At 42.2% G+C, this 208987-nt stretch overlaps 5 protein-coding genes and 1 pseudogene across 10 annotated transcripts; 3 read left to right on the top strand and 3 right to left on the bottom strand.

Annotated features, from left to right (window-relative positions):
* The first annotated feature begins 6199 nt into the window (after positions 1-6199).
* Positions 6200-12555, top strand: LOC115147803 (ras-related protein Rab-5B-like; annotated as a pseudogene).
* A 5081-nt stretch (positions 12556-17636) lies between these two features.
* On the bottom strand, positions 17637-33555 carry si:ch1073-456m8.1 (leucine-rich repeat flightless-interacting protein 2). 2 transcript variants are annotated; one of them, XM_029775622.1, is made up of 6 exons: positions 33287-33555; positions 31124-31198; positions 28690-28731; positions 27944-28105; positions 22823-22906; positions 17637-19685 (listed from the first exon to the last, which is right to left on the bottom strand). In XM_029775622.1, the coding sequence occupies exons 1-6, from the start codon at positions 33383-33385 to the stop codon at positions 19020-19022; spliced, it is 1128 nt and encodes a 375-aa protein (XP_029631482.1). In that variant the 5' UTR covers positions 33386-33555; the 3' UTR covers positions 17637-19019. The 2 variants fall into 2 exon arrangements, with proteins under 2 accessions (XP_029631482.1, XP_029631483.1); XM_029775623.1 differs by lacking the exon at positions 31124-31198.
* Positions 33556-38768: 5213 nt separating this feature from the next.
* LOC115207966 (growth/differentiation factor 11) lies at positions 38769-96089 on the top strand. 2 transcript variants are annotated; one of them, XM_029775616.1, is made up of 3 exons: positions 38769-39516; positions 85923-86296; positions 91907-96089. In XM_029775616.1, the coding sequence occupies exons 1-3, from the start codon at positions 39102-39104 to the stop codon at positions 92282-92284; spliced, it is 1167 nt and encodes a 388-aa protein (XP_029631476.1). In that variant the 5' UTR covers positions 38769-39101; the 3' UTR covers positions 92285-96089. The 2 variants fall into 2 exon arrangements, with proteins under 2 accessions (XP_029631476.1, XP_029631475.1); XM_029775615.1 differs by having other exon boundaries at positions 91904-96089.
* Positions 96090-97570: 1481 nt separating this feature from the next.
* LOC115207967 (SAP domain-containing ribonucleoprotein) lies at positions 97571-160635 on the bottom strand. 4 transcript variants are annotated; one of them, XM_029775617.1, is made up of 11 exons: positions 160532-160635; positions 156195-156294; positions 155697-155737; positions 155490-155563; positions 155084-155135; positions 146078-146151; positions 137353-137390; positions 137237-137265; positions 130275-130343; positions 99501-99587; positions 97571-98496 (listed from the first exon to the last, which is right to left on the bottom strand). In XM_029775617.1, exons 1-11 carry the CDS (start codon positions 160562-160564, stop codon positions 98455-98457), a joined length of 639 nt encoding a protein of 212 aa, XP_029631477.1. In that variant the 5' UTR covers positions 160565-160635; the 3' UTR covers positions 97571-98454. The 4 variants fall into 4 exon arrangements, with proteins under 4 accessions (XP_029631477.1, XP_029631478.1, XP_029631479.1 ...); XM_029775618.1 differs by having other exon boundaries at positions 155697-155734; XM_029775619.1 differs by lacking the exon at positions 130275-130343.
* Positions 160636-167923: 7288 nt separating this feature from the next.
* LOC115207965 (cyclin-dependent kinase 2) lies at positions 167924-176268 on the bottom strand. The gene is made up of 7 exons (XM_029775614.1): positions 175850-176268; positions 170900-170977; positions 170688-170805; positions 170318-170488; positions 170036-170137; positions 169739-169942; positions 167924-168419 (listed from the first exon to the last, which is right to left on the bottom strand). The coding sequence occupies exons 1-7, from the start codon at positions 175963-175965 to the stop codon at positions 168315-168317; spliced, it is 894 nt and encodes a 297-aa protein (XP_029631474.1). The 5' UTR covers positions 175966-176268; the 3' UTR covers positions 167924-168314.
* Positions 176269-193066: 16798 nt separating this feature from the next.
* On the top strand, positions 193067-200642 carry LOC115207964 (melanocyte protein PMEL-like). Its single transcript, XM_029775613.1, has 12 exons — positions 193067-193188; positions 196437-196532; positions 196632-196778; positions 196913-197059; positions 197315-197476; positions 197630-197935; positions 198077-198814; positions 198925-199137; positions 199253-199355; positions 199474-199679; positions 199792-199882; positions 200117-200642. Exons 1-12 carry the CDS (start codon positions 193131-193133, stop codon positions 200277-200279), a joined length of 2430 nt encoding a protein of 809 aa, XP_029631473.1. The 5' UTR covers positions 193067-193130; the 3' UTR covers positions 200280-200642.
* The last annotated feature ends 8345 nt before the right edge of the window (positions 200643-208987 follow it).

Genomic DNA, 208987 nt, shown 5'->3' with positions numbered 1-208987 from the left:
ATGGAATGTACGGGTAGGTTTATAGTCCTCATAATGAAAACAGTTCATAACATTGTATATACTTTTAATCAGCCCACATCCATGAATATTTACATGTATAAATACATTTTAAATGTTTGCATATTAAATATTGCAATTAAGGCTTGAAACATCTTGAAACGTCTTCATCAACTGCTCAGGCAGTAGGAAGCTCTCTCATCCACTTATATACAGATGATACAGTCTTATACTCAGCTGGCCCCTCCTCAGATTTTGTGTTGAACACCCTACAACAAAACTTTCTTAGTGTTCAGCAAGCTTTCTCTGCCCTTAACTTTGTTTTGACCGCCCCGCCCCGCCCAATGTGATTAATTCCTCTGAGGGTTTAGAGCTTGAGGTAGTCACCTCATACAAGTTATGACTAGAAGTATGGCTAGACAGTACGCTGTCCTCTCAGCACATATCCAAGGTGCATGCAAAGGTTAAATCTAGACTTGTTTTCCTCTATCGTAATCATTCCTCTCTCACCCCCGCTGACAAACTAACCCTGATTCAGATCATCCTACCCATGCTAGATTACGGAAACATAATTTATAGATCAGCAGTTAAGGGTGCTCTCGGACGGCAAGATGTTCGTTACCATTCCGCCATCAGATTTGTTCCTTATAGGACACATCACTGCACTCTGTACTCCTCTGTAAACTGGCCATCTCATTATACATGGCGCAAGATCCACTGGTAGATGCTTATTTATAAAACCGTCTTAGGCCTCACTCCAACCTATCTGAGATACCTACTGCAACCCTCATCCTCCATATACAGCACCCCTTCTGCCAGTCACATTCTGTTAAAGGTCCCCAAACATACACATACCTGGGTCGCTCCTCTTTTCAGTTCGCTGCAGCTAATGACTGGAACGAGCTACAAAAAACACTCAAACTGGACAGTTTTATCTCTACATTCAGAGACATGGACACTCTTACTCTTACACTTGTTTCTTCTTATTGTGATATGTTTTTGGCTCTACCATTTTGTCCTTCGTGCAGTTGTTGTCTGTGCTTAACATTGTTTGTGCCATGTTTGTGCTGCTACCATGTTGTCCTGCTGCCATGTTGTGCTTCTACCATGTTGTGTTGTTGTCATGCTGTGTTTCTACCATGTTGGTTTGTTGTCATGTTGTGTTGCTTCCATGTTGTGTTGTTGTCTTAGATTTATCTTTATGTAGTGTTGTGGTGGTCTTTTTTGTCAAGATGTGCATTTTTGTCCTAATATTTTTTTTGTCCCATTCCCCGTCCCCACAGGAGGCCTTTTGCTTCTTGCTTGGCCGTAATTGTAAATAATAATTTGTTCTTATTTGACATGCGTGGTTGCATTTTCAGAAATCTGCGATTCTGACAGCTTTTTGGGCACATTCTAACCACAATTCTGAGAATAATGTAACATCTTTATATATCTGACACACCTGGCTCATTTGGCAATGTATGCTACATCACTATGAATATATTATTTGGCATACTACAATTATATTTCATTCAAGTATAGGTATGGTCATGTGAAATTGATCCAGTAAGACCCCTGTCACGTCCTGACCTTAGAGAGCCGTTTTATTTCTCTATTTGGTTAGGTCGGGGTGTGATGTGGGGTGGGCATTCTATGTTGTCTGTTTCTTTGTTTTTGGCCGAGGATGGTTCCTAATCAGAGGCAGCTGTCTATCGTTGTCTCTGATTGGGAATCATACTTAGGTAGCCTTTTCCCACCTGTGATTGTGGGATCTTGTTTTTGTGTAGCTGCCTGTGAGCAGCCCAGAACGTCACTTCCCTTCCCTCCCCTCCCCTCCCCTCCCCTCCCCTCCCCTCCCCTCCCCTCTCCTCTCCTCTCCTCTCCTCTCCTCTCCTCTCCTCTCTTCCCCTCTCTTCCCTTCTCTTCTCTTCCCCTCCCCTCTCTTCTCTTCTATTCTCTTCTGTTTTGTTGTTTGGTGAGTTTCATCTTCATTAAAAGATGTGGAATTCCATGCATGCTGCGCCTTGGTTTATTTATGATCGGGAGTTTGAAGACAGTGAACGTGACAACCCCATTGAGTTTGGCGGCCATATTAGAAAAAGGCTATGGAGGGATGAAATAATGATAACAGAGAAAGCTGCCATTGCTGAATGGTTATCACATATTTTCCAACTCTAGGGACATAGACCTTCAAGAAAATCACTATGAGACATCGTCAGTCCATGTGAGCCTGATCAGCGTATGAACTAATACCACAGTTAAATCAAAGATCCAGTCAAATCTTTCTTTATTTGTAATTGTTTTAATAATATTTTTTTCCCCATTAAAATAAAATGTAACTCCAAAAACAAACTTATACATACGAATAACAACTTACAGACTCACACAAAGACCCACATGCTCACACCCCCATCCAGAGTGCCTGCATTATTGTTTGCCACTTGGCCTTAAATAGTACCAATTTTATTTCAATATTTCAATAATACATCATTTGATTTTTGCATTGTGTAAATTATGTCAGATTGATTGAATGCAGGACGTCAAATCAAAGGCTTTCCTTAGATATAAAGTTGTTTTTGATAAATGAAAATGTGTCAGTTAGTCACTTTCAGGAGGTTGGAGTAATAAGATGTTCAACTACTTAAGACATTGGCTAGAATGTAGGTCGTGCCTTTAGAGTTTGAGAAAATGAACAACTAAGGAATAATTTTCTCTTCTCTCATTGACTTCTCTAACCCCATCACTTCAACTGATGTAAAAAATAAAAAAGGAACGATATTCTATTCTATTCTGCTCAGATCTAGCCTTTTCTATTATATTCTCTGCTCAGCTCAGTTCTATTCTGCTTAGCTCTTCTATTCTATTCTATTCTATTCTGCACAGATATAGGCATATTCTATTCAATCAATTTAGTTACATGTTAAGTGTTGGCATTTTAGGACAAATGTTTATAATACAAGTAAGAGTTGATAGCTATTCTATTCTACTCAGATAGGGGCTCCACAGTGGCAAAGCAGTCTAAGTCACAAACTCCGCCTCCCCGGTGGACTGGGGGGGGGGGGGGATCTGTGGCTAAATCCAGTGCGCCTACTGTGCTGGCCAATCGGATAGCTCAAATCACCCTGCCTACAGTTTCCACAACCCCCTCCACAGCAAAGTTTAATACTAGCATATGTGAGATTCATAACTTCTAAAACCTTGACCAGAGAGAGAGAGACTGTGAACGAAATACAGCAAAGAGCTGATGTTTTATGAGTGAGTTCATGTCTATGTTTTTATTCAGCACAGTCAAAACTGTTTTACTCAACACTATTAGAAAACATAAAATGTGCTTCTCCATACTTCCCCTGGCACTGCAATGAATGAGTAGCCAAGTGTATCAATAGCAATGCGTTTTTATTATTATTAGCAGCCTGCGCTGAAGACGTCTATATCCGGTCAGCTACAACAGGACTGGTAAAGGCCCAGTGCAGTACTTTTGTGAAAATACTAAATGTATTTGAGTGTTTACCAGCATGTGAGTCTGATTATTTTCTGTACAAAACAGTTAATCTGATAATGCTTGTGGAATATAAAAATACTTGCTTGATATACACTACCGTTCAAAAGTTTGGGGTCACTTAAAAATGTCCTTGTTTTTGAAAGAAAAGCAAATTTTTTGTCCATTAAAATAACATCAAATTGATGCTGGCCTTCTTGGCAGAGTTGCAAAGAAAATTCCCTATCTCAGACTGGCCAATAAAAATAAAAGATTAAGATGGGCAAAAGAACACAGACACTGGACAGATGAACTCTGACATGAAGGCCAGCATCCCGGAGTCGCCTCTTCACTGTTGACGTTGAGACTGGTGTTTTGCAGGTACTATTTAATGAAGCTGCCAGTTGAGGACTTGTGAGCCGTCTGTTTATCAAACTAGACACTCGAATGTACTTTTCCTTTTGCTCAGTTGTGCACTGGGGCCTCCAACTCCTCTTTCTATTCTGGTTAGAGCCAGTTTGCTCTGTTCTGTGAAGGGAGTAGTACACAGCGCTGTATGAGATCTTCAGTTTCTTGGCAATTGTTTGCATGGAATAGCCTTCATTTCTCAGAACAAGAATAGACTGACGAGTTTCAGAAGAAAGTTATTTGTTTCTAGCCATTTTGAGCCTGTAATCGAACCCACAAATGCTGATGCTTCAGATACTCAACTAGTCTAAAGAAGGCCAGTTTTATTGCTTCTTTAATCAGAACAACAGTTTTCAGCTGTTAAAACATATTTGCAAAAGGGTTTTCTAATGATCAATTACCCTTTTAAAATGATAAAAACTTGGATTAGCTAACACAACGTGCCATTGGAACACAGGAGTGATGGTTGCTGATAATGGGCCTCTGTACCCCTATGTAGATATTCCATAAAAAATCTGCCGTTTTCAGTTACAATAGTCATTTCCAACATTAACACACTGTATTTCTGATCAATTTTATGTTATTTTAATGGACAAAAAATGTGCTTTTCTTTCAAAAACATTTCTAAGTGACCCCAAACTTTTTAACGGTAGTGTATGTTTCCCAGTTTCTTGAAATACTTTGCAAATGCAACATTTCTATGTGAACACTGAAATGGTCTATTCATTCCTTTACTTACAGCAGTTAGTGCATACATTTTCACACTGGTCCCCCTTAGGAATTGAACCCACAATCCTAGCATTGCAAGTGCCATGCTCTACCAACTAAGCCACATCATCACATTACGTCATCACATCATCACAAACCAATTGATGTCTCAATGTACTCAATTACTGTATTGTCCATTGTTTTTCTTCATGGTGATGGAAAGTGTATAGGTACAAACCTAGATGACCAGCCTATGTACAATACAGTAATGTACATTTACTTTAAGTGTTTTATATGTATGGTAAATTAATAATTCACAGAAAGTGGTTGTTTTCCATGCAATTTGATCAAGAAAAATATTTAATTTGATGAGGATGTTTTGTGTCTTTGTCCATAACTTTGCACCATTTGATGTAAATGTTTGAGGACAGGGTTTTGTTCTTTCAGGATTCCATTAGATTGGCAATCACAGAGAACAGGACAAGGCAAAACAACTCTTACAATTCCAACTATTGAATCCGGCAAGATACTGTTCTTAATTATACAAATACCTTTTTTGCCAAAGCAGAGATACCGAACAAACGTTTTTGCCTGCCCTACAGATGTCTATATCGGTCTGCTAATACTAATAAGGGGGGAGGGGGGGGCAGTGCCCCTGTGACAACAATTTTGGACCCCCTTGTGGTCCCCCTAAATGTGAAGTATGAAATAATTTTTACATAACAAATTTTTGCTATCGTTCTTTTTTTACATCCGTTATTAGACAGTGGCAACGATGATGATTATGAACATGATCTTTTGCCTGCTATTGCCTGCAATGCAGTGAAGAAAACGATATGACAAGAATAACGTCTAATGTAACTGGCCCCTCTAACAGTACAACTGGCCCCAGCTTGCCCCCCCCAGTTGAAATGGTCTAGAACCGCCACTGATGCCAACCACGTCTTGTTTTGCCAAAACGTGTCGTTTTTGTTGCTAAACAACCAACCCATATATAGTAAACGTAAATTAGTCTTTGAGGCCAGGCTGGGGTAGCCAAGGCCTAAGTGATAAACTCAGTGTTGCAGAGAAGGATCAGAAAACGAAAGCCTGTTTTGAAAGTTATTGTCTTCTACATTTGCCGCATAATTATTGATGTTATTGATTATTTTTATTTTCTCTCATTGTTCAGTTGTTCCTCTCTTATTTGTTGTAGGTTAACAAATAAGAGATGTTTATATAAATCAGGTTTAAGTAAGCAGCCCAGGCTAGTAATGCTTTCTAACTAGTGGCTATTCGCTTTGGATCTAGATTAAAATGTATTGTACACAGCAGCATGCAAACGTGGAGATATATTTTGATTCACATTGATTTCACGGGTGATTGTGTGACAGGTTGCCATTATGATAAAAGTCTAGATTCTGGCATAGGCCTACATCTGTTGTTTTCTGTATTTTTTTTGTCTTGTAGATTTCCATTTTTCATCTGACAGACGGGTCCTATTGTCCTTGAGAGGGGTACCTCTCTCTCCCCCTCCTCTCCCCAATCCTCCTCTCCCCAGCTGTCACTTGAACCCCCTTTTCCCCTGTCCCCCCACCCTCAATGTCCCCAATAACCTCCAAACCCCCTTACGAACACACAGCCCCAATGGCAGGGCATAGAACAAGACCCAGCGGGCAGCCCCAATCCAGTAAGGTGAGCCAGTTTAAATAGGTTTTCCTGGGGGAGACATCAGTGGGGAAGTCCAGCCTGCTGCTACAGTTTGTCAAAGGCCGGTACCAGGACTTCAGGGAGAGCACCATTGGGGATAGTGTACCAACCACACATTACAATACTCTCCTCTGTAGGCCGTTAGGACTTCTTCTTCAGGTTATTTTCTCAGACTTTTACAGTGGCTTGCGAAAGCATTCACCCCCTTGACATTTTTCCTATTTTGTTGCCTTACAACCTGGAATTAATGGATTTTTTGGGGGGGGTTGTGTCATTTGATTTACATAACATGCCTACAACCTTGAAGATGCTAAATATTTTTTCTTGTGAAACAAACAAGACAAAAAAACTGAAAAATTGAGAGTGCATAACTATACTTTGTAGAGACACTTTTTGCAGCAATTACAGCTGCAAGTCCCTTCAGAGTTGTCTTTATAAGTATGGCACATCTAGCCACTGGGACTTTGCCCATTCTTCAAGGCAAAACTGCTCCAGCTCCTTCAAGTTGGATGGGTTCCGCTGGTGTACAGCCATCTTTAAGTCATACCACAGACTCTCAATTGGATTGAGGTCTGGGCTTTGCCATTCCAAGACATTTAAATGTTTCCCCTTAAACCACTCGAGAGTTGCTTTAGCAATATTCTTAGAGTCATTGTCTTGCTGGAAGGTGAACCTCCGTCCCAGTCTCAAATCTCTGGAAGACTGAAACAGGTTTCCCTCAAGAATTTCCCTGTATTTATCACCATCCATCATTCCTTCAATTCTGACCAGTTTCCCAGTCCCTGATGATAAAAAACATCCCCACAGCATGATGCTGCCACCACCATGCTTCACTGTGGGGATGTTGATCTCGGGGTGATGAGAGGTGTTGGGTTTTTTCGCCAGACATAGCGTTTTTCTTGATGGCTAAAAAGCGCAATTTTAGTGCAAAAGTGCAAATCAATCCAAGAACAACAGCAAAGGACCTTGTGAAGATGCTGGAGGGAACATGTACAAAAGTATCTATATCCACAGTTAAACGAGTCCTATATCGCCATAACCTGAATGGTCGCTCAGCAAGGAACAAGCCACTGCTCCTAAACCGCCATAAAAAAGCCAAACTACGGTTTGCAACTGCACATGGGGACAAAGATCGTACTTTATGGAGAAATGTCCTCTGGTCTGATGACACAAAAATAGAACTGTTTGGCCATAATGACCATCGTTATCATTGGAGGAAAAAGGGGGAGGCTGGCAAGCTGAAGAACACAATCCCAACCGTGAAGCACAGGGGTGGCAGGATCAGGTTGTGGGGGTGCTTTGCTGCAGGAGGGACTGATGCACTTCACAAAATAGATGGCATCACGAGGAAGGAAAATTATATGGATATATTGAAGCAACATCTCAAGACATCAGTCAGGAAGTTAAAGCTTGCTCGCAAATGGGTCTTCCAAATGGACAATGACCCCAAGCATACTTCCAAAGTTGTGGCAAAATGGCAAAAGGACAACAAAGTCAAGGTATTGGAGTGGCCATCACAAAGCCCTGACCTCAATACTATAGAACATTTGTGGGCAGAACTGAAAAAGTGTGTGCGAGCAAGGAGGCCTACAAACCTGACTCAGTTACACCAGCTCTGTCAGGAGGAATGGGCCAAAATTCACCCAACTTATTGTGGGAAGCTTGTGGAAGGCTACCCAAAACATTTGACCCAAGTTAAACAATTTAAAGGCAATGCTACCAAACACTAATTGAGTGTCTGTAAACTTCTGATCCACTGGGAATGTGATGAAAGAAATAAAAGCTGAAATAAATCATTCTCTCTACTATTATTCTGACATTTCACATTCTTAAAATAAAGTGGTGATCCTAACTGACCTAAGACAGGGAATTGTTGCTAGGATTAAATGTCAGGAATTGTGAAAAACTGAGTTTAAATGTATTTGGCTAAGGTGTATGTAAACTTCCCACTGCAACTGTATGCACACACTACTTTTCCTTTTTTTCTTTTTACATTTTTTTGAAACAAGTTAGCTTTTTCACTTCACCAATTTGGACTATTTTGTGTATGTCCATTACATTAAATCCAAATAAAAATCCATTTAAATTACAGGTTGTAATGGAACAAAATAGGAAAAACACACTTTTGCAAGGCACTGTACATCTGGTCATCTGACTTAATCCTATCTGTCCACATTATTCCCCTTTTCACAGAGACTTGTTTACATTTTGCACACTTTCCCTCTTTATCCTTCTTTTGAATCGGTATTCTTTTCCCTCAATCTATGTACCTGTCATCTCCTCCTCTCATTCCTATTTTCTAGGCTAACTGCAATTTTCTCTTCTTTCCTCAGCTGCCTTTCTGACTCAGATGGTGAGTGTGGACAGTGCCATGGGGAAGTTTGAGATCTGGGACACGGCTGGTCAGGAGCTCTACCACAGCCTAGCACCTACGTGCTACAGAGAAGCCCAGGCAGCCATAGTGGTCTACGACATCACCAGCACAGTATGAACATCTTTGATGATAACATCTCCCTCTCCCTTTCAAATGCTCTGTCTCCCCCTTTATCTCTCTCTCACAATCCTCCTCTCCAGCACTTCTCCTTCCGGCATAATGACTCCCATCTTTTCCCTGTTAATCTCTCAATTTCTTCACCTTTCCTCTCACTTTTTCCACTCATTTGTAGTGAAGTAATTCTCCAACAATGCTAAGCGTCTGTTAATAATTTTCGCCAGAAATGTTGCATATATCCCGCATTTACACTATACCACTGTGCAGAGATTTGAGACAGATGTTTGAGAAGGACATTCATACCAGTCTAGCAGAACATCTTCCCTGTCCCTTCTGGCCATATCTCGTCTTTATTTTCTATTCTGGATAGGAGACCTTTGTATGAGACAAAAGCTGGGTGAGCGAGCTCCAGAAACTTGTGGGCAACAAAGTGGAAAAAGGACCCAACTGTCATATTTATTTTTTATTTATTTCACCTTTATTTAACCAGGTAGGCTAGTTGAGAACAAGTTCTCATTTGCAACTGTGACCTGGCCAAGATAAAGCATAGCAATTCGACACATACAACAACACAGAGTTACACATGGAATAAACAAAACACACAGTCAATATTACAGTAGAACAAAATAAAACAAAGTCTATATACAGTGAGTGCAAATTAGGTAAGTTAAGGCAATAAATAGGCCATGGTGGCGAAGTAATTACAATATAGCAATTAAACACTGTGATGGTAAATGTGCAGGAGATGAATGTGCAAGTAGAGATACTGGGGTGCAAAGGAGCAAGATAAATAAATAAATTCAGTATGGGGATGAGGTAGGAAGATAGATGGGCTGTTTACAGATGGGCTATGTACAGGTGCAGTGATCTGTGAGCTGCTCTGGCAGCTGGTGCTTAAAGCTAGTGAGGGAGATAAGTGTTTCCAGTTTCAGAGATTTTTGCAGTTCGTTCCAGTCATTGGCAGCAGAGAACTGGAAGGAAAGACGACCAAAGGAGGAATTGGCTTTGGGGGCGACCAGTGAGATATACCTGCTGGAGCGCGTGGTACGAGTGGGTGCTGCTATGGTGACCAGTGAGCTGAGATAAGGCGGGTCTTTACCTAGCAGAGACTTGTAGATATCCTGTAGCCAGTGGGTTTGGCGACGAGTGTGAAGCGAGGGCAAACCAACGAGAGCGTACAGGTCGCAATGGTGGGTAGTATATGGGGCTTTGGTGACAGAACGGATGGCACTGTGATAGACTGCATCCAGTTTGTTGAGTAGAGTGTTGGAGGCTATTTTATAGATGACATCACCGAAGTCGAGGATCGGTAGGATGGTCAGTTTTACGAGGGTATGTTTGGCAGCATGAGTGAGGGATGCTTTGTTGCCATATAGGAAGCCGATTCTAGATTTAATTTTGGATTAGAGATGCTTATTGAGTAGCATGCATTTAGTTTTACTTGCGTTTAAAAGCAGTTGGAGGCCACGGAAGGAGAGTTGTATGGCATTGAAGCTCGTCTGGAGGTTAGTTAACACAGTGTCCAAAGAGGGGCCAGAAGTATACAGAATGGTGTCGTCTGCGTAGAGGTGGATCAGAGAATCACCAGCAGCAAGAGCAACATCATTGATGTATACAGAGAAAAGAGTCAGCCTGAGAATTGAACCCTGTGGCACACCCATAGAGACTGCCAGAGGTCCGGACAACAGGCCCTCCGATTTGACACACTGAACTCTATCAGAGAAGTAGTTGGTAAACCAGGCAAGGCAATCATTTGAGAATCCAAGGCTGTCGAGTCTGCCAATAAGAATGTGGTGATTGACAGAGTCGAAAGTCTTGGCGAGATCGATGAATACGGCTGCACAGTAATGTCTCTTATCGATGGCGGTTATGATGTTGTTTAGGACCTTGAGCGTGGCTGAGGTGCACCCATGACCAGCTCTGAAACCAGATTGCATAGCGGAGAAGGTACGGTGGGATTCAAAATGGTCGGTAATCTGTTTGTTAACTTGGCTTTCGAAGACCTTAGAAAGACAGGGTAGGATAGATATAGGTCTGTAGCAGTTTGGGTCTAGAGTGTCACCCCCTTTGAAGAGGAAGATGACCGTGGCAGCTTTCCAATCTTTGGGAATCTCAGGCGATATGAAAGAGAGGTTGAACAGGCTAGTAATAGGGGTTGCAACAATTTCGGCATATAATTTTAGAAAGAGAGGGTCCAGATTGTCTAGCCCGGCTGATTTGTATGGGTCCAGATTTTGCAGCTTTTTCAGAACATCAGCTATCTGGATTTGGGTGAAGGAGAAATGGTGGGGGCATTGGCGGGTTGCTGTGGAGGGTGCCGGGCAGTTGACCGGGGTAGGGGTAGCCAGGTGGAAAGCATGGCCAGCCGTAGAGAAATGCTTATTGAAATTCTCAATTATAGTGGATTTATCGGTGGTAACAATGTTTCCTAGCCTCAGAGCAGTGGGCAGCTGGGAGGAAGTGCTCTTATTCTCCATGGACTTTACACTGTCCCAGAACTTTTTTGAGTTAGTACTACAGGATGCAAATTTCTGTTTGAAAAAGCTAGCCTTACTTGAAAATGACTCAAGTAAAAGTCACCCAGTAAAATTCTACTTGAGTAAAAGTCTAAAAGTATTTGGTTTAAAATATACTTAAGTATCAAAAGTAAAAATATATATAATAAAAAATTCCTTATATTAAGAAACCAGATGGCACCATTTTTTTACGGAAAGCCAGGGACACTCCAACACTCATACATAATTTACAAACAAAGCATGTGTGTTTAGTGAGTCAGACAGATCAGAGGCAGTAGGGATGACCAGGGATGTTTGGTTGATATGTGCGTGAATTTCACTATTTACCTGTCCTGCTAAGCATTCAAAATGTAACGAGTACTTTTGAGTGTCAAGGAAAATGTATGAAGTATAAAGTACAATATTTTCTTCAGGAATGTAGTGAAGTAAAAGTAGTAGTCAAAAATATAAATAGTAAAGTAAAGTACAGATACCCCAAAAAACGACTTACTTTAAAGTATTTTTACTTATGTACTTTACACCACTGGCAACAAGTCCGATCGGTCTGCTAACAGAGCGGTGGAGTATACGGTAGGCTCCTGTGTGTATACCTCATACCCAAGTTAGCGAGATAATGGCCAAAGGCTTGTGCAGTGATGTGTGTGTGTAGCAGGTCTACATTTCTGCAGGGTTTTTCGAGGATGTTCAGGGCTAAGCTGCTGACAACAGTCTTCAAATTCATATGGTTGAAATGGGCTGGAGATGATACCGTGGCCTTCTTTCTCGAGGACTTCAATATTCTATGTTATATACTCAATGTTATGAGACAAAACTCTTCAAAACAAATCAACCAAAACAAATCAGAATTCCTTTGACAGAGCATTTGTTTTTGCCATGGATAGTTTTCTCCTCATCATGACACCGCTAAGGTATAGTGTATATCCAGTGTATATCCACAAGAGGGTGATAAAACCTCACGGTGCACACAATATGAGCAGCTATCAATCACCTTGTTTATACCGTTGCCATCTCAACTATAAGCAACACATACTAGAATTGTTCTATGTGGTCCTCTATGTTGATATGTCTTTTTTCTAGCCAAGAAACGGCCCAAGAGTGAGCCACTGGGTGGAGTAGCAGGTAGTGCTCAGGTTCGAGGAGGACCTCCAGTGGATCTCAGTCAGCCTACCCAGACAACTCCAGCCCAGTGCTGTGGAAACAGAGGAGGGAAGGGGGGAGAAGAGGAGAAGCAAACGGAGTGTACAACGGTACCAAATGAAGGTGTTTCACAGCAAGCTCACAACTGAGGGAGTAGGGAAGGCTAAAGAGATTTTCCAGAGAAAAGAAGGGAGAGTGAGAGAGAGAAGTGCAGCATGCAAATGAAAGAGGGAGTTAAAGGAATTATAAGGGACAAATATATAGAGCAATGGGAGGAAAACAAACACTAGAATAAGATTAACTTCTATCTTATCACTTTCCAAAGTGTTTTTGTCAACACTACTGGACAGCCACTGATAAATACACTAATGATCTAAATGTGATCCTTACGCTCTTTAGTCTTACGCATTATTATAACACTCCTGTAACCTTTCCACATTTTCATGGGTTTATTTGATATTATGATAATAATTCGGGAAAGTCGTAAGATTTCGTAAGAATGGAAGGAGATTACAGTGGCAAGAATTAATGGGCATTAATATGGAGTTGGTCCCCACTTTGCTGCTATAACAGCTTCCACTCTTCTAGGAAGGCTTTTCACTAGATGTTATTAGAACATTGCTGCGAGGACTTGCTGCGGGGAAGAGCATTAGTGAGGTCGGAAACTGATGTTGGGCGATTAGGCCTGGCTCGCAGTCAGTGTTCCAATTCATCCCAAAGGTGTTCGATGGGGTTGAGGTCAGGGCTCTGTGCAGCCCAGCCAAGTTATCCCACACCGATCTCGACAAACCATTTCTGTATGGACCTCGCTTTGTGCATGGGGGCAATGTCATGCTGAAACAGGAAAGGGCCTACCTCAAACTTGGAAGCACAGAATTGTCTAGATTGTCACTGTATGCTGTAGCGTTAAGATTTCCCTTCACTGGACCTGAGGCCTGAACCATAAAAAACAGTCCCAGACTATTATTCCTCCTCCACCAAACTTTACAGTTGGCACTATGCATTCGGGCAGGTAGCGTTCTCCTGGCATCCGCCAAACTCAGATTCGTCAGTCGGACTGCCAGATGGTGAAGGGTAATTCATCACTCCAGAGAACGTTTCCACTGACGGCGAGCTTTACACCACACGAGTTGAGTGTGGCTGCTCGGCCATGGAAACCTATTTCATGAAGCTCCCAACGAACAGTTCTTGTGCTGACATTGCTTCCAGAGGTAGCTTGGAACTCGGTAGTGAGTGTTGCAACCGAGGACAGACGATTTGTTACACGATTCAGCACTCGCTGGTCCCGTTCTATGAGCTTGTGTGGCCTACCACTTCGCTTCTGAGCCGTTGTTGCGACTAGACGTTTCCACTTCACAATAACAGCACTTACAGTTGACAGGGCAGCTCTAACAGGGCAAACACTTGACCAACTGACTTGTTGGAAAGGTGGCATCCTATGACGGTACTACATTGAAAGTCACTGAGCTCTTCACTAAGGCCATTCTACTACCAATGTTTGTCTATAGAGATTGCATTGATTTTATACACCTGTCAGCACTGGGTGTGGCTGAAATAGCAGAATCCACTAATTTGAAGGGGTGTCCACATACTTTTGTATATATAGTGTACCTCCTTATGTGCATTTTACCAGTAGGCCTATGGTCTCATGAGTCTTCTCAAGTACCCCCTGTGGATAGGCCAAGTACCCTAGTACCCCTGGTTGGGAAACACTAGCCTACATGATGATTTTACGGGAAAAATATCAAGATTCTTTTTATTTGTCAAACGGCAGCCATGTGTCAATGATCATGTCGTCCGAATAAGACTTGATATTTATTGGAAAGGAGCATCAAGTTCATCACCTTGAACTTTCACCACCCTGTGAAGTTCATCATAACTTCATTCGTAGCCTAATAAATTGCATCCTTTCCCGATTAGTCGTAGCGGGAGGACCACACAACATCATTGCGTGACTCGATATGATGGTTATTATATCAATATAGAGGCCTGTATGACATTTTTTACCCAACATGTACTTTACTCGGAGAACAAGGTTGGATGGAAACCTGGCTAGTGTGAGCTATTTATACCAGGGTATGGTTTGGTGCAGTGTCAAAACGCTTTGACTTTTGGGGGTGAAGTAAGCGAACGAGTACATATGCAGCTGTGGGAAGAGTGGAAGTGACCTTGTACGGGTCGGAAAATAAGGGGTGACTAGCCACTCCATGCTCAAAGACAGACAAATGAGAACCTTAAAAATGATTTTTTACACTGAGCGGTTCTCCCAGTAGGCTACAAATAGAAGGCCAATGGAACACGTGTCATAGTGTGGGATTATGAAGTTCTTGGCAAATGCTGTCAATCTGAGTACACTCAAAAAGGAAGTGACATCACATCGGTCTTTCAAGCGGTGTGGTCACACTGGGACAAAGGGATTAAGAAAGAGGCGGAGGCCAAATTTGTGTTTGCACTAAGCACACCGATCGTTTCTCCGAGAACACTTGGTCAAAACTCCCAGCAGTCCCTCCTATGGCTGCATATCAATTAGCTTTTACCACATCTTTAAGTTTATTTGCCTCTTTTATCTTAGTGGGACATTTATTCTATTATCAGCTCTGCTTTAGTTTCCGAGTCTCTCAACAATATTACGTAGTCCCTAAAAGAGGATGTCAAGGACATTGTTTTGACCACATCTCCTTTACTAAATGTGCAATACTAAGGTGTTCTCAGTTGGCCTATACTACAGGGAAATAAAGTTTTATGTTGCATTTAGAAATAGAATGTATAGAGCCATGCACAGTTAACTGCAAGGCTACAGACTGTTCATGGGTGATGGTCGAACAAAATAGTGGGGTGGTAAAAACAGAGGAACTAAGACAACGAAAAGCACATTTCTTGTGGTTTGACGAAATCAATGTCCTTTATCCAATTTGGCAACTGCGACACTGCTTGTTATGTTTCCGTCCATGACAAGGCATGTTTTACCACAGACACATGGCTCACTGCAAATATTTACGGTTGTAAAGTTTCATATAATCCGCTGTTTCTGTGTATTATGTTTTATAAACACAAAGTAGCCTATATAATTTTCTAATGGTGTTCCAATATACAATTATAAAAAGCACTATATGGCCACTGGATTTCATTTCAAGTCTTGTTTTATCAAGCTTTTTATCACAATGTGCATTGGCCCATGAATGCATATCCTGTATTGCAGTCCAAATGTCTTGTATGTTTACAAATTAAATGCCTTTCTTATTGAATCCTTTACTTGTTGTTTGTATTTTCTATTCATGTGTAGTTTGATAATAAATCATTATTTAACGTGACAACAGAAAACAATGTAAGATGAAATAGAAACACGTGGCGCTGTACAAAATATTTATTCTTTAAAAGAATAGAATTCATTCAAAAAATACATACTTTCTTATCTTAACTATTTGATGAAAATATGATAAAGCATAAGCATTACCACTCAGGAACATACGTTTTCCCCATATTTTTTTGTTGCCATTTTAGAACATACTATGATGCAGCAAACCCTGTTTGGAAGTGCAAATCACAAAACTAGTGCAAACTTACATTAGCAGAAGCATGCTGAAATAACACACTTTGTGCCAAGACTCTGCTGAAAAACAACTTTTATATCAAAGACACAGTTGCTTTCAGAAAAAAATACCTAAATGTTCAAGATAAATTGTGACATCAAGGAGCATTATAGATAAGACACATAACCGTTCATCAACATAACAGGTAGTATTGCACGTTTAGAAACCTCCCGAGTAAAGTACACACAGTGCCTTCAGAAAGTATTCATACACATTGACTTTTTCCACATTTTGTTGCGTTACAGCCTGAATTTCAAATGGATTAAATTGAGATTGTGTCACTGATCTACACACACAATACCCCATAATGTCAATTTGGAATTATGTTTTTAGACATTTTTACAAATGAATTAAAAATGAAAAGCTGAAATGTCGAGTCAATAATTATTCAACCCTTTCGTTATGGCAAGCCTAAATAAGTTCAGGACTAAAAATGTGCTTAACAAGTCAGATAATAAGTTGCATGGACTCACTCTGTTTGCAATAATAGTGTTCAACATGATTTTTAAAATGACTACCCCATCTCTGTACCCCACACATACAATTATCTAAGGTTGCTCAGTCAAGCAATTCATTAGAAGCACAGATTCAACCACAAAGACCAGGGAGGTTTTCCAATGGTTCGCAAAGGGCACCTGTTGGTAGATGGGTAAAAAAGCAGACATTGAATATCCCTTTGAGCATGGTGCAGTTATTACACTTTGGATGGTGTATCAATACACCCAGTCACTACAAAAAAGTACAGTCGCTCTTCCTAAGGAAAGTAAGGAAACCGCTCAGGGATTTCACCATGAGGCCATTGGTGATTTTAAAACAGTGACAGAGTTTAATGGCTGTGATAGGAGATAACTGAGGATGGATCAACAACATTGTAGTTACTCCACAATACTAACATAAATGACAAAGTGGAAAGAAGATAGCCTGTACAGGACAAACTAGGGAGTTTTTGGGGGATATAAAATAAACGGAATAGAGCTAAGCACAGGCAAAATCCTCCAGGAAAACCTGGTTCAGTCTGCTTTCCAACAGACACTGGGAGGCAAATTCACCTTTCAGCAGGACAATTACCTAAAACACAAGGCCAAATATACATGGGAATTGCTTACCAAAATAACATTGAATGTTCCTGAGTGGCTTGGTTACAGTTTTGACTTAAATCGTCTTGAAAGTCTATGGCAAGACTTAAAAATGACTGTACAGCAATGATCAACAACCAACTTGACAGAGCTTGAATAATTTTTTTAAAGAATAATGTGCAAATATTGTACAATCCAGGTGTGCAAATCTCTTAGAGGCTTACCCAGAAACTCACAGCTGTAATTGCTGCCAAAGGTGATTCTAACATGTATTGACTCAGGGAGTTGAATACTTACATAAATGAGATATTTTAGTGTTTTATTTTCTAGTAATACAATGTTATTTTTTCCCACTTTGACAGAGTATTTTGTGTAGATCGTTAACAAATTACAATTAAATCCATTCCACTTTGTAACAACAAAATGTGGAAAAAGTCAAGGTGTGTGAATACTTTCTGAAGACTATCTCCCGCAGAAACAGAAATTCAGGCAATAGAAACAGAATAGAAAACACAAATCACAAGTATCAAAGTTAGGAATTATTTCAGTGTGCTGCTTTCGAACTTGACATCCATTTAACCCCTACTACTAAGAGCTGCATTCTGACTTGAGATACACAACGTCTAACACACAAAATCTAGTGTTGAAGGCATTGTAAGATTTGCCCCCAAGTTCATTACAAACGCAGTATCTGTTGAAAATGTTCAAAAAGGTGAGGATTGGAAAACAGATCAATTCCATTTGACCTCGCTACTGTCAAACATGGACAGGAATGTTGATAAAGGATGCGTCCCAAATTACACCCTATTCCCTTTATATTGCCCTGGTCAAAAGCAATGCACTAAAAAGGGAATAAGGTGCCTTTGGGACTATGCAAAAATCTCCTAAGAAGATTAATAGGTAGCAATGTTTATGTAACTCTTTCCAAGTCAAAAGATTATCCTCAGATTTTGTGTTAATGGTTATGGGTAGAGAGAAGAAAAACAAAGGATACATTGTCCAGCAATGCCAGATACAAAATAACATGTAAGGTCTACCAATTCAGTAGTTTCACTGCAACTGTGCAAACACGACCTGACAAGTAGCATGCAGTACTGTTACTGTACATATACATTATTATCAGGTATCCTTAAAGTTTTACTATTAAATGGAATGTCGTTACTTTTTCAATCATGCTAGTATTGTACTAAAGCTTGATTAAATTCAGTAAATGTATTACATCTTTCAGGTTAATCTTCCTTATTCATAAAATGCATTAAGGTGAGCCAGGAAAGGCACCAAGTCCTTCTTGTAGATCAAATTAAATGTCCCTGTGAAGGCCAGTAAGGCAGTGAAAACATTATGGTTTTATACCCATAAATGGAATTATTCAAATATATAGCAGCTAGCTCCTTGGCTGCCTGCTATTGTGATTACAATCTTGCCAGCGTCTAAACTTATGAGAGCATAAAAACAACTAGAATCGTCTTAATCTACGAATCACGTAGTTTGCCTGTTTAGAATGCAAGAGGTCTGACATATCTGATTGTTCAGTGTACGCAAACAGTCCTGTGTGATTATCAGTCACTAAGAAACAGAGGGAGGTCATTTGCCTTTTGTGCCAAAGAGCAGGGAAAAAAACAACAACAAAAAGAACACGTAAGTGCAACCTTGCAAGTCGTGCCAAACATGCTGAGGGAGAGATTGGCTTTAGAGTAGTCTGTAGACATGACTGGAATTCCACCCTGCCTGGTAGCATTAAGACAACTCCCAATATTGACTCTACCCTTCTATAGGTGTAAATGGAGAGTACAGGTCCAAGAACATAAGACGTAATAAAAAAATGGATGCACGTAAGCCGCTTCGGATAAAAGCATCTGCTAAATGGCATATACAAGAGGCAGACGGAGCGAGAGCAGTGATCTCAGAGAAGATTTGATCCTTCGTAGCACAATAGTTCTGCAGCTCTTACGACAGAATGCAAGATTCATTGGGGTTTTTGATGCTCTTGGGTTCGTTGCCATTCGACGGATCTCCCTCATCATCTACTGGGGAGCCTTCATCATGGGGCAGCTTTGGCCCGTCACCCTCTTCCAGCTCGGGCATGTCAGCGCAGGCGTCTTCGTAGGCGCTGATGCTGTCCGTGTCATTGTTCCTGTCGGGGGAGAGGTCACGCCCGTTCTCCTCCTGATTGCTCCCGGGGGTCTGGCTACCCAGTGCCAATGGCCCAAAGGTCTTGCTGACTATCTTTGTGAACTTGGTGAAGCTGTCCTGTGCCCCATCTGCTACGTCCTCAGAGGACACCAGCCGGGCAACGTGGAGAGGAGAGGGCCGGGTCGGACTGTCAGACGGCTGCTCCCCCCTCCCCTTTTTGAAGAAGGAAGCGAGCAGCCCCGCAGTGCTGGTCTCAGATGATAGCCCGTTGTTGGGCCCGGGGCTCTCACTGTCCAATCGGATAATAGAGAGAGGCGCATCTTGCCGAGAATTGTCCTCATCCCTTGGTGCATCCCTGATTTGTTCCTGTGCTTCCTTTTTGATTTTCATCTCTTGGGCTTGTTGTCTAGCCATCTCATCTTCCCTCTCCTGCTCCTTGACAAGTGTGTACACTGGGACTGCTGATATGGTGTTCCTCTCCTGTGGAACAGTATGATATAACAGCTATATTAATAATGTTCACATCAGGGTTGTGTCCCAAATGGCACCCTATTCCCTATATGGTGTACTACTTTTGACCTGGCTCTGGTCAAAAGTAGTGCAATATATAGGGAATAGGGTGCCATTTGGGACACAGACTGTATAGACCTAAGTACAGCAGGGAAACAGGAAGAACATTTACATTTTGATTTTCATACTGTACAACCGGATATAAAATGTCAAGGCTAGAGGTGGGTGATATGAAAACCAGATTCAACAAGTACAGTCATATAATGCTGCTACTATTACAAATATGAGTCCAAATCTCTGTCAAATTCATTGCACAGCCTCGTCTCTGGTACATCTTGTGCTACACTGTATCAATACATTCATAGCTTTATTTGCATGGCTTGAGGCATTGGCTGGGAAAGTAGCCAGGCCAATTGTCATGTTACCGTTTCCTGATTGCTATAAGAAACAGGCAGCATCTGCATGTCTGTCAGTAATTGGACAGGGGACGGGGCATCCTACTGCAGAGTAGAGGTCGACCGATTATGATTTTTCAACGCCGATACCGATTATTGGAGGACCAAAAAAAACCCGATACCGATTAATCGGCTGTTTTTTCTCATTTTAATTTTTTTTGTAATAATGACAATTACAACAATACTGAATGAACATTTATTTTAACTTAATATAATACATAAAATCAATTTAGCTTAAAAAAAAATGAAACATGTTAAATTTGGTTTAAATAATGCAAAAACAAAGTGTTTAAGAAGAAAGTAAAAGTGCAATATGTGCCATGTAAAAAAGCTAACGTTTAAGTTCCTTGCTCAGAACATGAGAACATATGAAAGCTGGTGGTTCCTTTTAACATGAGTCTTCAATATTCCCAGGGAAGATGTTTTAGGTTGTAGATATTATAGGAATTATAGGACTATTTCTCTCTATACGATTTGTATTTCATATACCTTTGACTATTGGATGTTCTTATAGGCATTTTAGTCTTGCCAGTGTAACAGTATAGCTTCCATCCCTCTCCTCGCTCCTACCTGGGCTCGAACCAGGAACACATCGACAACAGCCACCCTCGAAGCAGCGTTATCCATGCAGAGGAAGGGAAAAAACTACTCCAAGTCTCAGAGCGAGTGACGTTTGAAACGCTATTAGCGCGCACCTGGCTAACTAGCTAGCCATTTCACATCGGTTACACTAGCCTAATCTCGGGAGTTGACAGGCTTGAAGTCATAAACAGCGCAATGCTTGAAGCATTGCGAAGAGCTGCTGGCAAAACGCACGAAAGTTCTATTTTGAATGAATGCTTACGAGCCTGCTGCTGCCTACCACCGCTCAGTCAGACTGCTCTATCAAATCATAGACTTAATTATAACATAATAACACACAGAAATGCGAGCCTTAGGTCATTAATATGGTCGAATCCGGAAACTATCATCTCAAAAACAAAACGTTATTCCTGTTACATTGCACAATCTTCTATGTTATGTCATAATTACGTAAAATTCTGGCAAATTGGTTCGCAACGAGCCAGGCGAACCAAACTGTTGCATATACACTGACTCTGCGTGCAATGAACGCAAAATGACACAATTTCACCTGGTTAATATTGCCTGCTAACCTGGATTTATTTTAGCTAAATATGCAGGTTTAAAAATATATACTTGTGTATTGATTTTAAGAAAGGCATTGATGTTTATGGTTGGAGCAACGTGTACCTAAGCGATTATATGCAACGCAGGACAGGCTAGATAAACTAGTAATATCATCAACCATGTGTAGTTAACTAGTGATTATGATTGATTGTTTTTTATAAGATAAGTTTAATGCTAGCTAGCAACTTACCTTAGCTTCTTACTGCATTCGCGTAACCTCGTGGAGTGCAATGTAAAGCAGGTGGTTAGAGCATTGGACTAGTTAACCGTAAGGTTGCAAGATTGAATCCCTGAGCTGACAAGGTAAAAATCTGTCGTTCTGCCCCTGAACAAGGCAGTTAACCCACCGTTCCTAGGCCGTCATTGAAAATAAGAATGTGTTCTTAACTGACTTGCTTAGTTAAATAAAAGGTTAAAAAAAATACAATAAATTACATTTTTTTTAAAAATAATAACAAAAATAAATAATAATAATAATTAAAAAAAAAATAATAATAATAATAAAAAAATAAAAATAAAAAATAAAAAAAAAAATCGGCCAAATCAGCGTCCAAAAATACCGATTTCCGATTGTTATGAAAACTTGAAATCGGCCCTAATTAATCGGCCATTCCAATTAATCGGTCGACCTCTACTGCAGAGCAAGCACTGGGTACAAGGCCATTTGACGGGACACACACAACCTTCGGTCACAATGGACTTACCCAACCACAAGTCCATGCTGATGATCAGATGACCAAATTATTACAACCAAGGTCTCTCAGTCAATGCAAAAATGTTTTTGTTTGAAAATCTACTGAGGTTTCTTAAACTGAGGAGGATATAGAATATAGAGGCAGCTAGGATATATTGTTGAGCACTTCTTAGGGCTTTAAATTGCAAACAGGCAACTCCCTTCTAATCTGCCTCAAGCCTCAGTAGCAGATAACCAGATAAATGGACTGGCATAGGGATGCGGGTTGAACCCTGAGGGAAATTTGTCCATCTTATATTGTGCGGTGTGCTGCTCTCTTTAGATTACAGTACAAAATGTACTCCACAGGACTTTAGTCAACACGTAGCAAGTATAACTTTATCAAACATATCACATTTTATAGGCTTTGGGCCAGAACAAATATCTGTCAATCATTTAAATTGCCCTACTTCAGGAATGGTAATGCGCGCACACACACACACACACACACACACACAGAGTGAGAACAACAGGTATGGTGGGAGGTTGTCACCCAGGCTGGAATTTCCCAGCGGCTGAAACACTTCATTCTGTAAAGTTCAGCAAAGCACAGTTGAGCTGAAAGAACAAGAGAACACTCCCCTGACAAACGAAAGAGTTACGCAACTAACCAGAGCTGGCATGCAGCAACAAGCCGTTAGTCACTCTTTATGCCCAAAACCAGGAAGCCTGCTGTAATTGTGTCTCTCTCGCTATGCTTATGTAAGCCCATCCTGCTCATCCCCCATTACCTCTTTTAGCCTCTCCACCTCCTGCATCAGAGAGCTGACAATGTCCTCCAACTTCCTCTTAGCCTCTCTCTCGCGCTCCAACTCCTACAAGTGCAGAGAGACACGTTAGCAGCGTCAGTCCATTTATGACCCTTTAGATCAATTCAGCGGAGGGTAGTGAAGTGTTTTAGAGCAGTGGTTCTTAAACGGTGGGTTGGGACCCACAGTTGGGTCACAGGAAATTGGACATTCCTACTGGAGCATTGCGTTGCTCCACGCGGACCTTTTTACATGTACAGTGCCTTCGGAAAGTATTCAGACCCCTTGACTTTTTCCACAATTTGTTATGTTGTTACAGCCTTATTCTAAAATGTATTAAATAAATACAAACCCTAGGCAATCTACACACAATACCCCATAATGACAAAGCAAAAACAGGTTTTTCAAAATTGTTGCAAATGAATTACAAATAAACAGAAATACCTTATTTACATAAGTATTCAGACCCTTTGCTATGAGACTCGAAATTGAGCTGAGGTGCATTCTGTATCCATTGATCATCCTTGAGATGGTTCTACAACTTAATTGGAGTCCACCTGTGGTAAATTCAATAGATTGGCCATGATTTGGAAAGGCACAGACCTGTATATATATATATATATATATAAGGTCCCACAGTTGACAGTGCATGTCAGAGAAAAAAAACAAGCCATGAGGTCGAAGGAATTGTTCCGTAGAGCTCCGAGACAGGATTGTGTCGAGGCACAGATCTGCGGAAGGGTACCAAAAAATGTTTGCTGCTTTGAAGGTCCCCAAGAACACAGTGGCCTCTATCATTCTTAAATAGAAGAAGTTTGGAACCACCAAGACTCTTCCTTGAGCTGGCCGCCCAGCCAAACTGAGCAATCGGGGGAGAAGGGTCTTGGTCAGGGAGGTAACCAAGAACCTGATGGTCATTCTGACAGAGCTCTAGAGTTCCTCTGTGGAGATGGGAGAACCTTCCAGAAGAACAACCATTTTTGAAGCACTCCACCAATCAGGCCTTTATGGTAGAGTGGCCAGATGGAAGCCACTCCTCAGTAAAAGGCACATGACAGCCTGCTTGGAGTTTGCCAAAGGCACCTAAAGACTCTGACCATGAGAAACAAGATTATCTGGTCTGATGAAACCAAGATTGAACTCTTTGGCCTGAATGCCAAGCGTCACGTCTGGAGGAACCCTGGCACCATCCATACGGTGAAGCATGGTGGTGGCAGCATCATGCTGCGGGAATGTTTTTCAGCGGCAGGGACTGGGAGACTAGTCAGGATCGAGGGAAAGGTGAACGGGGAAAAGTACAGAGAGATCCTTGATGAAAACCTGGTCCAGAGCGTTCAAGACCTCAGACTGGGGCGAAGGTTCACATTCCAAATGGACAACGACCCAAAGCACCTAGCCAGGATAACACAGGAGTGGCTTCGGGACAAGTCTCTGAATGTCCTTGAGTGGCCTAGCCAGACCCCGGACTCAAACCCGATCAAACATCTCTGGAGAGACCTAAAAATAGCTGTGCAGCAACACTCCTCATCCAACCTGACAGAGCTTATGAGGATCTGCAGAGAAGAATGGGAGAAACTCCTCAAATACAGGTGTGCCAAGCTTGTAACATCATACCCAAGAAGACTTTAGCCTGTAATCGCCGCCAAAAGGTGCTTCAACAAAGTACTGACTAAAGGGTCTGAATACTTAAACTACCATTAAAAAGTTTGGGGTCAGTTAGAAATACCTTGTTTTTGAAAGAAAAGCACATTTTTTGTTCATTACAATAACATGAAATTCATCTGAAATACAGTGTAGACATTGGTAATGTTAGAAATGACCATTGTAGCTGGAAATGGCAGATTTTTTATGGAATATCTACATAGGCATTTTATTTTTTATTTATTTTATTTCACCTTTATTTAACCAGGTAGGCAAGTTGAGAACAAGTTCTCATTTACAATTGCGACCTGGCCAAGATAAAGCAAAGCAGTTCGACAACATACAAAAACACAGTTACACATGGAGTAAAACAACATACAATCAATGATGCAGTAGAAAAAAATAAGACTATATACAATGTGAGCAAATGATGTGAGATAAGGGAGGTAAAGGCAAAAAAGGCCATGGTGGCAAAGTAAATAAAGTATAGCAAGTAAAACACTGGAATGGTAGATTTGTAGTTTGAAGAAAGTTCAAAGTTAAAATATAAATAATATGGTGCAAATGAGCAAAATAAATAAAATAAATAAGTACAGTAGGGGAAAAGGTAGTAGTTTGGGCTAAATTATAGATGGGCTATGTACAGGTGCAGTGATCTGGGAGCTGCTCTGATAGCTGGTGCTTAAAGCTAGTGAGGGAGATAAGTGTTTCCAGTTTCAGAGATTTTTGTAGTTCGTTCCAGTCATTGGCAGCAGAGAACTGGAAGGAGAGACGACCAAAGGAGGAGTTGGCTTTAGGGGTGACCAGAGAGATATACCTGCTGGAGCGCGTGCTACAGGTGGGTGCTGCTATGGTGACCAGTGAGCGGAGATAAGGGGGGACTTTACCTAGCAGGGTCTTGTAGATGACCTGGAGCCAATGTGTTTGGCGACGATTATGAAGCGAAGGCCAGCCAACGAGAGCGTACAAGTCGCAGTGGTGGGTAGTATATGGGGCTTTGGTGACAAAACGGATGGCACTGTGATAGACTGCATCCAGCTTGTTGAGTAGGGTATTGGAGGCTATTTTGTAAATGACATCGCCGAAGTCGAGGATTGGTAGGATGGTCAGTTTTACGAGGGTATGTTTGGCAGCATGAGTGAAGGATGCTTTGTTGTGAAATAGGAAGCCAATTCTAGATTTAACTTTGGATTGGAGATGATTGATGTGAGTCTGGAAGGAGAGTTTACAGTCTAACCAGACACCTAGGTATTTGTAGTTGTCCACAAATTCTAAGTTAGAACCGTCCAGAGAAGTGATGCTGGACAGGCGGGCAGGTGCAGGCAGCGATCGTTTGAAGAGCATGCATTTAGTTTTACTTGTGTTTAGGAGCAGTTGGAGACCACGGAAGGAGAGTTGAATGGCATTGAAGCTCGTCTGGAGGGTTGTTAACACAGTGTCCAAAGAAGGGCCAGAAGTATACAGAATGGTGTCGTCTGCGTAGAGGTGGATCAGAGATTCACCAGCAGCAAGAGCGACATCATTGATGTATACAGAGAAAAGAGTTGGCCCAAGAATTGAACCCTGTGGTACCCCCATAGAGACTGCCAGAGGTCCGGACAGCAGGCCCTCCGATTTGACACACTGAACTCTGTCAGAGAAGTAGTTGGTGAACCAGGCGACGCAATCGTTTGAGAAACCAAGGCTACTGAGTCTGCCGATGAGGATGTGGTGATTAACAGAGTCAAAAGCTTTGGCCAGGTCAATGAATGCGGCAGCACAGTATTGTTTCTTATCGATGGCGGTTACAATGTCGTTTAGGACCTTGTGCGTGGCTGAGGTGCACCCATGACCAGCTCTGAAACCAGATTGCATAGCGGAGAGGGTGCGGTGGGATTCGAAATGGTCGGTAATCTGTTTGTTCACTTGGCTTTCGAAGACCTTAGAAAGGCAGGGTAGGATGGATATAGGTCTGTAGCAATTTGGGTCAAGAGTGTCACCTCCTTTGAAGAGGGGGATGACAGCAGCTGCTTTCCAATCTATGGGAATCTCAGACGACACGAAAGAGAGATTGAACAGGCTAGTAATAGGGGTTGCAATAATTTCGGCAGATAATTTTAGAAAGAAAGGGTCCAGATTGTCAAGCCCAGCTGATTTGTAGGGGTCCAGATTTTGCAGCTCTTTCAGAACATCAGCTGAATGGATTTGGGAGAAGGAGAAATGGGGGAGGCTTGGGCGAGTAGCTGTGGGGGGTGCAGTGCTGTTGAACGCAGTAGGGGTAGTTAGGTGGAAAGCATGGCCAGCCGTAGAAAAATGCTTATTGAAATTCTCAATTGTAGTGGGCTTATCGGTGGTGACAGAGTTTCCTATCCTCAGTGCAGTGGGCAGTTGGGAGGAGGTGTTCTTATTCTCCATGGACTTTACAATGTCACAGAACTTTTTAGAGTTTGAGTTGCAGGAAGCAAATTTCTGTTTGAAAAAGCTAGCCTTGGCGTTTCTAACTGCCTGTGTGTATTGGTTTCTAACTTCCCTGAAAAGTTGCATATCGCGGGGGCAGTTCGATGCTAATGCAGAACGCCACAGGATATTTTTGTGTTGGTTAAGGGCAGTCAGGTCTGGGGAGAACCAAGGGCTATATCTGTTCCTGGTTCTAAATTTCTTGAAAGGGGCATGCTTATTTAAGATGGTGAGGAAGGCATTTTTTAAAAATAACCAGGCATCCTCTACTGACGGGATGAGGTCAATATCCTTCCAGGATACCAGGGCCAGGTCGATTAGAAAGGCTTGCTCGTTGAAATGTTTCAGGGAGCGTTTGACAGTGAAAATAGAGGCCCATTATCAGCAAGTCTATTCCATGCGACAAATTGCCAGGAAACTGAAGATCTTTTTAGCTTTTCTTTCAAAAACAAGGACATTTCTATGTGACCCCAAACTTTTGAATAGTAGTGTACATAAATGTGATGTTTCATTTTTTTGTTTTTTATAAAATGTGCAAAAATGTATTTTAAAAAAACTTTTTCCTTGTCATTATGGAGTATTGCGTAGATTGATGAGGGGAAAAACTATTTTATACATTTTTGAATAAGGTTGTAACGTAACAAAATGTGGAAAAATACAAGGGGTCTGAATACTTTCCGAAGGCACTATATTTTACATGTATATTCCATTTTGGCAATTTATCCAGAGAAACTTAGTCAGTGCATTCCGCTAAAGGTTGGTAAGACAACCACATATCACAGTTATTGCAAGGAAAAATATTTCTCAATAAATTTGTCTATCAGCTATTTTTAGAGCAATGACCCCACCCTTAAGCCTCTCAGAATGTGGCTTTAGCTGATTCATGGCTAGAAAGGAGTGAGTGTGTCCCAAATGGCACCCTATTCACTATATTGTGCACTCTCACTATAGGCGCTGGTCAAAAGTAGTAAATGTAGGGAACAGTGTGCCATTTGGGAAGCATCTAGTGTGTATGACTAGGTGTACCATGGTGGCGTGGCTGGCCTCTCTCTGGGCCTCGGCCAGCATCTCCTCGGCCCCCTCCAGGGTGTCCTGCAAAATGTCCACCTGGAATAACAGAGTCTCCCGCTGCAGCTCCAGCCCACGCAGCTCCTGCAACACATCGTCGTAGCTCGCCTGCAGGTCATTCTGCATGAGAGATGTATTCATTAGTCTTATCAGTGGGCAGCTTGGGCAATGTATACACAGGCATATCAGCTTCATATGGCGAAGAGAAAAATCATCTGTCCCAAAAGGCATCCTATTCCCTTTATAGTGTACTACCTTTGACAAAAGTGAATAGGGTACCATTTGGATCTCAGACAAACAATATACATTAGGCATGACAGTGTGCAGCTTCATCTAATCACACTAGCAACAACGGTGGTTTAATTAACATGTGATTTGTTCGTCAGCTGTTGGATAATGATGTCATTGTTTTGATAGCTATTTCTGGCCCATGGTCGTCCTTATCTGCGTCATACCAGGGTTTGTCTTCTTTATATGGCAGAGTTACTGGCATTACAACACATAATAGAAATGGAGCAAAGTTATTTCTAATATATTTCTGGGTTATTTGGCATTAGCTTCATAAAGAGTGTGCACCCTTTGAATATGCAACACAGGCTGTGAGAATGTCTAATTTGACATCCAGTAGAACTGGTTATACTGCTAAAATATGAAAAAAAGTTATCCTGCAAAACATCATTAAAACAGCTTGTGCAGATAATCACCATCTCAGGGAGTTCCATCAGTTCCTGATCTTCCTCAGACTGCTGAAATGACCAAGACAAAGATAAAGGTCAACAAGACTCATCAACAAGTAATATATGAGAAGTTTCAGCATACTCAGTACATTTAATAACAGTGATAGAATCAGAAGTAATCATGTTTAAATGACAGACCATAGTAGGCCAGCGTCCGAAATGGCACCCTATTCCCTATATAGTGCACAACTTTTGACCAGAGCCCTATGGGGAATATGGTGGCATTTGTGCCGCAAACCTAATTATGCCAGTAGCTTCAAGCCATTTCCATATAAAAGGATCCATGAGCACCAACATGTGAAGTTCATAGGAGCATATCAAATTTGGTGTCAAATGAAAGCTACCCAGTGTTCTAAGGCACTGCATCTCGGTGCAAGAGACATCATTACATTCACTGGTTCGATTCCAGGCTGTATCACATCCGGCCGTGATTGGGAGTCCCATAGGATGGCGCACAATTGGCCCAGCATCGTCCAGGTTTGGCCGGGGTAGGCCGTCATTGTAAATAAGAATTTGTTCTTAACTGACTTGCCTAGTTAAAGAAAAGGTTACATTTAAAAAATGTTAATTCAATTCTCCAGGCACCACTAGTCTCCTGTTGATGTCACCTCTCCGGCTCTTACTGACACCTACCCATGAGGCCCCTCTCTTTCCATTTACGAACTCACCCAATGAGCACCGACCGACACCGGTCCATGGAAGTTGAGAAGTAGTTGAAATTTAGTCCGTCCAAATTTCAACCAATCACCAGATTGACAATGCAAATAGTCTGGGCAGCCACTTGATTAGCTGTTCAGGAGTCTTACTGCTTGGGGGAAGAAAATGTTAAGAAGCCTCTTGGACCTAGACTTGGCTCCGGTACCGCTTGCCATGCAGTAGCAGAGCGAACAGTCTATAACTAGGGTGGCTAGAGTCTTTGACAATATTTAGGGCCTTCCTCTGACATTGCCTGGTATAGAGGTCCTGGATGGCAGGAAGCTTGGCCCCAGTGATGTACTGGGCCGTACGCACTACCCTCTGTAGTGCCTTACGGTCTGAGGCCGAGCAGTTGCCATACCAGGCAGTGATGCAACCAGTTAGGATGCTCTCGATGGTGCAGCTGTAGAACTGTTTGAGGATCTGAGAACCCATGCCAAATCAGTCAATTGAAATAAATTAATTAGGCCCTAATGTAATGGATTTCACATGACTGAGAATACAGATATGCATCAGTTGGTCACAGAAAGCTTTAAAAAAAAGGTAGGGGCATGGATCACAAAATCACTCAGTATCTAGTGTGACCACCATTTGCCTCATGCAGCACAACACATCTCCTTCGCATAGAGTTGATCAGGCTGTTGATTGTGGAATGTTGTCCCACTCCTCTTCAAGGGCTGTGCGAAGTTGCCGGATATTTGTGGGAACTGGTTCACGCTGTCGTACACGTCGATCCAGAGCATCCCAAACATGCTGAATGGGTGACATGTCTGGTGAGTATGCAGGCCATGGAAGAACTGGGACATGTACAGATCCTTGCGACATCAAATCAAAGTTTATTTGTCAGGTGCTCCGAATACAACAGGTATACAGTGAAATGGGGCTGTACATGATCATGCTGAAACATGAGGTGATGAATGGCATGACAATGGACCTCAGGATCTCGTCACGGTATTACCATCAACAAAATACAATTGTGTTTGTTGTCGGTAGCTTATGCCTGCCCATACCATAACCACAACTTCACCATGGGGCACTCTGTTCAACATTGACATCAGAAAACCACTCGCCTACACAACGCTATGCACGTGGCCTGCGGTTGTGAGGCTGGTTGGACGTACTGACAAATTGTCTAAAACAACGTTGGAGGGGGCTTATGGTTGAGAAATGAACATTCAATTATCTAGCAAGGTTGATCAACAACTTTGATGGGCATTCCTTCAGTCAGTATGCCAATTGCACGCTGCCTCAAAACTTGAGACATCTGTGGCATTGTGTTGTGTGACAAAACTGTACATTTTAGAGTGGCCTTCTATTATCCCCAGCACAAGGTGCACCTGTGTAATGATCATGCTATTAAATCAGCTTCTTGATATGCCACACCTGTCTGGTGGATGGATTATCTTGGAAAAGGAGAAATGCTCACTAACAGGGACGTAAACGAATTTGTGCACACAATTTTTGAAAAATAAGCTTTTGTGCACATGGAACATTTCTGAGATCTTTTATTTCAGCTCATGGAACCAACACATTACATGTTTCATTTATATTTTTGTTCAGTGTACTCCTTGTGTATAGAGTTGTAAGGTTTGTTTAAGTTTGCAATCAATGGTTTTTGTTTGGCATACATCTAAATGTGAAAACTTGAGTCTCTGCATCATTCTGTTAGCATGGAATTGCCCTTCATCCATTACACTTATTATACCTGACTCCCACTTCTCCTCTTGAGGGTCCCCCCTCTGCTGTCACTGTGCGTCAGACGCCTGGTCGAACTCTCCGTCTGACAAAGGAACAAAAATACATCTCAGGCAACCATAATAGAGTGGCGAGGAGAAGCTCCGACGACCCTTCGTGCCAGGAAGTAAAATAGTCAATCATTGTAGCCATTGGCGCTCTGTAGAGTTGATATTTTCTCGTGTCAGTTAAATTGTGACATTCCTGCATTACACTAATAATGTCTGATTTAATCACCAAATACGGTAGTCAGTTTAAAAAGGTTAAGGGTACAAGACTGTGTGCATATCTGGCTGTGTTGGCAAAATCACTAGATATCCAGTCGAGCCAAGCGGGGAAAGGATGCCTGTTGTCACAGTTCCAAGACCAGTCAGAAACGTCCGGAAACGTACGCCAATTGATCTCAAAACTGAACTTCGATCCGCGTTAACAAGCAGATATCCTTCGCCACCGTCGTCATATGACAGATATCTCGAACCAATCATGACTATTCAACAAAATAAAACGATAAATCATTTTCGCGTTTCTTAGTAACACGATTGTATAACTAGCAACGTTGTTTAGACGTTGAGGGTGCAGTATTTATGAAGTTTGGAAATAAGGACAAACTAGCATAGTTCAGCTAGCCAGCTTGTTTAGCCAGGGAAAACGAGCTCCGCCCTAGTACGCAGCTGGGCGCACTAGGCTAATTTAGGAGACTTTATGCACTGATATCAGGAGCTCGAGTCTGAAACGAATGAATCATATTTAAGGAGCGTGAATCGATATTATAGAGTGGCGAAGAGGAGTCTAACGAGTCTGGACGCAATTTCACCATACATTTTCTTTATTCAGGGTTCACTCAAAACGTTTCAATATTGACAGTTACAATCCCGAAATCAGCTGTATGTTTACAAAAGCGTGTGGGAATAACTGTTTGCAGCTTTGTACATTGTTCCACATCCAATAGTCAGCTTGTATATGTTAAGATGGTTTAGCAGGTCCATCAATAAAATCTATACCATCCCCAAGCCTTTTAAACAAAGTGAAGAGCAAGCTATATGATGCCGGATGCTTATTTTACAGATAGTGATGCTCAATTGAATGAGTGTCCTGCTATTGAAAATTAGCCTACATGTTATCACATACTTACATATATTTAGGGTTAAGGCTAGATAATGATGCGGGAGGATTGTTTTACAGATGGATTCATAAATGATGCTCTATCAAATGAGTGGGCTATTGCTACTGTTTAATAGCCTAGGCTACATGTCAACACATCATTTGCATTCATAGAGCATATGGATAGAAACATGGATTTTAGGCAAACCTCTAGGTCCAGTTCTTATGGACTGTAGGTCTACCAATAAGAAAATAATTAAATAAACGTATGATGAACTACTGATGACTGAATTCTAACTACATTGGTCATGCAATGTGTCATCCCTATTCTATGCACACCGTAAGGAAGCAGCCATACTTGTTTTTGTTTTTTTACTTGTGCCCTAATGGGATAGACACTAGACAGAGATTAGGAGAATAAGCCATTTTTCTCTGGCATTTAAGTAGCAAGCTAAACATAAGGCTATTCAGATGTGCATAGTTTGGTTACAATCAGGGCCGGACCACCGCATTTAGAGCCCCGGTGCACCGACCTAGTCCGCATTGTACCATAAAGTAGCCTGATTTCAGATGAGTCCATGTAGACTAAACGGGATTGAGGGAAATTATTATTCTTGAAAACCATATTTATCGTTTATAAACGTTTTAATTGAACTATTATATTTATCGGACAATCCACAATAATCACATTATGGGTGCACGTAACCGTATTCAATGTAACACCACATGCTACAGTAACACTGGGATGAGAGTGAAAATGAGCAGTAGGGTGCACAGTAGGGTTAAAAACCACAAAGTAAACAAACGCCTAAAAATATAAACAGGCAGTGGCTTACTGTAAGAGGATGAATCTTCTCGACTGTAACCACTAGTAATGTTGCCAAGGCTAAGCTTCAATTGGCTAAACTTCAATGTTAGTAGGATATGCTACAATCTCAAATTACTCAATACAAATTGATAATTGAGAAAATAGACTGTATGCCTCATGTAAATGTCGCATTAAACAAAGACGACGTGATTTCTCGACGCTCACCTCCTTGATAATGTTGCGAAGTGACTCATCCTCGCTCACTCCCCGAGAAAGCGTCCTTTTCCTCGGTGACCCAGCTCTTTCCAATGTCCCGGAATGCATTTTTCTAGTAGCCTACGATACGCAAAAAAAATATTAATACTGTTCTTAACAACTAGATTAAATGAGTGCAGACTGCGAAAGTTATCTTGACTCAGAAAACGTTCGGGAGGCAACCCTAAAGGCAACACAGAGACAAACAGGTTCCGCCCACGTTACAGTTTTGTTAACCTTCGCCCACAATCAGGGAGCCAGTTCATTCTGTCGCGATATCTTCATCCACACCACACAAAACATGACTCGGGTGTGTGCAGTCAAAAAGCAAGCCGATATCTACCGCTCAAACATGAAAATGTAACAGTAACCTAATCAAAACAGTTCTGTAGGAATGAGGTTTGTGCAGTAGGCCTAATACATTATCACAGCATATTGGCTATATGCCTGGCGTGCCAATATTCTTCTCCTCAGACCATATTATAAAATCAAACTTTATTTGTCACATGCGCCGAATACAACAAGTGTAGACCTTACCGTGAAATGCTTACTTACAAGCCCTTAACCAACAGTGCAGTTCAAGAAAGAGTTTATAAAATATTTACAAAGTAAAGTAAAAATTTATAAAAAGTAACACAATAAAATAACAATAACGAAGCTATATACAGGGGGTACCGGTTCCCCAGTCAATGTGTGAGGGTACAGGTTAGTCGAGGTCATTTGTACATGTAGGTAGGGGTGAAGTGACTATGCATAGATAATAAACAGCGAGTATGAAGTGTGTTGGAGTCGTGTTTGGCCACGCTCGTTGGTGAACAGAGAGTACAGGAGGGGACTAAGTACACACCCCTGCCGGGCCCCAGTGTTGAGGATCAGCGTGGCAGACGTGTTGTTGCCTACCCTTACCACCTGGGGGCAGCCCGTCAGGAAGTCCAGGATCCGGTTGCAGAGGGAGGTGTTTAGTCCCAGGGTCCTTAGCTTAGTGATGAGCTTCGTGGGCACTATGGTGTTGAACACTGAGCTGTAGTCAATGAACAGCATTCTCACATAGGTGTTCCTATGTCAATACTCAAGCTTTGATAACAAAATAGACATGTTGGTGTAACAATTGCGAGGCACAGCTGAGCATAAATATAAATCATTAACTTTATTTTCTTTTTTTAATGGACTGATGGTCATGGTGCTTTCAAGACAACTGGGAAGGGGGTCAAATCATGACGTCAGTGAACTTCAGGTCGGAAAGTCGGAGCTCTAGAAAGATGCCCGAGTTTCCGAGTATAGTTCAAAACTATTATTCCCAGTAGGGTCTCGTTTTTTTCAGAGTTCGCAGTTGTCTTGAACGCACTGAAATCAGAAGTCGGAGATTTCCGAGTTCCCAGTTGTTTGAATACCGCATTAGTCTCAGCAGAGGGAGGGACACAGTCCAGAGAGAGGGGACACAGTCTCCACCTGATGGCGAAACTCGCACAGCATCTGCCTCAGGCACAAATTCATGTTGTTCCTATGACCAGAAGAAGTGAAATACTCCTCGAAATTAAAATAGACACGACGAGCTGCTAATACTATCGATACACTTGGCTACTCATTCATTGCAGTCGCAGCGCCAGTGGAATTAGAGAGAAGCGCGTTTCATGTTTTGTAATAGTGTTGAATAAAAAGTGTTGACAGTGGTGAATAAAATATGGACATGAACTCACTCATAAGAAAAGCAGCTCTTTGCTGTATTCTTTGACAGCCTCTCTCTGCTCATGGTTTAAAATTATTATGAAATCTCAAGTAGGCTAGTATTAAACTTTGCTGGGGCCGTGGTCGTGCAAGATGGCACACTCGATTTAGCCACAGATCTCCCGGTCCATCAGGTAGGTGGAGTTTTTGTTCTCCAGACAAATGATATAGTTCAAAATGGGAACATTTTGCCTACCTGGTGACCGCTGGCGTAGAAAAGCTGAGGCTAGGGTGTAAAACAAATAGGCCTAAGACTTCATAGGGTCACAAGACAACTAAAGGAACACACACAGACATAGGTAATTCCATCCTACATCCCATCAGTTCTGCCTACTCTCAGTAAAGCCTACAGCTTCATATTTTCTATGAATGTGCTCACAGTCCTGACACCTTTCGAAAGCACTAAAATAAGATTCAGTCATAATTCGTTTATTGCCTATGCTCTGCTATGACATGTTCGGCAAAGGCTAAGCACATTGCAGCTGTTGCATCTCTCATTGACATTAGTGTAGCCTAGTGATTGAGGGGGAACAGACAAAACAGGGTTTAGGCCTAGGCCTACTGTGGTTGCAGGGAGAGTGCATCTGTTAAACTGTTATGGTCCATTCATACTGCTTGTGGCCAAGTTACTCAACTCTCCACGTACAAGTACAAGGGAATTGAGCGGCGACAAGTATGGGCGGACTGGAGCTCCGATTCGCTGTCATTCGATACTTGTCAAATTGTAAAATCTTAAACCCTTACCGTGTACCAATGTTTGTCCTGTGTAAAGTCGGGCCTGTCTTTGTTTGCTGAAATCCATACTTTATAATAAAACTTTCATCAAATACAGCCATCGACCGTTTCCTCATTTCAGTTGCTCTAAAATGGGATTACCCTAGATTCAATTGGAACATGCACATTCGTGCTGAGTTGGCATCTAGAAACAAGGAAAGGGTCTGTGGTTTCAAAGTGTGACATAATGTACATACTACAGTGGCCCGCAGACTCCTAACCTACTTTCACATGCAAACCAATAAACACATTTTGACATGACCAAATACCATTTTGAGAAAAAAAAATGGGCCACAAGATACAGAAATTACCATGTATTTACTAAGAAGGTACATGGTAAAATGGTAATTACACAGTATTAACCTATCAACTACTTGTTGATATCTTTAGGATTCATTAAACAAGCTCCACTAGGCATCATTACATACCAAGTAACTATTGTGTAGAATTCTTTAAAGTGTCAGAAATCCTAAATTGTAATGGAGACTACTGGTAGATGTGCTCTACCAAGGACAAGTTTGCATATGGAATATTACTAACTTCTAAATCTACCTTGTTTAACTGAAACTGCAATTGTATATTCAGCCAGTAGGTGACAGTAGTAAGCTAGTTCTGCGGTACACTACATGGTAGGCTACTCAACTGATGGACAGTCAATACCATAATTGGAACAATACTTACCATTAGGAATTAGCCAGAGATAATCTCAAAATAAGTAATTACATTGATTCAGAATATTTAGCATGTAATAGCTGGATGTATTTATGGCAGGCAGAGGTAATGAACTTCATTTACAAGTGCATTGTAGTTGGCTTCACATACGTAGAGGCCTCAATAAAGTATTAAATATCAATTGTGTATTCCAGGATTGAGTAACAATAGAACTTTAATGTTCATTGAGGAGATGAGGACTTTAGAAATAATAAAAGGGATTCATTTAAAATAATGATGGCTAGAGTATATTGACTGATTGGTTGATTGGTTGACTAATTGATCGATGTGGTTAGTTTATTGGTTAATTGCTTCATTGCTAGTTTGGAATATTGTTTAGAAAGACAAAACATTACCAACAGGCATTTGTCACTCAAATTGAGCTACTGTATTGAAATCTAACAGTTGTTACTAATGCACTGACCATGCATATAATGGTTGAAACAATCATAGATTGTCATATTGAACAAATATGGTAAGGTATGAGAGCAAATCTTTATAATTGTTTTTTTTAAAGTCAGTGATAGATCAGAAATTGCCTGACCAACATTGATAATTTCACAAGAGATTTTACCCAGGTTATTAATAAAAACTAAGAGCATATTACTCCCTTATGCCTTTATGTAATAGAATACTTTGGTAACAGATTATTTAAAGCTTCAAATCATGTTTAGAAAAAGTTGTGTTGCCCTCATGGAATGTAAATCCTTGAGCGCTATGAATATATAGATATATTTAAATCAAGTGTTAGGTACAATTGAAAATGTCATGGGACGCATTTGCGCCATTGTTTTCTTTTGTTGGCATATCCCACTCTTTTATGGAATGCATGGTTTTATCATTAGGGCCTAGATGTTTGACAGTCTATATTAAAATTTATGCTGCATTTGCACATCTCGATGTAAAATCATTGCATTAAAAGTCTTGAGGTAGTCTAACACAAAATGAGTGTCACTATTGTCAACGTAATACTTCTTAAATTACAAAGATGCTATCCCACTGCCATTTAGGACAACCTGTCACACATGAGTCAAGTTTGAAAGTTTCACAATTCTATGGGGGCAGGCCAGGTTCAACATATCATTTTATGCATACATTTGACTCATTTTACAAATAATGTTACTGAACAAAAATATAAACGCAACATGCAACAATATCAACAATTTTACAGAGTTACAATTCATACAAGGAAATCAGTCAATTGAAATAAATTCATTAGGCCCTAATCTATGGATTTCACATGACTGAGCAGGGGCGCAGCCATGTGTGGGCCTGGGAGGGCATAGGCCCACCCACTTGGGAGCCAGACCCAGCCAATCAGAATAACTTTTTTTTCCCACAAAAGGGCTTTATTACAGAGAGAAATACTCCTCAGTTTCATCAGCTTACTGGATGGCTGTTCTCAGAAGATTGGGCAGGTGAAGAAGGTCCTGGGCTGGCGTGGATACACATGGTCTGCAGTTGTGAGGCCGGTTGGACATACTGCCAAATTCTCTAAAACAACGTTGGAGGTGGCTTATGTAGAGAAATTAACATTCAATTCTCTTGCAACAGCTCTGGTGGACATTCCTGCAGTCAGCATCCCAATTGCACGCTCCCTCAAAACTTGAGACATATGTGGCATTGTGCTGTGTAACAAAACTGCACATTTTAGAGTGGCCTTTTATTGTCCCCAACACAAGGTGCACCTGTGCAATAATCATACAGTTTAATTGACTTGTTGATATGCCACACCTGTCAGGTGGATGGATTATCTTGGCAAAGGAGAAATGCTCACTAACAGGTATGTAAAAAAATCGGCACAAAATTTCAGAGAAATAAGCTTTTTGTGCATATGAAACATTTCTGGAATCTTTTATTTCAGCTAATGAAACATGTTGTGTTTATATTTTTGTTCAATATATATAATAGGGACATATTAAACGTGAGAGAAGAGAAGGGGGAGGATTAAGTCGTGGTTGAAATTTCTATTCACTGCTTACCAACACTAGTTTCTTATCGTAAAGAAAAGAAATCATACCACTAATGACATGTAATGACTTGAAACCTTATCTCAATACAGTAATAAAATGCCAACTGGACAAACTACTCTCCAATCCATTCTCCCTTGCTCCCTCCCTCTAGCTCCCTCTTTTTCTTGACTTGGTGACAGACCTAAAAGCCTTTTGTTGGAATCTTAGCCAATGGAGACGGATTACGACACGGAGGAGCGGAGATATATAACGAGCCCTTTTAGGAGGTACTTGCACACTTTTCAATGACACATCTTAACATTCGCACCTATGGACTTAATTGTTATCAGATAAGGCAACCAAAACAACTATAGCATGAAAACGGGTTATGCGTCAAATCGATAGATTGTACTTTAGCCTGAGAAAACCCACTAGGACTCACCTTCCTAGGTTTATTGCTGTCCTACAATAAAATCGTTTTAAGAGGCGACTCTATTGGAGTAGTTGCATATCATTGGTACCTTTCCAAGGTAAGGAAACAGGTTGTGACAAGCAACATTTCAGAGAGGGTAGAGAAAGGGATAACGCGAGCAGAAAGTTATATAGCCTGACAAGTCATCATCATGCCGAGGTATAACTTTTTGCTGTGTTTGATGGTTTATATTTGTCTGGGACTGTCCGGGAGTGACGAGCCTAATCTTTTTTTGCCACCAACGAGCGAGACTCCCACGGACGACGGGCTTTCGCTCCTCGATGAAGAAGCGGGCGCTCATGGATGTTCCGCATGCGTTTGGCGAGAGCAAAGTAAAGTCCTGAGGCTGGAGACCATCAAGTCTCAGATCCTGAGCAAGCTGCGGCTCAAGCAGGCTCCTAACATTAGTAGGGAGGTAGTGAACCAGCTGCTCCCCAAGGCACCCCCGCTCCAGCAGCTTCTGGACCATCACGATTTCCAGGGAGACGCGTCCTTTCAGGATGAGTTTATGGAGGAGGACGAATATCACGCCACTACGGAGTCCGTCATCACTATGGCCTCCGAGCGTGAGTAATGCAACTTTGTCCCATAGCTGCTGAAAATGATGAATTACTTTGTAAACCAATAGTAGGAGTGAGCAGCAAGTCGTTGTCAAATGTATGGTGATTGTGGTTATTATTGGCATGCTTGGACAGAGGATATCCTGGACATTTGAACATCAATAGGCCTACTTCGAATGATTTTGTGACCATCTTTTTAATCAAGTAAAATACATAACCGTTTAAATAGGACAAATGATTTCATTTAACTAGGCAAGTTAAGAGCAAAATCTCACTTACAATGACGCCTTAGAAACAGTGGGTTAACTGCCTTGTTCAGGGGCAGAACGACAGAATTTTACCTTGTCAAATCGGGGATTCGATCTAGCAACCTTTCGGTTACTGGTTAAACGCTCTAACCACCAGCCTACCTGCCGCCCCAATGATGCAGGGTCAGCTGTTTGCTACGCCTGTCAAAAATATCTGTATGGATTAAGTGTGAACTTGATAAATCACTAAATCAATAACGAGTCTCATCACTCTATGACAGGTCACCAGAGTAATTAACGTTGAGTTGGTCAAGCCAATATTATTATGATTATTATTAGGCTAATATTATTCATATTATTATTATTCATATGACGCATAAATGTAACTCTTTTGTTCAGTCTTTCTATGTAAGGCCTACATGAAGAGAAGGGATTTTTTGGAGGATGGACTTCTAGGCTACAGCTGTGCTATAGGCTAGAGTACCAGTACTGACAGCTCGTGCGCGGATTTAGCCTAGGTCATCTATGGGGTGTGCCCGCGGAAGTCTATAGTCTACCCCAAATTATAGCATATTTTCTTAGTTTCGAATCATTTCAGGGCCAGACTTCATGTAACATACTTTTAAATAACTCTGTATCATGTTCCTATACATAGCAGTTTTGAAACCGTTGTTTCGGTTTTTTGCAAATTAGGTCACTGATCATTTGCAATTTCCGGTTGTTCTGTCATGTTTTGTGATTTGACTTTCATTAGCCGCATGACAGACTTTTGAATGCTATGCCAATGTCTGTTTGGAGTGCATAAATCAGTAATGATAATTTAGCATTTGGCAGGCAGATGTATTGCGCCGAACCTTTGCACATTATCCCTTATTTTGCATATCTTGCAGTTGTATGGCCAAAATATAGCCTACAATATGATATGGTTTAAATAGCAGAGGGACAGTTTATGCCTAATATGACCTATAAACAAGTATAAAATAACATGTTCAAATGTGGACAGGAAGATTTTGCGTATTATTACTGAGAAAAAAACACCAACATTCCCTAAAATTATAGAGCCCAGCAGCTGTGCTCTATGGTTCTTTATAAGAGGGCTCTACCGGATTCCCTGCTGTTCATCGCAGTGAGAAAAAGTGTGTCCAAAAAAGCTGCTATTGTTTCCCCCATGCAGCAGTCCCCCTCGACCGCACTTGTCTTTTAAATGCGAAGTTTATAGGCACAGCTCGTTTTTTCCCTGTGAGGACACAAAGCGAGAGAAACAGTTGGGGTCGAGGGGAGTGTGTGACCTTTTCGCGGCGAATCGCCGTGGTTCAACAACATTTACACACATAATGTATTCCGCACAAGGGAACGAAAAGCCATGCAAATAATCAGTTTTTTTCCAAGAGGGAACAAAGATAGGTTTGTGTTCCCTTAACTTCTCCTTCGATTGTCATACCAGCCTGGTCTCATAGACTAGACGTAGCATAGTAAATGTAAATCCGGGATGTCCAAATTAGTATAGTAGTTTAGGTTTGGTATGGTTACATAAAACAGTAATGTGAATGTGTTCAAATCTCATCATGGACAACTTTAGCTTATTAGCAACTTTGCAACTACTTACTACCTTTTAGCTACTTTGCAACTACTTAGCACAAAAGCGAACCCTAACCTTAACCTTAACCCTAACCCCTAGCTTAGCTAACGTTAGCCACAACAAATTGGAATTCGTAACATATCATTTATTTAGCAAATTCATAACATATTGCATGAATTGCAATTCATAGCATACAGTGCCTGCAGAAAGCATGCGGACCCCTTGACTTCTATCACATTTTGTTGTGTTACAGCCTGAATTTAAAATGGATTAAATTTACATTTTTTGTCACTGGCTTACACACAATATCCAATAGTGTCAAAGTGGAATTATGTTTTTTGTGATTTTTACAAATTAATACAAAATGTAAAGCTGAAATGTCTTGAGTCGATAAGTATTCAACCCCTTTGTTATGGCAAGCCTAAATATGTGACTTGTTGCGTAAGTTGCATGGACTCACTCTGTGCGCAATAGAATGTTTCAAATTAAAAAAGTACAGTGAAATGCCTTTCTTGCACACTCAAAACCCAACAATGCAATAATCAATAACAATGTATTACTAGAAAAAAGCACACAAGAAATAAGTTTAAGAAATATGGAATACACAATAAAGTAAATAAGTAAGCATACTATATACAGGAAAATATTTAAAAAGTCAGTTCCAATACCATATTTACACGCAGGGATACTGGAGTGATGGAGGTAGATATGTATAGGGGTAAGGTGACTAGGCAACAGGATATAAGATAAACAAAGTAGCAGCAGGTTACATGTGAGTGGGTGTGCGGGTGTGTAGAGTCAGTATAAATGTATGTACATATTATGTGTGAGTGAGAAAATGATGTGAGTGAGTGTTTCTGTGTGTATTGGGCCCTGTGAGTGTGCATAGAGACTTAAATACTGAAATAAAAGGTTGATAAAGATACAAGGGAAACTCGGTCCATGTAGCTATTTTGTTAGCTATTTATCAGTCGTATTGCTTGGGGATAGGAGCTGTTCAAGAGCCTGTTGGTGTCAGACTTGCACTGGTATCTCTTGCCGTGCGGCAGCAGAGAAAATATAGGGGTCCTGCATGGCAGGGAGCTCGGCCCCAGTGATGTACTGGGCTGTCCTCACAACCCTCTGTAGCGATCGAGGGTGGTGCTATTGCCATACCAAGCAGTGATGCATTTTAACATCTTGACCATGTTCTGTTATAATATCCACCCGGCACAGCCAGAAGAGGACTGGCCACCCCTCATAGCCTGGTTCCTCTCTAGGTTTCTTCCTAGGTTTTTGGCCTTTCTAGGGAGTTTTTCCTAGGGAGTTTTTCCTAGCCACCGTGCTTCTTTCACATGCATTGCTTGCTGTTTGGGGTTTTAGGCTGGGTTTCTGTACAGCACTTTGAGATATCAGCTGATGTACGAAGGGCTATATAAATACATTTGATTTGATTTTGATTTGATTTGATGCAGCTAGTTAATATGCTCTCAATGGTACAGCTGTAGAACCTTTTCAGGATTTCAGTGCCCATGCCAAACTGTTTCAACCTCCTGAGGGGGAAGAGGCACTGTTGTGTGTGTGTGTGTGTGTGTGTGTTTGGACTGTGTGTGTGTGTTTAAACCATTTTAAGACTTTAGTGATTAGGACATCAAGGAACTTGAAGCTGTCTACCTGCTCCACTGCCTCCCCATCGATGTGGATGGAGGCGTGCCCACCCCCCCATTTCCTGTAGTCCACGATCAGCTCCTTGGTCTTGCTGACGTTGAGTGAGAGGTTGTTGATCCCTGTAGGCTGACTCATCGTTTCTGGTAATCAGGCCTACCACCGTTGTGTCGTCAGTGAACTTGATAATGGTGTTGGAGTCGTGGGTGAACAGGGAGTACAGGAGGGGACTAAGCACACACCCCTGTGTTAAGGGTCAGCGTGGTGTAGGTGATGTTGCCTACGCTCACTACCTGGGGTCGGCCCCTCAAGTCCAGGATCCAGTTGCAGAGGGAGGTGTTCAGACCCAAAGTCCAAAGCTTGGTGAGGGGATAATGGTGTTGAACGCTGAGCTGTAGTCAATGTACAGCATTCTCACATAGGTATTCCTCTTATTTAGGTGGGTGAGGGCAGTGTGGAGAGCAATTGAGATTGAGTCATCTATGGATCTGTTGGGGCGGTATGCAAATTGGAGTGGGTCCAGGGTGTCTGGGATGGTGGAGTTAATGTGCCATAACCAGCCTCTCAAAGCACTTCATGATTACAGAAGTGAGTGTTACAGGGCAGTAATCATTGTGGCATGAAACCTTAGATTTCTTAGGAACAGGCATGATTGTGGTCATCTTAAAACATGTGGGGATTACAGACTGGGACAAGGAGAGGTTGAAAATGACTGAATATGCCAGCCAGCTGTTCTGCGCATGCTCTGAGAATGCACCCTGGAATATCGGCCTTGCGGGTGTTGACCTGATTAAAGACCCTTCTCACGTCAGCCTCGGAGAGCAAGATCACCCAGTCCTCTGGGTCGGTGACGGCCCTCACACCTGGCTCAATGTTGTTGTTGTCCAAGCGTGCATCAAATGCTTTGAATTCGTCTGGTAGAGAGGCATCGTTGGGCAGATCACAGTTGGGTCTTTCTTTGTCATCCGTAATAGACTGTAGCCCCTGCCACATGATGCAGGTGTCAGAGCCTGTGTAATATGATTCCACATTATTCCTATATTGTCCTTTTCTTTGTTTGATGACTCTGGGGAGGTCATAACGGGACTTTCTTGAACTTATTCCTGTCTTCGTGTAACGAGTGTGGAGGACCAAGACGCAACAGGGAAGTGTATACTCATCTTCTCTTTTTAATATATAAGAAGGAGAAACAAAATAAACACGTATACAATTAACAGAAACGACACTAACAGTTCTGTCAGTTGACAAGCACAAAACAGAATACAACTACCCACAATCCACAATACAAACACACCCCTAATTATAGGACCTTCAATCAGAGGCAACGATAGACAGCTGCCTCCAACTGAAGGCTGCAACACCGATTAACTAAACATAGAAATACAAATGACTAGACAGAACATAGAAATAAACAAACATAGAACAATAACCAAAACCCTGGACTAATAAATCAAATACCCCTCTCTACATGGACACATACACACAACCACCCTGAACCACATCAAACAAATAACCCCTGCCACGTCCTGACCAAACTAAACACTAACAAATAACACCTTTACAGGTCAGAACGTGACAGTACCCCCCCCCCCCCCCCCCCCCCCAAAGGTGCAAACCCCGGATGCACCTAACAAAAAGAAAATACAAAAATAAACCCCCCCCCCAAAAAATCCCAGCTTATATGGGAGGGAAGGGAGGGCAGCCACCGTCACCGACGATGCCTCTGCAACGCTCCCCCCTTCCCACATACTAGTCCCTACGGAGGTGGCTCTGGAGCGGGATGTATCCCTCGCTCCGCCACTTGCTCACCCCTCTTCTTTGCAGACTTTGGGGCGAGGTCCCTCTTTGTCGACCTCGGACTTGGGATCCTCGCTACGGGCGACTCTGGCTGCGTCGGACTGGAGGGCGACTCTGGCTGCGTCGGACTGGAGGGCGACTCTCTCTCGGGCATAGGTGCCGGACACTCGGGGCTGAGGCACTGTCGTCGGGCACTCTGGGTTAGGCGCTGTCGCTGGGCACTCTGGGCGAGGCGCTGTCGCTGTGCCATCTGGGCGAGGCGCGTGCACTGAAGGCCTAGTACGTGGGGCTGGTGTAGGGGACGCCGGACTAGGCCCACGTACCTCAGGGCTAGTGCTAGGGGCAAGAGTAAGACGAGTTGGGCTGGGCTGCCGCACTGGGAGCCTGGTGCGTGGTGCTGGCTTCGGGTGAGTCAGACAAGGGCACACACCTGTGGGCTTCTACGAGGAGCCGGAGTAGGATACACCGGGCCTTGGGTAAGTACTGGAAGTCTCGAGCTCACCTCCTGCACAACCCGTCCTGGCTGGATGGCAGCAGTAGCCCTGTACGATTGGGGTGCTGGTACAGGGCGGACTGGGCTATGCAGGGGCCTGATGGTTGCCGTGCGTAGAGGGGGTGTCCTGTAGCCTGGACTTCGGAGGCGTACCGGTGGCCAGACGTATTGGGCTGGCATCCTCCTTCCAGGCTGGATGCCCACTCTAGCACAGCCTTTGCTTGGGGCTGAGATCACACGCAACGGACTGTGCGTGCGCATGGGCGAGATCTTGCGTACCTCTTCGTACTTCGGCGCTCTCCACTCCATGTTTACGTCATCATTTAGCAGACGCTCTTATCCAGAGCGACTTACAGTAGTGAATGCATACATTTCATACAATTTCATACATTTTTTTTTTTTTTTTAAATTTTTTAATCTTTTCCTGTGCTGGCCCCCGTGGGAATCGAATCCACAACCCTGGTGTTGCAAACACCATGCTCTACCAACTGAGCTACAGTTGGTAGAGCATAATAAGCACGAGGTGTTGGCTTCAGGGGCATCCTTTGCCCAGCCACCCAACCCGTGTGCCCCCCCAAAACATTTCTTGGGGCTGCCTCTCAGGCCTCCTTGCTAGCCTCGTCCCAACGTACTTCTCCCGGACCTCACCGTTCCTTCGCCACGGACCCTCTCCCGCCAGGATTTCCTCCCATGACCACGATTCCCTGTAGTCCTCCTGCTTCCTTGGCTGCTCCCTCTTCTGTTGCTTGCTCCAGTTGTGGTGGGTAGTTCTGTAACGAGTGTCATGTGTGGAGGACCAAGACGCAACAGGGAAGTGTATACTCATCTTCTCTTTTTAATACACTGCTCAAAAAAATAAAGGGAACACTAAAATAACACATCCTAGATCTGAATGAATGAAATAATCTTATTAAAAACTTTTTTCTTTACATAGTTGAATGTGCTGACAACAAAATCACACAAAAATAATCAATGGAAATCCAATTTATCAACCCATGGAGGTCTGGATTTGGAGTCACACTCAAAATTAAAGTGGAAAACCACACTACAGGCTGATCCAACTTTGATGTAATGTCCTTAAAACAAGTCAAAATGAGGCTCAGTAGTGTGTGTGGCCTCCACGTGCCTGTATGACCTCCCTACAACGCCTGGGCATGCTCCTGATGAGGTGGCGGATGGTCGCCTGAGGGATCTCCTCCCAGACCTGGACTAAAGCATCCGCCAACTCCTGGACAGTCTATGGTGCAACGTGGCGTTGGTGGATGGAGCGAGACATGATGTCCCAGATGTGCTCAATTGGATTCAGGTCTGGGGAACGGGTGGGCCAGTCCATAGCATCAATGCCTTCCTCTTGCAGGAACTGCTGACACACTCCAGCCACATGAGGTCTAGCATTGTCTTGCATTAGGAGGAACCCAGGGCCAACCGCACCAGCATATGGTCTCACAAGGGGTCTGAGGATCTCATCTCGGTACCTAATGGCAGTCAGGCTACCTCTGGCGAGCACATGGAGGAATGCCACCCCACACCCCAAAGAAATGCCACCCCACACCATGACTGACCCACCGCCAAACCGGTCATGCTGGAGGATGTTGCAGGCAGCAGAACGTTCTCCACGGCGTCTCCAGACTCTGTCACGTGCTCACTGTGAACCTGCTTTCATCTGTGAAGAGCACAGGGCGCCAGTGGCGAATTTGCCAATCTTGGTGTTCTCTGGCAAATGCCAAACGTCCTGCACGGTGTTGGGCTGTAAGCACAACCCACACCAGTGGATGTCGGACCCTCATACCACCCTCATGGAGTCTGTTTCTGACCGTTTGAGCAGACACATGCACATTTGTGGCCTGCTGGAGGTCATTTTGCAGGGCTCTGGCAGTGCTCCTCCTGCTCCTCCTTGCACAAAGGCGGAGGCAGCGGTCCTGCTGCTGGGTTGTTGCCCTCCTACGGCCTCCTCCACGTCTCCTGATGTACTGGCCTGTCTCCTGGTAGCGCCTCCATGCTCTGGACACTACGCTGACAGACACAGCAAACGTTCTTGCCACAGCTCGCATTGATGTGCCATCCTGGATGAGCTGCACTACCTGAGCCACTTGTGTGGGTTGTAGACTCCGTCTCATGCTACCACTAGAGTGAAAGCACCGCCAGCATTCAAAAGTGACCAAAACATCAGCCAGGAAGCATAGGAACTGAGAAGTGGTCTGTGGTTACCACCTGCAGAACCACTCCTTTATTGGGGGTGTCTTGCTAATTGCCTATAATTTCCACCTGTTGTCTATTCCATTTGCACAACAGCATGTGAAATTTATTGTCAATCAGTGTTGCTTCCTAAGTGGACAGTTTGATTTCACAGAAGTGTGATTGACTTGGAGTTACATTGTGTTGTTTAAGTGTTCCCTTTATTTTTTTGAGCAGTATATATAAGAAGGAGAAACAAAATAAACACGTATACAATTAACAGAAACGACACTAACAGTTCTGTCAGGTGACAAGCACAAAACAGAATACAACTACCCACAATCCACAATACAAACACACGCCTAATTATAGGACCTTCAATCAGAGGCAACAATAGACAGCTGCCTCCAACTGAAGGCCCCAACACCAATTAACTAAACATAGAAATACAAATGACTAGACAGAACATAGAAATAAACTAACATAGAACAATAACCAAAACCCTGGACTAATAAATCAAATACCCCTCTCTACATGGACACATACACACAACCACCCTGAACCACATAAAACAAATACCCCCTGCCACATCCTGACCAAACTAAACACTAACAAATAACACCTTTACAGGTCAGAACGTGACACTTCGGCTGTAGCATCAGGGTTGTTTTGATAGCTCTGTGTGCAGTAGCCACGCTCTTTAGTTTAGCGCCAACCTCGGTGTAAATCCAGGGCATTTGATTGGGGAAGCAGCGAACCCTCAATGTGGGTACAACGTCGGCGATGCATTTTCGATTGAAGCCGGTGACGGAGGTGGTTATCGGCGGAGTCTCAAAACATATTCCGATCAGCGCTAGCAAAGCAGTCCTGAAGCATACCCTCTGATTCTGGTGACCATTTCTCAACGGAACTAATCGTGGGTACTTCCTGTTTCAGCTTCTGCTTGTAAACAGGAAGCAAGAGTACGGAGTCATCATCTGATTTGCCGAATGGCAGACGAGTGAGGGCCTTGTATGTTTGCTTGTGGATAGAATTGCAGTGGTCTAGGACTTTATTGGCCCTAGTGGCATTGGAGACGTGTTGATGGAAGTTGGGCATCACGTGTCTTAGTGAGGCAGCCTCTGGGTGTAGGGTTTCCTGCTTTTTTATAGCCTAGTTCATTAAGCACCAGCTGGTTATTTTTCTTATCCTGAGGTGGAATGTATACAGCAGTCACAATAACAGCTGTAAACTCCCTTAGGAGGTAGAAGGGTCAGCCTTTAAATATTTTATTATTTTGTATTTTACCCCCTTTTTCTCCCCAATTTTGTGATATCCAATTGCGATCCAATTACGATCTTGTATCATCGCTGCAACTCTCCAACGGGCTCGGGAGAGGCGAAGGTCGAGTCATGCGTCCTCCAAAACATGACCCACCAAACCGTGCTCCCTAACACTTGCCCGCTTAACTCGGAAGCCAGCTGCACCAATGTGTCGGAGGAAATACTGTTCAACTGACAACAGAAGTCAGCCTGCAGGCACCCGGCCCACCACTAGGAGTCGCTAGAGCGCGATGAGCCAAGTAAAGCCCCCCGGCTAAACCCTCCCCTACCCCAGACGACGCTGGGCCAATTGTGTGCCTCCCTATGGGACTCCCGATCACGGCCAGCAATGACACAGCCTGTGATCGAGGCTGTAGTGGCGCCGCAATATTGCAATGCGGTGCCTTAGACCGCTGTGCCACTCGGGAGGCCAGATGGGTCGACATTTGACAATAAGGTATTCCAAGATGGGTGAACAGTGGGTCAACACTTCCACCACGCTGGAATTAGCACACCAGTTGGAGTTGATGAAGAGGCAAACCCCATCCCCCCTCGATTTCCCCAACTCCACTGTCCTGTCCGCCTGGTGAATGGAGAATCCATCAAGTTGGATAGCCATGGGGTGTATCTTGTCTCAGAGCCATGTTTCTGAAAAGCAAAAAATATTGCAATTCCGAGAGTCCCGTTGGTAGCAAATCCGCAATTGAGGTCATCCATCTTATTATCAAGTGACTGTACATTCGCAGTAGAATGGAGGGAAGAGGTGGCTGGTTTTCCTTTCGCCTTAATCTCACCAGGATCCCCCCTCTCTTGCCTCTGTAACCCCGGCGTTTCCTCTTGGGTAGCCCGAAGATTGGGTTGATGATAGGAGAAAACTGGGGCTGAATCAACAACATTGTAGTTACCTAATTCACAGAGTGAAAAGAAGGAAGCCTGTACAGAATACACATATTTCAAAACATGTATCCTGTTTGCAACAAGGCACTAAAATAAAACTGCAAAAATTGTGGCAAAGCAATAAATATGTTGTTCTGAATACAAAGTGTTATGTTTGGGGCAAATCCAATAAAACACATAACTGAGTACCACTCTCCATATTTTCAAGCACAGTGGTGGCTGCATCATGTTATGGGTATGCTTTTAATCGTTAACCTTTTCACATGTACCAACAAACAGGTGTGATCACTTTACAGTGGTCCCTGCAGCGTAAGCTCAAACCGATGTGATTAGAACGCTTATTTAGAACGTCCAGTTTCGCTTTACACAACAGTCAGCATTTGAGCCAGTCACACTGTTTTTTTCACAGAAACATTTTGCACAAACAAATCCAATAAAATTGTATTTTTCACATGCGCCGAATACAACCTTACAGTGAAATTACCTTACAGTCCTTACAAAGTTATGTCCTGAATGTGACCAGTATATTTTGGGATGCAATATTCAGACATTCACAGAAGTAGCGACAGCATACACAATCATCCAAACTGGAAAATGTAGGCTAAATTAGTCCTACCGCTAACTGAGGAAAGATTGACGTAACACAAGCGGTCATATGAGAACTCTCGGCTGACAGAAACCCCAATATGAATGAGCTAATAGCAATTACTATTTATAATTCATCACATCACGGGTGAACTTAACATTGATCAAAATAATTGAGTAAAACACTTTATAGAAATCAAAAGTAATCCGACGATGGGTAGTTTGTGCTCGCCGCCATGTTTTTTTTGTGTCAACCAAAGATAATAAGAGACAAGATGAATTTGGTCTGTTTTCAGTATGCATGTTGAAGGGGGTGTGTTGTCTACTTCCATTCATTCACTTCCAGAAGTTTACTCGAAAGACAAGTGAACCATTACTTCACCTCATTATAACTTCTTTGGTCTGACAGACATTTACATGACACCCAGAATGCACTGCATAATATCAACAAACATGGCGCCACACATAGCTGGCAAATAGCTTAGCATTAACTCATTATAATCAGTACAACAAAATACCAAACAAGTATTTTACACACATCATAGGTGTCCATTACAATCTATGCAATAATCGAAATGCATTATTTGTCACCAATACTTGAAAACGTGAGTACAACTGTAAATACATTATGCTCCATACATTCATACATACATACTGTATGCTACAGTCGAAACGACAACATGATATACAGAAAATAAGGCACACATGTCCTAAGTTATTATTTGTAAGGAAAACAACAATGGAGGCAATGAGAGCGCTGGCCGGAAAATATGCCAGCAAGACTGTGCAAATGTCTGCATACTTGATGTGCGGAAAAAATGGGGAAGGGCTCTCCTCAAGGAGCTCAATAAAGCTTCATACATAAATTGTCCGCAACACTGAAATGGGCTACTTCTATGTAAATTAATGAGGAGGTGGAACACACTTCAATTCAAACTGTTGTTAGAAAATACAACTTGTTAGAAAATAATTTGAAATTGACAAGTTGAAACATAGCCTATAGATAATTAGCAGGCAGCGCGTGTTAACTGTCCTGTTGCGTAACAATCCCATTTTGGAACAGTGAGTGCATTCTGACATCACGTGCATAAAACAACTCATGCTGGGGTGACCGTTAAAGATATTTGGAACTCGCATGTGAAAAGGTTAAGGACTGGGGAGTTTTTCAGGATAAAAAAGAAACGGAATAGAGCTATGCACAGGCAAATCCTAGAGGAAAACCTGGTTCAGTCTGCTTTTCACCAGACACTGGGAGATGAATTCACTTTTCAACAGGACAATAACCTAAAACACAAGGCCAAATCTACACTGGAGTAGCTTACCAAGAAGACAGTGAATGTTCCTGAGTGGCTGAGTTACAGTTTTGACTTAAATCTGCTTGAAAATGTACGGCATGACCTGAAAATGGTTGTCTAGCAATGATCAACAACCAACTTGGCAGAGCTTGAAGAATGTTTTAAAAGAATAATGGGCAAATGTTGCACAATTCAGGTGTGGAAAGCTCTTAGAGACTTACCCAGAAATATTCACAGCTGTAATCGCTGCCAATTGTGATTCTAATGTTTATTGACTCCACAGGAGGTTGGTGGCACCATAATTGTGAAGGACGGGATCGTGGTAATGACTGGATCAGAATAAGTGGAATGGTATTAATTGATGTGATTCCATTAATTCAGTTCCAGCCACTTACCCAGGAAGACTCACAGCTCTAATCGCTGCCAAAGGTGATTCTAAAATATATTGAATAAGGGGGTTGAATACTTATCTAATCAAGACATGGCCACCGGATGATTTACAATGACACACCCCCTGTGTATATATAAATATTTTCTTAACTCTTTCTTGAACTACACTGTTGGTTAAGGGCTTGTAAATCGTTTCACAATAAGGTCTACACATGTTCGGCGCATGTGTCAAATAGTTTGATTTGACATATTCCTTTATTTTTCATGTTTTTTTTTGTTTTTTTACAAATGTTAGAATTTGTCTTCCACTTTGACATTACAGAGTATTTTGTGTATATCTGTAACGGCCGTCGTCAGAAAGAGACCAAGGTGCAGCGGAGGATGTGTTCATCATAAAGGATTTAATGAATGACATGAACACTATAAAATAAACAAAACGACCAGCAACAGTTTTGTCTGGTTACACACTAAACAGAAAACAATCACCCACAAAAACCCAAAGGAAAACCAGGCTACTTATGTGTGACTCCCAATCAGCAACAACGAACTACAGCTGTGCCTGATTGGGAGCCACACACGGCCCAAAACTAAGAAATACAAAAACATAGAAAAATTAACATAGAACGCCCACCCAAAGTAACACCCTGGCCTAACCAAAATAAAGAACAAAAACCCCTCTCTATGGCCAGGGCGTTACAATATCATAGACAATTAAGACAGTAAAATCAATTTTAAGCAACTGTATCATACTAATTGTAATATCTTCAGGGTATCTCCAGGCATAAGCAACATAAGAGGTCGCTTATGGCCCTCTCCGCCCCATGGCAAAACATGTAGAACTGCAAAAAACCTGCTTAAAACTGCAAAAATGTCTCCCAGCCCCATGGCAATATTTGTAGAATTGCATGAAATGTGTTATAAAATTGCTAAATGTTCTCTCTGTCCGATGGCAAAATGTATAGAACTGCAGCAAATTAACTTTAAAACTTAAATTTCTCTCTCTGTCGTCAAGAGTCTCTCTGCCCCCCCCCCCCAACCAAATCTCGCTTAGTGACTCCAGCCGGCCCTGCATATCATAGGAAATGGATGATGGACATCCACAAATGAATACATACCATACGAAATGTAACATATCATAATAATTGGAGTGTCATGGATTTCATGTTTACTATGCTCCGTCTACCCCAGGTTGACCAGGTTGCAGTCTGGTCTTGTAGACTAAACATACAAATTAAAAGTAATGGACATACAGCCCCACATTGTGCCCTCTCTTTTAGTGACATAATAAACTTAACCAGTTTATCTGCCATTTTGTGAGTGCCAAACGCATGTGAGATGATTTTTACAGTTGATTATTATTGTCAGAGATAAATAAGTGCCCGTGCCGTTCATTTGATGTTTATTTGTTCGTTCTTCAAATAAGGAGTTGTTAAAACGTCAAGAAATGACTTTCAATTGTCCATATCCATTAGGGTTAATAGATTGTCCCTTCCGTTAATTAATCGTCCATTTTACTCACCAAAACTTCTTTGTAGCTGAACTTTCATGAATGATCCTCGTTCTGCACATAGACCTACTTTGTGATGAATTACCTATTCTTGAATATCTGCTACCAAAACAACTGTGGCCCATGGTAATGAAAATCACAGTGTCAGTTGCTATTGACAACCCTCAAAGCAAGTTCAGCCTTTGGTCCTCTGAGGGATGCATCATTGTTCTTGCCAGGCATGAGATCTTGACTGCTGTTGCAGGCTTGCAGCTCGCTCACCATTATGGAAAATGATTCCTATGAATCGTTTTTTGAACAAGTATTGCCTATGGTCTATGTTAGAGAATGGAGATGTGGTGAAAACATGAGCAATTGTCGAGCTTTAGTACATTTTGAACCCGTTTACATAGAATGAGACTCATGTGGAGCATCATAAAGTTGTACGATACTATTTATTGATAAGTATTTATCAATCTAACGATGTATGACTTTGATGTGATTATTTGATGTGATTCTCATCGTCCAGGTTTTTGAGGTCAACGAAGTGGCCATAGAATGGTCAATGTAGGCTCTCCTCCGGCCTTAGTATGTCCAGCTTTCTCCACCAGTTGACAACATAGCAGTTCTCCATCTCTCTCCCTCTCCTCCCCTCTTTCTCGCCCTCTCCCTCTGCATGTTGTTAGTGGGACATACTGCAAAAGTGTCTTCTGATGACAGAGCCTGGGTAACAGTGTATCTTGTGTTTGAGGGTTAAATGGATGTGGTGCCTTCATTCCAGGATGCCCCGTCCAGGGTTGTACTCTGTCGCCCCATGGATGTGTTAAACCTGTCTCAACACTCTTCCTCGGGCCGGACATGACATGACACAACTGCTCCTGTCCATTAGAGGAGAAGTAATTGGCCTCAAGCAGCATCTGCATCAGCAGCACAGATATGATATGATGGGACTGGAAGAAGAGTGACGCTTGCATTTAGAAGAGAGGCTTTTGTTTTGCAGGGGAATGGGCTTTGAATGGGAGGGATGGAAACCCCATGTTTCTGTTTCTTTAATGGCCTGTTTATTAGACAGTTGTGGGCCTTGGTTATTGATAGGTCCATAAGATATCTCTATTAAAATGTCAGGCGTGGGAGCTGCTGCTTTGTTTTGAATGAATGGGAGTGCACTCACTGACACTGGTGCAAGAAACATGTACTGTGCTGCTCTGCTCTGCACTGTTAGCAGGATGCCATGGGGCCGCATTAGCATCTTTCCCTCTCTCTTTTTTCTTCTCTGTTTTCTCCTCTTCCACCCACTCTATGTTTGATCCTTTCTCATTTCTAATTTCTCACTTCTCTTTCTTCCTCTCTTCTCTCTTTACTCCTCATCTCTCTATCCCTCTCTCTGTTCTCCCCTTTCCTCCTCTCCCTCTGAACTCTCTCTCTCCGTTATCACTCTCCTCTGGTGTTCATGGAACAGTTTCACGTTGAGAAGAGAAGACTGAATCTCATCTCGCCTGTGGCACCTCAGCAATCCCGCAAGATGAAAAGCGCCTTTTCCGTCTCTCAGATAGAGCCAGAGAGTACTTCAAACACTATTCCCTGCGCACCTCGAACCCAATCACCCTCTCATGGGTGTGTGCACTGCCTTTGATGGGCCGTGCGGGTTCACACAGTACACGCTGAACTGGACCGGTGCCAGCGTCACTTCTTAGTATGCCAGAGTTGCTTCTTAGTATTCGCTCAAGGTACATGGGTGCCGCAGTAGGGGTTGAGAGGGTCCATGCTTCCTGGTCGCTAATTACTATAAAATTTCATGGAAAAGCTATTTATATCACAGTGCGGCACTGTAACGTACTGTAGCATTCCCTCCCCATACGGTGTGTTGCAAGGATATGGATGCAGTGCCCTACCCATGTATATGGAGTGAAGCTCCACACATAGGAACTGCTCTGGTCCTATGTGGTTCATTTGTGTCACAACATTATATACCACATAGAAAATGATTTGAAACTGTGTGTGTATATGCTAGTTACACAGAAAGCTGTCTGATTTTATACTTGAGCTGAGCCCTGCACAAACAGGCTGTATGTGTGTGTCTGTGTGTGCTGGTGGATGCTGGGCCAATGAGGGGTGAGGTTTTGACCCCAATAGGCCCTCATTTGTCACCTGTCCATGGCTTTGAGACCAGACCCTCCTCTCCCATCAATGCTCTCTCTCTCTCTCTCTCTCTCTCTCTCTCTCTCTCCCAGCACACAACTACGTACATTTGGAAAACGTTTGTTGGTAATTTGTCATCCCCCCTGTCTCTGGATTGTTTCAGTAATCGGCTCTTCTTATTGCAATTTGACCACTTAAATCCAACACCTGCGGTCAACCATCTGGTTGAGTTGCGATTCTAGCCAAGCTCTTGTCCAAAGTCTTTACAAAAGCAGGGTTCAAAGTCACAACCACAAAGCAAACAGTTTGATATTTAAACAGGTTCTCTCATTTGTCTTGAGAACAATCAAATCAAAGATATGCAAAAAAGAAAAGAAAATCAGCCCATCCACCCCCTCTTCGGAAGACAAAAGTAACTTTGTTTAAAATTTTTGCTTTTACAGCTTTTTTGTTACATATACACTACCGGTCATACGTTTTAGAACACCTACTCATTTTAGGGTTTTTCTTTATTTTTAAAAATTTTCTACATTGTAAAATAATTGTGAAGACATCAAAACTATGAAATAACACATATGGAATCATGTAATTAAACAAATCAAAATATATTTTATATTTGAGATTCTTCAAATAGCCACCATTTGCCTTGATGACAGCTTTGCACACTCTTGGCATTCTCTCAACCAGCTTCACCTGGAATGCTTTTCCAACAGTCTTGAAGGAGTCCCCACTTATGCTGAGCACTTGTTGGCTGCTTTTCCTTCACTATGCAGTCCGACTCATCCCAAGCCATCTCAATTTGGTTGTCGTTGGGTGATTGTGGAGGCCAGAAGGGATGGCGTATTGCTACAGAATGCTGTGGTAGCCATGCTGGTTAAGTGTGCCTTGAATTCTAAATACATCACAAACAGTTTCACCAGCAAAGCAACCCCACACCATATCACCTCCTCCTCCATCCTTTACAGTGGGAAATACACATGCAGAGATCATCCATTCACCAACACCGCATCTCACAAAGACATGGCAGTTTGATCCAAAAATCTCCAATTGGGACTCCAGACAATAGGACACATTTCCACCGGTCTAATGTTCATTGCATGTGTTTCTTGGCCCAAGCAAGTCTCTTCTTCTTCCTAGTGTCCTTTAATAGTGTTTTCTTTGCAGCAATTCGACCACGAAGGCCTGATTCACACAAGTACTCAGCATATGTGGGAACTCCTTCAAGACTGTTGGAAAAGCATTCCAGGTGAAGCTGATTGAGTGAATGCCAAGAGTGTGCAAAGCTCTCATCAAGGCAAAGGGTGGCTACTTTGAAGAATCAAAAATCTAAAATATATTTTTATTTGTTTAACACCTTTTTGGTTACTACATGATTCCATGTGTGTTATTTCATAGTTTTGATGTCTTCACTATTATTCTTCAATGTAGAAAATAGTAAAAATAAAGAAAAACCCTTGAATGAGTAGGTGGCCCAAACTTTTGACTGGTACTGTGTGTTTACTTCACCATCAGCCAGTTTTATTGGTAAACTACAGAGTAATGTAAAAATTGTCTTTTAACGATCCAATATGTAATATGTAATATTGTACACTGATCATAATTGGGTTTTAGTCCAGAAAGGCTAGAAAAGTTATCTAGATCTTCAATGAGACCGTGCAGGGATCCAGATTGCAGACTTATAGAAAACTTGAGTCATCGGTATACATTGACAATTTTGGTTTTTAAGCCCTGGATTTCGAAACACTTGATGTTCTTGTTGCATCAGATTTTAATAGCTAGCATTTCGATTGCCATAACAAATAGATATGTAGACAGCGGACAGCTGTAAGGGTCCTGTGTGTAGCTGGTGTAGAGAGTCAGGCGCAGGAGAGCAGATATGAGTAATCAACGTACTTCACTCAAAAAGACAAATTTACAAAGTAACATCACGAGCCCACAAAGACGTACCGCATACAATAAACAATCACTCACAAACACAACATGGGGAACAGAGGGTTAAATAATAAACAAGTAATTGGTTGAGTGAAGCCAGGTGTGTAAGACAAAGACAGAACAAATGGAAAATAAAAAGTGGATCGGCGGTGGCTAGAAAGTTGGTGACGTCGACCGTCGAACGCTGCCTGAACAAGGAGAGGGACCGACTTCGGCGGAAGTCGTGACAACAGCCTTGTTTTACACCTCTTGACACTTCAATACTTTCTGAGAAGTAACCATTATTTACTATTATACACCTGGGGTTGCTATAGATAACTTTAACCCATTGTATAAGAGATTCACCGAAATGTAACATTTATATATAAATTGTAGTCATACTTTATCAAAAGCCTTTTCAAAATCTGCTGTGAAGACCAGTCCTGGTTTCTTTGATGTTATATATTGTTCTATTGTTCCAAGTAATTGTCGTACACCAATTTGTAAGTCGCTCTGGATAAGAGCGTCTGCTAAATGACTTAAATGTAAAATGTATATTATCTCCAGTGTTCCTTCCATGTAAAAAACCTGTCTGATCAGAATGAACAATATCTGGTAAAACCTTTTTAATTATATGCGCTATTAATTTAGCCAGGGTTTTTGCATCACAACATTTGAAGTGTAAGATGCCTCCAGCTTGAATTGACTGAATCTTTATACTTACCACATGAGTCCTGTTTCAGTAATAGTGAAATCAGACCTTCTTGCTGCATACCTGATAGTCTACCATTTTAAAGGAGTAGTTAAAACATGCAAATAATTGATCTTTGAGTACATCAAAAAATATTTGATATACCTCTACTGGTATGCCATCAAACCCTGGGATTTTTCCAGACTGAAAGGATTTAATTTCCTTTTCTGTAAGTTGGCCTTCACACAGATATTTCTGTACATTTTGTTAATTTAACCTGATCATTATTAGGAAAATAATCCTTACCGTTATGTCACGAGAATTTTGCTATCTCAATGGTTGAACTCAACTATCACTCAAGCTTTAAATAATTCCCAGAGGTTGTAATGCTCTGGTTAATAAAGAATTATTCAAAGACCCAGTCTGCAATAGATCAGTCCTTTATTCAGAGAGCTCTGCCCTCTCAAGTTCAGACCCCATCTTTTATACACACACATACAAGTTCCTGTCATAGGCTACTCCCTGCTCAGATAGTCTCTATTTTTCCACTATATTAACACATCTCATTATCTTCTGCAAGCCCAGCCATTTCTAACAGTTTCTCCCCTACCTAGGTTGGGGAGGCCTCTTTCCTGTTATTGGTTTCAGAGTTATCACAAGGTCGTCTGTAGACAGTTCAGTTGTCCTTTGATGTCTCAACTATACATTTCTCTTATTGCTAAATAGTAACACGTTTTAGTCTTAACTTGTTTTACACACACATTATTGGATTATAGTCTTATAATTCTAATACATTTCACACAGTTATACAGTTTCAGGGTGGAACACTTTAGTCATTATCTTAAAACATATAAATTATTCTATCACGTTAACACCATTTAAGAGAGATGGAGGAGACTGAAAAGAAAACATGCTTAAAATATTTTGTTTCCTCTTTTAAAATATAATTTGGTGAATCATGGATGACTGTCATTTTTACCGAGTTTCTGTACATAATTTTTGGTAGCATTTTTATGTTGAAGATTCAAGAAAAATGTATTGCATTTTCTTTATCATTGTAACACCCTGGCCATAGAGAGGGTTTTTTGTTCTCTATTTTTGGTTAGGCCAGGGTGTGACATGGGTGGGCGTTCTAGGTTTCTTTTTCTATGTTGGTGGTTTTCTTTGTTTCGGCCGTGTATGGCTCTCAATCAGGAACAGGTGTAGATCGTTGTTGCTGATTGAGAGTCATACATAGGCAGCCTGTTTTTCCTTTGGGGTTTGTGGGTGAATGTTTTCTGTTTAGTTTGTTCCTGACAGAACTGTTGTTGGTCGTTTTTTGGTTCTTTTTGTATAGTGTTCATTCGGTTATTAAAATCTTGTAAGATGAACACATCCTCTGCTGCACCTTGGTCTCATTTGAACGACGGCCGTTACAATCATCCACTTCGCTATATTTTTGTAATAAACTACACTGGATTGTTCTTGAATAAGTTCCTCCAGTTGTTTTTGTTTTCACTCTAACCAAGGCGCAGCGTGGGTATCTTTCCACATCTTTATTTATATGTGAAGCTATGCAAGACATACAATAAACTATAAACAAAACAACAAACCGTGACGAAGAGGTGCAACATGCACTAACTCAAAATAATCTTCCACAAACACAAGTGGGAAAAACAAGTACTTAAATATGATCCCCAATTAGAGACAACGATGACCAGCTGCCTCTAATTGGGAATCATAAGAAAACCCCAACATAGAAAAAAGAAACTAGAACACAACATAGAAAAATTAAACTAGACAAAACCCCCCAGTCACACCCTGACCTACTCTACCATAGAAAAATACGAGCTCTCTATGGTCAGGACGTGACACTAACATTCTGTTACATTATAGTAAATGTTTTATTGCTATCTACCTGTGCTGTTAGTTCCTCTATTTCCTTTGCAGTGGTGGAAAAAGTACCCAATTGTCGTACTTGAGTAAAAGTAAAGATACCTTAATAGAAAATGACTCAAGTAAAAGTGAAAGTCACCTAGTAAAATCCTACTTGAGTAAAAGTCTAAAAGTATTTGGTTTTAAATATACTTAAGTATCAAAAGTAAATGTTATTGCTAAAATATACTTAAGCATCAAAAGTAAACGTACAAGTATAAATCATTTCAAATTCCTTATATTAAGCAAACAAGACGGCACCATTTTCTTATTTTTTTAATTTATGGATAGCTTGGGGCACGCTCCAACACTCAGACATAATTTACAAACAAAGCATGTGTTTAGTGAGTCCGCCAGATCAGAGGCAGGGATGTTCTCTTGATAAATGTGTGAATTAGACCATTTACCTGTCCTGCTAAGTTTTAAAATGTAACGAGTACTTTTGGGCATCAGAGAAAAAATATGGAGTAAAAAGCACATCATTTTCTTTAGGAATGTAGTGAAGTAAAAGTAAAAGTTGTCAAAAATATAAATAGTAAAGTCAAGTACAGAATGCCCAAAAAACTACTTAAGTAGTACTTTCAAGTATTTTTACTACACCACTGTTCCTTTGTTAGTCTAATCTCTTTTGACTGAAACTGCTTTTGTTTTAAAGATGAGTTTTGAATTGAATGGCCTCTGAAATTGAATGGCCTCTGAAAGTGTCCTATACAATAAGGGGGTATGATGTACCTATATTGTGCAGGAAAAAGTCAGTTATAATTATTTTTGTCTTAGATAGCCCTTTACTCTTGTACCCATATACAGGTTGAAAATGGCAGATTTCCCAGACCCATTCATTGCTCTGTTTGGTACAGTTGATGGGAATAAGCAGGAAGGGAAGGCTGTCTCTCTTTGTACTCTATTAGCCAAAAGGCTCGTTTTGCAATTTTGGAAATTGGAGACTGTACCTACCTTTTGAAATGTGGTTACGGGATTTAGGGAATGTAATGCATATAGAACATATTCAATACAATACCTCTTATAGAAGTCCAATGTTTTAGAAAATATGGCAGCCAATACTGGATAAATGGTCTATTCTGTCACGCCTGCTTCTGCTCCCCCTCTCTTGCGCTCGAGGGCGCCAGGCTGCCCATCATTACGCACACCTGTCACCATCTTACACGCATCAGCGCTTCATTGGACTCACCTGGACTCCATCACTTTATTGATTGCCTCTTCTATATCTGTCTATTCCTCAGTTTGATACCTGTGTCAGCATTAATGTCGTTATGTTTCCGTTGTCCGGAAGCTGTCCGTGTTTTGTTTCATGTCTGTTTATTAAATATTTATTTATATTTAAATATTTATTTATGAAATATTCACTCCCTGTACTTGCTTCTCGTCTCCCAGCGTCAGTCCTCACAGAATGCTGACACCAATATTGGAAGCATCAGGGAGTTTTTTGTTTGTTTTTGTTTTGGTTGGTGACGTCGGGTCCGGGTGCCGCTGCCGAAGGAACCGGGGATCCCTCAGCTGGCTCGTCAGGCTTCCATGCCTTAGCTGGCTTGAGAGGTTTTCTTGCCTCGATTGGCTTAGCAGGCTCCCATCCCACGTCACGCTTCAGCTGGCTCGTCAGGCTCCCATGCCTCAGCCGGCTCATCAGGCTCCCACGCCTCAACCGGCTCGTCAGGCTCCCATGCCTCGGCCGGCCCTTCAGGCTCACCCAGGTGGGCTGCCGGGTGGCGCCCCTAAAGGGGGGGTACAGTCACGCCTGCTCCCGCTCCCCCTCTCTGGTGCTCGAGGGCACCAGGCTGCCCATCATTACACACACCTGTCACCATTGTTACACGCATCAGCGCTTCATTGGATTCACCTGGACTCCATCACTTTATTGATTGCCTCTTCTATATCTGTCTATTCCTCAGTTTGATACCTGTGTCAGCATTAATGTCGTTATGTTTCCGTTGTCCAGACACTGTCCGTGTTTTGTTTCATGTCTGTTATTTATGAAATATTCACTCCCTGTACTTGCTTCTCGTCTCCCAGCGTCTGTCCTCACACTATTCCCCCTTCATAACTGGGTTGATGATCTGCTGCTACTCTGTGCTGTACTCCACTCAATATTTATTTTTAGTTTAACTACACTGCTTGTAATGACTATATGCTGTCTTCTTCTAATAGGTAGCACCTAATAGGAATTTATCTTAAATTTGTATATATGTGAGTTAAGTTTTGTTTTGCCCTCTAAATTTGCCATCCCATTCAACACTACAAGGAATGTCAATGTTTGTATCTTTGTCTTTTTTTTTTCATTAGAAAAGAATATATAAAAAAAGAAAATGGCAGATTTGGCCACTGATAAGCACCTAATTTGGAACGCAGTGGCTGTACAGTAACATGCTATAAATTACATCCGAGCTCAGGCGCTACGCTTTACAGCACTGTATGGGTTTTGACTGACAGCCATGGTGGTCCGATTGCATTCTGTCTCCTATCACCACTTTTTATACTTTTGGTGCCAGCAAGGATGACACAATAAAGTAGTCAAGACAGATAGCTTGATTAAGCCTCCTTCATGTATATCTCACTAGGTCAGGGGTTTTTAGCCTTCATACAGTGCTTCAGAAAGTATTCACACCACTTGACTTTTTCAAAATGTTGTTGTCTTACAGCATGAATTTAAAATGGATTAAATAGAGATTTGTGTCACTGGCCTACACACAATACCCCATAAAATCAAAGTGGAAATATGTATTTTAGAAATTTTGACAATTGAATTAAAAATGAAATCTGATATGTCTTAAGTCAGTAAGTATTCAACCCCTTTGTTATGACGAGCCTAAATCAGTTCAGGAGTAAGAATGTGCTTAACGAGTCACATAATACGTTGTATGGACTCTGTGTGCAATAATAGTGTTTAACATGATTTTTGAATGACTACCTCATCTCTGTACCCAACATATACAATTATCTGTAAGGTCCCTCAGTCGAGTAATGAATTGCAAACACAGATTCAACCACAAAGACCATGGAGTTTTTCAAATACCTCTATTGGTAGATGAGTAAAAAAAAAAAAAAGCAGACATTGAATATCCCTCTGAGCATGGTAGAGTTATTAATTACACTTTGGATGATGTATCAATACACCCAGTCACTACAAAGATACAGGCGTCCTTCCTAACTCAGTTGCTGGAAAGGAAGGAAACCGCTCAGGGATTTCACCATGAGGGCAATGGTGACTTTAAAACAGTTACAAAGTTTAATGGCTGTGATAGGAGAAAACTGAGGATGGATCAAGAACATTGTAGTTACTCCACAATACTAACCTAATTGACAGAGTGAAAAGAAGGAAGCTTGTACAGAATAAATATAATCCAAAACATGCAGTTTTCTTCAACAAGGCTCTAAAGTAATACTGCAAAAAATGTGGCAAAGCAATTAACTTTTTGTCCTGAATACAAAGTGTTATGTTTGGGGCAAATCCAATACAACACATTACTGAGTACCACCCTCCATATGTTCAAGCATTGTGGTGGCTGCATCATGTTATGGGTATGCTTGTAATCATTAAGAACTGGGGAGATTTTCAAGAAAAAAGATACGGAATAGAGCTAAGCACAGGCAAATCCTAGAGGAAACCCTGGTTCAGTCTGCTTTCCACCAGACACTGGGAGATTAATTCACCTTTCAGCCGGACAATAACCTAAAACAAAAGGCCAAATCTACACTGGAGTTGCTTACCAAGTAGACATTGAATGCTAATGTTCCTGAGTTGCTGTGTTACAGTTTTGACATAAATCTGCTTGGAAATATATAGCAAGACCTGAAAATGGTTTTCTAGCAATGATCAACAACTAATTTGACAGAGCTTGAAGAATTTTTAAAAGAATAATGGGCAAATGTTGCACAATCCAGGTGTAGAATCTTCTTAGAGACTTACCCAGAAATATTCACAGCTGTAATTGCTGCCAAATGTGATTCTAATACAGTGAGGGAAAAAAGTATTTGATCCCCTGCTGATTTTGTATGTTTGCCCACTGACAAAGAAATGATCAATCTATAATTTTAATGTTAGGTTTATTTGAACAGTGAGAGACAGAATAACAACAGAAAAATCCAGAAAAACGCATGTCAAAAATGTTATAAATTGATTTGCATTTTAATGAGGGAAATAAGTATTTGACCCCTCTGCAAAACATGACTTAGTACTTGGTGGCAAAACCCTTGTTGGCAATCACAGAGGTCAGACGTTTCTTGTAGTTGGCCACCAGGTTTGCACACATCTCAGGAGGGATTTTGTCCCACTCCTCTTTGCAGATCTTCTCCAAGTCATTAAGGTTTCGAGGCTCGAACCTTCAGCTCCCTCCACAGATTTTCTATGGGATTAAGGTCTGGAAACTGGCTAGGCCACTCCAGGACCTTAATGTGCTTCTTCTTGAGCCACTCCTTTGTTGCCTTGGCCGTGTGTTTTGGGTCATTGTTATGCTGGAATACCCATCCACGACCCATTTTCAATGCCCTAGCTGAGGGAAGGAGGTTCTCACCCAAGATTTGACGGTACATGGCCCCATCCATCGTCCCTTTGATGCGGTGAAGTTGTCCTGTCCCCTTAGCAGAAAAACACCCCCAAAGCATAATGTTTCCACCTCCATGTTTGACGGTGGGGATGGTGTTCTTGGGGTCATAGGCAGCATTCCTCCTCCTCCAAACACGGCGAGTTGAGTTGATGCCAAAGAGGTCCATTTTGGTCTCACCTGATCACAACACTTTCACCCAGTTGTCCTCTCAATCATTCAGATGTTCATTGGCAAACTTCAGACGGGCATGTCTATGTGCTTTCTTGAGCACGGGGACCTTGCGGGCGCTGCAGGATTTCAGTCCTTCACGGCGTAGTGTGTTACCAATTGTTTTCTTGGTGACTATGGTCCCAGCTGCCTTGAGATCATTGACAAGATCCTCCTGTGTAATTCTGGGCTGATTCCTCACCGTTCTCATGATCATTGCAACTCCACGAGGTGAGATCTTGCATGGAGCCCCAGGCCGAGGGTGATTCACAGTTCTTTTGTGTTTCTTCCATTTGCGAATAATCGCACCAACTGTTGTCACCTTCTCACCAAGCTGCTTGGCGATGGTCTTGTAGCCCATTCCAGCCTTGTGTAGGTCTACAATCTTGTCCCTGACATCCTTGGAGAGCTCTTTGGTCTTGGCCATGGTGGAGAGTTTGGAATCTGATTGATTGATTGCTTCTGTGGACAGGTGTCTTTTATATAGGTAACAAGCTGAGATTAGGAGCACTCCCTTTAAGAGTGTGCTCCTAATCTCAGCTCGTTACCTGTGTAAAAGACACCTGGGAGCCATAAATCTTTCTGATTGAGAGGGGGTCAAATACTTATTTCCCTCATTAAAATGCAAATCAATGTATAACATTTTTGACATGCATTTTTCTGGATTTTTTTGTTGTTATTCTGTCTCTCACTGTTCAAATAAACCTACCATTAAAATGATAGACTGATAATTTCTTTGTCAGTGGGCAAACGTACAAAATCAGCTGGGGATCAAATACTTTTTTCCCTCACTGTATGTATTGACTCCACAGGAGGTTGGTGGCACCATAATTGGGAAGGACGGGCTCGTGGTAATGACTGGAACAGAATAAGTGGAATGTTATCAATTAGTGCGATTCCATTTACTCAGTTCCAGCCATTATTATGAGCCATCCTCCCCTCAGCAGCCTCTTGTGATTGACTCAGGGGGTTGAATACCTATCTAATCAAGATATACACTATATATAAAAGTATGTGGACACCCTTTCAAATTAGTGGATTTGGCTATTTCAGCCACACCCATTGCTGACAGGTGTATAAAATTGAACACACAGCCATGCAATCTCCATAGACAAACAGAATGGCCTTATCGAAGAGCCCAGTGACTTTCAACGTGGCACCGTCATAGGATGCCACCTTTCCAACAAGTAAGTTTGTCAAATTTCTGCCCGGTCAACTGTAAGTGCTGCTATTGTGAAGTGGAAATGTCCAGGAGCAGGAGTGATAGGCCACACAAGCTCACAGAACGGTTGTCACACTCTCTTCCCGAGTTCCAAACTGCTTCTGGAAGCAACATCAGCACAATAACTGTTCGTTGGGATCTTCATGAAATGGGTTTCTATGGCTGAGCAGCCACATACAAGCCTAAGATCACCATGAGCAATGCCAAGCATCGGCTGGAGTGGTGTAAAGCTCGCCGCCATTGGACTCTGGGGCAATGGAAACGTGATGGAAACGCGTTCTCTGGAGTGATGAATCACGCTTCACCATCTGGCAGTCCGACGGACAAAGCTGGGTTTGACTGATACCAGGAAAACGCTACCTGCCCGAATGCATAGTGCCGACTGTCAAGTTTGGTGGAGGAGGAATAATGGTGTGGGGCTGTTTTTCATGGTTTGGGCTAGGCCCCGTAGTTCCAGTGAACGTACATTATCATGCTACAGCGTACAGAGACGTTCTAGACGATTCTGTGCTTCCAACTTTTTGGCAACAGTTTGGGGAGGCCCTTTCCTGTTTCAGCATGACAATGCCCCAATGCACAAAGTGAGGTCCATACAAAAATGTTTTGTCGAGATCAGTGTGAAAGAACTTGAGTGGCCTGCATAGAGCCCTGACCTCAACCCCATTGAACAGCTTTGGGATGAATTGGAACGCTGACTGCGAGCCAGGCCTAATCGCCCAACATAAGTGCCTGACCTCACTAATGCTCTTATGGCTTAATGTCCCCGCAGCAATGTTCCAACATCTAGTGGAAAACCTTCCCAGAAGAGTGGAGGCTGTCATAGCAGCAAAGTGGGGACCAACTCCATATTAATGCCCATGATTTTGGAATGAGATGTTGGATGAGCAGGTGTCCACATACTTTTGGTCATGTAGTATAATAATGGTTTTAATTTTTTTCAAATGTATTTTTTTTTCTTCCACTTTAACATTACAGAGTATTTTGTATAGATCGTTTAAAAAAAAGGACAATTAAATAAATGTTATTCCCACTTTGTAACACAGTTTTGAAAAGGTCAAGGGGTGTGAATACATTCTGAAGGCACTGTTTCCACTAGTTCTGATGTGTCCATGATCTTCGTGATCTCCTTAAGTTCTTAAAGGTGATAGTTTGTGGTGTGATTTCCTTTACGGTCCATTTAATTACTTAAAACCGTGTTATAGTCTCCCACCATAATAATAAGATCGTTGCTTGTGAGTTCAATAGAGTGTTAGAAATATTTTTCTGAGAAGTGTGGGTCATCATTATTTGGACAGACCATATAGATTAATAAGCCAAATCTGTTTATCGTCCACTAGCATATTCGAAATGATCCACCTTCCTTGCAGATCTGTTTGGATAGTTTCACACTCTAATCAAAATGATTATTAACTAATAATATCATCACCCCTTTGCACATGACAGTACATTTTGCCTCCCCCCAATCCTTTTCCCACACAACTTCATCTGTAGAGTAGATGTAGAGTGAGTTTCCTGTCAACAAATACATTATATTTGGGGTGGCAGGTAGCCTAGTGGTTAGAGCGTTGGGTCAGTAACAGAAAGGTTGCTAGATCGAATCCCCAAGTTGACAAGTTAAAAATCTGTCGTTCTGCCCCTGAATAAGGCAGTTAACCCACTATTCCTAGGCCGTCATTGTAAATAAGAATTTATTCTTAACTGACTTGCCTAGTTAAATAAATATTACATCTCTTTTAGCCAGGTAAAGATTTATCATAATTTCTTATTATCTGCTATTACAGATTATAATTACAATTATAACTAGCTATACTTAGTTCACCACTTACCATTATGAGATACAAGTTTTAGGTATACTTACCATAATTCATGCCTGCAAAATTACTAACATAAGATACCATGATGATCAAGCTGCTAGACACTGTATATGAGATTTACAATGTATCTAACTGTTCTCCATTGTCCCTCTCCTAAAAAGTCTCACCCGATCCTGAGGAAAGCCCTATCACCCTCTCCCAAAATCTTGCACTTTCATCACTTTCCTAACCCCGGAGTGCATAAGACCCCACCTGTCCCATACTTAACCACGCTATGCCCCCCAGCCTAATCCTAAAGGTTTGAGGTGGGAGGTGTATTTACTCTATGGTTATTAATGACAGGTTGGCTGGCAAGGTCACAGAAATGATGTGTGCGCATCGATGAGGCAGAAGGCTGTGTGTTATGATTCTGAACGGTCAGATAGCTAGCAACAATGTGAAGAAGCTGCCTTGTGGGGAATCATAGGTAGCTCGTTGTATCTTGTAATTGATACCATGTCTAAACAGCTTCTACCCCTAAGCCATAAGACTCCTGAACATCTAATCAAATGGCTACCCAGACTATTTGCATTGCCCACTCCCCACTGCCCCTCTTTTACACCGCTGGTACTCTCTGTTGTTATCATCTATGCATAGTCACTTTAATAACTCTACCTACATGTACATATTACCTCAACTAACCGGTGCTTCTGCACATTGACTCTGTACCGGTACCCCCCCCCCCCCCCCGTATATAGTCTCGCTATTGTTATTTTACTGCTGCTCTTTAATTACTTGTTACTTTTATTTCTTATTTTTATCCGTATTTTTTTAAACTGCATTGTTGGTTAGGGGCTCATAAGTAAGCATTTCAGTGTAAGGTTGTATTCAGCGAATGTGACTAATACAACTTGATTTGATGTCATGTCTATGCTAATATGGCTCAAATTTGCTAGCTAGCTAACCAACAACTGTAACAATGTATTTGTGCAAATGTATTTTTGTTTTCAATAAATATTTGGACACAAAATATAGTTTACATGTTGTCAACAATCTAAGCCAACCATGTCTGTTTTGGGCCATAGTTGTGCACACATAGATTTTGTTGCTAAACAACCAACCCATCTATAGCCTAGATAGCTGATTTTAGTTGAATCCTGAATAGATTTTTTAAAAGAGCACAGAATCAACACTAATTCAGATAAAATACACACGAGAAATCAAAATGCACACAAGAGTCAGTGTATGTGTAGATATGATGAAATATCCTCTTCATTCTTTCCATTCTCATCTGTGCATCAAACATCTAAATGGAGTTATTTTTGCTTTATCAGTCATCCTCGGTACCAAGACTCAACAGTTTCATCAGAGCTTATTGACAGGGAATCTTTGCAAATATAGCTGCAGCACCTGATTTGACACTTGGATTACCATATTAGTTCTGTTATCTTTCTATTTGTGTCAATTAACAATTGAGAAACATAAGAAAATAGGGAACTTGGTCCACACACACACACACTCACACACACACACACACACACAGTGGACAAAAGTCTCCCTATTGACAAAAAGGGTCACAGAGTTCACAGCTATGTGATATATTGGATGAGGAGCCAATTAACCTCATTGGGTCTCTTTCTTCGGCAGCAAAGGAGAACCGGTAGTAGCTTACACAGCATTACCCCCACTCCCATACAAGCACGCACGCACGCAAACGCAAACACACACACACACACACACGCACACACGCACACACACACCAACCACTCCCACCAAAAAACCACAAGTCTTTTATAGTGTTGACCCTATAAAAGGGTAATTTCCTGAAGGTGCAGGAACCATAAACATTAAGAGGGAGAGCGCTAAAAGAACAGGCCAGCAGAAGCCGGACTGTCTTCAGCTCACTGGCCAGTGGGTGTGGGAAGTCAATGACTATGTGAGGTTTTTATATATTTATTCATTCCATGGAAGGCTATGTTTAATGGTGACACCTGTTCCTGTCCCTTTTCAGTCACTCCCGTCCACTGAGAGAGCCTCTGAAGGGAAAGATAAACTTTGGTGATGACTTGTTTGGACACTGGGTCATTACTATTCTTTTAAGAAGAAATTCTAACTTTCTAGAAACTGCCAGTCCTGTTGAAATAGAAGAACACACTGTACATTTTATGGCTAATAGAATTTCTAAGGACCAAAACCTATTAATACAGGGGGCGAAATTTCACCAGCGTTTTCAGGAATCTCACTCCTTCCACCTTTCGTTCCGTATTCCCACGCTCCCCCAATGTCCCCACCACACCAACCAGTCCCGGTGTGGAAAACTTGGGAGACTTAAAACATTACGATGACCATCATCAGACCAATAACTGCATCACTTCCTCCTGTCGTGTGTGTGTGTATACCCAGTAGTAAGCTGGTATGCTGCTCAGTGCCTGTTAAGGGGATTCAGGGCGCTACTGTAGCATCCAGCTTGCTGCGCTGTATGTGGCCCATAGTGCGTGGGCATGCAGAGTGGTGGAAGGCTGCATGGGGGAGTGTTGGGGAGGGGGTCCACAGGGAGCAACAAGCAGCCCAGTCCTATCCTTAAGGGACAAAATCATGGAGGGGCTTTTATAGGTACACTTAAAAAGACCTGAAACAGATGTTACGTCTCACTAAAAAAGGAAATAATTACTTCCCACCAGTAATTAAGCACTGTGTAGAGGAGGAACAGACCGGAAGAGAGGAGAGGAGGGCAGAGGAGAGGAGAGAAAATATAAAATGGAGATCATTGAGGGGATTATTACTGACGGGTGAGTCGGGCTGTGGAGGCGGTGCTGCGGAGACGTTTATGGCGGAGCCCATTAATCCTAAATAAAGGCATCTCTGATCAGAGGAAATGCAGCATGGACACAATGCCAGATCACACCAGGATTTCGACGTGCCTGAAAGAGGTTTGGATGGTGCGGATTGAGTGGATCGCCACTGCCACAGCTGATGAATATCTGCATGAACATTTTATTTGAGCCCTTCTAAGTGGCCCTGAGAGTGGCTCCTTACTGTATTCATCCATCGCCTATGGCTGCATGCATTTACGTTTCAGCATGCCGAGAGCCGAGATCAACTCAGGAAGTTAATTATATGGAAGCAGCACATTGTCCAAACGTCCAAATGTTATTTAGACCTGGAGCCAAGTTTGATTATTTTAATGTACAGTGCTGGTGGAAGAAAAAGAGCTGTGACTGATTTGGAATGGGATAACAGCAGCGTAGCCTAGTGGTTAGAGCATTGGACTAGTAACCGAAAGGTTGCAAGATTGAATCCCTGAGCTGACAAGGTACAAATCTGTCGTTCTGCCCCTGAACAAGGCAGTTAACCCACTGTTCCTAGGCTGTCATTGAAAATAAGAATTTGTTCTTAACTGACTTACCTAGTTAAATAAAAGGTTCTTTTTTTTTTTTTTTTATTAAATAAAATGATGCTCTCCCTCCATTCCCCCGTCTTTGGGTGATGATGTGAGTTTGGCCTCTCTGTTTGCCCTCACTGGGCTATTGAGGCAGCCCTGAAGCACATTCAAAGCCCAAGGCTCAAAGTTCAAGGATCAAAGCTCAGGGCTCAAAGCCCAAGGATAGAAGTTCAAGGCTCAAAGCCTTGGCCAAGGATTTTAACTGTGGACAAAATCACTGTGACCAGGCCTTGTTCCCCATTCTCTGAGTCCGTGTCCTTTAGAACCGTTTCCTGTCCATACAATGTGGAAGTTTTTTATTTTACCTTTATTTAACTAGGCAAGTCAGTTAAGAACAAATTCGATGACGGCCTAACAAAACAGCCTATCAAAACATCTTCCTTTTGTGGGTCCCTCTGGCCTCTGCACCCTCTCAGCCCTATAGAGATGAGATAATGACTTAGAATTAAATAATAAAGTCATAAAATAAAACAAATATTTTATTAAAGTAAAGTGAATAAATGATGGTTAATAAGTGATAAGCAGTAATGGTCACTACCATCATGGGACTTTTATTCATTGCTTCATTCAGTGTTGTCACATCCTTCAACCCACATAATGCATCGTTCATTTAATATCAAAAAAATAATCAAAACCAAAATCGAAAACCTTGATTCCTTTTTAATAATCGAACCAAAACCGAACTGCCCTCAAAAAGCACTAATTGCTCATCACTAGTTGCTGGAGAGGAAGGAAACCACTCAGGAATTGAGGCCAATGGTGACTTTAAAACAACTAGAGACATTGTAATCAACAACATTGTAATCCACAATACTAACCTAAATGACAGAGTGAAAAGAAGGAAGCCTGTACAGAACATGCATCCTGTTTGCAATAAGAAACTAAAGTAATACTGCAAAATGTGGCAAAGAAATTAACTTTATGTCCTGAATACAATGTCTTATGTTTGCGGCAAATCCAACACAACACATCACTGAGTACCACTCTTCATATTTGTGGTGGTGGCTGCATCATGTTATGGGTATGCTTGTCATCGGCAAGGACTATGAAGTTTTTTAGGATAAAAAGAAACGGAATAGAGCTAAGCACAGGTAAAATCCTAGAGGAAAACCTGGTTCAGTCTGCTTTCCATCAAACACTGGAAGACAAAATCACCTTCCAGCAGGACAATAACCTAAAACACAAGGCCAAACCCCACGGAAATATAATTAGCATAATAAAAAAATCACCATACAAATTTGTTCGTTTAAGCCAGAGATGTCAGATTTCTTGCATTGGATGCATCTCAATCCACCGCATCCGCGCATGTTGCACTTCCACATCTGCAGTGAAAGGTGACATAGCGTCCGTGACAAATCGTCCGTGGCGTCTGAACGGTTTGGCCTACTAACCCCTCCATGGAAATACAGCTGAAGTCGGAAGTTTACATACACCTTAGCCAAATACATTTGAACTTAGTTTTTCACAATTCCTGACATTTAATTCTAGTAAAAATTCCCTGTCTTAGGTCAGTTAGGATCACCACTTTATTGTAAGAATGTGAAATGTCAGAATAACAGTAGAGAGAGAGATTTATTTCAGCTTTCATTTCTTTCATCAGATTCCCAGTGGGTCAGACGTTTACATACACTCAATTAGTATTTGGCAGCATTGCCTTTAAATTATTTAACTTGGGTCAAAAGTTTCCACAAGCTTCCCACAATATGTTGTGTGAATTTTGGCCCATTCCTCCTGACAGAGCTGGTGTAACTTGGTCAGGTTTGTAGGCCTCCTTGCTCGCACACGCTTTTTCAGTTCTGCCCACAAATGTTCTACAGGATTAAGGTCAGGGCGTTGTGATGGCCACTCCAATACCTTGACTTTGTTGTCCTTAAGCCATTTTGCCACAACTTTGGAAGTATGCTTGGGGTCATTGTCCATTTGGAAGACCCATTTGCGACCAAGCTTTAACTTCCTGACTGATGTCTTGAGATGTTGCTTCAATATATCCACATAATTTCCCTCCTCATGATGCCATCTATTTTGTGAAGTGCACCAATCCCTCTTGCAGCAAAGCACCCCCACAACATGATGCTGGCACCCCCGTGCTTCACGGTTGGGATGGTGTTCTTCGGCTTGCAAGCTTCCCCCTTTTTCCTCCAAACATAACGATGGTCATTATGGCCAAACAGTTCTATTTTTGTTTCATCAGACCAGAGGACATTTCTCCAAAAAGTACGATCTTTGTCCCCATGTGCAGTTGCAAACCGTAGTCTGGCTTTTTTATGGTGGTTTTGGAGCAGTGGCTTTTTCCTTCCTGAGCGGCCTTTCAGGTTAAGTCGATATAGGACTCGTTCTACTGTGGATATAGATACTTTTGTACTTGTTTCCTCCAGCATCATCACAAGGTCCTTTGCTGTTGTTCTGGGATTGATTTGCACTTTTCGGACCAAATTCCGTTAATCTATAGGAGACAGCACGCGTCTCCTTCCTGAGCGGTATGACGGCTGCGTGGTCCCATGGTGTTTATACTTGCGTACTATTGTTTGTACAGATGAACGTGGTACCTTCAGGCGTTTGGAAATTGCTCCCAAGGATGAACCAGACTTGTGGAGGTTTACAGTTTTTTTTCTGAGGTCTTGGCTGATTTCTTTTGATTTTCCCATGATGTCAAGCAAAGAGGCACTGAGTTTGAAGATAGGCCTTGATATACATCCACAGGTACACCTCCAATTGACTCAAATGATGTCAATTAGCCTATTAGAAGCTTCAAAAGCCATGACATCATTTTCTGGAATTTTCCAAGCTGTTTAAAGGCACAGTCAACTTAGTGTATGTAAACTTCTGACCCACTGGAATTGTGATACAGTGAATTATAAGTGAAATAATCTGTCTGTAAACAATTGTTGGAAAAGTTACTTGTGTCATGCACAAAGTAGATGTCCTAACTAACCTGCCAAAAGTATAGTTTGTTGACAAGAAATTTGTGGAGTGGTTGGAAAAAATGAGTTTTAATGACAACCTAAGTGTATGTAAACTTCCGACTTTAACTGTATGAGACTGTCACGGACACGACGGTGTTCTCCGTTTAGCTCTATGACCCCACAAGTGTCTTGGGACTCATCTGAAGTCGGTACAGCTGATCTGTCAAATTCTGTCTGTAGTGTCCGAACAGTTTGGAAAGGTGAGACTCACAGGAACACGTACAGTTTGGAGAGGTGAGACTCGCACAAACACGTACATGTCGGATGTTTTACTCTAAGATGCCCACAGGCCTCACAAGATTCGCCTGAAGGTCCACCAGTACCAGTTGAAAAAAGTTATGAAAGGGGTTAAATTCATGTAAAAAAAAATATATATATATATATATATTTAACAAGTGTTTCTTGATCTTTCTTATAGCTCTCAGATATATGACAGACACTTCAGGACAAACTTCCTTTAGATTCTTTGGAGGTACGATCTGTTGTTCCATGTAGTGAATCTGTTATTCAATGCGTTTGTATGGGCTAATAGCACGAAGGACATTTTTTTTTCTTTTGATACTTCAAAGGGTCTTAAAATTCTAAATCAAATAGCAAAATGATCCTTTGTATGAACTTCCTAAAACAATTTCATATAGCTTAGTTGAACCCCCACCCCCCCTTGAAAATGGTTGTCTAGCGATGATCAACAACCAACTTGACAGAGCTTGAATAATTTTTTAAAGAATAATGTGCAAATATTGTACAATCCAGGTGGGCAAAGCTCTTAGAGACTTATGCAGAAAGACTAGCAGCTGTAATCGCTACCAAAGGTGATTCTAAGATGTAACGATTTAGGGGTTTGAATACTTATGTAAATGAAAAAATATGGGGGTATTGTGTGTCGATGGGTGAGAAAAAAATAGATTTAATCCATTTTGAATTCAGGCCTCAAAATGTGGAATAAGTCAAGGGCTATGAATACTTTCTGAAGGCACTTTAGTTTAAATGAATGGACATTGTGTTGTTTACATGATTTGGCAATATTTAAAAAAAAACATTTGCAGAATCTGTTGCTTTGCAGAATCGGTCATAATATCCCTTCTCGGTCAGAATCCATCAGAACACACACATGCACGCACACACACGCACGCATGCACGGACACGCACAACACACCCAAAACCCTGCCCGTTTCCTGCTGTCCAGCTGTCCGGCTTATTTCAGCTCACTGCGCTCTCTCTCTTTCTCCCTCCCTCCCTTTCTCCCTTTCCCTCTCCCACAGTTCTGCATGCATTTCTGTGGTTCCTATTCTTTTCTGTGGAAGGGTTTTATTATTATTGTAAGAGACCCCTATCCCTGTCTTGGGGAGAGAGTCTGTTCGGGGCCCCTGTGTATGTGTGTGTGTATGTGTGTGCGCTCACTGGGTTGGAACAGGGAGTATTAGGAGGTGTCTTTTGTTGCTCCTGGGGGGCTCCTGTGCTCAGTCCTAATAGGAGTCTTGTGCCTGCCGTTGTCCCAGGGGAGGGGGTCTGAATGACGGGTCTAACTTCACATCCCCCCTTCCCCACCTCTACCCCTGCCTCCCCCACCCTCCTCTCCTCCCCTTTGGGGCAGGCCGAGAGACAAAGAGGGAGTGGGGGTGGGATGGTTGAGGGGGTGCACTGTGGCCTCTGTCTTATTAGAAGGGTCGTGAACGTGTCACAATGATTAATTTGCCGAGGTGTGCGGGGATACCCTAGAGTCACATTTATCTAACGCCAGGGCTCCCAAATGTGCACTCGCCACAAAATGGCACATTTGCATTTCCCATTAAGAAAAGAAAATACAGATATATATGCAAATGCAATCCCCATCTTGATTTATGCCATTATGCACTATCGTTTTGGACATTCACAATAGATGACCGTTTTCTGAATTTTTTCGCTCTTTTTTTTGGCAGTCTATCTATTGAGCCTGATTGGCACGCTGTTCCTTTTTTACTGCACGTTTGGATGCACACACACACACACACACACACACACACACACACACACACACACACACACACACACACACACACACACACACACACACACGTGGGGACTTCAAAACCACCAATGTTGTTTGAATACAAGTTCAAACCATGATCATTACATTTTTAGGAATCCAAGAGACAGGAAGAACACTGAATTGAACTTGCTGTCTTAGTGCAACATGGAACAACTATATTGTTTACTAACAGACGTATCATAAACATATCAATTCTCAGTGAATGTACAACCATGGCAACCATAGTTGTTCGCTTGTCTCTGACACTATCTTATTGGCACTTTTCCCTTATAACCAGTGAATGGTCTGCATGGGTTGATTGGGTGAAGTTATACAGGGTTGCCTCTAAGGATTAGCCTTTTGACAGACAGCAGGGTACACAAACCACCCTGTCTGTCTGTCAGCCCAGATTGCCTTCATACAAATAGGACTGGAGAGGTTGGATGTGGTGTCTCCATCAAATATTCCATCAACTTAATCTACATTCTCTATGTGCCTCCTATCAGACCAAGCAGAAGGCTCCATTGTGAACTGTCTGCATAACGAGGCAATGGGATTGTCTGTTTGCCACCTTTCAATCTAATGTCAGGCTAGTTTTTTGTGTCTGGTTCGGGGGACACCATGATTTTAATTTGAGATTTTGAAACGACATAAGCCACTCTCTGAGGTCAGCTCATGCGGCAATGTGCTGATGTGTTGTGCAACACAGCATATGGTGTGAGTAATATAGCCTACACTCTTCTCTCGCTGTGCAAAATTTATTTTGCATTTCCTAAAAATGTGGTCATCACATTCGTTCTTCTCTTGCCACGTCCTTGCACCACCACCTGGTAGTATTACTGCCAACCATTAAAACATAGCATGCTTTGAAATGGCCTCGGAGGTATTTGAATGGACAGATGAAATTGGTGAATAAACCCTTATACTTTATAAGTCTCCCCTTACATTAACACATAGAGTGCCCCGAGCTAGCATTGGAAAACAGGTACCCAGGGAGAGGGCCAGATGTTCAGTAGTCCCACCTGCAGACCTGCTGTGCCTTGGCAGTTAAAATTCATGTGCTACATATGCTCCCATCACACCGTAGGGAAATAAGCTGCTACAGTAATGAAGCAGAGCAGCACTCTACACTGCCATAGTGGAAACAGGAGAGAAGAACAAAACAGGCATGTGTCCTATGATGGCGCTGCATTGGATAGCTGCCGTGTTACGGGCTCCTGACCAAATCTGCTATTTTGTACACTGATCCTATGACCGAAAACAGCTTCTGGACATCTTAACAGCGATTACTAACCTCGATTTGGATGAATATTTCTACTTCAATGAGTCGGCAGCTCTGGATGTTATGCTTACCCTGGACCTGGCCCTGATCACTGGGACTCTAAAGAGGAAGCGGCGGGAAAAGAGAGGCAAGCGAGGTGGCGTCATGATTAGACTACGTCGGCAAGCATGTAGACCGCCATTGCCCTCTGTTTTGTTGGCAAAAGTACAATCGCTAGAGAACATATTGGACGAGCTCCATTCGGGACTATCCTATCAACGGGACCTGATGAACTATAATATACTCTGTTTCTCGGAGTCGTGGCTGAACAAGAACATGGATAATATACACCTCACTGGCTTTTCCATGCATCGTCAAGATCAATGGCAGTTTTGGCTAAGCTGAGAGAGGGAGGGGTGTGTCTCTTTGTTAACAACAGCTGGTGCGCTATCTCTAATGTTAGGGAAGTCTCAAGTTTTTGCTCGCCTGAGAATATCTCATGATAAGCTGCAGACCATACTATTTACTAAGAGAGTTTTCATCTATATTTTTCGTAGCTATATATTTACCACAACAAACTGATGCTGGCACTATGACTGTACTCAACGAGCTGTATAGGGCCATATGCAAACAAGAAAATGCACTTCCAAAATGCACTTCCCGTTTACCAGCATGTCAACTGTGCAACTAGAGACAACAAAACGCTAGATCACCTTTACTCCACACACAGAAACGCATATTCCCTCCTATCCTCATGATCCCTGCTTACAAGGAAAAACTCAAAAAGGAAGTACCAGTGAAGTGCTCAATATGCAACTGGTCCATTGAAGCGGATGCTAAGGTACAGGACTGATTCGCTAGCACAGACTGGAATATCTTCCGGGATTCATCCGATAACACTGAGGAGTTTACCACATCAGTCACTGGCTTCATTAAAAAGTGCATTGACGACGTCGTCCCCACAGTGACTGTAAGTACAGTACATATCCCAACCAAAAGCCATGGATTACAGTCAACATCTGCACTGAACTTAAGGCTAGAGCTGCCGCTTTTAAGGATTCCCGCTACGACCTCTGACGAGCCATCCAACAGGCAAAGCGTCAATAAAGGACTAAAATCAAATCCTACTATGCCAGTTCTAACACTTGTTGGATGTGGTAAGGCTTGCAAACTATCACGGATTACAAAGGGAAACCCAGACGCGACCTGCTAAGTGACGCAAGCCTACCAAACGAGCTAAATGTCTTATATGTTCGCTTCGAGGCAAGCAACACTGAACCATGCATGAGAGCACCAGCAGTTCGGGCAACTGTGTGATCTCATTCTTCATAGCTAATGTTTGAGTAGGACCCTTTAAACAAGTTAACCGCAGGGCCAAACAGATTAACAGGACGCATACTCAGAGCATGCGCTGACCAGCTGGCGGGTGACTTCATTGACATTTTCAACCTCTCCCTGACTCATTCTGTAATACCTACATGTTTCAAGCAGACCACAACAGTCCCTGTGCCCTAGGACGACAAGGTAACCTGTCTAAATGACTATCGCCTTGTAGGGCTCACATCTGTAGCCATGAAATGCTTTGAAAGGCTGGTCATGGCTTACATCAACACCATCATCCCAGACACCCTGGACCCCCTCCAATTCGCATACTACACCAATAGATCCACATATGTGAGAATGCTGTTCATTGACTACAGCTCAGTGTTCAACACCATAGTGCCCTCTAAGCTCATCACTAAGCTCAGGACCCGGGGACTAAACACCTCCCTCTGCAACCGGATCCTGGACTTCCTGACGAGCCGCCCCAGGTAGTGAAGGTAGACAACAACACATCCACCACATTGACCCTCAACACGGGGGCCCCTCAGGGGTGCGTGCTTAGTCCTCTCCTGTACTCCCTGTTCACCAATGACTGCGTGGCTGTGCACGACTCCAACATCATCATTAAGTTTCATGACGACACGATGGTGGTATCACCGACGACGATGAGACCACCTATAGAGAGAAGGTCAATGACCTGGCAGAGTGGTGCCAGGACAACAACCTCTCCCTCAACGTCAGCATGGAGCTAAGCACATGCAAAATCCTAGTGGAAAACCTTTCCACCAGACACCAGGAGATTAATTCACTTTTCAGCAGGACAATAAGCTAAAACACAAGGCCAAATCTACACTGGAGTTGCTTACCAAGAAGACAGTGAATGTTCCTGAGTAGCCGAGTTATAGTTTTGACTTAAATCTACTTGAAAATCTATGGCATGACCTGAAAATGGTTGTCTAGCAATGATCAGCCACCCATTTTGAAAAGAACAATGGGCAAATGTTGGACAATCCAAGTGTGGAAAGCTCGACTTACCCAGAAAGACTCACAGCTGTAATCACTGCCAAAGGTGCTTCTACAAAGTATTGACTCGGGTGTGAATACTTATGAAATTAGATATTTCTGTATTTCATTTTCAATCAATGTAAAACAAATCTACAAACATGTTTTCACTTTGTCATTATGGGGTATTGTGTGTAGATGGGTGAGAAAAAACATATATTTAATCAATTTTGAATTCAGGCTGTAACACAACAAAATGTGGAATAAGTCAAGGGGTATGAATGCCTTCTGAAGGCACTGTACCTTTATTATCTCGTACTCCTGCACATGGACTCGGTACTGGTACCTCGTGTATATAGCCAAGTTATCATTACTCATTGTTTATTTATTCCTTTTGTTATTATTTTTTCTATATTTTTCTCTCTGCATTGAAGGGAAGGGCCTGTAAGCGTTTCACTGTTAGTCTACACCGGTTGTTTACGAAGCATGTGACAAATAATATTTGATTTTAAACACTGCTCACATGCATGAGTCCTTCTTGGTTGTCTTTGTAAGAAAAGCCAGAAGTAGGTGAAGGTTGATATCTCAGTCAACAGTTGAATTGTGTTTCTGAGCATAGCCGCGGGAAATAGGGGTGCTGAGGGTGCTGCAGCACCTCCTGAAAAATCTGAATATAAAAATAAAATGATCAATTCACAAAAGTAGAGAAGTTGTCATTGCACAGGTAGGTGGTGCTGCATGCAAAACCTGAGCTTGTGCCCCAGGTTTGGATAAAGAGGTAAGGGTACTGGGGGATCGGGGAGGGGTTTTCCGTTATAAAGAAATGGGTACAGGAAATGAAGACACATAAATGTTACTAGACCCCACTGGCAGAAAAATACTTAACTCTATTCATCAGTAATATTTCCTGGCAAAAGGGATCAAGCTATTTCAAGCCGGGCATAAAATCCCATTGGTTTTGAGTGATCTTTACAAGCCTCCCTCATTTAATATGGGTGGAAAGTTCTGCCAAGGTATATGACATAATTAGGCTGCAGGTATGCACATTTCACTGAGTTTCCCTACATTTTTTCCCATTCAAGCTCTATAAAGGCACAAATTGATTTTACCAATCAATGCTCTCATTGTTTAGCATGATGTAGCTCATATGTTGTGCAGGTGTGTTTAATAACTTAGTGTTATATGGCACTAAATGTAGCATGACCAAGAAAAACCTGCATCTCAGATTACGTAGAAAACTCTACTTTAGGTCTCAGCTTATTGCAGAAGACATATAGAAGAAAGTGAATTGCCAAAGCAACTCAAACCGGTTGTTTCAAGGGAGTCTTTTCTTTCAGCTGTTGGTTAGTTGTTCATTTGGATAAAGGTACAGTGTGGAAAGGTATTGGTGAAGTTTCACCATTCACTATGCATCAGAAAAACAACAACAAATAGTAATCTCAAGTAAACCCAGAGAAAACTGCAGAATCATTCATTCCCGGTTTGGTGCTGATGAGCAAACACAACAACAACACAACACGTTAATTGCTGCGACCCAAGCAACCCACCAAAAGGAACATTGACATATTGTTTGTCCACCGTGAGACACTGTATAATTTACACTCACTAATGACTGGCCCTTGTAATAAAGGCTGAAGGACCACGTCTGTCCCTCGCTTGGCACTTATTCAATGTTCCTCTGGACTCTTCTAATGGATATGATTCTGTCTTTACCTCATTGAATTCATATTCCTCTATGCATGCCTGCTAAATCAATTACAACATTTGTTCAGTGTAAAAAAAAAAAGTATTGTTCTGTGTTCTCTTCCAGTCAGTCGAAGTCTGGTAAACAATTCACCATTGGCTGCTTAAACCCCGCCCAAAACACAATAAGAATTGTGGATGAATAAGTTGTATACCTTTGAAATATAAAATGGGTTCTCTATGTGAATAGGTGAAAGGACTGTTGTGAAGAAAAACGTATTACCATCGCCATAGGTTCGACCTTGACCTTCAAACTCAATTTGGCTATAAGGACTGCACCTCCCCAGCACCCCGAGGATGTAAAAGGCTGACGGTTTTGACCCCTGACCTCATTTCTTAACTAGGCCGAGGTGCCAAAATGACCTTTTGACCCAGGAAGCCTTGGCAGGTTGCCTGAGCAACCTCAGATTTAGCAATGATTGACAGGTCCCTGCACTTTATGTTAAAATGAGGCAGCAACACACTTCTCAGCAGAAAACAATGAGAGGGAACACAAGCCTTATTCAGCTGAGTCTCTAGATCATTAACACTCTCGACTGTCTGCTTCAAGACCAAACTATCTGCAGTCTACCAACTGGTGAATTCTGTGGAAGGTTGCTGTCAATGTTGAATGTAACTCATTGATAATATTTGGTGCAATTTATGTATATAATTTCTTCCATAAAATATTGGTACTGGATTTAGCAAGGGGCCCCTCAATGCATTGTAATAAATGCATCATCCAAATACATGCATTTTTTTAAATAAGCATGCCTCCTTTAAAAACAGCGTGCTTCTATTTAAAATACTTTACCTGGTATGGTGTCATTTAAAAACCTGGTATAGTGTCATTTAGATTATCTGGTAATAAATCTTGACAGCATTTTTTTTTACTTCAGAGACTGCAACAGTAACTATAACTTCTAATTTGGGTGTTACAGAGAATATGTATTGTCCCTAAATTACTATAACATACAGTTTAGCTCTACAGAGCCCATTCAAATCTCCACTAATGTTAGTTAACTGGATCTAGACTAGAAGTGGCTCTAAAACGGCAAATCATTTTGATGGTTTAACTGACTTTTCGATCATGAGTTTGCTCAAGGGATCTATTAACCATTTGATGACTAGTCCTGCTTAGCTGTTTTCCTGGCTCTTCAGACACCCATCCGACTCCCCATCCCTCCTCCTGCCTGTGATTTTGGTGGCAGCTGTGTGGAGATTGGTTTTGACCCCTGATCCCCACATTAGGTATGATCTCCATGCTGTGTCAGTTATTTAGTGGTGAAAACCAATGGCTGCTCTTGGATTTGGAGAGCGGCAAGCTCGCATTGGGTGACATAAGTCAGTTGCTCAATTCCAAATCGACCCAAACCCCTTCCCCCCCAGGCATAGTGTAGAACTGAAAGGATTGTTTCGGGTAGCCTTCCACAAGCTTCCCACAATAAGTTGGGTGAATTTTGGCCCATTCCTCCTGACAGAGCTGGTGTAACTAGGTCAGGTTTGTAGGCCTCCTTGCTCACACACGCTTTTTCAGTTCTGCCCACAAATTTTATATAGGATTGAGGTCAGGGCGTTGTGATGGCCACTCCAATACCTTGACTTTGTTGTCCTTAAGCCATTTTTCCACAACTTTGGAAGTATGCTTGGGGTCATTGTCCATTTGGAAGACCCACTTGCGACCAAGCTTTAACTTCCTGACTGATGTCTTGAGATGTTGTTTCAATATATCCACATAATCTTTCTTCTTCATGATGCTATCTATTTTGTGAAGTGCACCAGTCCCTCCTGCAGCAAAGCACCCCCACAACATGATGCTGCCATCCCCGTGCTTCACGGTTGGGATGGTGTTCTTCGGCTTGTAAGCCTCCTCCTTTTTCCTCCAAACATAACGATGGTCATTATGGCCAAACAGTTCTATTTTTGTTTCATCAGACCAGAGGACATTTCTCCAAAAAGTACGATCTTTGTCCCCATGTACAGTTGCAAACCGTAGTCTGGCTTTTTTTATGCTGGTTTTGGAGCAGTGGCTTCTTCCTTGCTGAGCGGCCTTTCAGGTTATGTCAATATACGACTCGTTTTACTGTGGCTATAGATACTTTTGTACCTGTTTCCTCCAGCATCTTCACAAGGTCCTTTGCTGTTGTTCTGAGATTGATTTTTACTTTTCGCACCAAAGACCGTTCATCTGTAGGAGACAGAACGCGTCTCCTTCCTGAGCGGTATGATGGCTGCGTGGTCCCATGGTGTTTATACTTGAGTACTATTGTTTGTACAGATGATCGTGGTACCTTCAGGCATTTGGAAATTGCTCCCAAGGATGAACCAGACTTGTGGCGGTCTATAATTCTTTTTCTGAGGTCTTGGCTGATTTCTTTTGATTTTCCCATGGTGTCAAGCAAAGAGGCACTGAGTTTGAAGGTAGGCCTTGAAATACATCCACAGGTACACCTCCAATTGACTCAAATTATGTCAATTAGCCTATCAGAAGCCTATCATTGCCATCCTATGGGATCGTAGCCATGATAGTCAAAATAATGGCCTGCCCAGCGTTTTTATACATGACCCTATTTATTTTTTTATTTAACCTTTATTTGACTAAGCATAGTGGGATGTACATTTCTTAATTAACTCAGGAACCACACCTGTGTGGAAGCACCTGCTTTCAATATACACTGCTCAAAAAAATAAAGGGAACACTTAAACAACACAATGTAACTCCAAGTCAATCACACTTCTGTGAAATCAAACTGTCCACTTAGGAAGCAACACTGATTGACAATAAATTTCACATGCTGTTGTGCAAATGGAATAGACAACAGGTGGAAATTATAGGCAATTAGCAAGACACCCCCAATAAAGGAGTGGTTCCGCAGGTGGTGACCACAGACCACTTCTCAGTTCCTATGCTTCCTGGCTGATGTTTTGGTCACTTTTGAATGCTGGCGGTGCTTTCACTCTAGTGGTAGCATGAGACGGAGTCTACAACCCACACAAGTGGCTCAGGTAGTGCAGCTCATCCAGGATGGCACATCAATGCGAGCTGTGGCAAGAAGGTTTGCTGTGTCTGTCAGCGTAGTGTCCAGAGCATGGAGGCGCTACCAGGAGACAGGCCAGTACATCAGGAGACGTGGAGGAGGCCGTAGGAGGGCAACAACCCAGCAGCAGGACCGCTACCTCCGCCTTTGTGCAAGGAGGAGCAGGAGAAGCACTGCCAGAGCCCTGCAAAATGACCTCCAGCAGGCCACAAATGTGCATGTGTCTGCTCAAACGGTCAGAAACAGACTCCATGAGGGTGGTATGAGGGCCCGACGTCCACAGGTGGGGGTTGTGCTTACAGCCCAGCACCGTGCATGACGTTTGGCATTTGCCAGAGAACACCAAGATTGGCAAATTTGCCACTGGCGCCCTGTGCTCTTCACAGATGAAAGCAGGTTCACACTGAGCACATGTGACAGACGTGACAGAGTCTGGAGACGCCGTGGAGAACGTTCTGCTGCCTGCAACATCCTCCAGCATGACCGGTTTGGCGGTGGGTCAGTCATGGTGTGGGGTGGCATTTCTTTGGGGGGCCGCACAGCCCTCCATGTGCTCGCCAGAGGTAGCCTGACTGCCATTAGGTACCGAGATGAGATCCTCAGACCCCTTGTGAGACCATATGCTGGTGCGGTTGGCCCTGGGTTCCTCCTAATGCAAGACAATGCTAGACCTCATGTGGCTGGAGTGTGTCAGCAGTTCCTGCAAGAGGAAGGCATTGATGCTATGGACTGGCCCGCCCGTTCCCCAGGCCTGAATCCAATTGAGCACATCTGGGACATCATGTCTCGCTCCATCCACTAACGCCATGTTGCACCACAGACTGTCCAGGAGTTGGCGGATGCTTTAGTCCAGGTCTGGGAGGAGATCCCTCAGGAGACCATCCGCCACCTCATCAGGAGCATGCCCAGGCATTGTAGGGAGGTCATACAGGCACATGGAGGCCACACACACTACTGAGCCTCATTTTTACTTGTTTTAAGGACATTACATCAAAGTTGGATCAGCCTGTAGTGTGGTTTTCCACTTTAATTTTGAGTGTGACTCCAAATCCAGACCTCCATGGGTTGATAAATTGGATTTCCATTGATTATTTTTGTGTGATTTTGTTGTCAGCACATTCAACTATGTAAAGAAAAAAGTATTTAATCAGATTATTTCTTTCATTCAGATCTAGGATGTGTTGTTTAAGTGTTCCCTTTATTTTTTTGAGCAGTATACTTTGTATCCCTCATTTACTCAAGTGTTCCCCTTATTTTGGCAGTTACTTGTATTTACAGATATTAAACCTTTATTCATGTGGAAACCCTCTCTGTCTCTGTCCCACAGCGGAGCCCTTGGTGCAGGTGGATGGCAAGCCCAGCTGCTGCTTCTTCAAGTTCAGCCCCAAGCTCATGTTCACCAAGGTTCTGAAGGCTCAGCTGTGGGTGTACCTACGGCCACTGCAGCAGACCTCCACCATCTACCTGCAGATCCTCAGGCTGAAGCCCGTCACGGAGCAGGGCAGCCGCCACATCCGGATCCGCTCGCTGAAGATCGAGCTCAACTCCCGCGTGGGCCACTGGCAGAGCATCGACTTCAAAAACGTGCTGCAGAACTGGTTCAAGCAGCCACACACCAACTGGGGGATCGACATCAACGCCTTCGATGAGAGCGGGAACGACCTGGCAGTGACCTCGCTAAGACCGGGGGAGGAAGGGCTGGTAAGGACCCTCAGACCTGTCGCAGCCTTACCCACTGACACAATGACACTTTGGCCTTTTATAAATTAGATTTGCTCACCTCCTGCGTCCTCTCTCGCCTCCTTTTGAACAAGGTCAAAGTTAATAGAGGAGAGTCAGCGAGGAGAGTGAACGTGAATGTCAATGTGCTTGCTTGAATTGAGACAGTCCTTCTCCACTCGCACGTCATTAGGCTAATTACGTTTACGGGGTGGATCCCCAAATAAATGTGTAAAGTGTTAAAAACAAATTCAGTTGTGCAAGACATTTATAGATAAAACAATAAGCAGCATATTGTTTTTAAACGTGCATATTTTTCTCCTCTGACAAAACAAGGGCTGATGTTAAACCTTTATCAAGGGGGTGTGGCAGATTTCAAAACTCTTCCATTGTAGGATACACACGAGTATCATCGATGAAAGGTGGTTATCGAGGAGGGGAGGACACTCTTCCATTTGCCTACTAATGAATTGACACTCCTCGACCACTCGACCACTTATCGGTTTCCGGGTCTCGGAGGAGAGGATGGTCTTTTGCCCAAATGAGAAAAACCCAAAGTAAATGAATCTCTCCTCGATCCCTGGCATCCTCTCTTCATGCCTCTTTCTCAAAATGCATTGGAAAAGAAAGTCTAAAGGGAAGGACCTTGGACCTTCTCCTCCAATACGATTGAGAGAGATAGGAAGCGAAGAATCAAGGAAAGATCACTTGAGAGGCATTGGCAGTGCCAGCTCTAGCCTTTTGGGGGCCCTAAGCGAGATTTGGTTGGGCCCCAGCTAGCCAATCTCAAACCCAAATTACTACATACAGTAAGTCAAGTTTCATCCCCATTAAGCATCACGAAATGGTAACCCACTAGTAATTTAATTTGGTTCAGTTCTTCACAGCATGGCCCAGGGGTTGACTCTGGACTCTCAGCCAATGAATCCTTGCACAGCAGCAAGCTCTGTTTTTCTTAAGGAGAAGAAGAAAGACAGAGGCCTGTGTACAAAAATAAAACAAAACACAAAAAGTAAAGAAAGAGGCAATCTCCCCTCTGAACCTATATTTTTCTGATTTCCCCCATAGCAACAAAAGCCCTAAAGCGCAAGCTGATGTGGGTTGACCCTTCTGGCCTCTGCTTATTTATTCTGTTGAAAGCATCACAAAAAAACGCTCAAGTCTAAATTGGGATTTCTGTGGAGAGATGAGGGCTCTGTAACATAAACATGCTGAAGTAAAATATTAGCTGCTCTCGCATGCCCAAGGGTCAAGGTTATGGTAACCTGTGGATGACTCCAGAGATCATAGATCAAGCTAAGCGTATAGAATGTTGGCCATTCAATTTATGTTAACAGAGGTCAGCTTAGCATCAACTGATACGACTGACATCTTCCCCTCAGTATTATGTGTCTTTAAAACCCAGGGTTGGGTAGGGCACTTTTTAAATGTAATCCGTTACATTTACATGTCCAAAATCATACTCAGTAACCTAACTTTTGGATTACACAAACTCAGTAATGTAATCAGATTATGTTCTCTGTGGCCGACGTGAGTAAGACATTTAAGATGACATCCCTAGCCACGTCTTCAGAGCATGTGCAGACCAGCTGGGTGAAATGTTTACGGACATATTTAATCTCTCCCTATCCCAGTCTGTTGTCCCCACTTGCTTCAAGATGTCCACCATTGTTCCTGTACCACAAAAAGCAAAGGCACAGTGCCTTCGGAAAGTATTCAGACCCCTTCACTTTTTCCACATTTTGTTACATTACAGCCTTATTCTAAAATGGATTAAATTAATACAAAAATCCTCAGCAATCTACACACAATACCCCTTAATGACAAAGTGAAACAAGTTTTTTAGAAATGTTTGCAAATTTATTACAAATAAAAAACAGAAATACCTTATTTACATAAGTATTCAGCCCCTTTATTTATTTTATTTTATTTCACCTTTATTTAACCAGGTAGGCAAGTTGAGAACAAGTTCTCATTTACAATTGCGACCTGGCCAAGATAAAGCAAAGCAGTTCGACAACATACAAAAACACAGAGTTACACATGGAGTAAAACAACATACAATCAATGATGCAGAAGAAAAAATAAGACTATATACAATGTGAGCAAATGATGTGAGATACGGGAGGTAAAGGCAAAAAAATGCCATGGTGGCAAAGTAAATAAAGTATGGCAAGAAAAACACTGGAATGGTAGATTTGTAGTTTGAGGAAAGTTAAAAGTTAAAATATAAATAATATGGTGCAAAGGAGCAATGAGACTCGAAATTGAGCTTCTCTGCTCCAGCGTTGGTCGTTACAGAATGCAGCACCCATCATACGAACCATTGGGGAGAGCCGGCATTCCGGTTGGTGGTGACGTCGGGTCCGGGGGCCGCTACCGATGGAACTGGGGGTGCCTAAGCCAGCTCTTTGGGCTATCACGCCCTAGCTGGCTCGAGAGGTTCTTGCCCCGGTTGGCTCGGAAGGCACCCATCCCACGTCGGGCCTCAGCCGGATCGTCTGTTTTTTAAGCCCAGCCGGCTCATCAGGCTGCTACGCCTCCGCCGAATCATCGGACTCCCATGCCTCAGCGGGATCGACAGGCTTTCACATCCCAGCCGGATCGTCGGGCTCCGATGCCTCAGCCGGCTCGCCAGACTCCCATGCCTCTGCCGGTTTGTCGGGAGTTTACGCCCAGCCGGCTTGTTCAGCGCCCGTGCCTCGGCCGGCCCGTCAGGCTCGCCCAGGTGGGACGCCGGAGATGAGGAACTGACAAATATAGGGGAGGTAATAAACAGGTGATTGAGTCCAGGTGAGTCCAGTAATCGCTGATGCTCGTGACGAGGGGAAGGCAGGTGTGTGTAATGATGGTGGCAGGAGTGCTGGGGTGCCTGGCACCTTCGAGCGCCAGGAATGGGGAGGCAGGCGTGACACTGACAGAGCTTGAGAAGATCTGCAGAGAAGAATGGGAGAAACTCCCCAAATACAGGTGTGCCAAGCTAGTAGGGTCATACCCAAGAAGACTCGAGGCTGTAATTGCTGCCAAATGTGCTTCAACATAGTACTGAGTAAATGGTCTGAATACTTATGTAAATGTGATATTTCCATTTTTTATTTGTAATAAATTAGCAAACATTTCTAAAAACTGTTTTTGCTTTGTCATTATGGGGTGTTGTGTGTAGAATGATGAGGGAACAAAAACAATTTAATCAATTTTAGAATAAGGTTGTAATGCAACAAAATGTTGAAAAAGTCAAGGGGCCTGAATATTTTCCGAAGGCACTGTTTTTAGTTTTTATTTAGCCTTTATTTAACTAGGAAAGTCAGTTAAGAACAAATTCTTATTTACAATGACGACTGTAACTGAACTAAATGACTATCGCCCCGTAGCCCTCACTTCTGTCATCATGAAGTGCTTTGAGAGGCTAGTTAGATAAAATGTTTTGTCATTTAGCAGACACTTGTATCCAGAGCGACTTACAGGAGCAATTGGGGTTAAGTGCTTTGCTCAAGGGCACATAGACATATTTTCACCTAGTTGGCTCAGGGATTTGTCTACCTGCCCCCATCATATCACCTTCACCTTACCCGACACCCACTACAATTTGCATACCGCCCCAACAGATCCGTAGATGAAAATCGCCATCGCACTGCACACTGCCCTATCCCATCTGGACAAGAGGAATACGTATTTAAGAATGCTGTTCATCGACTACAGCTCAGCCTTCAACACCATATTACCCTCCAAAATCATCACTAAGCTCGGGGCCCTGGGTCTGAACCCCGCACTGTGCAACTGAGGGTAAGCAACAACATCTCTGCTACGCTGATCCTCAACACGGGGGCCCCACAAGGGTGCATGCTCAGCGCCCTCCTGTACTCCCTGTTCACCCATGACTGCGTGGCCACTCACATCTCCAACTCAATCATCAAGTTTGCAGATGACACAACAGTGGTAGGCTTGATTACCAACAACGACGAGACAGCCTACAGGGAGGAGGTGAGGGCCCTGGTGGAGTGGTGCCAGAAAAATAACCTATCCCTCAAAGACAACAAAACGAAGGAGCTGATCATGAACTGCCGAGGGGGAACGCCCCCATCCACATCGACGGAACCCAAGTGGAGAGGGTGAAAAGCTTCAAGTTCCTCTGCATGCACATCACTGACAACCTGAAATGGTCCATCCACACATAGTGTGGTGAAGGCAGCGCAACAGTGCCTCTTCAATCTCAGGAGGCTGAAGAAATTCAGCTTGGCCCATAAGACCCTAGTGAACTTCTACAGATGCACCATTGAGAGCATCCTATCTGGCTGTATAACCGCCTGGCAACAGCGGTGCTCTCGAGAGGGTGGTGCGGTCAGCCCAAATCATCACCGGGGCACACTGACTGCCCTCCAGGACATCTACAGCACACCCAGGGTCACAGGAAGGTCAAGAAGATCATCAAGGACCTCAGCCACCTAGAGCCAAGGCCTGTTCATTCCGCTACCATCTAGAAGTCGGAGACAGTACAGGTCCATCAAAGCTGGGACCGAGAGGCTGAAAAACAGCTTCTATCTCCAGGCCATCAGCCTGTTAAATAGTCACAACTAGCCGGCCCCGACCAGTACCCTGCCCTGAACTTTAGTGACTGTTACTACACGGCTACCACCCGGTACTCAACCCTGCACCTTAGAGACTGCTGCCCAATGTACATAGTCATTGAACACTGGTCACTTTAATAATGTTTCCATACTGTTTTAACCACTTCATAATGTACAGTATATACTGTATTCTAGTCCAGGCTCATCCTATATAACTACTGCTGTAAACACCTTTTCTATTCATATACTGTCCATAATGTCTCCATACCATCATATACAGTATATTTATATTCCGGACTCTGACATTGCTCGTTCTAATATTTATATATTTCTTAATTCCTTTCTTTATATTTTTGGAATTTGTGTGTATTGTTAGGTATTACTGCACTGTTGGAGCTAGGAACATAAGAATTTCACTACACCCGCGATAACGTCTGCAAAATATGTGTATGCGACCAATACAATTTGATTCGATTTTTTGGGATTACTTTCCGTAACTTTTGGATTTCTTTCCCCTTAAGAGGCATTAGAAGAATGCAAAAAATATCCATCAAATGTATTTGATGTATCATCACAGTGGTCTCTGGTGGAACAAACTTCAATTTGTGCCTATTTTCAATGCTGATTGAGTGTCATTGAGAAAACAGAAAGGTGTAAATGCATTTTTTCACAAACATCCTTTCTGAATTTATAAGTAATCCAATAAGTAACCAAGTTTTTCAAAAAGTATCTGTAATCTGATTACAATATATTTTTTCCTGGTAACGTAACTGATTAGTTCGTTTTTTTGGTAATCAGATTACATGTAACTGATTACATGTAATCAGTTACTCTCCAACCCTGTTAAAACCATAGGTAGTAAGAGGAGTGCATCGATTTAATTTTTTCTCCAGTGACATTAAGTGTCCCAGTACTCCAGGTTTTTTCCTAGAAGCATTACTCGCCTCACTGTTGAGTTCTATCTTAATCACCTCCATTCTCCTCCTGTCCCCGCTCCTTTCTCCTCCCCCTCCCCTGACTCCAGCAGCCGTTCCTGGAGGTTAAGGTTCTCGAGACGACCAAACGTTCCCGACGTAACCTGGGACTGGACTGCGATGAGCACTCCACTGAATCCCGCTGCTGCCGCTACCCGCTAACGGTGGACTTTGAGGCTTTCGGCTGGGACTGGATCATCGCTCCCAAGCGCTACAAGGCCAACTACTGTTCGGGCCAGTGCGAATACATGTTCATGCAGAAGTATCCACACACCCACCTGGTACAACACGCCAACCCCAGAGGCTCAGCAGGGCCCTGCTGTACCCCCACCAAGATGTCACCCATCAACATGCTCTACTTTAACGACAAGCAGCAGATCATCCACGGCAAGATCCCTGGCATGGTGGTGGACAGATGTGGCTGCTCTTAGACCCAACGGAAGTCATGCATACTCGTGCACGCCTAACTCCACATCATTTCCACCCAAAACCCTGACTAAGCGCTCCTCTGGCACCAGACTTTATCCCCCTTCTCACTCCGCCACAAAAAATCCCACTGGACCGACATTCTCTTAGTTATTCATTTTAGTCAAACGTAAAAATGAAATATGAAATGAAGATAGGACTGAGGCTGAGTGGTAGAAATATATATTGAATATTATAAAGGGGATGTGTCTGTGGAGCAGCTTGAGAAATGTATGGTAAATAAGACAAAACTATGTTTTAGGTGTTTGTTTGTTTTGTGGTTGGTTTTCTTCAAAGAAACGTTTGAAAGAAAATGTCTATCAGGTTTTTTGAAAAGATGGTGTCTTTGTTGAGATGTCCTGGATAGTGGATCCAGGCTGATGGAGGGAGACATTCCTAAGCAGTTACAGTATATTATAATTTTACCACATCTTTACTTCCAAGCAAATTCAGTTCTGAGGTGAGGGGCCAAACTGTTTTATCTGTGTAAAAAATGCTTTATTCACATTTATACTCCTATCAATGGGATTTGATTTACAACCAAGACATTTATAGACAGTGCCAATAGAGGGGGATTTCATCTTCTAATTACCAGTGCTATTGTGCAATGCTTCACTTTTAGCATCTTTATGTCATTACAAAACAAATCTCCCTTACTTGTCTACTTTTAGACTTAAAAGTTTATGAAATGAATCCAAAATGTTTATGAAAATAATAATGTTCTAAAAGGTTTAAAGTGTTGAGATCCAAAGCCAAACTCTGTGTCCTCTGAACCCTTTCAGTTATATTGAGAAAAATAAGAAAAGGAGTTTTCACTACCTTTAAAGGGGCAGTGCAGTCAAAAATGTGATTTCCCTATGTTTTATATTATTACCACACTGAGGTTGGAATAATACTGTGAAAATTATGATAATGCCCTTTTAGTGTAAGAGCTGTTTGAAAAAGCCGCCTGAAATTTCAGCTTGTTTTGCAAGGGTGGGGTTTTGGACCGCCTGGCGACATCATCAGGTGGTATGAGTTAATAAACAAATAACAGAGTTTGCCGTCCTCTCTGACAATGGGCAAGTTCATTTTGCATGGCCCGGTGCTCCGTGTAGGCAGAGTTTGTACATTTTAGACCATTCCATTGGTCCTTAAGTGAAATCTCCAGCCACCCGGTGCACCGGGCCATGCCAAACGAACTTGCCCAATAACAGCAAGTTTTCAGGTTATATGTCCTTCCCATTAGCCTCCTCCAATTAGGCTCCTCACTCAGACCACTCAAATTCCTTCTTGAGAAATAGCTTTGTGCTAAGAAGCTATTTTTGTTTCTTTTGAATATTTGAATTGAAAACAATCACAGTAAGGTACTTAACTGATACCAAGAAATTATTTGATATTGAGACAAAAACACCTGCAATGGACCTTTAAAAGTGAACAGGAAAGGGTTGAAATACACATTCTATCTGTTTTACTGCAGAAGCTCACATAACAGCTCCGATGACCTCAATATCAACCTGCGCACAATGTTTAGATGAACTAAGACAAACATGTCAAAGCTACACTCATAAAACCTTCTGGTTGGTCTAGGGCACGCAATTTTAGAATTCAAGATTTGGCTTGTTAGATTTTTGTAAAGCCCATCTTTGGATATCTATTACAAATCAACTAAATCAAGAATTAAAAACTAAGAATATGGGAATCATGCAAGGGTGCCAGTTTACACTACTGTAATTGTCAGATTATGGAGTAAATTCCCAGTGAAAGGGAACCCCACAAGTATATTGACTAACCTGGTCCACATGAATATAGCCTACTTAGGTGGTGTTTACAAAGGCAAGCAAATTCTGATCTTTTCCCCACTAATTGGTCTTTTGACCAATCACATCAGATCTTTTTCAGAGTGGACCTGATGGATCAGAAGACAGATTAGTGGAAAAAAAGATCAGACTTGGGCTACCTGTGTAAACGCAGCCTTATATACTTCTGTCGTTTTCACTCTGCATTTAACATTCCCATTTACACTAACAAACCTAATGATCAGAGGACCAAATTTATTCTGACAAGTTGCTATGGTGGGAATGTTAAATTAAGATGGTTGTGGCAAAGAAAGAAACTCAAATGCTTGATTGACATAGGCCTTCATACTAGTAAGTAAAGGGATGAAGAACTAGATTGTGAGTCATATGAAAATAAGGAACATTGATACGGACAAGAATACAGCTGAAATGCCATTTCTAGTTTAGAGAGAACATATATTTTGATTGAATATCTCAATGCCCCCACCCCCACCTCAACTGCATCTGTAACATGCAGTAAATATTGGAAGTGCTTGAACATAGTGTAGATTAGAAAGTCTGTCTTGTCTCCTGGATGTCAAAGCGAAGATATCCCTTTGTTAAAAACGAAAGCACTATGCTGTTGGATAAAGGAAGAGCCTTCTGACATTATATATAAATAATATATGTATATAATAAAAAGGGGTACAAAAAATACTTTCTGGGCACTACCTTACCAACAATAAATTTTGCACTATGGGACGTTCATGGCGTGAGGAGTCGTGTTGTTGTTTGTGTTTTACCTTATCGAGCACAAGAGCTTTTACAATTGAAAAAAGAACGGTCCAAGCGTCTCGCGATACACCATGTGGATAGACTAGTGAGCCTATCCCTTCTTTTGTTACCATCACGCTTTCCTGACTTCCTTTTCGTCTGAAGCGGAGGCCTGTCCATATTCTCACGCTCCTCTTACACTCATCTCAGAAACCTGGACTGACCAGCGGCCAAAAGGCCTCCTCGGCCTCCCGGGGTGATAAGTCGTGTGTTACAAGTGTCTGGACCGATGAACATAGAACGCTTTAAACTGGAAATGCCCCTCCGTCAACTTCAATCAATCTGTCATCAACTCTGAGAGACTTTTGTCCTTTTGAATTTGAGCGACTTGTGTTGACGGTCTAACACAGACATGTTTTGCCTTTGTGTGTTTTGAGTGAAAGTGCCCATTTTAGAATGGGAAAAAGTATCCAGGGATCGTTAGCCAAAGTAGAGGATGATGTGTGCTGTAACTTTTGTAACTGCAGGAATATATATGCTAAACAATTTCAAAGGGAGAAAAAAAACGTGGTATGGGCAGCGGTTGGAAACAATTCAACTGGTCAAGTGTCTCTGTATTTATTAAGATCAAATCAATGAATTTCAAAGTATGTCTACCTCACTTCAGCATTCTGTTATAAATTTGACAGTTAGGTTTTGTTATGAGTTAATCTGTGCAAACTTGTAACCTGGATAGTAAACCCAAAAAAGTAGACTAAAGCCACAGGGTCGCCTTAGTCTCAAGTCAAGATTGAGTAATTGACAACTGAGTTCAAAAGAGTGACTGAAGCAAATAGCTAAAGGTAATGTATACTGACAAAAGAAGAAGAAAATCGCTGTGCCCAGGACCATGGCTGAACTCTGGTTAATGCTGTGGATAAAGTTGAATTTTGAATTTTTGTGTCTGTATACTGGTATGTGTAAGAAAGTGTTTTCATATATATAAATATATGAGAGGAAAAAATCTCTATGTAAATAAATACCCAAATGTTGACATTTTATGTTTTGGACAGGTTCTCCGCTTCTGTTTTTGCCAACTTTCTTTTGCTTTCATTTGTTCATCATGTTGTGTAGATAAAATTCACCCCAACATTGTAGTTTAATGGTTGTGCATATTAATAATTGTTCCATTGTTATTTTTTCTTTTTTTGTTATTTGTTTTCTGTTTTATTTTGTACAATAAATCATTTATTTAGCTTACGAAATTCACGGCTGATTGATTGACCTTTCCCTGTGTTTCTCTGGCTACCCCTACCCTAGCCCACTGCCACACCTTACTTGTGGCATTTCCAGCTCCTAACTTATAAACATACCTGTCATGGGTCACACAAAATGCATTTAAGAGGTCAGGGACTGCCTGGTGGCACCCTGACTCTTGGGATGGTTGAGGGGTGAGGGTAACAGGAAACTCTGACATTAATTCTGAGGCTAATTGGTGGAAGAGAGAGAGGAGGAGAGAAACAGGCCCGAAGAGAAAGGTTTAGTGTTGGGAGGCCATTGTTTAGATTTCGTACGGGATCTAGCATGACCCAATTAATATGTCACCTGATAGGACGGCCTCTCATCAACCTAATTTAGCGAATCAATGGGGGACAAATGAGACTGAACACGGAGCTCTTTACTGATGCAAATGCACACAGACCACCCACCCCAGAGAAGAGAACATTGACGCCAGCAATGACATAAACCTTACGACATGCTCACACAAAAACTTTACCAAACAAAACATTCACACACTCTGCCCGTAATCGCACACACTGAAAATCAAACTCTCACCTATGCGCACACATCGATAGATATTCACAACTAATTTCTGGCCTATATGGACCACTAAAAGCCACAGGGGACCTGTTCTCAGTCAATGTCGTCTTCAATGATAAACTGTCAAACTAGTAGAGCACAGATCATTTGAGGGAGGGTAGGAGAGCTCTCAACTTCATGCTGCCAAAGGACAATCAGATCCCCTCAGGTAAGCTACAAGTGACAGGCACTGGTTAAAGTGCTAAAGTGGCAATTATTTAGCTACTAACACATTGTCCACCTTCCAGAACTACTCCTTATCATCATTAGTCATTTACATTATCACAAACATTACAGCTAAATGTGTCACTATACTTTAACACATAAAACATTAAACCACTGACAACAGCTACAAATCATAAAATATACCTGTTTAAATGCACTCGAGCAGAAAACAAGAAAAATATTAAAATCTTACAAAACTCCCAAGAAAGAGGGTTGGGAAGTTCATGATTGCAGCAATAGCCATAAAGTGAAGAAAAGTTCATTGAAGGTAAATTGGGGGCAGCACTCAATAGGATTGATTGCTTAACACAGTAATCAGTAACACTTTTGTGTCCTGCTCAATAACAGACCAGTGTTCAGAGAGGGAGGTTGTTCAAGAAAAATCACACTTGTTCACTTGTGTGAAGGATGACAGAGTCCAGTTCAGCCCATTTCAGGGACGCTTCAACTTCAAGTGATAATTGCCTCCATCCCAAATTACTGTCTCAGGGAATATTCAAGTGTTTTGGTTAAATTGTTTAAATATGAAGAGAAAAAAAACAGTATTGGTGGTGTTAGTAGGTATTGCTGATGCTATAGCATATGGTTAAGGAGACTTTTAGCTGGAGTTTGATTTAAATGATATTGTGAAATGTATTAAGAACAATTTGTCAGAAGTCAAATAACAGTCACATGTTTTATTACAGATCTAGAAACGATCTATTCATTATTAACTGTTTACAAACCCACTTAGCAAACGTGTTAAAGGAATAGTTCACCCAAATTAAAAATCACAGTGTATGGAAAACAATATGAAAGTAGTCTTTGGAAAAGCAGAGCCACAACAATCAATGCTTTTGTTTACCTGGCTCACATCACCAAATGCCAACTAGCATTTCTGTTCAAAAATCAATGCCAAGTCAATACTTAATGTTTGAAATGCTATGCCTAAATCATCCCAAAGTGTCTGAAATGTATTTTGTAGCACTATTAAATTACTGTAAGATGATGCATTTCTCATGATGAAGTTAGCTTAAGTGTGCAGCCAGGAATCTAAACTGGCAAACTATTGAAGTGGATATCTGATATAACAATGAATTCCCAACTGAAAAGTAGCTTAGTGCCTCCACACTTGTTACAGCATGTCCACTGAGTGACATGTCATAAACCTGGGGCAGTGGTACCATAACACCTGGTTTGCAGGGGACTATTGACAGGTTTAGTTATATGTTGTTTAGTTATTAAAATCCCTGCCAGGGAACATCAGCCCCTTCTCCCCTCCAGAGCAGAGCAGATACATCAGGACCATCCCTCCCCTGGAGGAGTTCCTTTAACACCTGATGGGGTACACTGACTTATTTCCCAACAGCAATAGGACTCAAGGGTTTTTAGGACACTTGTGGGAAATTGGATAAGATCTTTAATTTCCCAACTTTTACATACTGTAAAGATTATTTCTTACTGAACAGCACAGGTTGGTATTTTACCACTGTAAAACAAGAGTAACAAGTTAAAAAAAATACAAAATGAAATCATTAAAAAAGTACAAATATAAAATGAAATCAATTATTTCCAAATCGGTCTGCACGTTTCCTCTTCTTTGCCTGAAATGGGGGGGAATGAACATGTCATGTGTTTCAAATGTATACAGAAGAGCATATACAGAATGAATTGTAAATTGTGACTCAGGATTTATATTTGTGGAATATGCATGTGCAACAATAATAAATAGATCTTTGTTATCAAGTGAGATTAGAATTGCTGAATTATTATTTAAATGACGGGGTGGTGGTGAGGAAGCAGAAACATCACATCAGAGTATTAAGTCAGTATCAAAACAAGCAGGCCTGATACCTGCAACATTACAACTGCAAGCACCATCCTTACAGATATGACTTAGTAATTTCATTACTTATTTATGCAAAATAATTAATAACAATATTGTATGCTAGATATCATAACAGCAGAACTAAGCAATGCACAAAACACTAACTGCTTGTCATTGCTGGATGACTATATAGGTCATCGACATGCTCCGATATCATCTGGAATTCCTGTGTGTATGTTCAAGGGAACATCAATCATTCAAGACGTTTTCAAAAAACTCAAGGTAGAAACTTTGAGAACTGTAAAGTTAAACTCGACGCTGTATACCCCTATGAACTTCGGAAACAATTACGTTTTCCAAGAATATGAATTGTGGAATGTGGAAATTAAGCAATCATTTACACTTGTTAAAGATGACTCACATTACATTTACCCAACATATTTTACACATCTATTGACTCAAAATAGGTTCATAACATCAACTAAAATGTTTGATTTTGGTTTTCTCTTTCAAACACCACCTAAATATTGAGGCAATGCCCAATTATTCTCCTTTCAGAAGTTTGCTATTCTTGATTATTTTTCTGTTCTAAAACATTCTAATAGCAACTTACAAAACATTCTTATACCCTCCTTCCCAACACAACTATGTGAACATTTCATTCGCTTATTTTGAATGTTTCTCACAACAGTGTTTGATTACTTACAAATCTGTCCCACCAGCTCTCTTTTGGCAACAACAGGTCATAGCCCAAGAACGTGAAAACAAAACCTTTTGTACCTCGCTATCTTCGGCCCCAACTACAGCAGCAGCAGTGAGAATCCCAAACCTCTCCTTCCTCTTTTTCAGCTTCTCATCGACTTCAACCTGCAACACAACATCAGAAATGGATGAGGAGACTTAGACTTTTGGAAAAGCAACAAATAAATGACATTCCGCTGACAGAAATGCCAAAGTACATTGAGAAAGGGGGAAGAAAAATACCCCCAAATTCTGGGTGTAAATTAAAAAGGCTGAAATTCTGGTGGCCTGGCGAATAATGTTAAGGTTATGCAAGGACACAGCAAGCTTTTCCCTCACACACTGTGTTCTGGCAAGAGATTGCCAACAAGAACAAACTGACAGATTCCAGGTCACTGGTCAAACCTCCAAAACACAACCCTTGAGGTCGGCTCCATCCCCGTCCACATTCCATAACCAACGTGAGGAGCGGGATGGGCTGAGAGTGGGACGCCGCATACAGCATTACTAGCTTAAAGACCAACAAAGGCAAATATGAGCTTTTGGTTGCGCTACCACCATAATTGTTGAATTAAGAAGAAAAATAAGTTGGTCAAAGTTACATATTTTTCTGAAGTTTACAATTGTGGCCATAGGCTACTTCAGCAATAATCAATTCAAAGTTTATTGGTCACGTGTACAGGATACAGGGTGGAAACGGTACAGTGAAATCCTAGCAAGCGCTCCTCACCATAGGTTTCTAGACTAACTTTTTCCACTGGTGGCACCGGTGATACAATGTTTTTTCAGTTAATGGCACAAGCACATGATTTGGCACTGCGCAGGGATAATGACCTGAGGCCCATAATGTACCTGCATTCCATACAGAACCAGGCTAAACATGACTAGCCATCTTTTAAATTAGAATGCCCTTGCAGGGCTTGACATTCAGATAAATATGCCATTGGCACACCGGGCCAGTGCCAACTGAAAGCTACTGGCCCCCAATGAAAAGAATACTTGCCTGGAAAAGCAGATGCTGCACGCATCATTTAAATGTTATCTTTAATTTGCGGGCTGAACAAGTAGCCTATAGTCTATAATGACCTAACCTCCATACACAAATATTACCATTTTAACTTGACAATATCAGATTTACATTGATTGTTTGAAGAGAAAAAAATGTAACCTTTGCGCAATCTCAAAAAGTGTGTTATTGTTAGCGATGTTGAAGTCAATATACAGTTGTAGGGCTCTATAAAATCTGCTTTTGGTAAATTCAGTTTTCCCCATTTAGTTTTTCCAGGTTTCCCTATTTTTTTCAGGTTTTCACACTTTTTTTTTATAGAAAAACTACAAAAATCTGATGTTCTAATAAGTCCACAACAATGCTTAAACCACATCAGAAGAAGGTGTAGTTGGGGGTGTAGTTTCCCATTAATTCAGTTCGCCGACAACACGATTGTGGTAGGCCTGATCACCGACAACGATGAGACATGCTATAGGGAGGAAGTCAGAGACATGGTTGTGTGGTGCCAGGACAACAACCTCTCCCACAACGTCAGTAAGACAAAGGAGCAGATCATGGACTACGGAGGAAACGGAGGGCCCGAGCACGCCGCAATTCACATTGACGTGGCTGTAGTGAAGTGGGTCCAGAGCTTCTAGTTCCTGTGTTCACATCACTAAGGTTCTATCATGGTCCAAACAAACCAGCACAGACGTGAAGAGGGCAAGACATCGCCTCATCCGCATCAATAGGCTGAAAAGATTTGTCATTGGTCCCCATATCCTCAAAAAGTTCTACAGCTGCACCACCGAGAGCATCCTGACCGGTTGCATCACCGCCTGGTATGGCAACTGCTCGGCATCCGACCGTAAGGCGCTACACAGGGTACTGAGTACAGCCCAGTACATCACTGGGCCCAAGCTTCCTGCCATCCAGGATCTATATACTAGGCGATGTCAGAGGAAGGCCCAAAAAATTGTCAAAGACTCCAGTCACCCAGGTCATAGACTGTTGTCTCTACTACCGCACGGCAAGCGGCACCGGAGCAAGTCTAGTCTAGGCTCCTTAACAGCTTCTACCTCCAAGCCATAAGACTGCTGAACAATTAATCAAATGGCCACCCACACTATACATTGACACCCCTGCTACTGCTGATACTCGCTGTTTATTATCTATGTATAGTCACTTTACCCCTACCTACATGTACAAATTACCTCGACTAAACTGTACCCCCGCATACTGACTTGGTACCGGTACCCCCTGTATACAGCCTCGGTATTGTTATTTTATTGCGTTACTTTTCATAGAATTTTTTACTTTAGTTTATTTAGTAAATATTTTCTTAACTCTATTTCTTGAACTGGATTGTTGGTTAAGGGCTTATAAGTAAGCATTTGACGGTAAGGTACCGGTAATACCTGTTGTATTCGGCGCATGCGACAAATAAAATTTGATTTGATTGAAGCCACATACCAGTCTATCAACCAAGCTTCCCCTTAAAACCCTGGTTCTCCAGATACCGACCATTCTCAATGTAAGATACTGCTTTTCTAGTACTGCCAGAGAAATTCCTTCCCAGAAGACCTCCATTCGCTGGAAAGTGATAAAGCAGTCCCCTTGAAAAGCTGCCTGCAAATCCTCTCTCTTGAATTAGAAAAGTCCACAGGTCTCATTCGAGTTGGGGGCCGGCTCTGAAGATCCAAGATTCTCAAACCAGAATTGTGCATGCATTAGTGCTAGATTTGAAGAACGCAATCACGCAGCTCCAGTCTCAAACACTATGATGACAAGCTTCTCCATCCTCGTGCTGACATCCACAGTCATTTCTGGTTTTGAAGGGACGTCGAAGCTGTGAGTCTGAACAACATTCAAATGCAGAGAATGGAAAGTCATACCCCATGTGCCTAAAGTGTCTGACCTACACTATATATACAAAAGTATGTGGACAACCCTTCAAATTAGTGGATTCGGCTATAAAATCGAGCACACAGCCATGCAATCTCCATAGACAAACATTGACAGTAGAATGTCCTTACTGAAGAGCTCAGTGACTTTCAACGTGGCACCGTCATAGGATGCCACCTTTCAAAAAAAGTAAGTTCGTCAAATTTCTGCCCTGCTGGAGCTGCTATTGTGTTATTGTGAAGTGGAAATGTCTAGGAGCAACAACGGCTCAGGAGCGAAGTAGTAGGCCACATAAGCTCACAGAGCGGGACCGCCGAGTGCTGAAGCTCATAGCGCATAAAAATCGTCTGTCCTCAGTTGCAACACTCGCTACAGAGCTCCAAACTGCTTCTGGAAGCAACTTCAGCACAATAACTGTCCGTCAGCAACTTCATGAAATGGGTTGCCATGGCTGAGCAGCCTCACACAAGCCTAAGATGCGTAATGCTAAGCGTCGGCTGAAGTGCTGTAAAGCTTGCCGCCATTGGACTCTGGAGTGATTTATCATGCTTCACCATCTGGCAGTCAGACGGACGAATCTGGGTTTGGTGGATGCCAGGAAAACGCTACCTGCCCGAATACATAGTGCCAACTGTAAAGTTTGGTGGAGGAATAATAATGTTCTGGGGCTGTTTTTTATGGTTTGGGCTAGGCCCCTTAGTTTCAGCAAAGGGAAATCTTAATACTACAGCATAGTGACATTCTAGACAATTCTGTGCTTCCAACTTTGTGGCAACAGTTTGGGGAAGGCCCTTTGCTGTTTCAGCATGACAATGCCGCCGTGCACAAAGGTAGGCCCATACATACATGTTTTTATGAGAACGGTGTGGAAGAACTTGACTGGCCTGCACAGAGCCCTGACCTCAACCCCATTGAACACCTTTGGGATGAATTGGAACGCCGACTGCGAGCCAGGCCTAATCACCCAACATCAGTGCCCTACCTCACTAACGCTCATGGCTGACTGGAAGCAAGTCCCTGCAGCAATGTTCCAACATCTAGTGGAAAGCCTTCCCAGAAGAGAGGAGGCTATTATTGCAGCAAAGGGGGACCAACTCCATATTAATGCCCATGATTTTGGAATGAGTTGTTCGACGAGCAGGTGTCCACATACTTTTGGTCATGTAGTGTACCTTCTTCCTGGCTCTGCCTTCACCAACCACCCTTCTATTCAACAGGAATGGATCGTTTTGGCCCCTTCACAGTGAAGATGTGCCGAAGGAATGAGAAGAAGAGGTGGAGAATCTTTTCATTTCCAATTACTTCATACTATTTTCACAAGATATTGATGAACAGAAGAACATAATCATGTACTGAGAGGATGTGTTTGTCACAAAAGATTGAGTTGAGGGAAGGGTTGTTTCAGTGTTGGCCTATGAAAAGAGTTGTGCATTTCTTTAAGGCCTGCACAGTCAGTGAAAGGCTCTGTGGGTTCTCCATAGTTCACATGGCAAACTCTCAAAAACCGGTTGTCCCCCCCTGCCCCTGTGATGCCTTAAGCAGAGGCCAGTGTTGACACAGTGCTGGCCAATCTAACTTTGATTGTCAGGAGCAGGGAACAGCAATCCCCCCTCCACCCCCCGAGATCATCAAGTTCATCCCCCCCACCCCTAGAACAATATTCAGCCATTCCTGGGCCTCACGGAGTGAGCTCACTGGAGTTAATCTCTCAGGCCTCTCTATCCTCCCTCTCTTGCTCTCCCTCTTCCTCGCTCTCCTCCTTTCTCTATTCACAAAGCCATTCTAGAACAGCTTGAATTAGTGACAGTTATTATTCAGACTAATGAGTAAAAAATCAGAGGCTACAATAGTGGACCATGGCATGTAGCTAAGTGCATTCATAAATCTATCATTCTTAGCTAAATGCAAAAACGGGGGGAAAAATGAACCGGTCAGAGGCGAGATGACGGATCTAACACTTTTCGTATGATGTCACTTTTCCCACAAATCACAACCTTACCCACAGAAACAGTCAAATACGAAAGCTTTCAGACATTGCTATTTCTGATTAACAGAAACCGACAAAGATCTCTCCATCATCTCTGAACCTTGACATCACCCACTGGGCAAAAACTGGTTGAATCAACGTTGTTTCCACATAATTTCAACCCCCAAAAGTCTATGTGATGACGTTGAATCAACGTGGAAAATAAAATTTGGGTTTGCAAAAAGCAAATAAAAATATATTTTTTTAACCTAAATCCAATGATGTGATCTTTTTTTGATTTCACATTGAATTCCCGTTAGTTGACAACTCTTATATTACTAATATTTCTACTACTGTACATAGCATTTTAGTTACCGTTTATACACACTGCATATTTATTTATATACTGGATTCTTGCTCACTGTAATATATATTGCTGAGCGATTAGTGGTTTTTGAGGTCAGTTCAGTTTCGATTATTATAATTTTTTGAATGAAATGCACTATGCACTTTGAGTTGAATGCTGTAACACAGAATAAAACAATGACTAAAAGTCCCATGATGGTAGACTGCCCATTACTGCTTATCACTTATTAACCATCATTTATTCACATTATTTTAATCAAATTTAAGTTGTGTATCTGTTTTATTTGATTACTATTATTTAATTCCAAGTCATCACCTCATCTCTATAGAGCTGCTGCCTTATACTGTCTGACAAAATCACTATTTTAGTGGTTCTTTAAAATAAATAGGGCATATTTTTTGACCGCTGAATGCCAACTATTGTTCACTTAGATCATGTATTTTCAGGACGAGATACCTCACGAAGCAACTGCTCTCTATCCCTCTCAAATCATGCAAATCCCCATCCAAATCCAGCAGTTTAAGCTTGAGATATGTATTTTTTGCATGGGCTGCGTCTCAATCAACCGTATCCACCCAATGTTGGCCTTCTGAAAATCGGTAGCGTCTGAACGCTTTGGCTTACAAACTAATATGACCACTCTATAGAAAGGGGACTCGTCTGAAGGTAACCCATACAAACGAATGGCAGTATGGAGGTAGTTTTGTGCCAACAAAAATAAGGGGTTAAATGTGTCAAAAAATATATACATTTCCTGAGCTTTCTTATATCTCCTAGATATAGGACACTTCAAAACCTTATTCAGTAGTAAAGGCCAAATTAAATATTGTTTAAAATCATTTTTAAATATAGATATTTTTTTTATACCTAAAGGGGTCATAAAATTTAAAATCAAAAGCTAAATGATCCATGGTATGACCATCTTAAAACAATTCCATGTCAGCTTAGTATCCCCCCCAACCGCTTAAGACTGAGGTTTAAAATAAAATAGCACTACTAATTTATTTCCTGCTGTATATATCATTCCTAGTATATCTTGTGTAAATTCATTTGGTGTAGATGCGTATAGATTTCATTTGGATTACTGTTACAGTGCTATATGGGTTGTTAATTGGATTCGTTCCGACATTTCTTTATTTCTTGTTCTTAGTTTAAGTTCATTATTTGTGTACACCTGCTGGAGATTTTACTGCATTGTTAGGAGCTAGTAACATAAGTATGTTGCTGCACCCGCTATAACATCTGCTAAACTGTGTAAGCGACTAATAAACTTTGTTTTGAACTCAACCAAATGTAAATCAAAACTAGACGTTGAACTGACGTCTGTGCCCCTATTCTGAGGGACATTAAATTATGTGACATGTCAAGAAGCCTTCTTTATTTTCCCAGATATGTATGGCCAGATAGGACAGATGGCCCTCTATACTTCTATTCAAAAGTGTGTGCGTACATTTGAGTGTGGTTCCATACACTTTGTGGGGAGGGGGGGGCATTGCTATTATAATTCCAGATTCAAATGCAGATAGAGCTGAAAGTCCGGCCAAGCCTCCTCCTTAAAAATCACACATGTAAATGATGGTCCTTCAAATGAGTAGACAAATGCCTTGTCTATGTGTGGAGAATGATAAATGACCGAAGCTGGGGATTCAGTTATTCACTCATTCATTCTCAGGACCGATAAATTAAATTTGGCTCATTGCTTTTCTTCAATTCAAATTAAAGTATGCATGATGTGGTAATGCAGAAAACGGCTCCTCAATTGTCTTTTGTGGAATGCAGGGTAGGGAGAGGGGGGCACCGCGTAGTGATTGCCGGCCATCACATATGGGGGAAGTCATCAGTGTCACCCCACTCAAATTCAAACCGTTGCAGATATAAAAAGATTTCCACAATGATTTAGGTGCTGGTGGGAGCCTTTGACAGCATAGCAGTGACAGTGAGTGGCTTTGCGGTGTAATAGGCACTAGTGTTCCACTGTATCCTGATACCTCTGTACTTTTTCAATACTATAACATGAAAAACGGTTCAGTAACAGATTGAGAGATGATGAAATCTGTCTCTCAGTGCAGCCTATGTCCCCTTATAGCGTGAGTGCACAGTGCTTGCTCCACTTACTCATTGCTAGCTCTAGCCTGTCCTGGGGAACGACTGCCCTCACTGGGAGTCTGGGATGCATCATGTTAGCTCCCCACTGCACAGAAATGAACACACTTGAATAATGCAAATGGAAAGGAAACAGATTGTTTTTCATCTGTCACTCCATGAAGTCAGCAAAAACAAGCTCAACTCAATGCATGCACACACTCTTAGAATATGCATTCACCTGTACACGTAACCTCAGTAAATGGGTACACAGAAGAGAAATGGAGAGCAGAGGATAAGGGGGGTGTGGGGGATACAGTTTTGAACTCTAGGCTTGTTTACACAATTTCTATAACAGCCAGCCACCATACATTCTAAATGAGTTGGTGATTAATCAGACTGGTGATTTTATGCTCACTCACGATTTAAAGTTAAAAGAACAGAGATTTTTTAATTGTGTATATGATGTAACAGTTAGTCAAACATATTTGCTTCTAAATACAGGTAGATATGGTTTGTATGACTTAAAGGAATAATCCACTCAAAACTACAAATCCCTATGATTTACATTGTTAAATAATGCAAATATATGAGAACAATATAGGTTGCGATTTTTTGGGCCATTTCAGCATTATAATAAACAACGTGAAAATTGTGGAAATCTGCAGTGCTCCAGTTGACTACAAAACCCACAATACAATGCTTCCCCTAGAAAGGCTGGATGGGTAGCAAGGTAGCTAGCTAGAAAACGTAACAACACACAATAATACAAAAGTCAATATCAGCATGTGAAGTATTTAGCTAGTTGTAAAATCATTGAAACAGACGGCATTATCTGACTATGTTCAACCTGGTAGAGATTGGGTTTCTAGCACAAATCTGTGTGAGTCAAGTTTCTATGGCAACGCGCAAGGGCCCTGCGAGCCTGCAAGATTGAAGACAAGAGGAGAAAACTGCTTTGCGCAATGGTAGTTGAAGGAAGAAAGGATATTAACATTTGAACAAAATATACACTTTGTCGTAACGATTTAGACAGATGGATGGGCTCCCGAGTGGCGCAGCGTTCTAAGGCACTGCATCTCAGTGCTAGAGGCGTCACTACAGACACCCTGGTTCGAATCCAGGCTGTATCACAACCAGCCGTGATTGGGAGTCCAATAGGGCGGCGCACAATTGGCCCAGCATCGTCCGGTTTTGGTTGGTGTAGGCCGTCATTGTAAATAAGAATTTGTTCTTAACTGACTTGCCTAGTTAAATAAAGGTTACACGTGTTCAAGACAAAAATACGTAGTGGCTGCGGTTATAGATTTTTTTATGTAGCTGCTTCCCACTCCGCTGCCTACATAGCAGCTTGCTCAGTGCTCCCCTGCCGCTTTGATTGGCGATGACGCCTTTATCTGGTGTAGCTTACATACAAACTTCATGTTGTACACAAAGGACATGGTTGAAATGTTCGAACTATTGAATTCCATGCCTCAGTAGGCTATTAATAGAGATTCTCCTGTACTTTGCATACTTTTTAACCAGTAGTTCTGAAAGTAGCACGCACGGTCCCCAAAAATTGCATACTACTTCACATACAGTACCGGTCAAGTTTTAGAACACCTACTCATTCAAGGGTTTTTCTTTATTTTGTACTATTTTCTACATTGTAGAATAATAGTTAAGACATCAAAACCATGCAATAACACATATGGAATCATGTGGTAACCAAAAAAGTGTTAAACAAATCAACATTTATTTTATATTTCATATTCTTCAAATAGCCACCCTTTGCCTTGATGACAGCTTTGCACACTCTTGGCATTCTCTCAACCAGTTTCATGAGGTAGTCACCTGGAATGCATTTCAATTAACAGATGTGCCTTCTCACAGATTCAGTGCCTTAGACCGCTGCGCCACGCAGGAGCCATGTACAGATCATTCAGAAAGTGTTCACACCCCTTCACTTTTTCCACAATTTGGTGTGTTACAGCCTGAATTAAAAAAGTATTAAATAGAGATTTTTGGGGGTCACGGGCCTACACATAATACCCAATAAAGTCAAAGTGGAATTATGTTTTTGTACATTTTTTACAAACTAATAAAACAAATGAAAACTACATTTCTTGAGTCAATAAGTAAGTATTCAACCCCTTTGTTATGGCAAGTCTAAATAAAATCAGGAGTAAACATTTGCCTAACAAGTCACATAATTAATAAGTTGCATGGACTCCCTCTGTGTGCAATAATAGTGTTTAACATTATTTAATGGGAAAATTTGGCACAATACAGGTGTGGAAAGCCTGACTTACCCAGAAAGCTGTAATAACCAGATTTTAAAAAAAAAGACACATAGAATAGCTATTTTGCTAGCAATAAAAATATAAATATTTTAAGCTTCTTTACTCTTTTTATAACTGGCACTACTTACAATATACTGCTATCCTTCAATCAATGTAAGCTCACTAATAGATATATTAGGCTGCGTAATATACAGGTTCTATATACCTAATATAATTTCATGGAGATTTAGTTCAGTCTAACTAACCTAAAATTTGTGAGAAGCACTAACTGCTGTAAGTTTAACACAAAAGTGACATTGGATATAAAAAGCATGATCCCATATTGCCTATGTAAGTTGGACATCACAGAATAAATAGGAATGATCCACCAGTACCCACAAATCATTCAGGGGGAGAGCAATAAAAAATGAAGACATAAAATGTGAAAATGTGTTCTGCCCATCCCACCCCCATTCCCAAAACCTGCAAGGCCTCTCTACAAGCTCAACTGCAGATTGTCAAAACTAATCTTGACATTACTGAGAACAAATCCAACCCCAAAGATCAAAAGGTGAAAGGTCAGGGATACTCTGACAGGGATAGAGGGTCACAAAAACAGACCTGTACCCATTTCTTTAAAAAAAAGAAAAGAGGGGAGGAAATACTACGAAACAAATGTGTGAAAACAGTTGTGAACCTAGCTACCTTATATATTCAACATACAAATATTTAAAATAAATAAAATAAATGTAGGGACAGGGTGCAAATGTAAGATGGCGCCGACAGATATGGCAGCTCTGCTTCTAGCTCCTAAGCAACTTTGCAGTATTTAGATTTTTTTTTTAGTGTTATTTCTTACATTATTAGCCCAGAATTTCTTATTACATACAGCCAGAAAGAACTTTAGGATATCAAAACGTCGGTAACCAGGAATACGACTTTCTCGAATTGGATCCTTTGTTCGTACCCCCCAGGGCAATTGAATTTATTCCAGAGGCTGCTCCAAAACACCGCCGGCGGAGAAGAGGTATTCAGAGTGGACTTCCAGTCCGACTTCCGAGTATATTACTAGCTAATGTTCAGTCTCTGGATAATAAAGTAGACGAGCTCAGGGCGAGGATCTCCTCCCAGAGAGACATCAGGGATTGTAACATACTCTGTTTCATGGAAACATGGCTCTCTCAGGATACACTGTCCCCGTCCATACAGCCAGCTGGGTTCTCAGTACATCGGTCAGACAGGAATAAAGAACTCTCCGGGAAGAAGAAAGGCGGGGGTGTATGTTTCATGATTAACTTCGAAATGCCTACAAGGCCCTTCTCCCCTGCCCTCCCTTCGGGAAAATCTGATCACAACTCCATTTTGCTCCTCCCTTCCTATAGGCACAAACTCAAACAGGAAGTACCCATGCTAAGGTCTATTCAACGCTGGTCTGACCAATCGGAATCCATGCTTCAAGATTGTTTTTATCATGCGGACTAGGATATGTTTCGAGTAGCCTTTGAGAATAACATCAACGAATACGGTGACTGAGTTCATCAGGAAGTGTTTAGTAGATGTTGTACACACTATGACTATTAAAACCTACCCAAACCAGAAACTGTGGATAGATGGCAGCATTCGCGCAAAACTGAAAGTGTGAACCACCGCGTTTAACCATGGCAAGGTGACTGGGAATATGGCCGAATACAAACAGTGTAGTTATTCCCTCCGTAAGGCAATCAAACAGGCAAAAAGTCAGTAGAGACAAAGTGGAGTCGCAATTCAACAGCTCAGACACCAAAGGGAAAACCAGCCATGTCGCGGACACCGACGTCTTGCTCCTGGAGAAGCTAAAACACCTTCTTCACACACTTTGAGGATAACACAGTGCAACTGACGCGGCCCGCTACCAAGGACTGTGGGCTCTCTTTCTCCGTGGCCGACGTGAGTAAGACATTTAAGCTTGTTAACCCTCGCAAGGCTTCCGGCCCAGACGGCGTCCCTAGCCGCATCCTCAGAGCATGCGCAGACCAGCTGGAGTGTTTATGGACATATATAATCTCTCCCTATCCCAGTCTGCTGTCACCACTTGCTTCAAGATGGCCACCATTGTTCCTTTACCCAAGAAAGCAAAGGTAACATAACTAAATGACTATCGCCCTGTAGCACTCACTTCTGTCATCTGAAGTGCTTTGAGAGGCTAGTTAAGGATCATATCACCTCTACCTTACCTGACACCCTAGACCCACTTCAATTTGCTTACCGCCCAAATAGATCCACAGACGACACAATCGCCATTGCACTCCACACTGCCCTATCCCATCTGGACAAGAGTACCAACCACCCAAGCCAATGCCTGTTCACCCCGCTACCATCCAGCAGCTCTAGGTCAGTACAGGTGTATTAAAGCTGAGACCGAGAGACTGAAAAACAGCTTCTATCTCATGGCCATCAGACTGTTAAATAGCCATCACTAGCCGGCTTCCACCCGGTTACGCAACCCTGCACCTTAGAGGTTGCTGCCCTATATACATAGACTTGGAATCACTGGCCACTTTAATAATGGAACACTAGTCACTTTAATAATGATGTTTAAATAATGTTTACATACTACTTTACTCATCTCATATCTATATACTGTATTCTACTCTACTGTATTTTAGTCAATGCCACTCCAACATTGCTCAATCTAATATTTAAATATTTCTTAATTCCATTCTTTTACTTTTACATTTGTGTTGTATTGTTGTGAATTGTTAGATACTAATGTACTGTTGGAGCTAGAAACACAAGCGCTTCGCTACACCCCCAATAACATCTGCTAAATATGTGTAGGTGACCAATAACATTTGATTTGATTTAAAGAGGGGGCAGGGTGGCCGTGGCATTGGAGGTGCTTGATTTGCAAGCTGTCAGCTGATTACCCTTCAGATGAAGAGCAGTGGGCCTCATTCTCTGTCCAGTGCCTTGTGGCCTCACTAAATCAACATTGTTCTAATGAGGTGTCACACTTGACCCAGAGCAGCCAAGGCCCCTCTCGTAGGTGTCAGTGCCACAATGGGCACCGCTCCATCTCCAGCGCCTTCCTGACACATTTGATTCATTGGAGACTCTGGGCCCTGTCAGGTCAAATTTACCCCAATCAAAACGCCAGCATCAACACATTCAACCTCACCGCAACACCACCCCCAACAATACTTACAACTCCCACAGCCATTTTGGAAAACAACCAAGACAAATTCCTTCCCCGGTTAGGCTACACAACCAGCCTTACACATAGACGCACACTTAAACCTGTCACAAAACAGCTTGACCTAACAGGTCTCTTATCAAGGGAGTGGATTAGTAAATCTGTGAGAAAGAGTTCAGTCTTCTGATGGCACTCACCCCCCACAAACCGTGTGCTGTGTCCCTCAGGTGTTAGGAGTCCTGGCCTCTGACTCACTTATCCATAACACTCCTGATGTGAGCAGGTCCACAGAGCAATGTGGGACAGTCTGGCGAAAAAAGGCTGAGGCAATATGTGCTGCCAAGTTCTATAAATCAAAGGCCATTAAAATGTGTACTTGTAAGTCACCCCTATGCAATCTCACTCCTCTCAGCTTTTAATAGAGCAAAGAACATTTTTGGGAAACTGGAAAACGGTGCAATCGTGTTCAATTTCAGCTGGCAGATAACCTTACTAATACTCCTTCTTGTCTTTCTAATATACAGTGCTTTCAGAAAGTATTCACACCCCTTGACTTAATCCACATTTTCTAATGTAACAGCCTGAATTCAAAATTGATTAAATAGATTTTTGGCCTCACCCATCTACAGTTGAAGTAGTAAGTTCACATACACTTAGGTTGGAGTCATTAAAACTAGTTTTTCAACCACTCCACAAATTTCTTGTTAACAAACTATAGTTTTGGCAAGTCGGTTAGGACACCTACTTTGTGCATGACACAAGTACATTTTCCAACAATTGTTTACAGACAGATTATTTCACTTATAATTCACTGTATCACAATTCCAGTGGGTCAGACGTTTACATACACCAAGTTGACTATGCCTTTAAACAGCTTGGAAAATTCCAGAAAATGATGTCATGGCTTTAGAAGCTGTTGATAGGCTAACTGACATAATTTGAGTCAATTGGAGGTGTAACTGTGGATGTATTTCAAGGCATACCTTCAAACTCAGTGCCTCTTTGCTTGACATCATGGGAAAATCAAAATAAATCAGCCAAGACCTTTTTTGTAGACCGCCACAAGTCTGGTTCATCCTTGGGAGCAATTTCCAAACGCCTGAAGGTACCACAAGTTCATCTGTACAAACAACAGTACTCAAGTATAAACACCATGGGACCACGCAGCCGTCATACCGCTCAGGAAGGCAACGTGTTCTGTCTCCTAGAGATGAACGGACTTTGGTGCAAAAAGTGCAAATCAATCCAAGAACAGCAAAGGACCTTGTGAAGATGCTGGAGGAAACAGGTACAAAAGTATCTATATCCACAGGAAAACGAGTCCTATATCAACATAACCTGAAAGGCCACTCAGCAAGGAAGAAGCCACTGCTCCAAAACTGCCATAAAAAAGCCAGACTACGGTTTGCAACTGCACATGGGGACAAATATCGTACTTTTTGGAGAAATGTCCTCTGGTCTGATGAAACAAAAATAGAACTGTTTGGCCATAATGACCATTGTTATGTTTGGAGGAAAAAGAGGGAGGCTTGCAAGCCGAAGAACACCATCCCAACCGTGAAGCACAGGGGTGGGAGCATCATGTTGTGGGGGTGCTTTGCTGCAGGAGGGACTGGTGCACTTCACAAAATAAATGGCATCGTGAGAAAGAAAAATTATGTGGATATATTGAAACAACATCTCAAGACATCAGTCAGGAAGTTAAAGCATGGTCGCAAATGGGTCTTCCAAATGGACAATGTCCCCAAGCATACTTCCAAAGTTGTGGCAAAATGGCTTAAGGACAACAAAGTCAAGGTATTGGAGTGGCCATCACAAAGCCCTGACCTCAATCCAATATAACATTTGTGGGCAGAACTGAAAAAGTGTGTGCGAGCAAGGAGGCCTACAAACCTGACTCAGTTACATCAGCTCTGTCAGGAGGAATGGGCCAAAATTCACCCAACTTATTGTGGGAAGCATGTGGAAGGCTACCCGAAACGTTTGACCCAAGTTAAACAATTTAAAGGCAATGCTACCAAATACTAATTGAGTGTATGTAAACTTCTGACTCACTGACCCTCAAATAGAAGCGGAAATAAATCCTTCTCTCTACTATTATCCTGACATTTCACATTCTTAAAATAAAGTGGTGATCCTAACTGACGTAAAATAGGGAATTTTTACTAGGATTAAATTTCAGGAGTTGTGAAAAACTGAGTTCAAATGTATTTGGCTAAGGTGTATGTAAACTTCCGACTTCAACTGTATACACAATACCATTGGTTCTCTAGCATTGCTAGAGAACCATTTTCAAGTCTTGCCATACATTTTCAAGCCGATTTAAGTCAAAACTGTAACTCGTCCTCTTCGGAACATTCAAGACCATTTTCTAGTATGTGAAACACTGACGTCACGTGCAACTTTTGGCGGCAGTAAGAAAGCCATCGCCATCTGTGCCCATTCAACATACCCTAGATTTAAGTTTTTATTACTTCTAAACAAAATCCCTTTTTTGGGATTTTCATACGTTTTGATTTTTGCTTGAACCATCGCTAAGATTATATTTGGTTGTGATCTTTGCAAAATAGTGTAACTAGTTTGGATGCAGCAGTTGTTAGCTAGAATACTAACTCTCATTGATATAGGCTGTAGTAAAGGCTAGCCATAGAGCCATTTTACTGGTTGAAGTTTAACTGTTGTTTCAGTATAATGCAGTTGATTTGCAATGATGACAAACATTACATTAAGCAGGACATTCATATGAGCCTTAAAATCCAATTACAATCCAAAAGTAGTGTGAAATGAATTCATAAGCAACATGCAAATATAGGCTTTTGCTGCCGTTCTATAAAAACTCCCCCTTGTTCTGCCACCAACTTGCGCACATCATCATCGTGCAGCGCAATGTTTGTAAACACAGAAAGGGGTCTATGTCTTCTTGGTTAGCAACTCCAGTGTAGATTTGGCTTTGTGTTTTATGTTATTGTCCTGCTGAAAGGTTGTCCTACTGAACCAGGTTTTCCTCCAGGATTTTGCCAGTGTTTAGCTCTATTCCGTTTATTTTTATCCTAAAAAACTCCCTAGTCCTTGCCGATGACAAGAATATCCATAACATGATGCAAGCCACCATTTGCCCCAAACATAACACTGTGTATTCAGGACAAAAAGTTAATTTGCACTATTACTTTAATGCCTTAGTGCAAACAGGATGCATGCTTTAGAATATTTTTATTCTGTACAGGCTTCCTTTTTACTCTGCCATTTATGTTAGTATTGTGGAGTAACTACAATGTTGTTGATCCATCCTCAATTTTCTCCCATCACAGCCATTAAACTTTGTAACCATTTAAAAATCACCATTGGCCCCATCTACCTATAGGTGCCCTTCTTTGCAAACCATAGGAAAACCTCCCTGGTCTTTGTGATTGAATCTGTGTTTGAAATTCACTGCTCGACTGAGGGACCTTACAGATAATTGTATGTGGGGTGTAGAGATGCGGTAGTTATTTACAAATCATGTTAGACAGTATTATTGCAGACAGAGTGAGTCCATGCAACTTATTACGTGACTTGTTAAGCACATTTTTACTCCTGAACTTATTTAGGCTTTCCATAACAAAAGGGTTGAATACTTTTGACTCAAGACATTTCAGCTTTTCATTTTTAATTAAATGTGTAAAAACATAATACACCATAGTGTAAAAGTGGAATTATGTGTAGATCAGTGACACAAAATCTAAATTTAATCAATTTTAAATTCAGACCAACACAACAAAATATGGAAAATGTCAAGGGGAAAAAGTCAAGGCACTGTAGTTGAAAATATTGACCAACTAATCAACTTGGCATTTAACCATCTTGCTGCTCAACTATGCAATTAGTGAGTGCAGGTTGTTTTTCTCATATATACATTTTTTTAACACTGTTTGGATACTTAGGCAGCCCACCCAAGTATTTCAATGGCAGAAAAATCCCTGTAGTGTACTCAGCAGTGACTACTTGGGAGCTAGCCATCATTAGCTTGGAGCCCTGTATTAGCATTAGCAGAAGTAAATTAGAGCGCTCTTACAAGACACGTCACAACAAGAGTGGTCTGAACACAACAAGAGTGGAGAACCAATATATTTTTTTAACAATAGTTACATTTAGGCCATGTTGTTGACCCAGAGATCCAATTAAAGAACACACGGTCAGATAGCAAAATCATTCAAATTCCAGTTGCTTGGTAATGACAAAAACATAAAATCTCAACGTAAGCCACTGTAACCGATTGTTTCTTCAAGCCTCTTTACCTTATAAATGGTTCTCTTTCCCTCTCCAGCTAATCCACCTCTACCTTCTCACTTCTCTCCCTAACACCAGCTGCCAGCATTGCTGCACCAATAATACTTTCTTAATTAGTCATTTAAACAATCACATTAGTCCATGCACGCCTCCCCAAACACAGCCAGGTCCACGGGCAGGTCACCCGCTCTCGGGTCCCTGCCCCCAATCCCCGGGGACCCCTCATTAGAGACACCACCCCCTCCTTTCCAGGTCGGACTGGAACGCTCCGCATGGGGCCGAGGTGGAGTAATGAGGCTTCGGTCATAACCAAGTCCGCAAGGAAATGAGATTCGGATATGAAAAGGCAGTGGGGGGTGAGGTATCACTGGTAACTAAAGCTCTCCTAGCCCTAACCACGCATACCTCAGGGACATGGCTTCTTTGGGCAATTACATAATGCTGGAGAACATCCTGCAGTACCATGGCGTGCGAGCAGGGCAGAGGGAAAGAAGGGCAGTTTTGGGTTGATAATTCATTCAGGAACAGGGATTATAAAGGCTGAAACTGACTGAAATTATAGATCTGTATGAGGAAATTCATCACCACAAGTTACTACTAAATCACAGTAACATAATTACCAGAAGGCTATCATTAGCCTTTTACTTTGCTTAAAAAGATAATACTATCTTTCAAATTGGTACAAGTTGTTTTACAGATGTAAAAAATTAGTGAATGTGATGTAATATGACAACAAAGCAAATGAGGGTGCTGGCAGAGATCATTTAATAGATGATTCAATAGCAACAGCAGATGAAATTTTCATGCAGACCGCAATTGAGTAATCGTGTATGAAGGCCTTACCAAACAAGAAAACTTAAAGACCCAGTGCAGTCAAAAACATGATTTGCCTGTGTTTTACATATTCCAACACTATGAGGTTAGAAAAATACTGTGATATTGATAATGCCATTTTAGTGTAAGAACTGTTATAAAAGACCACCTGACATTTCAGCCTGTTTTGGTGGGATAGAGTTTTGGTCTGCCTGGTGACATCATTTACATTTTAGTCATTTAGCAGACGCTCTTATCCAGAGCGACTTACAGTAGTGAATGCATACATTTCATACATTTTTTCTCCGTACTGGTCCCCCGTGGGAACATCACCAGGCGGTAAATTAGTTAAAGCATAGAAATGTGAGTTATAGATCTGTCACTCATTGAACGCAAGTCTAAGAAACAGTAGAGCTGTGCAATGTGCGCTATTTCTATCCGTCCCGTTTTGATTTTTTGTACACCAGCTTCAAACAACTGAAAATACAAATTATTTTGAAAATATATTTCACAGCAGTTTAGATGGTACACTATACTTGCTTACTCTGTCACAAACGGAATTTAGGCAAACTATTTGATTTTTAGCAACCAGGAAATGGCATTGCGATTTCCGCATAGTGCATCTTTAAAGCCAGACTCAGTAAGTCCTAAATACAATTTCACTTTTTTCTGGCTTAATATATATATATATATATATCTCTAAATGTATAAATGAAAGATGAATTTGCCATTTGGATCACTTCAAAGTGATACCAATAAAGGTTTTACTAATTATAAGTACAGCAGCTTTGTTTACAAATTGCAGGTCAGATTTCTCCAGGTAATTTAAACGCATAGGCCTATTGATAATTTCTCTTCCGCACTTTCTCTGTCCCTCTGATCCATGTATGACTACAGCAACACATCAACAATACATATCTAGCTACATGTACGTATATCCTTCTCAATACAAATGAGACTCATAAATGAGAGTTGAGTGATACAGAATAAACTTGTAATTTAGCTGACAAATGCATGTCGTAATGGTTAAAAACCTCTTAACCTCTCTGGGGTATGTGGGACGATTTCGTCCCACCTACGTAACAGCTACTGAAATTCCAGTGGCGCGATTTTTGAATCGTTAGAAATACTATTACTTCAATTTCTCAAACATATGACTATTTTACAGCTATTTAAAGACAAGAATCTCGTTAATCTAACCCCACTGTCCGATTTCAAAAAGGCTTTACAACGAAAGCAAAACATTAGATTATGTCAGCAGAGTGCCCAGCCAGAAAAAATCTGACAGCCATTTTTCAAGCTAGCATATAATGTCACACAAACCCAAACCATAGCTAAATGCAGCACTAACCTTTGATGATCTTCATCAGATGACACACCTAGGACATTGTGTTATACAATACATGCATGTCTGTTCAATCAAGTTCATATTTATATCAAAAAACAGCTTTTTGCATTAGCATGTGACGTTCAGAAAACGCATAACCCCCGGCAAACTTCCGTTGAATTTACTAACAGTTTGCTAAATTACTCACGATAAACGTTCACAAAAAGCATAACAATTATTTTAAGAATTATAGATACATTACTCCTCTATGCACTCGATATGTCCGATTTTAAAATAGCTTTTCGGATGAAGCACATTTTGCAATAATCTAAGTACATAGCCCGGCATTACAGGGCTAGCTATTTAGATACCCACCCAGGTCAGCATCCACCAAAATCACATTTCCTATAAGAAAAATGTTCTTACCTTGCTTGTTCTTCATCAGAATACACTGCCAGGACTTCTACTTCAATAACAAATGTTGGTTTGGTCCCAAATAATCCATCGTTATATCCAAACAGCGACGTTTTGTTCGTGAGTTCTAGAATGCTTCTTCACGGTCTCGCGCATGGCGCATTGGCGTGTCAAAAATGTCTAAATATTCCATTACCGTACTTCGAAGCATGTCAACCGCTGTTTAAAACCAATTTTTATGCCATTTATGTCGTAGAGAAGTGATAATATTCCGACCGGGAGTATGCATTGAGCCTAAACAGCCGAATAAAATTTCTCCTCGGGAGCGACTCATGCACGCGCATCATTCAAAGGTCCTCTGAGCATCCACTTACAAAAGGCGATAATCTGTTTCAACCTGAGGCTCCCTCGTAAACCTTCAGGTTTTTCGCGGGCTCTGAGAGCCTATTGGAGCCCTGGGAATTGTCACGTTACAGCTAAGATCCTTACTTTTCAATAAAAAGATGCAAGACGCACGACTCCTTGTCAGACAGGGTACTTCCTGCTTGAAACCTTGTCAGGTTTTTGCCTGCCATAGGAGTTCTGTTATACTCACAGACACCATTCAAACAGTTTTAGAAAATTCAGAGTGTTTTCTATCCAAACCTGAACAATAATATGCATATTCTAGCTTCTGAGTTGGTGTAGGAGGCAGTTAAAAATGGGAACATATTTTTTCCAAAATTCTCAATACTGCCCCCTACCCCAAACAGGTTTTAAGGATCGGGCCATTTTTTTCATTTTTCGCCTAAATTTACATATCCAAATCTAACTGCCTGTAGCTCAGGACCTGAAACAAGGATATGCATATTCTTGATACCATTTGAAAAGGAAACACTTTGAAGTTTGTGGAATTGTTAAGTTGATGTAGGAGAATATAACACATTAGATCTGGTAATAGATAATATGAACAAACACATCAGGGGTTCAAACTGTAGAACCCAGCTCCTACATTTGAATATAAAATTGATTTTATCAAACAAAACTATGATACATTTTATTTCTGGGACCCTCAGGATGACAAATCAGAGCAAGATTACTGAATGTAATCAAACCAGTTGTGATAAAAGTTTTTTGTTGTTGTGCACTCAAACAATAGCATGGTATTATTTCACTGTAATAGCTACTGTAAATTGGACAGTGCAGTTAGATTAACAATAATTTAAGCTTTCTGCCCATATAAGACATGTCTATGTCCTGGAATGTTTGCTGTTACTTACAACGTCATTCTAGCGACATTAGCGCACATTAGCAACAACCGTCCCGGTATAGGGACACAGATGCCTTAGAGGTTAATAATATTGGCTCCCGGCTGTCAGTCCGTCTGTGCGACAGGTGACGCAGGAGCACAGATTGGTGGGTCTGTCATTACAAAGTTGCTTCAATGTTGCTAGCTTGAGCTTCTGAATGAAAACTGGAATTGTGGGTGATTTTCATTCAGCAAGGGATTGAGAATATTTTCCTAGTCAAACACTTGCTAGTTCGACCACATTTCAGACTTCTTAGCACGACCAGTGCCAGCAGCATGCTGGACACTATGGATAATAATCACGAAGCCAGCTCTATCTACTGGTATGCAAGTGAAGAAAGCTAGCTAGAAACAGATCGATCCACACGCATTGCTTGCAAATGTGCATAGCCTACCGGTGGGTGATTAAGCCAACAGCCATATAAACTTTCATGCACTTGCAAACTTTGCTGGAGTTGATAGCTGGCTAATTGTTTTCCTCTTGGATGTGGAGTTTACTATTGCAACCTTTTGATGGTGAATTTATTCAACCCTATATTTGCTGAGGGTGGACTTTTCCAGGCAAGTGTTTACACTGCAAGAAATCAAGCAGATAATGGTGCTACCATTGCACTGCAGCAGGTGGCCTATATCGTTGAACTTGTCTACTAAATTAAAATACAATTTTACTGCTGTAACGTTCATAGCTGACTCCACATGTAAATTGTAATTTTTATACAGTACAGTAACCTACATGCTCGTTGTAGGCTACAAGCAAACCAGAACACAGCTGTCTGATACTGACTGATCGAAGGGTGGTTGGCCCAGCGGCCGCTATGAGAACTCTTATATGGAGCATGTTATGACGTCTCGCCTGAGTTTGTTTTGTCACCCCAAAAGTTTGATATTTCATAATCGTAAACGACGTAAATGAGACTTACTGAGTCTGGCTTTATAGACCAATAAGAAAGAGAGTTCCAAACAGCTAGTTTTCAGTTTTCCACCTCCCCACTCAGACCACTTCCAGACAATCCTAGCAAAATTCTTGCTTGAGAAATTGCTCTTCCTAAGAAGTGATTTGTTTCTTTTTGAACATTTTGACTGAAAACAATCACAGTAACATACTTAACTGTTACCCATAAAAGGATTTGATATTGAGATAGAAATGGCTGCATTGGGCCTTTAAATGGTTAACCAATTAAAACAAGAATAAACAAACCCTGTTTAAAAAAGGCTCCTCTCATGTCCTTGTGTAGCTGCAAAGTGGGTTAGCTGGCAGAGGCCTGCCATAATGACATCATACAAAGAGGGTGCACTGGGAAGAGGAACCAATGACCTGACCCGAGGGTCAGTTCCTAGATTTAGGAAACCATGCGTACTCTCTCCCAACCTTGTAAATCCCATGTGCACTTCTCACAGTGTTCAGGCTTTGCCTTATCCCATAAAAAAATAAAAATAAAAATAAATTATTTGTCAGTGGTCTTGATATAAGCTTACTGATGCATAAAAGGTATAGCCTATGGCTCTAATATGACCATACGAGTAGTAGATTGACAATTCAAATTAAGAAAGATTGAAATTGCTCATTTTCATCCATTTACTTAAAATTAGAACCATACATTGCCTCCTTTTCTAAATGGAATACACACTTCAAATAGAATCACTGACCAACCTCCTTCACTGCTGTCTTTCTAAAAGGGTTGAAATGGAAACCTTGAGGAAAGGCGAGGGCATAAACTTGGACCACGGGAGAAATTGGGCGTGGGGCAAGTTGTTTAAGGTTGTGGGGGTGCTCTCCTAACAATGGGGGAACACAGTTAATACCCCGGCCACTCGAATGGACACAATCTGGAGGAGTGAGGCTATGCAGGCCTCTGTGTGGAAGGAGCTCCTGATTTAGTTACACAGCTGAAACAAGAGCCTTTCACTTGCAAACAATGGACTGCTTTTCTGAGGGCTAGTGCTGGACAAGTGAGGAGCAAATTGTGTGTGTGTGTGTGTGTGTGTGTGTGTGTGTGTGTGTGTGTGTGTGTGTGTGTGTGTGTGTGTGTGTTTGTGTGTGTGTCAGAGTGAGTATGTGTTAAAAGAAAAGAAATCATCTACTGCTGAAGTACTTTACGAGAACCTGCTTTAAACAGAGAGAGGCCTAAGTGCGTAAGTCTCCATGGGAATCTTAGCTTGTTAGGGGGGCCTTTCTCCCTCCCCCTGGCTCTCCCCCGCTGTATTCCTGGACCAATGCAATTGTTTATTTTCGCCTATTGAGGTTGCTCCATTCACTGGCTTTCACATTTAACCAGCTCAATTGGAGTGAGAAAGCACTTATTCGGAGGAAAGAAATGTAGCATTCCATTGACAGAACTGTAAGGCTGTAGCAGCAATAATTTAATTATTTTAAAAGAAAAGAGTTCAACTGACTGTGAGGGAACAACGTCAATCACATCAAGAGGGTGATTTCATCAAAATCGTATCTTGGCAGATGAGAATGGACAGCGTAGGAGCACATCACCTTGACGTTACAGAGCAAAGCTGTTTCAACAAAGCACAAAGAGTCCACAAAGGTCCTGTAGAATAGAGCACAGAGCCCTGAAGGGGAGAAGTTCATTCTCCCTGCTCTGCTAACTGAACCTCAGTCCCGACAGAACAATGCTGTGCTCTGCTGCCCCTAGAGCCTGCTCCCATGTGTTACTGTTGTTGCCTTCTCTCCCCAGCCTAGCCTGGCCTGGCCTTGCCAAGCCACCCCGGCACAATAGCTCTGAGGTGGACGAGCAAGCTCTTCTCTCCAGGTGGCTGGCCGGTCGCAGTGGCAGACCCCTTCTCTGTAACAATCACCGTGGCTACCAGGGCCTTTCTCCATCCTGTCACTAGCCATTATCCCTGACCAGAGAGAGCCTCTCAAGGACAATCAAACAGGATAGTGGATTCGAGTGGGGGGCATTGACCAAAATCTGATGTACACCCCTCCCCTCACAGCGCAAGCCTCGTAGCAGGAGGGACGACAACACAAAAGACAAAGGAAGGATTCAAATGTGTCAGAGGGGTGAGGTAAGGGTTAAGTCAGGTTCACTGATTACCTCCCGTCAAGGTGAAAAAAAAAGATGATTTGCAAATTGACAGATCGACTGCCCAACGGTGACAGTGTTCTCAATAGCACGCTACATGACTTCATTCTACTAACGACAGCCATATCTTCACAACACATAACAAAAAATGTAAGTTAAAATCCCTGAACAGATCAATTGACAGAGATGCCACCATCTTCCATAAGGCGATAAAGACCACACTATAAAAGCTACTGTATGTGTAACTTAAGAATAAAGTTCAATATTAAACAGAAAAAGTGGTGTACCAAAAAAGAAAAAGCCTCAACTGAAAATTGACATTTTGTACTTTTCACTTATCTTTTAACTAATAAATATACGTTACCTGTGACGATTGTCCTATGCCCTGTCACTTAATCAAAAGACTTGCCTTATGAATAACTAGACATTGATTAAGCAAACGATTTATTATGAGAAAAACACTTATTGTATGTACAGTGCATTCGGAAAGTATTCAGACCCCTTGACCTTTTCCACATTTTACAGCCTTATTCTAAAATGGGTTGAATAAAAAAAAAAAAAAAATCTACACACATTACCCCATAATGACAAAGAAAAAAACTGGTATTTAGACATTTTTGCAAATGGAAGTTTAGAACAACCAAGACTCTTCCTAGAGCTGGCCACCCGGCCAAACTGAGCAATCGGGGAAGAAGGGCCTTGGTCAGGGAGGTGACCAAGAACCCGATGGTCACTCTGACAGAGCTCCAGAGTTCCTATGTTGAGATGGGAGAACCTTCCAGAAGGACAACCATCTCTGCAGCACTCCACCAAATCAGGCCTTTACAGTAGAGCGGCCAGACGGAAGCCACTCCTCAGTAAAAGGCATATGACAGCCTGCTTGGAGTTTGCCAAGAGGCATCTAAAGGACTCAGACCATGAGAAACAAGATACTCTGGTCTGATGAAACCAAGACTGAACTCTTTGGCCTGAATGCCAAGCGTCAAATCTGGAGGAAACCTGGCACCATCCCTACGGTGAAGTATGGTGGTGGCAGCATCATGCTGTGTGGATGTTTTCAGCGGCAGGGACTGGGAGACTAGTCAGGATCGAGGGAAAGATGAACAGAGCAAAGAGAGATCTTTGATGAAAACCTGCTCCAGAATGCTCAGGCTGGGGCAAAGGTTCGCCTTCCAACAGGACAACGACCCAAAGCACACAGCCAAGGCAACGTAGGAGTGTCTTCGGGACAAGTCTCTGAATGTCCTTGAGTGGCCCAGCCAGAGCCCGGACTTGAACCCGATCGAACATCTCTGGAGAGACCTGAAAATAGCTGTGCAGTGACGCTCCCCATCCAACCTGACAGAGCTTGAGAGGATCTGCAGAGAAGAATGGGAGAAACTCCCCAAATACAGGTGTACCAAGCTCATAGTGTCATACCCAAGAAGACTCGAGGCTGTAATCGCTGCCAAAGGTGCTTCAACAAAGTACTGAGTAAAGGGTCTGAATACTTACGTAATGTAATATTTCATTTTATTTTTAATACATTTGCAAAAAAAAAAAAAACATTTTTGCTTTGTCATTATGGTGTATTGTGTGTAGATTGATGAGTAAAAAAAACATTTAATCCATTTTAGAATAAGGCTGTAACGTATTGTTTTTGTTCAAAAAGTCAAGGGGTCTGAATACTTTCCAAATGCACTGTATGTGTAGTTAGCAATGTTCTCCCGTTGTTTGATTATGGATCACCGGTTAAAGAAACAAACATTTGGTTGCTTGACGTAACACCGGTTCTATGATAATATGAGTGAGGTCTCTCACTATGGGTAAGTGATTCAAGGAAGCTCCAATCACACATATGTTGTAGACAGACACGAGCGACGGCGAATAGTTGGAAGCCCCCAATCTTTTATAAGGCTCCGTCATCCCCTACTAGCTTCACTTTCCAAGTATATGTTTTCTTCCTTACGCAAAGCGTGAAGGGAAACGTGGTGAAAGACGTCACTCATTATCATAGAACGGGGTTACGTCAAGTAACCCAAAGGTTAATTTCAAAATACTTGCTTGATCTCTTTTACGATGGGGATATAGCCAACTCCCGTAGTTCTCATATACTCTCCGAAGCCAGGTTGTCTAGATAGAATCAACTCCCAGAAGTCCCAAAACTAAGCACCATATGCTCTAACGAGGGGGTTCCCCAACACGGAACATTACAGATCTCTTGAACAGAGATGCCCTTGAACAATGCTCATGACGCAGCCAAACCTCCAGTGGAATGAGCTCTCAGGCCCTCTGAAGGTGGTAAACCCTTGCTATTATAGGCCACTATAATAGCAACCACTATCCAATGGGATAAGAGCCAGCGAGAAATGGGCCTCCCTGCGTGGGGAGGTGCCCAAGAGACAAAGAGCCGGTCGCTCTTTCTAAGGGCTCTTGTCCTGTCCATGTAGATGCTCCACAAGCGGTGGAGACGCCATTCCTCCAAAATGGAAAAAGGCGGTGGGTGAAAGGCTGACAGCTCCAAAGTGAGTCTATTGTAAGAACTACTTACTTTAGGCACAAAAGCGGGGTTAGGTTGTCGGGTAACATTGGACAACCCAGGGGCAAAGTGCAGGCATGAGTGGTGGACAGACAGTGCGTGCAGCTCTCCCACTCGCTAGGCGGATGTAATGGCTAAAAGTAAAGCAGTTTTAAATGAGATAAGTCTCACTTCCCCGCTTTCCAGCGGCGGCTGTGAAATGGCCTCAAGCACAATAGATAGGTCCCAGGATGGGACTAGCTTCTTGGATAGCGGGTGAAAGCGACGCCGCCCTTCATAAAATGGCAGATAAGGGGGTGTCTCCCCTCTCTATCGTTGTTGAAGCTTATATAGCAGGCAGAGATAGTCCCGCAGAAAGCAATGTACCTCTGAAAATGAGCATAGAAAGGGAGTAACCCGTTTCCGCTCACATCATCTCTCAAACACACGCCACTCGTTGTCATAAAGTGAGCGTGTAGAAGGGGCCTAGCGCTCTGAATAGTCTCCACGACACAGAGCGGTAGGCCTGTCACAGTAAAGGGCAACTTCATCACTTTTTAACCTCATTTTCATTATCTCCAGCACAATATCAGGTCAACATATGTGAAAACGTCACGTTTTGTAAAATAAAATAAAAAGTTAAAAAGTTTTAATAAGTTCATAACATTTTAAAAAGTGATTTTCAAACACTGAGATTCGGGGTAACGTGGGGAGCAAGCAAATACCCTCCCTTGGGCTAGAACTCGTTGCAGGTTTTGAAAAAAATCTATTTTTTCATTTTAATCCTAACCTGTGATTTCACAGAGAAGCATTTTCTTAAGAACTTCCTTATCTTTTTAACTACAGATCATAGAAACGCGCTGTGTTCATTAATGTAGACACTTGTTTGGTGCTGGAGATGATGAATATAAGGTTAAAAAATGGCAGAGCTGCCCTTCAAGATTCATCCTCTCACGGGCCAGGCACAAAGAGCCAGCATGTACGGAAGAGGACGGAAAATCTCTGTTTGCTTGGATCAACAGAAATCTGCATAACGGTAACTAACCAGGGCTGGTCGGTCCCTCACTCTGGAGAGAGTGGGAAGGATCAGACAGAGGGGGGAAAGCGTAAAGACGCACCCTTGGCAATGTGTGTGTGCCATCACGTCCACCCATAGTGGCGCATCGCCGCTTGCCAGTGTAAAGAACAGTGGGCAGCGTGCGTTTACGCACAATGCCAAAAGATCTACGGACGCCTGTTCGCATTTCTCCCATATTTGGGCTACTACAAAAGGGGTGAGGTTCCCACTACCTGTACAAGGGATTCCCTCTGGACAACAAGTCCGCTTCTGTATTCATTATGCCTGCGACATGGGTCACGTGTAAAGAAAGGAGCTGTACTCTGCTCCACAGAAGGAGTTTGTGAAGGTGCAGGGTTTGGGTGCCACCCTGGCGGTTGATGTATGCCACTGCAGTCATATTGTCCATTCTGATCAGAACGTTACGATACTGAATAAAAGGCAGAAATTGCTGTAGAGCTAGAAGCACTGTAAGATAGTGGAGGTCATCAAAGCCAACATACAGAGATCCTTTCTGTGTGACCGTATGCCCCAGCCTGAACACAAAGAGGCATAGGCGGAATGACGTGACTCACCTCTCTGATTGAGTGGCCCGAGAATAAATATTATTTATTCTGACGCCCAGATATTCTGTTCTGTGTGGGCACCAAACAGCTCTTTATCGGATTGATCCTGAGACCAAGCTCTGTGAGGTGGATTGTGAGGATAGCCGTGTCTCTAACTGCTTGCTCCTGTGTGTGGGTACAGAGCAGGTAGTCAGTCGTCTATATACAGTACACAGAGATTCTGAGCCCCCTGCACCTCAATGGGTTGAATGCCACCTGCACACATTGTTGAAAATCTGAGGGGCTAGTAACAGTTCAAATGGACCAGTGAGATACTTATAGGCCATGCCCTGAAAGGCAAACTTGAGAAACAGCCTATGTGCTGGCAGAATGTTTGTGAAAATAAGCATCCTGCAGATTGACAGTAGTGAATGAATCGCCTTGACGAATGGAGCGAGACAGCACATTGTGCGTAAGCATACGGAACATTAACTTTTATCAGATGGCTAACTAGTAATTCTAGGAATTTAGTGCTTGACTTACTTCGCCCAGTACGGGGACTGCAGTAGCTATAACTCTGGGAGAGAAGGTTCTGTCAGCCGGGTTGTATGTGTACTACTCAAAGCCTAACTTTTGGTTCCGTACAGCTCAGTGGCATAAACACCTAGCTAGCTAAACAATGAACCATAATCCCAACTCATAACGTTACTACCCTGCATGAATCTACAGGTAGCCGACCAACTAGGCTCAATGTTAGCAAGCTAATATTAGGCTATAACTAGCAATGGCTCTGAGATACTAATAATATTATTACACAGATCATACATGTAACGTTAGGTAGCGAGCCAGCCAGCTAACATTACCTAGCTAGCTAACAGTACACTAACTTGAAATTAAAACGACTTTGACAAAATTAGAAACGTGTAATATATCTGAATATGTAGCTAGCTCTCTTACCCATATACATGGATTGACGCTTCACCCTCTCTGTCACGGATGCCATGGTTGCCTTTAGTTTGATGATGTAATCCGGAGACAGGTGTTTTATACCACAGCCTTTTGTGGGTTCTCTTTTAGACTCTGTCTGCATATTTGCAATCAAATGTAAGAATTTTCTCCATCTCCTTAGCTATCAGACTTTAATTCCACTGATTTCAAAACTTGGGCCTCCAGAAAGTGGAGAGCAACACTTACGCAGTTCTACCACGTTAAATCTTTCAAAAAAGCAGCTTTAGAAAGAATTACCTACACACACTAACCAGATCATGTTATATACAGAAGTGTGCTATATGGCAGACAAATCCGAACTCATCTCTCGGCATGTCCAGCCCACTCATTATCTCAGCCAATCATGGCTAGCGGGAAGGTTGCTGACTTTTTCCGTAGATAAACAAACTAGGCTCATAATTTAACAATTGTATTCGTATTTACAGACGGCATTCAAGTTTGTTATTAAGGCACATGAAAGTTCACATGTTCCAGAAGGCATTTCTACCAAAAAACGCATTTTGATCAAATAAAAAAAAGTTTACGTTCAAATGGCTCTCCTGTGAAGTAGTGACATATGCCTAGCTTCCTGGGTCTACTTATTTATATATATATATATATATATATTTAATTAATATGCAAAAATAGAGAAAATCAGAAAGGGGGGAAATACTTTTCCACAGCACTGTGTGTATACATCATTGTCAAAATCGATTGTACCTTTATTAAGTTTTAGCCAGATGTGGTTAGTACCTTTTTTCATTTCATTCAGTGCTAAGTCCTGCTTATGCCAAATTATGATTACACCGGAGTCCTGACCCTGTTTAATGTTTTTATGTTTGATTGATGGTAGTAAACCTTCTCTGTAGCCTGAGGGACACGGAGTATCAATGCCTCCACGTCACCATGTTTCGGATTATGATGTCCTGTCCCTTGACGTATTTAAGAAATTCTGGATTTGCTGTTTTAGAACAAAAATACGAACAGTATAGGCCCTGGATATTCCAAGAGCTGATAGTTAATAATCTCATTCATAATAAGTGATATTCACTGGTTTGAGTAAAGTACATTGGGCAATCCAGTCAATTTAAATAAATAAAATTAGGCTCTAATCTATAGATTTCACATGACTGGGAATAAAGGTATGTCTCTGTTGGTCACAGATACCTTAAAAAAAAAAAAATGTAAGGGCATGGTTCAGAAAACCAGTCAGTATCTGGTGTGATCACCATTTGCCTCATGCAGCAAGACACATCTCCTTTGCATAGAGTTGATCGAGCTGTTGATTGCGGCCTGTGGAATGTTGACCCACTCCTCTTCAATGGCTGTGCGAAGTTGCTGGATATTGGCGTGAACTAGAACACGCTGTCCTACATGTCGATCCAGAGCATCCCAAACATGCTCAATGGGTGACATGTCTGGTCAGTATGTAGGAAATGGAGGAACTGTGACATTTTTAGCTTCCAGGAACTGTGTACAGATCCTTGCAACATGGGCCGTGCATTATCATGCTGAAACATGAGGTAATGGCAGCAGATGAATAGCACGACAATGGGCCAAAGGATCTCATCATGGTATCTCTGTGCCATCAATAAAATGCAACTGTGTTCGTTGTCCGTAGCTTATGCCTGCCCATACCATAACCCCACCGCCACCATGGGGCACTCTGTTCACTACGTTGACATGAGCAAACCGCTCGCCCACACGACGCCATACAGGATAGAGAGAGAGCGATAGAGAGAAGAGAGCGATCGATCGAGAGAAGAGGGGGATCGAGAGAAGACGAGCAGGTGTTCACATACTTTTGGTTATGTAGTGAATTCATGAGTCAGCTCACCGTTTTGGCGACAGAGGAGACGTTCATGCCAAAGCGCTCTGCCCGCTTCTTCAGGACCTCAACGCTGACCTAACGCCACAGAGGGAGGAGAGGTGTTATTTATGTGCTCCATAAAAGACAAGTCAGGTGTTCACAAATTCCTATTCATAACATCACATTGAAAAAGCGAGGGAAACCAGATCCTGTCATCCTCTTACAAACAGAAGACCACAGGCTTGTTCTTCTCCAACAAACAGGGATGCAAACAGGTGAGCGTCCAAAAAGGTGACAATTTACATATTACTTACATATTGTCAGAGAATAACAAGTACCTATTTGAACAATCTCAATACTCCTAACTTTCCAAACCACAATAGACAGAGAAAAGTGTGTCCTGCGGTAGTGGGGGGTTGGGCTCTTTGGTCTGGGTTTAAGGTTAATTATGACATGATCATCTCAGTCTCCCCAGACAGAGTTAGGATTTTCTTATTTTCTTGTTGAGGACATGTATTTTCCAGTGGGTTTAATGAAGAACTGTAAGGTGAAGGTCTAGGGTATCTGATTAAATAACTAAATTATTTTCATCCAACATTAAACAACTGTCTCATTTTAATATAATCTGACCTGTCATTCACACACACACATACGACTCATAACCCCCATTATTTTTACGAAAATTATTTTAATGCTCAAAATAATAAACAGTAACAGGCTTTAAATTGCATGACCTGGCTTGTCTATCTTTACATTATTATTTTTTTAAATGTGGGAGGGGTGTGCTGCAATCCCTTGGCATCAGTCTTTGCATCTAATTTCAGCCAGGCCCAGCTCCACTTGAACCTCAAACCTGACTCAAGCTCAGACAGTGACTCCCTCTCCTAAAACTCTCTCATTCTGAAAACGAAAGCATAGCATAAATAACACTATTTAATACAAAGATGCCAACAACACAGTATGATAACACAGTATAATAATAAGTACATTTGATTTTCTAATTTCCTACATAATAACTAGACTACCCACACATAGTGTGATAATGTGGGTTTGCCTAAGGTAAGTACTCAAACACGGCACCAGCGGTACTTATTCATTGGTATCATTGTTAGAGTACTGGAACATTATGACTCCAGTATACACCGTTGTTGTGCAGCTGCCTGCGCTACCATGCTAGGTTTAGTAATAAAGCAACCAAGTTTATAAAGTTACTCCCTCGCTTCCTCCAATGCATATAAGTGTTCCGTGGGTTATTAGACAGACATGTGAAGTAAGCTGAGGCAACACATAGTTAGCGGAGGCATGCAGGTGGTAATGTTAGCTTGCCAACTTAGATGCTAACATAGCTAGCCGGCTAACATCAGCTCGCTAATGTTAACTTTGTGTGTAATAATTTGTGCTATTGGAAACATACATGCAACTATAATGAGCTTTTCATCAAGTATAATCGCAGCATTATTTTCGAACACAGGTTACTTACCTCGAGTTGCATTCCAAATTTCCCAGTCAGGAACAAAGTTTTTGCGTGGAATGTGTGATGACACAGCCGCCAGAGAAGGCAGTGATCACACAGGGAGAAGATATTTTTGCGCCTCTCTTTTATAGCTCAATGGGTGATACACACTTCGTCTGCCCACTTTTCGTCAGACCCCCCACGTTTTTTTAACATCTCTACACGGTTCACGTGAATGACTATTTTGAGATCAAAGCGATGAATATCACCGAAAAATGCCAAGTTTGCATGCCTGCAAGGCTGTCGGAAGGGTGGTGGGGAGTGTTCAGGTTTCGGATTCTCTCACACTTTTTTCAGGGTTTAGATCTTTCAATCACACATTTCTTACAGAAAAACCACAAAATTGGATGCTCTAAGTACACAACAGTGCTAAAACCACACCAGGAGACCACTTTTGAGGTCTGGGAAAAATTGACATTTTTAATGTAGTTACCCTTTAATTCAAGTGTGCATGCACCAAGCACAGTTTTTTGCTTAGCAGTGTTTCCGTAGCGTACACTGGATTGATGCAAATAATCACAATCTCATTCTGTCAGGTAAGCTACTTTGTAGCTAGTTAACATTTAAACACCCACACCAGTAGAAATCAACTTTTCGAGCTGAAAGATAATGGCCAGACCTTAACCATGTTGTTGGCGCCGACAGAGATGGTCACCTCACTTCAGGTCCTTAGAAAACTATGCAGTAATTCGTTTTTTATGCACTATTTCTTACATTGTTAGGCCAGAAAATCTCAAGCGTTAATACATACAGCCGGGAAGAACTATTGGATATAAAAGCGATGTCAACTTACCATCATTTCGACCAGGAATATGTCTTTCCCAAAGCGGATCCTTTGTTCGGACCTCCACCCTAGACATACGATCTTATCCCAAAGGCTGACCCAAAACAACGCGGTCGCCGCAGGAGAGGTAGACGGAGCGGCCTACTGCTCAGACTCAGAAGACAAGCACACCATCCACCGCTTCCTAACATACTACTCGCCAACGTCCAATCTCTAGATAACAAGGTGGACGAAATTAGGGCACGAGTTGCCTTCCAGAGAGACATCAGAGATTGTAACAGTCTCTGTTTCACGGAAACATGGCTCACTCGGGATACGTTGTCAGAGTCGGTACAGCCACCCGGTTTCTTCACGCATCGTGCCAACGGAAACAAACATCTCTCTGGTAAGAAGGGAGGGGGTGTATGCCTTATGATTAACGACTCATGGTGTAATCACAACAACATACAGGAACTCAAGTCCTTTTGTTCACCTGACCTAGAATTCCTTACAATCAAATGCCGACCGCATTATCTTCCAAGAGAATTCTCTTCGATTATAGTCCCAGCCATGTATATTCCCCCAAGCAGTTACCTCGTCGGCCCTGAAAGAACTTCACTGGACTCTATGCAAACTGGAAACCATACATCCTGAGGCTGCATTTATTGTAGCTGGGGATTTTAACAAAGCTAACCTATGATCAATACTCCATAAATTCTATCAGCATATCGAATGCGCGACACGAGCTGGCAGAATTCTGGATCATTGCTACTCGAACTTCCGCGATGCACACAAAGCCCTCCTGTGCCTTGGCTTCGGCAAATCTGACCATGAATCCCAGCCTATAGACAGAAACTAAAACAGGAAACGCCCGTGCTCAGGTCTATACAACACTGGTCTGACCAATCGGATTCCACGCTTCAAGATCACGTGGAATGGGATATGTTCCGGATAGCCTCAGACAACAACATTGATGTATACGCTGACTCGGTGAGTGAGTTTATTAGCAAGTGCATCGGAGAAGTCGTACCTGCTGTGACTATTAAAACCTTCCCTAACCAAAAAACATGGATTAATGTCAGCATTCGTGCAAAACTGAAAGCGCGAACCACCGCTTTTAATCATGCCAAGGAGATCACGGATTACAAAAAGAAAACCAGCCCCATGGCGGACATCAACATCTTGCTCCCAGACAAATTAAACAACTTCTTTGCTCGCTTTGAGGACAATACAGTGCCACTGACACGGCCCACTACCAAAGCCTGCGGGCTCTCCTTCTCCGTGGCCGACGTGAGTAAAACATTTAAACGTGTTAACCCTCGCAGGGCTGCCGGCCCAGACGGCATCCCCGGCCGCGTCCTCAGAGCATGCGCAGACCAGCTGGCAGGTGTGTTTACAGACATATTCAACCAATCCCTACCCCAGTCTGTTATCCCCACATGCTTCAAGATGGCCACCATTGTTCCTGTTCCCAAGAAAGCCAACTGATCTAAATGACTATCGCCCCGTTGCACTCACTTCTGTCATCATGAAGTGCTTTGAAAGACTAGTCAAGGATCATATCACCTCCACCGTACCGGACACCCTAGACCCACTCCAATTTGCTTACCGCCCCAATAGATCCACTGACGATGCAATCGCCATCACACTGCACAATCCCATCTGGTCAAGAGGAATACCTATGTAATAATGCTATTAATTTACTACAGCTCAGCATTTAACACCATAGTACCCTCCAAACTCGTCATTAAGCTCGAGACCCCGGGTCTCGACCTCGGGTCTCGACCCCGCCCTGTGCAACTGGGTCCTGGACTTTCTGACGGGCAGGTAGGAAACATCTCCACCCCGCTGACCCTCAACACTGGGGCCCCACAAGGGTGCATCTTAGCCCTCTCCTGTACTCCCTGTTCACCCATGACTGCGTGGCCATGCACGATTCCAACTCAATCGTCAAGGTTGCAGACGACACTACAGTGGTAGGCCTGATTACCAACAACGACGAGACGGCCTACAGGGAGGAGGTGAGGTGCCTCAGAGTGTGGTGTCAGGAAAATAACCTCTCACTCAACGTCAACAAAACAAAGGAGATGATCGTGGACTACAGGCAACAGCAGAGGGAGCACCCCCCCATCCACATCGACAGGTCAGTAGTGGAGAAGGTGGAAAGCTTCAAGTTCCTCGGCGTACACATCACGGACAAACTGAAATGGTCCACCCACACAGACAGCGTGGTGAAGAAGGCGCAACAGCGCCTCTTCAACCTCAGGAGGATGAAGAAATTTGTCTCGTCATCTAAAACACTCAAACTTTTACAGATGCACAACCGAGAGCATCCTGTCGGGCTGTATCACCGCCTGGTACGGAAATTGCGCCACCCTCAACCGCAAGGCTCTCCAGAGGGTAGTGAGGTCTGCACAACGCATCACCGGGGGCAAACTACCTGCCCTCCAGGACACCTACACCACACGATGTCACAGGAAGGCCAAAAAGATCATCAAGGACAGCAACCACCCGAGCCACTGCCTGTTCACCCCGCTAACATCCAGAAGGCGAGGTCAGTACAGGTGCATCAAAGCTGGGACTGAGAGACTGAAAAACAGCTTCTATCTCAAGGCCATCAGACTGTTAAACAAACATCACTAACATAGAGAGGCTGCTGCCAACATACAGACTAAAATCTCTGGCCACTTAAATAAATGGACTTAATAAAGGTATCACTAGTCACTTTAAATAACACCACTTTAATAATGCTTACATATTCTGCATTACTCATCTCAAATGTATATACTGTATTCTATACCATATACTGCATGCCATCGCTCATCCATATATTTATATGTACATATTCTATTCATCCCTTTACATTTGTGTGTATAAGGTAGTTGTTGTGAATTTGTTAGATTACTTGTTAGAGTTCGGAACTAGAAGCACAAGCATTTCGCTACACTTGCATTAACATCTGCTTACCATGTGTGTGACCAAGAAAATTGGATTTGATTTGTTGCACAACGATTTAGTCAAAGTATGATATATTTGGGCTTGAAGTGACAAATCTGAACTGCCCACTTTGTTTTGTATTTTCCTATGATTTGACATATAAATTATTTTCAGCCTACGTTTCGTTTTATTTGAATGTTACTACCCACCGGCATGGCATTGTTTATTAATCAGAAACAGCCGCAAAGTTACTACTCTTCGCGACTGAGATGAGTCAAACAGCCTCGTGTCCACTTGGCCACCTGAGCCATGGATCAAATTAAAATAGGGTGTGCAAACTTATGTTTTTGCACTTCACACTTTAAAATATATATATTGTTTTAGCTACTGTATAATAACATTTTGTTAAAAAAAATTAGTATATATATACACATGACCATTTTATAGATGGTATAATTGTGTGATATTACCAATTTGCAAACCCGCTCCCCCTGTCACCCCAAGATTAATGGCTTGACCAGCAAAGTTTTGCTTCACTACAGAGAAGGAGCTAGCTGCATCCCAATATGGCGACTGGAGCATGGGCGAGTCGAAAGGAAAATAGTGGGCGTGTGGAATGGAGTGGATGTGTCGAAAGGAAAATAGTGGGCGTGTGGAATGGAGTGGGTGTGTCGAAAGCGCTCTGCTATAGGTTAGATGGTTTTGACTGAGCTGTTTTCTTCTTCTTCCATTTCTTACCACGCAACTACCATACATTGAGCTACCATACCGTGAGAGTGGACTGGATGAATGAGTCAGTCATATTTCACTATTACTTTTACACAAATAACTGTCCATTTTCAGTTATAAAACAGACGATTGTTTATTTTTGATGGGTGTACTGTTACTTCATTTGTTGTATGCGTGTGCTTACTGTGACTGTCACCCTGATATTGGCTAATGGCTACTAGGTAGCTACTTCCCACACCATTACTGGACAGTAGTGCTTGTCAAGCAGGAGCGAAGGGAACTGTGTCCCGGTGTTGCCGTTCATGCCCTCCCCATTGAGTAGTAGACTGTACGTAGGCTATGTATTATCTAGATGGTTATCAATATTAGTTATTTCTGGTGTAGGCTGCTATCCTATTTGGAGAAATAAAAAATGGAAGACGCCAACACTTTGGAAATAACAATAGATGGCAAAGTCAAAGATTGTCCAGTGGTTTCCATCTGTGGCAAAGGCTTCCCTAAATAAATTATGATAAATCCATCTACAGGACCAGCAGCTGGCTAATCTTTTGAATACGGTGTAGTAAAACCCAGCAACAACAACAGATAACATTAGCTAGCTAAATAAGATTAGCAGGATAGCTAGCTAGATAAGATTAGCATGTTAGCTAGATACTCTGACAGCTGTCAGTGGCCTTGTTGTTGATGTTTATCAACTCCACATGGAAATTCCCACACCCAATTCGTGAATATGTATACGTAGCCATCGTCATTCTTCGGAGGTGGAACCTAAAAGTGCATTCCCTCTTTAGGACAAGAAATTGCTTCGAAATAGTGGGGGCAACTTCCTCTGGGGGGGTCCTTTAATTGAGAAGGTTTTTGGGAAAGCCTTTCCATCACTATATTTTTTCCTGTTCCATATTATTTTGCCAAATTAATACAGGGGAAACACCAACATTGTCATAGCAACCTACAGTAAATGTGCTGATTATGTGAAGTGCCATTTTATGTGCAGGCACTGTCGCAATAGGAAAATAAATAAATTGTAATGACCCCATTGATACTCACAGTTAGTTTACTATTTGCAACTGATGCACCTAATAGACAAAGAGAAAGAATATACATGAATTACAACATACAATTTTGACTGGTCATGCTGAAAAACCTATGAAAATCCAACTCACCTGGTTTGGAAGCCGGTGATGGAGCCGGTAAACCAAATCTGACAAAACATCAGATCAATTCAATTAATATTCACTCTCACAGCCTACATGTTTTTAACATCCCTTTTACTATCCTTTCGACAGCCCAATATGAGTTGACCCTGGAGTAGATTATTGCCACATATAATATATATTAAATATTCTTTTAACATAACTACCTGACATTGTTCACTGAGTAATGATCAAAACTTGATTGTCAAGCACAATATTTCATACATTTGAGGATATGAAGGGGTCATAAAAGTGTGAAACATTGCTGTTGCCTACATGCAAGATTAACAGTACATGACTGCTTTTACTTCATTTCGAATTTGAGTTCTTACTATGCTATAAGCTGTCTCCTGACAGCACCACTGAATAATTTTCAACTTTGAAACCACCCAAGTCCCATCTTGGCCATGGCAGGCAGTGATTGGCCCCTCCGGGCTATGACTCATTATACCCTGAGGGTATAATATGCACTGCCCAGCCAGAGTGTCACTCTTGCTTTATTCAGCCACCATTGTTTATCAAAGCCACCATTTATCACCTGTAAATTCATATTTTCTTATTTTTCGTCTAAACATCTCAATTTCGGACAGCCTACGCATTCGACCGAGCAGCGAAGAAGATATTTTAGATTTGATTTAGATTCCTTCGGCATTGGTCCGTTTAGCAGCCTGAGTAAGCTAGCTTGCTACCCACTCTTTGCTAATGGTCCATCTAGCTATATAGCTAGCTAATACTCTTAAAGGGAGTGCTCCTAATCTCAGTTTGTTACCTGTATAAAAGACACCTGTCCACAGAAGCAATCAATCAGATTCCAAACTCTTCACCATGGCCAAGACCAAAGAGCTCTCCAAGTATGTCAGGGACAAGATTGTAGACCTACACAAGGCTGGAATGGGCTACAAGACCATCGCCAAGCAGCTTGGTGAGAAGGTGACAACAGTTGGTGCGATTATTCGCAAATGGAAGAAACACAAAAGAACTGTCAATCTCCCTCGGCATGGGGCTCCATGCAAGAGCTCACCTTGTGGAGTTGCAATGATCATGAGAACGGTGAGGAATCAGCCCAGAATTACACGGGAGGATCTTGTCAATGATCCAAGGCAGCTGGGACCATAGTCACCAAGAAAACAATTGGTAACACACTACGCCGTGAAGGACTAAAATCCTGCAGCGCCCGCAAGGTCCCCCTGCTCAAGAAAGCCCATATGCATGCCCGTCTGAAGTTTGCCAATGAACATCTGAATGATTCAGAGCAGAGGTTGACCGATTATGATTTTTCACCGCCGATACCGATTAATGGAGGACCAAAAAACCCCGAACCCGATTAATCGGACGTTTTTTTGTTGTTTATTTGCAATAATGACAATTACAACAATACTGAATAAACACTTATTTTAACTTAATATAATACATCAATAAAATCAATTTAGCCTCAAATAAATAATGAAAACATGTTCAATTTGGTTTAAATAATGCAAAAACAAAGTGTTGGAGAAGAAAGTAAAAGTGCAATATGTGCCATGTAAGAAAGCTAATGTTTAAGTTCCTTGCTCAGAACATGAGAACATATGAAAGCTGGTGGTTCCTTTGAACATGAGTCTTCAATATTCCCAGGTAAGAAGTTTTAGGTTGTAGTTATTATAGGACTATTTCTCTCTATACGATTTGTATTTCATATACCTTTGACTACTGGATGTTCTTATAGGCACTTTAGTATTGCCAGTGTAACAGTATAGCTTCCGTCCCTCTCCTCGCTCCTACCTGGGCTCGAACCAGGAACACATCGACAACAGCCACCCTCGAAGCAGCGTTACCCATGCAGAGCAAGGGGAACAACTACTCCAAGTCTCAGAGCGAGTAACGTTTGAAACGCTATTAGCGCGCACCCGGCTAACTAGCTAGCCATTTCACATCGGTTACACCAGCCTAATCTTGGGAGTTGATAGGCTTGAAGTCATAAACAGCGCAATGCTTGAAGCACAGCAAAGAGCTGCTGGCAAAACGCACGAAAGTGCTGTTTGAATGAATGCTTACGAGCCTGCTGCTGCCTACCACCGCTCAGTCAGACTGCTCTATCAAATCATAGACTTAATTATAACATAATAACACACAGAAATACGAGCCTTTGGTCATTAATATGGTCGAATCCGGAAACTATCATCTCGAAAACAAAACGTTTTTCCTGTCAGTGAAATACGGAACCATTCTATTTTATCTAACGAGTGGCATCCGTAAGTCTAAATATTCCTGTTACATTGCACAACCTTCAATGTTATGTCATGATTACGTAAAATTCTGGCAAATTAGTTCGCAACGAGCCAGGCGGCCCAAACTGTTGCATATACCCTGACTCTGCGTGCAATGAACGCAAAATGACACAATTTCACCTGGTTAATATTGCCTGCTAACCTGGATTTCTTTTAGCTAAATATGCAGGTTTAAAAATATATACTTCTGTGTATTATTTTAAGAAAGGCATTGATGTTTATGGTTAGGTACAGCCGTGCAACGATTGTGCTTTTTTCGCAAATGCGCTTTTGTTAAATCATCCCCCGTTTGGCGAAGTCGGCTGTCTTTGTTAGGAAGAAATAGTCTTCACAGTTCTCAACGAGCCACGCGGCCCAAACTGCTGCATATACCCTGACTCTGTTTGCAAGAGAAGTGACACATTTTCCCTAGTTAAAAGAAATTCATGTTAGCAGGCAATATTAACTAAATATGCAGGTTTAAAAATATATACTTGTGTATTGATTTTAAGAAAGGCATTGATGTTTATGGTTGGACAGGCTAGATAAATATAGATGTTTATGGTAAGCGATTATATGCAACGCAGGACAGGCTAGATAAACTAGTAATATCATCAACCATGTGTAGTTAACTAGTGATTATGATTGATTGATAGTTTTGTAATAAGATAAGTTTAATGCTAGCTAGCAACTTACCTTGGCTTCTTACTGCATTCGCGTAACAGGCAGGCTCCTCGTGGAGTGCAATGTAAAGCAGGTGGTTAGAGCGTTGGACTAGTTAACCGTAAGGTTGCAAGATTGAATCCCCGAGCTGACAAGGTAAAAATCTGTCGGTCTGCCCCTGAACAAGGCAGTTAAACCACCGTTCCTAGGCCGTCATTGAAAATAAGAATGGGTTCTTATCTGACTTGCCTAGTTAAATAAAGGTCTTATAAAAATAATTTAAATCGGCCAAATCGGAGTACAAAAATACAGATTTCCGATTGTTATGAAAACTTGAAAATCGGCCCTAATTAATCGGCCATTACGATTAATCGGTCGACCTCTAATTCAGAGGACAACTGGGTGAAAGTGTTGTGGTCAGATGAGACCAAAATGGAGCTCTTTGGCATCAACTCAACTCGCCGTGTTTGGAGGAGGAGGAATGCTGTCTATGACCCCAAGAACACCATCCCCACCGTCAAACATGGAGGGGGAAACATTATGCTTTGGGGGTGTTTTTCTGCTAAGGGGACAGGACAACTTCACCGCATCAAAAGGGACGATGGACGGGGCCGTGTACCATCAAATCTTGGGTGAGAGCCTCCTTCCCTCAGCCAGGGCATTGAAAATGGGTCGTGGATGGGTATTCCAGCATGACAATGACCCAAAACACGCGGCCAAGGCAACAAAGGAGTGGCTCAAGAAGAAGCACATTAAGGTCCTGGAGTGGCCTAGCCAGTCTCCAGACCTTAATCCCATAGAAAATCTGTGGAGGGAGCTGAAGGTTCGAGTTGCCAAACATCAGCCTCGAAACCTTAATGACTTGGAGAAGATCTGCAAAGAGGAGTGGGACAAAATCCCTCCTGAGATGTGTGCAAACCTGGTGGCCAACTACAAGAAACGTCTGACCTCTGTGATTGCCAACAAGGGTTTTTGCCAAGTATTGGAGCGCCACATCTCGGCCACATGCTCCCGGGGAGCTATATGGGATGAGCTGGGTTGTGGAGATATATACAATGAGGGAAAAAAGTATTTGATCCCCTGCTGATTTCGTACGTTTGCCCACTGACAAAGAAATGATCAATCTATCATTTTTATGGTAGGTTTATTTGAACAGCAAGAGACAGGATAACAACAAACAAATCCAGAAAAACACATGTCAAAAATGTTATAAAATTATTTGCATTTTAATGACGGAAATAAGTATTTGACTAAGTCATGTTTTGCAGAGGGGTCAAATATTTATTTCCCTCATTAAAATGCAAATCATTTTATAACATTTTTGGCATGCGTTTTTCTGGATTTTTTTGTTGTTATTCTGGCTCTCGCTGTTCAAATAAACCTACCATTAAAATTATAGACTGATAATTTCTTTGTCAGTGGGAAAACGTACAAAATCAGCAGGGGATCAAATACTTTTTTCCCCTCACTGTATATATCTCCACAACCCAGCTCCTCCCATATAGCTCCCCGGGACCGTATGGACGAGTGGCCGAGATGTGGCGCTCCAATACTTGACAAAACCTCCACCTCTGCCCTTCCCCAAACTGCTGCTTCTTTCGAGGACGCAGCGCACCGGGAGCTGAGAGACTTCCATGCCAGCCAGTGGAACGCCTATGGAGATCCTGGCTCAGAGTGAAGGGTGACATAGAGGAGGACAAGGAGGAGATGCCGACCCTTACAACAAGGAGCTGATGGAGGTCCTGGGCAGGGCTGTGACTAAGCTAGGCCTGTCTTGGCCAAATCCACAACCAGCCCCTGAAACCATGCTGGCAGGGGCTTACTTCCCACCGTCAGTCACCGGCTAGCCAGCCAGCCCCCACAGACCCCGCCCCCTGTTCACAGATGTCAGGAATGAGTTGAGGTAGTCCTGGGAGAAGCCACAGACACACTCTCCCATCCAGAGCTTTAACTCATGGTCCAGGATCGACACAGAGCCCGAGCCGGGGAATCTGACCATGCCCCCGCACGAAGAAACCATAGCCTCACACCTCTCAACAGCCTCTGCGGCAGAGAAGCCGCAGCTGTCATCCAGAGCATGCCGTATGACCGCTTACCTGGCAGAGAAGTCGTTCAAAGTAGCCGCCCAGTCAGCAGCCATGCTGAACACCATGGTCCTCCTCCAGGCCTACCAGGCCCAGGTCCTCCTGGACATGGAATGGCAGGCTACCCCATCGATGTACGTCGAGCTCAGGAAGGCACACTACACATGAGGTGTGCTGCCTAGGATGTGGGCAAAATCATGGGATTCTCGGTCGTGACACACCGCCACTTGTGGCTCAACTTCACCCAAATGTGAAAAACAAAGAATGCTGCAGAACGGACACTGACCAAGAACAGACGGAGAACACACATTGCACCGATTTTAAGGTCTCTGCACTGGCTGCCTGTGGGTTTTAGAATACATTTTAAGATTCTTCTATTGGTTTTTAAATCAATCCACGATTGTGCACCCCAATACATGTCAGTCATGCTTTTGAGTTATGTACCCAGTAGGTCCCTCAGGTCCTCTGGCACTGGTCTTTTAACTATCCCAAAGCCTAGGACCAAGAGGAATGGAGAGGCAGCCTTTAGGTATTATGCCCCCAGCCTCTTGAAAAGCCTGCCAGAGAAGGGGGGCCACAATTGTGGACATATTTAAAAGACATCTTAAAATACATATTTTTAGCTTTGCTTTTCCTTAGGGTGCTTTTTAGTCATTCAGTTTGTTTTCTTATCTTATATGTTTGTTATGTAGTAAATACACTATATGTACAAAAGTATGTGGACGCTCCTTCAAATTAGTGGATTTGTCTATTTCAGCCAAACCGTTGCTGACCGGTGTATAAAAATCGACCACACAGCCATGCAATCTCCATAGACAAACACTGGCAGTAGAATGGCCTTACTGAAGAGCTCAGTGACTTTCAACGTGACACCGTCATAGGATACCACCTTTCCAACAAGTCAGTTCGTCAGATTTCTGCCCTGGTCAACTGTAAATGCTGTTATTATGAAATAGAAACGTCTAGGAGCAACAACAGCTCAGCCGCGAAGTGGTAGGCCATACAAGCTCACAGATAGGGACCGCCGAGTGCTGAATCTTGCAGCGCGCAAAAATCGTCTGTCCTTGGTTGCAACACTCACTACCGAGTTCCAAACTGCCTCTGGAAACAAAACTTGCGGCCATCGGACTCTTGAGCAGTGGAAACGCGTACTCTGGAGTGATGAATCACGCTTCACCATCTGGTAGTCCGACAGACCAATCTGGGTTTGGTGGATGGTAGGAGAACGCTACCAGCCCGAATGCGTAGCACCAACTGTAAAGTTTGGTGGAGGAGGAATAATGGTCTGGGGCTGTATTTTATGGTTCGGGCTAGGCCCCTTGGTTCCAGTGAAGGGAAATCTTAACGCTACAGCATACAATGACATTCTAGACGATTCTGTGCTTCCAACTTTGTGGCAACAGTTTGGGGAAGGCTCTTTCCTATTTCAGCATGACAATGCCCTCGAGCACAAAGCGAGGTCCATACAGAAATGGTTTGTCGAGATTGGTGTGGAAGAACTTGACTGGCCTGCACAGAGCTCTGACCTCAACCCCATCGAACACCTTTGGGATGAATTAGAACGCCGACAGTGAGCCAGGCCTAATCGCCCAACATCAGGGCTCAACCTCACTAATGCTCGTGGCTGAACGGAAACAAGTCCCCACAGCAATGTTCCAACATCTAGTGGAAAGCCTTTCCAGAAGAGTGGAGGCTGTTATAGCAGCCTTATTATTAATGCCCATGATTTTGGAATGAGATGTTCGAGGAGCAGGTGTCCTAATACTTTTGGTTATGTAGCGTATTGCCGCTTTTATTTTTATAGTTTTTTATTAGTTTTTTCCTGTAAAGCACATTGCGTTGCATTCCATGTCTGAAATGTACTGTATAAATAAAGCTTGATTTCATTTCATTTGAGAATGAGAGAAGAACATGCTGCTCAATGCTCCTGTCACAGTATCTGGGCTCTTCGGGCCTTTCGTGGAGACCATCACACACAAATTTGAGCAGCAACAGGAAGGCTCTGCAGCCTTCAAGGCTACTATGCTCTGCAGGCCTCGGGCTCCTTTCCCTGCTCCGCGACCTCATCCCAACCAGCCTCACCAAAACAGGGGAGGCCCGCCACCTCGCCGTCGCTTTGTGAGTGCTTCCCGGGCCAAGGACAGACCCACACAGGTGTTCTGTGCCATTCCAGCAACTGGTGCGAGAGGCTGGAACTGTAATTCTTTCCGCCCTCAGCAGCAGCAGCACGCTGCCCAGGTGTACAGAGGGAAGAAACCACAGAGGGCCTGAGAGGCATCCTGGGAGGGACTTTGTGTTGTATCTTACAGTCAGAGAAATCCACTCCCCGCCTGTTAGCAACACGAAAGAGAAGACTAGCTACACATTGCCACTGCCAGTAAAAGCCGCCCGGTATACGTGCACACAAGACACACAGCCTATTACTCATGAGACCAACGCATTCATCCAAACAGACTGTTATTGGCTGATAATCATTATGTGGCAATATCGCCACAGCCTATCCTTCTGGCAAAGCCCGAACATGCTCTCAACGGGTCCAGCTGGGTCCCGTAGCCTTGCTGGTTGTCATAACAACAGACGCCTCCCTGATGGGATGGGGGGGCAGTTTACGAGGGACGCATAACGAACGGTCAGTGGGAAGAATACGAAAATCGTCAAATGCTTTGGAGCTGGAAACGATTCGCCTGGCTCTTTTACATTTTGCACCCAGGATAGAGGAGCATCGCATTCTGATTTGTTGCGACAACTCGGCCTCGACCTCATACATCAATCGCCAGGGCGGAGTCCCCTCAATGGCCATGCACCAGGTGGCATCACGGATACATGCTGTGGGCACACACACAGCTGCACTCACTGTCAGCAGCGCACATTCCAGGTATATTGAATCCAGGTGCGGACCTATTATCGAGGGGCAAGCCTCAGTCTGCGGAGTGGTGCATCCACCCACAGGTGATAAGAGGCGTTTTGGTGCCAGTTCAGAGCGCACGTAGCTCTGTTCGCATCTCAAAGTGCAACACACTGCCCTCTTTGATATTCCATTCTGAACAACAACCCACCGTTGGGTCACGATGCCCTGGCCCACCAATGGCCCTGAGCTCGTCAAAATGCATTTCCTCCAATTCCCCTGCTACAACAGGTCTTGGACAAAGTGATGGAGCACAGGCTGGAACTCATACTGGTGGCCCCGTTTTGGCCCTCAGAGGCATGGTATCCGGAGCGCCTTGGACACTCATGTTATGCACAGGACAATCACTGCCTGCCTTGGCCAAAACGGGACTTGGGTGGTTTCAAAGTTGAAAATTATTCAGTCGTGGCCTCCTGAGTGGCGCAGCGGTCTAAGCCACTGCATCGCAGCGCTTGAGGCGTCACTATAGACCTGGGTTCAATCCCAGGCTGTGTCACAACCGGCCGTGATCAGGAGTAGGGCGGATCAGGAATAGGGCGGCGCACAATTGGCCCAGCGTCATAATTGGATATGATGAAATTTGTTAAGGGAAATAAAATACAAAAAAATGTAATAAATTATTATTCAGTGGTGCTGTCTGGAGACATCTTATAGCATTGTAAGAACTCTTGTTCATCATTCGTAAAACCAGGGTTGTAGTACAACCCATTTCTTTTATCCAAAATATGTATAACCCTAGTTTTATCCAAAGTCAACATATGATCCATTATAATGTGTAATTCGGTCCAGGGGCTCACCTGGCAGCACGGGCCTCTTTCTTACTATCAGCAGTAGCAGGCAGGTTGAAACGCTCTGCCCTCTTCTGCAGCCTCTGTGGACACAAATAGATACAAGTGAAATATTCATACTACTAGCGAACTTGTAACATTGTATAAAATATTCTGGGCCCTACGAGTTTCCCGCGCACAGACACAGCTGTAGGCTATTTGCGCAAGGGATAAGAAGCAGTGATTGACTTGGGCAGGAGCTCACCGAAGCCGAGTACCGGAACCTCAAACCTGTTCCTCAAAGAATACTAGCTCAAAAGTATTGTGGCGCTCCTGCACCTATATATAAATAGTACCAGCCCCCAAAATGAGTACCGGAACCTATTTCAGTCCAAGTCAAGCACTGATTAGAAGTAATCAGGTTGGCCTATTTTATGACGTTTCCACTGGATCGGAGCATCACATTTTCCCCTTTTACGCTGAGTGCTTATCGAAAGGGAGAGAGATAGGAAGATTCTTTAAATACATTGAGGAACTATTGGAATTCTCAATGGATGTAAAAACATACTGTTTTCTTGCTGTATGTGGTGAAGAAAACATTACTTTGAGAAGCTCCACAGGTCATTAGTAGTGGTGTGTTAAGCCAATCAGAAATACTAATCAGACCCCAAAATTGGCACATTTATATGCCTACATTTGAGCGCAGGCCAGGTAGCCTATAGGCATACTTCCATGTGTGCGCATCCTTACTCAACATTTACAGGAGCACTCAAAACAAAAAACAATGACTAAATGGACAAAACTTGTTTCTCACAAGTGTAGCATAGGTTGTGCACTCTGCAAACAATGTGACAGGAGTAACCAAAGTAACAAGCATTGTAGATTAGAAATGGTAGGAATTAACGGTAAATGTATTACTGGTAATATATGTAATGAGGAATTGATATACACTAACAATTAAAACACAAACAATTCACACAATGAAGTTAAGAAACAATGAACGTGCGCAAATTGGCAGGAGAGCGCGCATTCTGAAGAGAGAAGAGCATTGTGCATCTGGGCGCATGATCAATCCGACGTCTGCATTGGCCATGCAGCATTTACGGTGATACGGCCTCAGCAGAAGTCAGGCTATTCCTACTTCCTGCGCTTCGCAGAGCAGTGCAGAGCTGTTGTGAGTTTGTGTTTCCTACATGATGTACCGCCCCCACCTACCATCAACCAATCATGTCAATGCGGCGCTATACAGAGCCCTCTGCATTGTTACAACATTTGGGAGGCCCTTTGGCAACATCATGCCTCTGAAGGCTCCACAATTGCGTCACACCCTCCATATGGTCCCACCGACCACATTTTCCAATCAAGCAAAAATTGGCATTTAGTCTAGGCCTCCGCAATAGATTAGTTCACTAAGATGGGCGCAAATATAAATATATGTATATACAGCACCAGTCAGTCAAAAGTTTGGACACACCTAGTCATACAAGGTTTTTCTTTATTTTTACTATTTTCTACATTGTAGAATAATAGTGAAGACATCAAAACTATGAAATAACACATATGGAATCATATAGTAACCAAAAAAAGTGTTAAACAAATCAAAATATATATATATTTGAGATTCTTCAAAATAGCCACCCTTTGCCTTGATGACAGCTTTGCACACTCTTGGCATTCTCTCAACCAGCTTCATGAGGTAGTCACCTGGAATTAATTTCAATTAACAGGTGTGCCTTGTTAAAAGTTCATTATGGAATTTATTTCCTTCTTAATGCGTTTGAGCCAATCAGTTGTGTTTTGACAAAGTAGGGTGGTATACAGAAGATGGCACTATTTGGTAAAAGACCAAGTCCACATTATGTCAAGAACAGCTCAAATAAGCAAAGAGAAACGACAGTCCATCATTACTTTAAGACATGAAGGTCAGTCAATGCGGAACATTTAAAGAACTTTGAAAGTTTCAAGTGCAGTCGTAAAAAGCATTAAACCCTATGATGAAACTGGCTCTCATGAAGACCGCCACAGAAATGGAATAGGGCTGTTGCAGTGACCGTATTACCGCCACACCTGCGGTCACGAGTCATGAAGGCAGTCAAATTCCACATGACCTTTTAGTCACGGTAATTAGGCTTTTCCAAGCTCTGATGCGGCTGGTTATTAGTAACCTACCAAACTTGCTAACTGCCTGGTACTCAGCTCTCTATTGCCCTCTAATCACTCTGACACCAATGCAAATGTGTTCAAAAATCTAATCAAAACACTTCATGAGAGCCTATGAGCTGATGTTGTGCAACATTTCAATAGGCTATGCAACTGCAGGAGAACAGAGTGATGGCCGCTAATAAAAAGAGGATCCCATCAGCGTTCTATAGGCTAGGCCTACTATATTTATTTCTCAACTTTCCTAATATTAAGCACATTGCTTATATTTACAACAGGAGTAGAGCCTACCTGGCTGGCATGAAAATAAACCATGGGGATAAGCGTCCTCCATTCGCTATTTAAGTATATTTTTTCCGCTGCCCCTGCTGTTTCGATACAGGTGCATGATAATGGTCCGTTCTAAATCAAAACAAATGTTACATATTATTTACATATATGAGCTCCCGAGTAGCACAGCGGTCTAAGGCACTGCATCGCAGTGCTAGAGGTGTCACTACAAACACTGGTTCGATCCCCGGCTGTATCACAACCACAAAGGGGATGCCGGCGTGAAATTCGAGGCATTATCAAGTGCTTGTCAAATTGTGAATGAGAGACTGATGGCGTGTGTACAGCCTGCGCAAAAAATAAATCAGAGCTCATGCCTTTCAAGTGACTTTTTTCAAATCATCATTACTCTCATCATGTAGCCTTACAATCAATGTTTTAAAATCAAAACATATAGCCCAATGTTTGAAGAACTAAAGTGAAATTAATAACTTAAAATTAAGCATGTAGGAGTACATATTTCTTTGTTAACCGCTCAACACAGAATAGCCGCATGTGAAATCGTTTGGAGAAAATAATTATATTTTATTCAGCTTTGTTCAATTGTATTCTTCATACTATAAAATATAAATAATGCCACGGAATTATAAGCCAATCTTGTCTGCTAAATGAACTAGAGTAGCCCACAGCCATTTGGCATAGCCACATCAGGACAACAGAGTACGGTATTATTTTCTTCTGAAATTGACTACATTTTCTTCTGTTCTTTGGTCTGACGAGTCCAAATTTGAGATTTTTGGTTCCAACCACGCGTCTTTGTGAGACGGAAGATCTCCGCATGTGTGGTTCCCACCGTGAAGCACGGAGGAGGAGGTGTGATAGTGGGATTCCATTGCTGGTGACACTGTCAGGGATTTATTTAGAATTCAAGGCACACTTAACCAGCATGGCTACCACAGCATTCTGCAGCGATACGCCATCCCATCAGGATTGCGCTTAGTGGGACTATCATTTGTTGTTCAACAGTGATGGAGTGCTGCATCTGATGACCTGGCCTCCACAATCACCCAACCTCAACCCAATTGAGATGGTTTGGGATGAGTTGAACCTCAGAGTGAAGGAAAAGCAGCTAACAAGTGCTTAACATATGTAGGAACTCCTTCAAGACTATTGGAAAAGCATTCCAGGTGACTACCTCATGAAGCTGGTTGAGCTTCATCAGGTAGTCACTTTTTTGGTTACTACATAGTTTTGATGTCTTCACAATTATTATACAATTATTATAAATGTAATGAGTAGATGTGTCCAAACTTGTAATGTATATATTAGTCGACTGGTCAATTGTTTGGTCGTTAGGTTGTTGATCGACCAAGATTGTTTTAGTTGAGCACTAAAACAATCTTGGTCGATCAACAACCTAACGACCAAACAATCGAACAGTTGACTAATTGCCGTCAGCCCTACAACAGATCAGTTTCACATTCCAACACAGTGTGAATTACAAGAGGGGTCATTCCATTTGATTTCAATAACTTTTTGACCGAACCTCTTTGGATTTGAATGAAAAATTCTATGCATATTTGCCAATGGTAGAATAAGTTTTTAGACCTGAATGCCAAAACATTTACCAGAAAGAGTTGGTCAAAGTTGACCCATTTTGCATACCCCACCCTACCATGAGACATCCATGTCTTCATCACTGGAAAAAATAAACAGTTGAGTTTGATATCATTTAAAAGCTTACAAACAGGGTTGTCAAACTATTTGATAATTTATTGAAAAAAATAGTTTACTAAAAATGGAATTCTTTTAACCTTTAACTTGAATTATCAAAAAAAAAAAGCATATATTTTCATTTTCGCATATGTTGTAGCTTAGACCCTTTACATCATCGGGTGTTTTGTGTTGTGCACGCCATTGGTTGAGACACAGCATGCTCTTGAATACAAGGTGGGAGTCATGTTTTGGCTAATGGGAGAAAGTTTTTTGAACTGTCAACTTTTAAATGGTAGCACAAAGACGGTTGGAGGTCCACACATCAGAGAACGTTGACTTGAACGGGAATATCATTTATTAAAAATTATACTGTCAATCCTCCATAGGAAACCTATTGAAATAATAGAAATACAGTGCATTCAGAAAGTATTCATGCCCCTTCACTTTTTCCACATTTTGTTACGTTACTGTTTTATTCTAAAATTGATAAAATTGTTTGATTTCCTCAATCTAATCAATCTACACACAATACCCCATAATGACAAAGCAAAAACAGGTTGACATTTTTGCAAATTCGTAAACAATAAGCAGAAATACCTTATTTACATAAGTATTCAGCCCCTTTGCTATGAGACTCAAAATTGAGCTCAGGAGCATCCTGTTTCAATTGATCATCCTTGAGAGGCTTCTACAACTTTATTGGAGTCCACCTGTGGTGAATTCAACTGATTGGACATGATTTGGAAAGGCACACACCTGTCTACATAAACGTCCCACAGTTGACAGTGCATGTCTACACCTGTTGTATTCGGCGCATGTTACAAATAAAATCTGATTTGGATTTGATAGCCCGCTTGGAGTTCGCCAAAAGACCCCTAAAGGACTCAAGATTTTCCGGTCTGATGAAACCAAGATTTAACTCTTTGGCCTGAATGCCAAGCATCACGTCTAGAGGAAACCTGGAACCATCCCCACTGTGAAGCATGGTGGTGGCAGAATCATGCTGTTGGGATGTTTTTCAGCGGCAGGGACTGGGAGACTAGTCAGGATCGAGGGAAAGATGAACGGAGCAAAGTACAGAGAGATCCTTGATGAAAACCTGCTCCACAATGCTAAGGACCTCAGACAGGCGCAAAGGTTCACCTTCCAACAGGACAACAACCCTAAGCACACAGCCAAGACAACACAGGAGTGTCCTTGAGTGGCCCAGCCAGAGGCTGGACTTGAACCCTATCGAACGTCTATGGAGAGACCTGAAAAAAGCTGTGCAGCAAGGCTCCCCATACAACCTGACAGAGCTTGAGAGGATCTTCAGAGAAGAATGGCAGAAACTCCCCAAATACAGGTGTGCCAAGCCTGTAGCGTCATACCTAAGAAGACTCGAGGCTGTAATTCCTGCCGAATGTGCTTCAACAAAGTACTGAGTGAAAGGTCTGAACACTTATGTAAATGTTATATTTCAGTTGATTGCAAACATTTCTAAAAAACTGTTTTTGCTTTGTCATTATGGGGTTGTGTGTGTAGATTGTTTTTTTCCCTCATCAATTTAATCCATTTTAGAATAAGGCTGTAACATAACAAAATCGTGAAGGGGTCTGAATACTTTCCGAATAAGCTGTACGGATAACAGATTATACATTACCATTTAAGTTGACATTCGACTGTGGGTGGACCGGTGGCCATGATTGTGGTAGTAATTAGAAGTAAAAATGTGTACTCAATTAGAATGTTAATGATGTACAAACTAAATTGCAGTAGGACTGTTGCGGTGACCATATTACCACCACACCTGCGGTCATGTGAGTTATGACCGCAGTAAAATTCCACATGACATACATTGGTAGTACCCAACTCGCTAATGACCATCAGGTCGCTAATAGCCTGGTACTAAGGGCTCTATTGTCCCTCTAACCACTGACAGTGTAAATGAAATCATAAATCACAAACACATCATCAAAACAGTTCCTTGCTTTTAAAACTCACCTCAGTGTGATTGTACTTTTTGTTCAGATTGATCAACAGGTTGAAACTGAGTGGAAAACATGGTCGTTGTGGATGTTGTTCCAAAGCCTAACTCAACCAAACGGGCAGTGCATTCTAAGGTGATGATTAATTAAAAACGCCCAAAAGGCATATTAGAGCTTATGTATACCCATAGGCCTATAACATGAGCTCAAGCCTGAAATAAGTTATACAATACATAGCCTACCGCATATTACGCATGGCAGAAATTATTATAATTTTTTAACGGATTTAAGATGTCTTTACATAATTGGTCTAGCCTATACTCCAAAAGAAAACAAATTCTAGTAATCATCTTTGAGTGTGGACTGTATAATTATGCATATCTGATAGACTGGTTAGCTATCTTATGCTTTTCCTCCAAACGTTCTATCCATGAGTCTGGGAGAGAACATGTAGGCCGAGGACTAGGCGATGCTGTTAGTTTATTGATTTTGCAGGTCGGCTTACAGGGTTAGCCTACAATTATAGTACATTTGTTTTTGAATATATAATTAATAGGCTGACACATTACCTTAAGGTACAGAATATCTCACCACAGTGCATTTCCATCTCGCCTTCATTTCCTTCTCGAGCACACAGAGGGGCTGTCAACAGTTTGGTGAAATATGTTTTGTTGGGAAAACATGTTACTATAGATGTTCCTGAATAGATTTCACTCAATTTCCCAATTAAGCACTGGGTAGCTGCAGGAACAGGTTTGGAGAACCCATGGCATTCAGCGTTTGGGAGGAATATAACGTCGCTGAGCAAGAGGCTGCATCCTCAAACAGTGGATGATGCATGGAGTGAAATAACCGGAGTACGCTACCCAGATTGAAAAAAACTAAGCAGTCGCCATTCGCTATTCGAGTGCTCAAATTTTGTGCACATATTTGTTTACATCTCAGTTAGTGAGCATTTCTCTTTTTCCAAGATAATCCATCCACCCGACAGGTGTGGCATATCAAGAAGCTGATTAAACAGCATGATCATTACACAGGTGCACCTTGTGCTGGGAACAATAAAAGGCCACTGTAAAAATTTGCAATTTTGTCACACAACACAATGCCACAGGTGTATCAAGTTCTGAAGGAGCGTGCAATTGGCATGATGACTGCAGGAATGTGTACCAGAGCTGTTGCCAGATAAATTTACATAACATGTTCTACCATAAGTCATTTTGGAGTACGTCCAACCGGCCTCACAAACACAGACCACACCATCCCAACTCCTCCATATTCAGCTTCTTCACCTGCGGGATTGACCAGCCACCCAGACAGCTGATGAAACTGAAGAGTAATTCTGTCTGTAATAAATCCCTTTTGTTGGGAAAAACTAATTCTGATTGGTTGTGCCTGGCTCCCCAGTGGGTGTGCCTGGCTCCCAAGTGTGTGGGCCTATGCCCTCCCAGGCCCACTCATGGCTGCGCCCCCTGCCCAGTCATGTGAAATCCGTGGATTATGGCCTAATATATTTATTTCAATTGACTGATTTCCTTATATGAACTGAAACTCAACAAAATCATACATTTTTGCATGTTGCGTTCTTATTTTTGTCCAGTATATGATCACTTTATGAGAGAACAGCGTATGCAACTTGAGGCAAAGAACAGAGCGCAAACTTTTTTGGGGGACTTTCACAAATCATCAATAGCCTATAGTCGCGCCATGCAGCCCATATACTGTATGTTCTGATTTCTAAGACATTCTAAGGTTTGTATCATTCACAACTAAAGTGGCCAAATAACTTTAAATCTAGCATATAGGACCTATTTCAAATTATCACATTTACGCTCAACATAGCCACTTCATATGTGCACTCTGGAATGGGGAAAATATATTTTCTATTTTATTCTGCTAAGTTAAATTATATTATTCCTACTATAAAATCATATAATATTAAATAATGGCACGGGACTTATAAGCATATCTTGTCTGCTAAACGAACAAGCCTACAGCCTATGGGATGGCACATATCCAGATAACACACAGTAGGCCAAGTCATTATTTACTTCTGAAATACATTTTCTTTGTATCATAATGTTTCTTTAGACCGGTGTAAAATAATGTTTTTTTGTGATGGTGTATATTAAATTGATTTGTTAAGACTTTTTTATCTAGATGTTCCAAAGGCGCGTATCAGCAGCTTGTATGCATGGAGCTGCTAAATGTGTTTATGTTCATTAACTGTCAATTACCATGAGACCAGCAGTCTTTTGAATGACAATAACCGGCTGAAAAAAAATGTCATGACTGCCACAGCCCTTAGTCTAAAGGGATATGCCCATTCTATGAATTATACTTCTATTATTTAAATTACACCCACCCTTTATTCAAGAGTATGCTGTGTCTCAACCGAAGGCAGGCACAACACAAACCCCTGAGATGACGTAAAATAGGGTCTAATCTACAAAATATGCGAATATGAAAAACATCTGACTTTAGGTGTTTTTAGATAATTGATGTTAAAAGGAGAAAAACAATGACAATGTTTATTTTATTTTTTTTATCTAGAAATAATTAAATTGTTTGACAACCCTGTTTGTAAGCTTTTAAATTATATCAAACTCAACTGTTTATCTTTTCCACTGATGAAGACATGGATGTCTCATGGTAGGGTGGGGTATACAAAATGAGTGAATTTTTAGCACCTCCATCAACTAAATGTTTTGGCTTTCAGTTCCAAAAAGTCCCTTTCTGACCACTTCGACAATGGGTAAATATATATAGAAAGTTTCAGTCAAATCAAATGGGCTGAGTCAAAACTGATTGGAATGAAATGGAACGACCCAGAGTTGATGAGTAGAACATTGTGGAAAACAAGATTTTAAATCTAGCTATTTAATGCAGTTATTGTGTGCATCATGCAGAATACTGTACTACATACCTCATCCGCAACTGATGGGGCAGTGATCTTTACAACTTTCTTCTCAGCATCCCTAAAGCAAGACAAAATGTGAAGTTGAATAAACTATCCAGTGGAAAACTTTGTAAACCTAGCCTGCCCTCTATTGGTTAAAATAATCCACTGCACGTCCAGTGAAATAATCCCACAAAGACATCTTGTACATACCGTATGACAACATAAATTGATCATGACTGACATTCAAAGACTAAAAAAGGAAGATGCCAACATCAAGCTTTATCTTAACATGTTGAAAAACTGCTGAATTTGCCATGAGAATCCCGATAACAATGATTAGGCTAGGCCCACTTCAATCACATAATAACCATCAGTCATTAGGAAATGGATCATCCAATAGGTAGGTGTGAGTAACAAATAGAGTACTGACTTTTCAGGTACAGCTGCCTCTTCTACTGCCACTTCTGCAGGTGTTTCACTGATTTCCTCCTCTTTAGGATTGTCCTGTAAATATACACCAAGCATGTAAATCAGCACAATTTTAAATATTCTGAAATGTTGTAAGAGTAAAATATTCTGAAAAAAGAAGGCAGCTTTAAACAATAATATTTTTATTAAACATGTTTCACATTCTTACCTCCAACTCTCCCAAAACTTCCTCTTCATTCACCTCATCTTCTGGAACATAAAGTGTAAAATACAAAATGTTCCACACATTTTCAAGACAAGTTGGCTGTAAAACGGAGCATAGTACAGAAGAGAATGTATACCCCATCTGTCGGAGTGAATAATGCTACATACATCTACCAAATCAAGGTTCCGTTATGGGAGAAATCAAGACATTTCATGACAGATCAGAAACAAATCAACACAAAAAGTCGATCTGAAGGAAAGTGTTTGTTACTGAGCAAAAATAAGAAACCACAGACATACCGACACCTAAACACGACAATACATTATGCTAATAGTTGGAACTGAAGTGAACTCCCCATCACATCATTCACAGGGCAGGGGAACATTATGCCTTCGTACGACAATTTTTGTTGTTGTTGTTGACTAATTTAGGCTACATTTTATAATCAGTGCTGGTAAGAAAAGAGTAAGTGTTAGTGGAAGAAAGACAAGTCCATCATACCATGCTCCTCAAGGTACGCCTGCAACCGGCCAATAAGGTCACCTTTGTTTCCTTTCACGGCCAATCCCCTCACAGCACACTCCTGCTTGAGCTCAGCCAACTGGAGAAGGTAGGGTCGACAAACGTAGAAGACTTTTAGTGAAGCGCGTATGCATATAATACAGCTGTCAATTAACATTGATTACATTTATATAAAAAGGTCAACTACAAAAAATTTACTAAATCAGTCATAATAACATGGCTACCACATAAGTAAAGAGTTTTGGCACAACAATGCAGCCATTGGCAACAGACCTTCTGCCTGACGTAGAACTCAATGCAATTGAGTTTCCAGGCAAGGGAGAAGGCAGTTTTCAAGAGCTAACATCCGATGTCCACCAGGTGCATATGAGTTTTGTTTTGCTGGATGTCAAACCTGCATTTTCCATACTTGACGCACATGTTCTTCACTTTTCAACTTGCTAAAAGTCTGTGTGTACCTCCGTTTGTACCACCGCACAGTAAAGCAACCACTAGTTGAAAATATCGAACGCATGCGGTACACAGAAGGCACCGCAGCCTAGTGCGGCACTCCCAACGTATCATTGTGGACTGTACCATTGACAATGAATGATTTCCGCTGCAAAGACTTCGATGCATCTGGTGGACATGAGGCATTAAAAGTTCATCCGTTTTCTGCAAAGGCCATACAGCATTTATAGCGATACGGTCAGTTGTGGAAAAAATACTCAATTGTCATACTTGAGTAAAAGTAAAGATACCTTAATAGAATATGACTCAAGTAAAAGTCACCCAGTAAAATATTACTTGAGTAAAAGTATAAAAGTATTTGGTTTTAAATATACTTAAGTATCAAAAGTAAATGGAATTGCTAATATACATTTAAGTATTAAAGGTAAAAGTATAAATAATTTCAAATTACTTATATTAAGCAAAGCAGACAGCACAAATTTCATTTTTTGTTTGTTTACAGATAGCCAGGAGCACACTCCAACACTCATACACAATTTACAAACGAAGCATGTGTTTATTGAGTCCACCAGATCAGAGGCAGTGGGGAAGACCTCTTGATAAGTACGTGAATTGGACAATTTTCATGTCCTGCTAAGTATTAAAAATGTAACAAGTACTTTTGGATGTCAGGGAAAATGTATGGAGTAAAAAGTACATTATATTCTTTAAGAATGTAGTGAAGTAAAAGTTGTCAAAAATATACATAGTAAAGTACTCCAAAAAACAAATTAAGTAGTACTTTAAAGTATTTATACGTAAGTACTTTACACCACTGGCCAGAGCATTCATACTTCTTGCGCTTTGGGTAACAGGGCAGAGCTGTTGTCAAGAAAGTGAGTTTGTGTTCATAGAGGCCCTCCCGAACCCACCTACCGTCAAACAATCATGTCAATGTGGAGCTATACGGAGCCCTCCACATTGCTACAAAATGTGGGAGACAAGACATCGCCGTACGGGATTTCCGGGAAGGAGCATGACCGTGTGGCACAGAGTCTGAGCAAGCAAATCAAGGAATCCGGGAGAAAGAGAGCGCGCTTGTTTGAAATTGAAATGCGTTGCAGTCGCTATTGATAAAGAAGAGCATCAAGACGAAGCAGCTGCTTTACAAGTGGGATGCACTGTTGAATGCTACATCCCAAGGGGTTCGTGCTGATTGTACAGAGATGGGACAGCCGGTTAAATGGAATCCCTTGACAAGGCAAGAACAAGATGTATGTCAGGAGAAGTGCAGTATTATCAGAAGGAGACGTATACTTGGAATACGGAGGGTAAAAGAGGCAGAGGAGGTCTAAGAGAGAGAGGGAGGAAGAGGGTGAACTTGAGTTGGGAAAAAATGTCAGAAAAAGGGAGATGGTTTGTTAAAGAAGAATGGTAGGAAGTGTAAGCAGAGTGAATTGAAGACAGGAGGAGAAATTGTAGTTGTGGTGAAGTTCTCGGAGCCTGAGGCTTGCACCAAGGGTCTTTGACAGTAGGAGTGAAGTTTTTGAAAAAAATGAACCCTTGCCTTTTGGCTGATCCATTTGTGGTTCAGGGTGGGTGAAATCAGAGTTGGGTGCCGTGGAATCGGTGAGGGTAACCGGAAGTGGTCTTGTGATAATTGTGTTTCTGCTGGTCAGACGTAGCAGGCGCTCCGTGTTAAACGAATGGGGGCAAGAGATGTGATTTGTTTTGCTCTCAAGAAAAGGCTGCCATTGAAAGGAGTGATTACTGGGGTAGCGGTAAATGTGAAAGCTGACCAACTGAGGGGAAGATTCAGGTGTATGTGATGCTCGTCGTTTGGTGCGACAGACAGGGTGGCGTGAGTGGTGAAACAGAAGAGTCAGTCTGTTCTTTTGAGTTTTGATGTTGAGTCTTTGGCCGACAAAGTGATGTTAGGATATATAAGTTGTCCTGTACGAGCTTTTGTGCCGAATACATTACATTGTTACAGCAGTGTGTAGGAGGGAGGTTCCTAGGTGTGAGAAGTGTCCAGAAGGGCATGAGACAAAGGAATGTGTAGCATTGGGGATAGTAGTGGTATGTGTTAATTGTAGGGGTGCCCATGGGGCTGGGGATCAGAAATGTCCCGTGCGAGAGAAGCAGGTTGAGGATTCCAGGGTTAGAGTCATGCATAAGTTGTCATATGCTGAGGCAGTGAAGAAAGTAGAGGAAGATGGGTCAACGGGGAGGGATCCTGAGAGGAGTGGTGTGAGTAGTAGATCTGTACCAGTACAGGTAGATAAACCAACAAGTGATATGTTTCAGTAAGATTGTATTTTTGGCATTTATAGCATTTATAGCAATGGTTATCAACTGTACCGCAGGGATGGAATGTAAGTTGCAGAAAAGAGGTTGTGGTGGCAGCTGCAGAGAGACTTGACAGAGTTACAGGGTGTTCATTTTATTATTTAACCAAGCAAGTCAGTTTAGAACAAATTCTTATTTACAATGACGGCCTATCCCAGCCAAATCCTAACCAGGACGACGTTGGGCCAATTGTGCGCCGCCCTATGGGACTCCCAATCACAGCCGGATATGATACAGTGATACAGGATGCAGTGCCTTAGACCCCTGCGCCACTTGGGAGCCTGTTAAGTGGTGGTGTTCCATCCTTTCAGACTGTTGGTCTGAAGTAGGACTAAATATGTTTAAATAGTGGAGTATGTTTTTGTTCTGTGTGTGAGTAGTATTAGATGGTATGGTATTAGTTATGCTTTTTTTCAAGCAACATTGAAGGGATCTATATTTCAGTCGAGAAGGCGAGGTCAGTACAGGTGCATCAAAGCTGGAACCGAGAGACTGAAAAACAGCTTCTATCTCAAGGCCATCAGACTGTTAAACTGCCATCACTAAGATTGAGTGGCTGCTGCCAACATACTGACTCAACTCAAGCAACTTTAATAATGGGAAAATTGATGTAATAAATGTATCACTTGCCACTTTATATTATTTATATTAGATTATGTTTACATAACCTACATTATTCATCTCATATGTATATACTGTACGCCATACCATCTACAGCATCTTGCCATCTTGATGTAATTAGATGTATCACTAGCCACTTTATATGTTTTCATAACTTACATTACTCATCTCATATGTATATACTGTACTCCAAACCATCTACTACATCTTGCCTATGCCGTTCGGCCATCACTCATTTATATATTTTTATGTACATATTCGTATTCATTCCTTTACACTTGTGTGTACAAGGTAGTTGTGGAATTGGTAGATTACTTGTTAGATATTACTGCATGGTCGGAACTAGAAGCGCAAGCATTTCGCTACACTTGCATTAACACCTGCTAACCATGTGTATGTGACAAATACACTTGATTTGATTTGGCCTCCACAAGCCACTCGAGGCGTCGCAATCGTGTCACCCTCCGTACGGAGCTTCCGCTCGCATTGCCAGATCAAGCATGAATCGGCTATAAAGCTTTATATACCAATTGTGTATTACAGCCTGATTAATCAAACTAGGTAGCTACCAGAACTAGCTAAGAACACAATTACTTTGCTAGGTAAAATGTGTTTATTAGCTAAATTAATTCATGCAACTAGCTGGTCAAATGACGACGCTCTCGGTTATTTCATGTTTTACAGTAACGAACGTGCGCATGTTAGTTAGCTAGCTAACACTGGCATACAGCTGTGTTAGGTAGCTAGCTTCCATTTGCAGGCAAATCACACGGAGTATTACTGCCGTACAACTACATTATCTAGTAAGTGGAGTGGTAAACCGTACAATACGTAAATTACTTATACATTTTACACGTTGCCAGACTATAAGGAATTACGTATGTATTGGATTTTATTCCTTTTTAAATAGTTCTCACCTTCAATTTCTGGAGTTCAACAACCCCAGCCATCTTGTTTGTATAGGGTAAGCGCGGAAGAAAATTATCCAATGGTAATGTGTTTTAGTGAAAGGCGTAATAAAACGACCGATGATTGGCTATACGCTGCTTGTACTCGTGAAATGGTAGAAATGTTCAGTGGTGCTGCTATCTGCCGAAACTTTGTTTGAAGATTTTTTACTTAATTTTTTTCGTCATTCCCACAGCAACTACGGTTGCATTTACACTGGCAGCCCATATCTTATCCTTTGCCAAAGTATTGGTCTTTTGACCAAACAGATCTTTTGTCAATAATTGGGCAAAACATCAGAATTGGGCTCCCTGTGTAAACACAGCTAACTAAGTGATTTATAGCTACACCAAATCAAATCTTATTTTTCACATGCAACAGGTGTACACATAACCGTGAAATCCTTACTTAAAGCTCTTAACCAACAATGTAGTTAACTATTTTCTTAAGAATAAAAATAAAACAACAAAATAACAATAATATATACAGGGGGTACCGGTACCGAGTCAATGTGTGGGGATACAGGTTAGTCAAGGCCATTTGTACATGTAGGTAGGGGTAAAGTGACTATGCATATATAATAAACAGTGAGTAGCAGCAGTGTAAAAACAAAAGGGGGGGTGGGGGGGTGTCAATGCAAATAGTCCGGTTGGCCATTTGATTAATTGTTCAACAGTGTTATGGCTTGGGGGTGGAATCTGTCAAGGAGCCTTTTGGACCAAGACTTGAAACTCTGGTACCGCTTGCCGTGTGGTAGCAGAGAGAACAGTCTACGACTTGGGAGACTGGAGTCTTTGCCAATTTTTAGGGCCTTCCTCTGACACCGCCTAGTATATAGGTCCTAAATGGCAGGAAGCTTGGCCCCAGTGATGTCCTGGGTCGTATGCACTACCGTCTGTAGCGCCTTACGGTCGGATGTCGAGCAGTAAACAACCAGTCAAGATGCTCTCAATTGTGCAGCTTTATAACCTTTTGAGGATCTGGGGACCCATGCCAAATCTTTTCAGTCTCCTGAGGGGAAAAATACGTTGTTGTGCCCTCTTCACAACTTTCTTGGTGTGTTTGGACCACAATAGCTTGTTGGTGATGAAGACACCAAGAAACTTAACTCTTGACCCACTCGATGTGAATCGGGGCGTGTTCGGCCCTCACTTTCCTGTAGTCCACAAAAATCGACTTAGTCTTGCTCACATTGAGGGAGAGGTTGTTATCCTGGCACCACACTGCCAGGTCTCTGACTTCCTCGCTATAGGCCGTCTCATCGTTGTCAGTGATCAGGCCTACCACCATTGTGTCGTCAGCAAACTTAATTTTTTGAAACATTTTTACATTTTTAGTCATTTAGCAGACGCTGTTATCCAGAGCAACTTACAGTAGTGAATGCATACATTTCATACAATTTCATACATATTTTTTCTGTGCTGGCCCCCGGTGGGAATCGAACCCACAACCCTGGCATTGCAAACACCATGCTCTACCAACTGAGCTACAGGGAAGTTGGTGTTGGAGTCGTGCTTGGCCACGCAGTCGTGGGTGAACAGGGAGTACAGGAGGGGACTAAGCACACACCCCTGAGGTGCCCCCGTGTTGAGGATCAGTGTGTCAGATGTGTTGTTGCCTACCCTTTCCACCTGGGGGGCGGCCCTTCAGGAAGTCCAGGAACCAGTTGCTGAGTCCCAGGGTACTTAGCTTAATGATGAGCTTTGTTGGCACTATGGTGTCAAACACTGAGCTGCGTGCTGCACAGCATTCTCACATAAGTGTTCCTTTTGTCCAGGTGGGAAAGGGCAGTGTGGAGTGCAATTGAGATTGTGTAATCTGTGGATCTGTTGGGGCGGTATGCGAATTAGTGGGCCTAGGGTTTCCGGGATGATGGTGTTGATGTGAGCCATGACCAGCCTTTCAACGCACTTCATTGCTACCAATGTGAGTGCTACGGGGTGGTAATAATTTAGGCAGGTTACCTTCGCTTTCTTGGGCACAGGGACTATGGTGGTCTGTTTGAAACATGTAGGTATTACAGACTCGGTCAGGGAGAGGTTGAAAATGTCAGTGAAGACACTTGCCAGTTGGTCCGCACATAGTCGGAGTACACGTTCTGGTAATCCGTCTGGCCCCGCAGCCTTGTGAATGTTGACATGTTTAAAGGTCTTGCTCACATCAGCTACGGCGAGCGTGATCACACAGTCATCCGGAACAGCTGGTGCACTCATGCATGCTTCAGTGTTGTTTGCCTCGAAGCAAGCATAAAAGGCATTTATCCTGTCTGGTAGGCTCTCGGCTGGGTTTCCCTTTGTAGTTTGTAATAGTTTGCAAGCCCTGCCACATCCGACGAGCGTCAGAGCCGGTGTAGTAGGATTCAATCTTAGTCCTGTATTGATGCTTTGCCTGTTTGATGGTTCATCTGAGGGCATAGCAGGATTTCTTATAAGCGTCTGGATTAGAGTCCCACTCCTTGAAAGCAGCAGCTCTAACTTCTAGCTTGGTGCAGATGTTGCCTGTAATCCATGGCTTCTGGTTGGGATATGTATGTACGGTCAATGTGGGGACGACGTCATTGACGCACTTATTGATGAAGCCGGTGACTGAGGTGGTATACTCCTCAATGCCATTGGATGAATAATGGAACATATTCCACTCTGTGCTAGCAAAACAGTCCTGTAGCGTAGCATCCGCATCATCTGACCACTTCTGTATTGAGTGAGTCACTGGTACTACCGGCTTTAGTTTTTGCTTGTAAACAGGAATAAGGAAGATAGAATTATGGTCACTATATATACAAAAGTATGTGGACATCCCTTCAAATTAGTGGGTTCGGCTATTTGAGGTAAAACAGTTGCTGACAGGTGTATACAATTGAGCACACCGCCATGCAATCTCCATAGACAAACGTTGTCAGTAGAATGGCCTTACTGAAGGGCTCAGTGACTTTCAACGTGGCACCGGCATAGGATGCAACCTTTCCAACAAGTCAGTTCATCAAATATCTGCCCTGCTAGAGCTGCCCCAGTCAACTGTAAGTGCTGTTATTGTGAAGTGGAAACATCTAGAAGCAACAACGGCTCAGCCGGAAAGTGGTAAGCCACACAAGCTCACAGAACATGAGTGTGGAGTGCTGAAGCTCATAAAAATGATCTGTCCTCGGTTGCAACACTCACTATATAGTTCCAAACTGCCTCTGGAAGCAACGTCAGCACAAGAACGGTTAGTCAGGAGCTTCAGAAATTGGGTTTCCATGGCCGAGCAGTCGCACACAAGCCTAAGATCCCCATGCGCAATGCCAAACGTCGGCTGGGGTAGTGTAAAGTTCGGCGCCATTAGACACTGGAGCAGTGGAAACGCATTCTCTGGAGTGATGAATCATGCTTCACCATATGGCAGTCTGACGGCGAATCTGGGTTTGGCAGATCGCAGGAGAACGCTACCTGCCCCAATGCACAGTGCCAATTGTAAAGTTTGGTGGAGGAGGAATAATGGTCTATGGCGGTTTTTCATGATTAAGCTAGGCCCCTTGGTTCCAGTGAAGGGAAATCTTAACGCTACAGCATACAATGACATTCTAGACAATTCTGTGCTACCAACTTTGTGGCAACAGTTTGGGGAAGGCCCTTTCCTCTTACAGCATGACAATGGTCCTGTGCATAAAGCAAGGTCCATACAGAAATGGTTTGTTGAGATCAGTGTGGAAGAACTTGACTGGCCTGCACAGAGCCCTGACCTCAACCCCATTGAACACCTTTGGGATGAATTGGAACGCCGACTGCGAGTCAGGCCTAATCACCCAACATCAGTGCCGACCTCACTAATGCGCTTATGGCTGAATGGAAGCAAGTGCCCGCAACAATGTTCAAACATCTAGTGGAAAGCCTTCCCATAAGAGTGGATGCTGTTATAGGAGCAAACTCCATATTAATTTCCATGATTTTGGAAGGAGACGTTCGACAAGCAGGTGTCCACATACTTTTGGTCATGTAGTGTATATTGATGCTGCGCTCATAACCATGTGGGAAAGTTTTTAGTTGTGATGTCGTAAATACCAGTTGGATGCATTCACATGCTTTGAACTCCTTGAGAAACCCTGATTGGCTTAATGGATAGCCTCTGCCGAGTCCCCAACAAACGGATGCTCCGGTTTCCAGGGGAAATGGAAAGACAGCCTGTAACACGATTTCCGCTTTTGGACGTTAGCGAGGCGACACTCCATCTTTACTCCTCCTCCACATTTACTGGATTGGTTCAGCTGTGCAGAAGAGAACTTCCCCCAACAGTTTCAGGTGTTTATTTTACGCCTGCTACATTAGGTTAGCTAATGACCTACCAGCTGCGTCAACCATAAACAAAAAGTTTATGGCTGACGTGTTTATTTGAAGTGTTTCTAAAATCCCCTATAGGAAAAAATGGTGGAAAAACAATTGGAACCGTTTCCGTTTGACCGCTAGGTTTTATGGGTATTATGACTCATTCTGTGGTACTCTATGGTCCCACCTGATCTTGCTTCCTCCCACCTGCCTTTCATATTTGAGGACACGCGTTTCCATTGTTAGAGCGTCACTCGACTGCCTTCTCAATATAATAGAACATAATTGATCGAGCCCAAAATCTAATTTAGGCCCAATCCCGCCCTATGCATTTGTGGAGATCTGAGTGGATTCAATATATGTAAGCAATATGATAATCATAACCTCGCCTTCTGATAGGCTACATGGAAGTTTCGCCATATTGCTTATAAATCAATCAAATCCTCTCAAGTGCATAGGGTTAAGGAGTTGATTTGGGATTTGGACTTATGCTGCGTTCATAACCAAGTTGAAAGTGGGAATTTGTCAGTTGTGAAGTTGTAAATACCAGTTGGATGCATTCACAGGGGTTAAAGCAACAACACAAAAATCCCATGACTGAAACTTAAGTCGATCTCAGATCGCTAAGTTGACCTCCCCTCTCATGAAATAAAAGCCATGACCATCATGCTTTTAGGGAAAGAGGATCATTTTGCACATGTATTAAACAGCGAATTTGACCAACTCAAGTCCCCTTGCTTAGGGGGACCGGGATCCTCCCAGAAATCATTTTTATGCAGAAGGACTGATAAGCTCAGTTCTGGAGACTTTTTAAAAGGACATTCTACTTCAAAATGAATGTTAATAAAATGTTGACACCATCTAAAACAAATTCCACCTCCAGAAATGGGCCCAATAACAGATTGGTAAAAATGATTTTAACATATTGTATCATGCATATAGCCTGTGCATAGTCTATATTATCAGATGTGCTTTTAGCAATAGGCATTATGACCTGTAGGCCAACTGATGAAGCATAGTGCCTATAAAAATGTACGTAGGCTGAAGCATGCGGTTTGTCCATCTGCATTTACCCCATTGGACACAACATCCTGATTATTAATAATAAAACACAAATAATATTGTTTGTTACTATTACAAAGTATGTCATTGCCCTGTTAAGACATTGCCCCTTTAACCCCTTTAAGAGCTGTTGTGCAGCTGCATCTAAACCATGCTACATTAATGTTTTGCTAGCACAGACTGGAATATGTTCCAGGATTCATCCAATGGCATTGAGGAGTATATCACCTCAGTCACCGGCTTCCTCAATAAGTGCATCGACAATGTCGTCCCCACAGTGAGCGTACATACATATCCCAACCAGATGCCATGGATTGCACGCAACATCCATATCGAGCAAAAGGCTAGAGCTGCCGTTTTCAAGGAGCGGGACGCTAATCCAGACGCTTATAAAAAAATCCTGCTACGCCCCTCAGACAAACCATCAAAACAAGCAAAGCATCAATACAGGACTAAGATTGAATCCTACTACACCGGCTCTGACGCTCGTCAGATGTGGCAGACCTCGGAAACTATTATGGACTACAAAGGGAAACCCAGCCGAGAGCCTACCAGATAAGCGGAATGCCTTTTATGCTCACTTCGAGGCAAGCAACACTGAAGCATGCATGAGAGCACCAGCTGTTCCGGACGACTGTGTGATCACACTCTCGGTAGCCGATGTAAGCAAGACCTTTAAACAGGTCAACATTCACAAAGCCGTGGGGCCAAAAGGATTATCAGGATGTGTACTCTAAGCATGCGTGGACCAACTGGCAAGTGTCTTCACTGACATTTTCAACCTCTCCCTGTCCGAGTCTGTAATACCTACATGTTTCAAGCAGACCACCATAGTCCCTGTGCCCAAGGAAGTGAAGGTAACCTGCCTAAATTATTACCACCCCGTAGCACTCACATCGGTAGCCATGAAGTGCTTTGAAAGGCTGGTCATAGCTCACATAAACACCATCATCCCGGAAACCCTAGACCCACTCCAACTCGCATACCACCCCAACAGATCACGCAATCTCAATCGCACTCCACACTGCCCTTTCCCACCTGGCCAAAGGAACACTTATGTGAGAATGTTGATCATTGACTACAGCTCAGCATTCAACACCATAGCGCCCAGAAAGCTCATCACTACACTAAGGGCTCTGGGACTAAACACCTCACTCTGCAACTGGATCCTGGACTTCCTGACGGGCCGCCCCCAGGTGATAAGGGTAGGCAACAACACATCTGCCACACTGATCCTCAACACTGGGGCCCCTCAGGGGTGTGTGCCTAGTCCCACTTTGTACTCTGTTCACCCACGACTGGTGTGGCCAAACACGACTCCAACACAATCATTAACTTTGCTGACGACACAACAGTGGTAGGCCTGATCCCCGACAATGATGAGACTGACCTCCTCCCTATAGGCTGAGACCTGGCAGTGTGGTGCCAGGACAACAACCTCTCCCTCAATGTGAACAAGACAAAGGAGCTGATCATGGACTACAGGAAAAGGCGGGCCGAACACGCCCCCATTAACATCAATGGGGCAGTAGTGGAGCGGGTCAAGAGTTAAGTTCCTTGGTGTCCACATCACCAACAAACTATCATGGTTCAAACACACCAAGACAGTCGTGAAGAGGGCATGACAACACTTTTTCTCCCTCAGGAGACTGAAAAGATTTGGCATGGGTCCCCATATCCAATTTCTGAATGTTTTTTTTTAAACAAGCATGATAGCTGTACTTTTAGTTTATGGTTTAGGCAGCTTGTTAGCCATATCGATGTTTCTCAATGGAGTTCAAAGCACGTGAATGCATCCAACTAGTAAATTCCCACCTCCCACTTGGTTACGAATGCAGCATAATTACTAGTTGGAGGGCTCGTCTAGTGGATTTCTACCAGTCGTATGTGGTAAATTCCCACTTGGTTACGAACGCAGAATTATTCTGATTTCCTATGTCAAATCTAGATTTGAGGTTATAACACAAGCCAATTTAGTAATATTCAAATATTTTCACACAATAAAGCTCAAATGAATTTAATCAACTTTTTATCATAAATTATGCAATGAACAAATGAAGAGCTTGCATCTGCTAAATGACTAAAATGTACACAAACCAAGTTAACCCTTTCAATACACATAAAATGCTGAAACAACTGTAGAGTTCATTCTCCATGACATAACAGGCACCCATAGCTGTAGAGAAAAAAACTCACAGGACATTCAATTTATACAAATGCTGGTTTTTGGTTGTTAGAATGATTTTTGGAAAGGCATCCATATTTCACTGTGATCTCTCCCATCTCCTGGACTGTAGTATTCAGGTGTGGATAAGAGCTGGGGCAGTCCTTCTGCTCAGGGATCTCTCATGGAAAGACCCTGGGCTATGTATTGTTCCTGTCAGTCTGCATGTCACAGTCGTAGGTGTGGCATTGGCATGGTGACATCACGGAAAAACCGATGGACCAGGGCATTTTTGGCAGATATCCTCTTGTTTGGGTCATAGCTCAGCATTTGCTGGAAAAATAAGAAGAACAAATACATCATAAAAAGGGACAGATCGATTACATGTGTCATAGGCCTATGTAAAAACAAAATGTGAAGCTCTGAGCACAAATTTCTATTAATTATATTTTATTAACCCTATTAATAAAAGAGAAGAAAACGACCGTAAACTCTGCCAGAGAGAACTTCTGGATTTATACTTTAGGCACCCTACAGCCGTAAGGACTTAAGGAGGATTTTGATATGAGGGTCATGTTGTAATTCCTATTGTCATCATCTTAGCTTCACACACACACACTTTCCCTGGTATTAGGGTGTCCTGTATTCATGATGCCCCTAGTGGCCCGATACTTCCAACAGGTTACCTTAACCTTTATCTAGTTGTTTTATTAATTTCCCCTGGTTCTACATTTGTATATAGTGTTGTATATATTTTCCTTTTGCCGTCTTTATTGCTTTCTTTGAGTCTGGGTTCCTTATACTAACACCACATTCCCTGTGTTTTGTTCTAGTAGAAATAAATCTAACATGTTCTGTTCTATCCTGTATTTCTATCTGATATTATGACATCTAGTGGCCCTTTTGGATACTTTAGATTACCACAGGTGTCTGCAATTACCTCTGGCTCACAGTGTGGCCTTATCTGTCCCACTGTTGTTTGTGGAGACATGCTCTGATGAAGGTAGACTGACCGAAAGTTCAGCTATAATTAAAATGAATTTGCATCTGACTGGAACCATTTTCCTGTTTCTCCAGTTTTGCCTCCAGCACTTTCACAAATCAGCTTTGGATGTACAGTAGAGTCTGCCTATTATTAACCTTATTGGTACCAGCCTAATACCAAAACATAATTAAAAAGTGGTCAATGTTGTTAGAGTTCTAACCCTGGGCCTCCTGAGTGGCTCAGCGGTCTAAGGTGTCCATACAGACCGGGATTCGGTCACAGGCTGTATCACAACCAGCCGTGATCGGGAGTCCCATAGGGTGGTGCACAATTGGCCCAGATTCGTCCGGGTTAGGGGAGGGTTTAGCCGGGGGGGGGCTTAACTTGGCTCATCGTGCTTTAGCAACTACTTGCAGCGGGACAGGCACATGCAGGCTGGCCACGGTCGTCAATTGAACAGTGTTTCCTCCGACACATTGGTGTGGCTGGGTCCCGGGTTAAGCGGGCGGGTGTTAAGAAGCACAGTCTGGCGGGTCATGTTTTGGAGGACACGACTCAACCTTCGCCTCCTGAGACCGTTGGGGAGTTGCAGCGATGAGACAAGATCGAAATTGGGGAGAAAAAGGGGGTAAAATACAAAAGATATATATAATAAAAGGGTTCTCACCTTGAGCAGCTCTCTCCCATCCTCATCCAGTGGGGGAACCACTTTGGACAGCTCCTGTCGGGTCCACTTGGGGAAGGAGGGCTTGTAGTCAGGCATGGAAGTGACCCCTGGCCAGGCCACCTCGTCCGGTGTGCCCAGGGTACGGAAGATCCGGAACAGCTGATCGATCTCTGAGTCGCCTGGAAACAAGGCCCTCCTGGTGATCTGAAGGAAGAATTGGAAAGTTTGGACATGAAGTGAGAGCTTGCTTTATAAACATTAAAGCTACAAATTAGTATAGCCAGAGAATACATTTACCATTTCAGCAAAGATGCAGCCCAAACTCCAGATGTCAACCGCTGTGGAGTAGTATTTGCAGCCCAAAAGAATTTCTGGAGCTCGGTACCATAGAGTTACCACCTGAGAAATGTTAAAATGTTAGTTTCCCCATCATGGGTTCAGAAATCATTTGAGATGCTTACAGAAGCATAACACAAGTGAAATACTAAAGACTCATGTTGCTAGCCATTGGCCTACTAAAAACCGCACAGCAAATTACAGTGTGGTGTATGTATTCTGTATGGTGGGTGTATGCTTCACCTCATGAGTGTAGGTGCGGACAGGTACCCCAAAGGCCCTAGCCAGGCCAAAGTCAGCCAGCTTGATCTCCCCCTGGGCGTTAATGAGCAGGTTCTGGGGCTTCAGGTCCCGATGGAGAACTCTGTGGGAATGACAGAAGGCCAGGCCCTGCAGCAGCTGGAACAGGTAACTCTGCGCACACACATACACACACACACCTAATTAGCTTAAGAGAGACACACAGTTTGACAACCTCGTAGGTTTCCATATTGTTTTCATTTAAAAATGTGACAAAATATATATGTAGCACTGACATACATTGGGGGGGTATATCACTTATTTATAAGCCCCCCCCCAGTCTGAACACGTTGGATGTGCAGTCTGTGCATACCTTGACAAGTGGCAGAGAGATACCAGAGACCGAGGAGTCCATGAACTTCTTAAGGTCCTGATGAAGGAACTCAAAAACTAGGTACAGTTTGTTCTCTGTGTGGATGACATCACAGAGTCTGTCGGTGTGAAAGTACATAGAGATGTCAATGTAAGCACAATTTAACAGAGACAGTTGATGTTTAACATAACAAGTAGCTCAATTGTACATACTTGACAATATTTGGGTGGCTGAGCTCTTTGAGGAGCGATATCTCTCGGATGGCAGTGCTTGGTACTCCCTCCGTTTCCCTAAGAAAAAGGCATATAGCTATGACATTAGTCACACAATATCATCCCTTTACACACAGACACTAGCTAGGTTTCCATCCAATAGGTGACTAATTTATGTGAATATTCTAAAATCCACATAAAAATGATATGCACATTTTCCCACCAGTGATGCGTTTCCATCAAATTAACTTGTTGCAGATAAAAGGCTGTGCATCATGACATAGTGCACAAATACTTTGTTAAATTCCCATGTACCGAATAAAAAAAATACAAGTTAAATGGGTTTCCATCGCAATTTCAACTCTACTGATGGTTTTCTTACAAATATGTTGTGTTACATAGTCTGGTATTGGCACTTGCGCTGTTGGCTAGAGCGCATGTATAGCCTACATGAAAGTATTATTATGGACAAAAGAGCGAGACTATTTGTATTTGTCAAATGGCATCAAGCGTCGATTATCATGTCACCAGAATAAGACCATTAATATTTATTGGAAAGGTGCATCAAGCTCATCACTTTGCACTTTCACCACCTTGTGAAGTTCATCATAACTGATTATATCTGTAGCCTAATAAACTGCATCCTTTCCCAACAAGTCGTAGTGGAAGGACCACACGTCATTGCGTGACTCCAAGTCAAGGCCCGAGGAGGTGTGGTATATGGCACCACCTTGCTTCATCATAGGGATGGTGCCAGGTTTCCTCCAGATGTGATGCTTGGCATTCAGGCCAGAGTTCAATCTTGGTTTCATCAGACCAGAGAACCTTGATTCTCATAGTCCTTTAGGTGCCTTTTGGCAAACTCCAAGCGAGCTGTCATGTGCCCTTTACTGAGGAGTGGCTTCCGTCTGGCCACTCTACCATAAAGGCCGTATTGGTGGAGTGCTGCAGAGATGGTTGTCCTTCTGGAAGGTTCTCCCATCTCCACAATAAACTCTAGTGTTCTGTCAGTGACCAAGTTCTCCCCCGATTGTTCAGTTTGGCCGGGCGGCCAGCTCTAGGAAGAGTCTTGGTGGTTCCAAACGTATTCCACTTAAGAACGATGGAGGCAACTGTGTTCTTGGGGACCTTCAATGCTGCAGAAATGTTTTGGTACCCTTCCCCAGATCTGTGCCTCGACACAATCCTATCTAGGAGCTCTACGGACAATTCCTTCGACCTCATGGCTTGGTATTTGCACTGACATGCACTGTCAACTGTGGGACCTTATATAGACCGGTCTGTGCCTTTTCAAATCATGTCCAATCTATTGAATTTACCACAGGTGGACTCCAATCAAGTTGTAGAAACATCTCAAGGATGATAAATGTAAACAGGATGCACCTGAGCTCAATTTCAAGTCTCATAGCAAACGGTCTGAATAGCAAAGCATCAGTTTAAATTTTTTTAAATAAATTTGCAAATACCTGTTTTTGCTTTGTCATTATGGGGTATTGTGTGTAGATTGATAGACTTAAAAAATATATATTTTAGAATAAGGCTGTAAGGTAACAAAATGTGGAATATGGAATCTGAATACTTTTCAAATGCACTGTATAATAGATGTGTACACAGAAGTATGTGGACACCCCTTCAAATTAGTGGATTCAGCTATTTCAGCCACACACGTTCCTGACAGGTATAAAATCGAGCACACATCCATGCAATCTCAATAGACAAACATTGGCAGTATAATGGCCTTACTGAAGAGTTAAGTGACTTAAATGTGGCACTGTCATAGGATGCCACCTTTCCAACAAGTCAATTCATCAAATTTATACCCCGGGCAACCGTAAGTGCTGTTATTGTGAAGTGGAAAGGTCTAGGAGCAACAACGGCTCAGCCGCGTAGTGGTAGGCCACACAAGTTCACAGAACGGGACCGCCAAGTGCTGAAGCACGTAGCGCATAAAAATCATCTGTCCTCAGTTGCAACACTCACTATCGAGTTTCAAACCGTCTTTGGAAGCAACGTCAGCAAAGGACCTATTCGTCGGGAGCTTCATGAAATGGGTTTCCATTGCCAAGCAGCCACACACAAGCCTAAGATCACCATGCGCAATGCCAAGCGTCGGCTGAAGTGGTTTAAAGCTCGCCGCCATTGTACGCCGTTAGTTGGAAGGGTGTCATTTTTGTTTTTCCTCTTTTGTATCACAAAGTATAATGGATTTATAATATAATCCAGTTGGCGGCAGTAATGCAACATATTGGTTGCCAACCGCCGTTGAACTCTGAAGAAGATGATGCCCATCCAAGATTGTGTAATGTGTATACTGGCTGCTGACAATGGGAAAGCCAGGTGCGTCACACATGGTGCACAGCTAATACCTCCCCTTTTACATGTATCTACACTGAACAAAAATATTAACATAACATGTAACGTGTTGGTCCCATGTTTCATGAGCTGAAATAAAAGATACCAGACATGTTCCATACCCACAGAAGCGCATTTCTCTCAAATTGTTCACAAATTTGTTTACATCCCTGTCAGTGAGCATTTCTCCCTTGCCAAGATAATCCATCCACCTGACAGGTGTGGCATATCAAGAAGCTGATTACACAGCATGATCATTACACAGGTACAGCTTCTGCTAGGGACAATAAAAGGCCACTAAAATGTGCAGTTGTCACAACACTGCCACAGATGTCTCAAGTTGAGAGCGCTTGCAATTGGCATGGTGACTGCAGGAATGTCCACCAGAGCTGTTGCCAGAGGATTGAATGTTAATTTCTCTACCATAAGCCGCCTTCAATGTCGTTTTAGAGAGTTTGGCAGTGCATCACAACCGCAGACCATGTGTATGGCGTTATGTTGGAAAGCGGTTTGCCGATGTCAACTGCCCCATGGTGGCAGTGGGGTTATCGTATGGGCAGGCATAAGCTACAGACAACGAACACAATTACTCTTTATCAATGGCAATTTGAATGCATAAAAATGCTGTATTCTTATTTGTATTACTTTTTCTCCCCAATTTCATGATATCCAATTGGTAGTTACAGTCTTGTCCCATCACTGCAACTCCCGTACAGACTCGGGAGAGGGGAAGATCGTCCTCCGAAAGACGACCCTGCAAGGCCGCACTGCTTCTTGAGACATTACTCGCTTAACCTGGAAGCCAGCCGCACCAATGTGTCGGAGGAAACACCGTACAACTGGCGACAGTGTCAGCATGCATGCGGCCGGGCCCGCCACAGGAGTCGCTAGAGTGTGATGGGACAAGGACATCCCGGCCGGCCAAACCCTCCCCTAACCCGGACGACGCTGGGCCAATTGTGCGCCGCCTCATGGGTCTCCCGGTCACGGACCGCTGCGACACAGCCTGGGATCGAATCCGGATCTGTAGTGACGCCCCAAGAACTGTGATGCAGTGCCTTAGACCGCTGTGCCACTCGGGAGGCCCCGTGATGAAATCTGGAGGCCCATAGCTAGATTAGGGCCCAATGAATTCATTTCAATTGACTGATTTCCTCATATGAACTGTAACTCAGATATTTTTTGAAATTGTTGCATGTTGCATTTATATTTTTGTGATTCCAATGGGATTGCAATAACTTGCCTAAATTCAAGGACATATGCCTCTTCTGTGATAAGGGAAGACTATTATACATTGAGTGTGACAGTTATTTTGGAGCGAGATAATTACATATTTTATCTAATTAATAAGACCAGACATGCCACCAGGGGTCTTTTCACAGTCCCCAAATCCAGAACAATTCAAGAATGCGTACAGTATTATATAGAGCCCTTATTGCATGGAACTTCCATCTCATATTGCTCAAACAAACACCAAACCTGGTTTCAAAAAAACAGATAAAGCAACACATCAAGACACAACACCTCTCCCCTATTTGACCTAGATAGTTTGTGTGTATGCATTGATTTGTAGGCGGTGTGTGGCTTTTAAAAAAAAATTATGTAGTTCTGTCCTTGTCTATTGATGTTCTGTATTATGTCATATTTCGTGTGGACCCCAGGAAGAGTAGCTGCTGCTTTTGCAACAGCTAATGGGGATCCTAAAAAAATACCAAATATGTATTTTCAATGACAGATATTATTTAATGAAAACAAACTACTGAATTAGTCGTTAATTTCTTCATTCTCTCTGGTAAATGTTATATATACAGAAAAACTCATATTTGAAATCTGTCCACAAATGAAATACATTTTTACTAGAAATCCAATATTCTAGTTTGATTGTAATTTGACATTTCCTGCTTCTAGCTTGCTGAATCATCTTTGGCTGAATCTTTTTATGAGATGTCCAGGTGTCCATTTATATTGTTTTTTTTTTTTAAATCCCAGGCCCCTGTCCCCGCAGGAGGCCTTTTGGTAGACCGTCATTGTAAATACGAATTTGTTCTTAACTGACTTTCCTAGTTAAATAAAGGTAAAAAAAATGTGAACAATGCCATTTTATAGCAGTGCCAGTAGCTGTCATTGCAGTGACTTGTTTGTCATACAAAGCTATATAGCTAGCCAGCCTGGAAACTCGACGTTTGACTCACATTCCTACCGCCAAAAAGATCAACCGGTAAAGTAGCTATGTTAATATCCTTTTACTCAACGTTCTGGCTGATTCAAACGCAAAGTTCAGCCCGATGTAGAATTCAATGCAAATGTAACGTCGGGTTTCCAGGCAACTAGCTAGCTTAGAGTTCGCTAGTTATTAACTATACTTACGCTACCTACTTTCAAGACTCACTGGTTATCAATTCAGGTCGAATGACTAGCTAAGGTATTGACATAGTTAACAAGGTTAGCTAGCAAGCAACTGTGGAAATGGAAAGCATAGTCACATCGGGACTAATGTTACTGTGAGGAGTCAGTCAGCTGCTTGACCAGGCTACAATTAACGTTAGATGGCTAACGACACTTAGGTAGCCAGCTAATTTTCTGTCAGACACCACTTACGTGTCTAGTCTGATTTTCTTGAGGGCAACAGTCTCTCCCGTGACTTTGTTCTTTGCCTTGTACACCACCCCGTACGTCCCTTCTCCAATCTTTTCCACTTTCTGAAATAATTCCATGTCACACGAGTTCTGTTTGGCTAACGATTCAAACCGTTGTGTTTTTTAAAACAAAGAAAACCGTTAACGTTAGGCTCAACTTCAAACTAACGTAAGCATGCGAACTAAGTCAAGTCTGCGGGAGGGGGAAAAACAACTTGTAGCAGGAACACATCAGGATTATCCATAGACTGTAAAAAAAAAAATTAAAATCCCACAATAAATAAAAGGGATCAATTGAGCCGGGTGTATTAACTCTATAGTAGTAACACTTTCCACTCAAACCAAAAGTAACAGGTCCCGCGTTGTGTATGCCACGCCCCGGAAAAACGACAGCGACGCGAACCTTTTCAATATACGACCAATCACTGACAGCCCAATGGTAAAAAAAATACGACTGACACGCCCATTCAGCACAGAAACAAACGCAGAATGGTTGGAACATGGATTTTAGCTTTAGAAAACCTTCTCTGGCAGTCGCGTTTTTGTGAAAGGTTCAAATTTGAGGCGCTTATAATCGCCCGCCTTGATATTCAAATGTTGATCTTCCCTCCAGATATTTGTAAGTTATTGATTTCAGTTAAGAAGCTAAAAATAAACTCTGTCTGTCCTGCATTTGGCTGATGCGTATGTCATCATTCCATTTGAAACGGTAAATAATGATTGAATGACCCTCCCTCCTCTTGCTCTCTCAGGTTACAGTAACCACGTTTCCATTCATTGTTTTTATGCGAGTAAAGTCATACCATATGCAAAAACATCACGACAGCTGTGATGAAAACAGGACGTTTTGGTACAACTTTATAAATGCCGACAGATAATGAATTTGTTTATTTAACCAGGTGTGATCTTTTTGTGCCGGTAAAATTAATTATGCAAGAAATGGCAGTGGAAACGCCTTTACATTGATATAACAACCATGATATCGAAATAAACTTGGAGTCATATGGTGTGTGGTCCTCCCACTATGACTCGGGAAAACAGTGCAGTTTATTATGCTACAGATGAAATAAATTATGAACTTCACAGGGTGGTGAAAGTGCACGGTGATCTTGATGCTCCATTCCAATAAATATCGAGGGTCTTATTCTGGTGACATGATGATCAATGTTTGACTGCCGTTTGACAAATAAAAATATTCTTGTTCATATCCATAATAATCTCATCGTGTAGTTTAGCCCGTCCACACAGACTTTTCGCACTGTATTTGGGAGCTGTTGATTAAAGCGCAGGTGCCAAGACCAGAGTGGGGCACATTTTGTATTTAACGCAGTAGTTTTTGTGACAAAAATATATAGTTGAAAATGCAATGGAAACATATAGAATTTTACATGAACATTTAATTGAAAACGTACATTTTGTGTGCACTACGTCATCACGCACTGATTTTGTGTGTATCACTTCATCACGCACTGATTTTCATCTGCACCAACTCCATTTGGTGAAAATCTGTCGCCAATTGGATGGGAACATCGAGCTTTCATACAAACTCTGCAGATAGCACTACTGGGTGATCTGAAAAGTCATAGTCAATCGATCGATAATATAATAATACTTTTAGCAAAAACATTTTTTTTAATTTAACACCTGTAGAAATTCTGAGAATAGAAAGGTTCAGAACTTTTGTGAAACATCACAGCACAGTTGAAAAATATATGGCAAATGAAAATCCAATATGGATGGTGTTAAGATATAGATGGGAGAGGTTGAATGGAGCTGAAGGTTGGGAATAATAACAACAAGATAACTGTGTTCGTAAAACATATGTAGGTTCTTAACTTTTGTGAAAGAAATAGATGGGAGGGGTTGAGGTTAGAGGATGGACAGGAGTAAAAACAAACAAAATATAACTATTGTAAAATAGACTGTGCCTATAACATTTATATAGATTGTATGAGCTGGAAGTAGAAGCCTAAGTGTGGTTGTTCACTCATTTTTAAAATTTTATTTAACTAGGCAAGTCAGTTAAGAATACATTCTTATTTACAATGACGGCCTACCCCGGCCAAACCCTAACCCGGATGATGCTGGAGAAATTGTGCGCCTCCCAAAGTACTTCATTTAATCTGATTGTCATAAGGTTCCATGACTTTGTCCACACAGGGCATCTGAACACACAAAATACATTTTGATGATTTTTGTTACATTTTGGGTGTTTTATTTAACTTTTGTACACCTGTGGTGCTCCGGTCATTAGAAATGAATGGGTGAGACTACAATTAGTGTATAAAATTGAGTTCAGGCACATGCCCATTCATCAGATGGACACACACTTCCTCTCCCAGACCCCCACATGCATGTGTGTGTTTGAGCACACACATACCTCACTACCCTTCTTGGCTTCCATGGCAACCCCCACGGGAACCTTTCCCCAATATAATCTTTCCCCATGGGAACCACACCTGTTGGCATTCTCACAAACAATCGCAGCATTGTTTCAATAATATGTAGAACTTTTCTCGCAGCTCTGGTATATAAAGCTTTTTTGAGGCCTTGCTCACAATTCATTCTGTGGCAGCACAATGACCAAACGATATACTATATGTGAGGCTCATATCTTTGATCATGACACTGGTAAGGAGGAGAGAGTCCTTGTTAAACTTTGACACAAAAGTAGTCTGTGATAAATAGCACTATGTTTCATCTGAGTATTTGTTATAGTCAAAATAATCCATACATTATGTATTTTTTACTCAAAAACTAGTTGTATGAGCTCCGGTCAATGAGGCCTACAGGCCATAAATAGCAAATAGAAGTTTAAAACTTGTAATGTTCACAAGAACGTAAGTAGATAAAAATATCTAACACAACATTAGGTTGTTACTTTTGGACTTTTGGAAAGTTGAACACTTTTTCCTGTTGACTTGATCCTGATTATGTTAAAATTCCTGACATTTTTCAGAGGTTTATCAGTCTTCCACTCTGATCCCAGAGTGGACCGACCTTTTGGTGTGTGTGTGTGTGTGTGTGTGTGTGTGTGTGTGTGTGTGTGTGTGTGTGTGTGTGTGTGTGTGTGTGTGTGTGTGTGTGTGTGTGTGTGTGTGTGTGTGTGTGTGTGTGTGTGTGTGTGTGTGTGTGTGATAATGAGAGAGGACAGTCAAGACCTGGAGTTTGTCCGGGTAATATGTATCCCAGAACTAAATCTGGGCCTAGCTACAGCATTGTAACGGGATATGTGATGCTCCATTACCCATTTTAGCTTAGCTAATGTAAACTGCTGGGATGAATTTTTTAACTTACCTGTCTCTTCTAAATGTCCAGTTGCAGGTGGTTCTCCAAAAAACGGAGAATATTCAGAAAGATATTACATCTACGTTTTGTATCAACTGAGAAATGCCTCTTGCATGTGTGAAGATCTTTGTTTTGATCACACTGTGTAACGCTTTGTCATCTACTTCTACACATGCCCACGGCCAGGTCACATCGAAACGACTAGTTCCTGCAAAGATATTGAGAAATGCAAGATGTCTGGCAAGTAAAATGTTGAGGAAACTCCTCACTCGGTGCAAATTGTGGATATATATTCTCTAGTTTTTGGAGAACCACCTGCAACTGGACATAGACTTTCAGAAGAGACACTTTTCTTCTGAATCGAAAAGGAAGAAAGTAGCGCCAAGAAGAGGTTAGAAAAATTCCTTCTGAGGCTTTACACTAGCTAAACTGTAGCAGGTAGTGGAGCATCACATATCCTGTTACAATTCTGTAGCTCGTCTGGGACAATTACCATGTTACAGTGCTTGTTTACAGAAGACAGAGGCGACCACCTGTTCTAATTAGCTATCGAAGCATCTCCGAACACCTGTGTGTAACGGAAGAAGGACAAAATAGTGTTGCAACTAAAAAGTACTGTCAGTTGCAACAGTGTTACATTATTTTGATGTGATGTGAAAGTAGAGGGCTTTATGTTTCCAACATCATATTGCAAGTAAGGATTATTTATATTTCCAAACTTTTAAAAAGAGTGTCAGGATTGTAGTTCACATGGAGCCAGATTTGGTCCATACCTTCAGCTGAGAACCGAACAGGAAGCTGTGAAGCCCCTTTTGGGTTCTCGAGAGCTATCTATAGTTACATTTCATGTGCCGAGAATGAATAATTTGTTGCCTTCATTTCAATGGCATCAAGTCGTGTGTGTGTGTAAATGGTAATACTGTAACTGAAGGAAGCCATGTTAGAAACGTACAGTTATGACTATAACTATTGTTGCCTGAAGGAAGGAAATGAGGTACAACACAGCGATGGGGAGTTCATGCTCTGGCACCCTCTACTGAAGAAGATTAGAATCACGCCTGACAAGGCCAATGAACACTGTGCCTCACCAGAATCTCCGTTTTCCACAGGTGATAAACCTGAGCCACGTATTCATTCCTTTAATTCAGCTCTGCTCTTCACCAAGCCCAGACCCGACCAGGTGTTGTACCTTGTTTCCCTCCTTTAGGGAGCCGTAGTTATAGTCATAACTGCACGTTCCCTTTCAGTCGGTCAACACGATACAACACAGCTATGGTGTCTACTGGGGTCGCCCCAAGCTGACCCCAGCAGACACCAAATGAAATGGCCCACGGCAGACCACCCAAAGTCCCAACCCGAAGGAAAACCTGCGGTACCTGGGTATTGTGTAATCTGCATGCTGCCTAATGACCCACTCCTGCCCCAGCTGTAAGCAAACTGTGGGCTACACTTAGGGCAGTGACATCCGAGCAATAAAACATCACAAAAGTGTATGATGATACCCAACTCGCCGCAGCACAAATATCTCCTACAGGCAACCCTTTAAGCAATGCCCAAGAAGCTGCCAGACCCATGGTGGAGTGGGCGCGTACACAATTCGGTCATTTTTGCCTTTTGCTGTCATATGCCTGAGAAATAGCCTCCACAGCCAGTGGGAGAGACGCTGCTTAGAAAGTGCTCTACCACAAGCCGGATTAGCAAAACCGACAAAATTGGCCACACAAACAGACACCCCTGGTCTACTGGTTTATCAAGACTGAGAAGCCGCATGGGTGACATCGGCTAGCAAGCGGTACTGTGACAAGACATTTTATCGGATCAAAATTGATAATTCAGCCCCGGGTTCCGTAACTGACTCAGCCGAGGTACGGGCACCCGTGAGAGGAAGTCATAAGAATTCCACATGTTTTCCAAGGGAACCTGTGTGCACCATGGACTAGGGGAACAGTGCCAGCCGCTGTTACTGGCACCGTCCCTTCATCCCGCACACAAGCTGACCTGAGCAGGGGTGGCTGAGACATACCAGAAAGCAAAACTTTAGTATCTTTTAATTTATTTGCTCATGGTCTTTGAACCCGAACCCAGCTTGTTAGCCTTTGTCATTTTGGTTGCGTTAGCCATCTTACTCATACCGCGTTTACATGGTACACGGTGGACGACAAGCTGGATGTCATTGTTTATAATGAGAGCATGACGGTATATGCTGTTGAGGCTGGCGGTGAATGCCGTCAGCCGCCACGGTAGACGGGACTTACCGCCAAAGTTAAAATATTTCTACTTTTGTCATATGCCGTAACGTTGTTTTCTTCCGGATGTTGATTTGCACTGATTGTTTACTGAAATCACCATAGTGCCACATACCGTTGTGCTGGATTGCTTTTGCTGTAACCATCTTTCTTGCTTTCTTGTCCCGCTATGCTGGCTGGTATGATGGTTTTTGTGTCCCTCGTCTAAACGCAGCATCATTCAGTTAGCCAGGCTAAACCGGCAGAAGAATAACTAACAAATTCATCAGGAAACTCACAAAACCTTTTACCAGGCTTGAACACACAATGCCCAGAAGGATGGGCAGGCCCTCCTTAAGTGGGACAGTTAGATTTCGCATTTCCATGTTTATTTTAAAGAATGCGTGAAAATGTTCTGTTCAGATCGAAATGAATAGCGGAGGAATTGAAGGAATTAATCCGTGCCTTGGGTTTATCACTATTCCGGTGAGGCACTGTGTTCATTGGCCTTGTCAGGCGTGATTCTAATGTTCTTCAGTGGAGGGAGCTAGTGCACGAAGTCCCCATATGTGTGTTGTACCAAGTTGACTGACTGAAAGGGAACAGTTGAATTACTCTTCAGTTTAATGTGTCTCCAGAAACATTCTTTTACATAACTCTCAATTTGAGTAAAAGTTTTTTTTCTCTCACTATAACCGTCCAGCTAGTTTCAATCAGGTTTGTGTGGGCTTTGTCTAAGCCAGTGTTCTGTGTTGGTATCTTTCAGTGCTGTGCAGTGTGGTCGGTCAGGTGCTTTAGTGAGCAATGTTGTTAGCACATGAGTGGTCACATGTTGTGCAGCTTGAACAATCTCACCACCAACCTAAGGCAATTGGAATGGCAAGATCATATGTCTCTGTCAGCTACACACAGACTTACCATTGAATGCACCTCAAGTAAAAAAAAAATTAAAAAGGACTTGTGGCTGCAGAGGCCTCCACAGAACCCTGCCTTTGTGTGTCCATACATCAACTGAAACATTTGTTGAAATATTTTACCAGATTTAAGTATATACTGAGTTGCATGCATGTTATTTTGTTTCATGGTGTTTAGTTGTTAGATTGTTAGATTACTTGTTAGATATTACTGCATGGTCGGAACTAGAAGCACAAGCTTTTCGCTACACTCGCATTAACTTCTCTAGGGTAGGGGGCAGTATTTTGACGTCCGGATGAAAGGCGTGCCCAAATTAAACTGCCTGCTACTCAGGCTCAGAAGGTAGGATATGCATATTATTAGTAGATTTTGATAGAAAACACTCTGACGTTTCTAAAACTGTTTGAATGATGTCTGTGAGTATAACATAACTCATATGGCAGGCAAAAACCTGAGAAAAAAATCCAACCAGGAAGTGGGAAATCTGAGGGTTGTAGTTTTTTCAATTGATTGCCTATTGCCTATACAGTAACTTAGGGTTCATTTTGCACTTCCTAAGGCTTCCACTAGATGTCAACAGTCTTTAGAACGTTGTTTCAGGCTTCTACAATGAACAGGGAGCGAACAAGAGTCAGATGACTGAGAGAATGACATGAGTTCAGTGGCGCGCATTCATGTGAGAGGTAGCTGTGTTCCATTACATTTTTAAAGACATTGGAATCGTCCGGTTGGAATATTATTGAAGATTTATGTTAAAAAGGCCCTAAAGATTGATGCTATACATCATTTGACATGTTTCTACGAACGTAAATATAACTTTTTTTGACTTTTTGTCGTGACATTTTCGACGCACTTCCTACATTTGGAGTAGCTTACTGAACGTGCTAACAAAAAGGAGGTATTTGGACATAAATTATGGACTTTATCGAACAAAACAGCATTTATTGTGGACCTGGGATTCCTGGGAGGGCATTCTGATGAAGATCATCAAAGGTAAGTGAATATTTATAATGCTATTTATGATTTTAGATGACTCCAAAATGGCGGGTATCTGTATTGCCTGATGTTCTTTACTGAGCGCTGTACTCAGATTATTGCAAAGTGTGCTTTCCCCGTGAAGCTTTTTTGAAATCTAAGTTGAAATAATAGGCAGTGTGTAGAATAATACATAAATATGCAAAGGATATTGCATATTTCTACCTTTGTGTGCCTATTTAGGGTACATCACCATGAAGAGAACGACATTCATATCCATAATTATGCATTTCTGTGTAGTATAGATCAGGGACCCATGATGAACTTATGTTTCCGCAATTCTGTTATAGGGTGTAAATCCACTTCACTTACTGTAGTTCAATAACCAAAAGCAATTTTTTCAAATTCAAGTGTCATGTCATAGCTGACACCCCATTATTTCTGCAGACATCATTGAATCTTAATTCAGAGCAGATATTTAACAACGTTTTTGGAAAATGTGGTCACATTTACCGAAATTCTGTTATCAAACTGCATCTGCACAGTTCTTCCAGTAAATGTGTTTTTGTCAAATGTTCTGTGTAAATTGTTAAAAGTAGTTATTGTGCATAGGGTTGTATGGTTTGTTAAACCTTGAAAGCAATGGTTTTTGTTTGGCATACATTATAAGTGAAAGACCTAAATCCTTTACCATGGAATTGCCCTATAGCCTGTGAGCAGGCAGGAAGTTCTTTGCTGATGTTGTCTTATGGAGTTGCAAAGGTCAAAGGTCACAATAAGAAGTTGAGAATTGAATCAAGGTGTGTGTCCCAATAATCTCTCATTTCTACCGAAGTGTAAACTTCATGATTTTGAAGGGAAATAACTGGTATATGGAAACTCTCTATAGCCAATGCCTACACCAATCCAATGCTATTAAATGTGTGGGCAGTAGTGAACAACTGTACACTTCAGAAAGAAGAAGCGATTACTGGGACGCACCCTTGATGTGAAGTCATAGTTATGTATTGGCGTTCGTTACTCCCCCCTCCCAGGAAGGGCCATAAAGAAACAGACTTCTCGATTTCTTCTGTACTCTTATGTTACTAATTTGACCCTTTCAAGTTTAATCTCTTACTTTTTGCATAATGTGTTTGTTCTAATATCGCATTTCCATGCATAAGTTGAGACTTGTTCCTTTGATGATTTGCCCTACACTTGTTTTAAAGACAATTTCCAGCCAGATTCCATGACTCCACCATATGCTCGAACGTCGCTCTAACTTCACTTAATTAACTTTTTTCATTAATATCACTTTTCAAATATGAGCACCATCTATCATATTCTGACAGATTTCGAACAAATGTAATTTAATGTACTATACGTAATGTCTGTTCCTTATAGGGATGCCTGGAAGAATTGGCTTAGCTGCAATCCTGCCTGCCCTGACGTCCGAACTTACAGCTGTGCGTGCATGGGAATCACAAGATGAGTGTGTGGGGATGGCAAATCAATAGCATCCTTTTACTCCCCTCTTTCCCCATATTCTCCTTTCAGTGCCATAGGCCTCATACCAAGTCAAATTATCTATGCTCGTAGCAATCCAAATACGCTGGGAAACACTTGTGCCTGCTTTTTAACGCCTCTTCCGCATTCCAGAACGATTCAGTCAAACAGACTAAGACATTATTGAACTAATGGGGTAGAAATAAAGGTCTTAATGGTTCACAAGTTTGGACATCAAAGTATAACACATTAGAACACAGCACGGAACAGTAGACTATAGTTCAGTACTGTACATTATAGTGTACTCAACTCTAGTGTGCTCTACTGTGTACTGTACTGAACTCTACTCCACTATATTATACTGTACAGGACTGTACTGTATTTTTTAAATTTAATATTACCATTTATTTAACTAGGCAAGTCAGTTAAGAACAAATTCCTATTTACAATGACGGCCTACTGTACTAAACTATTCTCTATTTTTCTTTACTGTACTGTGCTATCCAAACTTGTGAAACATAGACGTCTGGGATTGGATCAGATTTGGTCCGGACCGGACCAAATTTGAACCAATCATGGATGTCTATGTTTTGGACAAATTAAGGCTAGTTCAAACGTCTGTGGATGTTGAAATCAACGCTGGTCCAGACTGGGGGAAAAAACAACGTCTGTGGATGTTGAAATCAAATCCAGGGCAGATTGACCAAATTTCAACGTCCATGGACGTCTGGTGTCGGTTGGTGCTCAGTGGGTGAGGATTCTGGTTACAGTAAAGGGAAAGAGCGGGGGCTCATGGTAAGGTGTCAGCAAGTGCCAGGAGATGTGACATTAATTGGAGAGACAGAGAAGAGAGAGGGAGTATTGTCCAGACTTCACACTTTTGCTTCAACCACCAAACGACAAAAAAAGACAGAAAACAGTTATCAGCTGAACATAACAGTATGCCAGTGATAGGGAGGACAGTAGCAGGTGACCCAACTGTAGTTTGTGACCACAATGATTTCCCATTGTAGCCAATTCAACAGCAGACATTTCGTGACTGATTTGTTTTTTGGGGAGGGGATTCTGTTACCGATTTCTTTCTCATTCATCATTAATGATTCATTCAGGATTATCCGTAATCATGGCAGCATACACATTAATATAGAATTGTTTAGAAACATTCTATTATTGTTTACAATATAGTGACTCCAAAATGACACATTATTTAGCATTCATTTATATTGGGCACAAAATACTCTGAAACACAACCAAAACAAACAGCAAGTGCATCCAACAAGTTTGTAGAGTCATAACCTTGATGTAATCAAGAAACGGTGGATATATGGCAGCATTCACCCTAAACTGAAAGCGTGAACCTCTGCATTTAACCATGGCAAGGTGACTGGAAATACAAACAGTGTAGTTATTCCCTCCGTAAGGCAATCAAACAGGCAAAACGTCAGAAAAGAGACAAATTGCAGTCGCAATTCAATGGCTCAGACACGATACGTATGTGGCAGGGTCTACAGACAATCCGGATTATAAAGGGAAAACCAGCCACCGACGTCTTGCTCCCGGACAAGTTAAACACCTTCTTCACCCGCTTTGAGGATAACACAGTGCCATCGACACGGTCCGCTCTCAAGGACTGTGGGCTCTCGTTCTCCGTGGCCGACGTGAGTAAGACATTTAAGTGTGTTAACCCTCGCAAGGCTGCCGGCCCAGGCGTTATTCCTAGCCGCGTCCTCAGAGCATGCACAGACCAGCTGGCTGGAGTGTTTACGGACATATTCAATCTCTCCCTATCCCAGTCTGCTGTCCCCACTTGCTTTAAGATGCCCACCATTGTACCTGTACCCAAGAAAGTGAAGGTAACTGATTTAAATGACTATCGCCCGGGAGCACTCACTTCTGTCATCTGAAGTGCTATGAGAGGCTAGTTAAGGATCATATCACCTCTACCTTACCTGACACCCTAGACCCACTTCAATTTGCTTACTGCCCCAAAACATCCACAGACTATGCAATTGCAATTGCATTGCACATTGCCCTATCCCATCTGGACAAAATAAATACCGATGTAAGAATGCTGTTCATTGACCATAGCTCAGCCTTCAACACCATAGTACCCTCCAAGCTCATCATCAAGCTTGGGGCCCTGGTTCTGAACCCCACCCTGTGCAACTGGGTCCTGGACTTCCTGACGGGCATCCCCCAGGTGGTGAAGGTAGAAAACACCTCCCCTTCATTGATCCTCAACACAGGGGCCCCACAAGGGTGCGTGCTCAGCCCCCTCTTGTACTCCCTGTTCACCCATGACTGCGTGGCCACATAAGTCTCCAACTCAATCATCAAGTTTGCAGATGACATAACCATAGTAGGCCTGGTTACCAACAATGGCGAGACAGCCTACAAGGAGGAGGTGAGGGCCCTGGCGGAGTGGCGCAAGGAAAACAACCTCTCCCTCATCGTCAACAAAACAAAGGAGCTGATCATGGATTTCAGGAAAAAGCAGAGGGAGCACTCCCCTATCCACATTGACGGGACAGCAGTGGAGAAGGTGGAAACCTTCAAGTTCATCGGCGTACACATCACTGACAATTTGAAATGGTCCACCCACACAGACAGTGTGGTGAAGAAGGTGCAACAGTGCCAAAACCCTCACAAACTTGTACAGATGCACAGTTGAGAGCATCCTGTCGGGCTGTATCACCGCCTGGTATGGCAACTGCACCGCCCGCAACCGCAGGGCTCTCCAGAGGGTGGTCCGGTCTGCCCAACATATCACTACAGCACCCGATGTCACAGGAAGGCCAAAAAGATCATCAAGGACATCAACCACCAAAGCCACTGCCTTTTCACCCCGCTATTATCCAGAAGGCGAGGTCAGTACAGGTGCATCAAACCTGGGACCGAGAGACTGAAAAACAGCTTCTATCTCAAGGCCATCAGACTGTTAAATAGCCATCACTAGCCGGCTACCACCTGGTTACTCAACCCTGCACCTTTAGAGACTACTGCCCTATATACATAGACATGAAATCACTGGTCACTCTAATAATGTTTACATACTGCTTTACTGATTTCATATATATTTTTCACACTGTTTACTTTTACTTCACTACATTCCTAATAAAAATAATGTACTTTTTACTCCATACATTTGCCCTGAACCCCAAAAGTTCTCGTTCCATTTTGAATGCTTAGCAGGACAGGAAAATAGTCCAATTCACACACTTATCAAGAGAACACCCCTGGTCATGTCTACTGACTATGATCTGGTATACTCATTAAACACAAATACTTTGTTTGTAAATTATGTCTGAGTGTTGGTGTGTCTCCCTGGCTATCCGTAAATGTCAAAAACACGATTTGTGCTGTCTAGTTAGGTTAATATAAGTAATTAGAAATTATTTATACTATTACTTTTGATACTGAAGTATATTTTAGCAATTACATTTACTTTTGATACTTCACTATATTTAAAACCAAATACTTTTAGACTTTTACTGTAGTATTTTACTGCGTGACTTTCACTTTTACTTGAGTCATTTTCTATTAAGGTATCTTTATGTTTACTCAAGTATGACAATTGTGTACTTTTTCCACCACTGGCAGTGAGATACCTCATCACTCATCTTGAAAAAACAAATACAAAAAACGTGGAAATCAATCAATCCGCCATCATTAACACAATGGAAAAATCTATTTATTTATTATTTAAATATTGAAAGTGTGTGGACTACGGAGAGAAACAAAATGGTGCAGTTTCAGACCATGTGGCAAACAATAATGCAGCAAACAATAATACAGGCACTAGGGATGCTGGTGTGAGCATGTGAGTCTGGGCAAAAGAGATGTAGTTGTTGTTCGTATGTGTGTGTTTGTATTTGGTGTATAAAAATGAATTCAGGCTGTAATATAACAAAATGTGGAAGAAGTCAAGGAGTATGAATACTTTCTGAAGGCACTGTATGTTGAGAATACAGTATGTACATATAAAGTGAATACACAATTAGTTTACATTTTCAGAGATCAAATAACATTTCTCCAGAATAATGTTGCAGGAATGCTAATCTTATCTGTTCCTAACTTCAGAAACGATTTCAGAACAATACAAATTATGTAAACATTATTAAAGTGACCAGTGATCAATATACATGTATATAGGGCAGCAGTCTCTAAGGTCCAGGGTAGAATACCGGGTGGTAGCCGGCTAGTGGCAGTGTCTAAAGTGCAAGGCAGGGTACCGGGCGGATGCCAGCTAGAGATGACTGTTCAACAGTCGGAAGGCTTGGAGATAGATGCTTTTAATTCTCTCTGTCCCAGCTTTGATACTACCTGTACTGTCTTTGCCTGCTAGATTGTAGCAGGGTGAACAGGCTGTGGCTCGGGTGGCTTTGGTCCTTGATGATATTCTTGACCTTCCTGTGACACTGGGTGCTGTAGATGTCCAGGAGGGCAGGCAGTGTGCACCCGGTAATGCGTTAGGCTGACCACACCACCCTCTGGAGAGCCCTGCGGTTGCGGACAGTGCAGTTGCTGTACCAGGCGGTGATACAGTCCGACAGAATGTTCTTGATGTTGCATCTGTAGATGTTTGTGAGGCTGTTAGGGGCCAAGCCAAATGTATTCAGCCTCCTGAGCTTGAACATGCTGTTGAACATGCTGAGGTTGAACATTCTGTAACATGCTGTTACCCCTTCTTCACCACGGTGTCTGTGTGGAGGGACCATTTCAGGTCCTCAGTGATGTGCACGTCGAGGAATTTGAAGCTTTTGACCCTCTACACTGTTGCCCATCGATGTGTATGGGGGCGTGCTCTCTCTGCTGTCTCTTGTAGTCCACGATCAGCTCCTTTGTTTTGTTGAGGGAGAGGTTCATCAGGGATCTCAGCTCCTCACTGTAGGCTGTCTCAGCGTTGTTGGTAATCAGGCCTGCCACTGTTGTCATCAGCAAACTTGATATTGAGTTGGAGACGTGCATAGCCATGCAGTCATGGATATACAGGAGAGGGCTGAGAACACACACCTGTGGGGCCCCCATGTTGAGAATTAGTGTGGCAGAGGTGTTGTTGCTTACCTTCACTACCTGGGGTTGGCTCGTCAGGAAGTCAAGGACCCAGTTGCACAGGGAGGGGTTCAGACCCAGGACCCTGAGCTTAGTGATGAGCTTGGAGGGCACTATGGTGTTGAAGGCTGAGCTGTAGTCAATGAACAGCATTCTCACATAGGTATTCATCTTGTCCAGGTGGGATAGGGCAGTTTGCAGTGCAATGGCGATTGTGTTGTCCGTGGATCTGTTGCAACAGTATGCAAATTGTAGTGTGTCAGGTAAGGTGTAGGTGATATTGCCCTTAACTAGCCTCTCAACACTTCTTGATGACAGAAGTGAGTGCTAGCGGGCGATAGGCATTTAGTTCAGTTAACTTCACTTTCTTGGGTACAGGAACAATGGTGGATATCTTGAAGCAAGTGGGGATAACAGACTGGGATAGGGAAAGATTGAATATGTCCATAAACACTCCAGCCAGCTGGTCTGCACATGCTCTTAGGATGTGGCTTGGGATGCCGTCTGGCCCGGCAGCATTGCAAGCCAGAGGGTTAACACACTTGAATGTCTTACTCGCTTTGGCCACAGAGATTGGGAGCATACTGTCCTCGTGAGCGGTGATGGGCTACCTCGTCGTCTCTGTGTTTTCCTCAAAGCCGGCGAAGAAGGTGTTTTGCTTGTCCGAGAGTGAGGCATTGGTGTCCGTGACATGGCTGGCTTTCCCTTTATAATCCGTGATTTTCTGGAGTCCCTGTCACAAATGTGTCTTGTGTCTGAGCCGTTGAATTGCGACTCCACTTTGTCCCTGTACTGTTGTTTTGCCTCTTTGATTGGCTTACGGAGGTCATAACTGATCTGTTTGTATACGTCCATGTTCCCAGTCACCTTGGTGTGATTAAATGTGGTAGTGTGCGCATTCAGTTTTGCGTGAATGATGCCATCCATCCACAGTTTTTTGTTTGGGTGAGTTCTAATCGTCACAGTAGGAACAACATCCTCTATGCACTTCTTTACAAAACCAGTTAGTGTGTACGTCAATACTATTCCAGAGGCGACCAAGAACATTTCCCAGTCCCCGTGATCAAAACAATCCTAAAGCATACATTCCGATTGGTCAGAACAACGTTGAACAGTCTTTACCATGGTTGATTCCTGTTTAAGTTTCTGCCTATAGGAGCAGGATGGAGGCGTGATCTGATTTGCCAAAAGGGGGCCGGGAGAGGGCCTTGTAGCCATCCCGGAATGGAGAGTAACAATGGTCAAGCACGTTCTCTCCACGTGTAGCTCCACGTGTAGCACATGTGTTGGTAGAATTTAGAGAGCGTTTTCCTCAGATTTCCTTTTTTAAATTCCCCAGCTACAATAAATGCGTCCTCAGGATATGCGGTTTCCAGTTTGTGCAAAGTCCAGTGTAGTTCCTTTAGAGCCGTCACAGTGTCGGCTTGACGGCAATGTACATGGCAGTGACAATAACCAAAGACAATTATCTCAGGAGGTAATGCTGTCTGCATTTGATGGTGAGGTATTCCAGATCGGGAGAGAAAAAGGACTTGAGTTCCTGTACGTTACTACATTCACACCATGAGTTGTTAATCATGAGACATACCCCTCAACTTTTGTTTTTCCCGGAGAGTTCTTTCTTTCTGTGCGCACGATGTATGGAGAACCCCGCTGGCTGTATGGACGTGGACAATATATCTGCAGAGTATCATGATTTTGTTAAACAGAGTTTGTTACAGTCCCTTTTGTCTACTTTAAAATAATCGGAATTGGTGGATGGTTTGCTCGCTGCCCGACCCTGATTAGAACCTCACCTCTCTGCATACAAGGCATAAAGCTTATGTTACAAGTATTAAAAAGCATTACAAAGCATACTTCTAGGCATATACAGTACCAGTCAAAAGTTTGGACACACCTACTCATTCAAGGGTTTTTCTTTATTTTTACTATTTTCTACATTGTAAAACAATAGTGAAGACATCAAAACTATGAAATAACACATATGGAATCATGTAGCAACCAAAAAAGTGTTAAACAAATCAAAATATATTTGAGATTTTTCAAAGTAGTCACCCTTTGCCTTGACAGCTTTGCACACTCTGTTCACCCAGCTGCCATCTAGCAGAAGGAGACCATACAGGTGTATCAAAGCCGGGACCGAGAAACTGTTTTACCCACTTTATATGTATATACTCTATTCTAGCCATGGCTCATCCTCATGGATTATGTATGTATTGTATTGCTAGATGTTACTTCACTGTTGGAGCTAGAAACATAAGCATGTTGCTGCACCTGCGATAACATCTGGTAGGTTAAGAGCATTGGGACAGTAATCAAAAGATCACTGGTTCGAATCCCCAAGCCTAATGGGTGAAAAATCTGTGGACGTGCCCTTGAGCAAGGCACTTAACCCAAATTGCTCCTGTAAGTTGTTCTTGATAAGAGCGTCTGCTAAATGACCAAAATGTAAAATCGGCAAATCTATGTAGACGACCAATAAACTTTGATTTATTGAGTTTTTCTACCACAACCACTAAGCCATTAATTCCATAAGGTTCCCACTGTCTTATGAAGATGGGAAAAGTATCACTCTGTACTTGTTGGAGAAAATTGTATGTCCGAAATCGGATCATTTCCTAAATTCTTCAAAAGAAATGAAAGAGTTTTATGCCTCATCTTTCTTTCAAGCACCAGTGCAAAGATAGCATTTTTTTTTAAAATACATTCTGACATGTTCAGTTCAGTTCACTTGCTATATTGTATGTACTTCGCCCCCATGGCCTTTTTTGCCTTTACTTCCCTTATCTCACCTCATTTGCTCACATTGTATATAGACTTATTTTTCTACTGTATTATTGACTGTATGTTTGTTTTACTCCATGTGTAACACTGTGTTGTTGTATGTGTCAAACTGCTTTGCTTTATCTTGGCCAGGTCATGAAAATGAGAACTTGTTCTCAACTTGCCTACCTGGTTAAATAAAGGTGAAATAAAATACATGTAGAAATATTTTTGGGGGATTGATGGTAACACTACATTAAGGTTCATCCTTTTTAGCTACTGTAATTATCCAATAAAACATTTGAAAACATAATAGCATTGCTAACAAAGTGTGTCTGTCTCTTCACACAGTTGATTATAGTGGGAGGGGCTGGTTTGTAGCCTCCCTATGACCAGAGGTGAGAGGCAAGTTTATGGTAATTAAGGGTCCAAGACTCTTTTATAGGGAATCAGAATCCTACCACAAGTCTCTCTGGGTGTGTTGTTGTCTTAAGACTAGGATAAGGAACTGGGCAGAGAAGGGACACACAACTACGCACAATGAGGACTTTACTAGCGGTACTGGTGTTGGCTATCTCATCAGCAGCTTTAGAAGCAAGTGAGTATATCTGGATTACTTTCTAAATTACTATTTGATAAAACACTGGTTGCTCCATCCCCTCTTTCTTGAGTTATGTGCAGTGTTGGACAGGAAATGGGGCTGAGGTAGAATGAATTGAAATAATCTCACTGAGTATTGCTAAGTTTTATTTGACCTTTATTTAGCTAGGCAAGTCAGTTAAGAACAAATTCTTATTTTCAATGACAGCCTAGGAACAGTGGGTTAACTGCCTCTGGGATTCAAACTTGCAACCTTTCGGTTACTAGTCCAAAGCTCTAACCACTAGGCTACGCTGCCACCCCAAGTATTCATTGAGCAATGACATTTGTGCAAACAATCCCTTTTAGTAGTGAAATGTTTGTTCTATATTTCCCCAAAATATAAACTAATTGCATTTGACTATCAATACATATGATATAACTTGTCTGAGGATCTGTCAATCATCATATTATTAATGAGAAACAATAACAATTCATTGCATGGTTGTTTACACGCTAATGGTACTTGGACAAGCTCAACAAACATAAGTAATAGCGAGTAAGTATCTTGAACTTAGTTTTTTAATGGTTTCCTTTATTCTGAGGGTCTTTATAGAAACTGAGCTCTAAAGCCTGAACTTTGTATTTTGTATTGCCATTGAAATGGATTAATAATAATCTATGCATTACTGCCTCCTCAATATACTGCATATATACTCAATAAATATCTGCATATAGTAAAACGTTTCAATACTTTGTGAGTATACAGGACCACCAGTGTCTGAAATTACAACATTTTCAAAGAGTGTAGTATACCGCTATAATCTTCTATACACCATTTTGTGCAGTTCAACTTTAAACTGTGGAGAATTTAATTAAGAAGATCCTGAGTCAATTCACATTAATTTTAAGCTTCGACATGAGCTCATCATGCAATTCATTTTGGAAGTACATTTAGGGATTAATCAAATGTGAAATTCTGTAGACCGAAAAAAAGGTTTTTGCCGTGCCTTGTCTACATTAATCTCACATTAGCAAGAATTTCGCCACTCTGTAATATACAGTAGGATAGTATGTCTATTAACTACTGACAGGGTGGGCCACAGATTACATGCTTGTTATCAAGAATAGTGCAATCACATGCCAAGTTGGTCTCCAAACCCTAAAACTCTTCTGTGCATCCTGTAGTTTCAATAGTAAGGTGAACATTTTCTCAGCTCTCAACAATAGAACAGAATAACTATATTTTTTCCCTGAGGAAACGTTAGTTCTAAAGTTGGTGTTTCACTATCAATCATGAGGTTCAAAGTGTTATCTACCAATGTGTTGCATTTAATGGATATCCAAACCAAACCACAAGCTGTAATTCACTTGGTAGGAGATATCGGTCTTTTCATTCGCAATCAGTTTGAAGTGTGACTATGTGATTAATGACTGCACATGATAACGATATTATGGCTTGTCATTATGAGTGAGTTATTTTAGAGGATGCATTCCTGGGATTGTTGAAGCTGAATATGATAGTACTGTATATGCCAAGGGGAATACGAGGGGCTCATAATAACAGAAGATAATGTAGTTGTTGCGGTTTCCTAAATCCTGAACTTGCACCTTATGATACATAATCACGATTTCAGTCATATAACACACACTAGCGTGCGCACACACTCGTGTGTGTGACATGCACACACAAATACACACACAGCGGTAGCAGATTGAGCCCGCCCTGAAGTCTGAACTCCACAGAGGGTCTCCTCCTTCCAGCATTGGGATTACGGCTGCCTGTGCTCAATTGACAGTCACATGAAAGGGATTGACGGGGATTGCAGGGGCCGTGTGACTCGCCTGGAACCTCCACCTTGCTCTTTATTTCTGCTATTTTCTACATTGTAGAATAATAGTGAAGACATCAAAACTATGAAATAACACATATGGAATCATGTAGTAACCAAAAAAGTGTTAAACAAATCAAAATATATTTGAGATTCTTCAAAGTAGCCTTGATGACAGCTTTGCACACTTGGCATTCTCTCAACCAGCTTCATGAGGTAGTGCCTTAACAGATGTGTCTTGATTAATTTGTGGAATTTCTTTCCTTAATGCATTTGAGCCAATCAGTTGTGTTGTGACAAGGTAGGGGTGGTATACAGAAGATAGCCCTATTTGGTAAAAGACCAAGTCCATATTATGGCAAGAACAGCTCAAATAAGCAAAGAGAAAGACTTTAAGACACGTTTCTTCAAGTGCAGTCGCAAAAACCATCAAGTGCTATGATGAAACTGGCTCTCATTAGGACCGCCACAGGAAAGGAAGACCCAGAGTTACCTCTGCTGCAGAGGAGAAGTTCATTAGAGTTACCAGCCTCAGAAATTGCAGCCCAAATAAATGCTTCACAGAGGTCAAGTAACAGACACATCTCAACATCAACTGTTCAGAGGAGACTGCGTGAATCAGGCCTTCATGGTCAAATTGCTGCAAAGAAACCACTACTAAAGAAAACCAATAATAAGAAAAGATGTGCTTGGGCCAAGAAACACAAGCAATGGACCTTAAACCGGTGGAAATCTGTCCTTTTTGAGTCCAAATTTGAGATTTTTGGTTCCAACTGCCGTGTCTTTGTGAGACACAGAGTAGGTGAATGGATGATCTCCGCATGTGTAGTTCCCACCGTGAAGCATGGAGGAGGAGGTGTGACGGTGTGGGGAGGCTTTGCTGGTGACGCTGTCTGTGGACAATGACCCAAAACACACCTGCAGGCTGTGCAAGGGATATTTTACCAAGGCGAGTGATGGAGTGCTGCATCAGATGACCTGGCATCCACAACCACTCGACCTCAACCCAATTGAGATGGTTTGGGATGAGTTGGACCTCAGAGTGAAGGAAAAGCAGCCAACAAGTGCTCAGCAAATGTGGGAACTCCTTCAAGACTGTTGGAAAAGCATTTCTCATGAAGCTGGTTGAGAGAATGCCAAGAGTGTGCAAAGCTATCATCAAGGCAAAGGGTGGCTACTTTGAAGAATATCAAATATTGATTAACACTTTTTTGGTTACTACATGATTCCATGTGTGTTATTTCATAGTTTTGATGTCTTCACTATTAATCTACAATGTAGAAAATAGTCAAAATAAAGAAAAACCCTTGAATGAGTACGTGTGTCCAAACTTTTGACTGGTACTGTATGTCAAAGTGTGATCAACAAAAACATTGTTTCAATTACGAGAACGAGAGAAAAAGTACCCGAAAACTTCAACCCTTTCTTTTTTCAGAGCCTAAAACGCATTTCACACGCTACCGCTCATGGAACTCACAAATGTATCCAGTGTGGAAAGATGGGGACTCCCGATACAGAGACTGTTGGACTGGTGGGTTCTCACTTTACTGCACATTTTTTATAGACCAATCAACTTCTATTGAAACGTTTACCTCTTTCTATTGATGCATTTATCACTGTCTGTCACCAGGTGGCGAAGTTACATTTGATGTGAAAAACGATGCACCCACCCTGACTGGCTCAAAGGCGACCTTTAACATCAAGCTTCGCCTCCCATCAAACCAGACAGCACGTCCTGATGGACAGGTGGTGTGGGTGCGTAACTGCACTGTCAATGGTGAGCTCTCCTTTCAAATTCAACCGCTATACCATCGACCCCACAGTTTTTTTGTTTGTCGTATAGGCCTACAGTCTTTTTCTAGTGTTCCTAACCTTTTATGTTAAACTGGGTGTGATCCTCTTCTCCTACAGGAACACAGTACCGTCAGGGCCAGGCTGTGTACCCCGACCAGGTCTCTGGTCCTTCAGGAGAGTACAGTGGTGTCTTCCCTGATGGCACCCCCTTCACTGGGACAGCAGACAGGAAACCCCACTACGTGTTTGTGTGGAAGACATGGGGTAAAAACAAGCTCTTTCATTTACAGACATTGATGTGAGAAAGTGCTAACACAATAACTCAATGCTTTCTGGTATTGACAAAGCTGTGCGCAGTGTGCGCTGTGAAATCATTCCTTTGACAAAAGGGTTGAAAGGAGTAGTAAAGCGGCTGCTGTTCCTCTGAGCTTTGTCAACTGTAGGTTTGATCATCAGGCCATTCAGTTAAGTTGTATAACCGTTGCTGTGTTTTCTAACTACTGCTGCTTTGTATCCCAGGACGTTACTGGCAGGTGGCAGGCGGGCCCTCCTCTTCTCTCACCATCGGCACAGACAATGTGCCCCTAGGCTCTTACAACATGGAGGTAGTCATCTACCACTGCCGTGGCAAGGACAAGTTCATCCCTCTGGGCTACGCTTCCACAACCTTCTCCATCACAGGTGGGCAGCTGTTTAAGAGGAGACACTTGCCAAATGGAAATGCACAAAGTATTATTTTAAACAGCAAATCAATTAACCCTAATTTGACTTTGAATTTAGTCTCACAATCTTTCACAACATTAACTTGACATGTTTTGCCTTGTGCCTCCCCAGACCAGATCCCCTTCACGGTGTCGCTAACCCAAATTAACGATGTGAACCAGGCTGACCAGAGCTTCATCCAGAACCAGGCCATTGTCTTCAGCATCAGCCTCCACGACCCCAGCCAGTACCTCAGCACCTCAGACGTCACCTTTAACTGGGACTTTGGTGACAACAGCGGCACCCTCATCTCCAGGGAGCGCCAGGTCACACACATGTACCTCACCGCTGGCACCTACAGGCCTCAGGTGGTCCTGTTGGCAAGCATCCCCAACGGCTGTGACACACCTGCAGACCCCACCACTGCTAACCCCACTGGTGAGAGACATCATTTTCTATTTTACAGCGCATCCATTTATCAGATCCAATATTTCCTTTACCAAAGTCAATTCATATTCTGTGCATATAACATAAGTAACAGTTGTAAGTAAAATGTGTTGTTTTTGTGTTTTCAACCAGTGTTAGCCGGAGCCCCTGCCGTGGTTGTGGTGGTCTCTACCCCAGGGGCAGCTCCAGCTGACATCGCCCTGGATCTACTCGCCTCTGACGTTGCCCCTGCAGAGGCTGCAGAGGCTGCAGATGCAGCCGAAACCACTGCCGAAGGCACAGCCTCAGAGGGAGTCGAGGTGGTTGCCTCAGTGGCCCCTGCGGCAGAGGATGCCACCGTTGTCCCAGCAGCAGAAGATCCAGCTGTTATCCCGACAACAGAGGACAATGCCGCTGTCCCTGCAGTAGAAGCCAATGCCACAGCAGAAGACATGGCTGCTCCAGCCGTTGAGGACCCCGCCGCTGTCCTGGCTGTGGAGGGAGCCGCAACTGTCCCCGTCGCTCCAGCAACTGAAGTAGTAGAGGCTACGGCCGCAGATGTGCCCGCTTCAGTAGCTCCAGTTGCAGAGGGAGAGGAGGCCGTAGTGGGCCTGGTGGCCACAGTCCTCCCAGAGATCCCAGTCGTAGCCACCGTTGCCGCCACGGCGGAGGAGGCCTTGGTTGCCGATACTGGAGTGGAGGTTGCGGCTGCTACAGAGGTGGCCCAGGCTGAGATGGTGGCCCCTGCTGCTAACGTCATTGTTCCTGCCGAGACAGAGGCTGCCGCTGTGGTGGAGGTGGTGCCAGCTGAACCTGCTCTTGAGGCCGAGGCAGCGCTAGAGGCAGAGGTCGTAGAGACTGTGAATGAGGTTGCAGCTGACGACACTGCCGGTGATCACTTACTTAGTTACTTACTCATTCTATATATAAACAAAAACACTTAATCAATAATATGTCTTTTCATAATATTAATAACTTACTGTGTCTTTTGTTTTCTTCAGTGCCAGCAGCAGTGACTGCTCCAGTGGAGAGTGAGGTAGCAGCAGTGACTGCTCCAGTGGAGAGTGAGGTAGCAGCAGAGGCTGAGATAGAGTCAGGCACAGAGACACAGGTGGTTCTTGTTGTGGCTAAAAGGCAGGTTCCGGAACTTACAGGAACTGACAACTGTATGATCTACCGCTACGGCTCCTTCTCGACCTCAGTGGATGTCGTCCGTAAGTCCACATATGTCCAGATACTGTTGACGTGTTTTCAATACAGTCGCAGCTGAGATGTAAAATGCAGGTGACGGTTGCTGATAATGACCTCTCAATCGATCTCATTTCTCAGAGGGTATTGAGAGTGTGGAGATCACCCAGGTGGCCAACGTGGTGTCTCTGGCCACTGAGGTGGTGCAGAATGCTGTGGACCTGACCATCACCTGCCAGGGGAGGTGAGTAGCCAGCCAGCAGTGGAGACAGGACCCAAGGGACCGTGCACATTCTATTGAAATTAGCATTTTGAACATTGCCATCCCCTGCACTTCATATCTCCACCTTCTCTTTACTTAGCCTGCCCAATGAAGTGTGCACCATTATCTCGGACGCGGACTGCATCACACCTGTGGAGACCGTTTGTAACAACGTGACACCCTACCCAGATTGTCAGATGATACTTCGCCAGTTTTTCAACGAATCTGGAGTGTTCTGCATCAATGTGTCCCTGACAAATGATGTTAGTCTGGCTGTGGCCAGTGCTAAAGTCAGTGTGACAGTGGGTGAGTGAAATTTAGCTTTATGAACTTAAAAAAAACGGTTTTATATTACATTTCACTGATCTGTGGAGTGTACTGTACCATAGCTTCCTCATACTGTGTGTTGTGGTTGCAGGCTCCAACTCCTCCACAGCAAGCACTGTGGCCGCGGTTCTGGGTGTCATGGTCCTTGTCTGTGTCGTTGGTGCCATTGCTTTGACCTACAAGTGAGTGAAAGACAGTTCTAACCACCGTAAACGTTGCATGATGCAATGAAAGTCACGCCCTTCCTGGTTTCTCCAAATTGATACTTGATTTATGATCCACAAAAATGATTGACCCATAGTGGTCCAATAAAAAAAAGATCCCATGCTATTATTATGTGCAGTCTTTTATATAAATCACATCTTCTTTTTTTAAACTCTACAATGAATGTCAGCAAACTTGTGTTTTCCAACCAGGCGGTTTAAGCAGTATCGCCCACTGAGGGAGGACTCCACAGGTGGCAGCATGGGCAGCTCTGGAATCACGTCTGTGCCGATGCTGCTGTGGAATCTTCTGAGCCGACAGACACCAGGAGAAAGAAGCCCACTGCTTCAGAACTCTCAGAACCATCTGCACTGATACAGCACACACCCATGCATGTAAATATCCCTCAGACACACACATCCACTCAGCATGCATGTATACCCATAAAGACACATACTGTACACTTACAGACTCAGACACACACAGCTACCCTAATGCGGAGGCAAACTGCAACAAGAACAAGCAATATAAAGCAGTTGTATTCTGTATTGTAATAAAAACCATCATGTATTGCTAATGTTTTTCAACATAGAACAAAAAAAGAAACCCCCAAAGGCAAAATGAACGTTTGTTTCTGGCATTGCATTACTTGTGACAAAATATTATATTTATTTTGACCCACATACTTTTTTATTTAAGAAAAAGAAAAACGGATTAAAGTTGTCAAAAATTGAATAATTTATGCTGTACTTTTTGTGTACTTGTTGCGCACTCTTCTTTAGAATGTAATCATAACAATGAATGACTGTCTTTTAAGCTTCCAACATATTAATTTGCTTTGCTAACTGGTCTAATTTGAATTGCCAATAACATCACAGCACTTTTGTTTTTATAACATATTTAGTGTCACCTCAAAAGGAAGTATTTAAATTTCAGTGACGTAAGAATTTTCAACTATACCTCAAAATTATAACGTTCCTAGTCCTAACTAAACTTGCGTCCTTGATTTTGTCCTTCATGCCCTTACGGTTGAGTGGTTTATTATATATATAATAAGTGGCTTATTGTTGAAATGTAAAGTCTATTCAACATTTAACTGTTATGGGTTTTATCATTACATAGCCACGAATAAAGAGAAGGAACCCATTCCTGAAATAGCACAGAGGTTTGGCCACAGGGTGTTATGGTAGAAATACTGTACATTAAAAGGAATTGATTGAAGTCTAAGGAAAATATAGGCATTGAAAGGAATTAGGTTAAGTCCAAGTAAGTTAAGGAAAATTATCTCAAGACTGAATAGAGCTCTAATTGTCATCACATTCAATACTAAAGCGTCCTCTTCTTATTGTAAACCAGTTGCTGTCCAAGGTAAGATTGTTTTTCTCAGAACGCTCATTAAATATAAATTACAAGCTATTGCTTTTATGTTATATTTTTCAGATTTAAAAAAAGAATAGCAGGAAATTATCAAGTAAATTATCTCAGGGATTCTTGAAAGTCGGGACAATCCTTGTCTGGCAGCAAAACTTTCCTTGAAAGTTTCAATATTATTCATTTCCATGTAGGCTTTATTCCTGGAAATGCCCTTGTCTGGAGCAAAGGATCCCAACTTCAAATTCTCCAAAAAAGTGTTCTAAAAACTGTCCATTATGGATTTTAACAGAAAAATTATCTTCTGTAGTTTTCTAGCAATAGCCCTCTGTGACTAAAGTATATCTATATCAAAACTGTGATTCCAAAAAGATGTCTGAATTTAACATTTATTAAATTGAGATTGTGTCACTGATCTACACACAATACCCCATAATGTCAAAGTGGAAGTATTTTATTTTAGACATTTATAAAAAAAAATGTCAAGCTGATGTCGTATGAAAGAGACCAAGGCGCAGCATGCGTATTGTTCCACATCTTTATTTCTATGTGAAACTATGCAAGACAGACAATAAACAAAAACTACAAACCGTGACGAAGCGGTGCTACATGCATAAACTCAAAATAATCTCCCGCAAACACTAGTGGGAAAAACAACAACTTAAATATGATCCCCAATTAGAGACAACGATGACCAGCTGCCTCTAATTGGGAATCACACGAAAACCCCAACCTAGAAAAAATAACCTAGAACACAACATAGAAAATGTAAACTAGACAAAACCCTAACACAGAAAAAAGAACCTAGAACACAACATAGAAAATTTAAACTACACAAAAAACCCAACATAGAAAAAAGAAACTAGAACCAAACATAGAACTAAATAAACTCGACAAAACCCCTCAGTCACGCCCTGACCTACTCTACCATAGAAAAATACGAGCTCTCTATGGTCAGGACATGACAGCTGAACTGTATTGAGTCAATAAGTATTCAACTCCTTTGTTATAGCAAACCCAAATAAGTCCAGGAGTAAAAATGTGCTTAACATATTGCATAATAAGTTGCATGTACTCATTCCGTGTTCAATAATAGTGGTTAACAAAATTTTTGAAAGCTACCTCATCTCTGTACCCCACACACATACAATTATCTGTAAGGTAGTAGTGAATTTCAAACACAGATTCAACCACGAAAACCAGGGAGGTTTTCAATGCCTCGCAAAGAAGGGCACCGATTGGTAGATGTCTAAAAAAAATGTAAAAGCAGACGCTAAATATCCCTTTGAGCATGGTGACGTTATTAATTAGGCTTTGGACAGTGTATCAATACACCCAGTCACTACAAAGATATAGGCATCCTTCCCCGCCCGGAGAGGAAGGAAGTTGCTCAGGGATTTCACCATGAGGCCAATGGTGATTTTAAAATAGTTAGAGTTTAATGGTTGTAATATGACAAAACTGAGGATGGATCAACAACATTGTAGTTACTATACAATACTAACCTAATTGACAGAGTGAAAAGAAGCAAGCCTGTACATAATACAAATATTCCAAAACATGGATCCTGTTCGCAACAAGGCACTAATGTAATACTGCAAAAATGTTGCAAATAAATGTACTTTTTGTCCTGAATTAAAAGTGTTATGTTGAGGCAAATCCAACACAACACATCACTGAGTACCACTCTTCATATTTTCAAGCATGGTGGTGGCTGCATCATGTTATGGGTATACTTGTCATCGGCAAGGACTAGGGAGTTTTTTGGGATAAAAATAAACAGAAAACAGCTATCAGCACAGGCAAAATCCTACAGGATAATCTGGTTCAGTCTGCTTTCCAACAGACACCGGGAGACGAAGTCACCTTTCAACAGGAAAATAACCTAAAACACAAGGCCAAATCTACACTGGAGTTGCTTACCAAGACGACATTGAATGTTACTGAGTGGCCTAGTTACAGTTTTGACTTAAATCGTCTTGAAAAATCTATTTCAAGAATTGAAAATGGCTGTCTAGCAATGATCAACAATTAACTTGACAGAGCTTGAATAATTTTTTTAAGAATAATGGGCAAAATATTGTACAATCTAGGTGTGCAAAGCTCTTAGAGACTTAACCAAAAAGACTCACAGATGTAATCAACGCCAAAGGTTGCTTCTGCAAAGTATTGACTCAGGTGTGTGAATACTTATGTAAGTGAGATATTTCTTAATTTCATTGTCAATAAATTAGCAGAAAAATTCTAAAACATGATCTCACTTTGTCATTATGGGGTCTTGTGTGTAGATGGGTGAGAATGTATTTTATTTTATTTGAATTCGGGCTTTAACAACAAAATGTGGAATAAGTGAAGGGGTATGAATACTTTCTGAAAGCACTGTATACCATAACGACCCCTTATTCCTGTCCTCATTACATGTAATGCAACAATACCACTCATGGTCTGGAAAGTTCTCTACCTTTGATAGATTTAAACAAACAATATTGGAATCACCATGGTCACAAGTTCACAACCATAAACTGTAAACTCCATCTGCCTGACAGAATACACATTTTGGTTCAAATATGTTACATTTAATTAGGTTTTAGAGTCATAAAGCAATTGAGAAAAAAAGTTGCTGCTGTGTATACCACTTGAATGAATAAGAAGAAAACATTTTTGTCAACTCTGTCAGAGTGTTGAAATATCTGATCGAATGGTTATGTTTTTTGGAGGGGATTTTCAACTGTCACTGATGGCTAACCCCTTTAAGATCTTTTTTAAACAACATTTATAAAGCGAACACTATCCATTACGTCTAGCACAGCAAATACTTCAATTGTTTAAGCATATGTTACAGAACAGTGAAAAAATGTGGTTCAAATATGTTACATTAATTAGGTTTTAGAGTCATAAAGCAACTGAGAAAAAAACAAAGTTGCTGCTGTGTATACCACTTACGTGAAGATTTTTTTTATTTTATTTATCAACTCTGTCAGAGGGCTGAAATATCTGATCGAATGGCTATGTTTTTATTGGGGATTTTCAACTGTCACTGATGGCTAACCCCCTTAAGATATTTTTTTCTGCAATATTGTGAAGAAAACATTTTTTTTCACTGTTCTGTAACATATGCTTAAACAATTGAAGTATTTGTTGTGCTAGACCTAATGGTTAATGTTTGCTTTATAAACGTTGTTTAATGTTCCACATCTAGAAAAACATGCCAAAACAGTAACCAAATTAACCCTGGAGCATTAGTGCTATAAAACAAAACAAAAAGAAGTTTAGAGATTTGTATTACATATTTTAATAATCTAATGTTAGAATGAAACAATCAAGGCCTTTAAACATTTGTGGACAGTAAATGAAGTTCACATATGCTGAGCACTTGTTGCCTGCTTTTCCTTCACTCTGCGGTCCAACTCATCCCAAACCATCTCAATTGGGTTGAGGTCGAGTGATTGTGGAGGCCAGGTCATCTGATGCAGCCCTCTCCTTCTTGGTCAAATAGCCCTTACACAGCCTGGAGGTGTGTTGAGTCATTGGCCTGTTGAAAAACAAATGATAGTACCCCTAAGTGCAAACCAGATGGGATGGCTTATCGCTGCAGAATGCTGTCGTAGCCATGCTGGTTAGGTGTGCCTTGAATTCTAAATAAATTACTGACAGTGTCACCAGCAAACCACCTCCACCATCACATGTCCTCCTCCATGCTTCACGGTCGGTACCATCCATTCACCTACTCTGGGTCTCAGAAAGACACGGCAGTTGGAACCAAAAATCTCAAATTTGGACTCAACAAAATCAATTCCAGATTTCCACTGGTCTAATGTCCATTGCTCGTGTTTCTTAGCCAAAGCAAGTCTCTTCTTCTCATTGGTGTCCTTTAGTAGTGGTTTCTTTGCAGCAATTTGACCATGAAGGCCTGATTTACACAGTCTCCTGTGAACAGTTGACGTTGAGATGTGTCTGTTACTTGAAATCTGTGAAGCATTTATTTCGGCTGCAATTCAAGAGGCTGGTAACTCTAACTTATTCTCTGCAGCAGAGGTAACTCTGGGTCTTCCTTTCCTGTGGCGGTCCTCATGAGAGCCAGTTTCATCATAGCGCTTGATGGTTTTTGCGACTGCACTTGAAGAAATGTGTCTTAAAGTAATGATGGACTGTCGTTTCTCTTTTCTTATTTGAGCTGTTCTTGCCATAATATGGACTTGGTCTTCTCCAAATAGGGCTATCTTCTGTAAAATTCTACAAATTAACTTTTAACAAGGCACACCTGTTAATTGAAATGCATTCCAGGTGACTACCTCATGAAGCTGGTTGAGAGAATGCCAAGAGTGTGCAAAGCTGTCATTTTTTTTATTTAACTAGGCAAGTCAGTTTAGAACAAATTCCTATTTACAATGATGGCCAACCCCGGCCAAACCCTGCCCTAACCCGGACGACGCTGGGCGAATTGTGTGCATAGCTATGGGACTCCCGATCACGGCCGATTGTGATACAGTCCAGGATCGAACCAGGGCCTGTAGTGACACCTCTACCACTGTGATGCAGTGCCTTAGACCACTGTGCCGCTCGGGAGCCTCAGTCATCAAGGCGAAGGGTGGCTACTTTGAAGAATCTGAAATATAACATATATTTAGATTTGTTTACACTTTATTTCATAGTTTTGATGTCTTCCCTATTATTCAACAATGCAGAAATTATTAAAAATAAAGAAAAACCCTGGAATGAGTAGGTGTGTCCAAACTTTTGACTGGTACTGTATGTTTATGAATGCTTGTCCCATATTGTCTCTGAACCTTTGACTCTCGCTCTATCACAGTGCCAGACATTGTTGAGACTCTGCTGCCGTTGCTTAGCAACGCCACCCATGTGCATCGGTGGGTGGTGGCCCAGTTGGTGGTGATGGGACTGGTGGACAGTGTAAAAGACCTGAAGAAACAGAGGTCAGTCAGTGTTCCATATGTGTTAGTTCATAGTTATTCTACAATGTAGAAAATACACTGCTAAAAAAGTAAAGGGAACACTTAAACAACACAATGTAACTCCAAGTCAATCACACTTCTCTGAAATCAAACTGTCCACTTAGGAAGCATCACTGATTGACAATAAATTCCACATGCTGTTGTGCAAATGGAATAGACAACCGGTGGAAATTATAGGCAATTAGCAAGACACCCCCAATAAAAGAGTGGTTCTGCAGGTGGTGACCACAGACCACTTCTCAGTTCCTATGCTTCCTGGCTGATGTTTTGGTCACTTTTGAATGCTGGCGGTGCTTTAACTCTAGTGGTAGCATGAGACGAAGTCTACAACCCACACAAGTGGCTCAGGTAGTGCAGCTCATCCAGGATGGCACATCAATGCGAGCTGTGGCAAGAAGGTTTGCTGTGTCTGTCAGCGTAGTGTCCAGAGCATGGAGGCGCTACCAGGAGACAGGCCAGTACATCAGGAGACATGGAGGAGGCCGTAGGAGGGCAACAACCCAGCAGCAGGACTGCTACCTCCGCCTTTGTGCAAGGAGGAGCAGGAGGAGCACTGCCAGAGCCCTGCAAAATGACCTCCAGCAGGCCACAAATGTGCATGTGTCTGCTCAAACGGTCAGAAACAGACTCCATGAGGGTGGTATGAGGGCCCGACGTCCACAGGTATGGGTTGTGCTTACAGCCCAACACCGTGCAGGACATTTGGCATTAGCCAGAGAACGCCAAGATTGGCAAATTCGCCACTGGCGCCCTGTGCTCTTCACAGATGAAAGCAGGTTCACACTGAGCACATGTGACAGACGTGACAGAGTCTGGAGACGCCGTGGAGAACGTTCTGCTGCCTGCAACATCCTCCAGCATGACCGGTTTGGAGGTGGGTCAGTCATGGTGTTGGGTGGCATTTCTTTGGGGGGCCGCACAGCCCTCCATGTGCTCGCCAGAGGTAGCCTGACTGCCATTAGGTACCGAGATGAGATCCTCAGACCCCTTGTGAGACCATATGCTGGTGCGGTTGGCCCTGGGTTCCTCCTAATGCAAGACAATGCCAGACCTCATGTGGCTGGAGTGTGTCAGCAGTTCCTGCAAGAGGAAGGCATTGATGCTATGGACTGGCCCGCCCGTTCCCCAGACCTGAATCCAATTGAGCACATCTGGAACATCATGTCTCGCTCCAGCCACCAACGCCACGTTGCACCACAGACTGTCCAGGAGTTGGCGGATGCTTTAGTCCAGGTCTGGGAGGAGATCCCTCAGGAGATCATCCGCCACCTCATCAGGAGCATGCCCAGGCGTTGTAGGGAGGTCATACAGGCACGTGGAGGCCACACACACTACTGAGCCTCATTTTGACTTGTTTTAAGGACATTACATCAAAGTTGGATCAGACTGTAGTGTGGTTTTCCACTTTAATTTGGAGTGTGACTCCAAATCCAGACATCCATGGGTTGATAAATTGGATTTCCATTGATTATTTTTGTGTGATTTTTGTTGTCAGCACATTCAACTATGTAAAGAAAAAAGTATTTAATAAGATTATTTCATTCATTCAGATCTAGGATGTGTTATTTTAGTGTTCCCTTTATTTTTTTGAGCAGTGTAGTAAAAATAAAGAAAAACCCTGGAATGAGTAGGTTTGTCCAAACTTTTGACTAGTACTGTATATATTTCAAATTTTGTTAATATTTGTGGAAGAAAAGTTGAGATTGTCCCATCTCAAGAATCCCGTCTCAAGAATCCCTGAGCTTAAAACAGCAACATGTTCTCTCAGCCTCATGGCAAAATGTGTAAAATAGCAAGATTGTCACGGGTGTCGTAGGGTTTAGACTAAGACGCAGCGGGAAAATGTATACTCATCTTCTTTTATTAAAGGACAAAGAAGGAAAACCAAAACATATCCCAAAAACACACCGACAAAGCACAGGCCGGTAAGGCACAAAGCTATACACAGCAACAATCTCCCACAAAATCCCATGAAAAACAAACTCCTGATTATAGGACCTTCAATCAGAGGCAACGATAACCAGCTGCCTCCAATTGAAGGTCCAACCCCAATTAACTAAATATAGAACTACAATAGACTAGACAGAACATAGAAATACACTAACATAGAACATAGACTAACAAACCCCGGACCACATAAACCAAACACCCCTCTACCTAAATACATAGCCCGAACCACATAAAACAAACACCCCCTGCCACGTCCTGACCAAACTACAATAACAAATAACCCCTATTACTGGTCAGGACGTGACAAAGATATTAGCAATAAAACTTCATTTTTCTCTCTGCCCCATGACAAAGTCCCTTGCTTGGACCTTGCGGGCGGGCCCCGAATTTGTGCTACGCCACTGGAGACCAGTTGTCAATAAAAAAGAAATGCACAACTCTACTGCATTAAAATGTTCATTTCATTCTTGATTGTGTTGATTCAGGTGACATTTCTCAGGATTCTGCATAAAATATTTTGTAAAGCTGCTAGAAAATAGCATAATGTTGCTGCAGATAGATATGCCTGAAGAATAAAATCTATATTTGAATGCAGATGGTTGTGCTATATTGTAGGCTATTAGCACTACTGCAAAGCAAGTTGCATCACTTTTCATTAAGTGTTATGTTAATGACCATGTTCATTTCCTAATGTAATTACAGTGTTTTAGGTACACATTGTTACATAGTTATGTCTTCTTGCAACATGCACTTTGAAAGATTTGCACACGGATATAAAACAATCATTTT

Source organism: Salmo trutta, chromosome 14, assembly GCF_901001165.1.
Source record: "Salmo trutta chromosome 14, fSalTru1.1, whole genome shotgun sequence".
Lineage (NCBI taxonomy): Eukaryota > Metazoa > Chordata > Actinopteri > Salmoniformes > Salmonidae > Salmo > Salmo trutta.
Note: the sequence above shows the minus strand (reverse complement) of the source record. Positions and strands in the feature narration are given on the sequence as shown.

What these genes read in the sequence shown, in the direction of transcription:
- LOC115207965 (XM_029775614.1), bottom strand. Translation starts at nt 175,965, where the DNA reads ATGGAATTATTTCAGAAAGTGGAAAAGATTGGAGAAGGGACGTACGGG. An exon ending in TCTCTCTGCCACTTGTCAAG is followed by an intron (nt 170,489 to 170,687) that starts GTATGCACAGAC and finishes GTGTGTGCGCAG; the next exon opens with AGTTACCTGTTCCAGCTGCT. An exon ending in GCTGCATCTTTGCTGAAATG is followed by an intron (nt 169,943 to 170,035) that starts GTAAATGTATTC and finishes TTCTTCCTTCAG; the next exon opens with ATCACCAGGAGGGCCTTGTT.
- LOC115207964 (XM_029775613.1), top strand. Translation starts at nt 193,131, where the DNA reads ATGAGGACTTTACTAGCGGTACTGGTGTTGGCTATCTCATCAGCAGCT. An exon ending in GCGTAACTGCACTGTCAATG is followed by an intron (nt 196,779 to 196,912) that starts GTGAGCTCTCCT and finishes CTTCTCCTACAG; the next exon opens with GAACACAGTACCGTCAGGGC. An exon ending in GTTTGTGTGGAAGACATGGG is followed by an intron (nt 197,060 to 197,314) that starts GTAAAAACAAGC and finishes TTTGTATCCCAG; the next exon opens with GACGTTACTGGCAGGTGGCA.
- si:ch1073-456m8.1 (XM_029775622.1), bottom strand. Translation starts at nt 33,385, where the DNA reads ATGCATTCCGGGACATTGGAAAGAGCTGGGTCACCGAGGAAAAGGACG. An exon ending in TTCGCAACATTATCAAGGAG is followed by an intron (nt 31,199 to 33,286) that starts GTGAGCGTCGAG and finishes TTCCTTTGTCAG; the next exon opens with ACGGAGAGTTCGACCAGGCG. An exon ending in AGGTGGAGAGGCTAAAAGAG is followed by an intron (nt 19,686 to 22,822) that starts GTAATGGGGGAT and finishes ACTGTTCCACAG; the next exon opens with GAGAGGAACACCATATCAGC.
- LOC115207966 (XM_029775615.1), top strand. Translation starts at nt 39,102, where the DNA reads ATGCCGAGGTATAACTTTTTGCTGTGTTTGATGGTTTATATTTGTCTG. An exon ending in CATCACTATGGCCTCCGAGC is followed by an intron (nt 39,517 to 85,922) that starts GTGAGTAATGCA and finishes TCTGTCCCACAG; the next exon opens with CGGAGCCCTTGGTGCAGGTG. An exon ending in GACCGGGGGAGGAAGGGCTG is followed by an intron (nt 86,297 to 91,903) that starts GTAAGGACCCTC and finishes CCCTGACTCCAG; the next exon opens with CAGCCGTTCCTGGAGGTTAA.
- LOC115207967 (XM_029775617.1), bottom strand. Translation starts at nt 160,564, where the DNA reads ATGGCTGGGGTTGTTGAACTCCAGAAATTGAAG. An exon ending in ATCACCGGCTTCCAAACCAG is followed by an intron (nt 137,266 to 137,352) that starts GTGAGTTGGATT and finishes TTTGTCTATTAG; the next exon opens with GTGCATCAGTTGCAAATAGT. An exon ending in TTGGGGCCGAAGATAGCGAG is followed by an intron (nt 98,497 to 99,500) that starts GTACAAAAGGTT and finishes CCCCCATTTCAG; the next exon opens with GCAAAGAAGAGGAAACGTGC.